This window comes from Neoarthrinium moseri (assembly GCF_022829205.1).
Source record: "Neoarthrinium moseri strain CBS 164.80 chromosome Unknown scaffold4_Wmoseri_CBS_16480, whole genome shotgun sequence".
Taxonomy (NCBI): Eukaryota; Fungi; Ascomycota; class Sordariomycetes; order Amphisphaeriales; family Apiosporaceae; genus Neoarthrinium; species Neoarthrinium moseri.
Genome location: NW_026055118.1, coordinates 494,905 through 761,141, shown reverse-complemented (window position 1 = coordinate 761,141; position 266,237 = coordinate 494,905). Strand labels below are relative to the sequence as shown.

At 54.3% G+C, this 266,237-nt stretch overlaps 85 protein-coding genes across 85 annotated transcripts; 46 read left to right on the top strand and 39 right to left on the bottom strand.

The window, feature by feature from the left end:
* Positions 1-2,260: 2,260 nt before the first annotated feature.
* On the bottom strand, positions 2,261-4,195 carry JN550_002029 (uncharacterized protein; the record flags this gene model as incomplete). Its single annotated transcript, XM_049313279.1, has 5 exons — positions 2,261-2,414; positions 2,465-2,546; positions 3,068-3,664; positions 3,716-3,801; positions 3,858-4,195. 5 exons carry the CDS (start codon positions 4,193-4,195, stop codon positions 2,261-2,263), a joined length of 1,257 nt encoding a protein of 418 aa, XP_049176090.1.
* Positions 4,196-7,781: 3,586 nt separating this feature from the next.
* JN550_002028 (uncharacterized protein) lies at positions 7,782-8,810 on the bottom strand (the record flags this gene model as incomplete). The annotated part of the gene is made up of 3 exons (XM_049313278.1): positions 7,782-7,963; positions 8,028-8,687; positions 8,747-8,810. 3 exons carry the CDS (start codon positions 8,808-8,810, stop codon positions 7,782-7,784), a joined length of 906 nt encoding a protein of 301 aa, XP_049176089.1.
* Positions 8,811-9,807: 997 nt separating this feature from the next.
* On the top strand, positions 9,808-11,033 carry JN550_002027 (uncharacterized protein; the record flags this gene model as incomplete). The annotated part of the gene is made up of 4 exons (XM_049313277.1): positions 9,808-9,894; positions 9,963-10,062; positions 10,235-10,718; positions 10,772-11,033. The coding sequence occupies 4 exons, from the start codon at positions 9,808-9,810 to the stop codon at positions 11,031-11,033; spliced, it is 933 nt and encodes a 310-aa protein (XP_049176088.1).
* A 1,181-nt stretch (positions 11,034-12,214) lies between these two features.
* On the bottom strand, positions 12,215-13,027 carry JN550_002026 (uncharacterized protein; the record flags this gene model as incomplete). Its single annotated transcript, XM_049313276.1, has 3 exons — positions 12,215-12,548; positions 12,651-12,833; positions 12,903-13,027. 3 exons carry the CDS (start codon positions 13,025-13,027, stop codon positions 12,215-12,217), a joined length of 642 nt encoding a protein of 213 aa, XP_049176087.1.
* A 1,938-nt stretch (positions 13,028-14,965) lies between these two features.
* JN550_002025 (uncharacterized protein) lies at positions 14,966-19,055 on the bottom strand (the record flags this gene model as incomplete). Its single annotated transcript, XM_049313275.1, has 5 exons — positions 14,966-16,694; positions 16,743-17,312; positions 17,364-17,388; positions 17,451-18,828; positions 18,900-19,055. The coding sequence occupies 5 exons, from the start codon at positions 19,053-19,055 to the stop codon at positions 14,966-14,968; spliced, it is 3,858 nt and encodes a 1,285-aa protein (XP_049176086.1).
* Positions 19,056-19,742: 687 nt separating this feature from the next.
* JN550_002024 (uncharacterized protein) lies at positions 19,743-20,640 on the top strand (the record flags this gene model as incomplete). Its single annotated transcript, XM_049313274.1, has 2 exons — positions 19,743-20,070; positions 20,117-20,640. 2 exons carry the CDS (start codon positions 19,743-19,745, stop codon positions 20,638-20,640), a joined length of 852 nt encoding a protein of 283 aa, XP_049176085.1.
* Positions 20,641-23,624: 2,984 nt separating this feature from the next.
* Positions 23,625-26,951, top strand: JN550_002023 (uncharacterized protein; the record flags this gene model as incomplete). Its single annotated transcript, XM_049313273.1, has 5 exons — positions 23,625-23,730; positions 23,944-24,282; positions 24,342-25,382; positions 25,493-26,464; positions 26,524-26,951. The coding sequence occupies 5 exons, from the start codon at positions 23,625-23,627 to the stop codon at positions 26,949-26,951; spliced, it is 2,886 nt and encodes a 961-aa protein (XP_049176084.1).
* An 861-nt stretch (positions 26,952-27,812) lies between these two features.
* JN550_002022 (uncharacterized protein) lies at positions 27,813-28,353 on the bottom strand (the record flags this gene model as incomplete). The annotated part of the gene is made up of 3 exons (XM_049313272.1): positions 27,813-27,910; positions 27,982-28,191; positions 28,317-28,353. 3 exons carry the CDS (start codon positions 28,351-28,353, stop codon positions 27,813-27,815), a joined length of 345 nt encoding a protein of 114 aa, XP_049176083.1.
* A 4,052-nt stretch (positions 28,354-32,405) lies between these two features.
* JN550_002021 (uncharacterized protein) lies at positions 32,406-37,005 on the top strand (the record flags this gene model as incomplete). Its single annotated transcript, XM_049313271.1, has 3 exons — positions 32,406-33,571; positions 33,633-33,837; positions 33,898-37,005. The coding sequence occupies 3 exons, from the start codon at positions 32,406-32,408 to the stop codon at positions 37,003-37,005; spliced, it is 4,479 nt and encodes a 1,492-aa protein (XP_049176082.1).
* Positions 37,006-37,867: 862 nt separating this feature from the next.
* Positions 37,868-38,785, bottom strand: JN550_002020 (uncharacterized protein; the record flags this gene model as incomplete). Its single annotated transcript, XM_049313269.1, has 2 exons — positions 37,868-38,014; positions 38,123-38,785. The coding sequence occupies 2 exons, from the start codon at positions 38,783-38,785 to the stop codon at positions 37,868-37,870; spliced, it is 810 nt and encodes a 269-aa protein (XP_049176081.1).
* An 884-nt stretch (positions 38,786-39,669) lies between these two features.
* On the bottom strand, positions 39,670-40,011 carry JN550_002019 (uncharacterized protein; the record flags this gene model as incomplete). The annotated part of the gene is made up of 1 exon (XM_049313268.1): positions 39,670-40,011. The coding sequence occupies one exon, from the start codon at positions 40,009-40,011 to the stop codon at positions 39,670-39,672; it is 342 nt and encodes a 113-aa protein (XP_049176080.1).
* Positions 40,012-42,073: 2,062 nt separating this feature from the next.
* On the top strand, positions 42,074-44,652 carry JN550_002018 (uncharacterized protein; the record flags this gene model as incomplete). Its single annotated transcript, XM_049313267.1, has 2 exons — positions 42,074-43,980; positions 44,466-44,652. 2 exons carry the CDS (start codon positions 42,074-42,076, stop codon positions 44,650-44,652), a joined length of 2,094 nt encoding a protein of 697 aa, XP_049176079.1.
* A 4,875-nt stretch (positions 44,653-49,527) lies between these two features.
* Positions 49,528-49,818, top strand: JN550_002017 (uncharacterized protein; the record flags this gene model as incomplete). Its single annotated transcript, XM_049313266.1, has 1 exon — positions 49,528-49,818. The coding sequence occupies one exon, from the start codon at positions 49,528-49,530 to the stop codon at positions 49,816-49,818; it is 291 nt and encodes a 96-aa protein (XP_049176078.1).
* A 4,545-nt stretch (positions 49,819-54,363) lies between these two features.
* JN550_002016 (uncharacterized protein) lies at positions 54,364-54,854 on the top strand (the record flags this gene model as incomplete). Its single annotated transcript, XM_049313265.1, has 2 exons — positions 54,364-54,379; positions 54,454-54,854. The coding sequence occupies 2 exons, from the start codon at positions 54,364-54,366 to the stop codon at positions 54,852-54,854; spliced, it is 417 nt and encodes a 138-aa protein (XP_049176077.1).
* A 370-nt stretch (positions 54,855-55,224) lies between these two features.
* Positions 55,225-56,257, top strand: JN550_002015 (uncharacterized protein; the record flags this gene model as incomplete). The annotated part of the gene is made up of 3 exons (XM_049313264.1): positions 55,225-55,487; positions 55,552-55,698; positions 55,840-56,257. 3 exons carry the CDS (start codon positions 55,225-55,227, stop codon positions 56,255-56,257), a joined length of 828 nt encoding a protein of 275 aa, XP_049176076.1.
* Positions 56,258-56,979: 722 nt separating this feature from the next.
* JN550_002014 (uncharacterized protein) lies at positions 56,980-60,380 on the top strand (the record flags this gene model as incomplete). The annotated part of the gene is made up of 9 exons (XM_049313263.1): positions 56,980-57,362; positions 57,433-57,464; positions 57,524-57,578; positions 57,653-57,870; positions 57,969-58,772; positions 58,830-58,864; positions 58,916-59,050; positions 59,104-59,231; positions 59,285-60,380. 9 exons carry the CDS (start codon positions 56,980-56,982, stop codon positions 60,378-60,380), a joined length of 2,886 nt encoding a protein of 961 aa, XP_049176075.1.
* Positions 60,381-62,426: 2,046 nt separating this feature from the next.
* JN550_002013 (uncharacterized protein) lies at positions 62,427-65,934 on the bottom strand (the record flags this gene model as incomplete). Its single annotated transcript, XM_049313262.1, has 2 exons — positions 62,427-65,415; positions 65,477-65,934. The coding sequence occupies 2 exons, from the start codon at positions 65,932-65,934 to the stop codon at positions 62,427-62,429; spliced, it is 3,447 nt and encodes a 1,148-aa protein (XP_049176074.1).
* Positions 65,935-70,314: 4,380 nt separating this feature from the next.
* On the bottom strand, positions 70,315-75,206 carry JN550_002012 (uncharacterized protein; the record flags this gene model as incomplete). Its single annotated transcript, XM_049313261.1, has 6 exons — positions 70,315-70,535; positions 70,605-71,687; positions 71,747-73,318; positions 73,656-74,329; positions 74,387-74,485; positions 74,539-75,206. The coding sequence occupies 6 exons, from the start codon at positions 75,204-75,206 to the stop codon at positions 70,315-70,317; spliced, it is 4,317 nt and encodes a 1,438-aa protein (XP_049176073.1).
* An 844-nt stretch (positions 75,207-76,050) lies between these two features.
* On the bottom strand, positions 76,051-79,515 carry JN550_002011 (uncharacterized protein; the record flags this gene model as incomplete). The annotated part of the gene is made up of 2 exons (XM_049313260.1): positions 76,051-79,002; positions 79,081-79,515. 2 exons carry the CDS (start codon positions 79,513-79,515, stop codon positions 76,051-76,053), a joined length of 3,387 nt encoding a protein of 1,128 aa, XP_049176072.1.
* A 2,612-nt stretch (positions 79,516-82,127) lies between these two features.
* Positions 82,128-83,452, top strand: JN550_002010 (uncharacterized protein; the record flags this gene model as incomplete). Its single annotated transcript, XM_049313258.1, has 3 exons — positions 82,128-82,344; positions 82,428-83,058; positions 83,125-83,452. 3 exons carry the CDS (start codon positions 82,128-82,130, stop codon positions 83,450-83,452), a joined length of 1,176 nt encoding a protein of 391 aa, XP_049176071.1.
* A 525-nt stretch (positions 83,453-83,977) lies between these two features.
* On the bottom strand, positions 83,978-86,494 carry JN550_002009 (uncharacterized protein; the record flags this gene model as incomplete). Its single annotated transcript, XM_049313257.1, has 1 exon — positions 83,978-86,494. One exon carries the CDS (start codon positions 86,492-86,494, stop codon positions 83,978-83,980), a length of 2,517 nt encoding a protein of 838 aa, XP_049176070.1.
* Positions 86,495-87,264: 770 nt separating this feature from the next.
* Positions 87,265-88,641, bottom strand: JN550_002008 (uncharacterized protein; the record flags this gene model as incomplete). The annotated part of the gene is made up of 1 exon (XM_049313256.1): positions 87,265-88,641. The coding sequence occupies one exon, from the start codon at positions 88,639-88,641 to the stop codon at positions 87,265-87,267; it is 1,377 nt and encodes a 458-aa protein (XP_049176069.1).
* Positions 88,642-90,958: 2,317 nt separating this feature from the next.
* Positions 90,959-92,364, bottom strand: JN550_002007 (uncharacterized protein; the record flags this gene model as incomplete). The annotated part of the gene is made up of 3 exons (XM_049313255.1): positions 90,959-91,494; positions 91,558-92,119; positions 92,353-92,364. 3 exons carry the CDS (start codon positions 92,362-92,364, stop codon positions 90,959-90,961), a joined length of 1,110 nt encoding a protein of 369 aa, XP_049176068.1.
* Positions 92,365-97,359: 4,995 nt separating this feature from the next.
* Positions 97,360-98,238, top strand: JN550_002006 (uncharacterized protein; the record flags this gene model as incomplete). The annotated part of the gene is made up of 1 exon (XM_049313254.1): positions 97,360-98,238. One exon carries the CDS (start codon positions 97,360-97,362, stop codon positions 98,236-98,238), a length of 879 nt encoding a protein of 292 aa, XP_049176067.1.
* Positions 98,239-98,643: 405 nt separating this feature from the next.
* Positions 98,644-99,684, top strand: JN550_002005 (uncharacterized protein; the record flags this gene model as incomplete). Its single annotated transcript, XM_049313253.1, has 1 exon — positions 98,644-99,684. One exon carries the CDS (start codon positions 98,644-98,646, stop codon positions 99,682-99,684), a length of 1,041 nt encoding a protein of 346 aa, XP_049176066.1.
* Positions 99,685-99,917: 233 nt separating this feature from the next.
* Positions 99,918-101,838, bottom strand: JN550_002004 (uncharacterized protein; the record flags this gene model as incomplete). Its single annotated transcript, XM_049313252.1, has 2 exons — positions 99,918-101,118; positions 101,237-101,838. The coding sequence occupies 2 exons, from the start codon at positions 101,836-101,838 to the stop codon at positions 99,918-99,920; spliced, it is 1,803 nt and encodes a 600-aa protein (XP_049176065.1).
* A 1,396-nt stretch (positions 101,839-103,234) lies between these two features.
* JN550_002003 (uncharacterized protein) lies at positions 103,235-104,302 on the bottom strand (the record flags this gene model as incomplete). The annotated part of the gene is made up of 1 exon (XM_049313251.1): positions 103,235-104,302. One exon carries the CDS (start codon positions 104,300-104,302, stop codon positions 103,235-103,237), a length of 1,068 nt encoding a protein of 355 aa, XP_049176064.1.
* A 2,952-nt stretch (positions 104,303-107,254) lies between these two features.
* On the top strand, positions 107,255-109,084 carry JN550_002002 (uncharacterized protein; the record flags this gene model as incomplete). The annotated part of the gene is made up of 3 exons (XM_049313250.1): positions 107,255-107,933; positions 107,987-108,813; positions 108,875-109,084. 3 exons carry the CDS (start codon positions 107,255-107,257, stop codon positions 109,082-109,084), a joined length of 1,716 nt encoding a protein of 571 aa, XP_049176063.1.
* An 808-nt stretch (positions 109,085-109,892) lies between these two features.
* Positions 109,893-110,742, top strand: JN550_002001 (uncharacterized protein; the record flags this gene model as incomplete). Its single annotated transcript, XM_049313249.1, has 5 exons — positions 109,893-109,946; positions 109,994-110,150; positions 110,217-110,324; positions 110,375-110,443; positions 110,504-110,742. 5 exons carry the CDS (start codon positions 109,893-109,895, stop codon positions 110,740-110,742), a joined length of 627 nt encoding a protein of 208 aa, XP_049176062.1.
* A 436-nt stretch (positions 110,743-111,178) lies between these two features.
* Positions 111,179-112,282, top strand: JN550_002000 (uncharacterized protein; the record flags this gene model as incomplete). Its single annotated transcript, XM_049313247.1, has 1 exon — positions 111,179-112,282. The coding sequence occupies one exon, from the start codon at positions 111,179-111,181 to the stop codon at positions 112,280-112,282; it is 1,104 nt and encodes a 367-aa protein (XP_049176061.1).
* A 1,504-nt stretch (positions 112,283-113,786) lies between these two features.
* JN550_001999 (uncharacterized protein) lies at positions 113,787-118,510 on the top strand (the record flags this gene model as incomplete). The annotated part of the gene is made up of 7 exons (XM_049313246.1): positions 113,787-114,009; positions 114,354-114,395; positions 114,707-114,754; positions 114,859-114,894; positions 114,991-115,041; positions 115,110-116,410; positions 116,465-118,510. The coding sequence occupies 7 exons, from the start codon at positions 113,787-113,789 to the stop codon at positions 118,508-118,510; spliced, it is 3,747 nt and encodes a 1,248-aa protein (XP_049176060.1).
* A 1,223-nt stretch (positions 118,511-119,733) lies between these two features.
* Positions 119,734-120,597, top strand: JN550_001998 (uncharacterized protein; the record flags this gene model as incomplete). Its single annotated transcript, XM_049313245.1, has 1 exon — positions 119,734-120,597. One exon carries the CDS (start codon positions 119,734-119,736, stop codon positions 120,595-120,597), a length of 864 nt encoding a protein of 287 aa, XP_049176059.1.
* Positions 120,598-121,422: 825 nt separating this feature from the next.
* On the bottom strand, positions 121,423-123,363 carry JN550_001997 (uncharacterized protein; the record flags this gene model as incomplete). The annotated part of the gene is made up of 1 exon (XM_049313244.1): positions 121,423-123,363. One exon carries the CDS (start codon positions 123,361-123,363, stop codon positions 121,423-121,425), a length of 1,941 nt encoding a protein of 646 aa, XP_049176058.1.
* A 928-nt stretch (positions 123,364-124,291) lies between these two features.
* JN550_001996 (uncharacterized protein) lies at positions 124,292-125,517 on the bottom strand (the record flags this gene model as incomplete). The annotated part of the gene is made up of 5 exons (XM_049313243.1): positions 124,292-124,423; positions 124,482-124,798; positions 124,855-125,015; positions 125,070-125,242; positions 125,302-125,517. 5 exons carry the CDS (start codon positions 125,515-125,517, stop codon positions 124,292-124,294), a joined length of 999 nt encoding a protein of 332 aa, XP_049176057.1.
* A 387-nt stretch (positions 125,518-125,904) lies between these two features.
* On the top strand, positions 125,905-126,972 carry JN550_001995 (uncharacterized protein; the record flags this gene model as incomplete). Its single annotated transcript, XM_049313242.1, has 4 exons — positions 125,905-126,222; positions 126,292-126,327; positions 126,402-126,799; positions 126,870-126,972. The coding sequence occupies 4 exons, from the start codon at positions 125,905-125,907 to the stop codon at positions 126,970-126,972; spliced, it is 855 nt and encodes a 284-aa protein (XP_049176056.1).
* A 372-nt stretch (positions 126,973-127,344) lies between these two features.
* JN550_001994 (uncharacterized protein) lies at positions 127,345-129,654 on the bottom strand (the record flags this gene model as incomplete). The annotated part of the gene is made up of 1 exon (XM_049313241.1): positions 127,345-129,654. One exon carries the CDS (start codon positions 129,652-129,654, stop codon positions 127,345-127,347), a length of 2,310 nt encoding a protein of 769 aa, XP_049176055.1.
* A 1,190-nt stretch (positions 129,655-130,844) lies between these two features.
* On the top strand, positions 130,845-132,956 carry JN550_001993 (uncharacterized protein; the record flags this gene model as incomplete). Its single annotated transcript, XM_049313240.1, has 3 exons — positions 130,845-131,028; positions 131,083-132,651; positions 132,727-132,956. The coding sequence occupies 3 exons, from the start codon at positions 130,845-130,847 to the stop codon at positions 132,954-132,956; spliced, it is 1,983 nt and encodes a 660-aa protein (XP_049176054.1).
* A 580-nt stretch (positions 132,957-133,536) lies between these two features.
* JN550_001992 (uncharacterized protein) lies at positions 133,537-133,862 on the bottom strand (the record flags this gene model as incomplete). The annotated part of the gene is made up of 2 exons (XM_049313239.1): positions 133,537-133,603; positions 133,717-133,862. 2 exons carry the CDS (start codon positions 133,860-133,862, stop codon positions 133,537-133,539), a joined length of 213 nt encoding a protein of 70 aa, XP_049176053.1.
* A 2,038-nt stretch (positions 133,863-135,900) lies between these two features.
* On the top strand, positions 135,901-137,248 carry JN550_001991 (uncharacterized protein; the record flags this gene model as incomplete). Its single annotated transcript, XM_049313238.1, has 3 exons — positions 135,901-136,352; positions 136,470-137,020; positions 137,139-137,248. The coding sequence occupies 3 exons, from the start codon at positions 135,901-135,903 to the stop codon at positions 137,246-137,248; spliced, it is 1,113 nt and encodes a 370-aa protein (XP_049176052.1).
* Positions 137,249-138,421: 1,173 nt separating this feature from the next.
* JN550_001990 (uncharacterized protein) lies at positions 138,422-139,426 on the top strand (the record flags this gene model as incomplete). The annotated part of the gene is made up of 1 exon (XM_049313234.1): positions 138,422-139,426. One exon carries the CDS (start codon positions 138,422-138,424, stop codon positions 139,424-139,426), a length of 1,005 nt encoding a protein of 334 aa, XP_049176051.1.
* Positions 139,427-140,194: 768 nt separating this feature from the next.
* JN550_001989 (uncharacterized protein) lies at positions 140,195-141,361 on the top strand (the record flags this gene model as incomplete). Its single annotated transcript, XM_049313233.1, has 2 exons — positions 140,195-140,356; positions 140,414-141,361. 2 exons carry the CDS (start codon positions 140,195-140,197, stop codon positions 141,359-141,361), a joined length of 1,110 nt encoding a protein of 369 aa, XP_049176050.1.
* A 419-nt stretch (positions 141,362-141,780) lies between these two features.
* JN550_001988 (uncharacterized protein) lies at positions 141,781-143,371 on the top strand (the record flags this gene model as incomplete). Its single annotated transcript, XM_049313232.1, has 4 exons — positions 141,781-142,477; positions 142,555-142,733; positions 142,808-142,906; positions 142,973-143,371. 4 exons carry the CDS (start codon positions 141,781-141,783, stop codon positions 143,369-143,371), a joined length of 1,374 nt encoding a protein of 457 aa, XP_049176049.1.
* Positions 143,372-144,017: 646 nt separating this feature from the next.
* On the top strand, positions 144,018-146,306 carry JN550_001987 (uncharacterized protein; the record flags this gene model as incomplete). The annotated part of the gene is made up of 1 exon (XM_049313231.1): positions 144,018-146,306. One exon carries the CDS (start codon positions 144,018-144,020, stop codon positions 146,304-146,306), a length of 2,289 nt encoding a protein of 762 aa, XP_049176048.1.
* Positions 146,307-146,765: 459 nt separating this feature from the next.
* Positions 146,766-147,622, bottom strand: JN550_001986 (uncharacterized protein; the record flags this gene model as incomplete). Its single annotated transcript, XM_049313230.1, has 3 exons — positions 146,766-146,924; positions 146,993-147,354; positions 147,430-147,622. The coding sequence occupies 3 exons, from the start codon at positions 147,620-147,622 to the stop codon at positions 146,766-146,768; spliced, it is 714 nt and encodes a 237-aa protein (XP_049176047.1).
* A 760-nt stretch (positions 147,623-148,382) lies between these two features.
* JN550_001985 (uncharacterized protein) lies at positions 148,383-150,305 on the top strand (the record flags this gene model as incomplete). Its single annotated transcript, XM_049313229.1, has 6 exons — positions 148,383-148,679; positions 148,791-149,080; positions 149,134-149,359; positions 149,414-149,475; positions 149,538-149,946; positions 150,222-150,305. 6 exons carry the CDS (start codon positions 148,383-148,385, stop codon positions 150,303-150,305), a joined length of 1,368 nt encoding a protein of 455 aa, XP_049176046.1.
* Positions 150,306-152,134: 1,829 nt separating this feature from the next.
* On the bottom strand, positions 152,135-153,188 carry JN550_001984 (uncharacterized protein; the record flags this gene model as incomplete). The annotated part of the gene is made up of 4 exons (XM_049313228.1): positions 152,135-152,168; positions 152,226-152,457; positions 152,512-152,927; positions 153,007-153,188. The coding sequence occupies 4 exons, from the start codon at positions 153,186-153,188 to the stop codon at positions 152,135-152,137; spliced, it is 864 nt and encodes a 287-aa protein (XP_049176045.1).
* Positions 153,189-155,572: 2,384 nt separating this feature from the next.
* JN550_001983 (uncharacterized protein) lies at positions 155,573-155,782 on the bottom strand (the record flags this gene model as incomplete). Its single annotated transcript, XM_049313227.1, has 1 exon — positions 155,573-155,782. The coding sequence occupies one exon, from the start codon at positions 155,780-155,782 to the stop codon at positions 155,573-155,575; it is 210 nt and encodes a 69-aa protein (XP_049176044.1).
* Positions 155,783-157,319: 1,537 nt separating this feature from the next.
* Positions 157,320-160,557, top strand: JN550_001982 (uncharacterized protein; the record flags this gene model as incomplete). The annotated part of the gene is made up of 3 exons (XM_049313226.1): positions 157,320-159,993; positions 160,046-160,060; positions 160,127-160,557. The coding sequence occupies 3 exons, from the start codon at positions 157,320-157,322 to the stop codon at positions 160,555-160,557; spliced, it is 3,120 nt and encodes a 1,039-aa protein (XP_049176043.1).
* A 1,607-nt stretch (positions 160,558-162,164) lies between these two features.
* Positions 162,165-164,539, bottom strand: JN550_001981 (uncharacterized protein; the record flags this gene model as incomplete). Its single annotated transcript, XM_049313225.1, has 3 exons — positions 162,165-162,759; positions 162,812-164,358; positions 164,420-164,539. 3 exons carry the CDS (start codon positions 164,537-164,539, stop codon positions 162,165-162,167), a joined length of 2,262 nt encoding a protein of 753 aa, XP_049176042.1.
* A 3,888-nt stretch (positions 164,540-168,427) lies between these two features.
* JN550_001980 (uncharacterized protein) lies at positions 168,428-173,235 on the top strand (the record flags this gene model as incomplete). The annotated part of the gene is made up of 3 exons (XM_049313223.1): positions 168,428-168,739; positions 168,793-172,217; positions 172,272-173,235. The coding sequence occupies 3 exons, from the start codon at positions 168,428-168,430 to the stop codon at positions 173,233-173,235; spliced, it is 4,701 nt and encodes a 1,566-aa protein (XP_049176041.1).
* A 483-nt stretch (positions 173,236-173,718) lies between these two features.
* Positions 173,719-174,531, bottom strand: JN550_001979 (uncharacterized protein; the record flags this gene model as incomplete). Its single annotated transcript, XM_049313222.1, has 1 exon — positions 173,719-174,531. One exon carries the CDS (start codon positions 174,529-174,531, stop codon positions 173,719-173,721), a length of 813 nt encoding a protein of 270 aa, XP_049176040.1.
* A 2,893-nt stretch (positions 174,532-177,424) lies between these two features.
* JN550_001978 (uncharacterized protein) lies at positions 177,425-178,842 on the bottom strand (the record flags this gene model as incomplete). The annotated part of the gene is made up of 4 exons (XM_049313221.1): positions 177,425-177,942; positions 177,999-178,337; positions 178,386-178,484; positions 178,536-178,842. 4 exons carry the CDS (start codon positions 178,840-178,842, stop codon positions 177,425-177,427), a joined length of 1,263 nt encoding a protein of 420 aa, XP_049176039.1.
* Positions 178,843-180,868: 2,026 nt separating this feature from the next.
* Positions 180,869-181,700, top strand: JN550_001977 (uncharacterized protein; the record flags this gene model as incomplete). The annotated part of the gene is made up of 2 exons (XM_049313220.1): positions 180,869-181,208; positions 181,324-181,700. The coding sequence occupies 2 exons, from the start codon at positions 180,869-180,871 to the stop codon at positions 181,698-181,700; spliced, it is 717 nt and encodes a 238-aa protein (XP_049176038.1).
* A 764-nt stretch (positions 181,701-182,464) lies between these two features.
* Positions 182,465-183,170, bottom strand: JN550_001976 (uncharacterized protein; the record flags this gene model as incomplete). Its single annotated transcript, XM_049313219.1, has 3 exons — positions 182,465-182,835; positions 182,907-182,975; positions 183,158-183,170. The coding sequence occupies 3 exons, from the start codon at positions 183,168-183,170 to the stop codon at positions 182,465-182,467; spliced, it is 453 nt and encodes a 150-aa protein (XP_049176037.1).
* A 1,563-nt stretch (positions 183,171-184,733) lies between these two features.
* On the bottom strand, positions 184,734-186,420 carry JN550_001975 (uncharacterized protein; the record flags this gene model as incomplete). Its single annotated transcript, XM_049313218.1, has 3 exons — positions 184,734-184,882; positions 184,944-185,172; positions 185,245-186,420. The coding sequence occupies 3 exons, from the start codon at positions 186,418-186,420 to the stop codon at positions 184,734-184,736; spliced, it is 1,554 nt and encodes a 517-aa protein (XP_049176036.1).
* Positions 186,421-187,913: 1,493 nt separating this feature from the next.
* Positions 187,914-189,236, top strand: JN550_001974 (uncharacterized protein; the record flags this gene model as incomplete). The annotated part of the gene is made up of 2 exons (XM_049313217.1): positions 187,914-187,978; positions 188,045-189,236. The coding sequence occupies 2 exons, from the start codon at positions 187,914-187,916 to the stop codon at positions 189,234-189,236; spliced, it is 1,257 nt and encodes a 418-aa protein (XP_049176035.1).
* Positions 189,237-190,101: 865 nt separating this feature from the next.
* JN550_001973 (uncharacterized protein) lies at positions 190,102-192,648 on the top strand (the record flags this gene model as incomplete). The annotated part of the gene is made up of 1 exon (XM_049313216.1): positions 190,102-192,648. The coding sequence occupies one exon, from the start codon at positions 190,102-190,104 to the stop codon at positions 192,646-192,648; it is 2,547 nt and encodes an 848-aa protein (XP_049176034.1).
* A 538-nt stretch (positions 192,649-193,186) lies between these two features.
* On the bottom strand, positions 193,187-194,032 carry JN550_001972 (uncharacterized protein; the record flags this gene model as incomplete). Its single annotated transcript, XM_049313215.1, has 2 exons — positions 193,187-193,596; positions 193,720-194,032. The coding sequence occupies 2 exons, from the start codon at positions 194,030-194,032 to the stop codon at positions 193,187-193,189; spliced, it is 723 nt and encodes a 240-aa protein (XP_049176033.1).
* A 964-nt stretch (positions 194,033-194,996) lies between these two features.
* JN550_001971 (uncharacterized protein) lies at positions 194,997-195,896 on the top strand (the record flags this gene model as incomplete). The annotated part of the gene is made up of 2 exons (XM_049313214.1): positions 194,997-195,048; positions 195,100-195,896. The coding sequence occupies 2 exons, from the start codon at positions 194,997-194,999 to the stop codon at positions 195,894-195,896; spliced, it is 849 nt and encodes a 282-aa protein (XP_049176032.1).
* Positions 195,897-197,935: 2,039 nt separating this feature from the next.
* Positions 197,936-199,438, top strand: JN550_001970 (uncharacterized protein; the record flags this gene model as incomplete). The annotated part of the gene is made up of 4 exons (XM_049313212.1): positions 197,936-198,467; positions 198,558-198,680; positions 198,736-198,843; positions 198,915-199,438. 4 exons carry the CDS (start codon positions 197,936-197,938, stop codon positions 199,436-199,438), a joined length of 1,287 nt encoding a protein of 428 aa, XP_049176031.1.
* Positions 199,439-200,526: 1,088 nt separating this feature from the next.
* On the top strand, positions 200,527-201,231 carry JN550_001969 (uncharacterized protein; the record flags this gene model as incomplete). Its single annotated transcript, XM_049313211.1, has 1 exon — positions 200,527-201,231. The coding sequence occupies one exon, from the start codon at positions 200,527-200,529 to the stop codon at positions 201,229-201,231; it is 705 nt and encodes a 234-aa protein (XP_049176030.1).
* A 2,550-nt stretch (positions 201,232-203,781) lies between these two features.
* On the top strand, positions 203,782-204,348 carry JN550_001968 (uncharacterized protein; the record flags this gene model as incomplete). The annotated part of the gene is made up of 1 exon (XM_049313210.1): positions 203,782-204,348. One exon carries the CDS (start codon positions 203,782-203,784, stop codon positions 204,346-204,348), a length of 567 nt encoding a protein of 188 aa, XP_049176029.1.
* A 3,629-nt stretch (positions 204,349-207,977) lies between these two features.
* On the bottom strand, positions 207,978-209,685 carry JN550_001967 (uncharacterized protein; the record flags this gene model as incomplete). Its single annotated transcript, XM_049313209.1, has 3 exons — positions 207,978-208,280; positions 208,339-208,625; positions 208,692-209,685. 3 exons carry the CDS (start codon positions 209,683-209,685, stop codon positions 207,978-207,980), a joined length of 1,584 nt encoding a protein of 527 aa, XP_049176028.1.
* Positions 209,686-209,701: 16 nt separating this feature from the next.
* JN550_001966 (uncharacterized protein) lies at positions 209,702-211,024 on the top strand (the record flags this gene model as incomplete). Its single annotated transcript, XM_049313208.1, has 4 exons — positions 209,702-209,704; positions 209,892-210,366; positions 210,472-210,610; positions 210,667-211,024. 4 exons carry the CDS (start codon positions 209,702-209,704, stop codon positions 211,022-211,024), a joined length of 975 nt encoding a protein of 324 aa, XP_049176027.1.
* Positions 211,025-211,856: 832 nt separating this feature from the next.
* Positions 211,857-213,775, top strand: JN550_001965 (uncharacterized protein; the record flags this gene model as incomplete). Its single annotated transcript, XM_049313207.1, has 2 exons — positions 211,857-211,961; positions 212,060-213,775. The coding sequence occupies 2 exons, from the start codon at positions 211,857-211,859 to the stop codon at positions 213,773-213,775; spliced, it is 1,821 nt and encodes a 606-aa protein (XP_049176026.1).
* Positions 213,776-214,171: 396 nt separating this feature from the next.
* Positions 214,172-215,084, top strand: JN550_001964 (uncharacterized protein; the record flags this gene model as incomplete). Its single annotated transcript, XM_049313206.1, has 2 exons — positions 214,172-214,318; positions 214,371-215,084. The coding sequence occupies 2 exons, from the start codon at positions 214,172-214,174 to the stop codon at positions 215,082-215,084; spliced, it is 861 nt and encodes a 286-aa protein (XP_049176025.1).
* A 1,671-nt stretch (positions 215,085-216,755) lies between these two features.
* JN550_001963 (uncharacterized protein) lies at positions 216,756-218,297 on the top strand (the record flags this gene model as incomplete). The annotated part of the gene is made up of 2 exons (XM_049313205.1): positions 216,756-216,904; positions 216,965-218,297. 2 exons carry the CDS (start codon positions 216,756-216,758, stop codon positions 218,295-218,297), a joined length of 1,482 nt encoding a protein of 493 aa, XP_049176024.1.
* Positions 218,298-219,255: 958 nt separating this feature from the next.
* JN550_001962 (uncharacterized protein) lies at positions 219,256-219,948 on the bottom strand (the record flags this gene model as incomplete). Its single annotated transcript, XM_049313204.1, has 1 exon — positions 219,256-219,948. The coding sequence occupies one exon, from the start codon at positions 219,946-219,948 to the stop codon at positions 219,256-219,258; it is 693 nt and encodes a 230-aa protein (XP_049176023.1).
* Positions 219,949-220,757: 809 nt separating this feature from the next.
* Positions 220,758-221,285, bottom strand: JN550_001961 (uncharacterized protein; the record flags this gene model as incomplete). Its single annotated transcript, XM_049313203.1, has 1 exon — positions 220,758-221,285. The coding sequence occupies one exon, from the start codon at positions 221,283-221,285 to the stop codon at positions 220,758-220,760; it is 528 nt and encodes a 175-aa protein (XP_049176022.1).
* A 1,420-nt stretch (positions 221,286-222,705) lies between these two features.
* On the top strand, positions 222,706-225,900 carry JN550_001960 (uncharacterized protein; the record flags this gene model as incomplete). Its single annotated transcript, XM_049313201.1, has 1 exon — positions 222,706-225,900. One exon carries the CDS (start codon positions 222,706-222,708, stop codon positions 225,898-225,900), a length of 3,195 nt encoding a protein of 1,064 aa, XP_049176021.1.
* A 518-nt stretch (positions 225,901-226,418) lies between these two features.
* JN550_001959 (uncharacterized protein) lies at positions 226,419-227,682 on the top strand (the record flags this gene model as incomplete). Its single annotated transcript, XM_049313200.1, has 5 exons — positions 226,419-226,488; positions 226,565-227,136; positions 227,201-227,286; positions 227,343-227,519; positions 227,571-227,682. The coding sequence occupies 5 exons, from the start codon at positions 226,419-226,421 to the stop codon at positions 227,680-227,682; spliced, it is 1,017 nt and encodes a 338-aa protein (XP_049176020.1).
* A 1,603-nt stretch (positions 227,683-229,285) lies between these two features.
* JN550_001958 (uncharacterized protein) lies at positions 229,286-230,530 on the top strand (the record flags this gene model as incomplete). The annotated part of the gene is made up of 1 exon (XM_049313199.1): positions 229,286-230,530. One exon carries the CDS (start codon positions 229,286-229,288, stop codon positions 230,528-230,530), a length of 1,245 nt encoding a protein of 414 aa, XP_049176019.1.
* A 153-nt stretch (positions 230,531-230,683) lies between these two features.
* On the bottom strand, positions 230,684-232,721 carry JN550_001957 (uncharacterized protein; the record flags this gene model as incomplete). The annotated part of the gene is made up of 3 exons (XM_049313198.1): positions 230,684-232,262; positions 232,327-232,546; positions 232,625-232,721. 3 exons carry the CDS (start codon positions 232,719-232,721, stop codon positions 230,684-230,686), a joined length of 1,896 nt encoding a protein of 631 aa, XP_049176018.1.
* An 864-nt stretch (positions 232,722-233,585) lies between these two features.
* On the bottom strand, positions 233,586-234,347 carry JN550_001956 (uncharacterized protein; the record flags this gene model as incomplete). The annotated part of the gene is made up of 1 exon (XM_049313197.1): positions 233,586-234,347. One exon carries the CDS (start codon positions 234,345-234,347, stop codon positions 233,586-233,588), a length of 762 nt encoding a protein of 253 aa, XP_049176017.1.
* Positions 234,348-237,397: 3,050 nt separating this feature from the next.
* Positions 237,398-237,880, bottom strand: JN550_001955 (uncharacterized protein; the record flags this gene model as incomplete). Its single annotated transcript, XM_049313196.1, has 1 exon — positions 237,398-237,880. One exon carries the CDS (start codon positions 237,878-237,880, stop codon positions 237,398-237,400), a length of 483 nt encoding a protein of 160 aa, XP_049176016.1.
* Positions 237,881-239,864: 1,984 nt separating this feature from the next.
* Positions 239,865-242,930, bottom strand: JN550_001954 (uncharacterized protein; the record flags this gene model as incomplete). The annotated part of the gene is made up of 1 exon (XM_049313195.1): positions 239,865-242,930. The coding sequence occupies one exon, from the start codon at positions 242,928-242,930 to the stop codon at positions 239,865-239,867; it is 3,066 nt and encodes a 1,021-aa protein (XP_049176015.1).
* A 930-nt stretch (positions 242,931-243,860) lies between these two features.
* Positions 243,861-245,234, top strand: JN550_001953 (uncharacterized protein; the record flags this gene model as incomplete). Its single annotated transcript, XM_049313194.1, has 3 exons — positions 243,861-243,938; positions 243,999-244,087; positions 244,148-245,234. The coding sequence occupies 3 exons, from the start codon at positions 243,861-243,863 to the stop codon at positions 245,232-245,234; spliced, it is 1,254 nt and encodes a 417-aa protein (XP_049176014.1).
* A 696-nt stretch (positions 245,235-245,930) lies between these two features.
* Positions 245,931-247,129, top strand: JN550_001952 (uncharacterized protein; the record flags this gene model as incomplete). Its single annotated transcript, XM_049313193.1, has 3 exons — positions 245,931-245,999; positions 246,220-246,877; positions 246,960-247,129. The coding sequence occupies 3 exons, from the start codon at positions 245,931-245,933 to the stop codon at positions 247,127-247,129; spliced, it is 897 nt and encodes a 298-aa protein (XP_049176013.1).
* Positions 247,130-247,592: 463 nt separating this feature from the next.
* Positions 247,593-250,396, bottom strand: JN550_001951 (uncharacterized protein; the record flags this gene model as incomplete). Its single annotated transcript, XM_049313192.1, has 7 exons — positions 247,593-247,683; positions 247,764-248,162; positions 248,222-248,936; positions 248,985-249,525; positions 249,757-249,859; positions 249,916-250,045; positions 250,099-250,396. 7 exons carry the CDS (start codon positions 250,394-250,396, stop codon positions 247,593-247,595), a joined length of 2,277 nt encoding a protein of 758 aa, XP_049176012.1.
* Positions 250,397-251,035: 639 nt separating this feature from the next.
* On the bottom strand, positions 251,036-251,972 carry JN550_001950 (uncharacterized protein; the record flags this gene model as incomplete). The annotated part of the gene is made up of 2 exons (XM_049313190.1): positions 251,036-251,670; positions 251,720-251,972. The coding sequence occupies 2 exons, from the start codon at positions 251,970-251,972 to the stop codon at positions 251,036-251,038; spliced, it is 888 nt and encodes a 295-aa protein (XP_049176011.1).
* Positions 251,973-252,410: 438 nt separating this feature from the next.
* JN550_001949 (uncharacterized protein) lies at positions 252,411-253,207 on the top strand (the record flags this gene model as incomplete). The annotated part of the gene is made up of 5 exons (XM_049313189.1): positions 252,411-252,413; positions 252,490-252,594; positions 252,657-252,661; positions 252,716-252,795; positions 252,855-253,207. 5 exons carry the CDS (start codon positions 252,411-252,413, stop codon positions 253,205-253,207), a joined length of 546 nt encoding a protein of 181 aa, XP_049176010.1.
* Positions 253,208-253,673: 466 nt separating this feature from the next.
* On the bottom strand, positions 253,674-254,690 carry JN550_001948 (uncharacterized protein; the record flags this gene model as incomplete). Its single annotated transcript, XM_049313188.1, has 1 exon — positions 253,674-254,690. One exon carries the CDS (start codon positions 254,688-254,690, stop codon positions 253,674-253,676), a length of 1,017 nt encoding a protein of 338 aa, XP_049176009.1.
* Positions 254,691-255,207: 517 nt separating this feature from the next.
* JN550_001947 (uncharacterized protein) lies at positions 255,208-256,474 on the bottom strand (the record flags this gene model as incomplete). Its single annotated transcript, XM_049313187.1, has 5 exons — positions 255,208-255,488; positions 255,545-255,782; positions 255,838-256,130; positions 256,187-256,222; positions 256,444-256,474. 5 exons carry the CDS (start codon positions 256,472-256,474, stop codon positions 255,208-255,210), a joined length of 879 nt encoding a protein of 292 aa, XP_049176008.1.
* A 3,836-nt stretch (positions 256,475-260,310) lies between these two features.
* JN550_001946 (uncharacterized protein) lies at positions 260,311-261,682 on the top strand (the record flags this gene model as incomplete). The annotated part of the gene is made up of 5 exons (XM_049313186.1): positions 260,311-260,428; positions 260,516-260,700; positions 260,803-260,960; positions 261,027-261,285; positions 261,338-261,682. The coding sequence occupies 5 exons, from the start codon at positions 260,311-260,313 to the stop codon at positions 261,680-261,682; spliced, it is 1,065 nt and encodes a 354-aa protein (XP_049176007.1).
* A 1,241-nt stretch (positions 261,683-262,923) lies between these two features.
* JN550_001945 (uncharacterized protein) lies at positions 262,924-266,025 on the top strand (the record flags this gene model as incomplete). Its single annotated transcript, XM_049313185.1, has 3 exons — positions 262,924-263,671; positions 263,722-264,295; positions 264,354-266,025. The coding sequence occupies 3 exons, from the start codon at positions 262,924-262,926 to the stop codon at positions 266,023-266,025; spliced, it is 2,994 nt and encodes a 997-aa protein (XP_049176006.1).
* Between the last annotated feature and the right edge of the window lie 212 nt (positions 266,026-266,237).

Below are 266,237 nucleotides of genomic sequence, written 5' to 3'. Positions count from 1 at the left end.
TGAAGATCTCACCCATACCATTCCAAAGTTGACTGACTCCTGGGGCCCGGTAACCAGGCTTACTGCCCATCGCATAATGTCACTCCACGGGATACCCGATATCAGTTCTTGAGATTTTATTTTGATACTGTTGAGAAGCTGTTTATCACTGCACTTTCACATTGCGAGACCGGCGAAACGATCGTTCATGACTTGAATGTTGTCATTTTTCGTAGCACGATAAATCTCAGCGATCATTAATCTCTCAATATTCCCAGCCTTCATGTTGCCGTAGACCCTGTGAAGTATGAGCTTCATCACTCTGTTCTTTCTCAGGTCCTAAACCACGTTCTATAGCGCGTAAGTCTTCCCATGGTGATTATGTAGTGTGAGAACTTCGATACAAAGCAATCGTTTATACTGAATCCTTTCCTACGAGTGTGACATAAGAGCAGGTCGGAAAGACCGGTGACATCCAAGGTCATGGTCCATTCAATTATAAATGCACAAGGCCAGACTTGCTTTTTTTACGCCTCGTGATTCTTTCGAGAGATCTCAAGGAAATATCATGGCTCACAAAGCTGTCGTTCAACTGGCCAGCACAGTGGTAGAAGTTGTTCAAGCGTTATCGACCTTGTGTAACCATGCATCTCGTAGTGCCACAGTGCTAAAGACCAACGGGACTCTATTTATAAACAGACTTGTTATAATCAGATTAAAGGCGAATCTACAAGACTGGAGAGTGCGTCATAACGAAGCATCCCATAACCGCTCTTGATGAACCGATTCTGCTCGCGAGGGTATAGCCGGTTACGAAACAGAAGAGAGTGATCAGTCATAATAACTTAGTAAGAATCAAATCTGCCGGGCTGAACTCAATGCTACGAGAGGAGTGATCAAGGGGCAAGCACTTTGCAGTGATGAAGTCATCTGCCGAACTCTTTCACATCTAAGATACTAGGTCAAATGCGTCTATACGTGCACACCGCAAAATATAACCTAGGCAATATGTTACAGTAGTGGCACCATGCAAGCCAAATTAACATCCTTTAAGGGTCCCTCTTCATTATGATCTGCTGCCAGTGTAGCTGTTACTACCAACTTTATCGTATCACTTTGTGTTTTCATACTTTCTCAACTCCACTTGAGAGTCCCTAGTCGACCAGTCTTGGCCTTGACTGTTGCGAGTCAGTATTGCTGCTTCACGTAGGATTTGTCAAAGATGCTTGCGAAGCCCCCCCCAGGTAGATGTTATTTGTGGCCTTGGTTGAGACTCAGAAGAGAGGTTGCGGTGCGCCAAGGTTCTCAGTGATTTGAGAAGCGTCGGCAGATGTCCAGTTACTTTACCTTGCAAAGTCAAACTTTGGACGACCAGAAGGAAGCAATGCGTATCTCAAGCCAAGCCACAAATGCGTTCTCGAAGTTCCACCCTCCGGGGGGCGCAAGCCTGCGCATGGCCCCACAGTTCGGCCGAGCGAGGCGTGGAAGCTGGTTCAACGTTGCACATCTGAAGATCATGGTCCTCTAAGGTTCGAGTATTAAACAGTCCCAAGTTACAGAGGTGACAACCGGCCTTCTTACTTCGGTCACGTCGATAAGCAATGGAACCACCCGGAGATGACCAATCGAGATTTCGGTGCTTGACCTACATGACATGCATGGGAAGTTGTGACCAGGGGACAGTAAAACACCAACGGCCTCGCCCCGTGTCGCAGAGTCCGAAACCTGGGTGGCGCTCGATCTAGTGCGCTCGCTCCAATGTCGGCAAGACTTGCCTGCAGGGGTTCGGCGATGTGTGGCTCACACTCCTTTCCCGCCTCGAGCATGTGAGGGATGCCTGATTCGCGGATCCTTCATCTTCATGGTTCAACTATCTGGGTGGCTTATTTCAGCCGGGCTTGTTAGTTAACGTCTAAAGGCGAATATGGGACATGACACTAGAATGATTCATGCCTCTTCGTTGCCATAATGTGGTCTCCCATTCCTTTTTCTAGCTACGTATTGTAGGTACCCACCCACGTGCGAGAATGAAAGGAAAGCGGTATGGGAAATCAACTTCTAAATGTACAAGGAGACGGAGGTATAAAATCATTAGAACAGAATATAGTCATGCCTCGGGGTTATTGCGGTGTATTGCCGAGTATACACAACCACGAAGACTCCCTTTCACCCCCAACCATAACAACAACCACAGCACAACAGTCGACCACCACGGAACCTCATTATAACTCACTCAAGCAACAGCCAAACCGACAGTTCAGCCCACTTCTTCCAGAAAAGCTTATGCTGCTGCAATGCAGGCTTGTTGCTGAGCTTGGCAGTCCGCAATGGTGGCACCATTGCCTTTGCCGCCATTCACAGCGTCCGAGCAGCCATTGTTCTGAATGTCGCAGGCTCGCTGCTTTGCGGCCGACTCATTAACGAAGGTATTGCCGCTTGAAAGAGATTAGCCAGGCTCCTCGAGGTACGGTGCATGAAGACTCACTTGACCGCAAATGGACGGCTGGAATCACCCGAATTCGTGACCGCGGGCGCGGCGACGCCAGCTACTGCCTTTGACGACCCCGCTGTTCTCGAGTTAGTAAATGACCTAGCAAATGACGTGGAAACCACAATGGCGGCTCAAAATGGCGGCGTCGACGCCGGCAGACTCTTCTACCGAATCGGCACAGCCTGTTCTTCCCGAGATATGGTGGCAAGCACAACCCTGAAGAGTTGCACTGATAACTGGTGAGGTGATCTTCTGCTACTTACTCCACGACCAAATCCTGTTTGTCATGGACGGTTAGCTATTTTACTGCAGGATGTCGAAGGTGGCTGCGGTGATTATGTGCTCTAGTGTCAGGTGACGGGAGGGTCTAGTCTGACGGTCAAGGGAAGAACCTGCTGCTGCTGCTGCGATGGTGGAGGAAGAGTCTGCTGGAGTCTGCTGGTGTAGATATGCTGCCTGTGCCTAGAGGATTGTGATGGGAATGGATCTGCTTGATTTGATGTGGGGGTAGGCAGGTGCCCAAGGCGACTGTCTCCCGTGCAAAGATAGACGGACGATGGAATCTGTAAGGAAGAAGAAAACATGGGAATTACTAACCATTTCCGCCACCGTTTTGGCCATTGTTGCCGGCATTCTGGCCAGCATTCTGGCCAGCGTTCTGGCCATTGTTTTGGCCATTGTTGGCGTTGCCTCCATTGTTGTTGTTGTTGCCGCCGTTGTTGTTGCCACCATTGCCGCCAACAGTGAAACGGACGCAATCATCCTGAGGACCACGTTGGGCAACGGGCATGAGGACGGGCTGGTGGTTGGCAGCACCAGTCATGGAACAAACACGGTAGTTTCCAGCGGGAAGTCCGCCAGTGACATCAGCCGCTAGCAGACCGTTGCCGTTGCCAGCATCGTTGATTCCCTTGAAGAAGGCAAATTGGGAGGCGTCAAGGGCCTTGGTCGGGTTCAAGCTGTTACCAGTGTCCTGGACGGAGACGTGAGTGTGACCAATAACATTTCCTTGGCCGTCCAAGTCCTGAGGAGCAGCGTAGTAAGTGTTGTCGGGGTTAGTGAACGTTCCAGCAGCCAGATTGTCAATTTGGACCTGGATCTTGAAATCCTGGTTCGCGGCGATGTTGTCTCCGTTCTTCGGGTTAACAAATACAGCAGAGATCATGTTGTTCGAAGCAGGCATCTTTCCCATAGCTTATACCCATGTCAGTAGAGGGCAGTCAAGACATCGAAGCAGCCACTTACGGATACCGTTGCAGGATCCTCCTTTTACTTGCAGACCATTGGTCAATGTCTGGCCCGAGCAGAAGTTGATGAAGTTGGCATTGTCACTGTAGACGAAATGTTAGGGACGTTGCTGATAGCCCTTCTATCATGGTATACGTACGTTTTAGACGGTGACTGCCCAGCATCGGCATTGGCCTGGCCATCCTGTGCGCTTCCGGTCTGAATGGCGTTTGCCTGCAAACATTTGTTGCCGCCGTTGTTGTTGTTGTTATTGTTGTTGTTGTTGCCTCCATTCTGGCCGTTGTTATTGTTGTTGTTGCCTCCGTTCTGGCCATTGTTGCCACCGTTGTTGCCGCCGTTTCCACCACGGAACTGACGAGGCTGGATTGTTCGGGTGGCTCGTCGGTGAAGGATGTCGTTGAAGGGGCCCCGAACGACCGAGGCTTCGGCGATGACCGAAAGGCTCATCAGCCCGAGGATCACACTCTTTGCCAACATGGTGCCTGCGATATGCTGATCCGAATCGAGTTTTTCTGTCCCTCTCCTGATTGGTGATTAAACCCCAAAGCAATAAAGTCTAAGTCGCGAGTTCAAAATGGTTCCAGACCGTTTTCGAAAGTAGAATAAAAGGTCACAGACACTCGGGTGAAGGTAGGTGGGTAGAAACAAAAAGGTGTTTAAAGGAACGAATGAATGAGACCACACTACCAGCGCAACTGGAAAGGAGGAAAGGAATGATAAAGTTGTTGGAAAACCCACGAACGAAATAGATGGAGAGATGGGGGGGAATAAAAGCCAAGCCAAGACTTCCTTATATACAATGTGAAGGATCTGGTTTCGAAAACGACTAGGCTCTTGGAGGCTGGTTCAAAGGCCAAGCTTTCCGCAACCGACACTACATCATGTCCCCCATGTCGGGTGTCATGGGCTGGAGCTGTACCCACAATCTCTAAACATCGACGGGGTATGTGGGAAGAGGTGAGGTTGAGAAGATGACAGGACCTTGCAGCACCCCCCGGCCGGGTCTCGAAGCAGGCTGCGGCAGAGGGAGAGAGTGTGTGGAGTTGCTGACTTTGGGTTGCACTTACAGTTTAAGCCCCTGTCCGTCCGAATCTTGGCTTTTCCAGGGGTCCTTGACAAGACTGAGGACGTTACGGACGTGGGAGAAGAACGAGATGGCAGCGCCGCACAGTCCAAGACGAAGCGGTTTTCTCATAGTCACCAGAGTGCAATCCGTTGATCACTGATCAGATGCTGATTTCCACGATGCTGGGCGCATGACTGATCCAACGCCGATGCTGTGGTTTGTACCGGATCTGCGAGGTAAAAAGATGCTCACATAAGAGGATCGGATCCTCGTGCCGCACACGGTTCCAGTCTACGCGACCGGCGGCGCATGTAACGACCGCAGTACACTCCTCGTCGCTGGATATTGCCGCGGCCCATAGCAGAGCAGCCACAGCCTACAGGCCGGCAGAGCGAATATCTCTCATGGGGCGTCCCGCGACGCATTCGTTCCGAGCATTACGGAGGTTCGCGATGCTTAAGAATGGCTCGATTGTGCGGCTCAAGATGTCGCAGGTCCCACATTTGACCCTGGCCGGCCGGGGTGGGAGCCAATCCGGGCAGGCCCCTGTTCTGGGCATCAGGCAAGGAACGTTTCGGCGCCAGGGGATGATGAAGCAGGACGAGACGGCAGGGCTAAGCGCGGATCTGAGCGCATACTGGAATTTGGGTGTAGGCGTGGGCGTCGCTCGTGTACAAGTCAGTGCGGGCTGTTCATCTCTCCCGCGCTGTCGGCCTGGCTGCCAGGTAGAGGTGCATACAAGCAGGCGACTCGGGATGGTACAAGGTCAGCGCAAGAAGGGCGCCCTAGGATCAGCGCCGATCCGAAGATAGAACACGGCGACTGTCGACTCTGTCACGGCCAGTCGTCTGCGAAACCAGGAAAGCTCCTCGGCCGAAGGTGATCTTGCGCAGGCAATCGCATATCATGTTCGCGAACCCAGCTCTGCGGCCAGGATTGCCGAACTGCTGTTTCTACCGAGCGACTTGGCGGTCTACGGTCGATGATTCCTCATCAACCGTCGGCTTCGATGGCACAGTCGCCTACGCGGCTGATTCTGTCGCGCCATTCCCACATGGAAGGGCTGCCAATGGCCTCCACCCGATGTAATATCGAGGAAAAGAAGCTTAATTCGATCCCAACACCCCTGCAGCTGGGGCTAAAGTGCTATGGCGGCGGGGGTGCTTCTCCACAGGGCATTTGAGACGACCCTCCCGCAGCAGATCTAGCTTCTTTGGTAGTGGTCTGAACCGTCCCCTTCAGTGTACCTGCAGCGCCTGCGACTCTGCCACCTCGCTAAAGGGTAGACGCTGTGTGCCCCCTTCGACACCCTCTCCCAAAATCCCGCCTCTCCCTTGCCTTGACCCTGACCTCACGGCCGCAGCAGCACCCAGATCTTATTGTGCCGAATCCCGAATCCTGGTGGGTTCATGTATGATCCGTCGTGCACGGGTGGGAAGGGGGAGCAGCGCAGAGCCTCCTTTGATTTCCAACCCTCCGACCTTATCGGCGTAAAATCCGGTTTGGTCGTTAGCAATGTCGCATAGCAATGGACTGAAGAGGGATCGTACTCAGGTTGGATCCTGTTCGGGCTGTCCACCTGAAATCCAGGTTCACGTAGCAAGATTCCCTTGTTGGCCCCCTTGGACCTCAAACCCCCATCTCACTGAATACCCTTGCATTGGCTTCCCAGGTTACTGAGCAAGCTTTAGGCGAATAACAGGTATGGGGATTCTGGCTATTTCGTGATCCGTCCTGATCACCGTCATGGGTTCACATCGCCCTCCGCCTGGGCACGCTGGCAGTTGCTCGATGCCCCCGAAACAACGTTCTTCGGAGGACTTGGGATGAAAAGCTACGTTTCAAACGCTGTCGCCTCCAGCGATGGGCCATGCAGCAGCACCATGAAATTCATCCAAGCGTACTGTTTGTTTCCAGGTGCCATCCAAACAGGAACGGCACATTGATGCACGCCAAGCCAGAATATCGGCCTATTTGGCGGTGATCGTGGATCAACAAGGTAGGGCCGCATCATATATGTAGCCGAAGGTGCTCTTAGGATGACAGCGAAAACAGCAATCTGAGGGAACACAATGCTTCTAGATCTGGCTTGCCGAAAGTAGAATCGTCTTGACTTTTGAGACCATCCTTTCCCAGTTTTGAGACCTTACTAATGTCACGACTAACGATCCTATACTACGAGACTGCGCGACTATATCGGCTGCCTGTTTTCTAACAGTAGGGGCACGGCCGCAGTGATCCCTAAGGTTTCCCCTGGGGTTTCCTCGAGCCTGGCAAACGCCATTTCCCTTAAAGCTGCGAGTCAGCAGTCACGCACTGAGAGTTCAGCTCTGGTTAAGATCGTGTTTGAGGCATGTCCCACAGTCGCCCATTTGAAACAGCGAGACCCCTTGCCTAGCGATGGGTGCAGATCACGTGCAGTCTGCGAACAAGTCCCATCCTCAACGATGGGGGAAGTCAAATCATGAAACCTGCGAAAGCTTAGATGAAAGGCGCCAATCGAGCGCTTTGTGACGTTGTCAATGTTTCCGATAATGGACGGCAGGTTGTCGGTACATGCTCGGATGACTGCATTCTCGACGCCTTCTGTCGAATAGCCGTGGGTCACTTGCCTTGAATGCCCTAGGTGCCCCGTTTGACGGGCGGGGAGTTTGAAATGCAGCCCATATACCATGGCAGAGAGCGCTCTGGTTGTGTGTCGTGGCCACTCCACTCGCGGATCGCCATAGCAATGCTTGGTCGATGGATCTCCCAGCTGCCAACCCTGTAGTCTTGCGCTTGGTTACAAAAGAGGCCGTCTCGAAGAGCCAAGACGGCCCAGGAACTTGGCCGAGAAACCGTGCGCAATGGCTCCTCTGGTTAAAGGTGCATAAGTAAACAAAGCTATCTTTCAGTATGCTCCTATATAAACAGTGCCCCCCCTGCCGAATATACCCACGGCGCCTGGCGCATCTCGAGCCCCGATATATGATTCATGTCGCAAACATAAACCTTAACTTAGAGCTCACCAACTCCGATGGTGTTACTCGTTGCCCGGATTCTGTCCGCGATGAGATCCAACCAAGCAGCCAGACGATATCCAGCCCGTGCGACCTGAATCTCGATGACAGGAGCAGCCTTCTCAAAATACTCGCCGGCAAGCTGTTGGCCAACAATGGCCACAGGACCTTCTGGAAGTACTAAAGGTGACTCGTCAGTTAAGCTCTCTTTGGTAAGCAAGTTCTGCGGAGTGGGGGTGCTCACCCGTCGAGCAAACATATGCGTTCGACTCGTTTGCCCATCCCAAAGATGTGGCAACGGGATCATCCAGATCCATGCCGGCGGCCCAGAATTTGCTCTCGGCCATGTATTTGCCCGTCTTGATCTCGGAGGTCAGGTTGGCGGCCCAGGTATGAGCAGCCTCATATGGCTTCCTGCGGATTCCACCTAGCATCTTCTCCGCGATGCTGGAGTCCCACACGTGATGAAGGTTCAGCTCTGCGCGCTCCCACTTGACCTCGATGCCATTTCCTCCCCGGGCCACGTTCTCGGTGTGCAAAGGCTGATGGATGTCGCCGACAAAGTGGATGACGAACTTGGCAGCCTGGTTCCGCCTCCATGGGAACAGCTTGCTGTCCAGCAGCTGGGTGGTGTAGTTCTGGATCGAACTGACCACGCAGCCGTCCTCTTTGCAGTCCCGGTCAAAGTCGACACCGCAGTACGTTGGCGGGTCGTCCTTGGCGTCAATGAAATGGAAGTTCTTGGTGAATTGTCCCCATTTGGTGTATCGAATACTGTCTGCCCATGTTGCAACTCCTGCCAAGTAGTGCTCGGTGTCATTGCGTAGCAGCTCTTGGAAGTAGGTTGCCGTCTCCTCCTTGACAAAGTTGCTGGCAAGATAGGCGACGGTAATGTGGCCCAAGCCTATGGTGTTTGTTATCAGCAAGCCGGGGTGGAATCTATAGAGGGCCACGAAGACTCACTACCCCAAGCGGCAGCGCCAGGTAACAAAAGCCCAAAGGCTACGGCGCCGCCTGTAAGTCTCATAGCTCAGCTATGGAATGGGAGTTGGTTGCGGCGGCGAAGACACTTCGACGCTACAGGGGAGAATTCGATCAAGATGTCGTCAAGTAGGAAAGACGTTGAATCTGAGTGGAAGGCTGTTACTAACGGTCTCACTTTAGAGTGTTGAATCCGCAACGCGGCGTAGAGTTAAACTGGGCTGACACGTCGCGCTGGGCCCCCGTCTGCCTGTGTGCCAGCTCAACTCGCGACGCCTGCAGGCAGTGGGTTGCTGCGGGAACGTGACTCCCCTCAGATGCTGCCTGATTCGCCCGTGGCCGGCACTCAGGTGACCGTGTTGCGGCCACTGGCAGTGAGACACGGTGGGACCGGAACGGGGCTGTAGAGGATAACAATACTAGAGTATTGATTACAGTACCGTATACTTTGTGTGTGAATCCTGCAACTGTTTACCAGCATGCTGCTCAAGCAAGCCAACCACAGCAGCTATTGAACGGAGACCCGCGCGCCAGCTGCCGATGAGCGCAGCTGGAGGAGCCGCCGCCGGCTCGACTAGTTGTGGGTTGTGGAGTGCTGGCCGCACACCGCAACGACGTCACGGCGCGCTGAGGAACCGCCGGGCTCTGAGTGGCCCATTCCAGGGCGATCTACCTTGCCAACCACCCACAGCTCTGTGTGGGGTGGGGGCGGCAGACCCGCAGCTAGCACGCGCTAATGGACGACGCCAAACTGTTTCCGTTCAGCTATTACACAAAAGCCTTATCTCGGTATCTCCAGCAGTTGCAACTTAGCGCGATAAGAAGAAAATCCTGGTAACAGGATCATGCCCCATGCCATGCCGGCTCGGCTGACTCTTCTTGCCAAACCCCACGATCGCATGACCTAAGACCTTTCCGCCGCGAGCAGACGGCATCTTTCTGGGCTTTATACCACACCATACGACCTCTCAGTCTCCAGGGGCCCCATCTGCTGTTCCAAGCCTGTACACCCACGCGCGCGGACGATAAGGCACTCGTCGACAATGCCCTTATCTCTGAATGTCTCGGCCAACGAGGCCTTGTCTGGCATCTTTGGCAGCATAAGCTTGACATCTTGGATATGTCTTCTGGTGCGTGTTACCGGCGTCCACACCGGGGTAGAAAAGCAATGAACTGGCAGTATTAACGTTTCCTTCAGCTCCCTCAGCTTATCACGAACTACAAAGCAAAGAGCGCCGAGGGCCTGTCTATGGGCTTCCTTGCCATATGGCTTTTCGGCGATATCGCGAACCTGTCTGGTAAGTGACCACAACACCGCCTTCTTGTTCCACCCGAGCCAGCAGATCAATACATGGGACGCTGTTATCGCATGCGCGTCCTTACGCAACAGCTCACATTGTAAAAACACGCCTCGTTCCTAACACGGCGCTATGGCACGTGCTCTGGCTAACAGGACGACCTGACATATAGGTGCTCTCGTAACAGGCATTGCGCCGACAGCTACTACCCTGGCAGCCTACTTCTGCTTCTCTGACCTTGTCCTCATTATGCAATGCCTGTACTACAACACGATCAACGCCCGCCGGGCCCGCCAGCGTACGCGATCGACCGGCACCGAGGCCTCGGAGGACTCCCCTCTCCTCAGACCCAGGAGGAGGTCGTCGACCGGCCTGCCTGGCTCGCAGCGCCGCAACTCGACCCGGCACGAAGAGTCAGGTTTTGACCCTATCACGCGGATTGTGACGGGCGAGGACGAGACCCCGGATAGCAACCCCTGGCTCCACAACTCATTGAGCCTCGCCGCCGTGTACATTGTCGGTGCGTTGGGTTGGTTCGTGTCCTACAAAGTAGGCGCCTGGGACAAGCCCGAGGAGCCGGATGTGCCTACGACGGCGTCGCCCGTTGCCATCGTTGGCATGGTATTGGGATATCTCAGTGCTCTGTGCTACCTCTGGTACGACATTGCTCCCCCGGCCACCTTGAAGATTAGAGACTAACTATTGCCAGTGCTCGAATTCCTCAGATTCTCAAGAACTACCGGGAGAAGTCATGCGAGGGACTTGCCCTCCTGTTCTTCCTCCTGTCCCTGTCGGGAAACCTTACCTATGGCGCAAGTGTCTTCAGTTATTCGCAAGAGCCGGACTACATCATCAAGGCAATCCCATGGTTGCTGGGATCGCTGGGCACAATGGTGGAGGACTGCATCATTTTTTACCAGTTCCGGATATACTCGCCTGAGCGCCAGGCAAAGCCCAACGGAACGGCTTGAGAAATGACCGCCGTCTAGACGATAGCATTGCGCTTTGGCAAGCAAGCCTCTGCCTACCACGGAATTGCATCTAAGCGGAGTTCAGGTACCTGATTTAATAGCATTCGGGACGATTCGCACAATCACTTGCTGCACGGCATGATATCGGAAACGCGAGTTTTAATAATCTGAAAAGCAGCCAGCTAGTTTCAAACCTTGATACGAGAAGGCGTCAATCGATTTGGATTATACCTATGCAGGAGGTGAGCCTTCGTCAACATTAAGGTTGTGTGGTCTTTGAATGTTGATATATTGTGATTGATTTCCCAATTATTATAACAAGAAGTAAAGATCCGGTTGCCACAAGTCAAATTAAATTTGCATTCCCAGATCTTGTCATAGCCCTCCCACCCATCGTCTTGATTGCTCTCGTCGACTCAACATCCGGGTCTGGGTTGGAGGCGTTAGATCAACGATGAAAATGATGCTTCCAGTCTAGTATTGATGATATTCTCTAAAGCCCCCCAACATGCCGGCATCTCCTGCGCTCTGTGTGCCGCTGGAGAAACCGGGGATTTGCGAGATTGCAGTCGTGGCTCCGAAGATAGAGATTAGTTCCTTGAGCCCCAGCTAGATATTTATTCGAAAATGTTTGATTAAAGCCGTCGCAAGATTTCTTCGTCGCGAGCACGAGATCAGTTTCGCAGAGGTCTATGTGTATGTTAGTCTTATATGTGCGAGCCAAGAGTCAATCACTGAACACATACGCGCAACCGTTCGTTGTCGTGACTCCGAAGAAGCAGTCATCCGCACCCTTAGGAACAACTTGGTTCGCCCTGACGGGTGTGATGACTACGCCAGCGGATGCCATGGTGGCGGCCAAGGCCACAACGAGTGCAAAAACGGTCTTCATCTTGGATGTTTGTGGAGGCTGTCTCGAAAGAGCTGTTTGTGTAGAGGCAAGCTATGGAACACAATGTGTTTTGTGCTCGGGCAGCGAAGGTGGCGATAGTAGTAGCAGACCAGCTGTCGAAGATTATACTCAAAGATAGTAAGGTGCGAAATAGCGGACAGAATCGAATACACGCTCCAAAGGCGGTTGCTTGGAAAAGAATGGACGAGAAAAGAATGCACGTAGATCACTGATCTTCAGACTTGTTCAAGAAAGGGAAAAGAGGACTGTAGAAGAAGGAGACGGACGACTACGACGTGGGGGATGCAAGAGGAGACGCCAGCACCTGGAGCGAGCGAGCGAGCGTCGTCAGTTCACCGTTCGGTCGCGCGACAGGGCCCAGGGAGCCCCAGGCCTGGGGCTTGGGGCGGAGGGCGAAGAACAGCCCTGGGTGGCGCCTAGCACGAGACAAGACACCGCCAGAATACGCAAGCAAAGTCGTACGAGAAGCCGGCGCTTGAAGCAGAAGCAGAAGCACGGCATCGTGTGAGACGTCGCCCGTCGCAGGGGCCGGAGATGATGCTCTCAGTTTCAGGGTCGAAACGAAACGGAGCGCTGAGTGGCCGAGAGCGCTTCGCACGCCGCTTGATCACCAGCACGCGCGCTCCAACAGCCCACCGGTTGATTGCATCGTCTAATCTGGGCAACTCCTTCGGGATAGTAGACCATGGGCAACTAATCAATACCTAAGATCACTTTCTGCGAGATTGAGGCTCTCGGGCGCGGTTGGATTAGAGTTGTTGGCCGCTGTTTGGGCTTGATTGATGGACTGGACGTCAAAGGACTCGATGGTGGTGGGTGCATTGAAGGAGCGGCGCCGACTGGGAGGTTTGGGATTGGTGGGGCAAGGGGTTCGAGCCGACAGGGGCCTGGGGGTTAGGTGTCGGGAGTCTGGGTTGAAAACGCGTCCCTGACATGACACCTGCGCCCAGGCACACCCGATTCCTGCTGCAGAAAAGCGGTCGAGGCCCAGCTGGCATTGCCGAAGAGCCAGGGGTCTGGAGAGCCTCATCATAACGTAAGCCACGAAATCCTCCTGGTAAGAGAGCCGGATGTCGTCCATCCTCGACCGTCTCGACGATTCCAAGCTGAGTGGTATGCTGGAGGGCAGGCAGGCTCGACTCTGGACCCCCTGTCTGCGGCTTACGCACACACAGCAGACATCCAGTCTCACTAGCTATGCGTGTGCTTGAGAAATAATTGGCTTGGCTTAGTAATTGCTTCTCGTAGGGTGCATTCTTTCCTGAGAAAGTTGCGCGACGAGATATACAGCCAGTTCCCTCCTTAAGACCTATATCTTGGCAGGAGCCCTTTCGGTGTTTACAGCGCGCTTGTTTGCGTAAAATATGTACACATTCTATATACACAGTCATCAATTCTCAACCCTGGCTGCCAGCGTCAGTCAAGCGCTTCGCTCTGATACCCAGGGGCAACTCCTGACATGATCACGAACTGTCTACATCGTCCTATATCACCCCACGGGGTCATGGGGGCCTCTCAATATGGGATAGGTAGAACTACAAATACCCTCAACGCCTACGTCTACTTTACCTCCGACGTGACAATACCACAAATCAGATTTAGGCTTCGAGAACGCGCGGTGGCATGAAAAGAACTCTACTGCGGTGTCGACAATGCAGACCCGCAAAAGGGGTAGGAAAGGCGAGCCAACACCAACAAGTCTCTGCGTCAGGCGATGTTGTACCAGTCTTGTTCTCGACACATCTACAGCAGTAAATCGCCGGGTTGGATGAGAAGTGACTGACCAGTTCTTCATCTTGACGATGGCCTCGGTACGACGACAAGCCGGGCTTGTCTTGGCGGTCCACGAAGTAAGTGCATCACCCGACATATTACTTACGGTACGAGAAGTGTCGAGGGTCTGGCCATTCGGCCAGCGTCCATTTTGCGGGTAAACACGCAGAGGCTCGTCTGACTGAAAGGCTTGTCGCACCAAGTTGCGTCCGGAGTGCTCGTCACGAAAGTCGAAGAACCCATTTTAGTGCCTTGATAATACACACCCGAGTCACCATCATCCTGGTGATATCGTATAGATGGAATAACTTCTCGTTCTTCACCTGGAATATGCGAATCAGGGGCAATTCCAGCCTTTGTCGTACGCCATCTTTTCTTCTGGCTCATAAATTTCCACGCAGCGATTCCGTATTACAGCCCTCCCTTCCACACTCTCTGAAAGTACCGTTCATTACCGCCTGCGGTTGGGCCCTCCTTAATAATGTAACTGCTTCGAGAGGCAGAAGGCACTTCCTTATTTCCATTTGAATGACTGGAGTTACCTGTTGTTTAATGTCAGCTCGGGATGCTGTGCGCAGTACTAAAGACGTCTGCCGAAACTCCGTTTTCATAGTACACTGGTTCATATCCCGGTGCAGAATATCCTCCAAGCCTTATTTTCGAGCGTCCCCTCTGGTCACGAAGTATCATGGCTATATCAGAAACAAGCATGACTTCTACAGTGACGAGAGATATCCTGACCATGCCACTGATTGACGCTATATCGTTCTTAGCCACAATTAGCCTGCCTTTGTTCCGCTCCAATTTCCTGGTATATTTCGTGTATTGCTTTTGAGGATTTTCAGTTGTATCATCGTGTAGCTTGAAGAGTGACCCTTCCTACAGGCCCAATGGTCCGGAGAATGTGGTCAATGAGAACGAGTTTAATTGGGATATTTGCAGGCTGATTCTGTAATCTCGCCCGGTGCTTTTACCTGGAAGACTGATAATGCCATCATTCAGCTTATTTGTAATTCTGGAGAGGACTCATCTTCCTCTCCAGCGTAACAGAATTGCCTGTGCAGGTAGTTATGCCATTGCACAGAGACACTCATGACGATCAGTAATCTCGCCTATTTATAAGCAACATTTGTACTGCTCCTATGTGTCTATTTGCGTTGTATTGTGAAGCGCTATCCATTCCATTTGGCCACTTCCCCCACAAGAAAATCAAACCCTTGGAGGTTCCCTTGTCTTGGAGTGGTACTTAAAATAGCCCATCTGTATTTGCCTGAGGGCGATACGAGACCCCTCCCATGAAATGACCACGACGAAATGATCCGTCGTCGCCTGCGATGATCTGCAAGTCCTCAGCATCGGTCATATCCACGTCTTCGGGAGTGCAGATCTGGCCTCTCTTCTTCTCGAGAAGCATCTCCATCATCCCTTGGTCACCTCTCCCCTCATTATCAGCGGCTATAAGCACGTTCTCGGTGATGTCGAAGTATTTCCCCTCCACGCCAAGCAGTATTTCCATCACCTCCTGACCGCAGACTGTATTCTCGGCAGCGGCTATGAGCACGTCCTCGGTGATATCGAAGTCGTCCCCTTTCACTTCAAGCAGCATATCCATCACCTCCCGGCCGCAATAGATGTTCTCGGCAGCGGCTATGGCCACCTCTTCGGTAATGTTGAATTCGCCTCCCCTCTTTTTGAGTAGCACCCCCATCACCAAGTAGCCGTAATAAGTGTTTTGAATAGCGGCCATTAGTACGTCTTCGGTGATATGAAGCTGGTCTCCCTTCTCTTGGAGTAGCATTTCTATAAGTTCTTCGCCGCTATCAGCATTCCCAGCAGCGGCCTTGACCACGTATGCAGTGAGGACGACCTGGTTTCTCCTCTCCCGAAGCATCAGCTCCATTATACGTAAGCCATGTTCCTCATTCCCGGCAGCGGCCATAACGGCGTCCTCGGTGATGGGGGCCTGGTCTCCGCCCTTCTTCAGAAACAGTTCCATCAGGTCCTGTCCACAAAGCTGGTTTCCCGCAGCGGCTTCAATTACAGCTGCGGAAACTCTCAAACCCGGTACTTGCATACATAGCTCTTCGATTATCTCCTTTCCATTGAGTCTGATTAATTTTGCGATGGCAACCAGATTAATGAACTTCGCCGGATTCTGACATCGCTTCAGGATCCATCGTACGATTTCCACATTGCCACACACCGCGGCCGCGTTGAGGGCATTTCCATGAGTTCCCTGGGATCCATACAATTGAGACTCGTTAGCCCATAATCCATGTACGACTTTGTCAAAGCCAAGAAGCGCTGCGTAGTACAAAGATCCTCCCATGTTGCTGTTTTGGCTGTGCCGTGTCTTATCAGGATCGTGTGCATTCAACCAGCCTTGGAATTCCTTCTCATTTTTGGGATGAAAAAGGCGGTTGATTCGGTCTTCGAGCTTAGATCGTTCCTCGACCAACAATCCCTCTGTCGCGTGTTGGGGCCAATATTTAGCAGCGTACCAATGAATGAGATTCAAGTGACTCTGGGGCTCCAAGAGCGCCTCAATGGCGGTAACCGCAACGTGCTGGTTGGCCAGCTCACTCGAGAATTGATACCATGGAATGTGAACCTCCTCGCCAAGCTTCTTAATAAGGAATTCTTTAACCGAAAAGTGAGCCAGTTTGACAAACTGTGTGGTAGCATTCGCATCAAGGATTGTTACTAGCTGCGTTGTGCAAATTTTGACGACGAAGCCAGGTTGTATTAACCCGACAATTGAAGCGACTTGATTGACGCTAAGCGGCTGATACGATACGGCAAGCCACATCATGATCCGCCTAACGCATTCTCTGTGACGATCCTTGATCTTTTCGAAAGTCTGCTCGTAAGATGCTTCCAAAGTTTCTGGGATGGTTTGGAAGGCCATTTCAAGTTCTGCCATACTAGTACATTGGATGAAACGGTCCAGCTGTAGCGCAGCCCAACGGAATCGTCTATTATGATGTCAGTAGCATTTTCCCCAGTTTCTCAACCATACTTACGTTTCTCTCTGACTGAGGAGTTTAACGCCGACCCGGTCCTTTACCTGCCTGTCTACACGGAGATGTTTATTGAGAGCTTCCTCAACATGCTTCCTTACATCTTCGTTTATGAGTTCTTCGATGTCCAGTGGGCGATTCGCAATACTTCCAAGCTCCCTTATAATGTCTGGCTCCGGTCGACTTGTGACAAGCAGGTGCAACTTTGGGAGTTTCGAAACTAACTCCTTGACGTAGCCTAGTAGCTGGTGCCTCTGTCTCCAGTTGTCTGCATGGGAGCATTCATCCAGGGCATCGAAGACGATGTAGGTGTTTCTATCGTCAATTCGGAGTATTTGAGTAAGAGTCGCCTTCAGATCGTCCAATGATGGATCGCTCCCAGCCCTACTATGTCGATCATGGAGCTCACGCAATTCTACAGGCAGTGGCGAGCAACTCAACTGTCGGATAATCGACCGCAGCATTTTTGAAAGGTCTTGCGAGTCGCTGTTGTCAAATCGGAAATACCAATACGCCACGTTTTTGGTCGGGTTGAGTCTCGCGTGCAGTTGAAGGTTATTTATAATAGTCGAGCTAGGGATGATAAGCATGTGGCTCTCAGCAGACTAGTCAAAGGTTCCTTACCACAAAATAGTCTTTCCGCAGCCCACTTGTCAAGGTTAGTAAAAGAAATTGCCAATAACGAAAAGAATGTCTGACTCGGCAGCTTACCAGCGCCGTATAGCCACAACAAACCAGGCGTACTGTCGCGCCACTGTCGATACCTTGCATCTTTGAGCAACCACTGACCAGTGCCAGGAGTACGAGTTTGCTGGGACAAGTTTTGAAGAAGGGAAAAGTTAGTGTCTTTGGGAGACAGCCACTCGAGAATCTTTATCTCCTTCTTGTCAGTGATATCCTGTGTGTGCTTGACAGATACTGGTGGGATTCTCAACAGCAACTCTTTGGTATACGCAGCCGCTGTAGCTGCAGCATAGGCCTGCCAGTCCTTGTTCTTGTGAGAGTCGGCATAGTCGCTGATGCCCCGGATGACTAGACAGGGGAACGCTTCCATAACACCAGCCGCCTCCATCTCTACGCATAGGATCTCTTGGTCTTGCAGTTGGTGTCGCGTTTTGACTGTTTCAACGACCGCGTTCGACGATCCGATAGTCCCGTAATGAATTTTGGGGCCTAGTCGGTTTCTTTGCCTTCTTCTAATGGTCTGAGCCGTATCGCAGTTTCCGCACGTCTCCCCGCCCTGGTGATGGTAGCTGGCTTTAAAGAGATGGTCAAATTCTGGGCCTGGGTGGCAGTATTCCTTTTTCTTGTTGGGATACTTTCGTAGTAACTCGTTAAGATGCCGCGAAATAAGATTTTCGGCGGAGCTAATGTAAGCCTTCAGTTGCTCAACATTGCTGGCAAGAGCACGCGGTACTGAGTCAAGGTGCCCAGTCCTCACAAAACCATCCTCTGTGCTCTTTCCGAGATCGAGTTGTACAACACCGCCAAACCGTCCTCGAGCTTCACTGACAACGACATCGCCCAACCGAATATCCCTGTTGCCGGCTTCGTAAGGGATACCGCCAGCGACTCCTACTAACAGCACAAATCGTATCTTACCGAAGTCGTTGAGCAATTGCGTGATGGCAATCGAAGCAGGAATGGTGGAAGTCTTCCACACGGTGGTAACTACGACGTTATGCTGGCCCATTTTACCAAGACTGTAGGCATTCTGGTCGCGACTCGGGCTGAGGTTCTCGTGGTGTTCGTCGAACAAGTCAATTACGGGCGTCAGTTCAACGGCCATAGGACATAAGATGGCGACAGTGTAATTGTCATGCTGTAGACGACGAAGCGGCTTCATACTAGGCTGGCTGGGTTGACCTTGGCTATACATGTCTAGACTGCTGAAAGCGAATGTCCAGAAAACTGGTAGAACGTTGGCCAGGAACACTTTAGGGGAATTGAACTCCTTGACAGACTCCGTTGAAGGGGCGTACAAATGAGATTGGGTGCCTGAGTGGGGAAGTGCTGCAGGTGATAGAGAAATAACTTCATCATCTGATTGGGTGAAGGCGACTGTGATGCAGGGGCTGTCTGCAAGTAGCTGTAAGAAGCCAGACACTCGAGCTGCACAGCCCCCGAGGCACACTGCACCCGATGTCACATGTATCGTACGCATTCAATGTTAAGGGGACGGGTTCTCGCTTGCTGCTCCGTGTTGCTAAAATCATAAAATGACAGCAGCGAATCGGTCTGGATTCTCCGCCTGAGAGCAAGTGCTCCTACTTGGTTGATCTCGGCCAAGTTGAATTTCTTGGCGGGCCTTGGCATCCCACCGTAATTCTGTAACGGCTCATGATTGACCCGTATCACCAAAGGCTCTGCGTAGCCAATGTCACAGAAGTTCCTTCAGTAGTTGGCTCCCAAATGCTTCATCACAACGTACATCACGATGAGTACTTGATAAGATCAACTCCGCGACCTCAAAGTTGCCATTGGGCGATGGAGACTCCAGAGACTCAACGGTCAATTATAGTCCTAAAAAAGCTTAATCTACGTATACTAAGACCTTACTTCCCTACTATTGGCATGTACAGAGTACGCACGGATCAATTCTAGGCCGTTGCATGAATGTGGTGGGATGCCAAGGTTTGCCAAGAAACCCAACTTGAACGAGATCATATGATAGATATTGCCACTTGGAGGCCACGGGGGATGGCCAAGCGTCCCGTTCTAAGGGGACATCCCTCTGACGTGGCTGAGTGCCCTGGATCCTGCGTGCTTTTCTCGGTAGTAATTACATATGCAAGTATGAGGCAAGGCCAACTGATCTCGAGACAGCCAGGGCAGCCTTGGAGGCCATGTCTGCATAAGCAGAACTTACTGCGAGGCAACTCGGTGGACTCAGATATAGGAATTGCGCCGGTATTGTGTCTGACTATTCAAGCCGTCTATCTACCTAGTGCTGAAATCGCAGCGTCTGCAGAGACTTCAAATCATTATATCCTGTATAGCGCTATGAATAATGGATCTCTCCCAAGTGTCGACTCGACTGCGGGGCAATTCCGCCAGTTGTGGCCCCGCATCACCGACGACAGCAATCTCACACTACATGGCTTTCGGCGCTACAAGACGACACATCTGTTGAATCTCCGTTTCCTAGAGGAAGAGATTGCAAAGCTCGATCATTCCATCTACCAGGCAGGTCTCAGTCTAGGGCACGAGCCATCGGCCCGCGACAGGTTGGGACTAAAGAACAGCAAGACGGACTCCAACGTACCTGATGTCAGAGAAACTATAACACGAGAAATGGTCCTGCAGCTGCGTAGCTTGATACAGCAATACGGTATGTCGATTTCCGCTACATCGACGCCTACGCTGACACCGAATAGATGATGCCCTCCTAGCCTTTGGCCAAATCATGGCGATGGAGACCGTGTCACTCTTGGACGATGAGAAAACATCGAGCATGCGCACAGACCTGACACTCCATGAGATGTACAAGACTCGTCTCATCCGCGCGGATCTTGGTACGCGATCCCGCACCGATCCTTTTCAGCGCTGGATACACCAGCAGTTGCGGGATTTCCGTTACTGGAGGGCCTCTAAGAAACAGAACAGCCCAGGATCGTTCATGTCACTACCTAAGGACCATTGGTCACAGCAGAACACCGTCCTGGTGGCCAATATCGCTGGACGATTTATTACTGCAACCGTCGCGGGAGTCTCCCTGGTGGTTCCCCTCGCCATTCTGTCGGCTTCGTCATCCAAAGTCACCCAGCTAGCCGTCGTCTCAGCGTGCATAGTGATATTCTCTCTTCTTGTTGCAGCTATGTTGAAGGTGTCGAATTACGAGATGATGGTGGTGACAGCTGCCTATGCTGCAATCCTATCCGTATTCGTGTCGAATAACTAAGTCGCAACTATCTCTAGATCGTGCTCTATGATCCCGGCTTGGTCGAGTGCTGACCTTCGTTGCCCGGAGCACACATCGCGTCCCAAGATGCAGTGAGGCTCCTTGCTGTGTAGAGACACACCACATGGTGATTCTGGTTCTACGAGAACTAGACTTTCCGGCTTGGCCGGGGATTGTGAGGACCTATTAACCGTTTTGGGCCGCCCGTATAGCAATGGGAACTCTTTATATACTAGCCCTAGAGGTAAAGGTTGTTACATAGTCTACTACTCTCTTTCCATTGCACCATTCAATACAGGACGGCCAAATCGATACCAACAGGAGGATCTCGACCGCGAGAGCCAGATTTCCAGGGTCTTACTACCGGTTGCGAAAAACAAAAGTCGACGGCGATGTTATGTTGCCAAAGGTGTGGGTGTGAGCGGAGGAGGACTTAACCTTACCGCACTCGCATAGAGCAAGCCACTCGTAGTCATATCATATACGGTTAGTATAGAAGTCGGTGTGGTTGTGATCAAACTGACGTAGTGGAGCGTCTAATTTCGAAATACGTCTCTTAGTATGCCTACGCTAGGATTATCCTGTCGCGACCTGCTTGGTGGAATTTAGCTGCCATTTGTTTGGTGCAGTTTCCTTGATCTTCAATGCTGCAGGAGTTGCATAGCCGATAACGATGAATCTGAATATAGATTCAGCTTATGTATGGCCAAATGTGACGTTCTTGGTGATTTGATGGTTCTTTACATTAGGTAAGCTTTAGACTGCCCCCCTTTGCCTTCAAATTGGACATGATATCGTTGAATGTCTCACGATACAGTTCTTCATCATACTCCGTAGCAATGAAGTTAGCCGGCCTGCATAGGTTCGACAGTAAATGAGAGCCTTTTGAGTAAGTCTAGCGCTCTCACGGGAGACGCTCATCGTTCAACCATAGCTCTCCATGTCTCTCTGTGCCTAAGGTGGTTGAGCTCACGAGTGTTCAAGCACCATGCTCGTCACTTCTTCCACAGATGTCCATATGGAGCCACAATCAGGCGTAAAGGCAGAGCGTAATGACACAGAAGCCACACATCACAGGACAGCAAGAGTTCACGATAACCACCTCGCTGGGAACGATTTGCTCCGCCATCCCGCGCATGAAGTATCTACCAGCCCGTTTCACTAGATAATAGTGATCGGTATGGTTGAATCTGAATGCGTCGCCGATATGTTCAAATAGAGTTTAGTTTATTTGCACATCCGATTCCCCTGTCTCACGCGTAGGAAAGCTATTCAAGCTGGTTCGAAGAGCTGCAGTAGTAAGGACCTTAGGTACTAGCGAAAGCGCTACGAAGACTAGCGAGAGAACGTTGACGTGGAGATTTATCTCATATACATATAGGCTGGCGCTGTAGGTAGGGATCACGATAGCCACGCATAAATGGATGATATGCAACTTCTTGACCTTGTTGTTGACCTTCGTCGCCTGCGACATGACACCTTGAACTAACCTACTCTCCGCGCTTAGCAATTTCGGTTCTGCCCTTGGTCGAGGTGCATCAAAATTGAGAAGGATATGTCGCATGCCAAAACTACTCGACTATGCCGGGCGTGGTACAAGCTAGACTTCGATGGGTTGCGCAATATCTTGCTGTTGGGATCAATTGGAGGTATGTTTCTTTCACCAATACCCAAGACTTGGATCAAAATGGGGTTTTAGAGCATTGCTCCATTATCCTACCATATGGCAGTGTCCCAGGACAGCTCTATTCAACACTTGAATCCAGTCTTATAAACTCCAGCTCATTACACTGAGTCCTAATAATGTAGTGAGTCAAGGTATTTGCTATGATAATGGCGCCAGTAAGCATGGCCATTAGCCACTGTCCAGTTAAAATCGTTGACGAATACATGATGAGTCAAAAGGCTCTTATATACCAGGGAGGTACTCAGGGCGGAGGCGGTGGTTAGTTTGCATCATGGGTGGATGTGTACGATTGTTTGGGTCCTTGGAATTGGACAAACTCATCTGCATCGGTCGCTTCTTTTGCGGCACAAGAAATCTCGAATATAGATGAAAGTAATTCTCCGTGTAATGACTAATGTACGCATTTATCACGTTTGGTTGTTGAAGCGGCGCTGCTTCCAACTACGAGGAGTATTCCCAGGTGCTCATGTCGAGTACCAATCAGAAAAGTCCAGCCAAGCTTTATCGTTCTGTAGAAACGACCGCATGTTTCAAGGGCTGGGATAATGTTGGCGAGCCCATGCCGCGGACCAGATTGCTCACAAGGGCCTAGGAAGTGGAATTCCTTCCTTGATTGTCGTTCAAGTTAATGCCGTGAGCACCGCAGCAAGCGTCACGGTAACGAGTGAAGGTTGGCCGGCACAGCATCGGCTTGCTTCAGCATTGTGACACCCCTGGCCGGCAGTTCCGGAGGCCATGTATCAGATGGTCTGATGATGCTGGCAGGCGATCGACAATTGTCAGGGTCTGCTGCATCGTGGGGACGGGTGGCAGAGGCGACAGAGGCAAGACCGGGGTGTTCATCTCATGTCGTATTCTTAGCTGCAGAGCCAGAGCAACAGCAGAACACACGGACGACACAAAAAAAGTTGCTGGAAACAGAAATCATTCTGCACCATAACAACAGAGGCTCTGTGTTTGAGGTGACAAAGTTGCACAGAGGCGGGTGCGCTGCCGCCAAACTGTAAGTGAGTAGGAATTTGTAGGATTTTGGTACGTCTGATGTCTGAGACCTTTGGCGTTGTTCGGTCTGGGGTTTGGGGGAATGCGTCGTGAGGATCGCCACACGGGGGTGCTTGCCGTCGGGCCTCATTATGGGGCAACTGTCATGCCCGGGGAAGATAAAGACCCAAGGCCAAGCGGAAACCAAGGGGGCTATGGAATACAATCCAGCCGGGAAGGGAGACCCGTGGTGCCAACAGACAGGTCAACAGTCCACCTGGGCAGCTGTGAATATACCATAGTAAATCGACTTACCATGTATCGGCGGTCCAGTCGAAGTAACCTAACTCGTACAGTGGCAGCCAGTCCCATCTGGGAGGCTGCCAAGGTTGTTGACGGTTCCCGGCTCGCCGGTTGCCCCAGTCAGTTGTGCCTGTGCATACCTACAGTAGGTACCTATTCAGTACGTAGTGAGGCTAGTTAATACCTAGCACGCTGGCAGGGGCAGGATGAACCTAACCTAGAGGGCGGTTGGGCGGGTGTCGATACGTTAAGGTGGTGCAGGCACATAGCGCTCCCAACTAACGACTTAGCGCTATAGCGGTTACGTAGCTCCCATGTCTAAGCCTCAAAAGGCCCCAAATTTGTCTCCGTGCCACCTTTTAGACTCGCAGGCCAAGACCGCACGACTCCATCACCGATACGAGCGTCTGCCCGTTCTCTCACGACTCTGCTGCGAGTCGCATTCCGTACAACGCTTCTGCTAGGCCCGCAACCGCCGTCGAGGGCCACTATCCCGAGTGATCGACTTGGCTGCAACCAGACGGATCAGTTGCCCGCTCCTGAAGGCGCACCGCAGGGGGCCGTAGACGAACGAACGTCGGTCCTGCTCATTCACTCACTCGAGGCCATCCCGCCCGTGTCGCATCGTCGAAGGCATTGCGGACGACCCCTCGTCCACGTTTCACACAGCAGTTCGGTACCCAACACAGGGCTTACACCTGTATCCTCTCGCAGCGAATCCTCACGCCAGGATCGCTGCCGCGCGCGCCCAACCCCGGGCCACGACTTCAGCCAGCAAGCTCGAGCGAGCCGGCCATTGGCGCTGGCCTTGATCCGCGCAACACCACCGACCAGCCAGCCCATTACAAAGACGCAGCACCCATCATGGCTGACTTTAGCCGCCAGTCGGTCGATCTGCCTACACCCCAACGCCCGTCTACTCGCGAACGCTCCGGCAGCATGTCGCTCGGAACCACGCCAGCACCAGCACCAGGCAGTCCGGCTGCCGAGAATGGCGGAGCTCATCCCCCCAACGGCGCTGGCCCGACGGCGGCCACCCCCGGGTCGCCGACAACTGGCGGGCCCGAGGTGTCCCAGCAAGTTCAGGACGTGCTGGGCTCCGACATTGGCGTCTCTACCATGCTGAACCGGCTGAAGCAGAGCGTCGCTGCGGCCAAGGAGTTTGCCTTGTTTCTGAAGAAGAGATCGGTCCTGGAGGACGAGCATGCCAGGGGAATGAAGAAGCTATGCCGCATGACGCAGGAGAACATACACCATGCCGACCACCGGCAGGGCAGCTTTGCGCAGGCATATGAGGAGATGCTTGTTATACACGAACGGATGGCCGAAAACGGCCAGCAGTTCGCCATGTCTCTCCATCAGATGCACGATGACCTCCTCGAGGTGGCTGCCGTTGCCGAAAAGCACCGCAAGGGCTGGAAGCAAAACGGTCTGGCGGCCGAGCAACGTCTGGCCGACATTGAGTCTGCCATGCGCAAGTCCAAGGCAAAGTACGACTCGCTCGCCGAGGACTACGACCGAGTCAGGACCGGCGAGGCGAGGCAGGGCGGCAAGATGTTTGGTCTGAAGGGGCCAAAGTCTGCCGCTCAGCATGAAGAGGATCTGCTTCGCAAAGTACAGGCCGCCGACACGGATTACATGGGCAAGGTGCAGACCTACCAGTCCGAGAAGGCCACTGTGGTAGCCACCACCCGGCCGGAAGCCATCAAGGCGCTCAACGATCTTGTACGGGAATGTGATTCTGCCACTACTCTGCAGATGCAAAAGTTCGGTAAGTCAACTTACTATAGTGTACCAAGCGTCTCTGCCCGTTCTGGGTTTAAGATCCGCCGTGGAGATCACCGCCCTCCACCTGTCATTGCAGCAGCTAACCATCCTCAGCATCGTTCAATGAAAAGCTACTACTAAGCAATGGTCTCGTGATCAGCCCCCTGAAGAACCAGTCCCTGCAGACTTCTCGTAGTCTGAAGGAGGTTATTCAAGGCGTAGACAATAACAAGGACCTGGAAGACTACTTGTTGAGCTTTCATAGCAAAGTGCCGCCCAAATCCTCGGAGCCAAAATATGAACGCAATCCGGTGTTGAACCCGCAGGCAAATATATCTACAATCAATACATCCCAGATGCCTCAACAACAAGTACGGCCCCCGTCACAAAACCCAACACCTGTCCAACAAATTCCGCCTCAACAACCGATCGGGTCTATGAGTTCTAGACAGGGGACGTTCGACGTGTCGTCTCCCGGGGGTCCACAAGGCCCTGGACAGGGCTACGGACCTCCTACAGCCATGGGCCCTCCCTCCATGGGTCCTCCTCAAATGGGCGCTTCCTCGATGGGACCATCTTCTCAAAGGCCAGGGTCTCAGCCAGGCCATGAGAGAAGCTTCAGTCATGGAGCCATGCTCAACCAGGCCAGTCAGCCCCCGCAACCGCCACAAAACCAGAGGAACTCCATCCAAGCCTTGTCGGGCCCTCATCAGAGATTTGGGAACGGTGGCAGTATCGGTCAGGCTGGCCCTCCGCAACTTGGTGCCTTACCTTTCCAGAGCTCGACGAACCGGAGTCCCTCCCCACCAAGACAAAACCCTTACCAGCCTCCCGACTCAGTACGCTCCGTCTCTCCGCCTAGCACAGTCGCCGGTCCCGTTGCACCAGCAGCTGGCGGTACGAGGCCTAAACAAGTGTTTGGTTTGACGCTAGACCGACTTTATGAGCGCGATGGTCTGGCAGTGCCCATGGTGGTTTACCAGTGTATTCAAGCTGTGGATTTGTTTGGCCTGGCCGTTGAGGGCATATACAGATTGTCGGGTTCCGCGACACATATTCAGAAGTTGAAGAATATGTTTGATACAGGTTCGTAGGCCCCTTTGCCCCTCCTCCGTCCCGCAACCATACTCACTTTGATGTATTAGACTCCGACTCACGCAACCTGGACTTCCGCAACCCGGAGAACTTCTTCCACGACGTGAACAGCGTAGCCGGTCTATTGAAGCAGTTCTTCCGCGACCTCCCAGATCCCCTGCTCACGTCGGCTCGGTACTCGGACTTTATCGAGGCCGCCAAGGTCGAGGACGAGATTGTCCGGCGGGACAGTATGCATGCCATCATCAACGAGCTTCCCGACCCCAACTACGCGACCCTGCGCGCCTTGACCTTGCACCTGCACCGTGTCATGGACAACTCGGGTGTGACCAGGATGAACTCACAGAACGTGGCCATTGTGTTCGGCCCGACGCTGATGGGCACGGCCCCGAGCAGCAATATCGCCGACTCGGGCTGGCAGGTTAGGGTGGTGGACACGATATTGCAGAACACGTACCAGATTTTTGACGAAGACTAGAGAAGACGAGTGGGAGGGACCAGATCCCTTGAGTGTAGGGTGGGGGCTGTCTGACTATTTTGGGCTAATTTGATCATGGCAGGGGACGGGAGGGTAGTAATGAATCAATGCTGACATTCCATCAATTATCGTGGAAATGTGTGATTATCGTGGCATGACTTGCGCATCTCGGTATTCCATGCTCAGGTGGGAATAGCTAGGATTCAGGCAAGTCCCTTCTGAGTTGTTCATGGGTGAAGCCCGATAGAGGCCTTGTTTCCTGCCACATGTGCTTGGAAATCTCGCATTGGCCACTCGACATGAGGCACGCACGTAGCCCTCGGATATTGGTAGGACACTTGCACCTAGTAGAATCGGGTTCATTACAGAGGGGGGGTCATTACCTGCGGCATTAGCATCATGGGGCTTTATAGGAGCGCCTTGACATCCTCGAGGAGATCTACGGAAGCACCAAAGGACCCCGAGCACCACGGATAATATCCGAAACGGCCCGTACATATATTCCTGCGGGCATCAAAGGCGCTGGGAATCATAATCACGCACCCATGGGTGGGATTGGTGCAGATGTCCCGCATAACTTATATTTTAGTCTACCACCTTTCGTTGTATTTGTACAATCGACTCTGCCGGAGCCAATTCATCAGTATACAGGCTGTACAGAGTGAAACACCACGGCCCGGGGGCCCCAGCTTGGGTATAATCAAGACCCTCTCCGGGACGCTCTTACAGCGGCACCCCTTTCTCTTCACCCCCTTATTTGTATGATGCGAGGGTCCGGCAGCGGACATAGGGGCAGCCCGCACCGAATTGGACCAACGCCCACCTGAAAACCTCCCTTCCAACATATCACGCAAGCAGAACTCATGCGGCTGCCGGGGCGGCGGGACCGGTGCTGGTGCCGCGGGCGTTCGGCGGGGGCGGCAGGAACAAGGGCAGGTAGGTGGTGGCGAGGGCCATTACTGGTGTGGTCGGACAGAGTTAGTCTTTGTGCCTCGGTACCGGGGGTAAGGCGATGGTATAGCAAACTCACCCGACATGCCGATGGTGAAGTAGCCCGGGGTGCCGGCGCTCTTGGTGGCCTCCTCGCTCTCGCCCAGCCAGCTCTGGACGCTGAAGACGACCGAGGCCCAGCCGATGTAGCGGTTGCGCGTGAAGATGGCGGCCATGGGCAGCGTCGACGACAGCGTCGAGCTGAAGTCGCCGCTCTCGCCCTTGGCGCTGGGCTCCTGGTAGGGGACGACTGCGATAGGGGGAGGGAGCTTGGTCAGCCTCTGCGGTTGTCGCACACGTCTATCTACTCCCAGGGAACGTGGGCCCCCCCGGGGAAAGTCATGGGAGAAGAGCTGGAGACAGAGAGACACATACTCAGGTCCGGGCGGCGCATGTCCTTCTTGGAAGCCATGGTGAGAGATTGGGCACGTCGGGCGGTTCGGGACAGGTGCAGAGGCGGGATTTCGGCGTTGATGCGACGTTGAGTTGAGAGGATCGCGACGGAGGTTGCGTGCGACCTGTGAGGCAGGCCATACCAGGAAAGCTCCGGTGCGCAACCCCCGGCCGGACAGGGGTCCCTCTGGTTTCGCTGGTTCCTCTCGCTGTCTCTCTGGGGCCCTGGCAAGATGGATTGAACCTGGGGCTGGACCCGCGCTAGACCCCCCGTAGCGTACCGATAACGAATCTTGGGGGCCCTTCTTCCGGGCGTGGAATCGCATCCGTGACTTGCGGGGTTGCATAACCCCCAGCATTATTTATTCCGAGTATCCAGATGACATAGCTTAAAGGTACCTAGATGCCACTGTATACGACTATATTGCGTGAGTTAGGTACTTGGGCATTTCCCTGGGGCAGGTCTCCGAATCCTTCCGGTGTAAGACGGACGAGATCTGGGTACAGCCTCCGTAGAGACAGTGCTGCAGTGCTGTTCCATGTGGCCTGCAACATGGCGTCCGGCTTGTTCTCCATTCGGTTCAGTCCCATACGCACAAAAGCGCCAACAGCACGCTCGGGGTCTTGCTCATTATATCTATATGACCAATTGCTGGCGCTGCAGATGGGTGAGTCGATGGCGACACCTGGGGTCAAAGTAACCTGGCTGGCTATTCTTCCTATTTTCCCGAAACAAGAGCTCAAGCGAGCTGTAGTGTGATAGGCGCAATCAGACCGCAGGTGGTGAGTGGTTCGCCAGCCAAAAGGCCCGCGGACAGTAAGCCAGCCAACGTAATCAAGGCATCCAAACCGCCCATTCAGCTTCCATGCCATCTCTCCATGAGGGCCGGAATAGATTGCTGCATCGATGATCCTGACCCGGAGGATTGCAATGGTGGGCAGAACACCGGTCTATCAGGAGGAGTATCGAGGTCGGTTCCATTGGCAGCTGCTCATTCATTATCTATGCACTCTGTGCTCCGCTGCATCCTTCCGAAGCAGTCAGCATTCGGGCACCGAAGAAGGCGCCCGGTCTCCAGTCGTAGATAACTAGCAACCCTCGGAGGGTTTCTCGCCTCGCTTGGCAAGCTGCTTCCGTAAACGAAAGGATGGATGGCACCAATCAGGGCACGCCCGTGGAGTGATGGGCTACGTCTGAGGCTGGCTGGCTGGCCTCACACAGGTTTAGGAGTGCCTGGCATCGAGGTGTCACCCCTCTGGAGAGCCAACCGACGTACAAGCCCGACAGAAGCGGTACCCCATCGCCCGTTTATGGGAGGCACATTTACCGTCGAGGGGTGGTCCGACTGTGCAACTTCCCCGCGCGTCAGTGCTTGCAGCCGCAGAACTGGAAGGGAGGAGAGAGCGATGTCATGTATCTCAGACATGCATCATGTAGATCGCAGCATACGAGCTTGTCTCCACGGTACCGTTACACACACGCACACAGGATGAGCTCGCGATCAAGCAAGAACCAGATTGCACAACGTGGGCATCCATGGGAGTTTGGATGCACCAGGAGAAGGATTCAAGCCCTCGGGAAAAGACTTGACCAATGCGGAATCCGGGCACGGTTGCTGACACGATCTCAGGGTATCGGCCGTGTATACATAGTACTGCAATAATTAATCAGCCCCCTTCTTGGTAGGTACTGGTGGTCTATGTGTGTATCGTCCTAGTGTCCGGAAAGCAAACACAGCTTGGGGCCACCGCGGTTAGGGGATGCCACTGAAGGTCACGTCACGTCCCTAATTCGACTTGGACTGCTTAATAAGACCGGCGGCACGACGCAAGCTGGAAAGCCTCCACCATCCTTTCCGGGATAGGGAATGTGGGTGCGAACCTTCACAGTACTGTCGCAAGCATCCAGCCGCGCGACCATGTAGTGGCGATCATGGTATGCGAATCAGCAACATGTTCTACGTTTCGTAGGTGGACCCGAGCTGAGAGCAAGTCAGGTTGTTACGTAGATAGACGACCTTTACAGCATGGCGTGTTTCTGTTTGTTTCCTGCCAGTGAACAAGTTGAGGTAGCTGGAGCATGAGACGCTGCACATAATAATAGCTGTGCATGGATGAGCTTGGCTGGCCCATGCAGAAGGTGGCATGGTCCGGGGAGGGCCAGGGGGCGGCCAATGCAAGTGAGGAGCCGCAGGTCTAAACCGGCCTCGGGAAGGGAAGTGCTTTCTGAATCCTGTGCCACGGGAGCGCCAAGGAAATGCGGCAACCGAGACGGCCAGGCCGTGCCAGGCCAAGTGCAAGTCCTTGGCAAGAGGAGGAGATCATTTGATGGGACAAGCCTGGGGAGACACGACTAACCAGGGGCGAAAGCAGGAGTGCGCAACGCCTTTTTGGCTTGCATGCTAGGTAGAGTATGTAGGTTGAGGTCGCCTGCGGAGGATGGAAGCATGGTCGTTCACAAAAGGATGCGGTATCTAGACTAGAAGCTCTGCTTGGCCCCGGGCCCTGGAGCCCATCGACGCATCTGTTTCCCGCGGTTCCGATGGCACCCTAAGGCGGCAAGTGCAGATCGCACCCCGGACGCGACCTGCTGGCCTGACTGACCGTCCCGCGGCCCCCAGCCAGTGTTGCCGCTGTGTGTCTTGTTCTGTCGGCAGAGGCAGAGGCAGAGGCAGAGGCAGAGGCAGCAGCAGCAAGGTTAAATCGTGCTGCAAGAGGGAGCTGACAGAATGCTCCCGGCGGTGCCGATATCGAGGCCGGCAGGTATAAACGATGGACCATTATCATGCCATACCATACCATACCACCAGAGGCCCAGCAGACCACAAAACACCCACATTGGATACGTTGGACATACACATACCATACGCACAGTGCATTCCATCGGACCGCCGACTTCTCCTCCTCTGATCATCTTTGTGCCGTGCCCGTGTTTCCTTTCCTTGCACAGGCAGGAGGCTGTCCCTGTCAGCCTGCCCGTTCTGCCCGTGCTGCCAACGTTCGGCTGCAGGGCACTCGTGGTGCCTGTACCTGCCGCCTGCCATAACTTACATAGTGGCAGCACTATTTCGACCATTGACCCGAGCCGCGGGAGCCACCGACCGCATCGGCCGACCCATGCCATTTCCGCTGGCGTGCTCGTCAGCTCGGTCTCGTCGCTAATCGCTAGCCCAGCCTTGCTGGCGCCTGTCTGACTCCCTGGTTGCCCTGGTCCCTCCCCCCGCCCGTCCGCTAACACCACGGTAACTCGGCGGACTTGTCAGTCACCTATCGCGACATTCCCCCCCATCCCCATCCCTCATCCCCCATCCCCCATCCCCCCATCCACTCCTCGGGTCCCCTTGGCACAGTACATGCAGGCGTATCCGTACCTTAACTACCTTTCGAGGTTGCATAGTTATGTACTCATGTATTTCGTAGTCGCGACGGATTAGTTACCTAGGACACAGGGCCCCAGCCAGCCCCCAATACCCATCCACCCATCCACCATCCGCTCGCCTTGCACCTTGCTCGCCTCTACACAGTATGTAGGAGGGACATCGATTATCTACGCTACGGGACTACGGACCACGGACCATCCACTCGAGACATCCACTCAAGACATCCACTCCCGCATCCACTTCCACCTTACCGAACGAGTTACCAACCGCTCCGCTTGCTTGCTTGTCTGCTGGCCGGCGTGGGCGTGCGTGCTTGCGACTAACTAACGACCCAGTCGGTCGACCAACGTCCGGTCCATCTGTCATCCCTTGCACACCACCCCATCTCACCTTCAACTCCCGCGCCGCGAGCCTTCGTCACCCTTCACGACGACAAGCCGCCTGGCCCCCTCCCATCCCCTTGCTACCGACGACTCCCCCTGCTGCTGGGTTGATTATTGCGCCCTCTGTGCCGCACGTGCACATCGTGACACCAGCTCTAGACCCGGGCTGCCGACCTCGACCGCCGCTTCGACCGTCAGCCTACAGGTACAGCACTCGCCACCTCCCCCCCAGATCCCCCGTTCGACGGCGGCCCCTTACAACACCGTGAACATCTCGAAGATATGGCGCACCAGGCTGCCCGCCCACGATGACCTCGCGGCCCCCATTGGCCGTTCAGCAGCGGCAGCCCCAGCAGCGCTCCTTATCCAGCTCGGGGTTGTCGCAAAGACCACCGCATCAGCGCACCCTCTCCCAGCAGTACCTCCCGCCCTCGCCCGTACGCAAGTCGGAGACCTTCAACGCCAACGATGACCTCGGCCCCTATGGCGCCGCGCCCAGGAGGGGCGGCTCCAAGCTCAAGCTGGAGCTGGCCAACGATGGCATCACCCACGCCGGTTTCTCCGAGTCCCCCCAGACTCTGGATCCCCTATCGGCCAACAAGCCATTCACGCCCTCGCGCGTCATGCCTCTAGGCGAAGCCTCCCCGCTCGCCGATATGAGCGCCCCTGCCTCGCGATGCCAGACCGCCGACAACGACTCTATACCTCTGCCCATGCCGCCAAGGCGCCCGCGCTTTGCCGTGCCCCTCTCCCGCCCGACCCCGACAGCCCCGCCCGCCGTCGTCAAGAAAGATGTGAAGCCGAAGCCCTTCGTCCTCGAGCCTCCCGCGGACGCCCCTCGGTACTCCAGTATGGGGAAAGGAGAGCCCGCCGCCTACGCCGACTTCCGTCCTTGGACTGGCAACGGGCCCGAAGACCGCCTGAACGAGAGCGTCATCCGCAGTGGCTACTACGACAAGGCGCCGGCGCAGGTCCAGTCGGAGCAGACTTCAGCCAAAGCCACCTTGTTCCCTGCGCTCAAGCACAAGAGCGGGCTGCATACGCTCTCAACCCTGTTCACCGGCATCTTGAATCAGAGAAGGCACAGCGGACAGGTCACTTCGGCCTCGACCTTTAAGCCGCCGCCCCGAGTCACCCTGACGGATACAAAAAGGGAGGTCTGGCTCAGGGATCTGGCCAACCCTGCGATATCCCTGCGCCGCCTTAGTAGGACCATCCCCCACGGCATTCGAGGAAGGGTTCTGTTGGATCAGTGTCTGAACAAGAACGTACCCACCGACCGCGCTGTCTGGTTAGCCAAGTGTGTGGGCGCCAACGAGATCCGAGCTTTCAAGAGAAAGGGCCTCAACGGTACCTTTGCGATGGGCGGCGAGATCAAGTGGATCAGAGACTGGACCATCCACATCGAACAGTTTGTGGAAGGCGTCGTCAGTGCCTTCAATGAGAACGAGTGGAAGGCCAAAGTGACATATGCGTCAGTATTCTCCCATTGGCTCCTTGGTGAAGGTCTACCGGTGCTAATATTTGTCCTACAGCGTCCGTCTGGCAACCCACTTATATTGCGAATACCTCCTGGAGAGAGATCACTACACGGAGTGGCTGATTTCGGGTTTGGAGAACAGCAACCAAGCGAGGTTACCCATGTGGCTCCTCATGGTTCGAATCTACTGGAAGGACTTGGTTCGGTCCAGGAAGACGGGCCGGCGGCTCGCCACCGCAGTTTTGAGCCATCACGCTGCTGTGAGTTTCTTGGTGTTCGAGGATCGGGTCCAGTCTCGAGTTTACTAACTTCATTATCAGATATACCAGCATCCCGACCGCGACATCCTCCTACCCCTGTCTAACCAATTACAGATCCTTTTGGACTCTCTACTCTTGGCTAGCCCAGAGAGCTTTGTGCATCCTCCGACCTGGTCTAGATACCGTAGTATCATTTTGGCCGCCTTACCCAATGACCGCGAAGCTCACAGACTCGCCATTGAGGCAATAGATGCTCGCAACGAGAGACTTGTGAGCACACACATCAAATCGCGACCTGCGGTTCGCAGCACAGTCGTCAAAATGCTTGACACGACTTTACGGAAGCCTTACGTTGAAGACCTCGCTATACACCTATGGAAAACTAGTGACGATAAGACGAGTCTGATCATGACTGTCCTTGAATGGTGCATGTCGCTATACCGTCAAGGCATCGCCAAGGTGTATGTCACAGCCAGGATCCTCAGCTCGTGGTCGGCACTTGACGTTGATATTACCGGGACGATCCTGGACTTCTTGGACAAGGACCCGCTCCATGAACTAGATCGGAAACATCTGGTTTACCACCTCGTATCAGAACTAGTTCGGTCCGGCCGCTTCTCGATTCCTCAGTACCTCCAGTGGCTGATTGCCCGAGGAGGATTGGTCGATCCTGCCGAGACAGAACCGGAGGGGCCGTGCCTGACTAGGCTCCTAGTCGAAGTTCCAACACATAACCTCAAAGAGTCGATACGGTGCCTCCGTTCGACCATATTACGCAAAGGTGCATTCTCTACAGAGCTTGAAGCAGAAGACATTGCCAACGCGGTCCGATGCATACAGCAAACATTGGGTGTTGCCCAGGAGGCGGACGGTGTTGGCCTTCCAAGGAAGCCCCTGAGCATCAAGAAACTGGTCAAGCGTATCAAACTGAGTAGTCGGGCATATCAATCAGAGATCGGCGATTGGTTATGTAATCAGTTCGTGGCCACTTACACCGAGAATATGCGGTCGGAAAAGGGCGGCGTTGAGTTATCCAGCTCCCAATTTGACTCTGTACGGACGCTGCTGGAAGCGGCTCAAGACTTCACAATGCTGGAGGGAGTCTTGAAGGCCCTTGTCGGTTGTTCGAATCCGGAGCTCCTGGCCTCTTGTGCTGACACAGTCAACCTGCACCTCCATGTCTTCGCCGCGACCGGTTCAGCGAAGCCCCTGTTCAGCGCACTGTTGGAACGCCTCAAGGCTATCAGTGAACTTCAAGGCATTGGAGCTCGTCCGCTGCTAGCGTCTCTCTCACGACTCGCGCCACGGATGCCCGGTTTGGACTTCATGGCTGCCCGTCTACAGAACGACCTCATCAAAACGGACCGCAGCAGTGCTGTCGACGCATCTTCGCCACTGTCCGACAATATGGCAATGCAGCTGCAGGATGACGAAACAGAGCTCAACGAACAAATCGAGAAGCTTGCCAGCTACACAAGTGCCGACAGACCGACGATGGAGCGCCTTTTCGAAGCCATCATCGGCCGACTGCAAATCTGCTGGGGCAAGGCGGATGAGCGGCAGCGTCCGTACTGCGTATTGCTGACTAGACTTCGGGTTTTTGATACTCAGCACTTCGATAACCTGATGAAGGCCTGGGTACAAAGTGTCCGGAGACTGGCAAACCGGCCGCCGATATCTCACATATTCCCCTTACTCATCAGCTCAGGGTGCCTGTCGCTACTACTTCTCTTCGCCACCGCGGGTAGAAACGGTGCACAGCAAAGCCCGCTTGCGGGATCCGCCTCAATTTACCTGCAAGAGGTCTTGCAGATGTTGATGATGGGGTTGGTGCCAAATCAGTTCATGACGCCGGAAGACTGCTATCGTTTCCGTCTGATCCAGGACCAGGCGAAAGTTGACCACGCAAAAGAACTCATGCTCCTGATCAGAGGTGTGCTCGCCGAGTACTCGACGTCGAAAAGCTTGCAGCCGCCCATGACGCAGCCACTTGACGACAATCACACACGGGTCCAGTTCCTCGAACTTTTGCGTAATTTAATACTCGTCGATCCTCAAGCTGCCAGTCAAACTCTGTCACTCAAGAGCCCAGATCCCAAACTTTGCTCTTTGATTGAAAACATTACGACGAATTTACTAGTCCCCGAGGGAGGCGGGGGACAAAAGACGTTCGAGCAAGTGTTGGAGCTCGCGAACGAGTTTACTCTACCATTTTGCCAAGTAAAGCTGTCTATGAATCTGGCAATGGACGATTGCAATAGCCCCGAGGGTACGGAACGGCTCCAGTCTCAGCTAGCCCTGCTCTCCAAAGCATTGGACAACGCTATCGACGCCAACAATATCATGTGGACTGGGATGCTCCCCTCATTGAGCCCCGAGATCACACAGCACATGAAAAGTCGCGCAGAGGCCCGGTTTCTGGAAATCTTGCCTTCACTGAAGAATTCCGTGAGCTCCGAGGATGGCGTCGGCAAAGAAACAAGTGTGGCCGAGAACCTGCTGGCGGTGATTGACATGATCATTCGTGGCGTGCCAACCTCAAAGCCTGTACAGATCTCCAACGGGATGGTGGATAAATTGGTGGATCTTTGGGAGGTTCTCTCGTCTGCGAGCCCGGAAGCCAGCTTGCTGAGAGACACTCTCCTCTCGCACTGGCTACCTTTGCTCCTGTCGTATTTAACGCTGCACGCCACGCCGCTTCCAAATCCGACCGAATCTTCCCGGCCGATTCATGAAACCCGTGCTCGGGCAGTTCTCGTACTTGCCGGCCTCGTCCAAGAACTGGACAAATTCCCCTCATCCGCCCTATCGCAACGTGCCTTCGACCTTGCCTTGCTCCTTGCCGACGGCCTCTCTGACGACACACGCCTGCAGTGCGTGCGTGCGGTCAAGGACGTCACTGCGGACCCTCGATTGCGATATCTCTTCAGCTTCGCGCCAAATCCAGCCGAGCAACTGATGCTTGCTCATCGCGAGAAACCCCCGCCGAACATGGGCATCAATGAGCGCCGCGCCATGGCCTTTGGCTTGGGCATGGGTATGCTCCCCGAGCGGCTGAGCCCGTTTGCTATAAGAAGATGGGAGCTCCTTAGTGAGCCGACCCCGAATGTTGGCGAGAACGACACTGCCTTGAGTTTGCATCTTTTCGAAGCGCGGAAAGTCCAGTGATACAGACTACTTGGATCAACGAAACTACATTACCACTACATCTACATTTACATCATGATAACCCCTATGAACTATATTTCGATTTTGGAGAGCAGGCATTACCAAGAGCGAGTTGCATTTCTGGTGTTCTCATAGGGGGTTCATATCAGCGCTTGTTTGGTCTTTGTTATGGGGGAGTATAGGATCAACTCGGCTTGGTAACGGAGCGGGTGATGAACACTTGTGTACGCATGCATGCCCATGGTCCTAGAGGATACGCCAGCATTCCTGGGATTGTGGGCCGAGACCCAGATGGGCACCACTCATTTTTTGGCATTGGGAAACGGCGCTGGGCATGATGGAAAGCCTTCTTTTTCTTTTGTTCGTCTTTTCAGTGATACCTGCCCCGGCATTCTATGGAATGGGAAGGGGTTGCGGCGTATATGGGATACGGGAAGAAGTGAGCTTAGCTGTATCAGGTATATCAATGATAGAAAGAGTTTTAAAGCAAAAGTACAGACTGAGCGAAGCCACACGTGTGGATTGTAACTTGACGATTCTGTCACGCAGTCTAAATTCAGTATATCTAGCCATCTGCTAACACAAGCACGGCTATATGCCAACTAGAGCGGCGTGGGAATGGATGTATTGGCATTGGGACTATTTTTGAACCACCGCCTCTATACTTGACAACGCTTATATCCTAACCATGGGAAATACGGAAACACGAAACTCCGCTTCCTCGGCATAAAGCCTCTTTTCCCTTGACGGGACACAAAAAGGACGACCGCTGCCTCTTTGAGGAGGGGTAGCTCAACTTACACCAGCTCCCAAACGGAGTTTGCACACACATACACATACACGAGTACCCGTGACGATAACTTCATCCCGTATCCACCCCCTGACACCCCGGTCCGAAGTCGAGCCTCATCCAGTCCACGTCGGGCATGGTCACGGTCCGGGCCAGGCCAAAGTGCTCGACGAGGTCCTCGACCGTGTGCATGACCTCGCGCAGCTCCCGCCGGCTCTTCTAGACGACGTGCACGAAGCGCTGGTCGTCGCCGCCGCCGCCGCCGCCGCCGCCGCCATGCGGCATCGACCGCTGGCGCCCCAGCTGCGCGTTGCACAGGTCCCACACCAGCGCCAGGTACCAGCGGATCTCCTGCTCGAGGAACTCGAAGCCCTGGGCCCAGCAGCTCCAGTCGCGGACGCGGCGGACGAGGACATCGTGGCGGCCCGCAGCCTTGTCCAGCGGCGCCAGGTAGTGCTCGATCTCGCGCTGCGTGTTGGCTGTCGGCTGCACCGCGGGCAGGCCCGTGCCGCTGAGGGCGTCCTCGTACCGGCAGAAGAGGATGTTGCGCTGGTGCCGCCGCCGCGGCCCGGGCCCCCCCTGCCGGAAGGTGAAGCCCGCCAGGTACGCAGGGGCGTCGTACGGGACCACGGCCAGCACGGCGTCGGTGCGGCGCCGGCCCATGGGGACCTTGACGGTCTGGGGTTGCTCGGCCTCGACTTCGGGCCGTACCTCTCCTATTCCTCCTTCAGATGTAAAGGGAGCTGTAGCATCCGTGTCTCCTGGTGATGGTTGAGGACGGCCGTCTCGGGGAACCGGCACGGACGGGGGTTCGGTGGGAGGGTAGACGACCTGATCGCAGCTGGGACGAGGGATGGCCTCGGTCCGGTCCGCGTAGAAGAGCAGAGCGCACTCGCCTACGATGGGCTCCTCAATTTCCCCGAAGCCATTGCCAAGGTGCCAGATGCTGTGCCAGACGCGATGGATGGAGCAGTAGTAGAAGGACGACATTTGCTGGGGATTTGGTGCGTAACGATGGGTGATCTATGAATGCAACAAGTCCAGAACGGTAGTGATTGATGATTTCCCCAGATGAATCTGAATGCTTGGAATAATAGTTCCTAATGTGGTGACTGCTTTGACAAAATGGAGTTAGATGGAGTTGCTCTTGAGAGCCATGTTGGCAGAGGTGGATGTGTAAATATGAGTTCTCGAAGGCAGGTTCCATCATGCGAAAGTGCGATGTGCACGATCTGATACGGCTGTTGCTTCTTACTAGTATGCGAAAGGCAAGGAAGTTGCCAATGGTGTGGTGTTCCAAGTATTCGACGACGACTTGGAGCACTATAGTAGTGGTCACCGTCATCTTACTTCAGGAGGGTATAGTTTGACCGCGAGACTCTTTTCTTGCATGCTTCTTAGCTCATTATCCGAAACAGATGGCTATGATTCGCTGGAACATTCTTTGAAACCCAAATAATGCATGGTAGACATTGTAGCAAGTAGCGAGCAGCTACGAAGGTCATTACAATCAGATGATGGTCGCTGAAGCAGCGCAGCGGAATCGTGCTTCTGTAATTGGTATTCAGACCGGAGATTGTCGCCGCTTGCTTTTCCGTATCGCTGCTCTCCTCATCTTCCCGCTGTTTAGTGGGCAAACCTCGACTATCTCTACTCGGTGTGTTGATCTCAACGGTAAGCGACTCCGAGATTGCTCAGCTCTCTGGCTTACGGGGCGCCTGGGGATACTAGTGCGGGCTTTCGCATAACTCCTTCTCTGCCTTGGCAGTTCAAAGTCAATAACACGCATGGTTGGGCGAGCATGGATGTCACTGAGACAAGAACTGAGTTGGCGACCGAGTTGGCGACCGAGTTGGCGACTGAGCTGGCAATCTCTATTCGCCAATGACATATGTACAGCCTTCCCGTCCAACCCAGACCTCGTGGACACGACCAGCCTCGACATCGATGCGATCGCCGACAGAGTAGGTCTTCTTCTCCGGGCGAGCATCCGCCGGATAGGTGATGGTCAGCTGGCCTCTCAGGATGAGGTGCGTCGTGAGCCCATGGTGTGAGTGCGGGCTGTAGTGGGCATTGCTGCGGTCTTTGTCAGCCTCGCATGGGCGGGAAGGAGGCTGAAAAGGCCTGCTCTTACGGTCCGTCGGTCCACGTGAAGACATGGGGAACCCCCAGGATTTGACCTCGGTCTCGTACTCCCTTTGCGATTTGGAGGCCATGGTGGTTGCGCCAAGCGTGCTTGCTTGCCTGCCTGCTTGCCTGCTTGCGGCTGCGGTGCTGACACGGCCCACGAGGTCGCCGCTGTAGATGTTCCCAATGTCACCCTTCCTGCGTTATGTAGCAACGACAATGGGCGAAGCTGGATGCACGATGCGGGTGAGTGTTTGGTGTCCAGTGGCAGTGCCTGAGCTGAGCAGCCAGCTTCGCCAAGGCGAATCCCCACAAGTTCGGCCATGACGTTTGGATGCTCCTGGTGTGTCTGTCTTATCTGCAGGTGCTGCAGGTGGGAGTCGAGACAGCCTCCGTACAGACGGTCCAATGACGGCGCCCTCCCAAGGCTGGGCGAGCCTAATTTAGCGACCGAGCCGTTTATCGCCGCCAGGGAAGCTCACCCAAAATCTTGGGACCACTGCAGCCAGCCTGGCCGTGTCGCCCTCTGGCCATATCTTGACATGAGAGGTTGCATATCGCCAACATAACTGCATATGCAGGTGCCTGAGCATGTACAGAGCCACGCACCCAAGAGGCCCGAACGTGTACTCGATGCGCCCAAGGCCGGTTCTGTCTGCAGCAGCTCGTTGACATTGAGAGCTGGTCACAACTCACCTACGACGTGGAACAGCCTTGATGAATTTCTCCCCCATCGAAACAAAAATAGAAGCCGAGAGCCCGTACACTACGGCAGCTAGGTCCCATGGAGCCGGTCCTGGTCATTAGCGGTAGCTTGGCCAAATTAGGGGTTTAGCGGAGCCCACTTGCCCACGAGTCCACCAGACATGGAGACTGGTTCACTGGGACAGACGAGGACAGACAAGGGACAGACGGACGGGGGATGGATGGACCCATGGCCTCTGTCGCTGGTCGCTCCAGATTGCAGCTGCAAATGAATGCGAGCAATCAGACCGGCAAGCAGCGCGCGGAAAGCCACCGAGACTCAGCCCCCAACCCATCAGTCCACTGCCTGCGCTTCTCGCTCTCGAGATTTGCCGCGGATACGGGTCGGCCGGCCCATGGCCCCCAGTCCATTGGCAGCGAGAGATGGACCGAGATGGGCGGAAAGATAATGAGACACTATTGACAGACCTGCCCGGTTTACTGCCCCCAAGCCCGTCGCAAGAAACCATGTCTTGGATTCATGCCAACCGTCGAAAGCTTGCCGGACCTCGACCGATCGCCAGAAGTCCGAGCGGGCGTGGCAGCCCTACGTATGTACAAGCAGACAAGCAAGCAATCGCCGCTGCAAGCGATTGATTTGGGACGCCGAGGGCCCTACACAGTCCTTGCCTACGTCGCCAACTACCTATAGCGATCGCCTGCCTGGGTAGCGGGGGCCCAGGGGGGGGTAAGGTTCCAAGGCTGTCTCTGGGGCCGGGGGCGCGCGCTGCAACCATCAACTACATAGGAGAACCCAGGCCAGTGGGCTGGTGGGTGTGCCAAACGCTAAAGGCCTCCGCCCACCCATGCCCGCGGGGCGAGGCTGGCCTATCCCTGAAAGCTGACCTCGATCCCCCTGCTTGCTGACATGTCGTCTGCTACGCTACCTACTAAATCGCTTCATGCTCGATTGCTCATCCTTCTCTGGCCTGGCCGTCCTGTTTCTCTATCTCTGCCTCTGCTCTCGCACTCTCTCGTATCGTACAAACTCTGGACTGCTCTCCGGTGCATCTGAATCCCCTACGACCAACGCCGCTGCTTGCGTTGCTGTGTCTCCTGTCCACCCGGCAATACATAACTTATGTACTGCTGTCTGTAGGACTTTTCAGCATGCCATAGCTCCGTTTCAAGCCCTCCCACCCTCGCTCCCCCTTCCCCCATGTTCGCTGGTTTCCCGTGGACGAGTCCGCTCGAATTCGACGTCGAGGACCGATAAGGAATCCCAATAGGTCCCCACGGACCTAGAATACAGCCTCCATGTGCTTCTCAGTAAGTCTAACCTCGCGTGCCGGGCCCAGCACTGCCCAGCACCCGACGCGGGTGGGTGCAAAGTGCCATCATGGGATCTGATCCAGTTGCTAACCCGCCCTCTTTGGCCAGACACGAAAACCGTCAAAGTCCAAAGACATGCCACCCCCACGTCGCCAACTCACCTTCAATCCCGTGAATGGCGTCCGAACCGTACAGGCCCTCCGGCGGGCTGTTGACCTGGCCAAGTTCCTATCGCCAACCGTTGTGCACTTTCAGGGAGACGGCACCGCCGGCGGGAAAAGAGACATATACTTGAGTGCCGGTATACAGAAACGACTGAGAAAGGTCTTTGACACCCTGCGGGGACAAGATAGCTTGCTATCGTCTGCCAAGTTTGAGAGGTTCCTCGCCGGCGAGCAAGGAGAGTCTACACCCAAGTCACCCCGGGACAACTACACCTTTGAGCAGTTCCTCGAAGTTTGGTGGATGGTGTTTGGCCTGGACGCCGTCAAGCCGGCCGACGCTACTCCGAAGGACTTGACGAAGCCCATCAGCAACTACTTCATCAACAGCAGTCACAACACGTATCTGACCGGCAACCAGCTCAAGTCACGATGCAGTGCCGACGAATACAGGAAGGTGCTACGGCGAGGCTGTCGCTGTATCGAGATCGACGTGTGGGACACTCCGCACTCGCCGAGCTCCAGCCCGGATAGGACGCTCAACGCACCGTCCAAGCCCGAACACAGCCGCCACCTCTCCGGCAGCAGCCTACACAGCGCCGCCGCGACTTTTGTAGAGAATGTAGAGGAGGCAATAAGTAAGCGAATGATGGGAGAGAAGCACCGCAGTCGCAGCCCCAGCTACACGCAGACTGGTCTCCCATCTCCGCCCTTCGCGCGCCAGAGCTCTCCCGCTTTGGGCGCCACGGCGGCAGAAGACCGTGCTCCCTCAAGATCCCGATCCAGACACTCATTCCAGACACACGAGCCCATAGTCATGCATGGCTGGACCCTTACACCGCCCATCGGCTTTAGAGACGTATGCAAGGCGATCCGCGAAAGCGCGTTCCAAACAAGCAACCTACCTGTCATCGTCAGCCTGGAGGTCCACTGCGGGTTCGAACAGCAGGAAGTCATGGTGCAGATCATGAAGGAGGAGTGGGCTGGACTGCTGGTTGAGAAACCGAACGACGACTGTCCTACTGCCCGGCAGCCGAGGCTTGAGGAGCTACTCAACAAGATCCTGGTCAAGGTCAAGAAGGCATCCAAGCAAGACGCTTCTGGGGTAATGCCCTCACTGGCGCCGACTTCGACGTGGGACGACGATGTTTCAGGGTCGGAAGACGAGAGAAGCCCCGTGAAAAAGCTCAAGACACCCATTTGCGAGAAACTTGCCGCGTTGGCCATCTACACTCACAGCGAGCATTTCAAGAATTTCGAATCTCACGCCGCCAAAACCCCGTCACACATCTTTTCCATCAGTGAAAAGCGAATCCTGGACCTTGCCACGACCAAGCACCGGGAGATCTTCCACCACAATCGCCACTTCTTCATGCGTGCGTTTCCCAAGGGCATGCGTTACGACTCCTCGAATATGGACCCGTCGCCCTTCTGGCGCAAAGGGGTTCAGATGGTTGCAATGAATTGGCAGTCATGGGATGAGGGCATGATGCTCAACGAAGCCATGTTTGCCGGTGAGCAAGGTTGGGCGTTGAAACCGCCGGGCTACCGCAGCGAAGACGTGTCGCCGCTATCCCTCACTAGCATCCCTCATCGTACCCTCAGCCTATGCATCACCGTGCTGGCTGGCCAACACATCCCGCTGCCCGAGGACGCCGGCAGCGGGAGTGGCAATGCAAAATCTTTGCGCCCCCTTGTCAAGTGCGAATTGCATGTCGAGAAGCTGGATGACCGGGTCGGTGCTCCTGCCTCGACTGGCACAGTCAACAAAAAGCAGCACACAGCGTCGGCCAAATCTGATCATCCGGACTTCGGAGACCAACAGAACACATTCGAGTTCCTCAACATTCCGAATGTGGTGGATCAGCTCAGCTTCGTGAGGTAAGGATTTTCGCTCCTTCTTTTCTCTACGTGCAAAATTTCCGCGTTTCCTTGCCCCCGTTGTTAGCCCATCGTCAGGTCGTGAGGTGGTCATATCGCTTCCCTACAGATACCGTCCGAAACCCACCAAACGTCCTGTCTTGGCAACCATTGACCTAAGTGCTGTGGCCCTTCAAGCGAGGTGTAATTGAGTTGGCATACGCAACGGTCCGTCTAGTGAAGGGCCTGGCTCCTATTCCTCTCGTATGATACGGCAGAAGCATAATCGAATATGCAAGATGTCGCACATGTTCCAGCAGAAGAGCGAGCCATAGGCGATGGGAGCTATCTTATTAACTGACCGCTCTCGCTGATTTACACCGGCGCTCTGTTGGCGTTGCGGCTACCCGTTTCCGAGTAACGGATGCTCGTCGCTTTTATAATCAGCCTTGCAGGCCCTGCAGAACTTGTGGAAGTACAACAGCTAACGAATTTCTTCTCCCTAGGTTCAAGGTCGAAGATGCTGCAAAAGGCTTCATCGGCAATCCGTTTGCCGCCTGGGCATGTATCCGCCTCGATCGTCTCCAGTCGGGGTATCGCTTTATCCGCCTGATGAGCCCGAAGGGGGTCGAGACGAGTGGTGTCCTGCTTGTCCATGTCAGGAAGTCGTTAAGTGATAGACTAGCCCCTTAATTCTACCAGACAAAGGTTCTTGTCGGTGTATCACGGATGGGCACGTGCGATGGCGGAGGCCGGCTTGCAGGTTGCGGGATCCTGCATGGCTATTCATGGCTTTCTCGCATTCTTCCACGTCTGTCACTCATCTGCAGGGCCCTCTGATTGGGTTTGAGACATGCAGATCCTTCTTTTTGTTTATTTTGTTTTCTCATCATTTCTGCGCATCCAGACTTTTGGCAAGCGGGCGACCGGCGAAATGGGAATTTATCAACCAGTCATTGGGTTGTGAAACTCTTGGGAGCTGTCCATGGGGGACTTGGCATGGATTGATTGATTTTACTACGGTTACAGGACGCCGAGGCATGGCGGCTACACATCAGGATACCCCGAGAGCGGTCTGCAAAATATGGTTTATAGAACTGGCATTTATCTGTACATATTTTCAGCTTGGTATATGCAAATCATCAGAGACATCGCTAAGCAACGCTGTCGAATGCATCAGTCGATGAAGAATCAACAGGGGGGGCTGATTTGTCCGTCCGCCATAAGCGTCTTTGCTTATATGCACCGCACGACTAGGGTTACCGGAGCATACTCCCGATACTCTTCCCTCTCTCTGCTCTTCCTTCGACACACGCCCACCCGGAATGCTTTTTAACTATAACACGAATACGCACTGACCATTGAACCTTATTGAAACCGGAATGGTACTGTAGCGTTTTACTCTTCCCTTCGATGCTCCCCAAGATGGACCACCCGGAGTACTGGTCCAGGCATAACGCGCCGAAGAAAAGCAAAAAGCTACACGACAAGGGGTCAGGGGGTATAGAAAGAGTGGGGTCCCTCCGCTGCGTCCCACCGCCGAATTAGCCTCCCCGACGACGCGGGTGTCCCATCCCGTTTCATTGGGCCCGGGTGGGGATGACAGTTTTAGCGAAAAAGAAAGAAAAAGAAAAGAAGAGGCAAGGAGGAAGAAAGAAGGAAAAACAGAATACGACGAATACATACCAGGGGTCTGCACGGCCTGGCGCGGAAACCGACGTTCGTTGTAGAGAAAAGAGTTTCCCTCGTGTCCCACGGCCGCGGACATGGATGTGGCCGGTTCGTGGAGCTGATTAGAAATCTACGTACAGATGAACTAATACGTTAGGTGAACACTTGCCTGGTTGCACTAAGTGCCTAGGCACGCACCTATAGAAGACTCGGGAGCCATTCCGATAAACTCGAGGAGTCCCGGTTGGATGCCGAAGACGTCACGCCGGACCTTGCACGATCCCTAGGGAGATTTGTTACTAGCTTATCTGCCTACCACATGTGGTGTGTACGCCGTTGTGGGATAGTAAGACAGCAGACCGGTGAGAGGCGTGATTCCTATTGCTGTTATCTTGACGCGCGTTGGTGACAGACTAGTGAGTACAGTCGCTAGTCGACCGAGTTCTTTCCAGACTGCCTCGGGGAGCTTCAACCTGTGCCAACCGCCGCGTGGTTCGACGGACGCTGCGGATTCCGTGAATAGCACGGCACCACGCCGCGCAATTGCATCTAGACATGGATTAGGTACGTCGGTTAGACAGCATTCAAGTTGACAAGCGGCTGATCGTCCCAGGACCGGGTGGGTGTGGGAGATACAAGGTTGCGAGGGGGACGCGATCGTACTCTGATTGGCCAATCTCGGTGGGCGGTATAGTTGCTTTTCAACGTCCGCAAAGAGGATCGCCTCGGCCGACATTTCAGCGTATCATCGAAGGATGTGCGATCTTCCTCCCGGGACCTGATCAGACCGTCAGATATGGTGTAGTCCTTATTTCTCTCGCCTTGCAAGCGAGGTGGAAAAGAAAGACATTTCGGCACAGGTTTCCATCGCTAGCAGCACCGGCAATCGGTAACGAATGGCGTTCTGCCCCTCCAAATGGGAACAAAGGTGATGAAAGTACTGTATGGATAGAGGGCCAATATCGAAAGGGGGTGCAAAAATACCGTCAGCCTCCGTACCGACAGGGCGACAGGTAGAAACCACGTTACCTGCATGAGCTGAGATATGGGAAATTTTCCGCGTCTTGGTCTGTTAGCAAGAAGTACCCCACATAGCCGATCGTTTGAAGAAGTAATAAGCTTTGAAAGCAGATCGGCCGGTAGCTTGGCGAATTCCCTTCACTTAACTGATTGGAAGCACGATGATCGGAGAACTCGATAGGTTGTTGCGGAAGATATGAAGAACACCATAAGTGGACTGATGTTGGTGTTGCTCCGACGATTATACTGATAGACGGCTGCCGCGCCCACCAGCAGCCGTGATCTAGATGGGATGCCAGATTGACTGCAGCCGGAACGGCACGTCCCTTCGACGTCGGAGATGACACATGACCAAAACGCCACTCCTTTATTCCAAGGGCTTCAGGTCACCAGAAGTCGATGTACTTAAGATAGGTACAACCGAGATCCCTCCAGCCACGTTGTGGTGCAACGTCACAAGGATGGCCTCCCCACGACGTCCAGATAGGCAATGTTCGAGAAATTGGGCAGGAAGGCGCCCGCGGTTCTGATTTGTCCCGAGCATTCGGATCAACCAGCTGCAGCCTCCCACAGTGTCTGCGTGGCTTTCTCTCTCCCCGTCCATGGACCGGGATCTATGCAGTGCTTAACGGGCTTCCGGCAGCAGATGCAAGATCCCGGCACCATAGTGAGCGGTGAGGCTGCGAACTGAATTTGACTTTTATAGCTGCAGTCGCCTCGTTGCCTTGTCTGGGGTTCATGTCCACGGGTCGTCGATACGCCGACGTTAAGGGCTATGGACAGGCTGGAACAGAATAACGTCTCTTAGTTCCTTCATGCAGGCTATCTCGCCCGGATTAATCCTGTGATATCAAGTAGCCAGTCACAGACTCGAGAGGCATCTTGGCAGCTAAGCCTCTCTGATGACTGTCTGTTTATAGTGCCCGTATTTTCATGCAGAGCAGATTGGTGGATGACTTTTTTTTTTCCCCCTTCGAAAATGTTAGTGCCGAGACCAGTAGTCCGAGACTCTATGATGAATTGAGAACAGCTGTTCATACCCTATTTCAACCGGTGTGGAATAAAGAAGTAGGGGGGAAACGACTTGTCACATTTCGATCCAGAGTTTGAATGCCTTTGTCAGGAGGGGTTCTCAATGAGCTGCAAGGACCTCATTGCCATTTCACTTTATCTGCTTTGAATATGGAAGATCAGACGTGTATCAGATAGTAAACACGAGCCCGTTGGGATGACGGAATCCAGTTAAGGTTGCGTTTATATGAATTGCATGCGGGCTCAAAGCCAGAATGGGTTGCCGGCCAGCGATGTAGTCGCCAAACGGCGCGGACGAAACCGATCGGTTTAGTTCCCGTGCACTACCCTTGGCGCCCGGTATGGGTGTCGTTGCCTTCGCTCTTCTTTTTTCTCGAGGCATCACGAAAGTACTCGTACGGTGGTCTCCCATATGCACAAACACGTCATGCCCTTGTGATTCGCCCAGTGCTCACCCCGATCGTATGAGACAAGTGGTGGTGAGCCTTCTATCATATATCGCTTCACCGGGACCTCGAGGGACGTGTCCGAGACAAAGCCGATGTGGGGTTCTGAGGCACTGACTCCTGGCGGTACATGTGCACTAAGTTGCGGAGGTGTCAACTTCTCGAGGCTGCGGGGTGTTGATATTGGCATATCCTGGTGATGATGGGCCTCACACAGTTAACATAACTCTGTCCAAATCAGGCCAGCCTCGGCACTCCGTGCGGATGGTGTCGCATCAGCCGCTGGTTCCGTTGAGACAACAATAGGTGATCGCGGGATGACGTTTCTGAATTCCAGATTCCATGCTTACGAGGACGCAGTACGTAGTAACCTCCACCCGAACCAATGCAGATGAAATTGGAGGCGGACCGCCGAGCTGCAGGTCCCCTCTCCCATCAAGCTGGCAGGGCGGTCGGAGGTTTACAAGTCGTAGGCGCATTTGACTGGTCAATAATTACAAGATGGGAAAAGTAAGAGCTGAATCTGCAGGAAGGGCTGCCATCGCTCTTGCGCCCGGCACTTGTGGCCCTTCCCGGCCGCAGATTGACAGATGCTGGTTAGTCTACCGTGGAGTGGTCCCGAAGGCGGTTTCGCGGGCAGTCAACGCAAACAACCAGCTCCCGAGGACCGATCTCGCGCTGTCGACCGGGATCATGAGCCTGTATCCAAGGGCAATACCATAGTACGGCCGAGGGAGTACCATAGTGTTGATTTGGAGATACCTCGCCAGATCGTCTCGCCGCGTAACTTGGCGGATCTTAGTCGACGAACGGCCCCCAGCAGCCAGGACAGCTACGGCCGACAGCCCACAGGAGGCTAAGTTAGTTATGGTGCGGTACTAGAGTACACTCAAGGGTTCCCACGGACCACGATCAGTTCCATGCTAGCGGGGTGGGGTTGAATGGGGTGCTCGAGGAGAGAAAAAGTTACAGGTCGCAAACTGGGAAGTGGTTTAGGTTAATTCGACGGATATGTCTCGCAAAGGGAAAGTACAGGTCACTGGCGCGTGGTACCTTTCCAGGTTACAACTGAAAACTGACCGACAGAGCACGGAGTCAAGCCCACCAAGCTGCTCCCAATCCTTCCTAGGCTTGAATGAGTGCTGAATGCTACGTGGCCGCCAGATAGATCCGTCAGTACCTTTGCACGCCTGGGCAGAGGTGTAACTAGCTCTGCCTACCTACGCGACGGGCCTCCAGCGCCCAGCACCCAGCAGCGGTCCTACCACAGTAGTTAGTTAACTTATATGCAGCTTGCAAACAAGGGGCCGGTTGGCTTCCCAGGAACCTGGGTCTTCAACACCCCGGCAGATCGCTAGCCTTTAGTTACATCGCCCTCGATTGGATCTTGCAAACAACCATGAACCACGTCCGACGTCCGACGACCATGGAATGCCATACATACAACATTGCTTTTGCTTTTTTACCGCACTCTGACCCTCTGACGGTCTATCTCGACCAAGGGGGCCCCCTGGCCCCTCTGGCCGATCAGATCCCCGGCCGCAGTCCAATGGAGCGCACGACTTGTCTCGTCTTCAATCACAGTCGTCGCCAAGGCGTCCTCGAGTGCGCTGCTGCTCCACGTGCCGACCCCACTTTCTCATGGGATTTTCGCAACAACGACGCTTTCTGGTCTGCTTCTCTCCTCTAGTCTGGGTTTGGCCTGCGTCAAACTGATAATGGGCTCTTCCCTCGCTGCTGCTGCTGCTGCTGGGACCCTAGCCTGCTCTGCGTTGCGTACAGTTGCTTCCGGCAGTCTTGCCTTTGCTCCTCGTCCTAGGTCCACCCGTCTGCTGGAAGCCTTTCCCTTGACGTGGTTCATCCACAGTGCTCTCATGCCTCAAACGGATAGTGGCATCAATCAAATGTCTCCCGTCGTCTCGCTGCCTCGATTCGGAGGCACACGGGCACGAGCCGTTACCGGCGCGGGAAGTTTTATGAGACTTTCGGGCTGCGTTTCGTCTCCTACACCAGGTACCTAGACCCTCATTTCTCGCCTTCCCAGGGTGCCGGTGGCTCTGAAAAGTATAAGTATCGACTAGTGCCCTCATAGTCCTACGATGGCAAGCTGAACTCCACTGCACCATCGTCAGTTTCAGACATACTTCTTCACCTGTATCCTCCTTTCTCGCAGACCAGTGTCCTCCGTTCTTGTCAAACCAACCTCTCCTCACTGTCTGCCTTAAGGGATATTAGTCCCCTCTCATCCCCCACCCACTTCCTCACTTGCCAACACCATGACACCGCCGTGTATTACCTCCTCCCTTGTCTCGGTCCAGGCCAAGGTCGAAGCCCAACGCCAGGGCCAGCACCATCATCATAGTCACCAGGTCAATGAATCAGTACGTACACTCTCGGGATCTAGTCTATGCTGCTCTAACCATAGTCTATAGGCACCCGGTGTCAGATGCTCGACGTGTGCGTCTAGGGGCAGAGAGCAATGGGTTTTGCCTGGTCGCCCTTGCCCCATCTGTGGCACACCGGCAATGTGATTCAGACGTTCCCATGAGTGTCCAGCTGCCGACGAACGTGTAACCGGGTCGTTGGGCCGAGGGCGGTGGTTTGACCAGTATCTCTGCCTACTGTGTTGCTGGGGTTACCTCCAGTGACCAGTATCACGCCCTTTCCCCGGTGTGTTGGGGACACATAATGCACTTTTGGTCTTTGTCAGACGGCGTTCCAGGAAAAGTTGCATCTTTCATTGGTGATTAGTCACGGGTGTTTGTGGCAAGCACACAACACCCACAGGCGTTCTGAGCGAGTGTTCGCATCATAGGAGTCAGGTCTAGGGCATGGTGTTTTTCTCAGGAGCAGTAGGCATGACCTTGGGTTCCAGCCCGTTGTCGGGAGAGAGGTCAATGGCAGAGATATCGACATTTCATTCTCATGGTCCGGTTTTCTAGAGGTTTAGACCTGTAATTCTTTCGCTGCCAGCCATTCACATGATTCTCACTTTCAAAGGCTCGCTGTTTCCAGTTGATGTTAAATATTGATACAATAACACCGTGCTTGTGGACGATTCTCTGATCGCACTCGGGGGGCAACCGCCGTTTGAGACTAGTGCGGGGCGTTTGGCGGCTTGTTAGACCACACTGACCAGTTCCGGTGCTGAGAATCTCATCGCCACGCAGTGTGCTGAACGAATCCCATGTTCTCAGCTATAACCAATGCGGAAGTCCCGGGTATGTCGCTCAAGCCCTCGACTGCAATGCAAGCCCCCCTCAGGCTTCCCCACGCTTGCTGGCCCGTGAGATCGGGAAGCCCTCCACAGCCTGGCGGGACTCCACGGCTACCTTTGCCGTGGGGTCATCCTGCCCAGCTCTCTCCACAGCCAACTCTGGCCGGGATGTTAAATTTACCCAGTCAACAAGAAGAGTCCCAAGACAGCGCAGTAAATCGCAGAGCAGACAGGCACCGATCGCACTGCAGCTCTGTCAATGTCATGGAGGAGATCTCAGAGGCCACCTACCAAGCTAACAATATTACGGTGAGTCTCAGTCAAAGGCCTGTCGTATCTGGTTTGGGACATTAGTGTGATCCGCCGCTGTTACTACGAAGTGTTATGTCTTGACAAAATTGAAAGCTTCGGCACAGTAGATAGGCAATACCGGGCAACCGCCTCATCGCTCAAGCAGACCTGTTATAGAAATCCCGCAGATGAAACACAGACAGCCTTTCATGAAGGGTGGGAAACAACGGAAACACCATACGAGTTCATGGTGCGACATCCCGTACGAATTGAGACGTTCAGCACGTGGATGGCAGTGCGGTGGGAAATCCACCTCACATGGCTAGCCGTTTACCCTGTTCTCGAGGAAACAGCAGGTCTAACAGACCCGTAACGCGCGCTTTATGTCAATATTGGGGGACGGTATTGACCATCAGTGTCGTGATTTTGTGAGTGGGTAATTTGATTCCTCGTCATCACATCTAATCTATAGATTTGATCCACAAACGCGTATTGAACATTTGGCCCCTGCCTCGAAGTTTCGCATAGAAACACCGAATCACCTCAAGAGAATACAAACCAAATGAATGTTATAGCGAAACAAATATCCCGACATCCTAAACCGTGTCATTCTACAGGGCCTCCCTGTTGCCATTGCGAATGCCTTTGAACAGAAAACATGGTACGTGCTTTTTTTCAACCGCAGCCGATCAAGGGAACATGCGATGACCCCCAAGCTGCGGCCTTAGATGCCCTTGATGTACATTATACAGAAGATCAGAGTTGTGGGGTATAAAGATTATCACAGATTTATATAGGCTCAAAATCCTATTTCATGCGTAGGGTCCCGCAAATGATGCCTGAGCATCAAGCCAAGAAATTTTCACAAACATCGCCGCCGCTATGGCCTCGGATTCTTTTCTGCTAGTGGACGGGTAAGTGGTGCCACCAATCGGTATCAATTTCTCAACAGCTGCCGATGATCTCACAATGATGGCTGCCTTCACCACCGTGGAACGCACCAAAGCGGAGTGGCGAGAGCTTGCGGATGGTGTGGGCCTGGAGCTCGTCCAAATACAACCTTACAACCCCCCTGATCATGATTGAATCATGTTGTATACGCCTGAAATCATCCTCAACAGAGTAAGGTCTTGTTATGCTCGTTGAAAAGCCAGTTTGGAATACGATATTAAGCGATGTGGGCTTTGCTTACAACGTCATGAGGGCAGAGTAGATCTCGGTCTGCTTGATTTTAGTTGATCGTAGCATCCATACAATCCTCTCTACTACTTTCATGTTCTGATAAAATCTACTAAGATATAGTCAGTGTTTTCTTTGGCCTCGCCATTGATGAACAAGTTGGATTTCGATAGTCTTCGCGCTACACGTGAGTCTTGAGGTTATAATCATATAGGGCTGGCTTCTGATTATTTGGCTGTTATTATTATTATTGTTTTTTATGGTATAATTATATTTGCAAGTGATTATTTGGTGCTTTCAAGGCTACTACTGCCTGTTGGATCCTTGCGGCAGGGTTGCAATAACTCGCGCAAAGACTATACTAGAGGCAAATTCGTGACACAAAATGGGTTCAGAACGGATTCCAAATAATGGATGCCTTTGTCTTGCAGCAGATAGGATTCATTGCTAGCAATTAGCTTGTTGCCGAACATTGATGCAGATACGGCATAAGTTTGTGTTGTGCCAGGCTAGCACATAAATGGCCCTATACCGCGTTCTGCGTATGTAGACGAACTGTGATTAGTGGAAGTCTTCAATGGTCTACTACGTATTGTCTGGGAATTCATGCAGTCAGGAAACCGACAAGTACTACCGTCCCCCCAAAGCCCGTCTGCAGTCATGCATCAACATAAGCAGTCAGTGGTCCTACAGGAACATGGCTCCTCATGATAGACTGGAGGCTGACTTCCCACCATCCAATCAATTTGAAATCTGTGTATATGTGAGGCAAAGGTGACAAAGGCAGGCAACATGTGTCTCTCGCAATCTGCAAATGGAGAGCCAACATCTTCCACGGCAGGGAAAACATGAGCCATTGTTTGCGGCAAGGGGGGATGCAGCGCCAACAGGCCCGCACAGCCTGCCGCGCAACAGCGGCACTGGCAAAACATTATAACCAACTACTCACTGTAACACCAACAGGCCCAGTTCTCTCTGCTCTGGCCTCATCCAGTTTGTTTCATCTGAGAGAAATGTCACCGACTCCTACAGTCGACTGACATTATTGCACTCTCATTAAATGTCCTGTACCCGGCTTCTCAAAACAGGCGTCCTTGTTCCTGCTCGGCCTCGCCACGACTTTCCTGAAAGTCTCAACATTCATTCCAACAGGCGAGTTGGTTGTCCGAGCTGCCCGGTCTGTCTGCTACTATGGAGTTGCTAAGGGCTGTACCATCATCGCAACTGGTTGCTTGCGCTGCAATCGCACGCTTCACCACGTCGGCTTTCTACTATTTATTTCTTCATCCGCTCGCCCAGTTTCCCGGGCCACGACTTGCGGCCGCGACTCGCCTGTATGAGTTCTATCATGACGTAGCCAGAGGTGGACAGTACACCACTGTGATTGCGAGAATGCATGAGAGATATGGTGTGGTCCCCACTGCGTAGACAGTCATACAAGCTCAAAATACTCACATTGCCAAATCTGGAAAGGTCCTATTGTACGTATCAGCCCGCAGGAGCGATATCTCAGTGATCCGACTTCTTTCAAAACCCTCTATCGCCATGATGGCCGCTGAGACAAGTATGCCTGGCCTATCAATGGCCACAATGCGCATGGAGCTCTGATCTTTACACCTGACCACTTCGAGCACAAAGCGCGCCGGGCGTCACTCAATAGCCACTTTTCCAAGGCCAGGATATCGAGTCGACCGGATCTCATTGGGAGCAAGATTGATCGGCTCTGCGGACGTATCAATGACTTCGCGAGCACTGGCCGGAGCCTGCCGCTGGGTGACACCATAAGCGCTTTCCAGCGCGATGTTTCCAACTATTTCGTCCTTGGAAAAGATTTTGGGGACTTGAAAAAGGATGACTTTGGCTCTTTCATGATTGCCTCCGCCCGAGGCATTGAACCCATGTGGCACCGTAGCAAGCACATGCCGTGGTACGGCCGCTTCATGCACTCGATTTTCAAGGACTTCCTCATCAAAAACGCGGATCCGATCACAGCTGCTTATATGAGCTACGCCAGGGCAAGTCCGGCCGATTATGTCTAGTTGCTTGTTACCAACCGGAAGCCCGTCGGGTGCAGGCCAGTGAGGAACAAGCTCATTTTCGCTTGAAAGCTGCATCAACAGGGGCTGAGACTGCGCCCCCGTCGATAGTTCAAGAAATAACCAAGTCGAACCTCCCCCTCGAAGACAAATCACTGCGTCGCATCATATTCGACGTTACCATGATATCTGGCGCTGGGATTGAAACTACTTCTAGCATCCTTCGTTTGCTTATGTATCACATCTTTAGCAACGCGACCATTCTCGGACGACTTCGGGAAGAACTAGCAAGTGTAGCTTCAAAAGTTCCGGTACCAGACCGTAAGATTGAGCTCCGTGCACTAGAGCAGCAACCATACCTCACGGCCATGATATGGAGGGTATGCGCATGAGTCCCGCCCTCGGGACCCGCCTACACCGGGTTGCACCGGATCGAGAACTAGTATACAACCAATGGCGGATCCCGGCTAGCACGCCCGTCGGTATGACCACCTTGCTTATGCACATGGACGCGAGAGTGTTTCCAGAGCCCAAAACTTTCGATCCGGAGCGGTGGATCAATCCCGAAACACGGAAACGGGCGGAGAAGGCCTACGCGCTCTTTTCGCGTGGAACCAGAGATTGCATAGGGATGCAGTAAGTTTGAGTTTCTCTTCTGTGTCATCCTCGAGTTGCAGAAGACGCTAAAAATGGCAACTAGTCTCGCGTGGGCAGAACTCTACCTAGTCATCTCGACGCTGGTTCAAAGATTTGACTTTGATTTTGCCGTAATACCATCAGTCATTTTGATTTTGGTAGCGACCAGTTCCTCACAGCTATCAAAGGACAGGGCCTGCTCAGTGGCTTGGTAACTACGCGCAAATACTGAAATGAGAGCTCGAGGCTGATAATTCTCCTGGGTCACGATTAGATCTAGGCCGTGCCTATCGTCTGATCCCAGTATAATACATATAAGTAGCTTAATAACGAAGTCACCAATCTACTTCAGGTTCTTGATCCAGCGTCATGACGGCCGGGGGTCGCCGGGCCTTGATGGACCACATGAATATCACACGCTGCGTTATCGCGGCATTCAAGAAGCTGCCCGACTCCGCGGCCTCCGCATAGGTCTTGCCAGTGAAACTTTGCTGGTTCGGGAGGCACTCGGCTATCTTGCCGAGGCTATTGGAGATGGCCGTTGTCTTGAAGCAAGCTTTATGACAGACAAGAAGATGACTCAAGCACAGGCTACAATGTTATTGGTGTACTTTTCATCAGAGCCAGGGTTGAGAAATGTGGCGCAATATGCAGACATGGAGCAGATTCACAAAGGCGTGCCACAACCTACCACGTTTGGAAAATATCTAGAAAGGGAGAAGTCGGCCGTGTCTGCTACCTATCCTCCCCAAGAACAAGTAATTCGATAACTATATGTCGTTTTCATTAATAATGTCGGGGAAGAAAATAGAAGCTTGCCCCTCTCGATTGGCTTAGCTCCGATTACGCGGCAAACAATCATATTAAGAATTGTGTGGTGGTTCTCGAATTTTTATCACACTCTACATGAACCAGCTTCTCTTGTGCCATGTGTGTATCACTTTTCGAAAGGTGGTGGTTGATCTGGAAGTGTTGCGGTCAAGGGAGACTGAGGTTGGGAGTTGGTGTCCGGCTCATATCCAGCTACCATGGGAAAGAAAGGCCTCGGGGCGGGCGTCGGGTGCGAAATTGCCGCCGATTCCGTGAGGCTGACGAAGTTGCGGGTGAGCCCCGAATCCAGACTGCCCATTTGGAGCCAATGGTGGATTTGGATACGGGCGGCCAGAGGCTTGGGTGATTGATAGAAAGAGGGCTCGGCGGGCCCAGAAGAATTCCACCTAGGCAGCACGAATGTCGACTAACTCAGTTAAGTCAGACAGAAGAACAGTTGGAAAGCTAGTTCGTCCCCAGATCCCAGCTGGCGCGACTAATCGTTTGTCTGACGGGTCAAGGCCAGCAGGGCCCTCAAGCTAAGCAGGGCCGTGACCAATGGGCACAGATCTGATTCGCGAATGAGGTCAGCCACAGCCAGCTGTGCTTGCCGTGGGCAGGGCCCGGGCCAATCACGGCCGTCGTGAGCGCCGTCTTGTATGGAGAAAACCTGGGGAAAGGGATGGGGAAGACCCAGCTCCCCAGCACTCCTCCCCCAGGGCAACCTGGACGCAGACGGGCGACGAGCCAGAGCCAGAGCCAGAGCCGTTTATTTTTGCCGGCCCCCGCCTCCACCCCTTCCGTAACCTTGGCCGTGACAACTTCCAGCGACGGCCTCGCGAGGGAAATCTCGCACCACAACAGTCGAACGACATCAGGCGAGATGGCCGAACAGAACGGTATAGATATCCTCTGCGACGCTGCCGGCTCCGACCTGTTGCTGGGCTCCATCTTCGGCGGCGCCTCGCCGCAGGAGCAGCGCACCAAGCGCGTCAAGCTGGCCGACGACGCCTCCTCCCCGTCGTCACCACACGTCTGCCACATCTGCCGGAGAGTATACGAGAGGTCAGCACCCGCCGCGCCTCCGTGCCGTGCCCGTCGAACATCTGGAAGCTGACTTTCCTCGCGCCTGCAGAGCCGACCATCTGACGAGGCATTTGCGATCTCGTACGTCGAGGACCTGTGGCGATCCCCCGGCCCATGTGCACAGCCTAATTCTGAAACAGACGAGAATGCGCGGCCCTATCAATGTTCGAGGTGCCCCAAGCGATTCAATCGAGCGTCAGTCCTCTCAATATACTCCCTCCCTCATGAATGCAAGGGAGCCTCGCGACTAACCTTGCTTTCCCCTCCAGCGACCTCTTGACTCGACACGAAACGACCCACGACAGAGACGATGGCGCAAAGGGGAAAACAATAATACGCCGGAGCGACCGGGCCGCAGAGGCGTGCCTGAATTGTGCTTCATCAAAGGCAAAGTGCGACGACCAGAAGCCCTGTGGCCGCTGCAAGACCAAGGGCTTAAACTGCCAAACTGCTTCCAAGCGGACGTCGGTATACGGGATATCAGATGGTATGTCGTCTACCCACCAGCCTGGGAATGGCATTCGTCACTTGGGCGCCCCCAGTGAGGTGTTTGGGTCATGCCGAACCCAGCTAATGTCTCCCCAGTGAACTCGGCTGTATCCTCCTCGGATAGCCCCGACTTAACGAACTCGTCTGGCGCTACAATGGACTCCAATACTGCATCGTCTGTATACTCGGAACGAAAAGTTCAGTTTCCGCCGGGGCCTACTATTGCCATGGACCACGGCATGTCGGCCATGCCATACAGCACGGACTATACGGTGCCACCGCATCCGATGATGGAAGATACCACAGATGATATGTTCTATTTCAATCCAACTCATAATTTCTTCCAGGATATGGACTTTACTTCGTCGTGGGATCTGAATTTCGACAGTTATACCATACCTCAAGTAGAGCTTCAGGGTCCTAGTCCACAGTCGTCAACCACATCCACCTCGAGACATATAGCAAGAGACCCGACCCGTGGATATGCCGCCTTCAAGCGTTCGCCCTGGCTCTGGGAGCCAAAGACGCGAGACTCCCTGGGCAGAGAACAGGAAGGCTTGATGTTCAACGAGAAGACTATTGCTCACTCACCCGCATACGAAAAGATTATGGCATCGAACTCGAGCCGCCTGAAAATGGAGCCTGCCATAAGAGATCGACTATTTGCCCTAGTTTTGGGTCAACACAGAGACCATTCCAAGGTACCGTCGTTTCCAAGTTTGGATCTGCTCAACTATATGTTACAAGCACATTTCATACATGACGATTATCAAACGGACAGCTGGATTCATTCGGCTTCATTCGATCCATCACAAGCTATACCAGAACTTTTGGTAGCTCTGATATCAAGCGGGTCGGCATTCATCGCAGTGCCTGCAATATGGCAGTTCGGCCTTGCCCGTAAGTGTCTCCACGTACCTCGCCTTCAACACGTTCGTGAGACTGACATGACCAAAGTACAGGAAGTGGTACGAATGGGCCTTGCTCATCGGGTATGATTAAGCTGAACGCCTACTCTGTGCCTCACCGCTGACCTTTCGTAGTTTGAAGCGAACAACGTGCGCACGAGGGAGCTTCAGTATCTTCAAACTTTCATGCTCCAGCTCGATATCGGTATCTGGAGTGGTTTTAAAAGGAAAATGGAAATATCAGAGAGTTTTATCCAGCCGCTGCTCACTGTGAGTTGTTTCTCGCGGTCCATTCATGTCCCCCCATGACTGACAACCGGTAGATGATGCGAAGAGCGGGGACTTTGTCTGCGCCCGCAGATACTCCCAACTTGATCCCTTTACCATCGGACTCTCCAGAAGAGCTCGAGAACAAGTGGCGAAAGTTCGTTCAACGAGAATCGTACAAAAGGTGTGTCCTAATTCTCGGTGGTGCCTCTGCCTGTCGTGACTAAAACATTCCAGGCTTGTATTACATTTATTTTTCCACGATGCGCAAGGAGCGGTTACTTTCCAGCACGCTCCCTTGATGTCATATACGGAGTTGTGCTTCAGCGTACCAGCGGCTCGGGATCTCTGGCGGGCACCGACTGCTGAGGCATGGCGAGAGATTTATCTTCGAAAGAAGCCACTTCCCGCAGAGGCTTCGCTTCCTCGGGTATCAGAGGTGATGCTATGCACAGCAATACTTGATACATTCGAAGAGTTCGTTGATGTTGAGCTGTGCTACAGCGCCATCCTGTACGGTTTCTTGGGACAGATTACGGCATACAGGGAAGCAACCAAGTTCTACCGCCATGGGTACCCTGCTGCCAATCAGCGTAACACAACCTTTACTCACCGTCTGTGGTTGACTTCACAACACCAGGAACTCTATCGCGACGTATCTGAGTTTGCCGTCTTGGTAAACAGCTCTCCGAAAATAGCAACACAACTTTCATTGGTTGCAGACCTCTTCATGATGATTCTGCATGTTTCTCCGGACGAGCTACAACGCTTCGCCGGCAAGCAAGGCGAAGATGAAGCGCGAAACGCTGCCATCTTCTTGGAGGAAAACTGGGTGCGGAGTCGAGACGCGCGCCACGCCGTCTGGCACGCCGGCCAGGTCATTCGTTACGCACGAATGCTACCCCCAGCTTCCTTACGCGGTTTCAATGCCACCGCTGTATACTTCGCCGCATTGACGCTGTGGATATATGGGCTGTTGTCATGCTCAAACTCCACTCATGGACAGGATCCCTCTGAGATGCCGGCGCCTCTGACGTATGTTTTGGTAGACGGGAACGAGAGCAGGGAGACGAGGGCGTTCCTGCAGTTGGACAAGGGGAATCCCGGCATAACCGTCAGTGGTGACATGCATTCCGGCGTCGAGTCGCTGTCCAATCCGGGCATGGTGCTCAACGTCGCCAGGAATGTGTTTAGGGACAATTACCCTGTACGGACAGAGCCGCTGCCGCCTCTGGTAGAGAGTCTAGGGAACCTGCTGAGAGATCTGGGCACCGGCCCGGCCGGTCGGCCATCGAGAGTCCAGAGCCGGGCTGTCAGTGAGGAGAGGGTGTGAGTTATCAGAGGAATATTAGACATGTCCCGCCCGCTCAGGGTTGGTGACAGCTGCTCACGCATCATCCTGCCTTCTTCACTGTGAATGTCTACTCTCCTCAAAGGACGCCGAGATAGCATGAAACCTGTAGACCACGCAATGGCGTTTTTGGCAAGGGGCTGTGAGCAATGAACGCACTGCTCTTTCCTGACAAATAGTGCTGTCGGATTTCGAGCTCAACAACGAAACGTTTTCAGTCATGTACTGTAATGTCCTAGAAGCGTGAAGAGCGGCTTCCAGCTTATCTACAAGACCGGCAAAGGCAAAGTTACTGTTTAGCGCAGCAGAGTAGTGAGGCAATGGTGCTAGTCACTGGCCGTGCTGGAGTCTGACAAGACAAACCTGAGTCTCCCCAATTCGTGACGGCTGGCCCTAGAGAGGTGTTTAGAGAGGTGTTACTCACTCGACGATAGATATTGTGGCTCGTCCCATAGCGTCAAGTCTGCTAATGCATATAAGGACCTGACTGTATCCTACGGGCGTGAATAAGCAAGACCTTTCGAGGACGTGGGCCTGTTCGCATCACTACCGATACAAAGCTTTCACGAGTATGGTTCTGCGGGTGACGTTATACTTGCGGTAAGGAATGCATAATTTCTGCCCTGAAATGTTCACCTAGGCTATGGATAAATTTCTAGAGACAGAGAGGTCATGGGGAAGCTCTTGCCGTATGTTACACCAAGGACTTCGCCTTTCTTCTGAGCAGCGGCCTATTAGAGATGCCAGTCACTAGTGGGTTCGATTACCCTATGATCTGTGCTCCTTCACATGCCAGTAAATCATTAACCGCAAGGGAGGCCACAGAACGGTTGACGGCGCGGTCGGTATGGTTAGAGAGTTTATCGGGATTGGGGTCCGTGAGCCTCATCATTCCGAACACTCATCGTCTCCTAGGAGTTTCTTTCTGGTAGAGTAACTACACAGCATACAGAGGAAGTATGGCGTTCCATTCACGTCGCACGTGTCGCTATACACGATGGTGATGAAATCATCGGCCGTGCAGTCTAAGCGGGCGCCAGGTTGCCGTAGCCATCCATTGAAGAAGATCCCGTATTCCCCGACACGATCCGGCGCGAAAACCAATCCAGCTTGCTCGGTGCCATTGCTGCTTGTGAAACTGAAGTACGTATATCGAGATCGTGGGCATCGGGGGAGGCTCTTGGAGTTCGCGCCGGCGTTTCAGCGCTTCTCGGGTTGGGGCCGCTGATCTGAACATTAGTCGGTCGGCAATTTGGCAGCGATCGTCTGGAGTTTCGCGCCGCTTACGTCAAGCGTGTTGCAAAGCAGTTATGCATGTTGTTCAGAATCGTCTGAACTTATCATGAACCTGATGATGATGCAATAGACAGGAAGAAGAATGCACGGTTTGTAGACGATCCCCATTTGGACAGGTGACTAAGCAAGTGACTTCAAGCAAGGGCCTTCGCAATGGTTCATCTAGCGCATACATTCAAACACGAGGAATGGCTTGACACGGAGCCCTGAAAATGAACTTAAGCAATTCGAGATGCTATGAGTGCTATGCAGTAGTACACACCGCCGACAGGCTTCGCTGTGGCATTGAATCGGGTATATTGTTGCGTCCCCTTCCCGCCTGAGTGAGTATCACCCTTCATATGTCCATGTGTATGTGTATCCCATGATTTAAGCCTCATGACATGGGAAAACCCCCCAAATGATCGTGACTGTTGTTACCTTGTGTCATCCGAATGTATTCAGCAAACCATGCAACCCAAAACGCCTGCCCCGAGGCAATCGAGGGCTTTCCCATCTTGGAATCCATGCCAGGATCCTTCAGTGCCAGCTGTGGGCGACAGGAGTAAAAGTGATATGCTCAAATGTGATGATTGGAATCATGAATCGACCTGCAGCATGCTAAGAACGCCAAAAACATGCGGGATATCTTTGAATGCCAAAAAAGAACCGGATCCAAAACTGCAATGTGTGCGGCATGCCGCCGAAAAAAAGCACTGAATGAAATGCTGTAGTGAGCAATAGTGAAAGGGGCTAACCCCAAATAGGCACATGTTTGTATGCCGGTGAATTATAGCTGTGCAATACCCGGTAAGGAGCACTTATGCCATGGGATCCCACGCTCCGGTTCCTGGAATGGCCGCGAGGCACATATGGTGGGTATCGACCTTGCTGGTCCCATTGCTGTGACATGGGTCGGCCGCTCCACGGGTCTGTGACGTACGCCTGGCCGTTCTTCTGAATAGAGGGATAGGGGCCATTGTCTTTCAGGAAGCTCTCGGCTGTATCAGCTACGGGTTGGTATCCGTGGCCATCATAGCTAGCTCGATGTCGAAGATTCTGTGGCATACCATGGAGGCCGTTCGGTGGCAATTGAGGAGGCCGCGAGAGCCCAATACCATGCGAACTCCCCTGGCTTACCAATGAGTTTCGACGACTCCGATCGAAAGACGATCTTCGAGATGATTCGTCATGGTCAGTTTGCACCTCCCAGTTCGTCTTTCTGTACTCGCCGTTGCTTGACATAATGCTCAAAGGCCGGCCCCGGTGCGTAGGGCCAGGAGACGGGCCCATCCTTCCGATGTCGAGGGTCTGATAAAATTCCTGCGCGGGTGGATAACTTCGCACGCTGTTGCGGCTCGAGTTTCGTGAAAGGGATGGTCTAGCTCGTGGGTCGATCGCAGGAGGGAAACTGAAGACGTTCTCCCGACTGGCCTTACGGGGGAGATTAGGGATCGTTCCACTAGGCCGACGATGGTTGCCTGGCGGCGTCGACTGCGCCCTCAGCGGTGGGGGAACCCGCAGGCCCCCAGCATTCCTCGTCCTCATGCTCACAGGTGGAGGTGTCTTCGCTTTCCTTAGGTGCTCTGGTGGTGAGAATGGTCGCAGAGACGTTGGGGCCAGATTTTCTCGGACGCCAAAACTTGCATCAAGTGACGTGTATCTCAACTCAAATTTATCTTGTCCCTGAATACTGATCGTGTGCCTTCTTGACGCAGTATTGGTGGTTTGCTCCGGAACTGACAGCAGAGATTGCATTTCGCCCTTGCTTGCGGCTCCGGCTACCTGTGCAGGATTTACCCGCCCATTCTGCTTCTCTGTCGAGACTCGAATTGGCACTGGTTTCCGAACGATAGGCTTCCGTGTGGGGATAACGATATTTGCAGTTTGTGCCAACGACGTTCCCATGGACCGAAGTGTGGTGCCAGCGTCGTGAGACTGACTCTCGTTCCCATTCTCGGGTCCAGTCGCAACAATATTTGGGAGGACAGGAGCTGATCCCATCTCCTCATGTTGATGCTCAGCACTGCCAACGCTGGCGATGGTGCCCAAAGTCGCATGACTCGGCTCAGGTCTTAGTGTCAAGCGCCTTAAACTCAGAGGCAAAAATGTTGTGTGGTCGTCGGGTTTGGCGGCGGTATCTTGTGGGCGAGAGCTCCCGGCCTTTTCTGACGATTTCATCGCGTTCACGGCCCGGGGCTTACGGGCACTGCTCAGAAATCGCTCAAGCCTTCCCGGCTTCCGAGGCCCGCTCCCTTCACTAAGATTCGAGGAAGATGTTGTGGAACTTGTCGGGCTAAGTGGTGAGTTTTCGGGCGGCGCCAAGGCTTCTGTTCCCTTGAATTTGGTTGGAGACAACAGGCCTTTGGACTTGATAGATAGGCTAGCCGGTCCACGCAGCTGAGAGGTTGGCAAGTTTGCAGGGGTCAAGTCCTGTGATGGTCTGGAATGGCACATGGGAGAATCTTTCCGTGGAACAGGCGGAGGAGTGTCGTCTTTGTTTTCTGCGGCAGCAGGTGTAGGAACAGTCTCGGAAGCCAAGTCTGGGACAGTACTCTTGGGAGGACCGACTGAAGACTCCGACTCATTTTTCGCGTGCTGATCTTTCTCAGGAACCACGGGCTTACCAGAGAACGAGCGCAGGGAAACGTTTGAGCTGTAGCCAGAATCTGACTTGGCCAAGAGTGTGTGCGATGACTCTGCAATGGGGCTTGCAACAACACCACTGTCAGACCTGTGCATATCTCGGGGATTTCGCCCTTCAGAGATCAAACGAGGTCGAGGTGGTAGAGATTTGGCGCTCAAATCCATGCGTACGTCTAACACTTCAGTTCTGGAATACTCATGATGATCATCCTCCTCGAATAAGTCATCCTCTACCGCAGTGTGCTTGCTGGTGATTTGCAACTCCATCGCCTCAGCTTCAGACTTCTCCAAAGCAAGGGGGCTTAGATGTATCTCAGGCAAATATATAGGGGATCTGGGTGAGGCGCCGGGCAAGCTGGACTCTGAGGGATAGAGGGCTTGTGGTGAGGAGACGTTCGCGATGGAGAGGGTCTGGCTTTGGAGGCGGATTTGGTGGGACTCGATCACAATGGGGCCAGCTGCCTGCAAAGGATTGCTTCCAGTACGGTCTCTCTCAAAATAATTAGAGCCCTGGCCCTCAAACAAAGGTCGCCCCTTGGCATTTGGGGAAGCAATGGTTCTTTCGGATCGACTACCATCAGGGCTAGCATTCATGATCCGGAGAGAGCCTAGTTTGAAAGCGCCAGTCTGGCGGTAATCCTCCTCACAAGGTGTAATGACACGAGGTATGGACTCCGGGTTCGTGTGAAAAGATGGGCTCGGGAAGATGTCAAAACTCATCGACTCGAGTGAGTCTCGGCGGGCAGGAGTCGAGGGCAGACTGAATCTAGCTCTTGACTTCTTTGGCAACGGCGGCACATCTGGTGCTCGCGTCGCTACGCCCGGCGTCATTAAAGATCTTCTTCTCATTGGAGTGTAAAGAGTGATATCCGAATTAGCTCTGGATATCGCCGCGGCTGCCGCTGGCGCCGCTTGTTCGTTATCGGCTAACTGCGTTGTGCCTGGGCTCTTCCACGTCTCTGCAACATGGAATCGGCTCTCGGACAAGACTGAGTTCTCTTCGTGTGACTGTTCTTCCACTAGGTTGAGAAGCCGCTTCGCTTCGTACGAGTTGAGGTCATAGTTGACGGAACTTCGGGACCCTGCAGTGTACCATCTTCACACAACCTGCGGTTAGCTACACACGCAACTCTGACGGGGGGCACACATGGACATACCCATTCAGGTTCGCCTGGACATAGTACGACTCGGAGTCACCAATGATCATGGAATTTGCCCTGCTAGGCCGCGCACTCGGGGAAGGGGTCAGCATTCCCATGCTATCCTGCCTCGATCTCGTCTGCGAGGCTTGTGAAGACTTGGAGCGGAACAGGGCTGCCGCGGAGCGTGTAATCGACCGAGACCTTGGTCTCGCACCAGTCTGCTCACTCTTCCCGAGCTCCATCTGGCCATCTAGGGCGGGGTCGTCGGAGGGGGCAGAGGTGGGAGACGGTGCCGGCGAAGTGCCATATGGGAGGGACATGGTCCTCATGGTTGAGAAACGCCGCCGGGGATTGGCCAGGACATTGGGGCTCAGCAGGCCATCGGCGTCGAGGTTGGCGGTTCGGGGTTTCGACAGCTTATGAGACGTTCTCCGGGCTCGCCCCGGATCCTCGACGGAGGCTACATTCCCCATGTTGGGCAGGTGAGGAGGGTGCCGGAGGGGCGGCTGGATATTGCTATGCAAGCAACAGTAGTTCCATGTCGGGAGCTCAGCGGCTCAAGGGGGAGCAAGCGACTTGAGCCTCAAATAGATGAGGAGGTCGAAATCGACGGCGGAAGCAGAGAAGAGCTGCAGTCTACCTACCGCAGCGACGCCAGAGCATGAATTGAGGTGTCTGGGGTTGGAAGGGGGTGGGACGGGCCAGCAGCTGGGTGCAGCACAGCCGGAGCAAGGGGAGCTGGGCCTTCTTGAGCAAAAGAAGAGGAGGAGCAAGACGCTGGCTGCAGCTAGGGCGGCGGCGGCGACGACGACGAGGGAGACGATTAATCCCACGCAACAGCTTAGCCAGGTCAACTTCTTCTCGCTAGGACAGCTAGGCAGGTAACTAGATTAGCATGGAACAACGGGCAGAGGCACGATCTTAAAACAGATGAAGGGCCGGTGGGCTCGGGCCTGTCAGTGTGGAAAGGCAGGCCGGCGGCGGTGGGCTGGTGCTGTCCTGTCTCGGTCTCGGTCTCTGCTGTCGTTATGTACAGAATGTACCACGGTAGGTATGGAGTAGGTAGGCAGGCATGCACAGTAACTGCTTCAATTGGTGTGCGCATCCATCATACTATGGTATGGACATTTCAGATCACGATCTTTGGGGCTGCTATGGGGTGACGCCCAGGCTACCTGGCGCGGGCAGCTCGCTACAGCAACCAGGCCGTGGTGCTGGCGGGCGGCGCTGGGTACCGTCCACGTACCGCAGTAGGCGTGCATCGCCGGCGCCTCTTTGCCATGATCCCTGGCCTCGAGAAAGTGGAGGACAAGCCTTCCCGGCGCCGGGCCTAGCGTCACGTACCAGGCTAGACGCCCAGGCCCAGGTCACAGCTAAGGTGCTTTTTAAGCTCCTCCTAGCTGTCGTGTACGACGAGAAATCCGGATTTCCACCTGCTGCGACATGTCGCTGGCCCCCCGGCGCCCCGAACCACTGGCCGGTCAAGTTCGGATGGGCCAATCTCTCGATCTGACGACCAGTTTGATGTGTGCTGCATCATCATAGGTACGTATGTACGGCCGAGGCGGTCGATTTGGCCAGCCCAGACTGCAATCTCCCTGCGGGTTACGAGATCAAGACAAGTGTGCCGCGCCTAGGGGTCCCGGTTGCAGAGCTGGATGTTTCAGACGCCGAAGGGGGCGCGCGCGCCGTTGCCGTTCTGTGAGTCTGCAACACTACAGTATGTCTAGCACTCTATCGCTGCAGATCGAATCCATTCCACAAAGCAAAGAGCGTGCTCAGCCTTCGCTGCCGCCCGCACGAGCCAGAGCAGAACAGACGGGAAGGGGGCGGCGGCGGCAATGCGGCTCCCCCCAAGACTTAAGTCGATCAATTGACTTTGACCGTCTCGTGGTTCATCTTTCGTCGGGGCCTGCTCTGCCCTGCGAGCTGGAATCAAACAGCCTCCTGCATCCCGTGGCAGCTTCAGAACTCGGACCCCAATGGATGCTACATCAGAGGAGACACTGCCTTGGCCTTGCGTGTTACAGTACAGTACACCCGCAGGCGCGAGGATGCTGATATTGATAAGGAGAGCACGTTATTGCTCCGATGCCACCCAAGGCGCTCTCCTAGTCCCCCCAGAGGGGCTGGGCCCGCTTGTCAGCGTTCTTGACTGACTGACCAAGACCGCAAGATTCTTCCTGTAGGAGAGAAACAGGGTCAAGGATCCTTCGTGTCCATGTGCAAATTCAATTCCATTCGCACCTGGGTGGGGACCGTCTGGGAACGGCCGCCTACCCAGTCGCATCCCGGCGTGAACTGATTCCCCACAGATGTTCGATAGAGCTTAGAAGGACCACAGTCCATCTCCGAACGGGTTCAGCGTCGAGCGTCAAGCGTCATAGACGTCACTTTGGGAAAGTCCCCTGCTTCGATTCTTCGCTAAAATCAAGGCCGTTGGCCGCATTCAGAGGTTTCCCAAGCCAAGGGCCAGCCACGAATCCTCAACGTGGACATGGGAAATCTCCCTCCAAACTTCCTTGTTTCAAGACGGCAATTAGCTGGTCGCTGCAGCTGGCGAATCGGGAACTTTCTGGCCCTATCGTCTCCATGCCGTTCCAGGGTTGCATCGAATGAGGCGTTCTGCACGATGATCGGTGAATGATGTGGGGTTCTTGACACCTCTCAAGTCTCCAACCTCACTTGCGCTCACCTTGCTTGACCTCTTCTTTTAAAATGGGTATCTAATTATACTCAGCAGAACCCTGCCTGCCTGTGTGCAGCGAGTTCCGTACGAGACTAGATTTGCTTCTCGGAGGCTTTCCTCCCCCGGTGAGAAAGAACATGGGCCCACCCGGTTCTGCTCATTTTGTATTATTAGTACGCAAAGATGAGTTATTATACTTCGGCGCGAGGCTGAAGCTGAAGCGCTCTCGCGGACGATCACTTTGGGTAGGTGCTATCAGGCTTCGGGCGTGGCACAACCGCTGAGCTCGAGTTGCCGGTTGAGGTTGCGCAATATAATCTACCGGTTTTTGGCGGTGGCTGGCTTGCGACAGAGGATGCAAACAAACCTCGCGAACGCGGGGTACCCGGTCATGTCGGTTATCTTCTTCTTGGTCCGCCTTGGGCTGCTTCTTGCTGCTTTCCGATCCGAAAACTTTGAATCCCATGGCTCTCCACCGCACAACCAATGTGTTGGCAGTCTGGCAGCGCCAACTTGACCCTGCCGTCGATCCGTGAACATGGCAAGCAGGTGTGCCAATGCCTGCACAATTGCTCCTTTGCCAAGCAACCAAGCCCGCCCCCACCAAGAGATTTGTGGTGTCTATGTGCGCGTCCTTGCTGCGTGGACCGAGCCGCCCACTGCAATTGGCCAAGTCATTGTCTGTTTTGAGACAACAAGTCATGGCATACATACAGCAGCGCCTCAGCTTGAGTTTTCGGGGGCAGACTCATGATTGGCGGCTATCATTGGCTCAACTCGAAACCTGGGCCGGCCGCCTTGCATGAAATCCGCGTGTCTGGCCGCCTGCCGGCAAATAGCCAGCTGCGGCTCGGTCAAACAGGAGGCTCGTTAGATGAGGCTGCTTTTATATAGCCGCTGTCGCAGACAACCAGAGGTTTCTGACGTCTGCCAGATCATCCGGGATGTGCTGATCGCGCCTTGGGACAAGAAACTGGTTTCTCGCAGTTGAAAACTCCCCAGATGGGAAGGCTGGCATTGTCCCGATCATGTTGGGCTGACCATTTAGTACCTTTGGCTACTACTGCAGAATCATGACTCTCCCCCCGGGAGAATATGGAAGGGCGAGAGTGATCAACGAGCATGCAAATTCTTGGTTTCGACGACCCGCCATCGTATGGAGCCCTTGGTACCAGCACTTGGCCTTTCCCGCAGTCGACCGGATGAATACACAACGGTGCACTTCAAACCGTCTTGGTGATGTACCTTTAGAGTAACCACTAGCAGGAGCTTGTATTAAGGATTAAGCAGTCCGTCGTCTAGGCCAACAACTAGGGGCTTTTTGAGTGCGCAATGTAGTCAGGCTTATAGACAGCTTCTCGGATTATGAAGCTCCCATGCACTACCCAACAGTATCATCATTAGTATGTAGTACATCACTCGCCCCCTACTACGCCTTCACCGGACTCTTAGTCAGCTATAGAACAACAATTTGAACCCGCCAACACTGCCTTGGCAGACTAAGCCTGGCAAACTCAATTACATGGCCTTAAACCTTGCTCAGCGTCACCTACGCCGGTTTATAATTGTTCAAGAACAGCGCAATTGTCCGAGGATGACTTCAATTCCTGACCTACTTGAGTAAATTTTACCAGCAACTACAGCCAAAGCATGACGTGATTCTTATGTTCAACTGAAGGATGTCAAGAAGCTGCCGTGACTCCGTGAACCTGGACCAGTACCCTGACAGAATTACTAATTGAATTACTGATTGGACGGGCAGTGTATACCTGGGACAGCAATGAAAATCCGTGGCTATTCATCCGCAAGGAAAGCCATCTCTTACAACAAAAGGGCACGAATTCAAGAGGCCAAAGATGCTCCATTAAACACATTCAATCTGAAAATACGTCCTTCCCATTATGCTCCTGGCCCAACTCCCAAAACCACCCACCAAACAAATAAGAATAGTAATACATGAAAAAGTACCAGAAAAAGTGATTTCGTTCGTTCCATATCGTTGCTCGTATTACCGCGGCCCGTGACATATCCGCAAGGCTCGACAGCCACCCAAGCTTTCAACACCGCCTTCAATACCCGGGCCTGGATTTCTTGTCAACCTCCATTGACGGTATGGCCTATGTCATGGGAGACCGCGGCGATAGTGACAGGCTACCCCGTGTCCTTAGGCGGTGGGCAGGAAGGTAGGTTGGCCAAACACCCAGGACAGGGTGGTGAAGACACAGAACTCGCCTGTGGGGGACGCGGCCATGGGGAAGATGTTCCGCGACTGAGGCAACCCCGTGGCGGTGGCGGGCCCGTTGCCGTTGCCGCCGCCGCTGGTACCAGTCGAAGTAGGTCCAATGGGTGTACTGGACACGATAGCACCGCCCACGCATTGAGATGCTAGCATGGAAATGTCAGCGACGATCTCTAACTATGACATAAGTTATTCTGAAAAGGGGGAACACTCACCCTGGTAGGCAACGATAGAGACGGGAATGCACCCAGCAGGCCACTCAGACGAAGGCCCAAAGGTGATCTCAAACGATCCAGTCGGAAGCTGGCAGAAGCCCGCCTCGCCGTCGCTGAACGCTGCGTTGAACCAGTGCAGGACACCGCTGACGACAGAGAAAGTTGTGCTGATGGAGCCGCCAGTGCCAACACGGAAAGGCATGAAGGGGACGCCCGGGTCTGTAGCAATGAACTGGCCGCCGCTGGACAGCTGCCCGTTGGTCAGGTTGAACAGAGTGGCATCGCTGCAGAAGGACGGGTTCAGGGGCCCGGCGCCACCGATGAAGCCGCTGGCTGCTTGACGCTTGAAGACGGACAAATCCCGCTTTGTGGCGTTGGTGGCGGCACCCTGGTCTTGTATAACCCCAAGCACCAAAGCATCACTGGGGATGTCTGTGACGCCGGGGACATCAGAGCTGGTAGCCGTAGCCGTCGCAGATGAGCCATCACCGCCTGAGCTGGTGGCCGTCTCGGTTGACCCGGCACTGCCTGTGCCGGTAGCCGTCTCAGATGAGCCAGCGCTGCCGGAACCAGTAGATATCTCAGGTGATCCAGTGCTGCCTCGGCTGGTAGTCGTCCCAGATGGAGCAGAGCTGATTGTGTTGTTGGAGCCGCCGGGGCTGCTCGTAACTGTTGTCGAACCTGAACCAGTGCTGGTAGCAGCTTGGCTTCCGGACTGGGAGCTGGTCGTGACCTGGCTGGACTGGCTGCTGCTGCCAGTGCTTCTGGTAGTCATGGTTGTGTTTGCAAATGGACCTGTAGCCAAGTCAGTGGCTGTGGTGCGGGAAGTACCCGAAGTAGTAGAGTTGTTTGTGGTTGTGATGATCGCAGTGCTGGTCTGTGAATTTTGTGAGGAGGTTCGGGAGGTTTGGGAGGACTGAGAAGTCTGAGAGGACTGAGAGGTCTGAGAATTCTGAGTAGTCTGGGAAGTCGGGGAGGTTTGGGAATTCTGGGAGGACTGAGAATTCTGAGAGGATTGAGAAGTCTGAGAAGAAGTCTGAGAGGATTGAGAGGTCTGAGAGGTCTGCGAGGTTTGGGTGGACGCTATTTCACCCGTCAGTAAGAGATGTCATACATGAGTGATCCGATATAGGGAAGCCTACTGGCAGCGCTAGACGAAGTAGTTGTCGTCGAATTGCTTGGGACAATAATGGTTGCGTTCCTCGTATCAACGGCTTGGATGATTTGTACGTAGGAATCTCCCGGTGCGCGTTTCGAGAACCGCTTGAAACCACTTTGCGACTGGGCTGACTGGGCTGACTGAATTCTGGTGCCACCGCCACAAGTTTGGTTGGGATCACCTGTGCAGGGCACATTGCAGAGGTTTCGGTTCTGATCTGTGAGCTGGCCGCTGTTCAGTGTGTTGCCACAGAAGCAGTCGCCATTGTTGTTGGCAGAGTATTTCAGTTTAGCCCCTGCACAGAACCCAGCGCAAGCTGATGTGGAACGCCCAATGTCGACATCACCGATCAAGCTCAGTGTCCCGTTACCAGTAAAGGGGGTTTGCCCAGGGCCAACCAAGAAACAGCCTAGGTATTCGACGACGTATGGAACTGTAGACTGCTCTCTAGTAACGGGGTCATAGATGATCAAGTCGACTACCGCAGCGTAATCATCAGGGACGGCAGTCAGATTGAAGATTGCGTTGAATGGCTGAACATCTGTGGTAGTAACGGTGACCGTGGCCGTGGGCGCGGAGGAGGTTATGGACACCGATGAACTGGATACTGATGAAGAGAGGGTATTGGACGTGGCTCCAGAGCTTTGGTTGTCCCCACCTCCTGTGGTTGTAGTTGTAAGTCTGTCGTCGGTGGAAGTCTGTATTATGTCCGTATTCACTCCCGTTGTCGTGCCAGACGCCGTAGTGGTTCCTTGGTCTCCAGTGCCGACAGCTGTAGTAGTAGTTTGTGTGCTTGGGCTAGTCAAAGAGGGAGGGGTAGTTTCTGTTGATGTCACGACAGTGTTTGTATTACCTGTGTTGGTCACCTGGGTCACGGTGTTGGTGTTGCCGCCCGTGCCAGTCATAGACGTGCCTGTGCTCGTTGTTGCTGTTCGACTTGTCGTTTGCGTGTTAGTGTTAACGGTATTCGTGTTGACAGTGTTGGTGTTGACGGTGTTAGTGTTTGTGTTAGCCGTATTCGTGTTAATAGTGTTGGTGTTAACAGTATTCGTGTTGCCTGTGTTCGTGTTGACCGTGTTTGTGTTGATAGTGTTCGTGTTGACAGTGTTCGTGTTGATAGTGTTTGTGTTGACAGTGTTCGTGTTGATTGTATTCGTGTTAACAGTGTTGACTGTATTCGTGTTGACTGTGTTTGTGTTAACAGTGTTGACTGTATTTGTGTTGACGGTATTAGTGTTTGTGTTGGCCGTATTCGTGTTAATAGTGTTGGTATTAACAGTATTCGTGTTAACGGTGTTTGTATTAACAGTGTTTGTGTTAACAGTGTTCGTATTGACAGTGCCAGTGTTTGTGTTAACAGTATCGGTATTAACCGTGTTGGTAGTAACTGTGTTGGTGTTGATAGTATTAATGGTGGCGGTGTTAGTGTTCACTGTGTTGGTGTTCACTGTGTTGGTAGTAGCCGTGTTAGTGTTAACAGTATTGGTAGTGGCAGTGTTTGTGTTCACTGTGTTGGTGTTAACCGTGTTGGTGTTGATGGTTACGGTAGTAGTCCCTAGTTCGATCCGTCAGTACTACTCCGTACATAGGGACGTCTCCAAAATTGACTATGCCACGGCACTGCCCCCAGATATGACAAAAAGGAGAGATGAACATAAGAGCAACTGCGCCTATGATCAAGGGCTTCCTCCTAGCAACGAAGCGGCGCATATGGGCAGCGTACCAGTTTGGACTGGGCTCACGAAGGAGACCCTGCGTAGCAGCATATGGTAGCTTGGATTTGAAGTCTCATATGAGTAATGTTCAACTAAGGAACATCACGTTACACTTGTGTGGGCCATAGCAGGGTATAGACTTCTGGTGAGGTGTATGAAAAGGGGCATTATACATACCACTAGTGGGTGTACAGCTGTAGGCTGACCTGACGGCGTAGGTCTGGGTGTAAGCCACCGCCCATGTACCAAGAGCGGCCGACGGGTTGGATTGCTTGACATATATCAAACCTCCGTTGCCGAAGTCAGGCCCGCAGTTTTGCGTCAATGAGCCCGAGCATGGCTTGTTGCACACGGCGAATGTTTCTGGGTTGCCGGATGTGCTGATGCCATTAGCGCAGATGCATGTCGATGGGCCCGAATCCGCGGCACGCATCGCCACCCAGTCCCTGTTCTGGTTACTGCAATATGTAACGCAAGAGTCTACATTGACAATACCACCAGGCAGCGAACCTGACGCGACCGTTAAGGGAGACACGAGGATGGCATTTGGATAACAGCCGTAGGGTTGATAGAGCGCAGAAGGAGCAGCACTCCCGGTTGGTGTAACGGTAGCCACGAATGACGCGGATCGAGTAACTTGACTAGGGTTGTATGATACGCTGAAAGCGGCCCGGTTGATGATGGACGAAGGCGTCGCGAAACAGCTGTAGGCATCCGTTGCGGGCGTGGCGGCACCGGTCGCTGCGATACCTGGGATTCTGGGAACATAGCAGCCCATCAACTGCGGAGCAGCATAGACTGGGACGACATTCTCGTTTCCAGTAGCACAACAGTTTTGGCCAGAGCAGTCGCTGCTTCTTCATTAGACAAGTCGTGAAAGCTCTGATGTTGGGACCTCGGAGACGTACCTTGTTTGGGGTGAAGCGCAGGTCCTTTTACATAAATCGCTGTTAGCATCGAAGGCTCGCGCACCGACTCCAAAGTCGGCACCGCAGTTGCAGGCCACCCTGTAGTCTGTCAGCCGAGGGGAAGGAGTATTTTCTTCTCAGGCAGGACCTACGGCGTGCTGCCAAGGGACGTATCGTATCTCATATATGCCAGAGGCAGCTTCAAGTCTGCACAGTATGCGAAACATTGACTCGATGACGCTACATTTTTCTTGAAAACGGCAGCGTCACCGGGCAGGTTAGGGTTATAGAAGCACCCAAGCTTCTCGTAGTTGTTCGGCAGTGCAGCATTATCATAGTCAACTTCAGCCTGGAAAGATTCATCGGCGTAAATTCTGGCACCTCTGAAAGTCCCACAAGTGTCGAGGCGGTCGCCAGTGCACGGCTCGTTGCATCTGCTCTCGTCTGTGGCTGGTATTAGATTCTTGACCCCGTTGTTGAGTGACGAACCACACGTGCAGCTGTTCTTCCACAAGCCACTGTACCTGAAGCCATGGTGACGGCAAAACCTAGTGCAGTAGAAGGGGGTCGTTGTCGCATTGACGAAGTCGTTATTGACGTATTCAATATAGGCTCTGGAAGGGTCGCCACCGTTGCCTTGGGCTTGGAAGTAGAAAGGATCCACGTCGTTGGCAGTTTCATAGCAACCGAGGTACTTGAAGGTCTTCACACCACAGGAAGCCTGGGCGTCCTCAACGAAGTATCCCTGAGCATTCACACGGACTATGAATGCCCAGATGCCGACCAGGGCGGCGGCCCTCAAGGTTGAAGGCGACACCATCTCGGGAGGCGAGGGCTTTGCACACCGCAGGAGTATCAATGCAGCAAGGAGAAGAGGCCCAGTGAGTGGTGACGAAGTAGGCTGAAACGAGCGTGTAGAATCTGAAGGAACGTTGCCGACAAGATGCGGATAGAGAGGAAAATGTTGCAGGTAATTCAAGGAGACAGCCGTATTTGAAGAGAGACCGAGCGGAGAGAAGGGATGGCAATACGACCCGAGCGAGAGGAATGTCTGATCCAGTCGCGTTTTGGAGTGGCATTCTCCACGCTGACTCAAATTCATCACCACGCGATGCCATTGCTAATGAGCGACGCCTAGTCGGCGGCATCCCTTGGAATGATGCGGAAGATCGTATTAGAAGTGGCGAGTCGAGAGAAGCGGCACGGAGTTCTAGAACGTGTCTTGCAGCGTGACAAGTTAACTTGGTAGCTGAACGAAACTGGCGTCTAAGAAATCAGCGTGGAGCAGGACGCAGTATCAACCACCTCAAGAGTTTCCAGGGCCCATATGATGGATGGCAACTACTGCTACATGCCTAGGTAGATTAACTTGCGCCTCATAGTTGAAAAGGGTATATTTCAGCTTGCCTCGGATGCCCTCGGATTCCCGCCGACAAAATCGCATTTCGCAGAATTCTTTGCACATAGTTACGTGTCTCAGCCACCCCAAGGGTGAGATAACAGATATTGATTTTTCCGATTGAAATTGGCAGTAGCGCAGCCGTAGATACTGTACAACCCTGCGCACGAAGCAAGCAAGTCCCGTTCCCAAGTCACGAACCTGTTCCAGCCATAATGCCTTAACTCCCTTCACCGTCTACTACTCCGTAGTCTACGCGGAGGTTCTAGCCCTCAAATTCCACAATCCCCTGACTTGCAGTCTTCGATTGGCCCGCTTGTGGATCTTGCGTGTCAAGTAAAGATTGCCTTGACCCTTCCTGTCCTTTCGCTGCTCCGGCCTCGGCATCCGCGCCATCCAGAAGGTCCCGGTCCGACGATCGCACGCTGCGCCGTTCGGGGTCGGCAGCGGACGACTTTGGTTCGTGCAAGTCATCGTCATCCTCCTCCTCTTCATCCCTCGGTCCCGGCAGCGCGTTCTTTTCCAGCTCGCGCTGGGCTTCCTCCATACGGCGACGGACCTCTGCCGCAACTCGCGATGCGTCTGTAACGATATTGTCTAGTACACCCCGCAGGCTACGTGTCGCACCAGCGGCGCCCTGCTGGGGTACTGGAATCGGAGGAGCGGTCGCGCGGCTGAAGCTCGAGAATGTGGTCAGAGACGATACAGATTGGTATGCAGAGGCAGGAAGCCCATCAATGAGATGTATCGAAGTTGGAAATGAAGATTCGAAGAATTGTTCCAGGAGCTCATCGGCCAATACTACCATCCTAAAGGTCGGCAATGTCATATGTAACGGGTTGGAAGGGTCTAGCGCTGCGTTTGCCTTCTCTGATTGCGCCTTTGAGACAGTGCGTGTAACTTTGCTCCCTGTGCTGGCGCCGGGATTCCCACTAGCTGGTGGGTTTGATGGGAGATTGTGCTTCTTGGCCTTTGTCGAGGCCTCGTCGGGCCCGTCAAAAGCTAGGAGATCGTCCTCGTCGTCGTCCTCCTCCTCATCATCATCATCACCAATCGCGAAGGCGCTGTTATCCGCTGCTTGGTTATCGCTTGAATCCTTCGTTTCTTGAGCCTTGTTCGCGGAGACGTCTTGGTTTATAGGGTGGTCTGGATCAGCATACTCAAAGCAGCGTCGGATGAAGGCACTGACACTGCCGAGGAAGCGCTCGCTGACCGTGCCGCCAATCGGGGGGCTGCCTGGACCACCGGCCTCGGCAAGGGTATTTAGAGCCGGGCTGGAGCTGGATGCACTGAGAGATCCTTCCAGACCACGCCGTGACAGGAAGAGCAAAGCCTCGGAAATGCGTAAGATGCCCTCGCGGTCGACTTTCCCGTCTCCGTCATCGTCGTACAGCTCGAAAAAGTAGGTAATCGTGCCCATGATATCACGTTTGCCTTTGATTTGTGCAAGGCCTGTGACGACATTTTGAAGAGTCAACGTCGAGCTTGAATCAACGTCCCAGCGTCTGAACAATCTCTGCATGAACTCGTGATCTGCAGGCTCCGGGCCGCCGCCCCACGGCGAGAGGAGGTTGCTGTTGGATTTCCTAAAGCTCCCAAAATATGCAGGGTCCTTCTCAGGGAACTGATCCCTGGTAGGCGTCTTGGGTGCATCGGAGATGGCCCACTTGGACATGGCAGCAAGGAATTCCCTGAATGCGTCGTAGTCCATCACGCTGGTACTGGGACCGAGACCAACACGTCCCTTTTCCACACCATGATCCCGCTGCTCGGAAAAGGCTGCAGAAGCTCTGGTCCTGCTCGCCTTCGCCCGGCGGAGCTGCTCTTCTTGCAGGATGTGGTCGCGTTGTTGTCTTTCGTACAAAATTCCATAGAACCTATCATACAGAGCACCAAGCTCGTCCGGGCTCAGTAATTTACTGTCCGGCCCAAGATTGCGAATGGCAGTTCGCTTGGCGAAGTTCTCAATATTATTGAGCACAGCATCCTTATTCTTCAGCCTCAGATCCTGGATGCTGCTATGCGTGATGCCCGAAAACTCCTTGAAGGCGACTACCATGAGTTCTTGAAATCGATTGATAGCTCGGAGCTTCGGGTTCTCCGACTTGGGATGCGCAGATTCGTCCAGACGCGAAAAATACCCCTTCAAGACCGAAATGAAGGCGCCGTCGTCTGTTGCATCTAACAACTCCTCGCCATTGATGCGTAGGATTGCGAGGCCAACCTGGAAAAGAACCTTGGGCCCCTCAACAAAGAAGACATCGAGAACTCGAAATGCGAAGACCAGGGGCATGGAGTTGATGTATAGGGAGAGAAACCAGGGGAGGGAAACAACCGAAAGTTGGACATCGCTCTTGACCAGGTGCTCCCAAAGTATCGGCATCGTCTTTTCGACGAGGGACTCGAAGACTTTCTGGTCCAACAAGGTGCCGTACATGGTCGTTGAGTAATACCCTGGGACTAGCCGATCACAGAGAGCGGAGAGCAGGAAGAATGCCTGAGCTTCAGACATGTAAATCAGCAGTGCGGCGACCACAATGTTCATTGCTTGGCAATAGCCGACGTCGGGATTAACCCAACTGTAAGCAGTGAGTACGCGGCGCAGGCGGCCGATGCCATCTTCCGTCTGAAATCCAGGATACTCAGGCAGGCTTCGGTTCAGATCCTTCTCGATCTCGTCGATGGCCAGGCTCTCCTTCCCTGAGAATTTCGCCAGCGTGTCGGCGTAGAGTGTAGGGTTCTCGAGTCTCAGGTACAGTGAGCCGGACGTCAACTCCCACATTTCGCCTCTCAAGCGGTTGGGCAAGCCAACCCGAATCAGCTTGTGGAAGGTAGGCTGGCGAATCAAGGTCGCATTCCGACCGTTATCACGCAGATATTCAGCCCATAACCTCATCTTGGCCCTATCGCGGAGCTTCTTGGGATCACCGGGGTATCGGAACACCATGCCTAGACCGGCATCAGGGGGGTTGGCGTTCTTCTTGTCCTCGGGTCGGAGCAAGTATTCCGAGTAGCACTCGCCAACGACCTTCTTCAGCTTGCCCACATTGCCGACGGCGGATCTCAAGCCCCTCTTCAGGCCATCACAGAACCTCTCGCAGGCGGGGCGACTGCCTGCCAACTGAATTGTGATACGCTGCTCCCTAAGCTGGCTCTTCTCCTTGTCCTTGGCCTCCTCTTGGGTGATGCCATTCCATGTCGTAATCGCCAGGGCAAACTGCGCAACAAGTTAGCTTCGAAGGGGGCCCGGTAACGCAGAACAACCCAAGGCGGTGGGGAAAAGGGATGCTCTCACTTGGAAGGTCTGGCTGTGCAGACGCTCCACGCGCCTGATGGCGCAGAGCGGGAATGTGAAGCCGTTACCACCAGGGCCGCCGCCGTGTGTCTGGCCCGTGAAGGCCGACGAAGAAGAGGTGCTGGCCGAGCTGATGAAGCTTGTAGGGGTGGTGGAGAAGCAGATGTAAGCCTCGGACAAGTGCAGCTTCCCGGCATAGTGCCAGCCCCGATCGCGATCTCTGTCGCCCTGGGTGGCATTTGAGGGCGGAATCGTCAGCTCGGCGGGGATCTCGTACAAGGGCGTCTGGGTGCTGGGCAGGCGGAACTGGTGCTGGAAGAGAGTGGCCTTGGAGGGGTTCTTGTCCGAGTTGGTCAGGTTGAGGCCCTGCATGGGGTCCATCAGCTGCTGGGCAGCCGACTGGGCCTTCTGCACCAGGTTGGAGAAGGCGAACATGATGGGCGTCGTTTCGGTGGTTTGGTCAAGTACCTTGGAAGGCGTCCAAGGGCATCGGCCAGAGCATGCCGGGGGGTCCTGACCTCTGGTGACCGCGGAACAGGTGGTTCGTGCAGAGGGACACGACCGTGGTGTGCCGCCGGGGGGGGACAGGATTTGCAGTCGTCTAGAGCGCTCGATCTACCACGCAGAAGCACGAGACAAAGGTTTTGGATTTGGAGTTGGAGTTGGGACTGAAGTCGTCGAAGCGCGGCTGAGTGGCATGACGGGGCGCCTGTCGTGGGGTTCCCAGGTTGCAGGTTGCGAAGGGGCAGCTCAGCCTCAAGCTCGCCCAGGACAGGACAGATCCAGGGGCCGCTGTGGCTTAAGCTCACTAGCGCGTGCTGGGCTACCCTTCTGGGCCGTAAGTTTGGGGTGGCTACAGCAACTTAGCACCCAGCCCTGTGCTGAAAAGACGGGGACAGGGCCCTGCCGAACTGCCGGATGCCACAACACCAGCCAGAAGCAGTGTTATAGTGAATCGACTTGGTGGGAGGGCCTATCATGACGTTTGAAAGGGCGTACCCGACAGTACTAAAGGAATAGTCCCTCATCCATCGCACCTCCCAGCGCGCAAGTTCCGTGGAGAGTCTGAAGCCTCCCTGGAAGCACATACAGTATCCATAAACCGGGTTATCAACCCCCCAAGCACCTAAGTTAGTACCTACCTAGGTACCTTGCTACCATGTCGCCTGCTCCCCGGGCGCGTTCGCGCGGCACATAGGAAGTAGCTATAGTACACTACTCGCATCGCCGCATCCGGCATCTGGGCAGACGGCCAACTGGTGTCTCTACCGAACCACCGGTAGGGGCAGAGTAGATCTCATAGCATCAAATGGTGATCATTGAATGATGGGATCTGCGCAGCAACCAAACCCTCCTGAAACAAGGGAGTATCGCAGAGAGGCGTGACCTGGGATCTCAGAGGTTGCGGCGCAACGTTCTTGAACAGAATCATTCATCATTTCCGGCGGTGCTGTCTCTCGAGTTTGACAAGATGCCAGCCAGACCTACGCTCGGCCATTGGGCGCTAGGTCCTCTTAGATTGCATGTCTCATTCGCATCTCAACTTACCTCATCGATGGGTTTTGCAAAATGGTCGGGGGAACCCAGTTTTCTGGATAGCCCCTTTTACTGTCGCATCAGGGTGGGATGGCGCCCATAGCACAGGCCAGATCGCGTGACTCGAGCGCGCGAAGAGCCTCATCTCACGCGTACAGTATTGCTACTCCCCGAAAGTAGGAAAAAATGGGATGTCAAAGTATCTCGAAGCGCAATCCACTTAAGTAATGGCGGCTCTTGACGAGTCAAGCAACCGGCTATCTCTCAGCCGGGTCACAGCGTCACCGGCAATCAGCTCTCAGGTGGAAAAAGTCGGGTGTTGCCAGCACTCGACTTGCATGTGAGATCCGGCGACCGAATTCCCATCCATGCTTCCGATTCCTGCGATCACGGCCTTTCGCGGATGTGGATATATATATATATATATATATTCATGCAGCAAAACGCCCACGAGGGCCCTCTGTGTGTTCGCTTTGGAGCGTTCCTTGCCGCCCACGGAACTCAGGACATCCAATGTCTCTGCACGTCTGGGGCACAGGGACAGAAGATAGATGACCACCTGATGATGCAGCTTTGATGCAGCAGGTAGCATGGGGGTCGTGCCCCCATCCATGCGACCCCCCCAAATGCGTATCCAAGTCCACACAAGTCACGTTCGCAGGCGAGCATGGCAACATGGGGCCCGGAGAGCTTAACTAAAAATACCTTAATCACTGAGAGGGCCGAGGGGACTGCATGTAACGTCCCAATTAGGCATTTCGAGGAGAATGCCCATGCCCGTCATATTAAATGGGTTGCACTAGAAGAGTGCCCCCACCTCAGCCGCCCTGGGCCCCAAGACCAGCAAGCAAGCAAGCCAGGCCAGCAGGGCTGCCCACTGCTGGCGGTAGGGGCAGGTCTGAAATGCAGTCTTCTGCAGCAGCAACGTCATAAGGCCTCGATAAGCCGGGGCGGCAATTGAGTTGGAATCGGCGCGATACCCATCACGAAGAGGAATCGTCTCGGGCGCTAGAAGCCGCGGACCATCATCCCCCTCTGTGCTACGTTAGTAAGGGAACTTTGCGAAAGGGGAAAATCTTTCCATCTCCATTTCAGTGCAGTGCATGCAGTGGTGTGCCCATGTAAGAGAGAGGGAAAAAACCAAACCCCCGTTCGAAACCACTCAGTCCTCCGCCTGCCCCGAGCACATGTGCGGTGGATGCGCCGTTACGTCTTCGTTGCCCCGGCCGAAACGCTCTCATCATTAGCCCCAGGCACGCGCCGCCGGGAGGGGGCTCCACCACCAACAGACGATTTGATTTTGAGGTCATCGGCCTGGACTGGGGGCCTTGTCTGTCGTCTGAAACTGACATCAGATTGCGAGGCGCGTGGGAGGAAGACCAAATAAGGGAAGGAAAAAAAAGTGTGACCTGCCAGCATTGTGCGCAAGGAGAGCAAGGGGGTTCTCTATACGGCACGACTCTGACTTACACGCACGGCCTAAGCGACAATTGTTCCTCGAGAGGAGAGGAATGGCTGCTGTCGCAACGCAGCCAACGCCCATTGCAGCCGGTGGGACAGCAGACGCTGCGGCGGCGAACATGGAACCGCACAATGGAGGGGGAGCCGGCCACGAGAGTGCGGGGCTGGCTGACATCGCGAACACGGCCAACAATACACAGCAGCCGCCGGTGCAGCACGCACGGCTGCAGCCCCAGGACTTCAGGGTCGTGCGGACATTAGGGACAGGTGAGTGATGATGGCGAGGCTCCGAACCCCGGGCTATGTCGTGTAGAGCAGCATTGGCTAAGACGCAATCCCCCGTCCCAAAGGCACCTTTGCGCGCGTCTGTCTCGTGCGCCCGGCGAATTCGCCCGAAGACAGCGAGGAGGTCTACGCCCTCAAGATCCTGCGCAAGACCGAAGTCATCAAGCTCAAGCAGATCGACCATGTGCGCCACGAACGCGAAATCCTGGCCGACGTCGCGGGCCACCCCTTCATCACCCGCCTCATCGCCTCCTTCGCCGACCAGGACTCGTTATACATGGTTCTGGACTATGTGCCGGGGGGCGAGCTCTTCAGCTATCTGCGGCGGCACAGGCGGTTTGCCGAGGAGTGGGCGCAGTTCTACGCCGCCGAGATCGTCCTCGTCCTCGAGTACCTGCATGAGCAGCAGGGCGGCGTCGCTTACCGAGACCTCAAACCCGAGAACCTGCTCCTAGATGCGCAGGGCCACGTCAAACTGGTCGACTTTGGCTTTGCCAAACGCCTGGGCAGCAAAGACGACAAGCCCGTCGAGACTTACACCCTGTGCGGCACACCCGAGTACCTCGCCCCTGAGGTCATTCAAAACAAGGGCCATACCACGGCTGTGGACTGGTGGGCACTAGGTATTCTGATATATGAATTCCTAACTGGATATCCCCCGTTCTGGCACCAAAATCCCATTGAAATTTATAAACAGTAAGCTGGACAATCTCCCCTGTTCATATCCCCTTTTGGTGTGGCATTCCCTGACAATCTTACCAGAATTGTTGAGAAGCCGGTCATGTTCCCGGCGGAACCAACCATTTCCCACAACGCTCAGCATATCATTCGTTCGTTTTGTACGGTGGATCGTTCCCGCCGGCTGGGCAATATCAGCGGCGGATCTACCGCCGTCAAACAGCACCCGTTCTTTGAGAACATCGACTGGGAGGCTCTGTACCACCGGCAGATCCGCCCGCCCATTCAACCACATGTTCGCTTCCCGGGCGACGCGCAATGTTTCGACGTTTACCCCGAAGACGACGGAAAGCGAGACCCGTACACTGACGATCTTGCCAGCAAGTACGACAAGTACTTTGAGGGTTTCTAGCGCTCCAGCCTAACGTCCATGTATGTGTTGGACGCAACTATTTTCATAATTGGCCGCCAGCAACTCTTGCCGCCGATACAAGGCTCCACGAAAGAGAGGGGGGCCCTCCACTTGTACTAACGTGCCTATGATCTATTTATCCTCGATGAATTATGGATAAGGAACTCTTGTATTATAGGAAAGAACAGAAGACAATGCCTGCATCGGGGATCTATTACGGGGGCGCATCAGTTGGGCGCTCTTCTGCAGATATGGGGCTGCTTTGCCTTGAAAGTATAGCGAGCCTCTCCATGGAGACCTCACAGCACCTGGATCTTATATCATGAATCTGCGAACCATTCGTGGTCGACGAGGTTCGCTGTCATATAATGTCCATCTGGATCTATCGACATAAATTCATTATTATTCAAATGACCATTGCTCCTGCAATGAGTTCCCTCACAAGTGACAAGCAGTAACTACTTACATACCCCAGGGCAAAAAGCAACTATCCAACCTGGAACCGACCGATCCCCAGTCTCAGCCTCAATCCCCGTACCCGCCCAGCCGGGCTTCCACTGGCCGTCCCGGGCCCCGGGACACGCCTGCGACGTCGAGCAGCATGCGGTAGAACAGGCGCCGGTCCTCGACCTCGTAGGGGCGTGGCACCGTCTCACGGCCCTCGCCCGCCCGCTCCCGCGCCCGCGCCAGCTCGAAGTTCTCCCACCGCGCCACCTCGGGCACCGCCTGGTGGAAGATCTCCTGCAGCGCCATGGGCCGGCACCGCGGGTCGTTGGCCGCCGTCACCAGCGTCAGCGGCAGCAGGGACAGGAGCGTGCGATTCATCTGGGGCTTGCCGTCGCCGCTGCTGTCGATCCGCGGTGGCTGGCTGCTCTCGGGCTTGGTGCCGGCGGCGAAGGAGACATGCCGTTCTGGCTTGTGTGATGCGGATGCAGGCGGAGGCTCTTCGCCGTGTCTGTACCGCGGCCGCCCCCGGGGCTCATCCCACTGCTCCTCGTCATCTCTCTTTGCCTCCTCCTTCTCCTCCATCACCGCCGCCTTCTCCTTACCCTTGACCTTCGCCCCTCCGCCTTTCCCCCGAGGCGCAAACAGGTCCGCCCGCGCCGCCTCGAGGCTGTCCTGCTCCGCAGCCTCGGCCATTCGGGCCTGCTCCAGCAGCCAGGCATCCCACTCGCGGGCCTCCTGCTCGGCCTCAGCTGCGCCCCAGGCCGCCCGGGCCTGGCGCATGCAGTCGGCGTAGTAGTCGCGCCAGGCGCGCAGCTTCCAGCGCGGCTCCTCGGTGCGGTTGTGCTCGGGCACGGGGGCGGCGGGTGCCCTGGGGCCGGCGCCGTTATGGTTCACGGCCCACGGCCGGTCGCGGTAGCGCCACGGCCAGTCGGTGTCGCGCCAGCGGTGGACGAAGGGATTCCAGTCGCGGACGAGCCACAGCGGCAGGGCCTCGTGGCCGACGGCGCGCGGCACGGCCGCCACGCCGGACCAGCCGACGAACCAGAGCCGGCCGCGGGCGTCGACGATGACGTTGTGCAGGCTGAGGTCCGGGTGCGCGAGCACGAACGGCGCCCGCGGCACCGTGGCCCAGCGCCGCTGCGCGCCCTCGCCCACAACCCCCTTCTCGACCCGGTCGCCCTCGAACCCCAGGCCCAGCACGCGCGCGCTCTCGTGGAACCACCGCAGGTAGCTCCGGAGGACCAAGGTCCCGCCAAAGGCCGTGTCCTCCCCCACGTAGTGGCAGTCCATCCGGCTCGTGTAGTACCTCTCCTCGGCGTCCTCACCTTTCCAGGGGCCGACCTCCGTGTAGATGGGCGTCCGCTCGCAGGCGTCCTTGGCATCGGGGCTGAGCTTGCATAGCCATCTGTCCAGCATGGCCTCGATGTCCAGAACCCGGAGCGGCCCGATGCCCGTGACTTCGGCGACGGTCTCGCGGCCACGGGGGTCTCTCGACGGCGCCTCTAGGCCGTCGAATTCCAGCGCGCCAGCTGCGTCGAACTCGAACCGGCCCAGCTCGCTCATGGCGAGCGCCACGTGGGCCAAGATGCCCTTGCGGACCTCGTCCGCCTCAGGCCGCCACCAGTTTCCGCCCTTCTCCCAGGCCGTGAACCAGGCGTCGAAGGCCGAGACGCCATCGACAAACTGCATCATGACGAAGGGGACCCCGACGCGGTTGCCGGTCGTCGTCCCCGTCGACGCATCCCAGTGGTAGACGCGCGGCACGTTGAGCCGGGTGCTGACGCCCAGCTCGCGCCGGAGCCAGGCCATGGTACCGACCTCGCTGCGCAGCGCGCGGGCGTCGCGCTCCGTCCACTGGCCCGCGACGCCGTTGACCGGGAACTTGACGATCCAGCGCTGCTTACCCCGGGCACGGTCCGGATCGTCCTCCCCTCCCTGCACCTGCGGGCCGGCCGCGTCGTCACCGTCCCAGATGATCGGGTAGCAGACAACGTGGGTACCGAAGATGGCGGCGCCCAGACGCGCTGGGCCGCGGTACTTGGAGGCCAGCCCGGCCATGACGGCGACGTCCTCGGCGACAGTGGTGACAGCGTCGAAGTCAATGTGGGTCAGGACGCTCTCGAAGTCGGCGAACTTGCGCTCGCGCCTGGCTGCACGCTCAGCCTCGGTGCCGGCAGCGGCCTGGCCCAGCGGATCCTGAGCCCCGTTCTGCTTGTCGAAGGGCATGTTGCTGCCAAGCTGGTCGCGCAGCTTATCGAAGAGTTTGCGTGCCTGCGTGCAATTGAAGTCCTGATCCGGATCAAAGGGGGGCACCTCGAAGCCGATCCTCGGCTTTGGGGCCCCTGGGAGGAGCGAGAAGTCGGCGATGCGGTTGGCCAGGTGCTCCAGGGGTGAGAGGAAGTTTTCAATCGGCGATATGACATTTCTTTCCAGGGGCTGGAGGACATTGTCGTGGATTGGGTTGATGATGTTGGCATGGACGGGATTGACGATACGGTCCTGGACTTGAGGGAGGATATTCTCGTTCAGGACGTTGAATATTTTCTCCTGTACAGGTGTAAGGATCGGATCCAGTGTGGCCTTGAGCCTGTCCATGGTGGACGGGCGCCTAGATTGTTGCAGAGCCATGTCGTAAATGGCTGAAGCGTCGGCATCGTGGCGTTTGGTCAGAAGCGTAGCTGTAGTAGTGCATGGCAGAGTAAACGTAACATTACCGTATGAACAAAGACCGCGGTGCCTGGATTGGAAAGAACCCAACGGCCATTATCTCTTCCATTTCCGGAGGAGCCGCTTTCACGTGTGGAGGCGCTTTGTGCTAGCGATGAACCCTAGGAAAATGAGATGGACCTAAGACCAGAGGCGGCCTGTTCATGGTTGACAAAAATGATTTGCAATCTCAGTAAACAGAATGTAGCGGGAGTTCCCATCCGTTCATCAAGACCATTCTCACCAGAAGCCGGCTGGGGTCGTAAGTCGTATATTGTTGACTCTCTTCTAGTATATCCTTGTTCTCATACTGCATGCTAAGCGCATCTAGGGTATACCCATCGCGAGAAAACGCATATAGCCATCTTCGTCATCATTCCTTTATACATGTGAACCCCATCTCAAGGCCGTCCAATGCTAACCCAGTAGCGCGGTGCGATACTGGTGAATAACCCGCTCAGTAATGTCGTATGCTCATTGAAGTCATGTTCTGCCACCCAGAACAATGGTATATAGATGCCAACGTCCCGTTTCACGACAAATCAAGCCATGGCCGGAAACGACTGCATGGAACTCCCACCATAGGCATCGCTGCATGTCATTCACTTCTGCCATGCCCAGTCAATCCAGCCGCGCACTTTGTGCTTCAGACCCTCCCACTATGAGGATCGTCCATACCACCAGGCGCCAAGTCCGACCAAAAGCACCGTGAAGAAGAGCATGATGCCTTGCTTCGACTGGGAGATCTTCATGCTCCATCCAAGGAGGTACTCAAACTTCTTGACTTGGGCCCGATGTTCCCAAGACTCGATCTCGATGCCCACTGGTAATGTTATGCGCGGGTCAGTATCAGGCGTACCTTCCGGTGGTAGCAGCTGCGAGGGCGACAGGACTGGGACCTCCGCGCGTAGGTAGACGGCCCTGTGATCGCTGGATCGCACAACTGGAAGGCACTTGTACGCAAGGACGTCGATCTTGGGTGCGTCTCGGAGTCCCTCTGGCGTGTCTAGGTACAGGACACGATCGCACCACCCAGGCCATCGGTGCTCAGCAAATGACCACTTGACTTCTTCGTTCTCGTCCACTCCTTGTCCAATGCCAGAGATGTCCTTCTTGGGTGGGCGCTTGTCACGGACGATCTTATATGTCGGTGGGAAATGGATAGGAGCCTCGGAGAGCCCATGCAAGGTTCTCCCGGCGGCCTTTTCAGCAGTCAACTGGTCCCGGGCTAGGAACCGAGGGTAGTGGTCCTCGCTGTCCGGGTCGAGGACTGGGAAGGTCGCATCGGAGGGGGGCGACGTTTTGGACAGGCGATAATTCAAGTCCCCGGCGACGAAAAGATGGCTGCCAGGCTTGTAAATGCTGATGTCGTGCAAAGCCTTCTCTGTTGTCGGATGGATCAACAGCGGCTGGGACTCACCCCGGCCCCCGGTATGTGCATTCTGCTCTTCCTTGACTATCTTCTTCGGGTCATCAAAGACGAGCCCGCTGACAACACTTGCCCAGTTGCGGTTCCTGCGCTCCAGGTTCCACTCCATGGCGGCGAGGTGCGTGCTCACCAGCGTGAGCTCGGTCTCATTGCCCTGCTTCCTGAACAGGAAACGCAGGCCAACGGCACCCTTGTTCGCCATCTCGCCGGCCCCGAAGCCGACCTCGGCCGTTCGGATCTTGGCCACGGCGGTCGGGTCTCTGGCGAACAGCATGATGCCGGTCATGCCAACATTGCCCGTCTTTACCAGGGTGTAGGGCGTGTCTTGGTGGCGGTGGGCGCGGGCTTCGTCCGAGATGAACTTGGCGGCTGCGACGTTGACAGCCGACTCGAAGCAAGCAAAGTAGGGGTTCAGGAAGTAGGCGCCTCTGAAAGCGTCCGTGAAGGGCGCCATCTCCTGCAGAGAGAGCACGACAAGCTCGGGGAGGGAGGCGGCGCCATCTTGCTTGAAGGCATCGTAGATGTGCTTCCCGAAGACGGGAACCGAGATGAAGGCTTTGGCGGCGTTGAACGTCAGGTAGAAGAGATCCAGCGAGGGAGGCGTCATGGTGGAGGAGACAGCCCTTTGGCCTTGGATCGTCGAGGCCCCGATCCGGAGCGGGGAGTCAAACAAAAGAAAAGGCGGCGAATATAAGAGCAGCGCTCATGAAGCAGAGGTCAGGAGGCTATGTTTATTAGGCGCGTCCGGTACTGGCTGTAGATCGGGGCTGTGACGTCGGCCAGTGGGCATCTTGGGCCTGGCTAGATCTGGCTCTGGGGCTCTGGGGGCTGGCCTGGCTGGCCTGGCTGGGTCAAGATCCCGGGGCCACCTGGGTCCTGGGCAGCTGATAGCCAGGGTCCTTACCGCTTTCAGCTTGGCACGTAGCAGTTCAGTCCCCCTGTTGTATCGGATGCGATGCGCATTCAGGTAACCCGAGGGAAGTGTGATCATCAATCAGGTCTTGCTACCACGAGCCCAGCGGTTCTTCAGCGCCTGACCAAAAGTCTCGAGCGATTATCCTGGGTGGCCTCGTAAACTCTTGATCATTGGGTGCATGTGGCTGCACCCCCTCTCAAGTGTGAATGTACGAATTCCTACCTACCCAGTGCTACTTAGGTAGTAGCCCAGTGCCGCTGATGTTGAAGAGAGCCGGCTCGCTCTCCAGCAGAGGAAACGGGAAATAGCGGGGGTCACCCGCGTGCGCATGCAATGCAGGCACCGCAGGCACCGAACTCATGACAAGGCAGAAACCACACACGAACCCAGATGAGATGAGTTTACCTACTCGATAGACTAAGCTGTCAAGAGGGCGCTTTGTGCATAGCCCTCGAGCAGGCAAGCGGGAGACCTGGGCAGCCTCTCGGATAAGGTCCCGTAACGACTATCTAAACAGGATACAGCCTCGTGACGGTAGTGTTGTTTTAGGGCCGGCGCTGCTGGGCTGATGCCTGCTCCTCTAAATGCCAGCCTGGGCAGCGAAATACCATCCATCACATGCACATATTGTTCAGCCAGGTGGGATGGGTGCAATGGGGAAACAAAACGTTGATTTGTGTGTGTGTGTGTGAGAACTAGCTAGTGTATATCATTGCCTGCCTTCAGTGGGATGTGTGTATGTTATTAGGTGTCCTTGCTGTCATCGGTCCCTGTAATGCTTGCCATCCGCCCTCCACGTCGAAGGAAACCAGAGACTCCTGCATGGCGTGCGGGTGTTCCAGGGGTCCTTTCGAGTGATTGTCGGGTATTACCAATCCATCGAGCCTGGCACGTGCAAATGCAGGCTCGGCGCTGGATAATATCGAGGCTCCCGAACAGCCCTGATCCGAGTGATCACCCCAACGTGTCGTCGCCCCGAGTCCGCAGACCCAGTACGTCGCCAACGAGGACAGAACCACGGCGTCTAAGCCCTTTGTAAGGAATGTACGGCAACGAGCTTGTTCTCGGTGCCATCGAGAACAAACATCGAAAGCCTCTGTGTCCACCGAACCTTTCCCTCATACGAATCCGGACATACTGAATACCATGGCGAAATGAAACCAAAGAAACGAAAAGCAGAGTGTCAATCACATTTAGAAAGGCCAACGCATCGCAACGATGATCCAACCAGCTTCAGAAACCACTGCAAAAGGTGTGGCTCCGAGGGCTGGATGGATATCTCTTTGACTGCCGCCAGTGTCGAGTGAACGTCGGTAGAACATTCTGGTACCTGGTTTCCGCTATAAATGACTCGGTCTTCCGACGAGCCGCACTCTGCTCGTTTCAGAGTGCCGGACATGCCGTTCAGACGATCCCTGGTTGCCTTTGGACGATGCAGGGCAGGATTGGAGGCCAATCCATGCCCGGTATCTTCCAGAGGCTCAGGGTGTCCGAGCCAGATATAGAGTCAAAAGAGAATGCATCGCAGAACGGAAGGAAAGCAATCCACATGATATGAAAGTTGAGTGAACTCGTAGCGTGCTCCTTGTCGATGACTCGAGAGCGTCGGGAGAGCAGGTGGAACACTCAATCGCGGGGGCGAGAGGGTGCTTCGGATTCTTCCTTGACGCCGATGCCAGAATACGGGGTTTCGACGAGACAGCTACGAGATTTCAGAGGGGGGTTGGTTCCGTGCTGGGCGTATGGAGTCCGCCTCAACACGACGCCGTGATGTCAATTTTGTTGCCAAGCTCGAGATCATTTCGGTCGGTAGGGGTTAGATGCATATCCTGAGCCGCCCTGTCCCTTGGAAGCTGAACGCAGCCTATTACCGTAAACTGAAGTGTCAGCCAACATGTCAGCGATTCCCCTCGGCCAGCGTTATGAAGCACACTAAACGCGAAGGAAAGAAAGAAAAGATTCCTTACAAGGAATTCGGAGGCTGGACAGGGCTGGGCTGGCGAGACACTCACATCCTATCGCTTCCACCGACGGCGCGGTTGGTGTCCGGAGTGTCAACGCCAGGGGCGCCGCGGACGATATCCTTGCGGCTGCGAGAGGTGATGGGCTGCTTGGTGGTTTGGCCACCGGTGGCGGCGGCAGTGCGAGTGGCACGGGCCTTCTCGTCCTCGTCACCACCGGCCTGCTGACCAGCGGCCTGGGCAATGGCCTGGGCGTTCTTCTGGTACTTGTACACAGTCCAGTCGAAGACGTAGTCGTACTGGAAGCCCTCGCGGACGAACAGGTCGCGGAAGATCTTGCGGAGGTAGCTGTAGTCGGGCTTGTCGTCGAAACGGAGAGACCGGGTGTAGTTCAGGTAGATGGCGAACTCGTTAGGGAAGCCACGGCAGAGGACTTCGGTAGGGGTCGTCATCTTCTTCTCCATGATACGGTCGTACTTCTGCTTCTTGGTAGCAGCCTTGAGACCCTGCCAGGGCAGAGAGCCACGGCAGAAGTAGAGCATCACATAGCCCAGAGACTCCATATCGTCGCGGCGGGATTGTTCTGGATCGGGGCGGTCAGCACGAGGGGAAACAACAAGAGATCAATGTAGGTCGAGGTACGTACCAACGCCGAGATGGGTGTTGATGGATGCGTATCGAGCAGTTCCAGTCAGGTTCTTGTTCTCTCTGTACGGAATGTGGAAGTGGGTCTTGGGGTCCCTGTACTTCTTGGCCAGACCGAAATCAATAACGTTGACCTGGTTGCCACGCTTGCCGATGCCCATGAGGAAGTTGTCGGGCTTGATATCACGGTGGATGAACGACTTGGCGTGGATGTACTCGATACGTGAGATGAGCTGGTCGGCCAGCAGAAGCACCGTCTTCAGCGAGAACTTGCGGTTGCAAAAGTTGAAAAGATCCTCCAAACTGGGGCCGAGGAGGTCGAGGACCATAGCGTTGTAGTCGCACTCGGTGCCGAACCAGCGGACGAAGGGAATGCCAACGCCACCGGCAAGGGACTTGTACACTCGGGCTTCATACTCAAGCTGAGGGTGCTTGGCCTTGACGCTCTCGAGCTTGATGGCGATCTCCTCACCGGAGATAATGTTAGTTCCAAGGTAGATATCACCGAAAGAACCCGATCCAATCTTCCGGCCGATGCGGTACTTGTTGCCGACACGGAGATCCTGTAGTTCAAGACATTAGCCTCTGCTGCGGTGAAATGGTTGCCATACGGGCAAGGAACCGTAGTGCTGTTCCCCCAGCGGATCTAGGCATAGTGCTTCCGGTCAGGCGCCCGAGTTGGCAGCAGGAGTACGGAGCCAGCCTTGAGCACCTACACAAGCCTAGCTACCGTAGCCTGGCTTGGACTCCCAGCACAACAGCGGGGAAGAAGAGATTGTATATTTTCAAAACTCACCATTGTAGTCATCGTAACGGGGGATTACAGGAGCGAAAGACGCTGCCTGTAGAATGGGGTTGTCGAAAGGTGAAAGTGTTGTGACTCGGCGGCAATCCTTTCAGGCTGCGGCAGACGTCGACAAATCTGTTCGGGAGGGGAAAGAAAGGGCTTCTGAGTTGGATTTGTTAGTGGATGACGAGACAAATGAGTGATTTGCGATGTTTTCTCGGTGTGTCATGCTCGGGGCGTTGGTGGAGTAATTGCTGAATGCAGCGAGGCAGCCTCAGGGGACCCCAGAGGTTTGGGGGAGGTCTGAACTGTGCCTCGACGACCGTAAGCAGCCTACCGCAGCCAGCAGTAGACAGACTTGAACGTCAGGTGAATGCTGTGCGTGGTGAGAGTGATGTGGTGTATTCTAGGTGGACGAGTTTAGGTTTGGAGGGGAAGGCGTCATGGGCTGAGAGAGGGACGCAGGTAGACATTGAAATGTGCACGGCGGAGAGTGTGAATGGCCTGGCCGGTGGATGGACCCGAGCGACGACAGGGCAACGAGGCCAGAGAAAGAGACGAGAGAGCGACTTACCCGGCGACACGCTCCAGACGCAGAGGCGTGGGAATGTACGAGAGAACCCAAGGGAAGATGGACAAGAGTCGAAGACGAGGAGAGACGGCCGTGGAATACCAGATATTCGGACGGCTCGCAGTGTCCTCTCTTGTGGCGGATGGATTGAGAGACAAGACAAGAATGGCGAGGGCTGCGTGGGGAGGAGGGAAAGTAGGTCTGGTCTGGCTGGTGGGCAAGCGGGCTGGCTGGCTGGCGGGCGGGAGTCTGGGAGGAGAATGAGGAGTTGGGGCCCAGTCAAGTCAAGCCGCCGGTCGTCGCCTCAGGGCCAGGGGTGGTCAGGGTGGTCAGGGTGGTCTGGGTGGGAGAAGAGGGCTGGAGGTGGCTCAGGCTCGGGCTCTCTCGCTCTGTTTGGCTGGCTGGCCGGGAATTTTTTTTGGGGCAAGTGGATGCGGGTAGGACAGTCTGCTAAAGTCCCAGTGCAAAGTAATAAGTACCTGAGTTAACTTAGTTACCAGCGTGCCTAGCGGGCAGCTGCGTCCAGGTTTGGGGTTTGGGATTTGGCGATTCGGACGGATCGATTTGATTTGATTTGTTTGAACCGATTGATGGGTTGGGATTCGACGTCGTTGACAATGGACAGTGAGCAGTGCGCTTACTGGGCTGGGCTTGCAACTCTAGCCAACCCAGTTTCTTTCTTGTCTGGCTTGCTCTTTTGCTTTGGAGTCTGAAGCCGAGCCGGTCCACCGAGCACCTCACTCCAATATGTCGGTCAGCCAGCTACATGCTTAGCTGGGCTGCCACCCTGGATTGCGTAGATGGCTGTGAAGCTGGAGGTGAGTGTTGCCGCCACAGAACAGGCGGTAACGTAGAGCGAGCAATGCTTCAAAGGGGGAAAGGGGGGCCCCCCCTGCTGGTGCAGGCAGAGTGCTTGGCCAGCTGACTGCTTGTGAGCTCGCTTGGGCTGCTTTGGGCTGCTGGCTTGCGTGGTGCATAGTTACATCAAATCGTCAATTTGCATAAGCTACCTAGATATCCTTATTTTTAACTCGCTGGCCTGATTATGCGTGCCGGTCCCGTCGGTTCGCGGATCAGGCTCGTCAGGCTTGCGAGGCGGTGGGCATGTCAATGCCAGGGCGTCCAGTTCGTGTAAAGTGCTTACTCTCCCTCCCCACTAGCTACCTTTGTACCTAGCATTCTAAGCGGGCACGCAGGGGGCAAGGCACCGAACACGACCTCCAGGGTCCAGTACGCAGTCCGAGGGAGCTGGGCAATTGGGTACGATCCAGGGGAACAAGGCGGCGAACAATCAGTCAAATTCTTGTTTTCATTCTTATTCTTATTTTTGGGGCCTCAGCGTTCTCCTCCTCTGTACGTACCCCGTCCTGCCCGTGGGCAAAGGAGCCGGAACCGGACAGGCAAGGAGAGGCAAAGCCGGCAAGCATGAGGAGTGAATGACAGATGCACCGGTCCTATTCACCGAATATCTAGGTACCTAGCTCCTTGATCATCTCTTATCCCGGCCTAGTCCCCATTGAATAGGTCTTCAGGATCTGTAAGCTACAAAATCCAGTTGCAGATCTGTAACCGCCGGTCACGGACGCTCCGAGCTTTGGCAGAGGGCCCTGAGGCACGCTTCAGGTGTCAGTCGACTCAACAGCCAGCGCTGTTGGCATCTGGCGAAGTCCGCGGGCTCTCTGGTGCATACCGAGTACATGCATCGGTGATCTCATGTCATGCGGTCCTGGACGATTCCAGGTGATTGCTGGAGGTTCGGAAGGTGGGTTACTACGCCTTTTGGGCCCATAGGCTTGATTTGAATCTCTTGGCCGCAGCCATGTGAACTACGATGTACCTAAGTAGAGCCTAACCGACAAGGGGTAATCGATGCATTTGTCTACCTAGGTAGGCCGCGCGGGCCTTCAAGTCTTCTGCTAACGACAGACGGGCCATCATCGGGCGACGGATCAACAACTTGCAGCCCAACCACGGGACCGCCTCCGGCATATGGTCCTTAAGCTCTGCCCTCAGGGCAGAGAAGAGCCATTTCCGACCAGTTGCATTGTTACAGGAAATCAGTGGCATTGATCACCATGATGATCTGCGGCATGCAATTCGGGTTGGATTGCCCTCGGGTCGCAATGCAACCTAAGAACCGCAACTTCCGTTCCCTTGGTGAAACCGCTCATTTCTCCTCAGTTATGGGTGATCCATATCCCGACATGAAATCAGATGCTCCCTTTTCTGCCACGGATTATTGCAAGGTCGCAAGGGGTGAGAAAAAGCAGTCGGAAAATATGATAACTCAAGTTGACTACTCGGTGCATCGTGGACTGTACTCGATCTTACCCTTGCGCGGGATTACTGTAGGTAGAGTCCAGTGGGTCACAGCGTCCACGGGTGCCTCTCAGCCTCCAAGCCTTGGGGCTGCGCGGGGCAAGGCCATGCCGGCAGTACTAGAGCTCATGTCAAAGAGTTTTACATCCGTACGACGAGTCATGAACGAGGTTCAGCTCGGAACGCAGTTTGCAAACCCTTTTGATTACCTAGGTACGCAAGGTAGGTGCTTCGGCAACCTAAGGCACAAAGAAGCCAGTCCTTTTGTATGCTTATTCTTTTCTGGTTGTCCTCCAAGCCGGCGTCTCGTTAACCGCGCTGGTCCAGATTGCCTCGGCGGCAAACAGCAGTAAAAATAGAAGCCCGGCTGCCCCGCGCGGAAGCCGGCACTACTCTGCTCCTTGGCTCTCGTGCTGCTAGAACCATTTCATCCATGCCCCTGGATCACACTTAAAATAAGGACCGCGCTACGTGCTGACTTGCGACTTGTCACCGTGCCTCGCGAAGCTGCATGAGAAGCAAGCTCTCTGCGTTTGCCAGCTGCTAGTTCTGGGACGATACGCCTCTCATCCCCGTCGACTTGCAGGTGCCTTAAACCCGATTCGAAAAGGCACCTGGCGACAGTGACATGAGGCCGCACCACTGGGTATCGTTACACCCTGTGCCCAGCTGGCGGGACAGGGAGCTCAGCGCGTCCTGGCATGACATGGCATACTGTCGCCTGATGTCAAGAATGTCAGATGAGCTCGGGAATAAACCCATCCTCCGGTAAGCGGTAGATATAATTCCATTTCATGCGGTTCGCTCTGTCTGCCAATCAGACAGGTCTATCCAGTATGCGCCTTGGTGCAACCCACATGAAGGTCCGCAGCTGCGCGGCCCAGTAGGTTCTGGCCATGTCGAGGCACCGCCGATCCCTTCACATTGTGTAGCATACAATGCAGCGTCGTCCCTCTCACCGGCGATCGCAGGCTTGGAGCTCGGGTTTCCTGAAAAGTCGTAACGTGTGCCACACACAGGCACAGGCTGCCTCATCGAATTTGTCGATCATCCTGAATAGCATGAGGAGGCAATCTGGACCAGTTGCAGTGCCCGAGACTATTCCATTGTTCTAGAAACTTACCAAATATGGATTGGTTGGTTAGACTTGGACGGCTTCGTATAGTAACGCGAGTATTATAATCCTAACAACCTACAGGATTACCATCGACCCTGGCATTTATGCGAAGAAAACAACATCCATGTAATGAGTGGTACTTGATGCATCGAACGTAGGGGCGATGGCGCGATGTCTCTCGATCAACGGTACCAACTGTGAGCTGAACAACGCTTTACCTAGGAAGCTGAAGGATGAGACTCCCTTGGCCGTAAGGAACTAATGCGTATTATACTCTATTAGAGGCGCATCGTCCAATCTCGCAGCCACTTCACCTGGAAACTTGTCTCCGTTTCAACTACTTTCAATACTGCAGTAGTGGCATAACGTCTCTAACTCCCCACCTTTCTGCGATGCCAGCCAGCCTATGCTATACTGCTTGATCCAGGCCAACAGTGGTGCAACATTTCGGCCATCCCTTAAGTTGTAATAAGCGACCTACCCCAGTTTCCTCGGGTCCGGCTAGTGAGCAGCTAAACGTTGAATTAATTCCATTGTCTTGGTCTGCCCTTATACGCAGTGATCCGAAGTTTACTTTGCCAAGACTAGACGATAATGAAATTTGCAAACTCTTGGATCCTTTCGTCTTTCGTCTTTTTAAAGAATAGCACTGTCATGTATTCTGTGTCCAAAATTATAATTACCTTTATAGGATGTTTTCCCTGTCGAGCTCGCTTGTAAGTTGAGGTGGGGCGCTAGTCGCCGCCAGGCTTCCACGATCTCAACACTTTGGGTAATTAGCTGAACTCCCAACGTAGTGATAAAATCTCCGTGTGGGAAAAGTCCGCCTGATAAACGCCGTATGAGTGTTAACACACGTACAAGTGGCATATCTAGAAAGGCCGTCTGACAAACGCCGTGCAAATGCCAGCATACTTATAAGAGGCTTTTGATCGAACAAGAACATATTTCCATCTTGTCGATCTGAAAACAGCATTCAGCAAGTCTTTCAATTTTCTACGCCCATTCAATGGCAGATACCAAGAACAGGAGCCGCTTCCCCGGCTTTATCAAACTCAGCGACCAAGTATATCTCCGGCCTGCGGACGACACAAATAATACGGCAGTCATATCAGGCTCACCTGATCCCACAACAATTCTTCTGTACGCTTGGGGTGACGCGCAACCCAAACATATCGCCAAGTATATCTCAGGATACCTGGCACTATTCCCCAATGCCAGGCTTCTTATAGTCCTTGGCCCCATGATCAAGATGTTCTATAAAAGCCATGAGCAGCGCTCCAAGGGGATGGAAGTCGTGCTGAACGCAATGCAAGGAGCCGAGTCAGCTGAGGAGCGTGTCCTTGTTCACGCCATGTCCAATACCGGCGGCGTGAATTACGCAGCCACTCTCAATGCATACAGCCAGCGGTACCCTGGGGGTTCGCCTTTAGTGCACACATTGTCCGTGTTCGACTCTACACCAGGAAGCTCATCCTTCTTTGCCAACCTAGGGCCATGGTCACGTGCTATGGCCATTGGTGCTGCGTCCTGGTTCCCAGGGCCCCTATTCATCATGCAGGCGTTCGCCATCATCTTTCTACTCGTGACACATGGGGTCATGTTTGCCCTGGGTCATTCAAGCCCTGCAGTCTTTAGCACGAAAGCGATCAACAATCCAGACCTAGAAGATAAGGCAGCCACGCGTCTGTATCTGTACTCCAAGAGCGATGAGATTATCAATTGGGAGGCGGTAGAAGAGCATGCGGCAGAGGCAAAAGGGAAAGGATTTCAAGTTGACCTGGAAAGATTTGAGGACACACCGCATGTTGGACATCTTAGGGCACACCCAGAACAATATTGGGCTGCTGTGAGAGGGGCATGGCACAGAGCGAGTAGCAGGGAATGACACGTCAGATAGAACGCAATATTTCTGCCTCTTAGACATGAACAAACCGATACACCGCTATAATTCTGGTGCCACGAGTGTTGTCTCACGCTTTATCTACCCGGCCCTAGGCAACACCTCAGGCTAGAGTGGCGGCTGTTCTTTGTTGTCGATGTTTCGTAGTCCGACGTAGTCTGTCTTTGTTTTTGGGTGACTATTTCATCTTTCCAATGGCATAGAGTTGAAAATGATGCCTTGTCGTGATCCAGGCGTTGCGGAGGTACAGCTGCGGTTAAAGTCGAGCGATCATACCCACGTGTGTCACAGAAAGCTCAGTTTGTGCAGCGCGCCCATGTCAATACTTTACCGGCAGAACATTAGAGCAATTGCATCTTTTCGAATTTGAAAATATTGGGCTGTAGTAGCATGGATGCTAACGGTGGCCAACAATGTCGGCAATCGGATTCCCACTCATTTCGCGAATTCATACAAGGTGAGAGGGAGTCCGCCCAAATAAGCCCAGCGACAGCAGCAGATGAGTCGGGTCAGGGAGTATCCTTCCAGGAAACTGCTTCACAGTCACCGATCGCGCAACGTCATATATCAAGAGCCGAGGGCCATAGAGCACCATTGTCATCCTCGTGGATCACCGACGAGGAGCTTTGGGAGATAGACAGCGCATTTTCGAGAACAGTGGACGGCCTGCTTGACAAGAGCTTTGGATTCAATCTAGGTCGATTCCAGGGAAGCTCGTCTTTTCCTCCTCTCCTCTTTGATGAAGGACTCGGCGTGGCTCTTTGCATTAGGCGATCAAGAGCAGCAGAGGGTACCGGGCCGATCACTTTCAGTTCCAAAGACGATATTGTCTTCGCCAAAAAGCTCCGTGATTTGGTCGCAGAGGTCAATTCCTCGTCATTTATTCATGTCGATCTTATATGGTCGATCTACATCACCGACTTCTTCGATCTTCACCCTCCGTCGAGCCCTCCGAAGTGGTGGAGACCAGGCGCAGACATGGATACGGAAGAGCGCGAGCTCACTTCATTTGCTCTCGCAGACATTCAGGATGTAGCAGACAATGACCAAGCGATGACACCCGTGGAACTCGGGCAGAGCGACGAGCCCCCGATCGCCAGCACGTCGGATGACCCGGAGGAGGTTCATCACCGTGAGGCATCTGCTTCTTACCACCGCCGGTATGCTGTGAGTTCTGTTGATGGTCCACAATGGCTGCCATCGAAACCGAAAAGGCCGATACTTTCGCCCCTTCGCATCCCTCAGCAGCCTATCTTATCTGTTGCTCGTCAGTCGTTACCAAGATCAAGAAGGGGTGTGAGAACTGCCGCTTCAAGCAAGCTCGAGGCCGGCAATAGCAAAACATCGGAGCTACCAAAAGCCTTGAAAGCAAAACCGCAGGTCAGTACGACGAGGCCTCCGTGGCGCCCAGCAGGCTCCATCCTGGGGTAGTGGCAACATGGCTACGTACACTTATAGAGCGCTTCCACTTTTGGGACTTGTTATCCTAGCATGAAGGACATCTAGGATGCAGAGTTGATAGAGCGAGTCTTTTTGATAGAAACCCTAAAAGAAAATTCGGCAGAAACGTGGGGCTTTGATTCGCACTGATACTTTCACTGTCAATCGTAAAATGGTGCATACAGTTGTCTTAAATGAAGACTACATGCTCATTACTGGGTGGCCTAATCCGAGGATCCGCTACTGGAAGCTGATGCTTCTTCGCTGCCATTGAGTGAAGCGTGATCTTCCTCCTTGCGAGATATGCCGCCTTGGTCAGCGGACCCCTGCGCAGGCTGTGTAGTGTCGGTTACAACACGATTCTCCTTCTCACCGGTTGCCTCGCTCATGTCTTCAACAACTTCCATCATAGACTCCAACTCCTTCACTCTACCATCAAGCTTACCGAGTGAGCCTTCAGTGGTGGCCTCGAGATCTCTGACTCTCTTCTCCAAATCATCCTTTGATTCCTCATCGTCTGAGCTCTTCGCCTTTGCGGCTTTCTCTTTCTCCTTCTTGGCTTTGGCCATGGCCGTTTCGTTCTCCACCCACTTCTGTATCTCGTAGACTGCGAGCTGCGGTGATGTGCTGTAGCCGAGCAGATAGCCTTGAAGTTGAGCTGGTGAGAAAACTCTCTCCGGTATCTTGTTGCTGAACTCTGAAGCAAGCTTCTGTATCTCTGCTGAGACCTCTGTACCCTCGGGTCGTTCTCGGGCATACATGCATATAAACATGGATCGGGCAGTTTCCTGAGTGATCTTTCCAAGGTGAAAAATCTTGTCCACTCTACCCGGTCGAATTAGTGCTTCATCGAGATGTTCGATAAAGTTCGTTGTCATTAGCACAATCCGGCCCTGTTGAGCTGTAACACCATCGAGGACGTTTAACAGCCCAGCCAAAGTGCATTTCCCTTTCCGTTTTTGCTCATTGTCCTTTTGCTTGACGTGGCTCAGCTCACGCTTGAGACCAACGGCGTCAATGTCTTCTATCAAGATGACGCATTTCAGGGACAACTTGACGAACAGGGCTTCCAGGCTTGCGTCGTTCGCCAATGTGGGAAGATCTAGCACCCACAATGGCAAGTTGAAATGACCGGCGATGGCGAATGCGAGAGAAGTCTTTCCAGTCCCAGGAGGTCCCTCAAAGAGATAACCCCTGCGATAAGGAATACCTCGGGCAGAGTAGAAGTCTCTAGTTTCGCGTTTCAGATACTTGGTGATGTCGGCCACCACCTCATCCTTCAGGCCTTTCTCAAAGTGGACTGTGTCAAGCGGACGATGCGGACGGTAAATGAGGCTGTCCCAGATCTCACCATTCTTGGAAGCATAAATACTCACATTCTTCGCTTGGCGGTCGGATACGAACGAGTTACAACATTTGAGGAATCTATTTGTTTAACAAATTAGTTGTAGTTTGAAGTGGGAACAAAGGACACAAAACAATGGAGAGCCGCCGCTCAGCCTACGAGAAAGTTTCTCTGCGTGTCTAAGAATGTGCAGCTTACCGTCGAATAGGCTCGGTAGATCTGCCTACGCACATGATAAGAAGTGGTTCGTTTCCTGTCGGCGCGGCTGTATATGTATTGGCCTGAGTAGCGCCTCGTGTGGTGGTCGACAAGGGATCTAGCCGGACCATGAAAAGAGTTTTCTCAAAAAAGAACCAAGTTGTTCCAAAAGTTGGCAAGTATTCGATGGGCTCTTCGTCATGCATGCCCGTGTCGTCTCTTTCATAATGCTTTTGGAGTGCAGTCCCCGCTGCTAGTGCCCTAGTCTTCTGCTGTGGTATAACCTTGCGTTGTATCCATTCTAAGACATGAGCGTTGAGCGGCTCGTCCCCGGCGAGGGACACTGACGAAGTCCAAAACTTCACAATAAGCCCGTAAAATCTGGATGCGATGCTTTCGAGCTCGGAGAAGCCGTCTGAGAAATAGCCAAGTATGGTGATGTATAACACGAGGGTACTCAGATCGATACGGAGCCAGCTGGCGAAGAACTTCTGGAGCATTTTCAGGCCTGGAGTACTCGCAAAGATAGTCTGTATCGATGAAGAAAGTGACCCGTTGAGAAGCAAGCCTTCGGAAAGCGCAGAAACCTTTTTTCGAGGCATGTCTACTGCTTTATGCCAGTGTGAGTGTGCTTTGGGATATCGGTGGTCGGTCTTCAGAGATGTTGGTTCTCAGGTAGAGAAAATGCATGTCTCTGGGCATATTGTACGCCTTGACAACAAAAGTTTTATAGACTTCGATGCAGTGTACTCATAATCACTTCGTAAATGTTTATTAAAGTGGTTGAAAGGCAATCATTCAAAGCGCGACATCGCTCATCACACTTGCTGTGGCCCTTGCTTCATAAAGTCAACATTTACCTAATAAAGGACTGAATCATAACCACCGCCCCCTAAAATGGCGGAAAGCATGATCGGGAGTTCAATTGCGATTATCCACTCACGAGTAAGTGCCGAGCTGTATTATTGACTTCGTGGTAACCTGTACGCAATATATGGCACAAACCCCAAGTTGTCCAGTATAATGCTTGGCAAGTTGTAGGATGGTGTGTCGTGGCTACTACAGGCTTTGTCAACATAACTCGCCTTGTTCTTAATATTAAGGAGGCATCCTTGATGTACCTCGGGCTGAATTAATGCTCAATGCTCATTCACCATTGACATATGCTGCTTTGTCAAATTCCCTGCTCTTTGTGCGCCAATTGTCTTTCACAAAATTAAGCATAAAGAAGTGGCACTGGTTGCTAACACCCATGGGCTATTCTCAGGGGTATCGCCCCTTCCAATATAATAAACGCACAACATCATACTGTTCCCTTGAATCATGTCACACCAGCCAGACACTGGTCCACGCCTTAGAAATAACTGCATCAAAGCCTTGAAATTGCTTCTATCACAACGTGATGAAATTACAGTAAAACACGACCCTCAGAAAAACGGGTTCCATCGCCGCATCGTGTTTGAAGACTACGGTGTATACTTGCACTTGACGAGCGTGCGTCAAGGAGTCACCAAGTTTAACCTTCGAGACCCCAGTCTCTATGACGCCCTCGAGGACATGGCTCGACGTGACGGCTGCCAGGGGCGAGTAATAGCCTTTGGCCTGGCAGCGTGGTTCGGCAGAAAGGGAGAGGAACGCATAGGTTTTACGAGTTGTGGAGGTTATTGATCTCGAGGGCTACTATCAAGACGGTTACTCTACGATGGTGCTCGTCACTGGGAATATAATACAACGTCGAATAAAACTCGAATAATTCTGTATATCAACCATACGCTCATATGTGGACCAACAGGTGAATCGTAAATTATGTCTTCTATTATTCAGCAAATTGGGCGGTCACAGCACTAGCAATTCATCACTGATACCGACGACACGGGCAACATGATAGCAATTTTGTTCATTTATTAATTTTATCTCGTAATGAGACGCCATGAGTCGTAGGTAGAGTGCAATCTGAACAGCATCTCAGTTTCCTCAACTTAAGCCGAGATAAGCTGATTACTCGGACGGCTTGAAGACGACCTTCTCGCCGGAAACACCTTGCTTGTTCTTTGCCAGGGCTTTCTCAATAGCATCAAGACCACCAGGGATAACGAGAGGACGGTTGGGCTTGTAGAGACCCTTGGCAATATATCCATCTTCGCCACCCAAGTGCTTCATCAGGGGTTCACTGAGGTATCGGAGAGCAGGGCTGCTTCCCATACCCATAATGGGCTTAACAGCCGTCTTGGGCTCTTGCTGGCAGAGCTCCTGGACCTCTGCATCGGCCGACTGCTGCACCGCGATAATGTGCGTGTTCTGAGTCTTGGTGGCCTGGATGATCTTGACGCCCAGCACATGAGTCGGCTTGGAAGAAATGGCGTCGTAGACGAAGGCAAGAGGCAGGTCGCCAATGGCGGACGCGAAGTCTTGCGGCTCTGACTGGGTGGATCGATCTAGCACGACGTGGGCACCCAGGCTCTTGAGGTGCTCCGCGTGTGCGGCGCTGGAGTTGGTGATAATCTTCGAGAAACCGGAGAGTCTCGCGAACTGGATGGCGTACTGGCCCACCGACGAGCTTCCGCCCAGCACGACGATTGCCTTGCCCTTGCCGGCTTCCTCGCCACCCTTTTCCCAAGGTGGGGTCAATCCACTGCCAGACTTGTCGTAGAACCCGGTGACGACGGCGACGGTTGCCAAACTGACACCGCCAGCTTCATCATCACTGATGTTCTTGGGGGTTTTGGCCACAAGCGCTGCGGGCATCTTGCAGTATTGCTGGAAAGTGGAGGCGTCATAGTTGCCGATGATGCCCTGGAAGAACACTCTGTCGCCCACGGCGAAATTCGAGACCTCTGACCCTACAGCAGCAATCTCGCCAGCCGCATCGGAGCCTAGCACAGCGGGGTAGTCCTTGATGAAAACCTTGTAGTCCCGAATCTTCCAGTCCACCGGGTTGATGGCTGTGGCTGTGATCTTGATAGCGACCTCACTTGGCTGTAGAGGGCCAAGCGACCGTTCACTGGTGACGTGCTGGGCACCGGGTTCCGGCACTACAGCCGCCTTGAAGGTCTTTGGAACAGACATATCGATGTTATAGTTGAAGGGCGTGTATTTCTAACACACAAGAGTTGAGAACTGAACGGAGATACGATTTTGCAACGTCGCTGATGGCACTTGATTTATGGAATGGAAACATGCATGAAGATGGGCCCCCGACACATTCTAGAAACACGGTTGTCAATGGCACTGAGATGGTGATTGGTAAGCGCCATGTCGAAATGTAAAGACTATCGGAGGTGAACGAAGCAAATTTGCCTGTCTGATTGGTCAGATCCGAGGTTGTCAACCTCTTTAGGGAAGTACCGAGGGAGACTCAGGGTTTGCATGGTTGTGCTGTCTATTTCATCATGATGGCTTCGTTTTTTTAGTGGGGTCGGCCCCTCCCCGAATCCAAAATTTGTGGACAAGCTCGTTAGCAGATCTAAAAGCGGTGACTTGACTGTCCGTTTTTATGCATCATTAGCGCATCTCGGTGTAGAGGGGTACACATCTACCACAGTAGCACAAGTAGGCTGGCTGAGTCTTCCGATCTCAGATCTATAATACCTCTGATAATACCCTAGGAACTCGTCGTTCCTTGTAACTTAACCTGGGACGATCTCTCCCAGAGCGGCACGCAGAGTGCAACTTTGAGTGCTCCGTACTCGAGCAGGCGATGACAAAGGCGGGGTTGCATTAGACGTACGTCAAAACCTTAACATGAAGACGACGAAGAAACTTGCTTGTGCTGAGTCGGGCTTAGCATCATCCGTGACAGTTGCGTGTGGTTCCCACGCGGTGATGTAAGCGGTGTTCACTTGTTGGCATATCACTCGAGTTGCCTCACGACGTCTTCTACGCGCTTTGTTGTGCCGACTATAGGGCAATCCTGCAGCAGACCGTAACTATTTCAACCACTTCCCACACTTCTCTGACCAACTGCAGTATCATGCAACACGTTCCAAGCACCCATGGGCAGCAGCATTGATCATTCTTTATTTAGTCACTACCCCTGTCATTGTGCCGTGCTGCGGCTACAACAGCAAAGGTGTCACTTAAAGTGGTTTGACTATATTTAGGTCGGATTACGATTAAGGAGACCTCCAGTCAGTCATTGTGAGCCTAGAGTATTGCACGATCAAAGACTGGTGGCGAACAGGACTGGAACCTGTATGGTATGCCAACTATAACCAGTTCATGAAGTCCAACCATCGCAAAACTTCCGAGCGTGGCGACCGCTTCGGGGTTTCTAGGCATTGCAGGGTCTTGGGAACTGCCGGGGTCGGCCAAGTTTGGATTGAGACTTGAGTTACATCCGCAGGTGGTGTTTCCCAGCCTCCGTGTCTGCGAGAAGACGTCGAGTTTTGGACAGGCTTGGTTTTCCAGGTCCTGTTCCTGTTAATCAACTTCAGACAAACCTCACGTTGGATTTTAGTGGGGCTTCACGCCGGCGAGCAACTGGGATGTGACGTAATATCGCAGCACCGAAGAAAGCTGATGTTGCCCTCCCGCTGTCAACCTTGCAAACAGATCAGGAACCTGCCTGCCAGCCTGCTGGCCTGAGCATGTTACTTCGCGCTGACCGGAGAGTCCCCTGGATTATCACTTTTGGTTTTGGGTAAGACGGGAACGGGCGAGCCTTGCTGAGAAGGGCATCCATCACATGCATGCACACCTCTTTCGGCGGGAGCGAGTTTGATTTCTAGCCTCCGCCTCAAGCGTCGCTTGGGCAGGAATAGTTAACCCACTTTAGTTAGTTATTGGGATCTGGACGTTCCCGTCCCGCAATTTCCACGGAGTCTAGTAGTAGCTTGTCGTATTCGAAGCTGTCCCTCAATATCTCCCAGCAGCTTGGATGTTGGCGAGAAACGACCGTTCACAGTCTGCAGGGTCCGCGATGGGCCACGGTCTGCAAGATGCTAGTCGTTCTGCGCTCGTTGGACCACTCGGCACATGAGAGGTCCATGTTGGATGCAGGTCTCGCGTTGGCTTATCCAGGAAAGGAGCGGGCTATGACTTGGACTCTGGTCGCCTCTTGCAAGTTGCAGGTCCCAATACCCAACCAGCACGCCAGCACGCACGGGTGTATGGGCCCAGCCTGCCAGCCTGCTGCAGAAGTCTGCATGTGGTCATTGGAAGGGTCACAGGTAGAGAGGCGTCCGATCATGCACCGCACCGCAGCAGCCTGCTCGGAACCCACAAGGCCAATTGCGCTTCCAGAGACGGGTTCGCCTGCTTCACATGGTGAGAGGCACCCGACTGGGCTTGACCAGCCTCTTGATGCAGCGTCTCATATCAGCAGCGAGGAGGCATCCTTCCTCCAGAACCAGCACTGCCTGCTTCGACAGCCTCCTCCTCGCTTCCATGCAGCCTGTCAACGCTTCCCGTCGCCGCGACAGTCCCGTCGTGACAGACTTGGGAAGACGACCAATCCGGGTCGGTCCCCAGGACCAGGGCTGATTCCCTGCTTGCACCCAGGAGGCCAGCCCCCCCTCTATTAATTGTCGCTGCCCTATATCGCGCTAGATGGCTAACTTAGCAGGACCCAGGTCCAAGCCGCTGTAGGATGACGAAGTCTGCTCCCCTAGCTGCCCAGTGTCCAGATCAGATCCCATTTGATTCTGCTATTTCCGTCTCCTGCACTTCATTCTTCTTCCTCGAGACCTGCCGGCCGTAGACTGTCTGATTTCCTAATCCTCTGGACTCTACCTTTGCGAGTCGTTCCTCTTGCCTTCGCGAGTCTGTTTGTCCGCACTGCTTCGCGCTACCGTCTGCTTGGTCGGCGGGTATCTAGAGTTCCCGGTCGCATGACGCTATTCTAGGCGTTGATCGCTCCCGTCCCTTGGAACTACCCCGCTACCACCGAGGGGAACCGCCCAAGTGCTCGTGAGAACCTCACATCCCATACGCCCGTCACCTGACCGCTCCCTAGCGCTCCGCCGCCAGCGAGGAACGCACCTTGTCCGCCTGATCCCTTCTGTCCAGACATTGATCACAATGTCGTACAGGGGCGGCGGTGGTCGCGCAAGCGACTTCGAGGAGCGCGAGACCAGGTACTATCGTGATGAGCCCCGCCGCGGGCCCCCTCCTCGTCGCGAATATGACGACGTTGAGATATATGAGCGGCGAGAGGAACGTCGCAGCAGCCCCCCCAGACGGGCTCCTGTGAGAGAGTACGAAGAAACCGAGATTTCCGTGCGAGAGCGTGAACGAGAGACCCGTACTCCGGCATTCCTGCGTGAAGAACCTAGGCGTGGTGAGGCTGGCCCTCTTGTGCTGCGCTCACGTGAGGTCGAAACGATTGACCGCAGAAGGCCTCGCAGCCCGAGTCCTGTGCGCGAGCAAGAGCGCATCGTCGTCCGGCGGCGAAGCGTCTCTCCGCTCAGGAGGGAAAGAGATCCCCCTCCGGCCCCAATGCCCATGGAAAGGAGACCTAGGTTCATCGAGCGCTCGCCTTCCCCCGAGATGCGTGTGGACACCACACGCATAGTCGAGCGTCGCCGAGAGAGATCTCCAACCCCCGAAAGGGAACGCGAGATTCGGATTATCGAGCGGGAGAGACCGAGGGTTCCTTCACCCAGTCCTTCACCCCCTCCCCCACCACCACCGCCGCCAGTGATCCGCGGCCCTACGATTGAGCGGGAGGTCATCACTCACTATCGCGATATCGACCATGGTAAGTTCACTTTCTTAGCACCCTCTAGTGATGTCCGGCCTGACCACAACCAGGAGTTGAACGAGTCCCGGCACCATCCCCCCCTCCACCACCGAGACGGGAACGTGCGAGAGAGCGCGAGACAGACATCGACATTTACACCTCCCGTCATGAGACCGAAGTCGATATTCACAAGCGTACTCGCTCTCGCTCTCGACCCAGAGAACGTGAACGGCCCCGCCACCCCGCAAGCCGGCCCTCGTACTACGACGACGAGGTTATTGTTCGTAGTGACCGGGACCACCTGCATGTCGATATTGAACATGATCACCGACGATCGCGCTCTGTTGCACCCCCTCGCCCCGATTACGGAGAAGAGAGCGAGTATATTACCACCAAGATCGATTCGCGCGGCCGTATGGGCGAGGCTTGGAACGGTGCCACCAAGGACTGGACCATCGTGGATGTCCCTCCTGGCACCGAACGTGTCAAAATGGACGGCATCGGTGGCGGCGGAGCGGAGGTCACTTGGCAGAGATACAATGGAGTACGGCGGTCCAAATTCCTCCCTGAACGGGACGGTACCGTTGTGACTACAAGCAGCACAAGTGTCAGCGAGCCAGTCCGGGAGCCAGTCTCGGAGCGGGATCGACTGAGTGTCCAGATCTACGATAAGCACCGCGACAGGTCTAGAGATAGAGGCGTGGTCGAGGACGTGCATGACACACGCATTGAAATCCGTGACAAGGGTCGCCACCACGGCAAGCGGTCACTGAAGAGGCAGCAGGAAATGTGGACTGAGATCACAAAGGATCTGGTCGTCCGCGAGGCTATCCAAGAGTTGGGCTATGAGTACGAGGAGACTGAATGGTTCTTCTACGTTATGGAATACCTGCGATATGTAAGTTGGGAGCATATCCCTGAAATAATATCTCATCAAACGGTAGCTAACGATCTGATAGGAGGATGTGTTGCAGCTTGTCAATATGTCTGACTCAATCCGCAGAGCTCGCAGAGACAGAGCGAGGGAGATCGAGTGGGAGCGCGAGGCCAGGGAGCGCTGGGAACGCCGACACAGACACCGTCGATCTGTCAGCAAATACGACGATGAACGTATCGTTGAACATGAGGTTATCTATGACCGAAAGCCAGTGCGTGGCTACCTCCACTAGGCGCAACGCCTGTCTCCGTGTATAAGGTCACGATCTTGCATTGACAAGAGACTCTTGCCACATGCATTGTATCTGGATTTCCGACTGGCAACCATTGGAGGCGTTCCGGTATTCTTTCCGTGATAAGGGCGTGTCTGGATGACATCTGAAAAGAAAGTGTGTTTGGTCGGACCCAATATGACGCTTTCCGCAATATTCGGCCAGCGGTTGAAACATTACGCAGGACCAGGAGAATCTAGAGGCAAGGAACTTCCGGATGTTTTCTTTGATTTACCTGATATGGCAGCGACTTATGATCACGACACATAGCGAGGTTAACGAGCATTTGACGAAAGACGGGCATGTATTTAGACTGTGAGCGATACAGATTTAACGAATGATGACTACCACCGTGTTTGATCAGCTACGTACTCCGAGTGACTCAATCGATTTTGGCTGGCTCTGTGATAATAGGTAGCTTTTCCCTCTTGATCCCCGGCGGCTTGCCACACTGTTGAATGGTAGACACGGTCGTGCTGCATTCGCCGTCTGCTGTGGTCGACAGATGCTTGTTCCAGCCGAGTCGTAGACTAGTTACTCCTCCCACTGGTTTGGTAATACGTCAATCATTGGTTGAGGCTACCCCACTACGGATCGTGACGCCCAGGTCTGCCTAACCACCTCAGACTCAACTAAATATCCCTGGCCCGTTCACATTCTGAAGTAGTTTTTCGCATATTTTGGCACATTCACTTACCTGTGTACTCCGTATCAATTTCTCAGCACCCCAGATACCGAGCCTGCACTCCTCCTGCCCCCTCAAATAACCATGGCTGCCAAAGACGCCAAAGTGCTCTCGACAGAGTCCCTGGCAAGTACACCCGTCTTATGTCTCTGGCTCACCCCTGTCACTAATGCCGATGAGTGTAGTCGAACGACGACGCGCGGTGGATTCGACTGCGCAAGATCGACTACCAGGACCCGAACGGCACTGCTCAGACGTGGGAAACAGCAGAGAGAACCACGCGCCCCAAGGGTGGCGAGATCGACGGCGTGGGCATTTTTGCTGTCCTCGAGAAGGAGACAGGTGAGAATATTCATCCCACTCGCCTCTGACTATACTCGGCTGGTTACTGAAGGCGAGCTTGTCCAGGTCCGGAGATCATTCTGCAGAAGCAGTTCCGGCCACCCGTGAACAAGGTCACAATCGAGGTGCCTGCAGGACTGGTCGATGAGGGCGAGACCGCTGAGGAGGCTGCAGGTAGGTTCGAGGAGTCTCATCCAGAGTAGCACCCACTGACAGATTTTTAGTTCGCGAGTTGCGTGAGGAGACCGGCTATGTGGGCAAGGCCACTCTGACGACGCCGGTAATGTTCAACGGTGAGTCTCTTCAAATCAAACGAGCGATCCGAGGTTGAATTCTGATCGGAACTATGCTAGACCCTGGTTTCTGCAACACCAACCTGCGCATGGTCCACGTCAGCATCGACGTGAGCCTGCCCGAGAATCAGAACCTGAAGCCGCAATTGGAGGAGAGCGAGTTCATCGAGGTCTTCACCGTGCCGCTGACAAATCTGTACGCCGAGTGCAAGAAGCTGGAGGCCGAGGGCTATGCGATAGACGCCAGGGTCGGTACCATGGCCGAGGGGATTGAAGCTGCAAAGCATTTCAGACTATGAGCTTCAAGGGTCGCTTTCGCATGCGGGATAGTTCATTTGGACATGTGAAGTTACGTCGGGTAGTATCTGATTACGAATCGGAGCAGTTGTCGCACAAGCATGAGTATGTGTGTGGTGGGCACAACAGCCGAATGCCACTCGCGGGGATTACTGATCATATTCAGTTCGGCCAACATCACGGTTTTTGCGCCCGTTCCCTGGTATTGCACCGCATTCACAAACCGCAAATCAAGAAAACAGTTTGCCTTGATAGAATAATCACAATACACTACGTTTGCAAAGGAGCAATATTACAAATGCAAGTTCTTTACAATGCTGACTATCAATACCTTGCAGGTTCAGGCGCGGTATAAAGCAGGGAGTTTCCGCCCAAAACCATTTGCAAGCATCACATCCATTTTAACCAGCAAAAAAATCATCTGAAAACTCTTCTATCATGTCTTCAACTCGCCTCATTGCGGTCATCGGTGCTACAGGAGCTCAGGGCATTCCGGTAGTGCGCGACCTCGCTCAGTCCGGCGCTTACACGATCCGAGCACTAACACGCGACGCCGACTCTCCACGCTTCAAGGAACTACAGACGTACGGACCAGTTGAGCCGGTCATTGGTTCCTTTGCCTCTGAGGAAAGCCTCCGCTCCCTCTTCAAGGGTGCTTGGGGAGCCTACGTCAACATCGATGGCTTCAACGCCGGCGAGAAGACGGAGCTCTTCTGGGCAATCCGCACCTATGAACTCGCTCTGGAAGAGGGGGTCCGCATGTTCGTCTACGGCAACCTGGAGTATACTTACAAGCTGGCTGGCTACGACCCGGCTTACCGCATCGGCCATTATGATGGCAAGGGCCGGGTGGGCGAGTGGATCTTGTTCCAGAACCGCGAGAATGCCGCCCGGCATGGCATGAAGGCCGCGCTGTTCACGACGGGGCCGTACATCGATATGGCGATCGCAGACCGCAGTGCCATGACACCGCGCGTCGAGGAGGACGGCGTCCTTACGTGGCGCCTACCCCTGGGCGACGGCGCGGTCCCGCACATCGCTCTGGACGACTGCGGCTACTACGTCAAGTGGCTGTTCGACAACCCGGAGCGGGCGAACGGCCTGGACCTCCAGGTTGCCATCGCGCACATCACGTACCGGGAGATGGCCGAGGCGTTCACCAAGGTCACGGGCAAGCCTGCGCGCTTCGTCGACACCGATCCGGACACCTTCTTCGACAAGATCTGGTGGGTGGCCCCGGACGGCGCCGCGGCGTACAACGCGGACCCGCAGGACCCGGCGACTATGACCTTCCGGCAGAACTTTGGCGCGTTCTGGCACCTGTGGCGGAACTCGGGTGGGAACGAGGGCGTGATACGGAGGGACTACGCTTTGTTGGATGAAATCCACCCGGGGCGGATCAGGAGTGCGGAGGAATGGTTCAGGAAAGAGGACGAAAAGGGCAGAAGGACGGGCTTGGGTGGCCTGTGGGAGAGGGTCCAGCACGGCAGTATGAAGCCAATCTTGAAGAACAGCGAGGCTGGACGGGTGGGTAGTATCTGACGAAGTATAGGTAATATTTAACGTGTGTTACGTCGTTTACGGGAATTCCGTGGAGGTTGTTGAGTCCCATCTTGTAAAGTCGACCAGCTCTAATGGGTATTAGTTGAAGCCGTGATAGTCGAAGATTTGCTCTTCCCTCGTAGAGAGGTTGGCCTAGACGTTTACTAACTCCACGCACCTAAGACCGTCGGACGAATTGTCAGTGTGTATCCGTTATAAGAAAAGGGTATAGGCGCTAATGCAGTTGGGTTCTTGCTTGCCCAGGTAGATAGATGCACCTGAATAGCCACTCATTCTCTCTCCTCTAGGTACGTCCATGGCGACGCGCCGCGTTGGCAACGCACAGTGGCACAGTAAAGTTGACCAGGAACTCACTCTCTTGGGAAATTGAAGACATTTCGAAGCGGTAGGGGACACTCATACACTTGTGAATCCGAAATCAGTTTCGTTGGAATCAGGTTCAAGAAAAAGGATCTGGGGCCTATACATCTGGATACTTGTTGGCACTTGCTGGCACTTGTTAGCGAACTGTATTGGAAAATCCATGGCGGTGCATTTCGCTATTGGCTAATAACTACCGGCCAACCATGTATCGAGATCCGATTCATTCTCCAGGATCCAAGTCGAGCTAAAGAATCAGAACCGACATTCTGGAAAGCCTGATGGACAGGGATCACAGCGGGAATGCCCCTCGCCAGCCCTGGCCTGGTTCGTGCCAGGAGAAGGCGGAAAGTCCCTTGTCGAGCGTGTGTCTGCCTGCCTGCTAGGGTGGGGCCGGTGGCACATTAGGTAAAGTGGTTGCATGGGATGACGCGCGCAGCAACGCGACCGACTTGGCAGATGCGGATAGGACGGGGATAGGACGGGATGCTGTCGCCTGAGCTTGAAACCATCAACAAGGGCCTTTTTCTCTGCATTTGTCCGAAGATACGATCGTATGCGACGCAGACATCGCTCCCGTCCAATGTGACGACCACCATCTGCTCAAAGCACCCGCGAGAAGCAGGCAGAGTGTTCAGGGAGACGATACGCTATTGGGGGCGCCTTTTCGCCCTTACATGCGGTTGCCAACTTTAGATCAGAGGCATTTTCACGGGCAGATACTCCTCTCCCCTTGGACGACGTTCGAAAGGCTTCACGGGGGACAAAGGCGCCGCGACCCTACGCATTGTCTCTCTCTTCTCCGCCTGCCTCCTTTGTCTCCTTTGTTTCCAGTCCGCCGCTCTACATGGAACTGCGAAGCTGCATCTCGCATCTGAGCCAGCAGCGGCAGCCCCAGCGTCGCGACGGCCATTTAAAGGCCGCTTGGGATACCTTAGAGTAGAGAGTAAGATAGGGTCCCATCACAGCCTTCTCCATCCTTGTAGTACCCCAGACTGCATCTGCTGTTTCGACGTCTTACGGCCCCGACAGAAATACTTGCCACACATACCTGCAGCCGGACGTTTGCATAGCCGCGAACTAAACACCGTCGCCTTGTTTGTAGGGGATACAGTCGCCCATCATGGCTTCAGCATCGGAGGGGTTGCCCATACGCCCGCACGCTTCAGGCGAGGCTGATATGTCCGAGACCGAGGAGGAGCTGACCGAAGACCTGCATTTCAACGAGGCTCTGCTAGAATCTCTTGTTGATGTGACTGAGGACACCTCCGTTCAAAGGGCCGAAATTCACTCCGGAATCAAGACCATCAAGAAGAAGCTTAAGAGGCTTCATGCTGCGAAACGAGGTAAGGCACCCATGTTTACATGTTTTTGTTTATTTCGATTCGCCGACCTACAATGAATGCCTCAGTGTCTGAATAGCCATTGTTTCCTTTCATTATGCCTATTCCGTCCGCGTTACACCCCGCTTTATATTCACCTGGTACTTCTGCGTTGACCCGAGTTTTGGCCTGAGGATTGCCCTGGCGACCTCGGAACAGATAACTCCCCGTTTTCACATCAGCAGCACTTTCTCTCCTCTCCTGCCTCGACGAACACCATTATCCTGCTGGATGGGTTTGAATTTTCCCTCAACCCAGACCTACTTCAGCAAGACTCGTCACAACAACTGTTGCTCATGCCAGCCTAGGACATACCCAAGACGCAGCCTCTCGCATGAACGGTACAGCCGGTAGGTGAACCATGACACTCCTTGCACGCATCGCACATTTCCATGCACCAGCTATCCCGCGGGCGACAATAAAGCCCTTCCTTCATGTGAGGAGGAATCGTCGTTGGCCTCCTGCACGTTGCTTCTGCAACCCGAGTTCTACGACTCATTGTCATGATCGCCGTCTCCTAGCGAGGTACATTCGTGTGAACTTTTCCACTGTGCTGGGTTCAACACTCCTGATCATTCCATCTCATTTTATACCCCTGCCTGCTTCGTCTGGACATGTCCCTCACCTGGCTGCTCGTCTCTGATCCTAACCTGGTCATCAGATGCTAGACGGTCGACATCACGCAAGATGAACGGATCCGGTAACCAAAGTGAGTTGAGGCCTCCCTTAGTCGCGAATCAAGCCATGCCCTAGTCGAGCTCGATGATCCATCTCGACCTCCCAGATGCGCCTTTGCTGACTGTGTGAACTCAGGCTTGCCCACCATGGCGACCCCGGATCAGATCATAGGTAAGTCTCCCGCCATTTCTTCCCCAGTGATACTTCACATCGGCGACCCATCCGTGGGTCTTCAATCAGTTTATCTGAGCTTGACTCATAAATCAGACCTCACAGAAACACCTCCCCCCTCCTTCCGCTATCCATATGGACTGGAGCGTGAGTGTTACCAAGCAGGCTATCTACGGGAACTAAATCAAAGCACAGAAGACTAATGAAAATTACAGATGATGGTTATCTTGGTGGTTCCTCTTCCAATGATATGGAACCCAATGATATCACTGATATTGCAGCGCGCGACAGAAAGCGCACGTACAGCTCTCATCTTGATGCCGAGGATCCTTGGTTTCCTGAGTCCAAGTCCCGTCGAACGACTCCGAGTTTGGACGAGAACAACTTCAACCTTGATGACGATTTGCGCGTCCATGGTGAAGCATCTTCCACTATCGACCTTACTGGGGACGAAGAAGAGACCTCGTCCGCCTATTTGCATCGGCAGGAGGCAGAAATGCATCGACTGCGGCTGAAAAAGGAGCAAGAGGAAGAAGATGCGTGGTTTGCGCAACAATATGCCGCTCGTTTGGATAACACTGATGCAGACTACGAGTCTGATAGTGTTCCCAACCAGGCGACTCGATTTGGTCAACAGCGCCCATCTCAGAGCACCCATTCCTATTCTCAAGCGCAGCTTCCTTCGACCGCCAGCTCTTCCAGCCAGCCAGCGAGTGGCTCATCGGCCTTCGGCCTTCCATCTCATGTCAAGCCAGAACCGTTCCGATCGACTGGCTACCCGGGCAGTTCTTATCAGTCAACACATTCCCATGGATCTAAAATGCCAGGGAGCTTTGACAGTGACCCTCTTGAGGAAGCATCGCGCAACTTTCCGGCACAGGATCTGCTTACCCTCACCGAAGACGATTTCGACTTGTTTGGCGATGAAGCCTTCTCCAACGCGTACAATGGAAGTTCACCGACACCGGATTCTGACCTTGAGATCATTGGTGTAGGCGCTGCGGGCTTCCCTCCTGGGTCGTTGGGGATCGGTCCATCGAGCCAAGCCTATCCCTCCATGGGACACCGACCCGGCACTCTCGTCAACGGTTCGTCAAGAGTTGGCAGTTCGCTCAGTGATATTATCGGTCGAACGAACAACTATGACTTCGCGACGGGCCGTGACCATCTCGGAAATCCCCTGCCATCTCACATGATGAATCGCATACAAGGCCTGCAAAACATCCAGAACGGTTATATTGATGCCAAGTCAACTGAAGAACAGATTCGCAACCTACTTACTGGCATTTCAAGCGAGGATGCCAATCCAGATGACCTAGCGGAGACACCAGAGGGATTCAAGTACCCTCTCTTCGTGCATCAAAAGATAGCGCTGAAGTGGATGCAAGGAATGGAGGCCGACTCCAACAAGAAAGGCGGCATCCTGGCGGATGACATGGGCTTGGGTAAGACCCTGTCAACGCTGGCTCTGATCAAAACCCGCCCAGCACCTCGCAATGGAGCTACAAGTGCAAGTGTAAGTTCCTCTAGCACTAGTATTGAAGTAAACCAATTTTTCTAACTTGAAAAGCCAACTCTCATCGTTGCCCCGGTCGCTCTGCTGAAGCAATGGGAGCGTGAGATCCAGACCAAAATCACCGAGCGACCCGGTCTTACTGTTCTCAACGCTCATGCTTCCCGAAGAAATTGGGAGTCCCTGAGACAATATGACATCGTGCTCACAACCTACGACAAGATCAGATCGGAGGCAGAGAGGCTCGATAAATACACTAAACAGATGGCCATCAAAAACTCGCCTGCCGATGAGAATTTCCTCATGCGAGAATTCCCGTTGATGGGCCCGAGAAGCAAGTTCCATCGCGTAATCCTCGATGAGGCTCAGGCAATCAAGAATGCAAAGGCCAAAAGATCCCAAGCCATCGCCAAGATCCGAGCAGATTACCGATGGTGCCTTACCGGCACACCAATGATGAACTCGGTATCCGAACTTGCGTCATTGGTCCATTTCCTACGCATCAAGCCGTATAATGACCCGAAGAGGTGGCTCGAGACATTTGGCAGCCTCGTCAAAACTGCTCCTCGCCTGAACCAGCACACGGGAATGAAAAAGCTACAAGCTCTCATCAAAGCCATCATGCTTCGTCGAACCAAGCAGACAGAGATCAACGGAAAGCCGATTATTACACTCCCCCCGAAGACCGAAATTGTTGATCACATCATATTCAGTGAAGATGAACAGTCGTACTATCGCGACTTGGAGCGAGATAGTCAGGTCAAGTTCTCGAGGTTCCTCAAGGAAGGCCTGGTAGGCAAACGTTACACAGCAGCCCTGGTTCTAATGCTCCGTCTCCGACAAGCCTGTTGTCACCCATTCCTTCACATCACCGACCTTGAGCTCGTTAATAACGATATACCGGTCGCCAAAATGTTGGAGACGGCCGCCAAACTCAAACCGGACGCCGTGATTCGTCTCAAGCGTTCGGTGGGATCTTTCGAGTGCCCTATCTGCTACGACTTCATCGAGAACCCGAACATCTTGGTCTGTGGCCACAACACATGTCCACAATGTCTTGTGCGTTATCGACAGACAGCCGAGGAACAGAACATTCAGAATGGCCGGGAGGGTTTCAGATCCACTTGTCCTGAATGTCGCGAAGCAGTCAATCTCGATGAGTACATCACCTTTGAAATTTTTCAACAGGTGTATATGAAGGACGAGCTTGAGGCTGAGAGAGGAGAAAGCGATGCTCAAGATGGCGACGGCGAGCTTGATGAAATTTTCTCGGACGACGAGACCTCGTCTGAAGAAGAAGGCGATGATGATGAAGTCGACGAGCGCGGAAACCTAGCCGGGTTCATTGTGGATGATGATGGAGACTCAGACTTCAGTCCAGTGAAGCACACCAAATCCAGGGGTAAAGGCAAGAGAAAGGACAAGGGCAAGGGCAAGGGCAAAGACGAGGGCAAGATGAAGAAAAAGGGCCCCGTCAAGCCTGAGACCCTTTCAAAGCTGAGAAAGGAAGCCACGAACCAGCCCAGGTTGCGCGAGAAGTACATGAAGTACTTGCGAAGCATTTGGCTCGACTCCGCCAAGGTTTTCAAGTGCATGGAGATTATTGCAAGCATTCAGGCCTCAGGCGAGAAAACCATCATCTTCTCGCAATGGACATTGCTTCTGGACCTATTGGAGGTGCAGATGGGTCGACAACTGGATATTGGCTTCCGCCGCTACGATGGCTCCATGCAAGCCGCCCGGCGAGACAAGGCCGTGTCGGACTTTATGGAGAAGCCAGACGTCAAGGTGATGCTAGTATCCCTCAAGGCCGGAAATGCTGGTCTCAACTTGACAGCCGCGTCTCATGTCATCATTATGGACCCGTTCTGGAACCCCTTTACCGAGTACCAGGCAGTTGATCGCGCGCATCGCATCGGCCAGCTGCGTGAGGTCAAAGTCCACCGACTCTTGGTCAAGGGAACTGTCGAAGATCGTATCATTGCTCTCCAGGACCAGAAGCGTGAGCTCGTTAACTCAGCTCTTGATGAATCGGCATCGCAGGCCATCGGCAGACTTGGCGCCAAAGACCTTGCCTTCCTCTTCGGTGTTCCAGCTCGATAGGTGTCGAGCCTGCGAGTCCAGAGTCGTCGACCATGGATCGATCTAGCTTTGGATTTTGTGCACAAACACGTGCAATCTGACATCAGCAGTATCACGAGCTGGTTGTAGAGTTTCCTGAACTCCTCCGGCTTGAGTAATGCGCCATTGCGCACATGCGGTATTGGCAGTCGCCCACGAGGAAGGGCAAGGAACAGCGCGCGACGTTGCGTGGGAACAGAAGGCATGATTTACTACGAGGCACAGAGGGGATTTTGCACACGACAGGCTTTGTGTGCGTGCAGCTTGAGAAGGACTGCTCAAGTACTTGCGGTGCTTACTGAATGGTAACTAGACAGATGCTCAGGACGATTTGCCTGAGAATCTGCGATGATTACTGAATGGCAGCTAGAGAGATTCTAGTATCTAGATAAGGAAACACTGCAGCTTTGACTTGATAAACCTGGTAATCCAGCACCTTGTAAGGAGTGGTCGGCAACAGTGATCGTGATGAATGTGACAACGGTGTTTTTGCACCGAAACTGCTGGCAGACCCAGTGGCCTCCATCCAACCGAGTCTCCTGCCGCCAACTGCCCGCCCTCAAGGTTTGAAACTCCGAGTATCTGCGCCTGCCAGGAGGAACAGCAAATCAGCGGTTCGCTGACCGCCGAGCCTTCCCCTACCGGACCTGGCAAAAGCTGGCGTGGACATTCAGAAGGTCCCGTCTCCAGACGAGGCAGAAGTCCACTGCCACTGGGGACGGGGGCACTGCCACTCCTTGACCTTCTGCCGCCTCTTGCGCACGTTTTCTCGGAAGTCGTGTGGCAGAAATGCGGTTTCTTCTCACAAAATTCTCTCCTCCGCAACGCAAAAGTCAAGTCTACACAAGAATCCAACTGCCAGGGCGCCCCCAGCATCGGCAACCACAGTCGACACTTCTGGCACTCTCGCCTTTCCCAGCTCCCATTTGATGCCGGACAAGCATCGTTCCTGACTTGGCTCTCACGAAGGCGTCGCTGCCATTGGGATGGCAATCATCTGCTCATAAATCACCAAGCCGATGTGCATCCATCCTCTTGCATCCGACGTCTCTTTGGAGCCCATCTTCTAATCCAACAGTTCTACTTTGCCGTTAGCTTTGGCATCTGCTTGTCACGCACTTCAGTTCTTTGGACGAAAAACTTTAACTCATCCACAACTTCTGTCCATAGATAGCAAATCTCCTCTTCGCCAGAAATAATTCAGGATGGCTGAAGTCGACACTGGTGTAACAATCTTCGGCCAAGGCGCCCATCGTCGCTCCAGGGTGACCACTGGACTTCTGGAGAAGCATCCCTACCTCCCACGGAGCACCCGTCCAAAATACATCACCATGCAGACCGACGAGGGTCCAAAGACGAAAGGTCCCCTTCGGGTCCCGGTCAGGCCGCGGCCTCGCAGCGTGATATTGCCCGAATACCCCAATCATCTGCTCAGCCAGTACCTCGACTCCGAGAACACGCCGCCACAGGCGGCGGCCGGCAAGCATTCCGTATTACAGCTCCTTGATTCGGACGACGAAGCAAACCTGCGAGCTACCGGAAAGCTCATGCCATCGCCAAGCGGAGACGACTTCATCATCTTCCAGGCCGACACCCAGAAGAAGTCTGAAGACACGGATGGACCTTCAAGAGAAAGCCCATCGCAGCCCAAGCAGTACCCCTACGCACTAGGCTCGATAGCTTGTTTCGAGCACCTAGGGTTTTCACGGAAGAAGGCCGCCCTGTTGGCCAAGAAGTTCTTCTCTCAGTTCTACTTTGGCTTCTGCAACGAGTGGGAGTTCCAGGACGTTGCCATCGACGTGCTGGACTGTTGCGACGTTTGTGACGTTGAGGAGCCTGGACAAGATACAACGCCCCTCTTCGACGCACTGGGCCTGAACGAGGAGATGAGAAAGTCTCTAGATCAGGATATGTACGACAATCTGTTTGAAGATGGGATGACGATCATGGACTGGGTCGAAGACACCATCAGCAGCCGCTGCGTCGAGATGGCCTTGTTCTCAAAGAAATCCAAGAAGCGCGGCCAGCTCCTCCGCGACGCTGCCGCCGCCGCCACGAAGCAGGCCTAGGAGGCCAAGCTCGTCGCTGACCAGACCTCCCAACCGGCGGCGGTCAAGCCCACCACCGTCGACGCAAAGAGAAACACCGAAGACGGCCCAGAAGCCAAGTCCGTACGGACTTCCCCGAAGCGCAAAGCACCCGTTCTGCTCCACAACACACTCCCCATGCGCCCCAGGAATGGTGACCATGCGTGCTCCGACACCAAGAAGCGTCGTTTGTATACCAATGGCAAGATGCTTAGTCCTCCTGAGGAGCCTCGTGAAGAGACGCCGAAGAAGAACGGCGAGCACGCCGATGCCCGGGAGCAGACCATAGTGCTGCATGGTGCCGAGGTACTTGAGTAATCCTCGGTTGTGCAGGATCACTGGTGGTCATGAAAGTTTTGGCACGTTTTCTTTTGTCATTTTCCTTTCCCTTTCCCTCTTTCTTTGGTGCTTGTCGGGTTGAACCAAAAGGCTTGCTGGAGCCAATGGTTTAGAACACATGGTTTGATAGCATTCACTGTACTTTATTCGGGAGTGCGTTAAGGGGTACTTTCGTTTATAACTGCTTGGAATAAATCAACACGTACTCAAATCACTCAAAAATACCGTAGTAGCCATGGGAAACGTGATTGCCATAAATTGTGGAAGAAACTCGATCACATCACAGCAAGATGGAGACATAAATCCACGGATTTAATCGTTTATCAGTGTTCTTAATGCTTCTGTCCATCTGTGCTTACTTGAAGGCGATGGGGACTTCTATAATGGCCTGAGCCAGAGTACATATTGTAATCGCTCTCCAACAACACCGTAGCAAACTCGACCTTTCTAGTTGAGCATGCTGATGTTTCAGTTACGAAAGAAGTTCACCACTACTTCCTCCACAGCTTCTTGATTCTGCGAGGTGGCGGTCCACGTCACCTGTCGCGACTTCAGGTCCTTACCCTCCATCCACTTCATGCTGGCCACCAGAGCGAGCGCTGGTGTATCCCGGATCTCCAGTCGCAGCTCCTTGTTATCACGAGCCGTGATGGTGGGCCCGGTCATTGTCTCGGACCATACGATATCCTCCCGCTCCAATTGCTCCGAGGCCGTGTCCGACAGCTTCGCAACAATGGCGCGGGTCGCGGCCTGGCGAACATAGTAGATGGCCTCGTGGACATTGGGGTAAGGCTCTGTCCCGTACGGTGGGTACGACTCCTCCAGGGGGTTGGGTGTGTCTGGGGCTTGGTCCTGGCCCTGGGTTGCCTGGTTGTCGCCAGTAGATCCGGGCAGTGTGACCCTGAACATTGTTGTGAGGACAGGACTCGCGAAGCTCTTCCCGCGCAGCGTCAATCGCGCCTCGGGTGTGATAGTAAGCTCGACGGTCAGCTCGAGGAGCTGCGCCAGGTTGATGATGAGGGATTCGGACGGAGTCGCCCGCCAGGCCTGCACGTACAGCTGGCTGAGCTGGTGATGGGACAGCGAGTCCTCGGGCGGGACGTACGATTGCGTGAAGGCCATGCTCGACAGCCCTGCCCCGTGTAAAGTGACTTTCAGCCCGGTGAGGAAACTCGTCAGCGCGCTGCAGGAAGAATCGTATGTGAGGCGAGCAAGCAAGGGACGCAGGATGCCGTGTGTCGCGTTGTTTCGGCCGGCTGCTGCCTGAGTTGACTGAGTGCGCTTGAAGTATTGCATGCGGTGGTTGAAGATGAGGAGGAAATGCAGCCCGAGGATGGCTGTGTCTGCCAAGGTGCTATCCGGTTGGCCATTGCCATCTTCAGGTTCGCTCAGGTCTTCCAGGGACAGGGTAATCTTAGTCTTTGCGTCGACGTCGTAGACGAGCCCAGCATCAGTGGATCGTACGTTTAGTGAGAGTAGAGTGCGTGCCTCTTTGTTGATCTCATACCATAACTCCTCAGCGAAGATGGTGTTACGTGCCTCGAGGACGCGGTCCTGCAGTGGAGCATTCTCCGGCACTCGTCCTGGCAACCGCGATTTTCCTGTTACCTGTCCATCGCGTTCGACCAGGACTCGTACCCTCTTGGCGCCTCCAGCTCCAGCAGTGTTGCCAAGTTGAGCCGTCCCATCGTCGCTTCGACGCAAAGGCGCAATGCTGCTGTTCCGGTACTCGGGAGCCGATTCGGCAAAGCCGTACCTCACGCCGAGGGTGTGAGACTCGTACGGTAGGGAGGCAACTGTCCAACCGTTGTCGCTCACGGCGAGGACATCGGCCCAGTACTTGGTTTCCAGGCTGATCTCCTTCTCCAGGCGCTCTGCAGCCTCGATGACCGAATCGACCATCTTGTTCGTACCCATCAGCCTCCAGCCTGTGGCGACAGCCAGGTCATCCTGCATGCGAGCCTGTGTGATGTTGGACTCTTGATGCTTGGACGCACCCAGCACACCGAATCCCACCATGTCACGCAGTGCCGGCGACAGGGTGGTATTGGCTTGATTTGGCGTTTCCTTGGACAGAAGCAACGAGACGAAATCGAGGCTGTGCATGGCGGACTGGTGTGCCATCTCGATATTCCTAAGGAACTCCTCTCTCGCCTCGATGATGGTCTTGGACTTGTCTGCCTCGGCATCGTCGTCCGAGTCGGACTCACCACCGGGGCTGCCGTTGGCGCTCGTCAGGCGGCCTTCATCCTGGGCCTGAGCCTCCTCGCGCAACTCGGCCTCGGTCACATTCCGGAAGCCTCCACGTTCGGCATTGACGCGCGCGATGAATTCGCCTAGATTCTTTGGCTTTTTATCGCCGGTCGGCCAAGGGCGCAGTGAGAACGGCGAGGCGCTGATGGAAGCCATGGTGAGATGAGTTCGTCCTCGATGAGATTATGAGGTGAGAGGTATCAGCGGGGAATTCAGCCAGCGTCTCCAGTCGTGGCAGGGTTATTGCAAGAATCGAGCCGGCCGTTGGCAAGTGTGAAAAACAAAATATCGACGCCAGCGATTGGAGTTGACAATCACCAAGCCATAACCGAATCTCGAGGAGTTGCAGGGCGGAATTCCATTCCAGACGGCGCCGCGGCAGTGGAGCACCTCCAGCCCCAAGCCTCATCCCCGATAGTCGTCGGCGCTCGAAGCGCTAGGTGATCTGTGCGCATGCCTGTCGTCGCCAACTGCAATCCACCAACATCGCCAGCAAGTTGCTTGACAACGTTCACTTTCTTTCTGTTATTACGCGCTGTTTACTCAATCCCATTAACCACTCATGGCCCTCTGGCGGAGCCGCTGATTAAGGTACCTGGATCGTGAGTCCAAGACTGGAGACATACCGCTTGTTAGCCTTTGGGTGAGAGGGGGGCAGATATAACCCGAGTATTATACAGTGGTGAGACGTTGGTTGCATTTGCGAACTGTAAAGATTGTTAGGAGATCGTACAGGACCTTCGAGAGTATGGGGAGAGCGAGTGCCTGTGGAAAAAGACAAAAAGGAGGCTTGACAGTCGCCGGAGTCTGACATTCATCGGAACAAAACTCTCGGACCACTCTGGTACCTAATCGTCCGCGGATTTGACATAACAGTCGGAGCAGTTCGTATGAACAGAGTTGGTATGGAAATCCACGGCTCGCCCAGTCTACAGGGAAGCGAGGCACAATATATGACATGTATGCTCCTGGAAACGGATCTTGTAGCACACAGAGAACCACTCATGCAATAGGTAGTTGTCTTGGTCAACTACCTTCAATATAAAATCTATACGCTAAAATGAAAAGATCAAAGCGATGTTTTTCAGGCACTGACGTTGCCGAATCGGTATTGCGACCATCCCATGCTGCCTTCGTGCAAAGTCCAGGTCCGCTTCCCTTGGTCCTCACCCGCGGCGCCGGCAGCAACGTATACTGGCATGAGGTGGTCCATCCACTGCGGAGCTTCAGCATTAGCAAAGGCGAGAAACGTCAAATTATCAAGGCAGACTCACCGGGTGGGCCTGTCTGGCATCTGGCCGTCGGGCGGCTTCGGCCATGCGCTCCTGGCGCTGTGCTGGGGCGACCTCGGTGGCCTCTTTCAGCGCCTCGTCGAACGACACCGTGTACGGCATCGGCCGCGGATCGCCCCGCGTCTTGAACATGTCTCTGAGGTTGTGGACAGACATGCCGGCGCCGATGATGACGATGTTCTCGTCGCGCAGCGAGGCCACCGCCTGGCCGAGCCGGTAGTGCAGGTCCGGGTCCTCGCTGTGGTACAGACTAACCTGGACCAGGGGAACGTTCAGGGGGTTCTCCTTGGGGTCGAATGCTGGAGCGCCGTCAGCATAAAGTGGGAGAGGAGGCGGTCAGTGATCGACGACATACCCACGTGGAATCCCGACCAGACACCGTGGTCAAGTCCCCGTGTGACGGCTTTGGTCTTGATGCCGGCATCCGTCAGGAGCCCGATGATTTTGTTCGCCAACTCTGGGCTACCCCTATTCGGATACTTGGCTTCATAGTAATGCGGAGGAAACCCGTAGAAACTACAAATTGAATCAGATCCAGAACCACCAATGCTAAATTGACCGGTGCCTTACTCATAAATCAAATCGGTATGCTCTGCAGTGTTGACCTCTATGGTGTTGGGAGATCCCTCCCAGTGGCCTGAGAAGACCACGATAGCCTTTGGCTTGACTTTTTGAGTAATTTCCTTCCCGATTTTCTGCAACACTGGGAACACCGGGTGCTTAGTCTCATACATCACATTGGGCTAATATATCGTATTAGTCAAGATTTGTCAACGGTTGTTACGGGACATTGGGTACTGACGCCGCCATGGCTGAAGAAATAAACCGGTGCCTTTGCCGACATGGCGTCTGTGGGTGACTTTCGAGCCGAGTGAAATGCTGCAATGAACTTGGAGACTGGCTTGTACGCCCAGGATGACATGAACTCGTTGGCAATCGGAGAAGACAAGAGCAGTGATAGTCCAAGGATGCCCAAAGAAGCAATGAGCAGCGACCTGAAGGAGGCGCGTATTGCCATATAGCTTTCAGGGGGGGTTCATATAGGCCACTGGAAATCTGGGGGAAAAGCTTGTGTAAAGGCGCTGTAACTTTTTGTAACCACGCTGAAACGGTCGCTAGCGCGCAATAGATTCACGGCTTGTTCAGCGACAAATTGATGATTACCAAGGCTCTGTCAGCACGCAATGCGGCTATCGTCTGATTGGTTTGCTTCTCCTAGAAGAATCTCCGAGGTTCCGCGCGGTCCCGACACAGGGGATATGCAGTTAGCCGAAGTGCTAAGGCCTGTCCCCCGGAATAGAGGGGCTACTGTGGCCCCACTGCCGCCACTAGAGGCCGGAACTCAAACACTGCATCTCGGCGTCCACCACCGGCCTGGGCATAGCGAACCGTACTGTACGTGTGAATGACCGAGGCCTCAGTCCGGTTCATCTTTACTCTGTCGACGCTCCTTCTGTGCTGCTTTCTCGCTGCTGGTTACCAGCCGAACCTGAACCCCAAACAGGACATCAGAACGGACCCCTCCACCATGAGCGCCCTCAAGCGACTGCCGCCGTTGCTGTTTCCCGCAACCAAGCTGCACACGGCCACCGTCATCTTCGTCCACGGACTGGGTGATACTGGGGCCGGCTGGGCAGATGCGGTTCAGAACTGGCGCCGCCGCTCGAGGCTGGATGAGGTCAAGTTCATCCTGCCGCATGCACCTCAAATCCCCATCACATGCGTAAGTCGTCAGACAGACACCATGTCTGTTCCCGTCTGGAAAGGGGGCGCAAACTGACACGCCGTGTAGAACGGCGGCATGAGGATGCCAGGATGGTACGACATCGTAAGTGATATTCAAACCACCCCTCCAGAACGAACCCTTGTCGCCATCGTACTAAACAACCCCTCCCTCCCCAGGTCGCCCTCGGCGGCTCCACCAACGACCTGCGGCGGCAGCAGGACGAGGCGGGCCTGCTGGTCAGCCGGGCGTATCTGTCGGGGCTGATCCAGTCCGAGATCGACGCGGGGATCCCGGCGGAGCGCATCGTGCTGGGCGGGTTCTCGCAGGGCGGCGCCATGGCGCTGTTCACGGGCCTGACGGGCAAGGTCAAGATCGGCGGCATCGTCGGCCTGTCGTCGTACCTGCCGCTCGACAGCCGCCTGCCCGAGTTCCTGAGCGAGGGCAACGTCAACGAGAAGACGCCCATCCTCATGTGCCACGGCTCCGCCGACCCCATCGTGCCCACCGCCTTTGGCAAGGAGAGCTCCCAGATCCTCACCAAGACCGGCTTCCAGGTCACCTGGAAGGAGTACCCGTAAGTGCCTCTGCTCCCTTTCATTCTTTCTTCATGTTACGAGACGTGACCAGTGCTGACTGTTGTATAGGGGTATGGGCCACTCTGCGTGCTTGGAGGAGCTCGACGAGGTCGAGGCGTTCTTGGGCAGCAGATTACCAGCGTTGGGAGAGGAGAAGAAGTCTGAGTTGTAAGCCGCATAGCGGGATATTCAACTTGCCCATAAATCAACCCCTGCGAGACAAGAAAATTAGCAAACCAGTGTTAGATCAGATGTCTATTCACGCAAAGGAATGGCTTAGGCTAGAACGAGTTACCTATGTGGCATCAAGCACGAACATGCAACTATAGACGAATCAAACATTCACGAATAAACGTAAGCCGGCGGTGATATCATGCGACTTGACTCAATTGGGTATCCTGGTAGTTTTCATTGCCACCGCTATTTAATGCTGCTGCCCTCTGGTATCATCCATAGAATTATTAACCCTAAACCCCTTTCCATTAAGAACTTTCTCATAACTCCCTCCTAGATGGCTAGTTTACAATGAAATCACTTTCGACTGCTATGAGGGCAATTCTGCCACAACTGGCTTCCTCCGGACCATCGGTTCCGCATCCAATTCCTGCGCCGGCCTCGGCGCACCGGAGAGCTCAGCCAGCGCTGGTTTGACCTTCTGGGAGTCGAGCTCGCTCACTGGTTTCGATTCGCTGTGCAGCTCCGTACGCCTGATGCTCTTCTGGCGGCTGTCCGCCTCGGGGATCAGGGGTGCCTTGGTCGATTGCCCCTGGTGCCATCTGTCGATGACCGCCTTTGTGCCCGGGAAGTCCGAGAAGCTGTTGGTCCCCGTCCGTTTCTCGTAACCCGGCAGGTTCGTCTCGGACCACGGGCTGCTGTTCTTCTTGTCCCGCATGTAGATGTCGGCACCGTGCTTGCAAAGTAGCTCCGCGGCATCGGCGCGGCCCCATAGGACGGCGCAGTGGAGGGGTGTCTGCCCCCAGGTATCGCCTTGGTTGGGGTCATCGCCTCCCTCGAGAAGCGCCTTCAAGAGAGCAGGCGCGTCGGGAGAGCCGCCTTTGTCCAGGGCGAGGTGCAGCGTCATACGTCCTAAGTCTTCTGCAGCCATTCCAGGTTTGGCTCCGAGCTTCAGCAAAAATGCAACCATTTCAGGATCACTCTTGAGTAGATATTTATGCAAGATGGTTTGCTGGTCTGCGTCCCTCAAGTTGGGATCAGCTCCGACGCTAACTAAGTGTGCCAGTATTTCCTTTGACGTCGAAGTCGCCAACCACAAGACGTCAAAACTCTCCTGGGGGTTGGCGCCGTTGTGGAGAAGCATCTTGCACAGTTGCAAATTTCCGGACTCTATTGCGGCGTAGAGAATGGTGTCCCGGGGACCCGCTGCCAACGTGTATATGTGGGCACCCAGGTTGAGCAGAGTGTTGGCTGCATCCAGATTGCCTCTCTTGGCAGCATAGAATAACGGCGTCTTGACAGCGGTCTTTGGCGCCTCCAGGTCCACCTTGGCACCCGCGGAGACGAGTATATCGATACAGCTCGCACAGCCAAAATCGGCTGCATAATGCAATGGCGTGGCGCCGTAACGATCTGCATAGTTCGGGTTTGCACCATATGTCACAAGGGTCTGGACAATGTTGCAAACACCAAGAGACGCAGCCAGATGGAGAGCTGTGATCCGGTCGCGCTTCTCTACCACCAGATTGTCGCTGAATCTGTGGTTCATAATATCATGAACCCCTTTGTTCTCCTTATGTAAGATGGCATCCCAAAGTCCCTTCTCAATGATCTTGAATTGGGACTGCAACTTGTCCGGCGACAGATCATCGGAAGGACTCCGGGTGAATCGGTTCCGATATCTTTGCTTCATCTCCTTCTTTTTCTTCTTCGGCACAGCTGTGAGTTCCCAAACTGGGGAGATGCCTTGAGCATACTCTGAAACTCTTGACTTGAACTCGGCAAGGTGGAGGTCGTCTCCTTGGCCCACCATGTCCCGTATTGGGTACGGCGAGGGTGGCTTTTGTAGCATGGCCATTGACTTCAGTCTCCTTGCCGACGGCATGAATATGCCCTGGTTTCTCAGAGTTTGACTCCAATGATGATCCTTGGGCGGAGGTGCCAGACTTGTTTGGCCCATTGATGTGGCGATTGGTGAAGACGTTGACGAGCTCACGGCACTGATGGAGGATTGAGGGCGCCTGTATGCCTGTTCAGAGCTGGGGATGCTGTTCTGTGCCGTCAGCCCTACGCTGCTATTTGACGTCGCTTGGTAGTTGGGCGGTAGACTGGTGCTGGGGGAGGACGCATTCTCGCTTGGGCTCTCGGGAATCGGTAGATACGTTGCGGTATCGTCCCACGCTGCCAGAAGGCAAGCTCTCTGGTTTGCATCCTTAATCTGAACCAGCTGTTGCGCTTCGTCGTCAGGCCTCGACACGTCCAGATACACTGTCAGGGCAGCCAGTTGCCGGCCAAGGCGCGCCTCAGCCTCTCTAATGTCCTCATTTCCCCACAGGTGAACCACAGAGCTCCAGTTGGGGAACGGAGTTGACCTGGCCTGCTCCAACTTGGCAGAGCGGTCTTGGATGTTCTTGACGAGGAATGAGATGGCATTGAGGTGGAGCTCCAGAGCCTCTACATCGTGGGGATGTTGAAAGGCAGGTTGGTCACGGTCTAGCAGTGCCAAGAGTCTGTCGAGAGTCTGCTTGACGGATGCGGCCCGGGCCTGCAGAAGCCGCAGCTCTTCTGGCGGTTCACGATATATGCGTAAAAAGTGGTTTAGCTTAACAGACGATGACCCTGCGGCTCCTACGAGGTCGGCGCAGGATGCTGCAAGACCAATTGATGCGCTCGGATCCATTGGGTTCTGCGCTTCAGCTTACGAAAGCTGGGTACGGGGTTGGGAATAGCGATACTGAGGAACTGAGCTTGGGAAACGCGGCTGGCTAGGTCAATCTATGTATATTGGGCCAACATGCATCTGGTGGAAGCGGCTGGGCTCAGGAGACAAGCTTTCGAAACGTGCCGTCAGCGCTATGCACTGGCGTAAACTCGTTCCCGCCTCGCTGGGTTGACTAGACCGGCCAGTGGCCTTTTCGAGCCACGGATCAGCGCCGTTGGCACGATTTCATTGCCTGGAATTAGGAAGGATTCAGACGGCCGCATGCTAGCTGGCGGCGTAGGGCTTGCTGTTAGTTTACAAGCTGCGTGGGTCTAGTCGCGTCTGATTAGTCCCCAGCGGAAGGGGGCCAAGGGGCCGCCGTCATTTCAATGGACAAATGTGAAGCTGTGCCTCGTCCGCCGCCGATCTGTCGAATAGGTGTTGCCTGTGCAACCCAGCTTTTGAGTTCAAGAATGCTTCTTCTCTCGTCGATGACGCAGCACCCGCTGCTGACCTCGACTCCGTTCGTTGACACATGCAGGACAGCGAAGCCATCCAGCTCGAGGTGCTCCTCTGCCGCAACGACACTTCCTCCCGGCTGGTGGGGGAACTGTATGTCAGACACAGCCCGCAAATGCTACATAACGAAAATGCAAACATGGGATCTATATGGTTATACTACTACCCGGGTGTGATCAGTGAGACATAACTTAGAGCTATACTCCGCAGGTAGGTTGAGTATGGCCTTGCTGTGGGCGCCAAGTTGTCGGGGTCAGGCACTCTCTTTCCTCATGAGGACGACCCACTGGTTTTTGCATGCCGGATGCGCTGGCGTGAGACTTAAGTCCGCATAACGCCGTCCCCGGACCTCTGACAGCTCCGATAAGCCATGATACATACCCCGCCAAACGCATAAAGACAGCCGACCGCTTGGTGTCGTCATGTATCATCCGATGATTGAGAGCTTCCAGCCAGCTGATCTCGTTGCCGAAGCGAAGGAATCCATATCCCCTGAAGCTCATGTGTAGTGCTCAGAGCTTCCCAGATCAGCATAGGTACGACAGTAAGCTTGCCATCGGAGCGTCTCAGGCTCGCGACCACAGCTATCCGAGCTCCGGCGAACCCACCCGGCTTACAAAGGCGATAACGAACCGTGGCTTCCGCCTACCATGAGCGCCTCCTATTCTGGGTTCGACAGCCACGACGATGACCCTGTCGAGCTCTTCGTAGATGCCGAGGACGTGTTCGACGAGGACGATGCCGATTTCGAACCAGAGGACGACGACGAGGGTCTGGACGACGATGGCATGATGGGCGATATAATTGAGGAGGACGAGGAGATTGAGTTCTTCGGTACTTGCAGGCCATGCCCCGAAACCAAGCTTTGACGGCGCTGATATTTAGCAGATGCCCCGCAAGGAGAGGTCGTGATAGAGCTCGAACAGCCCGAGGGGGACGCGCAGGAAGAGGTAGAAGCAGCACGCGAGGCGCTGCAGCACAGGATCATCCAGTTCATGCAGAGCCGGAGGGCTGCCGCCCTGTCTCAGCGCCAGATTCTTGCCTACCTGAGGCGCTCAAACCTGGGCCATCTGCTGTTCGACGACGACGATGAAGAAACCGCGGGGTACAACCGCGGAAGCAGGCGGGACCTGGACCCGAACCGGTTTCCCAAGGTTCCCAGCGAAGAGGGCAGGGGGTTGATGGACTCGGGTGTCTTTGGTGCAACCGACTCCCGGAGTCGTCTCCGATCTAAGAAGCGCATCGCCCAGAGGATATTCGACCGAGAGATGGGGATAGGAAACAGCATCGACCGGCGGCTGAACCAGGGGCTGATGGCACAGTCTACCATTCCGACCACGGACGCCGAGATGATCATTCATTACGACGAGCCTGTCTACTCGGGCCAGTTCTCTGACGACGGCAATTTTTTCTACTCTTGTGTGAAGGACTTTAGAGTGCGGATGTACGACACGTCTAACCCGTACAACTGGAGACATTACAAGACGGTGGTGTTTCCTGGCGGCTCCTGGACGTTGACGGATGCGTCCCTGAGCCCGGACAACAAGTGGCTCGCCTATACTTCTATCGAGAGCAATGTCTGCTTGGCGCCGACAGACCCGAATGACACGGGTGATCCGTACATGCTGAACCTAGCCGGCGATAGTGCCCCTGGACCCCGACAGGCTTGGCACCATAGGAGCGCATTTGGCATCTGGTCTATCCGGTTTTCCGGAGACGGAAAAGAATTGGTGGCCGGGACCAACTCGAACTCGATCGTTGTGTACGACATCGAGTCGCGCCGCGTCTTGCACAATGTCAGGGGCCACGACGACCATGTCAATGCTGTATGCTTCGCCGACAAGTCGTCCCCGCACATCCTGTACTCGGGCTCCGACGATGCAACCATCAAGGTTTGGGACCGGCGCTCCATGGGTGACGGGCGTGAAGCAGGTGCGTTCGTAGGCCACATCGAGGGTCTCACCTATATCGACAGCAAGGGCGACGGGCGCTACATCCTGTCCAACGGCAAGGACCAGAGCATGAAGCTGTGGGACCTGAAGATGATGCACACGACGGCGCGCTTCAACGAGCTGGACCCGCGTCGGCACACGCGGCAGTCGGACTTTGACTACCGCTGGGAGTCGTACAACGACGCGAACTGGTTCCCACACCCGAACGACAACTCGGTGGTGACGTTCCGCGGCCACAAGGTGCTCCGGACGCTCATCCGCTGCCACTTCAGCCCACCGGGCAGCACGGATTCGCGCTACGTGTACAGCGGCAGCCACGACGGCAAGGTCTGGGTCTACAACATGGACGCCACGCTGGCCGGCAAGATCGATGTGCAGAAGACGAGCAAGAACGCCAAGGCATTGCCGCATAGGTGGAGGCCGTATTTTCGGAACAAGAACTTCCACAACTGGTCGGCCTGTGTCCGAGACGCAAGTTGGCATCCCAATGCGCCATTCATCGCTGGTAAGTCTACCTTTTTGTCACTTGTCATGAGAACGATCCCCCCGGGGCCCCCTGGGTACTGACATGCCATGCTAGCATCCTCGCTCAACGGGTGGGACAGCGCGCTTGGTACCGTTACTGTGCATTCGTTCAACGAGAGCTCCAAGGACGAAGGGGAGCCGAGGATGGGCAGCGGGTACTACGACAAGATGCGCCCGGTCGATGCTGAAACGTCCGAGTCCGAGTCCGAGTCTGCACAGTCGGAAGAGGAAGGGGACGAGGACGACGAAGAAGAGGACAGCTCGGATGGCGACTTTTTCCCTTGAGCGGGAAGTGCGAAGTGCGAAGTGCGAAGTGCGAAGTGCGAAGCTCGTGGCATGTGGCACGTGGCCGTGGTCATGGTGGTGATGTATATTGGGACTTCATTTGCCGAGGCCAATGCAACCAGTACCCTTCCAGAGGTGTCCTCCAGAGAAGAGGCCAGAGCCAGGGATCGCGAGAAGCTGAAGTTCCCAGCACAGTGCTCATGTTTGGTGTTCCATTATGGGTTCATATTTTGTACATAAAGCATAAATGCTACGGCAATGGGCCATGACTGATGAAATGCATGCCGATATCGAGTCTGCAAATGCTTCCTGATGCGACAGAACTGACCGCACGCGTCTGGCCGCGCAGGTAGAGCGTCCCCAGAATTACTGCATCATCATCTCCCCTCCGCTCCCATGGCTGCGGCGAAGGTATCCTCGCCAGCGATGCAGCCAGAAACTCCCCCCTTTCCTCCCAGCAGTGGGCGTCGAACAGCCACGGCTATTATTCCAGCCTGGGAGCCTCGCAACCCCTGCCCCCCCGAAAAGAAACCCAGCTCCCGCAGAAAAAGGCGCGCCCCCGAGATCGCATTGAAGAGGACTATGCGCCACCAACGAGGATGTTGTTGACGGGTATGTGGATCAACTTGACAATGTAGCCAACGGCACTGTAAGGGGGGAAAGCAGGTCAGTTAGCAAGCTTGGCCAGCGACCAGAGAACCACGTCAAGGGAGAACCCATTGACGGGCTTTGGAGAGAGAGAGAGAGGGACGGCACTCACCCCATGATCAGGAAACCGACGCCGACGGCCTGGCAGATCTTGACAAACTCCTTGGAGTCGGGCTTGGTGCAGCGGTTCATGAACAGAGTGCCCTCGCGGACAAAGTCCTTGGGCAGGTCGAGGATCTCTTGCACTTGGTCGGACATGGTGGCGATGTGTCTGTGTGTCTGTAGCTGGGGGGGTGCTCGAGATGGATGACGATCGAAGGAATTTGCCCAGTTGCGTGTCGTGGGGGGGGGAGAGAAAGGGAGAGCTGGTGGTGGTGGTGGTGGTGGTGAATGGGCTGTCGCGTGGATTGACTGACTGAAGGTCGGTCCTGTCTTCTCCCCGTTCGTTACCTTATGGGAAATGGAGCCCCCGTCTGATCGATGCGGCCAGATTGCCTCACACTAAAATTCTCCAGGGGTCTCGGTCTCTTGCGCTGCGCTGGCTGGCAATGGAAAGCTGGGACCCGGCTCTGGGCGCTTCTGTTGACAAGTGGCGCATTGGCCGCAGCTGCAGGGGGCCCTGCGGGAAAGCCTCCCAGCTGGCTGGCAGTCCGGGGTTAAGCCGTCGGTTTGGCTGGCTGGGCTAGCTGGGCTGCACCCGACCTTAGGTAGTGAAAGGGCAGCTGGGCTAGGTTAGGGATTTACTTAGCGCCGTCTTCCGTCGCTTGGGCCCTGGAAGCGAGCTTTAGGGGATCCCTTTCAAGCGGGCCCCGCCGTCGGGTGTCTGAGAGCTACCCCAAGCCCCGGGCAAGGGGGCCTGCGGGCGGGCCACGACCCATCCCATCCAATCCCATCCACTGATGGACTGGTGGACTGGTGGACTGGTGGACTGGTGGACTGGTTGACTGGCTGGCTGGCTGGCGTCTGGCTTGTCTTGGGTTGGTGAGGCTCGAGCTTCTCGCGTGGTGAACCAGAACCTCAGTCTCTCTACCTGCGTCAGGCTTGCTTGTTCTGCTTGCTGTCTTGGGCACCCTTTTCCCTTCCATCTACCAACGCTTGACCGTTTCTTGTTCGGTCGACTGTCATCTATCGACCAGCCCGCACTCTCTCCTGAACAGCACCTCTCGCATGAAGCAAAGCTGTTCGTCTCTACTGTACTGTAGCTATCCTCGTCCCGACGCAGCCTCTCCTCCGATCTCGTCGCCCGCCGACCTGGACAAACGACCGCACGATTACCCTCTGTCGGAGCTACCACCTGTGTCCTAGTATTGACCTGCCACCAGACCAGACCGAACCGGACCACGCCACCCTCGATCGATCGATCATATTCTTGGATTGGGAGGCATATCCGGAATCAAGAGCGTCGGGTCCTGTTGCATTGTTCCTCCTGGAAGAGCTTCTCATTTGTTCTACCTCTGTACCCCCGTTATCCTTCGCCGCAAGATTGCAAGCACAGAGCTTCGTCTTGGTCGTGACGGACGGCCTACTGTTTGAGCTTCTGGACATCTTGTTCTCTCCGTCCCTTCCAAAGGGCCACTCAAAGAATCATTTTGGTGTTGTAAGACGAGCTTGTTCGTCTCACCAGCTTATCTTCTCGAAACCTCGTTTTTCTGGAGTGTACGTATTACTACTACTTGCTAGAGCTGCTGCTTGTCCCTGCTGTTTGCGCTACTCTTGCTTCTTTTTCTTTCCTCGACTATGCTCTTCGTCATGCCTCCGTCTCACCCCTTCTTCCTCTGGTTTCGCATGTATTTATGTGCTGGTTCACTGATATCACGGGATGGAAGACCCACAGGGACCTCCTGTATCTACTCACAGAATACACACCATCTTGGCTCTACGGCCCTCCCTCTGTCTGCGACTTGAAGTCCTAACCCGGTAGTTGTCTACGTCAAGGAAGCCACCCACAGAATCCCGCCAGGTCGTTGCCTTGAATAGGTAGCTGGGCTGAAGTGGCACTGGAAAAGAGGCATCAGGTGAGGGCAGCTTGGATCAACTTCCCCGGACAGAGACTGGTCCGGCCCTTGGGCCCCGTATCCGTGTCCGTGTCCGTCGCGCCCCTGAATTCAGTGGAACTCACCGGAAACACCAGGCGAGCAGCATCCTCCGGCACCACAAGTGACAAACAGTTTACTCCCTGTTAACTCGCAGAAGTCCTGTCCACGGTCCGCTCCGTGCATCCCAGAGGCTTCTTCACGCCTATTTCTTCCCCATATTTGTCACACTCGATCCACGCTCGTCCCCTTCATCTCCAACAATGGCCGAAGAGGATTTCGAGATCGACATCTACGGCTCGGCCGAGAATGAGGCTCACAACGACGCCGCCAACCAGGATGCTAATGCCCAATCCTATGAGAGCAACACAGCGATTACTGTAGCTAACGGCTCAAATAACTCAACCCACGCGCAGGCACACCGTCAAGATGACTATGATGGTGAGAACCAGGATGGACACGGGATGGACACAAGCCAAGACGACGCTGGCAGGTCACGGTCGGTGTCACAGCAGCCTCACCAAGGCGTCAAACGCAAGGAAGGATCCGACGATCGTCCCGTGGATCCTGGTGCCACCAATTGCCTCATGATCTCCGAGCTGAACTGGTGGAACACGGACGATGACATCCGCAAATGGGTCGTCCAGGCTGGCTGCGAAGACGAGCTGAAGGATATCACGTTTAGCGAGCACAAGGTGAACGGCAAGAGCAAGGGGTAAGTCTCTTCCCACCGTCAGATCATGCATTTAGTCTTGGGTAGCGATAGCCACTAGACACGTGACTTGCCTGCGTATAGCGATCCGACCGTGTCACACTCACTAACCCTCCATAGTCAAGCTTATCTCGACTTCAGCTCAGTCCAGGCCGCCACTGCGACAAAACACCAGATTGACATCAGCGAGCCTATCGCCGGTGTTAAGAAGGCAACCGTAGTCTACTCAAGTCCACACAACAACCCTTTCAAGACTTTGCCCAAAGACGCCCCCGCTAGAGGCAACAAGGATCAAGGCGCTCGAGGAGGCTCAGTCGCTGGTGGTTATAATAACCGTGGTAGTTACAACAGCAACTTCCGCGGTCGTGGCAACTTCAACAACGGTCCCCGCGGCGGCGGCGGCGGCGGCGGCGGCTTCAACCCGAACTTCGGTGGTGGCAACATGGGCTATAACAACAACATGGGCGGAGGATTTAACCCGTCCATGGGCGGTGGTTTCAACGCTGGATATAACAACCGCGGTGGTGGCATGATGCGTGGCGGTCCCGGCATGCGAGGTGGCCGTGGAGGTGGCATGAACAACATGATGGGCAACATGGGAAATATGGGTATGCCCATGGGTGGAATGCCCGGCAACATGGGCATGGGCATGATGGGTGGTGGAATGCCTAGTAAGTCTCAACTCTCTTGTCTGCAATCAGGCATGACAAGCAGTGCCTGCTCATATGTCTTCCGCCATTCCCATGACTGTATTGCTGTTCTACTGTACTCTCTCTGACCTTCTTCCAGACTTCAACGGCATGCAACCACAGTTCAACCCGAACTTCTTTGGCAACCAAGCAGGCGGCAATGATTGGCAACAGAACCCCCATGGCGCCAAGCGACAACGGGGAGAATAGGGTCCTCGCCCGCAAGTCGATCCCAACGCGGGTCTCGCTAGGTCTCTGCTCGTCCGAGGTATCCATGGCAATGGTCGCGGCCATTCTCACACCTTGTAACACCCCCTCATCACAGCGACGCCCGTCAAATGGCCTGACACCAAGTCTTCTCCCTGGCCACTGGCTACTCTATGTCTAGCCATAGTACCCCGCCATTTTGGCCGTACCTTCGCATCTTCAAAGAGTACAGATGTGATCTCAATGGTATGTCCTAGGATTGAGAAAAGAAAAGGACTGTTCCAGAACGGAATGAGGAAACACTCGGTGATATCTCGAAATATGCCGAGCATTTTGCTCCGCGAGCAGCTGGTAGAATCATCTCTACAGCAAATCAAAATCACCAAAAACAGGGAAGCATTGGAGACTATGTGAAATCAAGGGGCGAGACAACGCCCAAAAGACATGGGCAGCATAATTATTGAGTCGGTGCGATTCGTACTTTTGACTTGGGAGGCGTTGCCATCACTTCAGACTGTCGCTGAGATCATCCCGCCAGCGGAAGTACTTCGTATCCTGTGTACCAATACAATCCGTTTCGCTAGCTCCTCTTCATGTTCACTGTGTACCTTGTCTTCATGTGCGTTGCTCTCTCGCATCCTTGAGGATTTTGGGATGATGTTGCTAGTAAGGTTTCTGTGATGACGTGACACGAAGGGCAGATACGTGTTGGAGACGGTCGGTGGGCTGCATCATCATGCGAGGCTACTTTGGGAAGTCTTCCGGAGCCTCCTATAGTTTAGCCGCTCCCATTACCCGCACAACACCTGCGCACGCCTGTTGCAAACCCGAGATGGCCTATTGCACATTTCCACCATCAATCTGGTCCTGATGCACCTGTGTTACGCGCCGAATTCTGTGGGTGCCTCACGTACACGATGCCATGCCGCCATTCAGAGGCAGCCGAATAATGGCTTTGTGTTCTGTCGTCGTTCTCTGGTATTACTACTTCCGGGAAGTTCGGTTCGGCTCCATCCAGCGCTTTTGGCCACACTCGACGTTACCTGATACTGCAAATAGTACATTAGGGGTATAAAGTGATCTATACTAGCGCACTGCACCCGTCGCTGACAACGAATTCAGTTTTCCAGGATTTTCGTCATCAACCGTCCGTCAAGAACAGACCGCCGCGATGCCATGGCTCTGGCGGGTGCTGTAAGCAACTTGAACTTTACGTGGCTCGACGGCATAGATGAAACTATGGGCGTCTCGAAGACGGCTGAAGATGATGGTGCACCTTCCAGGCAAGCTGCTGGGGCCAGGGGATCGTGGAGAGCCCACATGAACGCGATCCAGGCGATAGTCGACCAAGGTCTAGAGAGTGCCCTCATCATGGAGGATGATATTGACTGGGACGTGAGGCTGAAGAGCCAGATGCGGTCCTTCAGCACGGCAGTCAGGGCATGGCTGAGCCGTACTGAACCGTCAGCCTGGTCTCAGGGGCATAAGGAAACTGCGCAAGAGGTTGCTGATCGGGTCACCACCCCCATACCCTTCTTTCCAGTTGCGGATAAAAACCGATCTCCGTATGGTTCGGGCTGGGACGTCCTCTGGCTCGGCCACTGCGGCACCGAGTTCCCTAGCTCGCATCAGTCCCAGCGCCGCATCTCCATTCCCGACGATACCACGGTGCCGGCGCCGAGGCACCTCAAGCCACACCCCTTTGCACTCAACGACCCGCTAGGAGAGCTCTACCCCCCGCATACGCGTGTGGTGCATGCGTCGAGCGGTACGGTCTGCACGCTCGCGTACGCTGTAAGCCGCCGGGGGGCGAAGAGGCTGCAGCAGCAATTCGGACCTGCCGCCTTCACGAAGCAATGGGACCTGGCGCTCGGGGACTGGTGCGACGACGGGACAGAGTCTTCTGAGACGGGCGCCGGACCGGCAGGAGACCACGCTGGGAACGGAGAAGACGAGACGGGCAACCGGCCGCTGTGCCTCACGGTCCAGCCGCCCATCGTCAATCATTACCACGCGCAAGGCGGCAGCTCAGACATCCTCGGCCAGGGCGGAGGATACGTCCGGACGGTTGGGTCCCCGTACGTCCGGCTGAGTGTTCGCTTGAATCTGGCGCGAATTCTTAGGGGGTGGGCTGTTGAGGACCTCGCTGATCAGTTTCCTGACGAAGGGGGGTCGGCTTAATGAGACTTCGGACATTCCGAGCGTTGAAAGGGAGCGAGGTCACTTTGTAGCAAGAGTCTGGGGGAGATATCCACGAAAGTGTGGGTCATGATACGATGTATACCTCGTAGTACTACTTTGGATACTGTTGTAAACCGTGAGTCTGATTTTTAGGTCAAGAGCCTTTTACTAACTTGTACAGATTTGTGTTATGATCGCGCCCTGATCGGATTCACGGCGCCATTCACGGAAGCGTTTTATTTCCGGGCAGCACAATAGTTTGGTGTCTATACCGTCGTAAAACTCGGCCAATCAACGTTGAGATGCCAAGGTCAGCGTAACCAATTGGTGTGTATACATGCAACATCAGAACCCAGCAGTGCATATTTCAGCCGCAATCTCGGCATCGACTCACGCGAGAATCATGCCAGCCCCCCCTGCGCCCCCCAACTCTTCGTTCAGCTGCCGAGCGCGGCTTATACTTGCGGGTGTATTCTTAGAAATCTGAGTAGCCAGGTTACTTATCTGGCCAGCCTTTGGTTGGCAATTCTCTTCGAATTATGTCAGCTTGCGTCGAGACACTGCTGAAGTTGTAACCAAACATTTAATGCAGTGAGTTGTCCCCTGGTCGTTGATCAGAAAGTGACTCAATTGGCCGTTTTGACACAGGAACAGGGCCTAGCATGCCTTCCCACACCGAACACGTATAAAGGAGATACAAGTCGCTACGCTGCCGAACATCACCAAACCCCATCAGCAGCAACACCAGTTCAAGTACAGTGGCACAACATGGCAAATGCTTCTGTGAACATCACCTGTCCTGTCGACTACGTCGAACTGCTCAACCTCCTCGGCGATCACCCAATATCTGGAGCAGATGTCGCCGCCCAATGCCCTGATGTCTGTAGTATTGCATGGGGAGAAGGGAATCCGGACTTGTCCGGAATTGGGGTGAGTCTATTGAGTATCAAGGTTGTTTCATGGTAGCCCATAGCTCACAAGGGACAGGCATACACGTCCTACATCATCCAAACCGTGTTCACGCTGTTATTTCAGATGCCCTTCATCGTCCTCTACGTCTGGTCCCTGGACAAGCGTCGTAAGGCCCTGGTGCACTTCTACGAAGTCTTCTTCAAGACCTACGCCCTCTTCAATCTCTCGGTGCTGCTGGCCTCACTCGTGCGCACGACGTCCAGCGTCGTCGACTCGGGCTACGAGCTCGTCTACGTGAGCTATCTGGTCGTCTTCTGCTCGACCGGCATGCTCGCCCTCTCGTCGACGCCCGTCATCATCAAGCTGCTTGAGCCGCTGATCTGTGCGGACGAGGACTACACCTGGCCGCTCGCGCCGGCCAAGCTCCTGCTCTTCGCCGGCGTCGCCGTCTTCAACTTCACCGCCGCCAGCTACCGGCTCTTCAAGCCGCCCAGCGCGCTCAGCTTCCGCCGGCTGTACCCCAAGCTCGCTGATATGTGCCAGGCGTACGCCGCAGTCCATCCGCCCAGCGAGTGGATCGGCTACGTGTGGTTCGCGAGCTGCGTGGTCCTGGCGGGATCCTGCACCGTCGTCTACGTGTCGCACCTGCGGCGGCGGCAGGGGCGAACCTTACCGAGGGCCATGGTCCGGGCCGTGGTGTTCAGCCTCGCCGTGCTGTTCTTGGCGATAGACGCGCTCTTCCTCTGGCTCTTCGCGCGGCTGCGTGACTGCCGCGGCGACCTCAAGACTATCATGGGCCCCGATTTCGAGGACTCCCGCTGGGGCTTCGGCCAGGTGCTGGCCCTGTTCCTGTGGATCGAGACTATAGCCAGCCTCCTGTGGGCCGCGGGCACGGCCACGGTGCGCAAGGGCAGGACGTGGAGTATGAAGAGGCAGGCGAGTCAAGGGGCCGCTGGTGGGTGGCCAGATTACGCTCCTGGCTCCCCACCGCATGAATTGCATAGGTTATGGATGACGAAATAAATTCTGGGTGGATGAAGCAGTGGCTGACATCAAATATTAATATAATTTATGTTGAGATATGCTAACTGAGCGCTTCGATCAACTGGCTGGTAGAGTATGTCGCTTGCATCGAGTCATGATTTTGTTGTCTTAGCGGCTATCCGCCCGGGAATAACTGTCGAATTTCTCGAGTCCCGAACAATAAAAAGAAGATTATTTGTCTTACTTCGCAGTTTCTCTGCATCGGGGAGACCACTGGAAGTCCTTTGTTCCTTTGTTGATGGTCCGACATGACTGATGATAGACTCCGGAAAGGAAACGTTCCTTGAAACAAAGGCTGCAGTTGAAAAGTAGTCTTTAGTTTAATTCAACCTAGTCATCTGCATTCAAGGCTGGCTTTTGACAATTCGATACTATTTTCGAGATCTTCAACACTCAAGATGAGGAGAAACCAGAGGGCGGCGGCTTTGGCGCGAAGAAGGCAAGCAGACCTCCTTGCGAACGTGATGGAAAGAAGGAGGATACGAAAGATCAAAGACGACATAACGGCGTTCTTCACGAGGGAATATAATTTCAAATACCTTCGACCAGTCGGTGGTACCGAAGGTAACCATGGCGGCACTGGGCTCTTCTCGGAGTTCGACCCAAACACGTCTGTCGAGAAGCGAAAGTTGATCGTCAAGTACTCCCTAGGGATTTTGCCTAACAAGGAGGACAGTGACGCGCATCTGAGAAACGAGGTCAAATGGCTTGGCTACTTTGGGGGCAGTGAGCACTTCATCGAGGCCTTGAACGTGCGACCGAATAATGCTGCGAGCGATTCTGGCTCGGATGGCAAGGATGATGGAAAGACAGCTGATCCTGCGGCAAGAAACGATCCGGTCGACGACAGCTTGATAACAGACATTTCGATAATGACTCTTGGAGATGACAAAGATGACGGCGAAGGCAAGGACATTTCCATGGAGGGTGCGGGGGGTCAGGACGATAGCGACAGCGGGAGTGGCTCTGCTCTCCAAATACCGGCCTTCATACTTGAGTATTTGCCGTTGGGGGATCTCGACCATCTTCGGGAGAGAATGGTCAGAAAGGGAGGCCGAGTCCCTAGCAGGTTATTATGGCAAATGATGCTGTGCAGTACGTGGGTCCCGTCAGAAACTTTGCATTTGGTGAGATTGAGTATTTGATGCTGAACGAGGCCTCCTCTTTCGCAGTGGTGAGGATGTGTATAGGGCTGGCTTACTACGAGGATATGAAGAATGGGAAGCGCGAGAGAATCCCGCCCGGTAAAAACCCGTCTACTCTCGAGCATAATTCGCTGAAACCCCCGAACATGCTACTAGCAGATCTCGTGCCAGGGGATAATGAGCATGGGCAGAACCCATTACTAAAGGTAAGCAGGGAGTATCCGGCACGCGCTGGGTGTCGCGGGTATTGAGAGGTGCTACTAACTCTGAGCGCCTGCAGCTCATCGATTTCGGTCGAACTGATTTCTCGCAAGACCCGGCGTCGGCACACTATCCGGACGGGCCGGGTGTTCAGTGGAATCTGTTTTATATGGCCGCCGTGAGTCCACCTGCTATGTTGGAGTATTTTGATAAGAGGCTGATGCTTAAATGTGCTACTTGGCAGGTTCTGGAGACGCTTGCCTGTATACAAACAGATCTAAACCCTGGTTGTAGTTGGATCCCTCGCAGAAGAATCCGCCATATGTTTGATGGGCCGAGCCTTACCATGATGCTTACCAGGGCGCACGATGACTGGGTTGACGATAGGCACCTGGACCCGGTTCTTCGAAATCTTATCTGCCGATGTATGTCTGTCACCGACGACGGGTATCTTTCGAGATGTCCCACACTGAAAGAAGCACTGGACATCTGCCTTTCCAGGCACAATATGGACGCTGAAACGATGTTCCCTTTCCCTTCGGGTGTGCCGGGCTGGGAGACTGATGAAGCCGTTGACCAGTACATTGTCGAGACTGTCTTAGGCGTACCGGACTCATCGGATCCACCGCCAGCCGGACCTTGAGCCTAGACTGCATGCCGAGCGACTGAGAAGTGGCAGGGAGACCACAGGGTATATAGCCATAGCCTACTATAGAATCAAAGAGGTCGAATACACCGCAGGGGATGCCTCTATATCACCCAAGTCGCTAAGCTACATGCTATCCTTTAGACGTGGTCCCAGGATTTCTATCACAGCTGGCCGCAGGTGCCACATCGAGAGCCGCGACCCCCCGAACTGTGTTGGCAGCTATCGCGCCAGATCCTTTGAGCGAGCACGTAAGAGTTGTGTCAGTCTATGGAAGTGCACTCGGTCGATGCCAAAGCTACAGTGGATAAGTATTGGCCCAGCTTCGTAGCATAAGAGGTGTATTGTATGGACGGTGGGATGAGCCGCAAGCAGGCACCTGCGGGACAGACGTGGGAAGGATTCGGGCCTGTCTCCACAATTTCCCGGAGGCGTAACTGTGCACCCGATCTCCTGTCCGCTGAGCCGCACGAAATGCATTCCGCATGCACGAATTGCAGACCTTATGTAAGCCTGTGAGACGTGTGCCTAATTGCCACAAAGCTATACGGCCTGCCAAATTCGTCCTCGGCACGAGGCCACCGCGTTGGAACACTGCTCCCGGTAGCAACCCTGGAGGGGCCGGTGGAGGTTTGTTGTCGTCATGGACGAGACAACACCAGAATCCAGGCCAGGCACCAGCCCGCCGGACGCCACAGGTCAAACGACAAAGTACAAGCTATCATGCACTGTATGTCGGTCAAGGAAGATAAAATGCGACCGAGTCCACCCGTGTTCGCCTTGCTCCCGGTCTGGGGCCGAGTGCGTGTTTCCGGAGAGGAAGCGGATGCAACGACCCCGGAAGACCAGGAACTCAGAGCTGCTCAACCGTATAAGTCGGCTCGAGTCAATCGTGGGAAATGTCAGTCTGGCAACCCTGAAGGATATTGACGTGGCGGAGCTGAAAGGCCTCACGGAGCTCAAGCTGCGGGCAGAGGGCAAAGAGGGGCCGCAGGCAGGACCCAGCGCGTCTGAGAACACGGATTCATCTCCCGGCACATCTCACACGGTTGAGAACCACGAGGTCAAGGATGAGATACACCCTTCCCGGTATATCAGCAGCGCGTTCTGGTCTAACCTAGCTGGCGAGGTCGAGGGCCTGAAGCAGGCGCTGGCACAGACGTCAGATTCGGACTCGGATGAGGACGTGGACTCTGCCAGTCCAGACACTGCGTCCACGCACAAGCAGCAAACGACTGCGACGCAAGGGCTGTTAGCTGGCTATACGTCCCCTGAGTCTGCAATACCGCTCGTACATCCGCCAAGCCGTCTCATACAATACATGACCGAAACGTTCTTTTCCCGAGTCGACCCTATCGTCAAGATCTTGCACCGCCCCAGTGCACTGGAGATGATCAACGCGGACACCTCGAGACTCAGTGCGGCGCAAGAGGCCCTCCAGTTTGCAATCTACTTCGCTGCTATCACCTGTCTTTCGCCATCAGAATGTGTATCCCAATTCGGCCAAGACCAAATGTCACTCTTCAAGTCCTACCAGCTCGACGTCGAGCGCAGTCTCGCGGCTGCAGATTATCTGAATAGCAACGATTTGGAGTGCCTCCAAGCCCTAGTCATCTACGTCGCCTGTCTCCGTGTCCACAATGACACCAGGGCTACCTGGGTGTTGACGGCCTTGTTATTACGGCTCTCCCAAGCCCACAGCCTACATCGGGATGGTGACGGCGAACAGTATCCTCCTTTCGAGGCCGAGATGCGGCGACGGCTATGGTGGCAAGTCGTGGTCCTGGACGTCCGCGCCGCGGAAGACCGAGGCACGCAAGCTATGATCGACTCGGAGCTCTTCAACACCCGGTTCCCCCTGAACCTGAACGACCGCGACTTCGGTCCCGACAGCGCGGGGCCTCTAACCGAGCGCGCGGGGCCGACGGACATGACCTTCTCGCTCTGCACGGCGCACTCGTCTAGCATCTTCCTGTGGGTGACGCACGCGCAGGCCCGCTTCGCCTCGTCGACGCCGCAGCAGACGGAGGAGGAGGTCATCGCCAAGGCACAGACGCTCGAGTCCACGTTCGTCAAGAGCTGCGACCCGACGCACTACGAGTCGTCGCTGGCGGCCGGCCTCGTGCGGCTGATCAACCTAAAGCTCTGGCTGGTCATGCAGTACCCGATCCACCCGCCCAGCGCCGGCGGGCCGGCACGGCGCTTCCCCAAGGTGTCGAGCGAGGCCATCCTGCAGACGGCCGTCAGCATCATGGAGCTGCACGAGCACAAGCACCACCACAGCGTGTTCGCGACACGGTTCGGTTGGTGGGGCGCCACTTACGTGCAATGGCACCCACTGGCCGTGGCCCTGGCCGAGCTGTGCACGCAGACGACGGGGCCTCTGGCCGAGCGGGCGTGGAAGGCCGTCGAGATCGTGTACCCGAAATGGGGCCTGACGGTCGCCGACAGCAAGCGGGGGGCGCTGTGGCGGCCCATACGCAAGCTGTACAAGAAGGCCAAGGCGGCCAGGGCCGAGGCACTGCGCGAGGAGGAGCAGAGCCGACGGAAGACAGACGACGCCATGCAGAGACTGGACATGGTTGCCGGAGACGGTGTTCTCGGTATCGGCCTGGGTATGGATCTCGGGCCACAGGCGCAGCAAGTCCCCAGCATGGCTATGGACACAAGTGGCCTGGATGCCGGCGGCGTCCTGTTGGACAATGCCACCGCATCGGCGTTTGGGACGGGTGACAACCCAATGAACCTGCAAGGCCCTATGTTATCCCCTTCGAACCTCTTCAGCGACACGGCGACGGGATGGCCGGACTTGAGCTTCGACATGCCGATGGAGACGCCGGCAGAACCCATGAACTGGGGTGTTTGGAACGATTTCTTGAATGATACATATGCGGATGCAGGGTCTAGGACAGGCTCAAGCGAGGATAACTAAATAGTAATACCACTCCACTCTTGTACATTTAGGAATTGTATGAAAGTATTGCTTGGGTGTTGTGGGCATATCACGTATGGCTTGGAATGGGCAAAGTAAACGATGTGGAAGCACCTGTATTATAACCATCCAGCTCTTTTCGAGCCAATCTGGACAGCAGTGATACATCACATTGTGGTCGAAAAGCCCCACTCTACTATCTGGCACCGGGGACGTTGTGCTCGAGGACGTTTGCTGGTTCTCGAGCGCATATCCATATCAGCCAGGATCATGGTGGTTCAAGCGGAACAAGGGCGATTTATGTCGTGAACCGTATTGATGGTATGGATTCAGCTCTATACCGAGAGCGTATGCTAGCGTAAAGACAATTCCGCATGAACCTTTAGAACACCAGCAGAGACCAGAACCACCTGCATTTCATTCCCATTGTTTCCCCTGCAACACACACTAGAACCCCTTTTATGCGAAAGTGGAAGGTCGGGTAGCGCTGAAGATCTTCTTGGTGGAGAGTCTGGGCACACGGTGGGGCAGAGGGAACTTGAGGTCCTTGGTGATGAGCTGCTTGATGTAGGGGCGCTTGACATCGTCGGACTTCTCGAGCTCGACAACGCGGAGGATCTACAGGGAGATGTCAGCAATGCGTCCCGCGTGCGGCTTTCGCGTGGATGGATGAGGAAAAAACGTACGTGGATGGAGCCGAAGCGGGCACGGTGGCGGGCAGCCATGTCCTGGTACAGGGACTCGACGGCGTCGGCCCTCGACATCTCACGGTACTCCTTGTACATGTTGTGAGTACCGGAGCGCGAGTCGTAGCGGATCCAGATGCCGAAGTTCTTGACCTTGAGGGGGTGCTTCTCGTGGATCTTGTTCAGGGAGACGATCTCGCCGTTGGCCTTCTTGACCTTCTTGAGCTTGGCCAGGAAGTACCAGAAGCGCGACTTGGCAACGACATCGTTCACGGCGAAGATGCGCATGCGGTAGAGCTTGGGGGTGGGGTTAGCCTCGTTGGGGAGGAGGCGCCCGATGACCTGGTACTCCTGAAGACGACCTGCAAGAAGGATGTGTTAGCATCTGAGTCTCTCGTCCACTGCGCGTTCCGTTGGTCCATCTCGAATGCGATAACCCAGTTGCCAGGGTCGTCCCTGAAGTTGAAAACTTGTCGCTTCTGTCGTCGGGGGTGACCTGCGGTCGATGCTCGCCATGCCCAGATGCTCGTCGGCAGAGAATTGGTCTGGTCTCTTGTGATCAAAATTTGATGGCCGCGTTGAGAGATCATCGGAGGCTACTCCGGCATGTCGAACCTCTTGTCCACGCATCTGTCCAAGAGTGCCTCTGCGTTCTGCCTGGTGCCGAGTGTTTGAGGCCGTCGTTGCATGTGGATGTCGTCGTGCGAGAAAATTCGTCCTCCTCCAGCGCCTGGCCCGCGATCCGTTCCAACCAACGCGACACGGTGAGAGAAAAAATGTGCTTACCCATCTTCTCAATTGTCAGTAACGTCTTCGCAAGAACGAGCAGCGGCGGTGAACCTACTGTGACCTGTGATGTGTGTCGTGGTTAGTTGTCGAACTTTTTCCGGAGTTGAGGGCTGGCTTCTGGCGGAACAACTGACGACTGACTGACTGACTGGAAAGCTGAAATCGAAATTTTGTGCGTAGGGTTTTCGGGTCGCGCAAGGGCCACAATTGTGCGGGCTGGCGGGCAAAGCGTGGGAAAATGCGGACTAGGCCTGATTTGGCGGCGTTATGGGGCTCGTGGTGTGGCGCTCGATGGGGGATCTGTGGCACTCGGCAAACGGGCAAGCTGCGTGTGGCGCATGCAACCTCTGCCCGCCATAGCGGACTGCAGGCCAGCCACCAGCCAATCAACTGCCGCGTTGGACAACACTCAACAGGAAGGGACATCTCACGCCAGTCTATTGCAGAGGCCATTCATGATACTGTGAGCAGCAAGAATGAGAGCCCAGTCCTATTTGAAGCCCGAGAACAATTTGCGCCCTTGATTTGCCAAGCCATCACTTCGGCGACGGCCACCGGGCTCAGTCATTGACCGCCGCTTCACGCCGCCCTCTCGTCAAAAATGGATGCCCTCATCAAAGAGTTTAGGGCCGCCTATGCTGCAGAGCGAGGCAATGACCTGGCCAAAACACTAACCCCAGATCTGACAGAGTCGCCGGACAGGCTGCTGGCAATATGGAACAGCGGCGGGCCTCAGTCTATCAAGGACGATTTGAAGTTCCTCTTCGTCCGCGACAAGTCAGCACAGCTGAGGATGTCCCGTGAGGAGGGCGAAGGTTGGCAGGAGATCTACTTCACCTATTGGAAGGCTCTGGGTGAAATCTTGGCCGTGGAAGGTCGCAGGAAAGATGGTGCCAAGGTCAGTCTACTCACAATAACTGGCGGCTTAAGGATCTTGCCAAGTCAAGGCTCCCCCACTAGGCCATCTACTTGGTCGGCTCCTGCTATCTGACGACTGACACTCTTGCAGTCTTCCTGGACAAAGGTGTATGAGGCATGGAAAGAATTCACATCGCAGATTATCCGCGGCTACACCAATCATGACTTTGAGAACTGGACCATTCCTTGTCTGTATGTTGCTGGTCGATATATGAGACTGTATGCCATACGCGCAGACGCAGAGCGGTCCGCCAATGGCGGTGCTGACGATGCCGTCACCAACTTTCAGGACGACTTTGATCCCGAGACGGAGAAGCATAAATCGTTAGAGGACTGTGCCAGACAGCTCAACCGTATCTTCAACACTTGTTTGAGCGACAGGTAAGCCACCACGGAACAGTCCAGACTGTGAGTTTCTACTAACACCACGATAGGGCACCTTTAGCAGAGTCGCGGAAATGGGGCATTTACTATGCAATCAACCTTCTATTCAAGACATACTTCAAGCTGAATTCGGCGTCTTTGTCAAAAAACGTACTGAAGGTCTTGTCCGCTGGGCGGGGTGACATGCCCGACTTTGACAGCTTTCCCAAATCACAACGGGTGACGTTCAAGTATTACGAAGGAGTCCTCGCCTTCCTTGAAGAGAACTACGTAGAGGTAGTTATACTGCGGATCAACTTTCTCTTGTTCTCTTTGGCTAACTTATATCAGGCCGAGAAACACCTGACATTGGCATGGCAGATGTGCCACAGGGACGCCACCCGGAATCTCGAGTATGTCTAATGATTCCAACAAACGCCTTGCATGGCCAGACTTGATCACTGACATATCGTAGGCTCATCCTGACCTATCTGATTCCGTGCCACCTGTTGACTACGCATACTCTTCCGAGCGCAAAATTATTAGAACCATTCCCACGACTACAGAAACTGTTTCTCAAACTAGCCGTCGCCATCAAGGAAGGCGACTTGCGTGCTTTCGACCAAGCACTCACCGATGGCGAAGATGAGTTTGTCAAACGACGAATCTACTTGACGCTCGAGCGGGGGCGTGACATCGCACTGCGGAACCTGCTACGCAAGGTCTTTCTTGCGGGGGGGTTCGCCGAAGCCAAAGAGGGAGAGGCCCCCGTGCGCAGGACCAGAGTGCCAGTTGCTGAGTTTTCAGCGGCTATGAAGCTGAGCGGCGGCGAGGAGTTGGACGCCGATGAGGTCGAGTGCCTATTGGCTAATATGATCTACAAGGTACGTCGCATCTTTCTTATATCGCCGAAGGGTTGCCTTGGTTGAGTCACCCGGCTGTGTCCCTTGGAAGTCGCCTGCGGGCCGAATTCTCGAAGGGGCACCTTTGGCTTTGTGTCTCGTGTCAAGTCGTCGTCATTTTATAGTTGCCTCTTCGTCTCGGACACCTCTTCTGCCTAGTCGGTGCCTCAGGCAGCTGAGGACTAGGCTTGCACGCATGCTGCATCTGCCGTAGCCTCGTTCTTTATCCTTACATGCTGACCAAATATGCGCTGCAGAATCTCATGAAGGGTTACATCGCGCACGAGCGCGGCATTGTAGTCTTGAGCAAGAACGGCGCATTCCCTGGAACAGGCGTGTGAGTCAGCAGCTTAGGCTGGTGATCCTCAGCCGTTGAGTGCAAGCGAAGCGATATTTCACCGGAGTAATTGGGGCGGAACGGATTCACTCGTCGCATTGGTCAGCTCCTCTTCCTCAACAGAGCAGTGAGCAAGCATGTAGAGGGCGTGGGCGTGGGGAAGTCAGATACTATACAGCCCCCAAGGTCTGCCGCACAGCTGCATTGTGCGGCCCAGGGATCGAATCAGAGAGTGCATTCGGTATGATGCAAGCGCGATCTTTGCTTTCGGTGAGACTTGACAGTCAATTGAAGTGCATTCTCCATGTACCCTGGTACCATCGACGTCTACACCAATTGTGACTAGAGTTCCGAAGTATTTTTGCAACCACCCTAGGACCGCCCGCCAAAGACTGACTACCTCCTTTCTCAAGAAACGCAATTTAGAGAACAGTCTATCTGCTGCGTTGAGATGGAAAATTTTCAATTGCGCTCGTCTTCCGAGATTATCAGCGCTACGCGATCCTTAGTATTCCGGTGAAGTACTCCGACGCAACAGCCTGTCAAGCCTGTCATTCGAGAAAACTTCGATTGAACCCCAGTCAAGAAGATGGACTATGTAAGACCCCTAGCTGCATGGGCGACGTTCACTGTTCACCATGTTCCGAGCTGCGTACTGTGTGCACTATGACTCACACCAACCTACACACGGGCCACGGGGCGGGTGTCAGGGAGGGTGGGTCACGCCAATCTGCAACCACTTTAACTCCCTGGGTAGGGGTCCCGGGAGACAAGGATGTGTCGTGCCGGGGCGAGCGGCCGGGGGACCATGGACAGAACCTGTCGCCTGGGCGAATCAAGGGAGTCCCGAGGCAAGTCGGGTCGCGGACTGGGGAGCGGGTTCCCGATTGTTCCTCTGGTCTCGTTTTGCTCGGCGCGGACGCTAGGTTTCGCGATGCTGGCAAGCGAGCAGAGCAGGGAGAAAGGGGGAGGCAAAAAAATTTCCCTTTGCTTTTATTAGCTACGGGGGGCGTTTCGAGGTTCGTTTTGCCAAAGTATACGAGCTTGTCGGGCTTTCTTTTTGTTCTCATCTGGCACTGTTTGGAGCCGGTCATATTCGAGTTTGATCTGAAATAAGACGGAAACGGGCAAGTGAATATGTACATAGAATCTAGATTTCTGATGTATCTGTGAAAACACCTTGGTCTGGCTGCTCTAAAATAAACAGGCCAAGGCGGAAAAAAAGGTACTGCCGCAGCGATCGTACGAAGTATAATGATACAGATTCTCCGGAATGAGTCCTCCGAGCCTTGCAGTCTAGCTTGCCCCTGGTTGTGCATCCACGCTCTCGCTGAGAGCACCCATCAACTTTTTCCACCGTGCAAGTTGCCGTCGTAAAAAAAAGCCCGTCTGGGCCACCATAAGCCCCATACAAGGAAATTGAGCAGACCCTGAAAAACAGATGCCTTGGCATCACCCTCAAGACACGCTGTCGGAAAACAAACACCCCGGCGCACAGAAGGAAAACCGTACAGACTCCAGGCCGTAACATGACACCCCGTCAAGATTAATAATGATACAAGAGACCGCTGGATGAGAGACAAAACAAGCAGCCCAAATGATAAAATGCAAAGATCCCTCCGTGAACGCCCCCTTCGCCATGATGTGGTATTTGTGTCATTATCTTAAGTCCCAGCCGTGAAAACATCAGATCTTGAGAGGAAAGAAAAAAGAGAAAACAACAAGCATCGTAAGGCCGGGTGGCCTCGTGAGAGAGGCCATGAGGATGGAGGAGATGAGACATTGAAGAGAAAAGAGTGAGGAGCGTCTTCATCGGCTGGCGACGTGATATGCCTAGAAGAAGTGGCGATTGCTGCGAGGTGTGCTTCTAAAAGGCTATTAATCGAAATGTTCAACGGTGATAGAGGGGGTTATGGCGACTTACTGGGCACTTGAGATGTCATCTACGTGGTTGCAGAGGGCAACGAACAGGTCAAAGAACAGCTGGGTGCCGCCGTTCAACATCTCGAGTTGCATTGTGCCGCTTCGCTTGAAAGTGCTCCGGCTCCGGATGATGAGGGCGAGATAGTGAGCTCGCAGCTTCGAGTCCGTATCGGGCGTGTGGTTGTAGGCGTAGCGAGCCGATGCCAATATGGTGCTGCACTGGATGCCAGACTCTGTGGTGCAGGGTCAGAATCGCGTCAATCTGGTGTCAGATGATGAATACTTACGGAGACCCTGCTTGCGCAAAGCGACCCGCTTGAGCTCGTCGAGCCCAAACTTCTCGGCAGCACAGTAGATGACCGTGTCCTTGAGGATATCGCCATCGGTGGCATGATGGTAGATGGTGGCTTCCAAGGCGTTGCGACCCTCGTCGGGCTGCTCAATCTCCCACGAGTTCCGCTTCTTATTGTGAATCAAGCGGGGATAGTAGTCGCCTTTGTACATGTACTCCAGGATTGAGCTGAAGATCTCGGGTTCTTCGTCGGGAAGATGGATGCGCTTGTTGGCAGCGGAGTCGGTGTCCATGAACATTGACGACAGGGTCGATTGAAACCAAGGCGAGACGCCCAAGACATCTTCGTGCGCAGCGAAGACACGTTGTTCTGTGCCGACGATGAGGGTTATGATGGATGGAGTCAAGGTGCTGTGTCGGCGAGAAGGATCAGCGATGCGTTCGAAAGATGATGCAAAGGGGCAACATGTGAACATCTGCGATCACTTACCTTGACGGAGTAGAGGGGTCCTGGGCGGCGGCTGTGCTTGGGCGTCGACGAGAGGATTCATGACGACTTTTTGCGACGCCGGCATGGCTCTTGCTGAATGACGAACTGGACTTGCTGACTTTGTGACCCTTGGAAAAACTCTTGCTCGAGGATGGCGGAGGCTCGAATCGTCGGCTGAACATGTTGGCTGTGAGACTGGAACGCGGCCCGTTGAGAGTTGAAACCCGACCGAGTCAATCGAAGTCGCCGTCTTGCACGGTGGATCGGGCTGTCGAAATAGCTTGGGCCGGTTGGGATGGAGTCGGTGCGACGACGATGATGGTGGTATGCGACGTGGAAAACGATGGGAAAGACGACGCAAAATGAGATGATTCTGCCTACCTGGGTTGCCGGGGAGATGCGGGTGATTGCAAACGAGAAAGGTGATGGGCCAGCCCGTCCTTATGTACTGCGGCACCCATGCTCGAACGGGCGTCCATGCTTTTTTTCTCTCAGGCAAACACGCTTCGGCTGGCGATATGTCGTTGGGTGACGCGACGGGGGCCCCACATAACGCAACCAATTTACGCGGGTTCGATACGCTCTCACGTGATGCGTTAGGCCGTTCCCGGTGTAGCGCCGCTCCTTTTCCACCCTTTTCCAGCGCGCAGGCCCGAGCCCACCCAGTCTGCCAGGCCCTGCCAGGCCCTGCCCGTACAGTGCCAACGCTGAGCTGGGTGCTCCGGGGCGCTGGAGCGAGCCCAAGCCAGGGTGACACGGCCGCCGGGCAGGGATGCGGGAGGGCGAGGCGGGAGTCTACCAACGTAGTCTGATTGCTGACCGGGGCTCGCTGTTACACTTTCAACACCCTTCGAGTCATGGGAGAAAAGTCTCTGCAGTTACCTATTTTAGTCTCAGGGGAACTCTTTCCGGGACCCTGGAATACTGCTGGCGATGCCTGGGTAGCCGACTAGGCACGTACTGAACATGCTAGAATTCTAATCAACGTCAGGCGAGGTAACGCCGCGAGGGTGCCCCTTGGTGGATTGCCCAAAGGATTGCGAAGGGTTCACTTAGAGCCCGAAAGTGCCGTGCCTTGCGTGCATACCCAAGTCCAAGTGCGCAACGCACTCCTCGTGTGTGCCTGATAAAGGTCCATGGCCGGCAAGGCTGCGGTGCGGACGGCGCGACGCCAATCGCAGGCCTCCATCTGCCCAGAATCCCAATGCAGTCCGATCCGACAGCTTCGAGCAACGGCATTGGAAGACCCATTGCAAGGTGGATCAAATTTTCGCCAGGGCTCAATCCGACGCTGATCCATGGTTCATGCAGCGTTCCGCACCCTGAGCAATCCTCACGGTGCCCTCGGGGAGCAGTTAGCGATACGAGACGGGCGTGCCAAGACTACAAGCTCCAACACCTATTTCCAGCACGTAAGCCCCTACCGTGATTAGCGAACTTTTCTCGACCTTAACAATTCCTCGAGCGCGATGTGCACCAAACCACGAGTTTCGCAATTCAGCTGAACTTAATTAATGAGAAGCGGGGTTGAGACAATCGGAACCATCTTGCCATGGCCCATCCCAAGCCATCCTATGATAAGAAACCCCCCGTACTCTCCTCTTCTCATTTGGGGTTTCCAATTTGAATCGAAGGTTCTAATCAAGCGGCCGTCCCGAGTATCGTTTCTTTGCCCCTGCACAGTCATAAATTACAACATGGACGGCAACTTCTCATACCAGGGACCTGTACGCTCCACATTACTATATGTAGATTCTCTCGGTATAGAACTAGCGGATTCAGCAACGCAAGCCAGGCTTACTCATATATCTAAGCGCAAAGCAGCGCTGGCATCGGCACCCCGAAATCCCGTCGGTGGACCTGCTCAGCACGTAGCTCGGGTGCATTGGCTTGCGAATCAAATTCATCCTAAATAATTAACAACACGAATACCGAGTTAGCAACATTGGGGCAACTCCAACAGATCCGGTTAATAGCACCAAATAGGCACGCTGCCATTGGTCTTGCTAAACAGAGGTCGGGAAGCAAGACTCTGCACTTGACTGTTCTGGATCGAATGAATGTACTATGTATTGCACAAAGACAATTACCGCACAAAAGCCACCGACATCTTCGGGTGCGCGCATTTTTGGTTTATCGAGTGCAATCTTATGCCGACGATCCATGATACTTAATATCCCATGTCTCAAACTACACGATATCGTCAACCCCATGCCAGTATACTAGACCCACGTCAAAACGGCGATTCGGTTTCTCAGCCTGCGGAGCCTTGAACCAAGTCGCATATGACCAGGTTATGCTTCTCCTCTTCCCAACAGCCTAGTTGTCACAGCATGGCAATGGCGCAAACCAAAACGGACCCAACGGCTAGAACCCCATAATCCATAGCGTGGCAACCCAGATGTGGCTACATAATACCGGTTACCCTTGCTCAAACATATCTTTCAGAGCATAGCTATCGAGCTGTTAGTGTGACCACGTGAATGAATAGTCCTCATATGCGACTTGGTTCAAGCTTACCGTATTCCTCGCTATGCTGAGTCTTATGTGCAACCTCCGGTTCTTCTCACTTGTGCGGCAGTTGGACGGGGACGTGGTTGGCATCAATGGGCAATATGAGATTCTCGGCTGGGCCGCTGCCGCGCTCACGCATGCGTGCCACACCATAGTCGATGGGATCAGACGAGCCGCTTTTGTCCTCAGCGGTCCGAAGGCTCACATCAAGGGCTGTGCCGGCGATGACCAGGGTGAGTAGCAGGGGGGTAATGTGATGCATCTGGTTGGAAGAAGCTCGCGGAGTGGTACGAAGAGGAACAGAAACGCTCTTTTGAGGCCGATATTAACATCAATCATTCGCAGAGGCGGTTGTTCATGACACTTTTGGCACATGATGTTTTGTACCTTGTTCACCATAAAGAAAACCTGGTATCTAGGACGAAGTGGCAAAGGCCTGGATTTCAAAGGGTAGGATTTATCCCTTCTCCAGAGTCAGTGACGGCTTCGTAAGCCGAGTCTAGAGCCGAGTATTCTCTTTTGTCACGGTTCCTAATCGGATGCACTCTCGACTGCCAAGTCTTCCCGTTTTTCATGAATAGGCTGTAAATGATTCATGTACCACCACTCTTGAGGAGGCGTTGAAGCTTCGGCTTCGAAGACTACACGAACCTGACTTGACGGGTGCACTATGCCATCTACAGTCAGCAAATAGAAGAAATAGAAGTTATCCCACCGACAAGGGGCTGTGGTTAACAATGCCTCTCTTCAACATCATTCAGTCACCCATTGCTCGCACTGGAGACCTTCGAACAGAAGTGGGCGTGCGTCACAGCTCATATCAACCAACAGCCATGATTCACCTCATTTCCCAATACTTGGGCTGAACTCTGCCCTGGGCAGGGGGTTGGGATGAATAATTTTGTACCTTGGTATCGGATCTGATAATGCAGGAGGTTGTCACGTACTCTGGAGTATCAGGACATGTTTAGAATAGCTGCACGAAGGACTCGTATCAATGGTGATTATGACACACCATGAGCTTGCATATGATATGTAACAAGTACCTGTAATAGGTTCTTCGTGCATGGCGATGGGCGAGCATCACGAGTTGCATTAGGCCCTCGTAGACTCCTTGGGGTGCCTTTTGGGGCAGTTGAATGAGACTGAAGGAAGATTCACTTGCAAATAACCAGCCCGAGATCTGTGATGGGCTACAGATGAGCTGCTTGCCTGTTTTGTTTGGTTATCTGGCCCCCCCTCTAGAAGCTCACGGCCAGGTGACCCGCAAAGGTGAAATGGAGTAATCAGACCAAAAACGTGAACACCGAAACCAAATGCGCAACACCACTCCGATGAAATTATTTTCCATTCACCTGCTTTTGGTCGTCACTAAACCTCTTTGAGACGAGGTTTCACAGCATCATCATCGTCGTCGCCATCGTCGCCGCCACCGCTGTTGCAAACCGAACCCTCTTGCGCAGCACCGTTTGTCGACGTTGAGGCTATCGCATCGGCGACGTCAAGACCATCAGCTGAACATAAGTTTTTGCATCCTCACCACCAGAAAATCACGCCCAAATTATTGGCCGTGGAGGTGGGGGATTTCGCCTCTTCTCAGCGTCGTACTTTCCTTTCCTCAACCTAACCGTTGTGGTCTCATTGCCTACAAAGTCAACAACGCAAATCACAAGGCGCGCCTGTTCACTCACTGAGATTGTTCCCTCCGCCCTATCAGCCAGCGTTCAGAATCAGAATAAGTGAGGTAAGCGAAGCCACACCCTTCTTCTCACGGACTCGTCAATGCCTCTCGTTTCCGGATGAATACTGACAGAAGGCGCCGTCTTGAAGTCGTAGCTGGACACACCACAGAGCCACATCTCAACCTCGGCGGTGCGCAAAAGAAAAGCGTTACTGCTCAATCCAGCCGCAGGATCCTGGTGGCAGACCGACTAGGAAAGATGACATCGAAGCAAGCCCGCGAGGAGGGCGACCTCTTTCCCTTCGTAGTGGAGAGACCAAGAACCCCGTCTCCAGATCTGCCGCCTCCCATACCCAAGCGAAGCATTACACCCCGTGGTCCGCTCTTTCCCAACCTGGATGAGGCGCATCGCAAGATCACTTCTCGGCTTGCGCCTAACAACCCTTTCCGCAACGCTTCCGACGGGAGCCAGGCAAATGTCGAGATCCCTCTGCACGAGATCTCTAGCGCTACATCCCCGGACGGCCTTGATACCCTGGCTGCCCATGGCACCTTACGTCGCTATGCTTCGGACTTTGTTTCACCTCATCCATCGAGGAACATGGCGGGGAGATCGTTGACCGACCGCCGCAGCATTGTGAAGCATCTGGCCAAGCAGAATCCTGTCAAGGTTGCAGGCCTTATCGAGGAGGGCAACAAGCAATGCCGTGATGAAGACACAGATCTCCCTCCGGTTGACACGTCCAAGAGTACCGTTGAGCGTATTGTTGAGCAGTATGCGACTACTGAAGGTGATCGCCGATCGTCCAGTCTCGGAAGTTCAGAACTGGCATACACCTTCGAGCCGCCTGATCGACAACAAGGCGCTGCCACTCGGGTCGGCTTCCGCGGAGAAGAGAACAGGGTGCCTTCTAAACACCAAAAGAAACCGCAACGCGATACAAGCTTCCCACCTCAACTGAGGGTATCAGAGACTGATGCTGAGGCCGCGAACGTCGGCTCAGTTGCTGAGGCGTTGCTAGAAGCTCCTAGGTTCGTATGGGCAGGTGATCTGGACGCAGACCGGTGCCGACTTTCAACAACAGCCCAGCTCAGCCCTTCTCCTCGAGTCTCCAGCCGCGCAAGCACACAAGCGTCGGATGCAGACTGGTTGAAGGATCTTGACACTTGTGGAGACAAGCAAGGCTCCAGCAGGCACAGTCACAGCCTGGTGCCCCAACCGCTGCGGATTCCATCAAATAGGGAGCACCACCGAGCGAATCAGCTTCGACAGAACCCGTTCCTCACTGATGTGGAGTCGTCAATAACAGGTGATATCTCAACCGACTCGAATGATGACCCCTTCAAGTATGACAACGAGCATTACCGACGCATCAGACGGCTCGGCAAGGAACGAGAAGTGAGCCGCGCCCTTAGGCGCCTAAGTCGTTTCAACCCACCTCCCGAAGGCATCGATCCAACTGTTGATGAAGCCACTGTACGTGCAGGCCCAAATAATGAAGCTCGGTCACAGTCGGAAATTCATCAATCCACTGTAGACCATGGTCAGCTTGGAGGTAACTTCTTTGACCCTGTTGCGTTCCGCGCGCTGCATGGTGATGCGGAAATTGGTAGTGGTATCAAGATTGTCATCAGCAAAAGTCCTGAGCCCAAGGTTGAGGACGAAACAAACGATGCGCAAGACAGTACCACATTTGGTCTTATGGTGGAACGTGACAATGGAAACACCAACACCTTGTCACGCGATCATGCTACCGAGGGCGACTGGGTAACCGAGGCGACCAGTGATGCTGGTTTAGACACTGTCCCGCACAATGGACCGTTTGCGCAAGGCATCAAGGCCACTGGAAGCAGCCTTGCAGATTACTCTGACGATGGGTACATGACACATTTCCCAGGAGCGTTTGGTTCTAGAGACCACATTCTGCAGCATCCCTCAGCAGAATCACTTGCCAACAGCTATGAGATGCACAGCCTGAAGGGAAGAGACCAGAAAGTTCTCCTCCCACGACCGAACGCATCCCGCTTCAACGGTTTCGGTCAAAACACCTCTCGTTTCAACTCTAACTACCGCAAGCCTACAGAGTCACAAGAAGGCCTGTTCAACCCCTTCGTTCGCCGTGATTACAAGAGAGCAGACGCAAGCAGCTACTTCACCTATAAACCAGACAAGAACACACGCTCGAAATATGAGTTTCGAGATTCGACGTCTACGTATGCTGGAGTTGTCGATAGTAACCAGGCAGTTTGCGGAACTCGAGAAGTTATAGAGTCCTCATCCATGGCTTCAATCAACTCGACTGGGCTGCTCAATGAAGGAGGCGTGTCATGCACCGGTGGAGGGGACTATGTGCCGCACAAAGATAATGAGACGCATCAGCACAAACATACACGACGCCATTCACGCCGCCCGACCAGATTAGTTTTCCCCAGGATGTCACAACACAATCGACCTGCCATGGATGATTATGACGACAAGCCTACACCGATGACGCCGATCATCTACCAAGATGGGCCTGTTTCAGCAGGATCTAAGTTCTCATTCCGGCTGCTTGACCTTGCGGAGGCTCAAGTGTTACAGAAGCAGAGAAGAGAGAGCGGCGAGACTGATGAGACTGAAGATTCGACAGTCAGATACAATCGTGCACGCAGTGAATCTGGCACGCAGCCAAGTCTGACTCCACTCCCCCCTCGTCCTTCAGCGGCATACCTGCGTGATGGACATGTCAGGAAAGGTTCTGGTCTCTCTTCGACATTCACCCCGCCCCCGTGGAGAGCCTTTCAAGGTGACGGTATGTAACTTGTCCCTCAAATATCTCGTGTCAGGCACTGATTAATACACAGATACCCCCAGATCGAGTGAGTATTACCTTCTTACTGACACTCCACCAACGCCCGCGCATGTGAATACTAAGACACCTGCAGCATCCAAGTATTATCTACTTGGAAGGAGACAGAAAAGGACTCACAGTGAGCCTCGTGGCCGCCTGTTGCCGTTGGACAAGCGTCTCCGGCCGATGGTCTTCAGTCGCACGCGTGGTAGCACCATGCACCCGGATCCAGAAGCTACACGGCATACGGAAGACGACTTCATCTCATACCAAGCCAAGACCAGAAGGCGACTATTCTTCTATGTCATGCTTTCCTTGTGCATCCTGCCTTTCTTCGCACTGCTCGTCATCAATGGCAACTTCGACAGTTCTTTGGTGTGGTTCACCCACGGCGAGGTTAGTCGATTGACGAGAAAGCAGAGGAAGATTATCAAGACGGTATTCGTCATTGAGTGCGTCATCTACGCATCACTGGTGGCAGCCATCATTGCGTATTATGTTACCGCCAGCAAAGTCCACCACTGAACTGTACAAATCTCCATGAGGGTCCATCAGGAGCTCGAAGCCGTGCGCTTGACGAACGCTCACTATACAGGATCTATAGGAGCACAAAGGGGGGGCCAAACCTCTCTCTTTATTTTGGTTCAAATCTTTTGCGATGAAGCAAGCCTCTCTTTCATTCTCTGTTTCACCAGCTATCTAGCACGATTGGAATCCGCCTCTGAAAGTTCATGCAGAGGCGTTAAGGCGTTCTTTTCAGAGGCACAGGTTGGAAATAATCCAAGCACAGCACTGGTGGTTGTTTGGTCGGGTCACCACGCGATCTTCTTATGCCTTGACATGAGTTTGTCAGGGAAGGTGTTCCACAAGATCTGGCTCAACAGTACAGATACAGAATTCTTTGGGACAGCTAACCGCTATTTCCACTCTGTTAGTTTTGACATGACACGCACCTATATCGCTTCTTGTTCACCTCCTACTAAAGTCATCACTGTTGGGAAAGCAACGAAGCGGATGTGCTTCCCGCCCGGGGACGTGACGAGAAGTTTGTCACCGCTTCCGTGTCTGAAGGCTGGCCTTGCACCATATTGTGTCCGTTGCATTCACCATGCACACAACCATCAGTACAAATGTGCAGCATGCGGCATACGATAGACCAAGTGTCATTTATTGTCGCTCTCTATTTCGCCCGCCGTACAATTACATCCGACCGCAGGTCAACCTCACGGTATGTAAGACACCGAATGGGTTGGTTGTCAGGTACACAGATCCGTCTCTACAACAAAAACGAGGTACAAGTGAGCGGTGAGTGGCCCGTGGAGAGACTGTCCTGACATACCTCCGGCCGTCGGAAATAATAGGCGATGACGCAGTGTGGTGGCCTCTCAAAGTAGAGGTCCTTGACCTACATGGATGCCATCGACGTCGTCACTTACGAGAAAGGAGGACGGCAATTAGGGCGTCTGGATCAGGAACCGGATGAGCTTGAGGGAACGAGGATACGTAAATACTGAAATAAAAGCCATGTTTTTCGGAAACCCTATCTTGCTGAATGCTCCTGCCAACAGCACTCTTCTTCTATGAGCCGAGCCGTATTGGCTCCCGAGAACTTGTTCTGCCTCTGATCCGGAATCACGGTAGCGAGCTATTCCTAGTCCGGACGCGGTTACGCGTGAAACACAATATGCCTTGTAGTGTAATGGAATTTCAAACCAAGGTATCCCTACTCCTTGTCCCAACTCCCGAGCTGTGCCATGATATGCTATGCGCGAATCGGCAGAATAGCATACAAATACAGAAGAAACGAACGATCCTGCGGGGGTCCTTTACCCCCACTTGTTTGCCATCCCCTGTTCATCGGGGCTGGCTTGGTTCAATACGGAACGTGTCCCGGCCGAACGGCACCCTCAACATGGGCAATTTTGGAATACAAGACCCGGGATATGTAGGACTGGATGTACACATAATGGCTCTCCCAGAGCTAGGTTCAACAATTCCAGCCAACACCCAAACGCCTGTATAATGCATTCCGTATGTGGTGAACATGACTCTTTCTCCACCCTTCTTCGACACCTTCTGAAGAACAAGACTTTTTAATATCGAATTGGGGGTAGTAACCATCGGACAGTTCGTCATGTTTTGGGCTCGCTGACGAGCGTCGGTGCTATGCGGCGCTTCTTCGGCTGCTGGTTGTTTGTGGATGCCTCGTCCTTCTCGCTCTCGCTGGCCTCTCGCTTCACACCAGCAGCCACCGCGTTGCCGCTCCTGGGGGTCTCCGGCGGCGTTGTGATGGGCACTCCCGTAACCTTGCCAGAGTTAGCGGCAGCAATGCTGGGAACCGTGCCCCCGATAAGAGGAGGGTTCGTCATGACGGCTGCCGAAGCCTGGGTTGCGACGGAAGAAGTGCTGTTGGAACGCGCCGGAGATGACGGCCGCAGGCTGACGAACGAGGCCGTCGTCGTGGCAGGAGGCGATGGAGCCGTGAACGAGCTTGTGGAGTTACGGTGCTGGTGCACAGCGCCATGGAACGGAGAAGGAGGCGCGAACGATGTTGGTGTTGGCGTGGGTGTTGGTTGGTTTGATGATGTTCCCGTAGCAGCAGACGAGGGCTGTTTGGCAGTCGAGAGCTCACCGGTGTACACCTGTCCCAGCTCACCCGGGCTGAAGGAGATGGTAGAACAAAAGCCATCGAACGATGATATCAAGAGGGTCAGGCCATCACTCGACCTGTATCTGTTAGCCACATGACACCACAGGAATCTGATCAGGGAGTACACACCAAGCAAGGTCAGTAAAGGTCGTAAGATGCAAGTTACTGACTACGCATATGGGCGTCATTTGCTGAGTATCGTAGAGCAGGACTGTGTCTTGAGTTGCAACGGCATATATCATCCGGTATGGCAACGCGAACGTTGGCTTTGGACCAGGCGCCGCCGCTCCTGTCTCGACATTCGAAGGTTTAGATGGCGTGCTTGCCTTGTCCCCCTCGGGGGCGGTCGTAGACGCTGGTGGTGGCGGCGGCGGATCCATTACAGAGGGTGCAGGCGACGGCTTAGATATAGGCTCCGGGAGGGGTGCGATAGGTTCCTCGGCCGAGGAGGTATCGATTGTGATGTGTGTCGTGGTGGGCGGGGACTGTCTGAGGGTGTAGATGACAGGGGAACACTTGACGGCGATCGACGGCTTCTTGTGGCCGGGCAAATGCGCCATCGGTGGCTTGTTGATGCCGCCCCGTGTGTATATGTAGACGGTGTTGATCACCTCATAGGTATTTCGCGAGCCTTCGGTCGAGTGCTGAATCTGATATTGGCCAGCCGGCGTCATCAGCAGACTGCCGTCCGGCGTGAAGGTTAAGCGCCGGAAGAAGGACGTCAGTGTCTCGTTGGCGTAGAGATTCGCGTTCTTGACGCCCATGTTGGGTTTGGGCGATGGTTCCATGGGCATGACCGCTGGTAATGGCAGGGACGGCGCCGGTGAGACGGATCTTCTGGACGAGAAGGACGATCGTCTGCTGTGGCTTACAACACTTGGTGGGTTCATAGGTAGCGGACCTGAGGTTGGCGTCCCAGGAGCTGATGGTACGGGCGAGCCGACGGCAGCGCCTGTGGCCTCGGTGGAAGCTAGCAGAGCTCGGTGGCCCAAGTCTGGCGGCGCAGGACTGCTCGAAGAGATGCGCCGCGCCGGGAGATCCATTTTGGCGTGGCTGGCAATCTTGGTGGTCTTCTCGTCGTGTCTGTCAAGGGTGTATTGGCCATCCTTGGTCTTCAGCGAGTATATGTGAACTGAGCGATCGGAAGACTGTGTAGCAATGTACTCGTTCAGCGGGTCCCAGGCGACGCCCTGGACGTAGTGACTGTGCTCGGCGATCTGGCGGACCAAGGACCCAGTGCCTGCATTATAGATACGGGCAACGTTGTCCATGCTGCCGATTATAAAGTACGTGGCGTCGGGAGACCAAGCCAGATCGTAAATTTCTGCGCCTGATGACCGACACATGTGTTTCGCCCGCCATGTCTCCTTGTCGCCCAGATCCTCGTTGCCCAACGTGGTATGGTTGCTGTCGGCTGGGACCCAGAGGATGACATTGCCATCGTCGCCGCCGGATGCGAGGACTTCACCTAGGAGGAGGAAGAAGAAGGTCAGCAATGCCTTGGCTGCTTGGAAAGAAAGATACAGCTGATTGGAGCCAACGATCTCAGCGATGGTTGCCAGCTGGAACTCACCCTTGGGAGCCCATCGCACAACATTGACGGCCTGGGTATGTTTGCTAAGAGTCGAGAGGTAGTCCACTTTACGGTCCTCTCCCTCGCCCTCTACCTTCCATATCTAAAACCATGTCAGCTTGGGGACAGCTCCTTCAATGGACCTCGGGGAGACTTGGCCATACTCGGACATTGTTGTCACCACCACCGGTAGCCAGGCGGCCCTTGCCGTGAGGCTCGAAATGTGCCGAGTAGACGGGGCTGGTGGAGTCGTGCCAGTTGATGATCAGTGGTGTGCTCTTCATCGTGACGCGTGCCCGGCAGGCATAGGGGACGGTGGGTCGATAACAGTAATCGTAGTAGTTGTCGAGATGTCTCGTATCCGCAGACGGGAGTCCAGCAGGCTTATCATGCGATTGGGGGTCGTTGCATGCAAGGCTGCTTGCTCTCTCTCGACGAGGCTCGCCCACGGGGGGAGATGTGGGAGCTGGGTGGCTGATGGTTCACGTGTACGACGTCGACCTCATGCGGACGCAGAGCGTGTGGGCGTGTGAGCGTGTGAGCGTGTGTGGTTGGGGATAAGCACAGGAGAGAAAGATGTCGTGCCACACAGGCACCCTCGGCGGCGTGGGCCTTGGCTGAGGGTTTATAGATGCCCTTATCTGGCTGAGGGAGAGTCGAGGTTAGGTTGTGCCTTGAGCCGGAGCCTGAGAGCGTTTCGTGGGTGCTGGCCAGGAGCTGATTTTAGAGTTGACTGCTCATCAATTGTATTGCGTTCGTTCAGTCCAGGTCCAGTACTTTCCGCCGCGCCGTTGGTGGGGAAGCTTGGGGATCAAGCTCGAGCCTGCCTACCTACTTAAGTAGGCTACTGTACTTGGCTTCTGTGGTGTCCAAAGCTGGAGTTATGGTGTACGCGGCCCCGGGCCGTCACAAGCTTCCGACGGGAGTCGTCTTTGTGAAAGACCTGTCGCGGAGGAGGCAGAAGAAGGAGTGAGGAGTTGCAGAGTTTCTGATCCGAATCGCGGGCAGGGAAAATTGTTGATCGCGGCTCTCATCAGCAAGCACATTCAATTCCCAGCCGTGCTCTGGTCCGTTAAATTGATCCCCGTCTCCACACGACCTTGGGGCTACCCGTCGCGTTTGACCCGCGGACGTGTCTTGTCGTGGCCGCCAATGGCCAATCAGACACCGCCGGCACGGCTTCCAGAGCCCAGTCCCAATCACGAGCAGTCTTAACTTCGCTGTCCCACTCTCACCCTCTCACCGTCGACCTGGTCAATCCAACCCAGGGGACAAGGCTTTTCAGCTCTCACTCAGCATGCTAGCTAGGCGGGCCCAGAAGTTGTAGTTACGCGTTCCTGTCCTGGCTGCAACCGCAGCCACCCCTCAAAAACACAAAAAAAACAAAATGCCTTGGCTGGTGGCCGGAAACGCTTGAGCCGGGCAAGGAACTGAACGAAGGAGCCTCAGCGGCGCCATGCTCCCAAACGCCCCCTTCACATGATATTCGTTGGTAACCACATAGCATAGGTATTCTGATCGCTCACAGTTCTCGTCAGGGTGACAATGCGGGAACTCTGCCTGCCCGGGCTTTGGGCACTAAACCAGTAACAAAGTTTCAAGCTCCTTGCCGTTATGTATCAAGATTAATTTTGCGGCAGCCAGGCCTTCGTCCCCCGAGCTCCTCTTGGCAAGGTTTCTGTGGCACGTCTCAACGGCCCTGCCCAGCCAGCGTGGGCACGGACGCCGCCTCAAGAATTCTTGTGCAACTCCAAAACAGCCCAAAGCATCAGGTCAGCTTATGGCTGTCACGCTTGGAGCCCCCAAAACTTACCTAGGTGTCAACCTTCTCAGCGTGTGCCGGTCTCGGCTGCCCGAAGTGTCCCAATGCGTTCGAGGTTCAGGGAGCGGATGGCTGGGCTTAGGCGTCGCATCCAAGCACCAGCAGCCAGGGAGACCACTGACCAGATCCGTCCTCGATCCGCGGGAAGCGGTGTGACCTACTGCTGGGTTTCCGAGCCGTTCCAAACTGCCCAGCAAATAAGGTGTCGAGCTGCCAGAACGTAGCATAACGTCGCTTAATTACCATGATTGGCTGGACGCTTGTCCCATACTAGTCCGATGGACAGATTGTACAGGACTCACCACAGGTGCCGCAGATTACCCTCGACACAATGACTCATTGTGACTAGACCTCAGCACTCGCCATTGTTGGGAAATATAGAGATGACTCGTTTAACTTGTGAAGTCGCTATAGGTCGCCATTGCCAATTCTCAACGTGGTCTGGTCTGGTCTCTATCCCGCCCTCCGCCTTGCGCCCTGCTTGGCATTGGCATTCCACAACAATATAGTAGTCGTCAATCTCTGGTATATCCACAGATAAAGAGAAGCCAAGTTCCTGGCAAAGTGCATGACTTCCGCTTCCAGCCATATGGATTAAGCTCAAGACCCAATCTTGCTCATGTGCAGAGTGCGGGTCACGATGTGTACATACGAACGGGTTGCCCCAGAAGAAAAAAAAAAAAAAAAGGTCCCCCTGCCCAACTGAGGTAGGCTGGCACTTTTGGAATTGGCGAATGAAACACCCCGCCATGCTTACGCCCATCAACATGCAGGCTCACTCGCAGCATATTGCACTTGCATACAATCGCTCCACCATCCTGCTAAGGGCTGCAACAAACACCAGCCCGCAGCAATCGCCCCGCCATCTCGTGAGTCACGTCGACACCCGTCGTGTATCTGTGTCATGGTGAGACAGCAATGATGAAATTGGTACAACCCGTCCATATGACGATTCAAGGGCCCGATCATGGTGACTTGTCTGGATGTCTGTGGCTGGCAAACAGGCTCGCTCTCTTGCATTACGTACCAGGGAAGTTAAAGTACCTTTCGTATACTCCCTACCAAGTCTCCCAGGGTATACAAATGAGCCTGTCGGAACCGACAGCCACCAAGTCTCAGATATGCCCGGGTATAGTTATATAGTCACCAGCCCTTTGTGCATCTCGGAAGATTGAAAGTATGCATGTATGTATGTTGGTAGTCAGACGGGAAGGCGAGTTTCTGCACTGGCAGCGGCAATTGAATGCACCTCACCGATGGGCCAGCGAAATGCAGAGGCCTTTTCAACGCCCTATAACCTGCCTATCAGATGCCTCGCGTCTGTTGCGCTAAGTAAGTAATTGAAATAAGCTCCCGCAACCAAGCGCACCGCTATTATAGGCTAGCAGGCTGGATCCTATCGCACCTTCTAATCCTAGCATTAGATCACATTGGCTCATGCAGTCCCTGTGTACCCGAGAGTTGGCATCTGCATCCTACTGTACGTCCAGCAATGCGGTGGTGCTGTATTCATCACCAATACTTGCTATGAAGCGCTTTGTGTCATCAGTAGAGCATTGCCAGATGACTCTCGATGATCGCCTCGAGAAGATCAAGCATCGCCGGAGTTATTCCACACCACATGGCCCCACGGGCAGACTCCGGACCTGTGCGAGATCTTGGTATCTATCCTATGTACAATAGTGCGGTTGGTCTACCTGGCCCCCATCTGCAGTCCAGCCGATCCCCATGCTTCACCGATGATTTGCTTGACGAGAGCCTCCCCATTCGACCCTCCACTTCGCCCCTGGCTGCAACCAAGCACCACCAACTTGGGAAGAGCGCCGCTCCACCTTTCCGTTCGTATGTGCAGACATTGACAAAGTATGCTGACGAATCGGAGACCCTGGGCCTGCCCAGTAGTTGCTATCCGATAGCTTACCCCCGAAGCCCCGTCCGCCGGTTACAAATGAGTCAAGCGGCGTAAGACTCCAAACTAGCTAGAACTGTAGCTTGTCGCCGCATGCACTCATTCCCCAGCTTCTCGGGACACAGTGGAGTGTCATCGCCGCCTCCGATTGCTGCCTGTGGCAGAAAATTTTTGTGTACAAGGCCGACCCCAAGCGGAAGCCCTCTGACCCATCCAGCATTCTGTATATTCCTCCCTGTGGACCGCGACATCAAATCGAGCTGGACTGAGATACTGTAAACTCTTTTCCACGGTCACCAGTGACCAGCGCGAAAGTGCTCCTTCGCCAAGCGCTTGCGCAATAGCGGGTACCAACGAGACCGTCCGACTAAAAGCTTAACAAAGCTTCTCAGCTCTGGCTCTCTTGTTCCTAAGGCGCAAAGCCCAGACGAAAAGCCAAACATGTCGGACAAGACCATTATACTGGCAACCTCCATTGCCGGACTGGGCTTGATTGGATTGTCGTCTCTCCCGGCCGCATTCTCTCTGGGATCGCAGCTACGGAGTAAAGACTCAAAGTCGGACGTCTATGAGGACGAGGATGGGAAAAGCACGCCGGAGGCTGTCGCAGCTTATAGCGCCAAAGTACCCAAGGCCTTCATCTTATTGTTTTCGCTGATCGGCTTGGGCCTGTCCATTGCTCTCGGCGTGCTCTCGACCTTGGGTGAATCAAATGGAATCTTCCTCGAGAATTGGCTGAGCGTAGGGGCCTGGGTGAGCACACTTCTCTGCTTCAAACAAGATTCATCTGCTAACCAACTATCTAGGCACTCCTCACTTTCCAGGCTATCAGCATCGCATCTAACCGAAAGTCTCGGGCCTCCCACGACCTGGGCCTCCATACAGCGCTTTCGTGTGTTCTCTTAGTGGTTGTTCTCGCCGTTCAAGATGACACAATTGCAGAGCACCTAATCAAGCATGACCCTGCCATCTTTGCGATGCGGGTTGTGGAAATAGTAACCCTCGTCGCATTGGCATTCTCTAGTCTGCAGATTCCACGACGGCCTGATGTCTTTCATGAGGGCAAACTGGTCGATAGATATTACACCGAATCTGCCTGGAGCCACTTCAACTGGAGTTGGCCAACAAACGTACTCAAGCTTGCCGCCAAGCGCAACAACCTCGACTTGAAAGACCTCCCGAGGCCAGATCACTACAGCCGAGCAAGGGAGACAACGTTGTACTGGGAGAGCCGCAACTTCCAAGGTCCGCTCTGGGTCTCGATTATTCTGGCTCACAAGGCCAAATTCGCACTGCAATGGTTTGTCACACTCTTGTCCGCAATTCTCAACTTTGCGCCACAATGGTGTGTTCTTCACCTCCTCAAGCTCCTCGAAGATCGAGCGTATCGAGACCGCAAAGAGCCCCTGGGTTATGATGCCTGGATGTGGGTAGTGTGGATTGCTGTGGCCATCATTGCCCAGTCCTGGGTCGAATCATATGTATTTTGGATGTCGTGGGCTGAGCTATGCGTCCCTCTCCGAGCGCAGTTGTCATCTTTGATATTCAAGAAATCCCTCAGGCGCAAGGATGTGAAGGGAGCAGGCAAGAAGAAAGAGAAGCCCACAGAGTCTACTGACCCCCTCACCGCAGCACCGTCAGGCTCAGTCCCCACCGGTGATGCTCCCCAGGTTGAGGAAACTGAGGATGACGAGGAGCAACTCAAGAAGAGCAAGCAATCCGTCGTCAACTTGATCGGTGTCGACGCCAAGCGCGTATCGGATTTCTGTGGCTTCAACTTCTACTTCCCTGGGAGTCTGTTCAAGCTGATTGTGTCCTTGGCTTTCTTGCTGGATCTCCTCGGTTGGAAGGCTCTCGTAGCCGGCTTTTCTACCATGCTCGCCATCATGCCCGTCAACATATTTTTTAGTAAAAGGTATTCGGCGGCGCAAGATCGCCTGATGAAGGTCAGGGACGAGAAGATGGAGGTGGTCTCGGAGGCACTGCAGGGTATTCGACAAATCAAGTTTTCCGCCCTTGAACCGCAATGGGAGAACAAGATCGGGGGTGTCCGAGAGAAGGAGCTTGGCTGTGTGTGGGACGTCTTTATCAACGACGTGATGCTGATCGGATGTTGGGTTACAAGCCCTATCATGCTTTCAGCCGTATCTCTGGCTGTCTACGCCCTTGTGCACGATGAGTTGGCTCCTTCTGTAGCTTTCGTCAGTCTGGGTGTTTTCAGAGCCCTTGAGGTTACACTCTCTGTCATCCCCGAACTTACCACCGATTTGCTCGACGCATGGGTCTCCATTAAGCGAATCGAAGAATACTTGCTCGGAGCCGAGATTATCAAGTATACAAAGGAGTCCGACGAAGTTACCTTCGACGGGGCCACTATCGCCTGGCCTGCCGACGACAAGGATGAAGATCCCGACAAGTTCATTCTCCGCGATGTTAACGTTACATTTCCCAAGGGCGAATTGTCTGTCATTTCGGGTAAGACGGGAGCTGGTAAGAGCTTGATGCTTGCTGCTATCTTGGGTGAAGTCGACATCTTGTCTGGGTCGATCGCTGTTCCGCGGGCGCCTCCGTTGAGCCAAAGACACGACTCCAACGCTAATAAGGGCAACTGGATCATCCCTGGCGCGATCGCATTCGTCGCGCAGATCCCGTGGATTGAAAATGCTACGGTAAAGGATAACATTCTATTTGGTCTCCCGTACGACGAAGAACGGTATCACAAGACCATTGAAGTCTGCGCTCTGAAGAAGGACATCGAGATGTTCACGGATGGCGAGAGAACTGAAATTGGAGCAAACGGCATCAACCTAAGTGGTGGCCAGAAATGGCGAATCACACTTGCCCGAGCCATATACTCGAGAGCCGGTATATTGGTCCTGGACGACATTTTCAGTGCCGTCGACGCTCACGTCGGCCGCCATATCTTCGAAAAGTGCTTGAACGGCGAATTGTGCACGGGAAGAACTCGGATCTTGGTCACTCATCACGTTGCACTTTGTGAACCCAAGACCAAGTACCTGGTGGAACTTGGCAATGGCACCGTCCTGAATGCTGGGTTGCTGTCAGAGCTGGAGGAAGCTGGGGCGCTCGAGCAGATTAAGAGCCATGAACAAGCTGAGATGGATATCCAGCCTGATGAAGATGCGACTGCAGTCAATTCTGAGCAGACGTCGCAGACCGAAGATGAACAAGTTGGAGAGCCTTTGACCAAAGTACCCTCGAAAGCTCTGCAGGCGCGGAAGTTTGTTGAGGAGGAGTCTCGCGAACAGGGTGCTATCAAGAAACACGTCTATGCTACCTACTTGCAAGCTAGCGGAGGCTGGTTCTTCTGGTCGAGCGTTGTCGCTTTCTATGTGGTCGTCCAAGGCCTAACCCTGGGTAGGTCCTGGTGGTTAAAGATATGGACAGGGACCTACGAGGAAGAGAGGATGCAGCTTCATACCCAAAAGCAAGCATACGCATACTCGCTCACACTGCAGCAAATGTCCCCCCACAAGATTATGCAACCTCTGGTCCAAACCGAGGAACACGGTCTGGGCTTTTACCTCGGCATCTACATTCTCCTAGCAGTCGGTAGTGCTTTGCTTGGAACTCTTCGATACTACTACATCTTCAGCGGATCCATCAAGGCCTCGAGAACGCTCTTCGCCAAACTGAATTTTGTCATTCTGCGCGCCCCTCTACGATGGCTCGATACAGTACCGGTAGGCAGAGTCCTGAATCGGTTCACGGGCGACTTTCACAGTGTTGACACACGCCTCGCCTATTCGCTTGGCTTCGGTGCCGCCTCCTTCTTGAACCTTATCGGAGTCATTGTCGCTGGCTTGTTCGTCTCGCCGACCATCCTGGCGCTGGCATTCGTTCTTCTGCTCATCAGCGTCTACTACGCCACGCGCTACCTCCACGGAGCCCGACCGGCAAAGCGACTGGAGAGCACTGCCAAGTCGCCGGTCTTCGAGCAGTTCGGGTCTGCACTGAGCGGTGTCACCACGATCCGCGGGTTCGACAAGGCCCAAACCTACGTTGACAGAATGTACACCAAGCTAGATGACTGGACGGTCACGACATGGCACATGTGGCTTTTCAACAGATGGATGGGCTGGCGCATGTCGGTTGTTGGGTCCTTCTTCGCTAGTTTCGTTGCCATTCTTGTCCTTCTCGCACCCAACATGGATTCCGCACTTGCTGGATTCGCCTTGACCTTCGCGCTAGATTTCTCGGGGACTGTGACGTGAGTACTGAACTCCTCCATGCAAAGCGCCCGAAAGCTAACAATTGCTTATAGGTGGACCATTCGTCACTATGCTAACATTGAGTTGGAAATGAACGCTGCCGAACGTGTGGTGGAGTACAGTGAGCTTCCGACCGAGAACCTGGAGGGAGAAAGCCCTCCCGCGGCCTGGCCAACTGAAGGACGATTGGAGGTCAATGACCTAGTTGTTGGATACGCTGCAGATCTTCCGCCAGTCCTCAAGGGGTTGAACTTCAGCGTAAAGCGCAATGAGCGGGTAGGAGTTGTGGGTCGCACCGGAGCCGGCAAGTCTTCCCTGACGCTGGCCCTTTTCCGTTTCCTGGAAGCTCGGTCGGGATCGATCTTTGTCGATGGTTTCGACATCTCCAAGATCAAACTGCACGACCTTCGCTCTCGTCTTGCCATCATCCCGCAAGACCCAGTCCTCTTCTCCGGCACTGTGCGATCCAACCTGGATCCATTCGACGACCACACCGATGCCGAGCTTTTCGATTGCCTTCAACGTGTGCATCTGGTTTCAGAGAACGATACGTCGCCGAGTACACCGACTCCAGAGTCGGCTACCGAGAACGGCTCTGTCACCAAGAAGAACACCAATGTCTTCCGCGACCTGTCGTCGACCATCTCGGAGGGTGGCCTGAATCTGTCCCAGGGCCAGCGGCAGCTTCTCTGCCTGGCGCGTGCCATTGTGTCCAGGCCCAAAGTGATGGTGCTGGACGAGGCCACTAGCGCCGTCGACATGACCACGGACACGCTGATTCAACGGTCCATCCGCGAGGAGTTCGGCGACAGCACACTGCTCGTCATCGCGCACCGTCTGAGCACCATTGCTGATTTCGACCGCATCCTGGTGCTGAGCGACGGCAAGGTGGCCGAGTTTGGCACGCCCAAGGAGCTGTGGGAGCTGGATGGCGGGAACGGTATCTTTAGGGGTATGTGCGAGGAGAGCGGTGAGAAGGACAAGCTGCGTGCGATTTGCTTTGGGGAGAAGAAATAGAAAAGTTCAGGAGTCTCCGAAGAGGTAGACTTGGATGTTATTGGTTACAAGGTTTTTCCAATTATGCGCGCGCAGGACTCACGAAGTTCCTCAGAAAGATTGTGCATATCTTAGGAGTTTGTTTTACTTTGAAAAAAATGATTTTCTGTCTCTGAAGTGATTCTGGGAAACTTCTATATTTGTATGTGCGGTATACAGCAGTTGCAGAAGAAGGCTATCTGAACATTGTCCAGATTCGTGACTATACGTACTACGACAACGCAAATGACCCCGATAGTCTGCTACAAAAGCAGCACTTGTGTGAGCGATACAATCTAGAAAAAGTCTGGTAGTTCCAGCAAGGGCTATTTCCTACAGAAAACTGATTTATATACAAGAACAATCCTGCCAAAGATATATCTCTTACGCCGAAGCTCAAGAGCCAAAAACTCCCCCCACCGATTTTCCTATTCACTTCTTGGGCACTGCATTGAATCATGGCTCCTACAAGTCCGGCGCCTGAACAGAGGTACTACCAACAGACGCCGCGTTGAATCGCGCCGCCGCCAGGATAAAGCTTTTCCACGAGTCAAACTCGTCCTCGTTCCTCGGTGCGTAGATGAAGACGTATCCCCAGGGAATGGCACCACCGACCGCGCCACTGAGCTTATGCCGCTCCGCCCACCCGAGCTCGATGGCCCGCGAGGCATCCCAGAGGCTAAGCACAGCATGCGTGCTGCCATCGTCGTGCGGGTGCATGATCTCGCCCTTGGTGCCTTTCAGGAACGCCGGGACTGCCACGCCGTCCGCCAGCCACACGGCATCGTGGTACGGGCCCTCGAGCCTCGACGGCCGCGACTGGAACAGGCTCGGGTTCGCCGCCGTCAGCGCCGCCAGGTACCGCTCCATGCGCTCGAGCATCGCCGGGGCCCCCTGCTCGGTCGTCTGGCGCTGCGGCGCAACGTACGTGGGCACCTCGGGCCGGGCGCCAGACCGAGCCGGCGGCAGCTTTCCCTCGAAGAAAGACTGCCGACCCGCCGGGCCCCATACTGCCTCCAGGGACTCCAGCGTGTAGGGAGCCGGGGCGCGCGTGTCGGACCGCGAGAGTGGGCGCAAGGCCACGTTGATCAGCCAGCCGAAGATGTTAGGTGGAAGACCGCCCCTCCCCAGCGCCCGCCAGCCGCGATAGCTGGAGATTGCATAGGAGAGCAATGGGATACCGCCAGCGAGGGCTAGGCCAGTGATTGCATATTTGTTCTTTGTTACAGGACCTGCCTTGAGCTGGTCAAGAATTTGCTGTAGTGAGACGCCGGACATCTTGGTTATGGACATGCTCTTACGGTGGTGTTACTCGACCGACGGCCGGCTTCCGAGTTGGGAAGTTTCGTTGTCTTATACCAATTCAAGGTATCGCACTTACATCATACGATTATCTGACAAGTTAACTTTCAACACATTTGCGTTCAGGTGGTCAGATTGCCTTATTGTCTGGCCACCAGGCGATCCTGCGGCGTTAGCAACGGCCGAGAGCTGGCCGTGCAGTGGGGCAACCCGTCGGATCCGGCCTCGGAGACCGGGCCTTACATCTTCGCTCTACTGATGATGACAGCATGAGATTTCACTTCGGGGTATGATTCTCCTCGGATTTTCTACAGAGGGAGGAATAAATCACTGCAATGTTAATGTTAAACCCGGGCCGTCTTCGCTGGCTTCGGAGGCGGAAGCCGAAACTAGCCGTGTATGTGCGTTGTAAATAATCCTTTACTCCGTAAATAAGTACAGGGTCATGTGAAAGTAGCCCGTCTTGTTAGAATACGAAGAACGACAACTGCCAGTCGTCGGCAATTGGGGCTGAAATTGTGTCGCGAAGCGGGCTTTAGGTAACTGAATGTCTATATTCCAATGCAATGATGATATTTAAGCAAGTAGAAGTCGTAGCTCGTAAAAGCTGGGCTGTCGGAACACACTCGCTTTCGAATCGTGGAGTTCCGCCCTCACCTCAGTGTATCCCGACCACGCATGTGAATAGTCTTCATTACATTATTTAATGGCTTCGAAGACCATTGCCGTCATTGGAGGATTGGATATCGACCTGACCATGATCTCAAATCGCCTTGCGTGTCCTAGGGGGAGAGAGTATCCTAACTGCGGAGTATTTAGAAGCCTTAAGGGGTAAAGGGGTCAATTCAGCAATTGCAACGCATCGGACCTGTCACACGAAGCCTCGTCAGCCAAAACTGGCTGCGGGTGGTAGTCATCTAGCAGCAACAGCTGTCACCGAGCATCCGGTAGCCTCCGAGGTAGTTGGCGATAAGGATGACCCAAAAGTAAGCATCCAGGTGAGGATGATTGAGGCAGCCGGTGGTGACTGATATGATGAGCATTGCATCAAGAACTGACTGGAAACGGCGTCGATACGAGCGTCATTATCACAGTGCCGGGAACGCGCTCAAGTATTTGCTTTGTGAAAGTTAATAACCAATCTGGTGAGAATGTATGCCTCGGTACGCTAGGGGGCAACGGCAATGTGAAAGCTCACAGAGGATTTTGGAATCTGAACTAAACCCTCTCCGCCCAAAAAGAAAAAAGACCAAAAAAAAAAGGGGGAGCTGTTAGGTTCGAACCACTTTTCTAGCCGTAGCACTGGGCATGTCCGTAGGAGGGGTGCTGCAGTCACCTTAGTCCATGGAGGGCCGTTACTGGGAGTGTACGCTTACTCGGCGTGTCAGCCTTCATCGGGAGTTTGGGAACCTTACAGCTCGACTAATGAGCCAACAATCCAATCTGTTCATATGTCCACGCTCCCTCAGCTGACGAGAATATGGGCACCTAATATAATTTAAGGTACCACCTGGGGCTTGGTTGCTCGGCAAACAGACAATCAGGTGGGCTCAAGTGAATAGAGTAAAGAGCAAACAATCGGGATCAGGCCGCATTGGAGCGCCGCTCACTAGGTAACGTGATGAAAATTGCTTTAGGATGTAGTCGAGACATTAATCGAAATTACCGGCAAGCGAGCATCGGTTTTTCTTTGGATACGGCACCGGCCTCGCCTATAGCAAAATTCGCATGCCAGCATATCACCCAGCTGTTTCTCAACGAGTTAGAAGCAGCCATTCTGTCTGGCCACGCTGGAGAGAAGGCTAAAGAAAATACGTTGCCGCTCATTGCTCCCGAACTTCTGGGTCGCGGGGTGAAGGACGTGATGATTACAGTCATCGCTCAGGGAGCATTCTGCCCGACAGCTACAGAGATTGGTCGTTGCCCGGCATGTGATGTCAATGTTATCGATATCACAGGAGCAGAGTGAGTTCCCCGTTACTCATTCGTCAGCTGCAAACTTAGGGAATGCTGATGTAGTCCCAGAGTTACCTTTACCGTAGCGTATGCTCCTGAATATCTGTGTCAGAAGGCGCAGGGCAAATGGGATATCAGGAGCGTCTTCATACGAACGAACAAAGCCGCTGAAATAGCAATCCAAAGTGTAGGCTCAGCACGGAGTTCTTTGGGCTGAAGAAGTGAATAATTTGGAAGCCCCTGTGAAACTAATCAACTCCTAACGGTCTACTTTAACTCGACCTTTCGCTATGCTCGACCAGGTGCTTTGAAATAGGATCTGAGAAAGGATACCAAACCAATAAGTCATAGTTGTCAGATGTCTCAGTCAGTGCAGGGATCCCAAATTTTTGTTCCAACTCAAGAAACCCTTTTCTATACGGGTTTCACGTAAAACATCCACAACCCATATTCTAGCCATTACCCATGAGTGACCCAGATGTGAACAACTACCAAAATCTCTACCGGGGATATTAAGATGATGCGTTTGGTGCTGGCTGTGGGACAAAGAGACCTACTCGAGTACACAGTCAAGCCGCAATACATTTGAGGAATTGTCGCTGGCCACGCATGGCTATCGAATATTCCCAGCACACTCCGGTGGTAGCGGACGGTATTCCCAATTGGTGGTGCCCATGATTGCAGTTTCTTTATTCTTTAGTATCTAAGGAAGATAACTACTAATCCGCGAAAGTCTACCCAAGTAGCCTATGTGCAATGTAGTGACGTCTGAGCCACAGCAAATCCAACTGTATGTTCGGTGAACATATTCAGAACCCATTAAAAAGAACAATTAAACTCCTTTCGTAGTCTTTCGTCCAGAGTAAGCCCCCACCCGCCTCCCAACTTTCACATACAACAAGCTGTGTCTCATTTATAGTGGTTTGGCGGCAAAACCAAGTTGCTTGTTACCGCCGTGGAAAACCACAAATTGTGACTTCAGGAAGATATCCCCGTAAATGGCAAACGGCAGACCGGCCGGGGTGGCTTGCAGGCCGCCAAAACAGGTAGTGGCGGTATCAAAGGTGTTTCCGTCGACGGGTGCGAAAGGGATGATATCGCCGGGCACCAGCGCTTGATAGTCACCAATGATGGCCGTAAAGTCGGGGAGCGTGGCCGAACAGGGGTAGGTATACCCGCCAGCCCCGGTGACGTCGTTCACCGCACCGCGGACTTGGGAGTAGTAGGCCGCGGCGATCTGCTCGGGAACGAACAGCAAAGTAGTACCCGTGTCGGCGATTGCAACGTGGGGAAGCGAGACGGCTTGCGAGTTGCCGACCTTGTACCCTGCGGCCGTGAACTGCCAGAACCCAGACGAGGCATTGACTGGGACGAACGAGATGTCGCCGGTGTGTTCCGTGGGGTCAATAAAACCGAAGTTGTAGTTTCCAGCTTGGTCAAACGTCAGCTAACTATTCTTACAGCCCGAATTCGAATTTTCCACCCACCTTCTGCCTTCTTCAAGTTGGCCGTGAACAAGGGGGACGCCAGATTGTTCATGGCATTATCGAAGAAGGTTTTCTGCGGTGTAGGACTGACAGTATTCAGGTCGCTGAACGCCAGGCCGAGCAGCCCATCGGTGCTTGCTCTCTGAGTGAAAGCAGACGACACGTTGCGGGCGGCCTCGACTGCCTGGTTCTGGACCGTGATGCCGCCAACAGACACAGTGTCGGTGAACACGACGCCATTTGAGGCGCTGCCGTCGCCGTATCTGATAGACCACGATGCTCCCATCATCTGCTGGGCCGTCGAACTGGCGGCCACGTTGTAAATCGCCTGTCCGTTCACTTGATTGGATGGTGTAAGCGACGAAAACACCCATAAGTCGGACGAACCTGTATCGAAGTCCAGATTCAACGTTTGCGGCGGTGTACCTATTTGAACAGGGCAGAGATATTCGGAATCGAACATCTCGGGAATTGCTGCCACCTCACCTATAGGACAGGTCAGCGCGTACATAATCAATGCTCAGTCATCCTGCGTACCTTGGCCAGCAACGGCCGTACTGTTGCCCTTGTTACCCTTCAGTAGTCCAAGCTCCTCTAGCAGTTGTTCTATTACGGAGGACAAATCGTCCGGAAATGTAAGTCCAAATTTCGTGTAAGCTCGCGCAATAGCCAACGGGCCCTTGCGAAGGCCTGAAAAGGCCTTGTTTGGCGCCTGGTGGATCTTGAAGGTCATGCCGCCCAGCGTCGAAATCTCAAATACCTCTATCTTTAAAGGAGAAGCAGCAACGCGCCCATCATAGGAAAGAATGGCACCTGCCACAGCCGCAACCGCAGAAAACTTCATAGTGAATGACAGAGAGCCACAAAGAGTAGAAGGAATGACGAGAAGAGAAAGACTGAGAAAGGAGCGCTGTGGTTTCAGAGCAAAGCCAGTTTGACTGACAGGAGCTCTAGCGCTTGGCAGGAGGTTCGAACCGGCGAGATATGGCACAAGAATAGAGGTGAGGTTGAGAAAGAAACGACAGAATGACATATGAGCCTCATGATGCTGGCAGCTTTGCTCAAGTAACATTTACATGAGGGCCCTGTTTCATACATGATCTGTCAAACTCCGATCCGGCTATCCGCAGACGGCCAGGCTGAACCGAACATGGGATCTCCCAGGGTCGAGCTCGTGAACGCGACAAGGAAATGCTCGCAAGGTGTCAGAGAAAGCTAAGCTCATGGCTATCGGCTTGGCGTTGTGCTTGATTGAAGTGGCATGGGGGTCAATTCTGGTGGGTAGATCATTCAAGGAGACCTGTTACAAGATCCATGTCAAGTTCATGCCTAGAGATCCTATCGGGTCTCTGGCGCTTGTTGATGCACATGTCGGGAGTACGGCCAAATCAGCAGCCTCAATTCAAGCACTTGGGGTCATTGGCTCACAAGCCTGGGGCAATATCGCTTGCTTGTGTGTGTCCAGTTGAGGCTCAAATGGCAGGCGTTGATGTTAAAACAAGCTTAAGAGCTACCCCTGACTAGCCACGTATAATGAGCACTCTGCACGGAAGAGCTCGCCGGCGCGGTAGCAACCAGCCTTCATGTAAATAGATCAGCAATGCGCCGGTGCACTGCCAATCACGGGAATATGAACCATAGAGCTGAATCTCGCTTCAAGTTCATAGGCTGGAATCCACGAAAGTGAGGGAAACATCTCTCAGCGCGGTGGCTTAGGAACCTCAACATTCATGCCCACGATGCAACCAGGGTGCGTGACAGCGGCTTTCAGGCCTTGGATTGAAATGTCATCGGATCCAAAAATTACTTGCATCATAAACAGTCTTGTAGGACCAAGTGCAAATGTTTTTGACGAAACATGTTACTGCGGCAATTGAGGTCGCAAAAAGGAAGCCCGGTACCGTGCGTTGCACTCCTCAAATTGGGTATACTAGTTGAACAGGCGATCATGAACAGCGCCGGATGCTTGGTAGAGGAACGCCGAGGCGAGAGATGAGATGCCAAAAAGCTTATCGAGACCTACGCCGTTGAAGAGCAGCTGAAAAAGCGCATGGGTTTTTGCAGTCCGCCAGTTTTATTTTCGTCGATGAAACAGAAAGTCAACCCCTGCCGGGTCTCATGGCTCGGAAGTCGGCGTTAAGGTCAACTTACAGCGCAACAACACATTCTTTTACCTGGAGGTTAGAGGACCCATCGCAGAGGAAAGCCTGTCTGCTACAACGCGTACAAAGATCGGCAACCGGATGGCCAAGGACACAAGTAAAGCTCTACTCGAGAGCTGCAACCGCGGACCTGGAGTCGATAGCGCGCAGGGACTACTCCGTACAGCCCTACTGTTTTAATAGGCGTATAGGACATTAAACCTTTCCAATTTATCATTTTTAATACATTGATAATTAAGTAGCTCTGAACAGACGCGACAGCCGTAGGGGGGGAACTCTCTCTTTCTCTTTGGCTTTTATTATTCGCAACATCGCAGGTTTTGCAGCAGAGCCGCAATTCAGGCAATTGTGCTTTGAGAGTCGATTGCCTCGAGGCTGCGGCTGTGGGTGGCCGGTGGTTGCAATTCAAGCTAACTGAGCCACTGGACTCGATTCATCCACCAACGCTCCCCAGCCAAAAGGCCCCACCAGAACGGAGCTTCCCATTGGCCGATGCCTCCCCGCAGAAATTCTCAATTGACCAAAAAATTTCGAGGTTGCTTGCCTATCGGCGCTCTATGTGAGAGAGAACACAGGCGACGACCACTCACTTCTTTTTTTCGACGACCTCGTTCCCTCCGTGCCGCCGACACCCCCCAAGATCCTATCTCATTCGTCGGGCAGCCAAGAAAAGCAGCACCTTTAGAACGCACACGCACAACCGTCAGGATGGGCGCCACCAAACCCGAGAAGAAGGAGAAGAAGGACAAGAAGGACAAGAAGCGCTCCGAGGCCGACGGTGTCGCCAAGGTCTCCAAGGACAAGAAGGAGAAGAAGGAGAAGAAGGACAAGCTCAAGTCGGCCGTGCTGAACGCCGCCCTCGACGAGAAGCTGCAGTCTGACGCCGCCGCCTCGCTCGAGAAGGCCCCCGAGGTCACCGAGATCGAGGTCGACGACGAGGAGGGTGAGGGCAAGGTCGTCAAGCCCGTCGTCGGTGCCCTGGTACCCTTCGCGCGTCCCCTGGCCGACGACAAGGGCACCAAGAAGATCCTGAAGTCGGTGCGCAAAGGTGAGTCGGAAGAAAACCCACCCCGTTGTCTCCATTGTTTCCGTCGCTCCCCCTTCCCTGGAGACACGGAGAAAGTCGCACCAAAACAATTACTGACGCACATATGTCACTGCAGCTGCCAAGAACAAGACCCTGAAGCGCGGTGTGAAGGAGGTCGTCAAGTCTCTCCGCAAGTCGACGCCCGCGGGCCCCCAGAACCAGGCGTTCCCCGGTGTCGTTGTCCTGGCCGGCGACATCTCGCCCATGGACGTCATCAGCCACATCCCCGTGCTGTGCGAGGACGTCAACGTGCCCTACATCTTTGTGACCTCGCGCGCCGAGCTGGGCGCCGCGGGCGCCACCAAGCGGCCCACCAGCGTCGTCATGGTCACCGAGAAGCGGGCCGGCAAGAAGGACGCCGAGGCCGAGGCCGGCGACGAGGAGTTTGCCGAGACGTACAAGGACCTGGTCAAGCTGGTGCAGAAGGAGGCCAAGCAGCTCAAGTTCACGTAAGGAACGGGCAAACTTCTGCGACTGGGAAGTGTAGGGATGGTTTATCAGCTGCGGAGGCATGTGCGTCCCTGAGAGTCCTTGGTCATTGATGCCGATGGGGACTGCACTTCTGGGGAAGCTTTGAGGTTAGTCATCATCGTCGACCTCTGGAATCACACTCCAAGGCCTTGAGGTTGTCTGAACGGGCGATACCAATATTATGCTCCATAGACCCGGGGCAGCACACAGAGGATGGAGGTACACCGCAGCTCTGATGTACTCGTGGCGCGAACGATTTTCACATTACGGATCATGGTCATTGGGTTGGCCTTAGGCGTTCAGGAAAATGTCAACACATTTTGTAGGGAATAAAAGGCGTGTTTGCAAGATGACATGAGGATGCAGCTGTTTCTGCCGTGTGATCGATTGCATACTAACCTGGCCCACCGGCCCAACGCACGAGATTCAAATTTTTGGGTGATTCAACGACCAAGACCTGGACAACTCCCGCGCAATCATATCCGATGTACACTTATGCTGGATATCAGACTTGAACTTGACGCCACAGCTATAATTCAGGTACGTATCACAGAGTCTCGAATTCCTCCCAAGGCTTGCATTTGTTTGGTGAGTGTATTACTACTACTACAAGCGGTGTATTGACCACCTTTCAACCTCGTCTCATCCGAGTCGTCATCGCGTTAATGAAACTAATGTCACATAAAGTCCAGTTTCCCAGTTTCCCCCTTTCAAAAACTCCTAATTCATGCTAAGCGAGGACGAGTTTACTCGAAGGGGTTGGTCCTGGTGCCCCACCAGGTCAGGAAGGTGGCCAGGCCGACCGTCTCGAACAGCTTGGCGAGGGCGCCGACGGCGACCGTGTCCGTAGGCCGCTTCTCGGTGAAGATCTGGGCCAGGTAGGTCGGGGCCGAGGTGGCGGCGAAGATGAGGGCGCCCAGGTAGGCGGCGCCCTTGTAGCTCAGGGTGCCGGTGGCGTTGATCAGGGCGCCGACTCCGTACGACTGCAGGGCCGAGCCGACCAGGGACGTGCCCCAGGCGACGGCGGCGCCGGTGGCCTCCTTGGAGCGGATGAACTCCTCCTTGGTGTTGGCGATCTTGGCGCGGTTGTAGGTCTGGCCGAAGAGAGGGGTCAGGACTGTGCGAGGCCCGAGGTTAGTGAGATGCTCCAATTGACACACGCGTTTGTCGAGAGGGGTTAAAACTTACCAGCCAGCTCAATGGAGTGGTTGAAGATGGTTCCCAGGGCAATGGCCGAGGGCTTGACGGGGGGAAGGTCTGATGATCACAGAGTCAGTATGAACGTCCCTCGTAAAAGATATCGGGAGCTGAAGGGCCACAGAGAGGGTGACAACGACGCTGCTGCTGCATGACCAAATGCCAGACCATGTAGCAAGCTGGCAAGCGTCCCCAACCTCTGGGGAAATAGTGTACGGCTATGTGAGAGAGAGGGTCCTTACAGTGCAGAGACATGATGGTTGGTTTGTTTGGTTGGTTTGATGGGGAAGAATTGGTTCAGTTGATTTGCGGAAGACGTGTAGAGTGATGGAAAAGTCAATAGACAGAAGCAGTTTGGAGGAGGCTGCCAGCTTTTATTTGTCCTCGGGGGGGCCTTGACTGTGCCTTGTCTCAGACGAACTACTGGAACTAGACAGCAAGACTTGGACGACCTGCAATGACGACAGACCGGCAGGAACAATGATCCGGAGCCTGTTGAGATGGAGAGCCCCGTCTAGCGCGGACAAAGTTGCCCATGCCCGCATGTAGGTACAAGCAACTGCAGTGCTAGCTACGTACTACGTGACGGGGCAACGGAGCTTGTCCCCTTGCCCACCTTCTTCCGCGTGCTCCCTCTCGATCTCTCATCGTGATTCAATGGCAGCATGGGAAAGCTGAAGAAGCTCTGGCGTGGGCGAGCGCAGAAATGACGTAATCGACTACCAAGCTCGTCCTCTGGGTCCGCCAGAGCTAGTACGGGAGCAGAGAACGGCCCAGAACTTCTTTCTGGCTCTCGACTCGAAAAAGCTCTGGGCGTGTCAGCTAATTGGCTGGGCTGGACTCCTCGCCAGATTAGAGGGCAGCAGAGAGGGGGCTGTTTCTGGTGCTTGGAGATTTCCCTTGGGAGAACGAATGGGAGCGACCACGGGAGTGGGATTGGACCAGGTGCTGGTGTGCCCATTCTGCCCAGTGTGCAGCTGACTGGCCCCAAACGGCCAGAGCCGGGCCCTGTCACAGCTCTGGGTTTTTTTCTGGGCCTTTTTCCTTCTCTCGCTAGGAGCAGCCTCTCCTGGGCTTACCCACTTTGGCAGATGATGCCATGCAAGGGAAGTTTTCATGGCGTATTTTCTGGTGGTAACGGCAACTGTGGTAGCGCCTATTTGCCCTTAGGTGCTAAAAACGTGCCCAGCATCTTGACTTGCACATAATCGACTCTGAGTATAAACATCTGCGTAGCACAAGGAGCGAAATTCTCGTCCGTGCTGTGTTGATTCCAACCCCGGCTCTGCTATACACACCGTCATCGTGACTTCAACAGTTTTGCACCATTTTGACAGCCCACTTTTGCGGCGATCAATCAGTGCGGCTCCTGTCGCAATTTGCGGGGAAGTGGGACTGGAACTGCGACGGGGCCTCTTGACATTGACAAACCCCCCCTGAGAAAATAAACTTGGTCACAGCCCATGACGGTGTCGCCTGGTAACGTAGAGCCCAGCCAGCCACCAAGAAATTCTCTCGCACTTCCAGGTAACGGAACGTTAGTCTAGATCGGGACTCGCCATGAGGCCGCGCTTCTATTAATCATAAAACAGCGCTTCGACTATGCATGCAGCTATGCTTGCTCTAGCGCTCCCATGTGAATACTAGAAAGACCAAACCCATGTCGCCCGCCTTTGGATAAAACATATACACTTGAAACTCCACAATGCTGTCCCGAGAGAGAGAGAGAAGTGGTGGGAAGAGAGAAAGGCGACGGGAAGCCGAAAGGCCTCCGGTCTCTGCACTCTCCGTAGCCACGACACAATTATTCGAAAACCCTCATATATGCGAGCCGTCTTCCCCTCCCCGTAATGCAAGTAGAGCTCTGACATCCGACACGTACTGCAACCCCTCTAATAATGGTACCAGATGTAATAAGTCATTATCCGTTGGGTCATTGATCCAGCCCTGTATGGGAATGGCATTATCTGTAAGAAGAAGACGTGATGAGCATTCGTTCTCTCGCGACGGCCCTGGGATTCCCCTTACCTTGATGGAACATATAGCTGAGCGGGCTGTTGTCTAGAATCATCACCTTGCTCAGGTCTGGCTCTATCGAACTAAGATCTTTGATAAACGCCCCGTGGCGAAAGGTGCAGTGCTGTCGATAGTATCTCGCAGTGAAGTATTTCCTCTCCGACTCCAGCCAGTCGATGACCGGGTCGGCGTACTCCTGGACCGAGGCCGTGAAAATCACGAGGTTGAACCACTTGGAAATCTAGGTCAGGGTGACTATAATCAGCGTCTGGCACCTCGGCAGCGTTTGTCCTGCTACAAGCTCAGTACTGACCTTGCGGAGAAACTCGTCGCAGTGCGGCCGTTTATGCACGTAGTACAGGATGGGATGCTGGGGGCCCAGAGTCTGGTGACCTCCCGCTCCCACGTACGTCGTGTTCAGCCGCACTTCGACCATGTGTCCTGAGCCCATCCGGCCGCCCTTGGACATGCTGTGGATCAGGGTCTCGTCCAGGTCCAGGATCAAGGTCTTGAGGTGCGCGGGGTCCGGATTCTCGTAGGGCACGTACGACGGCTGCCGCTGCGGGATCAAGGGTCGTGGAGGAGCAGGAGTCTTGGGATACTTGGTCAGAGCGCCGACGGGAGAGGTGGGCGACTTGAGCTGCGCCGACAGGTCGGCGGAGGCGTCGCCACTCCCCGCCCTGGCGCTGGCGGACATTGCTTTCTTGTGTTTCCTTTGCCGTAGGGCGTCGTCGCTGTGGAGTTTTATCCTGATGGACCGCCTGGCGGGCGCAATCTCTTCGGTGGACTTGGAGCGCGAATGACGGCCGGAGGATCCGGAGTTGCGACGGTTCGCATCACTGGCCGTAGCCATATCAGATTCTGATTCCGAGGAGAGTCCGGAGGACGAGGATCCCGAGGAGAAGACTGGCCGCATCGTAGCTGTACTCGCGAGCTTGCCCCTCGCGCTCTGGCTGTGCTGTCGCGAAGGGGTATGGGGCCGCTCACCCCCGGGGGCGTTATCGTGGTGAAGGGCGCCGATTTCCCTTGTGTCGTCCCTATATCCGAACAAGCCCCGGAGCTCACGCAATGGGGCAAAATTGCCTTGTTCGTCGTAGAGACAGGCGATTAGGTATACTCCCGGAGCAGCAATGGTAGACAGCACCCAGCGTAGCGAGTTGATCAGGTTGTTCACCAGGCGACTGGGCAACACGTGCCAAGACTGTGCGCGCAGATTTGCGTCCTTGGAGTCGTCGGTGCTCAGGAGAGGCGTCTTCTCGTCGTGGTAGTTGTCGACGTCGTCGTCGTCGTCGTCGTCGCGTTCTTCGTACATGTAGTCGTCGGGCTCGACTGTCAGACGGCCGTGGGGGTCGTCTCTTGACCTGCCGTCGGCGGGTTTCTTCTCGTCCGACGAGGCGGCCAGGCCGACATGGCTCAGGGAGTTGGATCGCGACGGGGCCGGGGAGGCAGAGGGCGAGACCCGGGCCGAGATTATGTTGAGGGAGTTCATCTTCTGGCAGCGGGCGCCGCAGCCATCAAGGATGGATAGCTGTCGCCAAGGCCAGCGGACTGGTCAATATTGCATCCGGACGGACGTCGCAATGCTGGCAACCAGAGTCCGGCGTGGGGAGTCGTGCCCGTCGCACGTCGCTGTGTGTCTTGTCGGGTCGAGAATCTGACGATGTGGTGCAAAGAGTGATGGGGTCCGAGTTGGGGTTGACCTATTCCAGCCTCGGCCGGGAGTTTGGGAGGAAAAAAACGACCTAGCTAACTACCGTTCGTACCCAGCTAACTGACTTGGAGGGATGGGTGGTGCGCATCGACAGTGAAGATCCTCCGAGATTCACGGGACGATCTGGTACCTACAGTTCAGCCGCGTGGTGACCAGGTCTTCTACTCCCGGGCGCGCAGTCCGAGGTCCAAGCCGAACGAGATTTCAGTGCATCTGATCCTATTGCCGTCGGACTTTCTACAATATGTACAGGGCGACGCATGAGCTTATCTCGAGAGTTTCCAAGCGCAGCACCAAAAGGGGGCCCCCCTGGGGTCCTTAGCTCCCTAGATTTGGACACAACTGGCCTGAACTGACTGGCAGGCCAGACAGATCTGGTAGAGGCTAACAAAGGTAATTGCAGTAGAGCAGTTCTATGTAACGGGCGGCAGTTCAATGCCACGGTTTCCACAATCACCTGCATCCTCTCACAAGCCACTAGTTAATAACTCAGCTGCCTGCACCCGGAGAGCCTCTGCCCTGGGTCTGGCTCTCGCTCTGGGCTGGGGGCTTTCCGGGGGGCTCGGACCTGCTGGCAAACTGGGGTTCGACTCTGTCTAACTCGTAGCGACCCCAGCAGGCGTCACCGGGCCTAAGAAGAGCCTCGCAAACGACCAGGCGACCGGGGGGGGGGCTGCTGCACCAACAGATGCCGTATGCCACATGCCACATGCCAATTGCCAATTTATGTGCTGGATAGAAGGATTCTCGGTGACTGTCGGGGGGGTTTTGGAAGCGTCCAGGTGGGAGAGCACGAGAATACAGCGGGCCCCAATGCCTGCTACCTGCAAGTATTGCTGTAGACGGAAAACCACCCCGCAGCCAGATCGGGCCTGCCACAATCGACAATCCGACAATCCGACAATCGACGAACTTTTGACTCACACGCGCATTGGAACACAATTTGAGATTTCACATTCTCGCCAGCAAACCCTCGTTTCCTCACGCAACCATCGTGTGTCCCGCCTGCATCCTGCCCACCTGGCCCGTCGCTCGACTATCTGAAGACTATCGTTTATCTTCTGGTCCGTTCACACTGATCTTGAACGAATCTTTTGGCGAGCAATCGCAGTCCGCATCGTCACCCGTCCTTGACTCATCCGTCTCGGATCTCACGACAATTCGAGCTACTAGAAGCGACCTCGGGCCCACCACCTACCCTCGTTTCATCCAGGCTCCTCGAGCAGCCTTCCCTAGCCATGGCGCCACCCAAGGGGGGTTTTGCGCCCACGATGGACAAGTTCCTCGACTCTCTCAAAGGCCGACCGGTGGATGCATCCATCGACTATCTCGTCTCGTAAGCAGTTGCTGGTCACCCACGTCCGAGGCCATGTTCAAGCTGACGATTCCTCCCCAACCCCAGCCTCCTCAAGCGACGGCAGATCCAGGGCTCCGAGTCCTGTGCGCTCGCCACCGCCCACATCCTTCTCCAGGTCGTCGCCCGTGACAAGTGGTCCGACGTCAACCAGCTCCTCGAGCGCGTCCAGACCGTGGGCCGGAAGCTGGTCGCCGCTTCGCCGCGCGAGTTGACCATTGGCAACGTGGTGCGAAGAATCCTGGGCCTGATCCGCGACGAGGCGCAAGAAGACCGCAACGACGCCAATAACGATGGCAGCTCCGACGTCCTCCCCGAACCGCCGCACTCGGCGCCCTTGAAGCTCGACAGCCCCCCAGGAAAGCCCATTCGGCCCACCATGGCCAGCGCCCTGGGGTCCCTGACCCGCACCCAATCCATGTTCAACATCCTGGCCGATCCAGACGTCGCCCCGTCCTTCTTGCTGGATGGAACGCCTGCAGCAAGCTCTGGAGCTTCCACCCCGTTGGCGCACGGCTTGGCCACCAATGCCTCTGCGCTCCGCTCCGAGGTTCTAGATGGCATTGAGGAAATCATGGACGAGATCAAGCAGGTGGACGACCAGCTGTGCGGGTACTCGGATATCGTAATTCACCCGGGAGACTACGTCCTGGTTCACAAGCCGTCGAGGACGGTTCAGAGATTCCTCACGCGATCGAAGCGGAGGTTCACCGTGTTGGTGGTGACGGACCCGGCCACAGTCACCGCCGAAGATCCGTATGCCATACTGCGCAAGTCACTGGCAGCGAATGGCTCGACCTTGATCAACGTCATGAACACGGGTCTCATGGCATACATGACCCGGGTCAACAAGGTTATCCTGAGTGCGCGCGCCATTACGGCTACGGGCGGCATCACGGTTGATGCGGGAGCGGCAGCAGTTGCGCGTGCTGCTCGCGCCTCGGGGCGGACCGTCATCGTGCTCGGCGGCGTCTACAAGCTGAGCCCTGACACCCAAGCGAACCAAGATCTCGCGACCGAGTGGGGTGATCCCTCGAGATATGTCAACTTCTCCGATGGAGCCATGGTCAACAACGTCCGAGTCAAGAACGCCGTCTCGGAATATGTCCCCGCCGAGCTTATCGACACTTACATTACAAACCTTGGAGCGCATTCCCGGGACCATCTCCATTCTATCATCACCGACCACTACAAGGATGCCGAGGTATCACTGGACCTATATGGAAAGATTCGCAAATAGAGAACCGCATCTTATCTCCCGACGATCTTCCCGGCGCAAGCCCGACGCGGCAAGCTCTTCATTAACATGGGCCCAGGCTTACGGGATGACACACAAACATGGAGTGGCAGGCGTGCGAAGAAGACAGGCCACCCCAGACGCCGGTGCTCGTCGAGCTTGTGTGATGAGCGAGGGGTTGTCTGTACGCCTTCATGGTATGCGCTGACCTCGGACATTGCCGACCCATCTCTGAGCAGTTCCAGGCAGACCCGACGCCCGCCTTCGCCTTGGGATTCCTCACGTGTGTTGGAGTTGAATGTTGACTCATTTCCATGCTGCCTGTAAGATGTGGTGTACTGGAGGCCGCGTCAGCGCAAGGGTCCCCCGTGCATGAGCTTCGCAAGCGGCACAAGCCCAAGAAGGTGGGGTGAAAGGTGCCTGGCGTCGTGGTTGGAGGGGCTGAGCCTGCACGTCAGTACAATTCGCATTCGGTCTACGAGCCGAGCTCGCCCAGCCCGTAGCCCTACGTAAAACCAGTGTCCCCCAGCTGCTCTCCATGGATCCTTCGCCGCTGCGACCGTCCCTAGCTGCGGGCCGTGGCCCATTGGCTGGCAGGGCTGGGAGCTTAGAGAGCTAGGCGTATCAATAGAACGATTGACAGCCCGCCGGGCTAGGCAGCCATTTGAAGGATTACTATGAATGCGAATGTCATCCGAAGGATTGCCTTACTATTCCCTCACCGTCGACTCCGACGACAACCCATCGCAATTCTCTCGAGTGCGCTGTGAATCGAGAATTCTAATTTCTTTCCCCGTAGATGACCATACAGTTGCTACCGGAAGTTAAACCTTGAAGATTTGCATCGCTCGCCCCCAGGATTGTCACGATGGAGCACCCTGATGCTCCACCTCCGCCGTACTCGGAAACAGATATCTACTCTACGCCGGGCAACACGCCATTGACAAGCAGTGGCTCCAACAACCATGCCGACAATGCGTCCATTGCTGCATCGTCCTCGCACAGCAACATCATCTACACCCCGCCGGACACGCCACGGGATTCGCATTACGACTTTGCCAGCACCGACGACGTCCAAACCACAGCATCTGCGCAAGTCTACTTTGACTCCCGACCCATATCGGGGCCACCAGGAAATACAGCAAACGTAGTTCATGAAATTAGAGTCTCCGATGACCCGTCGCCAGGGGATTTCCCATACCCAAACTGGGCATCTGCGCGGGATGTCACCCTAGGAGACTGGAGGACTTTTATCAACTACTTGATCCCTGACTATGCCGAGAAGACCAACGCTGCTATTATCGACCGCAAGCTTCAGGCCGAGGATGATGCGCGGTCCACCGCTTCCACGCGCGCTGCCACGGAGGCGCAACTCGACCAGCTCCGAACTTCCAGCCAGCGAAGGCGGTTTGAGGATACTGTGCGCGAGTGGAACGTAGGCTTCTTTGCTCCCAGAGGAGCAACGATCAAGCTCACCAGTGACTCCGCCGCCGAGCCAAAGGCTAGGATGCCCGGTGAGTGGAACAGCACATTCGATAGCAATGCCAGCCGAGATGCGCCTATGGCCGGCCAACAGCCTGAACAGCGAGGTGGGTGGCGTGGCCTGTTCGGCAACAGGTTCGGGATGAACATTCATGACCGCGGCTTGCAAGTAGGGCCGATCTCGATCGATGGGGATCGTGTGGCCATTGGCAATGCTTTTGAGGTTGACAGCCGAGGCGTCCGCTGGCATGGCCGGGACGTGAATGACAGCTTCCACGGTGGCCACGGCCGCGGTCACGGAAGAGAGTGCCACGACCATGGCCGCGGCCGTGGAGGCGGGCGACACGACATCCATGATCATCGCCACGGCGGACGGGGTGGTGGCAAGCATCGATCCAGATCGAGCAGCTGTAGCACGACCTCATCTTCCTCCTCCGACTCGACTGTCTCTTCCGTCGGCTCGCTGCCCGACTGGGACGATCTGCGGGATTCGCAGATCCCCGTGGCGAGGACGTCCGTTCAAGCCTGGCTGAGCCATCCTGACCAGCCTGTCAGCAAGGCCGACGTGAAGAGAGTGAGAGCCGAGATCAAGGCCGCCAAGTCCCTGCCGAAGCCCGCTGCCGGCATAACCAAAGTCGACAAGGAAGAGATCAAGGTGCTACTCGAACAGTTCAAGAGCCTCAAGAAGACGCAGAGGGCGACGCTCCGGGCCGCCAAGAAGGAGAGGAAGGCCGAGAGGAGGGCGCAGCGCAGAGCCAGGCGCAGCAGGAGCCGCGCGGAGCGGAAAGAGGGCCGGCGACAAAGGCGGGAGATGGGGCGTGCTGAAAGGGAAGGCGAGAGACAGCAACAGAACGGGGGTGATTTTCCTCAGTCATCGTTCGCGCCGTCGCATGGCCCCGTGCCGGTCCCTGGCATGCCCCATATTCCCCCCGTCCCCCCCATGCCGGTCATGGCACCCGTACCACCCGTTCCGCCGATGCCGGGCCACGGCCCAGACGCATTCTTCGGCCCTGGCCGTTCAGGGATGCCTGGGTTCTTCGGCGGGTTTGGCAACGGACGCGGCAGCCACTTTGGCCCCTTCAGCGGCTTCGGCTCCGGGCGACGCAACAAAAACGCCTACGCCGCCGCCTACGAGCAAGCCGTAGGTGCACCGGCGCGGGCTGACGCCGCGCGGACGCGCGAGGCCGCCCTAGAACAGGCGGCCAAGGCGAGGGAACAGGCGGCCCTGACACGCGAGCTCGCACTCGAGGAGGCCGCCAGGAAGCGGGAGGCGGCCTTTGCTCAGGCTGCCAGAGACAGGGAGGAGGCGGCCATGAAGCGCGAGGCCGCGCTGGCACAGGCGGCTAGAGCGAGGGAAGACGCAGCACGGAAGCGTGACATCGCCCTCGAGGAGGCTGCGAGGAAGCGGGAAGCAGCGCACGCCCAGGCACAGGAACAGGCCGCCCGCTCCCGCGGGGAGTCCAGCCGCCGTAGGGAGGGTGCCGCAGCCCTGAGGGCGGCCGCCTGGGCATCGGCTGCCGAGGTGCGGGCCGAGGCGTGGAAACACGCCAACGCGGCGCACGCCCGGGCATGGGGCGGCGAGCCGGCCGGGCCCTCTGGCTCCGGCACCGGCTCCGGTCAGGGGCAGCAGGCTCGGGAGACTCAACAGGGTTCGGCGGCCAAGTACCAGGCCGCGGAGCAGCTGGAGGCGCAGATCCACACCAAGCGGGTTACCCTGCAGGCGTTGCAGCAGGAGGTCCAGGCCGAGGGCATCGCGGCTGCGCAGGCCGGGCTGGGCGACGCCAAGAAGAGCGGGCCGAGCCAGGCGCAGCTGGACGCCGAGACGTTGGAGGGCGAGATCGACGCGCTAAGTGCGCAGGTCGAGCGGCTGAGGATCGAGGCGGATGGCGAGTTTGCCGCCGAGAGTGAGAGGGACTCTGCCAAGTATGCGTGAGGGTGTGTTGATAGCACTACTTGAGTGAGGTTGAGGACGGAAGGGAATAGGGGGCTTGCTACGATATGAGTGATGATCTACCAGCGTGATTTAAATACAGCCGTCAACCCAGGCGTTCCCGTCCATGCTCATGCTCATGCGTGTGTGGTATCTATGCATTTCTAATCGTCGTAGCTATCAAACCAAGCCAACGTATACGACGCCTTTGGTTCTGCACGAACTCTACACTCGTGCCCCTGAATTTCTTCTCCGTGTCCACATTGTCTATGCTCAGGCACAAGGACAAAATGACTTTCTAATGCAGCGTAATGAGTTTTTCCCCCCTCCCAACCATGACGCCGGTTTTTCATGCCATGACCAAATCCATAGTACAGCCCGCCCGCATGGCGTCCTACAGCCTGTTGTTCTCCTTGTCCAAGGCCCGCTCCCGCTCGACAACCAGCAGACGCTCGTGCCAGAGCTGAGCTGAGGCGGCCGCCTCTCTCCCGCGGGCGCCGTTGACGGCATCGCGGGGCCTGTCGTGCGCATGACACCCACCCTAGGGGTTCTTGGCGGCACCGCCAGCGCTGCTCTCGTCCTTCTCGACCAGGCCGGCGACGCCGAGGGCGCGGCCGACCTTGACCTTGCGCTTCTGCTCCTTGGGGCGGGCGGCGAGGTCCTGGCCCTGCTTGCCCTCGTCGCCGGCCTTGCCGACGTCGCCGACGGGCTCGCCCTCGTCCTCGGGCTCGGCGTCCGGGCCGGCCTGGCGGGCCTCCTGGATCTGGTCGCGGATGGCCGACAGGTCCAGCTTCATGCAGTAGGCGTCCTCGCCGTCGGCGTAGTACTTGGCCTCGGTCTTCTCGCGGTCGAAGCCCAGCGTCACGCTGTACAGGTGGATGGCGGCCTTGTTGCTGACGCGCACGTGCAGCGAGACGTAGTGGGCGCCAAAGGTCTCGACCATGGCGAGTTCTAGGACGGGCAGACACACATGTTAGCTTACTTTTTTTCTCTGTTCGTCGTGTTTCCTCCCAGGTTACACCCCCCCTCCAGCTTTCAGGGTTCAGGTTGCAAAGAAAAGAACAAGAAACGTACGACTCTGCCTCATCAGCTTCTCAGCAATGCCCAAGCGGCGGTGCGTCCGCATGACGGACAAGCTGGTGATGTGGCCGTGCTGGACGCCGTCGGTGGGCTCCTCCTCCATCTTGGCCAGGACATAGCCGACGATCTTGGGGTAGTCGTAGGGGGTCTTCTTGGGGCGGCTGACGTCGACGGCGACAAAGGACAGCTGGGGCCAGGACAGGGCGTGGTACAGGTAGTACTTCATGAAGTAGTTCTCGGGCAGGTTCTCGAGGTTGGCATGCTGGATCAGCGGGATGTCGCTGGAGCGGAGCAGGCGGATATCCATGGTGACGGCGGCGGCGGCGGCGGCGGCCCTTGTCGTCGTGTGGTCTGAGGCGCAAAGTCGCAAGCGGTAGCAGAGATGGAACTCGGGGGTTTGGGCGGGCGGACAGGCTTGAGCTGGGCTGGGGCTCGCTGGGCTGCTTTCGTTGGAGGTCGTCGTGACTGGTCTCCGACAGGTGCGGCTCAGAGATAATTGGAGCATGCCGCCAGGGCTCAAGCCACTGCACGCTTACGGTGGCCTGGGTGGGTGCGCGCTGGAGCTGTCGGACTGTAAAACCCCGAGAGAGTCAAAACCCCCACCAAAGCTCGCTCGGCTCCCGGGGGCTTCAGTGGTCCTCATGCCCGCTAGCCGGTGGCATTCCAGCCTCTCAGGCGTCCGTCCTGTCCCAGTCGCCCACTCGCCCAGTCACCTTCAGGGCTGTGGACATGCGACGCATGCATCCGATGCTGACCCAACGACCTCGGGAGCTTCCAAGGTTGCAGCTCAGGAACAGGGGACCGTCTGGGCCTGTGATCTACCGGTACCTGAATGAGCTCATGAATGCAAGCTTCACGGTACGCACCAAAGGAGGGCGAAAGTATCAATCAGCCGCCCGGTGCTGTGGGGTCGACTGTCGCCGGCGGGGCAAGTTGATCAGAGCTCCATCATGTCATTACCGCAATATCAAAGCTCTTTCTGAGGTCCCCTGTCGGCAGCTCGGTGTAAGAGTATCGTCGAACTGTTACAGGCGCATATCGGAAGCGCTTCGGGATTGGAGGAATTATGTGTGTTGTATAAATCGACTTGAAACCCGGCCTACACAGTATCCATCTTCATATAAGAACCAAATTCTCTCCTTTCCCACCCCTTGTGCTTCCAAACCGTACGCCAATTTGTGTATAGCCACTATAGCGACGGGTCCTCCAGAACCGGCGCTTCTCACTTACACATCACGGCACACACTCACCCCTCACACACAGCCGGCACAATGAGCCGCCTACTTGCTGGGAAGCTGGCTATAGTGACAGGTGCATCGCGAGGTATTATCCAGCCATGGCGTAACGTGAAGATGCCTGGCTGACATGGCGTAGGCATTGGCACGGCGATAGCCACGAAGCTAGGCTCATACGGCGCCAACTTGGTCCTGGCATACACATCGCCATCCTCCCAATCCCTGGCCGAGTCGCTTTCCCAGAAGCTGCAAGCCGAACACAAGATCAAGACCATCACAGTCAGCGCTGACCTCGGCACGCCACAAGGCCCGAGTCAACTGATCGCGGCGACCAAGGATGCGTTTGCCGGTCCGGACGGGAAGCTGCAGATTGACATCCTCGTCAACAACGCCGGCGTCGCTGCCAACAACCCGCTGACGAAAGTAACAGTGGACGACTTCGACTTCTCCTACAAGGTCAACGTGCTGGGCCCGCTGCTGCTGACCCAGGCCGCCGAGCCGTACCTGCCGCGGGACCGCTCCGGCCGCATCGTGAACCTGTCGTCCGTGTCGTCGTCGGCGGGCTTCATCGAGCAGTCCGTCTACGGCGGCACCAAGGCCGCGCTCGAGGCCATGACGCGCACCTGGGCCCGCGAGCTGAGCGAGCGCGCCACCGTCAACGCCGTCAACCCGGGCCCCGTGCTCGGCGAGATGTACGCCAAGAACACGGACGAGTTCAAGCGCGAGATCCGCGGCTGGATCGAGCACGCGCCCCTCATGCGCGCCCGCGAGGGTGTCGACGCCCCCGAGCTCGTCGAGGACGCAAAGACCAGCGGCGGCCGCCCCGGCTACGTCGACGAGGTCGCCGGCATCGTGGCCATGCTGTGCGGCCAGGACGCCGCCTGGTGTACGGGACAGGTCGTCTGTGCTAATGGCGGCATGATTATGCTCCATTAGAGGTGGGTAGTATTCGACCAGGGAGCTCGGTCCTGCTCGGCCACTTGCTACACCCCTCTTTGGGGCAAAGTGGACAGTCCTTCATAATAGCAGCACATATCTTTGGGGGTCCATCCTTGTAGATATACGTTGGGGGCTGGATGGTACCTCTTGCAGGTGGCATAGTACGTGTCTGGATCTGACAGACGACGTAAAGAGACGAGAGCGTGTTATCGAGTGCATAGGGGTAGGCGTAAGGCGAGCGAGCTATGTATTCGCCAAAGAATAGTATTCCATGATATGTGCTGTGGCGCAATGCACTCCTGCTACTTCTCAGTATTTTCGATACTGGTTACCTGTATGGAAATGTGGTAGCGCGTCGAAAAATTGGGCTCGGAGGATCTTCCGTTACATCATTGCTGTATATCCTCCACGACATCCTTCACCGTTGCTTAACAAGTTCTCCTAGTCACAAGCCAGGCCATGCTATGTTGCATGTACTCAAGCAATGGATACTCCGCTAATCAGATCCGGAAAGATTCATCTGCAAAATATCCCTGTACCTCCTAGCTTGAGACAAGCCACTCGGCATGGCATTATATCAGGAAAATTCGTGGCAACACTTCCCTCATCACCTGATGTCCTCTGGATCCAACTTGGTCCCACGAACCAGCGCATGGGTAATTATTCGTCTCATAGTAGCGTCCAAACTACGAGACTGTCTCGTGATACGCTACTCAAAATACCAGCTTAGCCGTAAATGGTACTGCAGGGTGCAAGGGTGAAGTAGCTAGACGATCTGTTGGTCGAGGCAACACTCCCTCAAGAACAAGGGCAGAGGGCTAGAATGACACCGGCCTGGGTATCGTGAGACGGCAAGGGACAGCGGTTTAGAGAGGGTCTCCGACGTGTCCTTAGTTGCTTTCGGAGTTGTGGCACCCAGCAGTCTACTACCAATACCAGACATATTACCACTTCTTGAACAATACAGTTGCAACGTTGCGTTCTTCGCATCACGCTACGTGTGCGCGACAGTGGGATGAGGAATGGATCACCGGAAGTTAGCGTCCTGGAAAATACAAGAGTTGTTACCGAGAACTTCGACCTACGTCAGTATACATTTCTATTACAAGGGGTCGCGGATTGGGCATGGTCAGCTACGAGAAACTTTTTGTATAAGTCACAACGTACAGGTGAGTACAATTAATTGAAGAGACACCACACGATGTTTCAACATACATAGGTATGGAATATTCCTAATTCTTCATCGCTATACTAGAGTGACTAGGTTCCCCTGGTTGTCATTGTTTAACAAGGGTCTGACTGTCGCATCTCCTCGTTGATGCCATATCTAGACATTGGCATGCGGTAGACATGCCCTCACGTATAACGTTACCTGTATGCGCAAATAAACTATGTAATGCCAATTGCCTTCGTTTCATCAGCTGATTATAGGTCGAACGGAAACAAGCCTATGGCCAAACTAGCCCAATCTATTTATAACCTTTAGTGGGCTCCTGAGTGACAAGCGTGGTCCTGATTACAGATTAAAATGTAACCACATTAGTATGCAATCGATTCCTTCGCTAATCCTTCACCGTTCTGTAGCAGTCTTTAGTGCCGAGGAAACTGGAGTCTACCAGCGGATCCCCTGTAATGATGTCAGTGCTCATTCGAGATTCGCCTGAAGTGCTGGAGAATGCAATGCTTGTCTGCGGCACGGCAGCACAATGGCTGGTCAGACCCTGGCAGTTCTGGGCACACAAGTGTACTAGTGCCCGCTAAGCCTCACAGCATCCTAGTCCGCGCGCTCATTCTCGGTTCCGTTAATTGCAAAAGGTCGACTATATTGGAAAACCCCAAGCCGTTCTCCCGCCCGAGTACTCCGACCAAATCCACGTTGTATTCCCTAAGGTGATACCAGCAGGCCCATCCTGGTCACTAGCGTAGCTTGAAGCTGAAGAGGGGTGATACGCAAGTTGTGTATTTAACCCACGTCACCGTCCAGCCTCAAGTTACTGTGGTGTCTGAGCCCCCTTATTCTCGACAAGCAACTCAGAATGCTTCCGAAGCTGGTGACCTCCATTTTGCTGGCCGCTACGCAAGTAGCTGGCTTGGTCAACCCCTCCAAGCGAGCCGACGGCGGCCGCAAGGTCTTTGCCCACTATATGGTCGGCCTGACCTCTGGGCAAGCCTCGTCACAATGGGAAAAGGACATCTCCGATGCCAAGAGCGCGGGTATCGATGGGTTCGCGCTGAACGTCGGGTCCGCAGACAGCTGGAACGGCGTGCAGCTGCTACTCGCATACGATGCGGCCAGCAGTGCCGGGTTCAGCCTCTTCCTGAGCTTCGACATGGCTGCCTCGTCGTGGACGACGGACCAGGTCAACAGCCTGATCAACCAGTTCAAGGGGAATGCGGCCCAGTTCAAGGTCAACAACCTCCCTCTTGTCAGTACCTTCGAGGGCCCTGACTGGGCGGGCAACTGGGCGACCGTTCGTTCAGCAACGGGCGGCATCTTCTTGGTCCCAGACTGGTCCAGTTTAGGACCCTCGGGTGTCGGGGCCAAGGCTTCACTGATTGACGGTGCTTGTAAGTCCACTTGACATTGCTCTGGCTAAGCTCCAAGGCGGCTACAAAAAATAATACGGAAGACGTTCGCTGACGAGTGTTCCACTCCAGTCAATTGGGGTGCGTGGCCGTACTCCAACTCAAAGACGCTCTCGACAGATGGAGATACTCAGTACAAGTCGGCATTGGGTAACAAGGCTTACATGATGGGAGTGAGCCCTTACTTTTACACTGGTATGGGACATCTCCTTCTACACCCCCAGCTAGAGTAGATGTTGACTTGGCGCAGACCTTCCTCAGTACAACAAGAACTGGTACTCCACCAGTGACACATTGTGGTTCAACCGTTGGACGCAGGCTCTGGATATCCTGCCAGATTACATCGAGATCATCACCTGTGAGTCAACGTCCTCCTGAGTGGTATCACCTATTTGCGTACCTCAAGTGCATTTGGCTAACGATGCACAGGGAACGACTACGGCGAGTCTAGCTACATCAACAACCCTGTTACCGCCCAAATTGTAAGCGGTGCCGAAGGATACGTCAACGGCTTCGATCATACGGCCTTCCGATTCGTCCTGCCTTACTTCATCGCCGCATACAAGGCTGGCAACACCGATGTAGCCCTCCCGTCCGAGGGCGCGATGGCATGGTACCGCACGACTTCTAAGTCGGTCTGCGGCGACGGAGGCACAGTCTGGGGCCAGGGAGGCAGCGCTTCGGCAGCAGACGGCACCGACGATGTGATCAGCGTCATCGCCTTATCCAACTCGCCCGGGGCCGACATCACAGTCAGCATCGGCGGTGCGAGTCAGACGGTCAAGGCAAGCAGCACCAAGGGCAAGGCGAGCTTCTACACAGTCAGCTTCGCCGGCAAGACCGGAGACGTTACTGTCACGGTTGGTGGAAAATCGACTACTGGGCCTGCAATTTCGGGATCGTGTCCGAGTTCGGGGCATGTTAACTTCAATGCTGTTTCTATTCAAATATAAACATTTCGTGTATATCAAAGAATAGAATGACATCTGATAAGATGGTATCACCATGAGACAAGTTTTAATGCAGACCTGAGCTGTTTTAAAGGAAGGCACTATTTCAAGTATTGCGTATCTACTCTGCAGGTCAGGGGCCTCAATGGAATGCCATTACTAGGTGCAGAAGCCAGCTAATCTATGCATTCGACCTCTTCGGGTTGAATCATATGTCCTAAGTCTGACCGATACGGGATTCTTTTCTTGTGTATGATATGGTCTTTTGGGGGGAGCAGCTTTGGCAGCTTTCGGTTGATCTGTTGAGAGTGATGAAATAGACCTTTAAGGTACCGAAAATAGAGTTTCTGGTGAGTCGGTAACCATCGCTTGCTAGGAAACTTTGTTTACTGCTGCGTTAGTATAAGGGAGCACATAGTTTCACCAGGATTTGGTGTAGAAACTGCACTTCGGAGATTCGATGAGTGAGAATACTTAAAGGAACTCAGCCTATGAGCTATTGTCTTTCAATTCTTTGTACTGACTTTTTCAAACTCTTGGGTGCTTCTGGAAGAGCGTCAGATCCACAACAATTCCTACACCTCCTTCTTGGCAGTCTGGACAGGCGATCATTAGTTCAAAGCCATAAGCATACATTTACGACTCTAATTATGGGTGCGGCACAATCCAGTACAGCCATAGGTAGCTCTAAGAAACCGGCAGCGCAAAAACCACCCGAGGATACACATATTCAAGGCCTCGGCGTACTTGAAGATCACCGATTTACACAGGTTGAGTGCCCAATCTGCTGGGAACAGAGCCCTCTGTGCAATACAGTCGACCCTTGTGGCCGACTTATGCATTATTACCATCCTGAGTGCCTCGACGCCTGGTGGAACCGTAGTAGCAATCCTACCCAGCATGATGCACGAAGGGGTAAATGCCCTACGTGTTTTAAGACAGCCGGCGTCATCTCGTTCGGCTGTCTGCATACTTGGAAGGGCGACCGGAAAGTCACACCTATGTATGTTAAGAATGTGTTGAAGCCGGCGTTCGGGGGTTGCGGGAGATGCAACGAGTTTCTTGCACAATGGAACACGAACCACTCACAGATGGTGGATATCTTTGAGAATGAACCATGGCTGAGAGCTCATCCGCTGAAACTTCGGACAAGGCTCGTCGCGGAAGAAAGGATCGAATACGATGCCTTGACGGAGAAATACAATGCAGGCTGCGGCCTCGAGTCGTTCCTGAGGGCTAAAGATGTCCCGAAAAACGACGATCTTATCTACGACGATGCACCTTTGTTCAGCAAAGCCGAGATTGCGTGGGTATTTGATCACCCCGAGGGGCTGCAACCACAGGCATGGATCGGAGCCTGTGTCTTGCTTCCAGTGACCTGGCGGCTGGCCAAGACCAGGAAGATACGGAATCAAGTGAAAGAGCTGGACTGGGCCGAGACGAGTCTCAAGTCCATGCTGCACAAGTACAGACAGAAAAAGTCAAAAGCGACATCCTGTGACAGAGAGACGAAGGAAGACACGATATGTAAAAAGAAACACCGACGGCGCTTGATAATCGATCATTACGACACCATGATCCAATTCGAACGGTTATGGTATTTGGTGAAGCGTCTCAACACCGAAATGCTGAGGGCACAGGACCTGCCAGAGCGACTCTGCCGCAGGCTAGCTGGAAATTGGGATCCGCATAAGGATGACTTCTGGAGGCTAAGAATGTTATTGGAGCGGGAAAAGTCTGCTGAGTTGGCAAAGAATATACCACAGCGGAGGAGTGACCTTGGCTTATGGTTTTGAATCTTGGTGGTGGAGGTATAAACGGGCGAGCCCTTCGAAAACGGGAGGTTCTAAAGATTGGAATGACGCCTGATGATGTGTAGTTTGGTCGTGTCGTCAGGGTCTCGTAGATAATATACAAATCAGAAGTTGCCTTCCTTGATTGTACCTGCGAAGCTCCCATTATTTGGTTTCATTTACACCAAGACAGATTTAAGTCGTTTGGTAGTCGATGCCTCCAGGACGCCAAACGCAGAGAGCAGCCATTCTTACCAGTAACACTACTGCTCAGGCTTGCGGTAAGTCGACCGTCTCATGTATGAATGCCCAGAAAGCCACCTTAATCAACCCGGGCCATTAGAGGACCCTACTATGTTTAAGCCATAGAACTAGTCCGTCACTGAGACGTCTATATTAGTTGACCGTTAGTCGAATAGGAGAGTTGTGGGTCTGGTTCAAAGCGTGCCTTGGCATTTCTACGTTGTCTCATGATAGGCCAGAGGAAACTACAAATAGACAAAGGAAAAAGTGGAACTATCTCTGGTAGAAATGAAGTCGGTTCTCTGAATTGTGCTGAATACGGCAGAAATGCATCTTCGTCTTCCATAGCAAGTTGAATGGATGCTGTGCGTTCCTGTTGATGCCTGCCATTGTCAGTTGCCACAATGCTGACCCATGAGACAGTGTATAGCCACGTTTGAGGGCTCAGCGTAGCATATGGCACTTTTATGGAGCAGTGACGCTAGAGTCAGAACACCGGATGGGTCTCAGGCCATTACTGAAAGCGGAACTACATGGGACGTTGAAATCCCATGGGGACCGACATGGGGAAGAGCGCATCGTCGCATCGCACTACAGTGATCTAAACGCCGAGCTCAACAAATCGGCGCCCCTAGGTCCGACGTGGCTTTTGGAGGATGGAGGATCAGACGTGCGAGGGGCGGGGGGTTTCGATGCTTGCAGAATCCAACCAGCCGTCCACCTGGCACCACGGCACCTACGGGCGGTGTCTGTCATCAGTGACTCCCCAGCCAACCAATTGCGTCACATTCTCAATCACGCCCGCTCGCCGTGAGACATGCAGTTCAACGCAAAAGTAGCGACTTGCAAGTACTGGATATTCGGCTCTGGTGTGCAAGTGACGGCAAGGGCGCAATGGAGACTAAGGGTGCCGAATGCCGTTCAGGACACCCCGTGCCAGCCCGCCAGCCTACCATTCATGGAGCAGCAGGGAATACTGAGTACGGCACAGCCAGTGAGGATGCCGCGCACTCGTCGGCTTCTTCCGCCGCGGTGGCCAGAACAGCCGTGCGGCCAGTTTGACGATGGTTTGCGAGGTGGCTGCCGTCCCCGTCGTGCCTGGATAAATCGGAACTGCTAGTTGCCACGCTAGCTCAAGCCTTCGTCATGTCATCTCCCGCTGTATAACTCAAAAGAAGAGAGAAAAGGGTCGAGGGGGCAGGAGGCCTTTTCCCTCTCCGTCGCCTCTTCAACGAGAATAAGAATTGCCCTTCTCTCACTTGTCCACTTGCCTGCTCGCCTGCCTACCTAGTTCCGACAGCTTATGCATAAGTACTTTAGTCGGCATCTACGATAATCCAGTCACTGCCTAGCGCTAAGGCACGCAGCTGCACGCATAATCCCATAGCTCACCCGGGGCACCCGTCTCTCTCTCTCGCTCTCCTACAGGCCCTGCTTTTACGGCGTACATATACTCTGCTCGACCTCCCCGGGCCAGATCAGATCTCCTCACCGACTTGCATCTTACGACCCAGGTGGAAATCTGCAACACCAGAAGGAGGAGAAATCGCTCAGCAGATCGGCTCGGCGGCACCTCCCAGTCATCCCCACCGAAATAGGGCTCACCACCGGAGCCAGGTTCACCCAAGTTGCGATAAACGCTTGCGTGCCGCGTTCCGACATCGAATTCCAGACGGATCCCCATATTCTACCGACCGTCCTAGCGCGCGGTTGGCTGCCAAGCCGGACCCCTGTGGGCCCTGGAGAACATCGAAATCCAAGCAACCCAAAGCCCCCAGCTCTTGGCGTGAAATTGGGTCTTCAGGTGAGCAGGCCTCCTTCGTCAATAGTCGATCTCTGCCACCCATTCGTCAGCTCGGGGCGCAGCCTGGCCAGGCGGCCCAGACAATCTTCATTCACAACAATTCCCTGCGGTTCTTTGTGTTGTTTTGTCTATTGTATCAAGACGGGGTCTAGGCTTTCAGGTTCAGGATATAAAGTGCCGTGGCGGTAGTTCTCCAAGGGTGGTCCTAGTGGATCAAGAGTCATTGCACCTCTCTCACACCGCGCTCACCACACTTCGCATCTTGCTTCACCTACGTCTCACATACTTATTCCCCGGAAACCCGCGCAGCTCCTATCCATTCCTGTCGAGTAGCCAAAGTTTCGGGCCGCGCAAGACATTTGTCCATCCTTTGAGTCTGTTCATTCTCCTGCCTGGCTTCCGTTGTGGAAACCTTGCGGACACTGCCCCGAGTAAGACGCGGAGCTTAACCGCTTCGGCCTCGCCTCGGCCTCGCCGTTGTTTTTCTTACAACACAATCATTTAAAATGTCACCTTTTCTCTTTGCCAAGGCTAAGAGGATAGACAGATCTCTCACATCTGACTCTATATCCACCATGTCTACATCTACAACTACGAGCAGTCGCCGCCCAGCGAGCCGGGACTACGATACTGGCTTTCCAGAGCTGCCACGCACGACGACATGGAGACATCCGGAAGCGAACACATCACCAGACGCCTGCATCAGTGCCGAGGACGTGGATCCAGCCAGAGCTCTGCATCGGCATCGTAAATCGTTTCTGCACCACAAGTACAAGCGGACGACCAGCCATGGCTTTATCACCACCGAGATGGAGCAAGAGTACCTCAACTCGAAAGAGGCTTTGGAAACCATTGACAGTGCCGTTGACCTGAACGATGGGAGGCCACTTTCTGCCGAGGACGAGGCCGCCAGGCCGTCAAAAGACGACTCTGATAGTATAGATCGCGCCGTCGCGTCTCTCAGAGGCAACAACGCCCCGGCGAGCCCTTCGTCCTCACAGTTCGACCACAAAGGCGATTCTCCACGGAGGCGAAGTGGTTTCTTCAGCAGGATACGAAATCATAAACCGTGATATGTGGAGTTAAACAAGACGAGACCTAGAAGAGATGGTAAACATGCAGCAGAAGGGGGCAACCCCTAAGGACTAGCATGCGTCCCTTATTTTTCGGATTCTGGCAAAGGAAAAGGGGGCTTCAGCGTGGAGTTTTGGTTTGTACCCGCCAGATTTTCTGGCCGGTTTCTAACGATTTGAATGAATTGAACCTCAAGAAAGGGCACGACGTCTGCCAATCTTTATCCACTGGTGGAATCACGAGAGCCACCCTTGCGGCTCTTCCCACTCGCTTACTTACCTAGAATTCACAAATTAATGACTATACTAAGCAGAACCTCCAGCATTGCTTGTCCTCCAAAGTGACCAGGTCGAAGACTATATAAGTTTCCTAGCAGTGGCCATTTACACAGGTATCTCTGTTGATCGCGGAGTTGAATGGTTTTCAATGGCTCTCAAGTCTATCGTATTTGATGAGTTCCTTGTCAAGCTGACAGCACACAATGTCGGGCTGATCGACTTGATCAAACTATGAGCCATCTGAAATGAGTTCAGTCCGACCTGCTAACTCTGACTGTTTTCTTACCGGGGCCGTACGGATACTCAATCGCTAGGTGCTCCGCACGATGGCAAACATATCAGCGACTGCCTGGTCCTGACTGACGGTACCGCGGTACTCCCTGGCACCAGCGCATCGACGGAATGGACTTCGAATGGACTTACCCGGGGTTCTCTTTGCCCCCTTGTAGTATCCCAATTGTCGAAGTTGGGAATGAGTGCCGTGTTGGAGGAAATGGGCCCCACTACGAGCAACGCTTGCCGGCCCAACTATTTGATGATCCTGTGCGGCCGATACTCTAAGAGGGCATAATTTGAATTATTGCTGCCCTATTCGGCCACCATACGGCGATCTCACAAGCTCGGATACCTCTGGTCAGTGGAATGATGCCCAAGCCAGCCAACACCACTGAGTACCTCCCTGGTTCTTAGTGCCGTACGATCCCGTCCAACGTACTGTCGTGGTGTTTCCACTTCAGACACTAAGAAGCTCTTAATGATCCTTCAGCAAGGATTTTCAATGCCAGCGATGAAAAGGTAAGTTAGGGGGAGACGGTCACTATTGAATGAACTCACCTCCAAAAATTGTGCACTTGCACGGGAGTTTACGGCTTTGACAGGCCTTCATCCGCAGGAGTTGGTTGGCTGGAGGATGAGACGATGATTGTAACGGTCAGCCGCCCGCCTAACGTTGGAATGTACTATGATAATTGGAGAACATTCTCAGCATCTCCACTTGCAGCACATAAGAAACCATCATTGGTCCCGACTAAAGAGTATGGGGAGATGGTTCTAATTAAGGAACTTATTTGCCAAGCATTCCCATTCGGAATGGGATTATACGGTAGTTACGGCGGTCACACAGCGTTGTCTCTATCAGGCCTGTGATGCGCCACAGTGTTACGAAACCATGATCTCTTGGCGCCAGCAGCGCAAGGATTTGTGGGAGATCTAGAGATTCTCAGATTCAGTTCGGCTGCAACCCAATGGCGCAGCAGTCGAGAACTCAGATCGACCACGCGTTCTTGCGGAGCTCGAGACACAGGCGAAACTCGACTGACGAATCACGGCCTTCCGTGAAGCGACGCCACAAGGCGATGAGGACCGGGGCGCCACGACGCCACAAACGGTGACGTCAAGCTGTAGGGAAGACGGCTCTTGGAGGGCAGGTGACGTAGATTGTGGCAGAACGGCTGCCCGGCCTGCCAGGCCGTGCTCAGAAATGCGATGGCCCTGATGGCCTCATTGGCGAGTGTCGCATGGTCCGGAGTTCGGCACGCACCCGGGAGAATGGCAAAGCCGCTACCGTTGACCAAGGTCTGGGAGCTGGTAGCCAGCACCCATGGCCCACCACAAGCCTGGAGAGTGAAATGAGATGCCGTTCGCGTCGGGGTTGAACGGGCTGGAACGGGCACAGCATGTGTTCCTGGGGCTCAGATTGCCCGCCAGACAACGGTCGGTACAGGGCGGCTTTACAGTAGATCATGGTTGACGGGCGACAAGGATGATTTGACGTGAACAAGCTCGTGAAAGAAGTGGGAACAAGCTTAACCATGGGGCGGTTCTGCAGCTGCGGACGCGACCTACTCAGCACTCTAGCCACTCTAACTCAAGCTGTCCAGGACCAGGGAGGCTGCCGGTTATCCTCGAAAAAGCGCCATGCTATGGCAGATGCTGCAGCGGCTGGACCAGAAATCCTGGAAATTGCATTGGAGCTTGGGGGGTGCTGCTCCTGGACCGCCTGACTTTGCCTGTGACGCAGTCGTGTATGACGCAGTCCCTGTGGTTGGTTGGCCGGCCGCCGTTTTCCTTGGTCCTTGGCTTGCTGCTGTGAATGCATCATGGTTCGCTTTTGAGCTGCCCACAGCTTGTACTTCCCCGTCCGTCTCGAGCCCGATCGATCACATATTCTGCTGCTATTTAACCAAAGCTACTTCCCCCCTCCAACCGCTGCCTGCGACATTACAGTTCCCACCAACTACTTCTACTACTACCACAGACGTCGAATTTCTTGCGACTACTTGCAACTGCTTGACACCAACGTACCGTCACATCACAAACAATCACAATCACCAGACAACACCACCGCCAACATGCCTTTCACCGGAAGCGACATCTTCAAGATCATCCTGGCCGTCATCCTGCCGCCTCTGGGTGTCTTCTTGGAGAGGGGATGCGGTGCCGACCTGTGCATCAACATTGTGCTGTGCATTCTGGGTTACATTCCCGGTATCATCCACGCTCTGTACGTCTGCCTTCTCTTTTCCCCAATCTCGTCTCCTGCTGGAGCTAGAGAGGAAGATCATATGCTAACATCCCTCCCAGGTACATCATTCTGAAGTACTAAGCGAAGCCTCACCGCAACAAATCTACCAGGAGTTTTCCGCAAGCGTGCGTGCGTGCGTCACTCGCCAGTAGACAGAACAGCACATCTGTTTTTCTGACGTCGCATCTTGGCCATCGGCATTCGAGCCCAGTACCCACTCGGCAGACAGGGCAGATCATGCGCAGTGAGGTGGGGCTTAGCGAGCAGCTAGCCCAGCCACTCGTATTGTCGGCCACACGTGCAACGCTCACCTAATACCAATTCTGCACGAGACTTTTCCTTTGTTCCACTAGCATGGACGTTGGGTCCTTTTGAGAAGGGAGCCGGGGGGGTTGGTTGGGACCGGGTCTATCTGAGCTTCGACTGCGTCGGCTCTCGGTTTATTTGATTATTTGTTCACAAGGAATTCCCCCAGGTATATGCGTTAGGTGGTAGAGAAAGGAGCCGTCTCTTTCTCGGATTGTACCATAGCATTACATGCGATAGGCGGCCGTAATGATGATGATACTCGATACCCCCTACAAAACCGTCCGTTCTTGGCAATTGTGAACATGTAATACAACAGGGAATAGCTCTACGTTGACTGCATCCTTACAAAACCATCCGAATCATGGCAGAAGAAACCTGCACGAGCTTCACATATTGCTGTCTAGTGTATCTAACCTGTGCAGTACATGGCTGTGTGCTCTACAGTATATTACATTTGTACATGGCGTGGATACAACCGCCCGTGCCTTTTTTTTATGATACAAGTCCTCTTTGGCCTTTAGAAGCGCCGTTGTCGCGGGATTGGCCTCGACGGGGAGATGTTGGGCAGTCTGCGGTCATTGGCAGCGGGTATTTCCACCAACTCCGGCTTGTTGAAGTGCTTGTCCAGAATTTCGGAGCCGTCCACGAGCGATCCCGCCTCGGTCCTGGTCTGATCCAGCAAGAGCGACTTTTGCCGGGTGTCCTCAATCGCCTGCATGCGCTCCGTGGTCAAGCGCCACTCTACGGGGAACTTGACCTTCTTCTGCTTCGGGTGGTGTCGTGTGTCCAAGGGAATGTCCTCGAACGTGTCTTTGGGGTCCTGGGCGCACCACACGTCAGCACGAATACCGGGATAGGACAAGCTGCAAAACCCTTACCTTGGCTTGAGCGATCAGCTTGTTCACAAGGTCGCCGAGGTAGCGCTTGTTCTGTGCCTGGTGGTCGAACTGCTCGCAGCTCATCTTGGCAATATCCGTCTCGGGGTTCCACCGAGGGCCGAGCAGCTTCTTGAGCTTCAACTGTTGCTTGTCATTGAGCCCAAGATCGCGCGGCGAGAACTCAACCACCACCTTGCTCTGTGCCGGGTGGTTCTCGCCCATGTACGTCGTGTATCGGAAGCGCAGAGGCTCCTGGGCGGAAGGGGGTTCGAAGGGTCGCGCAAGTTCTGTGAAGCGGGGAGAGTCAGTATAGTGTTATCGGTAATGTGAAAGCGGTGCGCCTGGGGACGGACTTGAGAGCAGTGGCATCTGCCAGGCTGCAATGCGAGCGTATTCTCTGAACTCGCGGTGTTCCTCGAGCTTTCCGTGCGCCATGCTCATGATGTCGTCCTCGCCGAACTCGTCGTCATCGATATCCTCGGTGATCATGTCAGGGTCCTCCTCTTCTTCACCCCAGAACGACTGCCTGTGCACCCGGATCTGCCTGTTGGCCTGATAGATGGGATCGTCGAAGGCCCGGAGCTCTTGATCGAGCTCCCGCATGGCCTCGCGCTGTTCGGGCGACAGATTGGGTCCGAAGAATTGCTCCTCGATCTTGTCTGATGCCTCCTCCATCTGCTGCTCGGTAGGTTTGCGCTGCTTTTGGGTGCTGAGATTGTGGGCATCGGCGTACTCCAGCAGCTCTCGATATGTCGCCTTCTCTGCCTCGCTCAATCCCTCCTGAAGCTCCAGGCTGACCTTGTCGGATCTGCCTCGGTACTGGTGAGAGGCCTGGGGCTCTGTGGACTGCGGGACAGCGGCTGCGCCCTCGGCGGCTTCGCCTTCAGGTCTCTTGGGGGCGTCTGCGCGCCATGCCCGCGTCGAGGAGAAGGTGCGCCTGGGGGTCGCGAACGTCGATGCTATCCGCCGCGAAGCTGAGGGCTGTCTGCAGGCCCGCGCACACAGCCTCAGCGACTGTACGGCGGCGACCATGGCGTATTCAATGGCTCGGGGACTCGAGGTCGTTCCAGAGAGTCCAACACTGAGCTCGCAATGTGCTTGCTGGGCAATATCGCAGCTTCGGCGACCAGACAAATTTCGACGGGTAGGGAGTAATTCCGCGACCGGGCTAGAGCAAGACGCGGACCCAGCAATTGATCGCCCAGGCATCTGATTTGCCCAGAGTTTCTCGCTAGACTCCAGGCGGGCCCAAGGTCGGACCTCTGCACCGCCCCATCTCCCCCATTTGTTACCGTGAAGTCTCCCGCAATCCAGAACTGCACCGCCACAGCCTCCCGATCCAGGCATTGCATTGGCCCTCGAGATGGTGAGTGACACTTAGCACCCAGCAGTTATTCATGTACCTTGATTCGCATGCGATGTTTGGGATTTCTGTCCAGCGCCAGATGTATCACTGAGCGTACCTGCCCAAGTTGCCCTCACAGTCTTTGGACCAACCAGGGTCATGGCCATGTTCTGCAGCCAACTACGTCCATCTAACCCGTCCCTCCCAGGCAAAGCAATCTGAGCCTGTCAGTCCCCCGGCGTCCGAAGACGACGAATACTACAAGAACATCAAGTCCTTCTTCTCTGGCGCCATCACCAACCCAAATACAGAGCCTCCGTCCATCTCGTCTCTTGAAACCCCCTACGCCAATTCTGACGACGACGGTGACGCTCGCATCATGGCCGACCCTGCTATCGCGGCTGCGGTACCTCGATACCGCCAGCCGGGCCGAACCATGTTCGTCACCATTGGCAGCATTGCTTCCTTCAAGACCCTCATTCAAGAAGTTCTCTCTGAGCCGTTCCTTCACGTCTTAGAGGCTCTCAAGTTCAACCGACTCATCATCCAATGTGGCCCTGACCTGGAGTACTTTGAGGAGATCCGGCCTCAGAAGGGCTTTGATAGCCACTGGATCGCCATCGAAGGATTTTCTTACACCGATAATATCAAACCCTACTACTTGAAGTGCACCCCTAGCGATGGTAGACGAGATGGCGAGACGCGAGGCAGGGGCATTATCATGGCTCATGCAGGCGAGTCTTGCCTTGTTGCATGTGCAATCCACCGTGGCTAACCTGTGTTATTAGGTGCCGGCACCATCCTGGAGTCTCTCAACGTTGATGCTAGAGTCATCGTCGTTCCCAACACCTCTCTTATGGACAACCATCAGCTTGAGCTCGCCGAGGAGCTCGCCAGACAAGGCTACCTGGTTCATGGACATCTTGGGTAAGCCTGAGCCCGAGATACACTTCTGTGCCAGTTCTTATACTCATGTTATCTAGCAAACTGCATGAGGACGTGGAGCAGATGGAAACTTTCCAGCCCACGAACTGGCCTCCCAAACCACCCGAGAATTCGGTATATCGTCACTTGGGCGATATCATTGGTTCTATTTTCCCGAATAATCGCAAGGAGCCGCTGACCGCAGCTGAAAAGTCAACATTGCCCCTCGAACAGCAGATGTGGAACGACATGGTGGGCGGTCAGCCCTTCTCAGATGGAGACCCCCGTCATGACTTCCTCAGTGGACACTGGTCAGAAAAGAAAAATAACATGTACCAAGAATGGCGCCAGAATTGGTACGCCAAGAAGAAGCTCGAGCAGCAACTCGCGGAAGGCAACAACGACAAAGCCAGCTAAGGTAGAGGACTCATACTTTACCGCTGCCCTCAAGCCTGGACTCTCATAAGTCATGGTCAACCACGGCAACGGGGAAACAGTGAGCAAGCTGTGAGCTCAAGAACGACAACGACCTGCATGGCATAATGAACTACTACACAAGGTTAAGGCCTGAACAAACCACTCTCACATACCACACCACATTGGCTGCTCTCTATGCCCGCTATCAAGGATTCTACGGATCATATGGACACAAACACGGTTGCTTTTGGCGTTTTGTTGCGAACGGAAGATACCCCAGGCGTAGTTGCCTATAAGCTTGCAAATAGTCTAATTTCTTACGATGTGATGTTCCTGCGATTGTGTGGTGTTCTCCTCGGTGTTTATGGTTTGTAGATTGCGTGTCAATTCAGCTTTACCCCTCTCAAGCAGTTGTCCTCCAATCTGTACTTACTGAAGTTAGCAGATCATTGTCTCCTACAGCTCAGTGGGTACATTAGGTAGTCTACTTGGATATATATCAAGCATACCATCCATAGCAGCAGGGTTGTGACTAGCCAGTAACCCCCCTTTTTTAGCATAAAGACCCCAAACGGCGGGTGTCGCAAACCCGCTATGAGATCAGGCGCCGAAATAATGCCCCGCAGTCGCTAGAAGCCAATCCGCCGCTGGCAGCCAGGGGGGTACCAGGGGGCCCCTCCATGTGTAAACATAAGCTCGCTCCTAGGTAACCAACATCTGAGCTCGACGATCAACCAGGCACCCGTTCTCTGCGCTGCTATTTGAGACCGAATCCGACTCGACGGGATCTAGGGGTAGCTGAAGACATCAACAATCTTGACCGCGAGCCAAAATGTCCATCGCAATTGAGAAGATCCTCGCCGCCAACCCCGCAACATCGCGGGGCCAGCCTACCCAGCTGTCCACCGACCCCAAGGGCGAGAGGATAGCATATGCCGTAAGTCGGTCCCGGGCATGAGCATCTGTGTGCCTTGCAGAGGCCCCTGCTGGGATGATAGGTTCTTGTTTCGACTCGCTGACTCCAACGCCGGCCAGTCTGGCAAATCCATCTTCCTCCGCTCCATCGACAACCCCGCCGAGTGCAAGCAGTACACCGGCCACACGACCAACACGACCGTAGCCAGGTTCAGCCCGTCCGGGTTCTATGTAGCCTCCGGTGATGTTGCCGGCACGGTCCGCGTCTGGGACGCCGTCGAGGCCGTCAACACCAAGGGCGAATACCACATCATCTCCGGCCGCATCAACGACATTGCCTGGGACGGCGATTCCCAGCGCATCATCGCTGTTGGAGACGGCCGCGAGCGCTTCGGTCACTGCATAACCGCCGACAGCGGCAACAGCGTGGGTGAGGTCAGCGGCCACAGCAAGGTCATCAATGCGGTCGCCATCCGGGGCATGAGGCCGCTGCGGGCTGCCACCGTCAGTGATGACATGGCCATGTGCTTCTTGCACGGCGCACCGTTCAAGTTCAACAGCAAGCACAGCGGTGTGCACAAGGGTTTTGTGTTTGGGGCTGCATTCTCCCCCGACGGAAACCACCTGGTCACGGTCGGCGCAGACAAGAAGATCCAGCTATACGACGGCAAGACGGGCGAGCCGACCAAGAGCTTCGGAGAGGGCGAGCACACGGGCAGCATCTTTGCCGTCAGCTGGGCCAAGGACAGCAAGAAGCTGGTGACTGCCAGCGCGGATCAGACCGTCAAGGTGTGGGACGTCGAGGCCGGCAAGTCGACCCAGACCTGGAAGCTGGGCGGCGGCGTGAGCATCCCCGACCAGCAAGTGGGTGTGGTGTGGCCGCATGGACGATCCGATGGGCTGATTATCAGCTTGAACCTGGATGGTGATCTGACGTACTTCCACGAGGGCAAGCCCGAACCCGTCAAGGTGGTTCAGGGACACAACAAGAGCATCACCGCCATGGGTGCCGATTCCGAGGGCAAGGGGTCAAAGCTGTGGACCGGAAGCTTTGAGGGCAGAGTGCTGAACTGGGATATTTCGTCGGGTGTTGGTGCCGTTGTTGATGGCCAGAGCCACACGAACCAAGTCAGCCAAATTGCCTCGAGTTCTGGCAGTGGATACAGTGTTGGTTGGGACGACACTCTTCGAATCATTGACGAGTCGGCCAACACATTTGCCGGCGAGTCGATCAAGCTGTCAGCACAGCCGAAGGGCGTTGCCTCTACAGAGGGCAAGACTTACGTAGCTACCGCATCGGGGATCGAAATCTACACCAAGGGCTCATTGGCGGGCAAGCTCGACATCTCTGATGCCCAACCCACTTCCATCGCCGCCCATGGATCTCTGGTGGCCGTCGGCCTTAGCAACAACGCAGTGCGAGTCTACAAGGCAGACTCTTCCAGCAACCTTGCGCAATGCTGCGAGGCCAAGAACAGCACTGCTCAGATCTCGGCGGTGGCGTTCTCGCGGGATGGTTCGCACCTGGCAGCGGGCAATTCTTCTGGCAAGATCTTCGCTTACAAGACTTCGGACCTGTCGATTGCTACCGATCGTTGGTCCGCCCACACCGCGAGGGTTACTAGCATCTCGTGGAATGAGGCGGGCACGCATGCTGTGAGCGGTGCGCTTGACACCAATGTCTTCGTATGGAGTCTTGCCAAGCCTGGCAGTCGTGTCAAGGCCCTCAACGCTCACAAGGACGGCGTAAACGCGGTGGCTTGGCTTTCTGGGGACAGGGTGGCCAGCACGGGTGGTGACGCTGCTGTTAAGATTTGGAGCACCTCTGGACTGTAATGAGCGGCAGTCTTGAGTATATGTGCAGATAGAGTGCAGCATTTGGTCACAGCAATTGACTACTACTAGGGGAGTTTGCGAGAATACATTGCAATGGACAAGATCAGACCACATTGTGAAATGCCTGCTATGGCAGGTGAATCTTTCGTTCAATGTTGTAGGAGTATGCTCGGCTGGCTAGGCAACGGCGTCTTGATTGTCCTGTCTTTTTCGACGGCAAACAATGTGAATATTCTCTGCGTCCTAACCCCAGGCCACCATTTCTTTTGGCCAGTTAAATTCTCTGAAGATCACTTTTGCTTCAATCCTCACCAAATATCAGGGCTCTCTTGTGAGATCAGAAGTCAACTCATCTCTAACACTGCAACAACCTTCACCAGGACAACTCTCAACACCATGATGAACGAGATGAAAGCTACTCATGATGCGATGGCGATAGATGCCGCCACCACAGACCGACTTGTGCCCACTGTGAGTAAATTCTTACGACTATTTGCCGTCCGCGACGTGCATATGGGAGCGCTCATGCTCATGCCTGGAACGGTCGGTGGTCGTTATTCAGTCGGTACGGGATACTAATCTGAGCGTACCGTAGAACTCCTCGCACGACACGACCAACCATGTCGCTGCTGCTGCTGACCCGAGCTCCGTCCCGGACCCGGCCTCGTCGGACCAAGATGACAAGACATGCGAGCTGCAGTCACAGCCTACCAATACGATCAATGAGAACGAGAAGCAGATGGTAGACACCGCCGAGCCAGTCGAGGGCAACACCAAGTTGCATCAAGACATGATTTCCGAGAACAACGCCTTGATTGACGAGAATTGCGAACTCGAGGAGGAGGTTCTCCGTCTCCGGGAGACTGTGGGCAAGCTACAGAAGACGCTGGCGGAAACTCACACGTTCAAGATGGCGTACGCGGCCGTCATCCAGGCCACGCCCGAGATCGAAGGGCGCCGTGGCGTCATGGAGGCCCATGGCTCGGCACAGAACACCAAAGAAGTGATCGGTCTTCTTCTTCCAGACCCCGAGGTCCCAGTGTTCCGGGACGGTCTCAACCCCTTCGACGACAAGGCGAACGACATCTGCATCGGTTTGCTCGGTTCCTTTTCTCACGGGGGAGCTGGCCGCGTTGCACCAAGCGTGGCTCAGCAGGGTGATGGCGGCGTTCCCGAGCAGAGTGCCCGTGACAGCCTCTATGACGCGGCACGTCGTGACGCTGGACGACGCTTTCTTTGGGTACTTCTCAACAGCGCCCGCATGGAAGCAATGAAGAGATTCTTTTACGCAAAGCAGGCCAGAGGCTGATTTGGTAGCCTAGTTCTTGTATCCAGTCGAGAGGAAACATGGCGCGGAGATGGGAGCACGCCCGGGATAATCGAGCTAGGGAATTGCTCCTTCCGAGGAATGTAGACATTGATTGGCCCTGCTTTCTTTCGCCATTGTCACATTGTGATTGAGTTCCTAACTATCATAGCTCCCGCAACAGTAGTCTAGTAGTCTTCAGCCGACTTCCGACGGACGCTAGACCAGGTTGCTGAAGTATCAGATCATGCTTGATCCATGTCGCACTCCAAGTTAGCGTCAACGGCAACTCTATACCGTCACAGGAGAAACAGCAAGTCAACAAAACGCGACTCGGCCCCTCGGATCAGGAGGATTCGGGAAGACTTTTCGAGGATGCAAACAAGCCACTCATTAACCAAGGGCTGAGCAGCCATGCCTCGTGGGAGAGTTAGTGCATCCCCGGTTGTGCTATTTATATAGTAGGCAGGATCCCGCCCACGATGGCGCGGAGAGCCCGACGGAGCGGTTGGGGGCCACTGCACGATGATGACAGCAGGACACTTGCAGCGGCAGCGCCAGGTAAGCTTCTTAGGCGCTCATCTATGGGGCAGAGTGCCTAAGATGAGATTCCTTCCGTACGTCTGATGCAAGAAAAGTGCGTCACAGGACGACTGCTCCCGTGGTACTTGCAAAGCGTCGTCGCAGTCGCACACATCTGGTAGGGTGTGAACGATGGCGGACTGAAACATCGGCTGCATGGACAACAACGTATTGTACATGCAGCGATTGATTAACCACCACACACGTGCCCTCGGGCCTACTTGACAATTATGAAAGGTTGTGAAATGCAGTAGGCAAGGTAGTGCAGTAGCTCCACAGGTACGGCGATATTGTGCATCGCAAAGTAGGCCTCGGTTGGTAATTGATTGCTACAGTGCCCCCCTTCCTCAACTCCCATCTGCCGCTAGCTTGGCCGGCATCCCAGTTTGCTTGCTTCTTTTTGTGCTCCCTTTTGCAACCCCCGCGAGGGCAAAGGGAACACGGAAGGGAATCTCACCCGGCGGCCCTGCTCCTCCGGGGGTGGCGAAAGCCGTGCAGGTGCAGCGGAGTGCAGCACAGCGAAGCACGATTTGCCGATTGTTGCTCCCTCGTGTGCTGCAGCTTGAGGTATACCAATGCAAGATCCGGGGGGTTGCTGCGTGTGCTGTTACTGTGAGTTTAGACCAGCAACCAGGAGGGATGCATGCCTGGGGTATATGTAGATTATTAATGGGGCACGATGCCCCCCAAACGCAAGTGACTTCCAGGGCTACCACAGTAGTTAGCATCCCTGTCTGAGCTGTCAAGTCAAGTACCGTTCCGTGCCGGTCGCCCAGTCCAGCCGCCCCAGCTCAGGAGAAAGCGAGATAAACGGGTGGCCTATTCTGACCAGGGTCCCGCCCGGCCGCTTTCGCTTCACGTGGGCCGACGTAACAAGCACTTGGCCAAATCTGCCACTTCACCTCGAATATGCCGTGCTGGCCAACAGAATCTCAATCAAAAGCCGTCGCGAGCACCTGGAGACACGAGTCCACAAGCCAGTCTGGAGTCGGCGCACGCTGTCAGCATCGCATGCCTGTATCCGAAGCCCGGTAGGACTCTGCTGATAGTCCTTGCAACATGGGAACCGTGTCATGAGCTCCCGCTGCCACCATGACGCCCGCACCCGCCGGCAAAGCGTGGGCCTCCCCCGAAGACTGGGAGGCCAACAAGGAGACGATTTCGCGGCTCTGGTGGGACGATGACCACTCGCTCAAGGAGGTCCAGGACATCATGAGCCAGGAGCATGACTTCCACGCCACGTAGGTGCATCCCTTGATTGACGTGGACACATCGCCACATGTGCTGAGTTATCCGTCCAGGGACAAGATGTACAAGAGCCGCCTCAAATCCTGGGGCCTCGTCAAGAACCTCAAATCTAGTGACGCCAAGCAGATCATGGGCCTGGCCCAGTCGGGCGTCGTCAAGCAGCCGCTCGTCATCCGGGGTCGCAGCATGGGCTCCAAGAAATGGCAGAAGCGGCTCAACAGGGTTGCGTCCCGGCCCGAGACTACCACCAAAGTCCTCGTGTCCACTCGGAACGGGGCCATCTTGTCGCCGCCGGTGACGGTGGCGTCCCCGGTGTCAGCGCTGTCGCCTCTGTCGGGTCGTGTGGAGCCTCCAGATACGCTTCGGATAACAGAGGCTGGCCTGATGGCTGTCCACGACTTTGCAGTTCACCAGTTCGAGGAGACAAAATGGGATCTTTCGGGTCTAACTTTCGATTTTGACGCTGATAAGACAGACAGCTGGTACAACGGATTGTCCCTTGCTACGAGGAATCTACTGAAAGATCGTAACTCGCCTACCAACTTTGCCATGGTGCATAAGTCTTTCGATCAATACTCGGCGGTTTTGGATCAAGCAACTCCGTCACTCATCCCGCTGACACTAGGTCACATTGTGGGCCTCATGGAGGTTGGACCGGAGATGGCCGCCACGCTCTTGCGCTATGTTGCTCGCCTGGTCGCCATCAAGTTTGGAGAGTCACATCCACTGAGTCGGTTCTGGGCCCAGATGCAAACCCTAGGGCCGGTACAAATACAGCAAGTGATCGGGGCTGTACTAGGAGCCTACTTTCATGTGATTGTGAATCATAGCCACCCGGCCAATCGTTGGCGCACGGCTATGTATCCCACGTATGCCAAGTTGCAGCAGAAATGGGGCGCTATATCAGAACAGTCTGCCGTGACGATATTTGAAAGGACGATTCGGGAGATCGAAAACTCGATAGCTGGAAAACGTGGCAAAACGACAAAGGCGGCTGACCATGACGAAATCATTCGACATCTATACGAAGTCAAGATCTACTTCGCAATATATTTGGTAGAACGCAAGAGGTTTCCCGAAGCATACCAAGTCACCGAAGAGATTGGCAGCTGGCTAGAGCGCGGCGGTGCAACCCAGTTCCCGGAGCAATACGAACAGTGGCTGCTTGTCAGGGGCAGTACATTAGTTGGCCTTGGGAAACTAGAGGAGGCGACACCTTATTACCTCGAAACGTACCAAGCACGACGAAAGAGGCTAGGGGTGGAGAATTCGCGAACGACGAGAGCGATGTTGCAGCTCGAGGAACATTACAGCCGGCTAGGCCAACCTCTAGCCGCAGAAAAAATGCACTCGGAGCTCGAGCAGTCATGGATTAAGAAGTCGTAGTTTGGAGAGCGCGGCAACGGAATGTCGCTGCCTGGAGAACCCATTCAAAGTGGCAATTGTCCACAAAGCCACCACTTCCACGAGATTCTCAAGCTTCACTGATAGTAAAGTTCGGCGAGGCATATCCAAGCAGTTGCCAACATAATCTGAGGAGCAACAAACACGAAAGACCTTCGACTTTTCGTGTTCTCGTGGTATCACAGGATCTTGCACTAGCTTCACCAGGCATTCCTCAGCTTTGACGAGGTCATTGCGAAAACGAGTCCGCGATTAGCGACGGTTATTCACATACGATATACAGGACAGGTGGATTCAGTGTGGCATCATCCGAGCATTATCTGGACCGCAGAAAGTCGTCAGACGGCTATCGACGCGTGGGGCGATCCACTGTTCTTCAAGTTCCAAGTCAATTACTGAGCCTGAAAGCCACTGCCGGTCATCCATAGACCGATAGTACAGTGAAACAGTTCCGGGGCTGCTATGGGTAGGTAAACTCTAGCGCAATACCAAGGCCAATCCCTAGCAGTATGCATCGGGCGGGACAACAAAAACATTCTGGGAACGGGGAGAGCATAGCGATACCTATCTTTAGCATAGACTGTTGAAGAATGGACCAAGGTACAAGGTCGATTGGCAAGATCTGGAATTTTGCTTTTACTCTGCTTTCCATTGTTTGCAGAAGCATCGATTAGTGCAGCGATATCATACCAAGAGGAGTTCATGGGGGCAATACTTACGCTGCATATAAACTTAGGACGGCTAGTGTGTATTTCAATGATCAGAACCTAAAACCGACCCGAGTCTATTATACTTGCGTCTGCTCAAGAGATCGCCGAGTAGGCTCATAGAACTGTTCGTCTATAGCCTATACGACCCATGCGATGACGTGCAATCGATAGTACCGGTATCCCTGCCCTTCAGAAAACCAACCAGACACATACGGCGAGGTAGAATCATCCTAGCCTTGATGTGCCTCCGTGCTAGATTCAGCATCGGCGAAGAGGTGGACACTGATGACAGCAAAAACTTGAGCTGCTAATCTTGAGAGGAGGATGATTTCTACATCGGTCACTGATATCTGCAGCGTCGTTAGTATGTCCTGCGCCCGAACGACGGGAATCCCTCGGGGACGAAAGAACCTACCGCTGCTGTCCACCACCTCGATATCCACCCGGAATACCGCTTGGCTCAGTGGGAAAGGCAAGCCCATCTCCTCCTTCATTTTGAGCATGTACGAGATGGCGTCGCTCCACCGGCCGGCACCCCGCAGGAACCACGCCCGCGAGCCTGCACGGCGCTGCTCGGCAGCCGAGAGGTGGTCCATGACGATATTGGCCACGACGCTGTGCCGGAGGCGGCGCAGCGCTCGATAGTTCGCCCGGTCCTCCGGGCTGCGCGCTGCGGACCGCCGTTCCATGGATCGAGCGCATGCCACCAGGTAATCGCTGCAGGTGCAGCGTTCCGGGTTGTGCTTGGCGTCGATGATGAGGGGCCGGTTGACATGCGCCGGCGCGATTTCGACCGCGGCGGAGCAGCCCGTCTCGGGGTGCCACACCATGAGGGCGTCGTCGACCGACACGAGGTGGGGGAAGAGCCAGTTAGTGCGCTCAATGTGGTAGACAAAGTTGAATGTGGTGTCTCGATCCGTCATTTTGGGTGCAGGTAGTTCTGTTCATCACTGGAGCCGGACATCCTCGAAGACTGTGCCTGCTTATATAGGCGAATAAGGGTTGGGGTGTGCATATGCGGGACAAAGAGGTTGTCACCGCGCAGTTCTATTCGCCCGAACTTACTGCTGTAAAGCCAGCTCGATCACTGAAAGAGAATAATGATGAACATATGGCTTTGGTTCTTGCTCAAGCAGGCTGCGATAAAATAAGACTGAATTTGTGTTTTCGTGGTCTGTTGGTCAGCTCGTATCATGGGTGCTGAAACAAAGAGAAAGACCCCGCTGCCTTGTAAGGGCGTGATCAAATATGTTTCGAAAATATAGCCCTAATTTAGGCATCCTATTGGCTATTTCTTGCTATGGACTTTCTCCATCAGAGTCACCGAGGTGCAAGGCATTCCAGCATATTACGGGGGCACTTGACTGCTGTAACGGTTATTGCCCTTGAAATACCATGGCAGCTGCACTTCTGTCGTGCATATACATCCTATTATTCTGCTTTGTCCATACAGTTTGCAATACTTCCCTGTTGTCACCTACACTTTAATGCGATGCATATCTTCCGTGTTTCGTAAGTGTTCGGAAGCATGATGATTCGGTATCTGGGTCGACGTTCACAAACGGATAACCCACTATTAGAGTCTCTGTCCAAGCCATCTTGAGAGAAAGGGAACGTTGCGGTAACGTCCGAATCAGTGTCAAACTAGGAGAAATGACGAATATATCAGAACTCTAACTGCCTTAACCACCTATGTAACTGATCATCAGAGTCCATATCTACAAAATCCAGTTCATAAAGATCCAAAATTTTCCATCGCCATATCCAACACTTCCTGCGGCATGCGGACGCCCCGAAGCCTGCTCTCGACACTCCTATGAGCTTCGGGGCCGTAAATAGCGTCCACTTGCTTCTCATTCATGTTCCGAGCCAGTTGGAGTGCCTTATCCACATATGGGTTAGCGATCCTCTTTGAGTCCCAGAAAACATATCCTCGCTCTCGTAGAGGACATTTCATAATGCCGTCACGGTTTATCTTTAGGTAGCAATCTAGGGGTGAAGAGTTGTAGAGTGTCCAACCCAAATTGGGGTGAGATGCGTCGTCCGTTATCAACTGGCGCAAATCAGTCTTGGTAGAAGTCATCGGAGCATAATCCAATGCTTCGGAGAGAAAATGTCGGAATAGAGGGGTCTTTCGCCGGGTGAGATTATTGCGTTCTTGAAAGTCGGCGCTCCTCAATTGTTCAAAGAAATCTAACCCAAGGGACGTGACATAGCTGATGGACTCCAAGGATGTTTGTGTGCCAATGTCCGAGAACATCTCTAACCTTATAAGTTCTACAGTTTCAATTGCAATACGGACATGTGGGTTACACTGTCTGATTGTTTGAGATCGGATCCCTCAGCTGACGAAGGTTCTGCGTACGAGATAGGAGAAGCACAAAGTATGACGCCTCCTTCTGTAATTCGTGTTTCTCATGTTTCCCGTTTGTGATCTGCATTTTGGTCGAAACCATCGGGAATCTTGATGCCTGGGGATGATAAAATCATGTCTATAAGCTGTTCCTCCATATCAGCTATATGTTTCCTAACAATACTTGTCAGAACCTGGTGGATGGAGCTGAGTTCCTCGACCTCCCACGGAGCCATGCGGCTAAGAAATGCTCAAACTGAACATCAGCTTTAGAGAGTGATAACCCATAACACCAACGATCAACAGGGCAGATTTGGCAGTAGAGTTCGAACCGCAAGAACGCCCTCTGCATTCTGGTACGTTCCATGGGAGACAAAGGAAGTGACTTGGCTGCCGCATCACTAGGAAGGTTAAGGGCTTCTTTTGCTTTCTCAAAGTAATCGTCGACATATCGATTAACTCGTAACAATAAACGACACAGAGACTTTATCATGAATAAATCGTTGGGAAATGTAAATGCGCCTTCCTCGAAGTAAATATCTAAGAACGCCATGAGATCCGCAAGTGCTGGGAAGTTCGAGTCTGAGCCAGGAGGGGGGATATGGAAGAGCGCTAGTGCATGATGCAGAGCTTAGGGCAGGAGGGCATTCTTGATAACCGAAGACAAAATGCTCTGGCGCCATCTGACGAAGACTTTATAGCATCGTGGCGACGCCTTGAGCAAAGACAGGAGGTCCTGAGGGCCGTCCACGGCGTGTATCACATGGAAGACGAGTTCTGGTGCTAGGTCTTCGAGCATTATGAGGGCCAGATGGCTCTATGGATTGGTTGCGGCTAATTGCACGGCAGATAATTGTAGAAGTAATTCCAGAGCAGTTGAGAAAGCGTAATGCGATAATGGTAAGTATGGCTCCTGACGCCACAGCCGTAGAGCCTGGGACAAGAGTTACAACACAGAGGTGGTGACTCTGGAGAATTGCAAGACGTTCTGGCTAGAAAACGCAGGACTGCGCTTTTCGGGATATTTGCAGGTGCAAAAGTCGACTTGAAGGGTAATCTGTTGAAAAGATGGGATGCTGTCTGACTTTCTCGTAGAGTCACGATCTGTTGGAAGTACATAGGTATGCGTTGGAGCAACCTAGGCAGCAAAGTGATAATCACGTGACCTCGCGTCGCGGATACCTCACGGTGGCGCGCCTGCCATAGAAGCTCTTTGTCCACTTTATTGGCTGAGGTTGGCTATTGGCATCTTATCATCCTCCCGACCCCCACCTCACATGTAGTAACATGCCCAGTGAGTGGGCTGTTGCTGCGTCCAGGGTGCAAGATGCCTCCCAGACCAAGTGTTATCCACGTCGCAGATGCCGATGAGTCCACGGCCTCCGAGCAAGACGTGGGAGCATCCGCATCGCGGAGTCATGGTGCCATCTCGAGGAAACGGAAGCTCGGCCCTTTTGATGAGGAGAAAGTCGAATGGACAGACGACTCAGACGAGCCAACGCTGGACGCTTTCAGAAAGCGCAAGAAGAGCGACATCGCGGCCGAACGTAAAGGGAAGGGCAAAGCTGGTGCAAAGGCATCCTCGTCTGCGCCCAAACACAAAATTGCAAAAGCTGCCGCAAAAAAGAAGCGCGCCGATGGTTTGTCCTCAGGAGACGAAGACTCACTAGAACACGCTCTTCCTGGCTACCTGCAGGCGCGTCGCAGACAATTCAATGCCCGCGTCGAGAGACTGCGTGTCGCCGGACTGGTGCTTCCCCCAACCTACGAAGACATCGAGTTCTCTGAAGATGAAAGTTCAGGAGCACTCCATGAGAAACCCCAGTTTGATGAAAGAAGCGGGATAAAGCCAAGCCGCCCACACAGGGATATTTTCCTTGAACAGTCGGCAGGTGTGATACCTGCGTCGATTGCGCAGTATCTTCGTGACTACCAAGTCGAAGGTGTCAGATTCCTCCACCGTCTCTTCGTCTACCAGGAAGGTGGTGTACTAGGAGATGATATGGGTCTGGGGAAGACCGTGCAAGTGGCAGCGTTCCTTACGGCTATGTTTGGCAAAACTGGGGATCAGCGAGACGCAAAGAGAATGAGAAAGCTCCGCAACACCAGTGGTCATTGGTATCCAAAAGTGCTCATCGTGTGCCCAGGATCCTTGACTCAGAACTGGAAACAAGAGCTGGACCGATGGGGCTGGTGGGTCACTGACCTCTACCACGGAGCGAACAAAGACGACGTCCTGGGCACCGCAAGGGCCGGCAGGCTTGAAATCATGATCACCACCTACACGACATACAAAAACAATTGTGACGCCGTAAATCGGGTCGCCTGGGATGTTGTAGTTGCTGACGAGTGTCACTGTCTCAAGGACATCTCGGCAGAAGTGACGAGAGCCATGAATGACGTCAACGCCTTGTGTCGCATCGGTTTGACAGGCACTGCGATACAGAACAAATATGAAGAACTGTGGACATTACTGAACTGGACCAACCCCGGGTTATTTGGAACAAAGTCGGAGTGGACACACACGATCAGTAAGCCATTGACAATCGGTCAATCACACGAGGCTACATTTCAGCAGCTCAGCAAGGCAAGAAGAACCGCCAAAAAGCTGGTGGAGAACCTCCTACCACAATTCTTCCTGCGGCGAATGAAGAGCCTGATTGCCCACCAGTTACCCAAAAAGAGTGACAGAGTTGTATTCTGTCCCCTGTCCGAGCTACAGCGCGAAGCCTATGAGACCTTCCTGAAAAGTCCGTTGGCCCAGCTCGTGAAGACAGCATACGATTATTGCGATTGCGGTTCTCGGAAGAAAAGTGGATGGTGCTGCTACACAGAGACTGACGAAGGGGAATCGTGGAAAGCGCTCGTTTTCCCTCTAGTCATGTCACTGCAGAAACTGTCAAGCCATCTCACATTGCTGATCCCGTCGCATTCAGAGACAGCCGAGAAGCATCACCGGGACATCCGGTATCTAAAAGCCGCTATGCCTAACAGGTGGAAGGAGCTCTATAGTCAACGCGATTCTTTGCTCAACCTGGCCAACCCCGAATTCTGTGGCAAATGGGCGGTTCTCAAGAAGCTGCTCAAGTACTGGCATTCGAACGGGGACAAAGTTCTGGTCTTTTCTCACAGTGTCAGGCTATTGAGGATTCTCCAGCACCTGTTCAACAATACCAGCTACAATGTTAGCTATCTTGACGGATCTTTATCGTATGAAGAGCGGCAAAACACTGTAGACGACTTCAACTCAGATCCCAATCAATTTGTGTTCCTGATTTCTACAAAGGCGGGCGGTGTTGGTCTTAACATCACATCGGCCAACAAAGTCGTAATTATGGACCCTCATTGGAATCCGTCTTACGATCTCCAAGCACAAGACCGTGCTTATCGTATTGGCCAGGTCCGAGATGTCGAGGTTTACCGCTTGATCTCTGCGGGGACCATCGAGGAGATTACCTACGCGAGACAGATATACAAGCAACAGCAAGCCAACATCGGGTATACTGCCTCGAACGAACGACGATACTTCAAAGGAGTTCAAAACGAAGCCGGTCGGAAAGGCGAGATCTTCGGGATTAACAATCTGTTCACTTTCCATGCCGACCAGGTCATGCTGAGGGACATCGTCAACAAGACCAACATTGCCGAAGCTCGAGCTGGAGTGAGCCTTATGGATGTGGATATGGAGAAGGCTGTGGAGGATGCATCCCAGAGTGGTTTGATCAAAAGAGAGAAAGACGTTGATAATGGAGATGGTGGGCTCGGCCAGTTGGCAGAAATTCTCACTAACGATGACAAGGCAACAAGCTCAGGCAAGAAACCGTCTCAGAAACGAAAGAGCGATGTTGTACAAGCCATTCTCGCATCGGCGGGGGTGGAGTACACGCACGAGAACTCCGAAGTCGTTGGTTCCTCCAAGGTCGAGGATCGCATCTCGCGTCAAGCAGAACTTGAGGCCAGTCAAAACGTGGATGCGACAGGCCGCGCCATCTTCCTCGATAGCCAGAACATTGATGGCTTCGAGGCAGGTTTGGAGGTCTCCTCGAGCTTCCAGTATAACCCACCAGACGATGTCATGGAGCGACAGTTCTGCACTATGGCGCAAACATTCGGCTTTCCAAGTGCCACCGAGTTCGCGTTGGCTGTCGAGGGCATGACCCAGGAGCAACGAAGGAACACGTTGGACTTATTCTACAAGAAAAGACTTGAACGGCTGAAGGAGTCAGGCCTAGTGAAGTCAGAGCACGCAGACAGGCTCAAAGCTGAGGTCAAGCACAATATCAAAGATGAAGTCATTGATGAAACCAAAGACGAGATTAAGGGGGATACTCCTCTGAAGTCAGTAAAGGAGGAAGAAGAGAGAACTCTGATGGTGCCGCAAGGGGATGCGCAACCAACAAGTCGGGATGAGGTCTTCGACAGCAGCGTTCAAGTGAAGAGGGAAGAGCTGACAACCATTTTGAACCCCAAATCCTCGGCTTTGATATGGCTCTCGGATGACGATGAAACGGATGAATTGTGAAGGCACTGGCTGGCAACGGATGATACCCATGGCGATGCTTGATCTGGAGTTTAGGTTTCGACTTTATTTGAGGTATGCTAGTGACAAATCCTAGTATGACTATTTGCTCCCTGAAGTGTCACCAGCATGTGGAGTGGACATCCGGCCCGCTTCGTTGGGACAGGGTTTCGAGCACCAATGGACATAGATTCCTGCCAATAGTTTCTTCCGTGTCGTTCGTGGTCTCAATACACCGGGTTCTTGGTACTGCGGCGTATTGGAGTGTAAGAATTCGGCAGGATGACTGCAGATACGCTAGTACTTGGGAAATTATGTGCGGAGACAGCATCTCCGCACATGTAAGCAGTACCCACCGGAACACTTATAGAAGTGCCACATGCCATAGAACTTCTTTGACCAGGCCGTTCATGAATTGATTCTGTAGTTTTGATATGAATTTTGGTATAATTCCGGGAGAGCTAATAATGGCTAATTCTCTGTTGAAAAAATGGTTCCCCTCAACTCGGTCGCCGCTCATTATGAGCGCGCCGATGTTTACGGTGGCCAACGGCCGCCTTGCCGCAGAAGTAACCAAAGCTGGAGGTCTTGGTAAGTTTCAAATGTCTGACCTGAGAAAAATGAACGCGGTGGTAAGAAATCTGCTGAAAGAAGTGGCATTATCAAGGTCTGCTGGCAGCCGGCTTAGACCCAAGCGCAGAGTCGCCTCATCTCGCGGCCTTGGATGAACAGTTGACCATTGCACGGGAACTTCTCGGCCATGGTAGTTCGTCCAATATCGCACTGCCCGTGGGCATCGGGTTCATCACGCTGCTCGGATCGACTGAGTTATTTCACAACAACTCTGTGCCCATCATTACAAAGCACAAACCTGCCCTTGTGTGGCTATTCGGGTCTGACCCGTCAGAGCCGCTCTATGGAGAGCTGATCTCGTTGCTCCACTCGGTTGGCGGGAGTTGGGGCTTGAAAATCTGTGTGCAGGTCGGCAGCGTAGATGCAGCAAGGCAAGTTGTTCGTGCTGGCGCCGATGCGGTCGTAGCGCAAGGGGCTGATGCTGGGGGTCACCTCTGGGCCAAGGCGGCTAGTCTCATGACACTACTTCCCGAGATTGTTGACATGTTGAGGAGAGAGTTCAAGGACCGTCAGGTCGCCGTTGTGGCAGCGGGAGGGATTGTCGATGGGAGAGGCGTAGCTGCTGCGTTGGCACTCGGCGCCGATGCTGTGACCATGGGAACCAGAGTAAGTGACCAACTCGTCTAGCAGTGTTGTTTGTGGATAGGTTGAGTACTAAGCCTGGTCACAGTTCATCACTTCGCCAGAGACGGATACAGCCCCCTATGCGCGCAAAGCCGTTCTGGCAGCCCAAGATGGAGGCGTAGCAACGACGGCGTATGATCCCCGAATGCAATATGCAAAGTGAACAACACACTGAAAACGCTGACCAGGTCCTCGCATCACGATGCTATCCAGGGGTATCCAACGTGGTCCCGCACATATACCGCCAGAGCCATCACTCATCAGGGTATCGTCGACCTGGAGCACGGCAATTCTGTCGAAAACGTCGCAGCTTCCTTCAATGAGGCAAAACAACAAGGTGACGAGTCACGTCTCGTCACGTTTGCGTACGTAGTTCCACGTTACACTATTGTGCAGTTTGCTAACCCCCTTTTCAGTGGCACGGGGGTCGGCCTTGTCAAGGCGCCCAAGCCGGCCGCCGAGATCGTCGATGAAGTCAGGAGCGAGGCGTTGCAGTTATTCAACACGATTAGCGCTCGTCATGGGTAGTCTCAGTAATGATGATCACCGGGGCTTGGGTTTCAGCGACTACAACTGTTGCCTTCTTTGCTAACTCTGTGCAAGAAGTTCTGTGAAGATGGAGTAGGTATCTTGGCGGCGGCCACTCAGTTTCTAGATTGTCTCGGTTCTTATTTGACTCGTTCTAGCCACATTGAGTGCTTTTCGAACTTGAATAGAGAAGCAGTACATTCAAAGCTTCTTTTTGAAATCACGGGTGAGCAACGTGATGCAACAACCCCTTCATGGCCAGCCGAATGACATAAATGCATTTGATGTGGTCCGGATCCAAGAGTATAGTTCCATTCTATATGCCAGATTAGGTTTTGGACACTGGTTTGCGATGTGGTTTGCCTTGCCTGTCCCATTTTCAAGCCAAGCTGCCATTCAAGAATGTCTTCAAACTCCAGAGGCAGCCCAACGGGAGAGTGCTGCCAAGCCCACCTATCCAGGGCGCTGTTCAGCCACCGGTTTTTAGTGAGAAGGCCGTAGACTTCGGCGGCCACAGTGGCTGCAGTGCGCGCCAGAAGCGACAGCAGGACGGACCAATTTCCCTCTCTGTCACACGGGGAGCGGTGAGTTACTTGCAGTGCAAACCGACTGGACGCTCTTCCCACGTGGGAATGGCTGCTTCTTCCACCTTTCACTGCACCAGAAATGCTCTCCATGCTTCTAGACTCAGCGCGGCATTAGGAGCTGGCCAGCCGTGGCGGCAAAGGCCCAGCCCAGGCACGGTGGTCTCTTCACCCCAGTGCCCAAGGGCGCGCGGAAGCAGTCTGTGAAATTTACATCACCACCGCAGCACTCAAGAGATCACCCAGTCCGTGTTTTGGCGTTTAGCTATGGGTCAGGGTTCTCCGCATGGTTTTCTGTCATACTATCTGGTCAAGATTGTTCCGGTTCGGCGGTTCAGGCTGATGTCAGGGGCTCAAACACGGCACCAATCACTGCGCAGGAAGCAGCTTGCGGGATTCACAATCTCGCCCGCTGGAGCCCATTCAGGCCATTCTTCCCTGGGCTCAATTCTAGACGTGTTTCATGTTTCGTGGTGGGTTTGCTGAAATACCGTTTGCCAAACGTGTGCCAGCCATTCTATTCGCTGGCTGCGAGTGGTTGGCGAGTCTTGTACAACGCCTAAGCCACTGCGCCTTCTTGGAGCACTCGACTTCAGCCTTTAGATTCCAAGAGAAACATCCAGCATATTTGACACATAAATAAAGCAAGTGTATCCTATTCAAACATTGCCGCAACCGAATGTGCCTTCTCTTGTGCCCCTCGCCCGTAGTACCAATCTCGATCAGTTGCCTCGTGGATTATCATCATCTCGCCAAACCACCCTCAAACCTGTATCGTGTCTCACTTTTCTGCACACGATTTATCGTCCTGAATTTCTTGCGTCACAGCGGGGAACAAACGCTTACACTTGAGACATTACCGCAGAATTCCAGCAGGCTTATCGTCATACTGGTGATCCTGGCTTCCTTCTTCTGACGAAGGGAAGAGGCTTCCAGTTCAAAAACAGACTGTGAACTGGAAGACGCGTCCTCCATTATCGAACGCATACATTACACTGCAATATCCAAGTTCTATCAAAATGAGGCCCTCATTGGTGACGATTCTGTTCTCTGGAACAGTAACGGCTGCAGCTGTTTGTGAGAGGCAGGAATCTCAAGGCTGCTGTTTCCACTTGGAATCGGTCGGCTCAGTGAATGAGACAGTTGAAGAGAACCACACCGGACGTATCCTTCTCGGAGGCTCTTTTCAGCAAGGTGGTTTCTGCCTTAATCCATCAAATGGGACCCTCAAAGATGCCATAGGCAATAACTGCTTCATGCGAGCTCCCAATTACGAGTTCCAATGCTACCAAGGCGCTCTCAGCACCACCTTCTTCATGCTGTCTGCGGGCAGCGATGGGAAAACAAAGCTCCTCTACGATGAAACACCAGGGACTTTCTTTGCCTGTCCTATCGGGTCGACCAATCAGGATGTCTACAGTCTCTTTCCGCTATGGAAAAACGACACTACGGGCTGCGTGGAGATCACGCTGGCTTTGACTAATCAGACGGCGGAGTGCGCAGCACAGGGAGGTTCACCTGTAACGGGGTCGACGACTGCATTGCCCACTACAGAGCTCACAGTTCCTACCGAAACTGGCTCGAAGGTTCCTATTATCCAATACGGATCGGGTGCCAGTGATAGCTCAATCGGACAGGCTTCTACGAGAACCACTGATGCTTCTTCCACTACCAAGTCTACTTCAGCCCCGGAGCCACCTTCAAGTTCGAATCCATCCAATTCTTCTCAGGCTTGCTCTGTAGCGTCGTCTGCACCGTCAATCGCACCTCGGAAACTAGGGTTTCCCCAAGATAACGCCCCTGATGGCATCCATGATACGTCTTTGGATGCCTCCATCACCCCTGTCAACAGTACAATATTCCAATATACGATTCCCCGATCATTTGCTACAAAGACTACACAACTCTGCGCACTTCAGTTTCGACTCCCTTTCTGCTCCGACCTTCCGTCTGGATACCCCTGTTTCCACTTCAGTGGCTCCGAGCAGGAGACGCTCTCCAACTCGGGCATGGTCTTCTCACTTGTAAGCGATGACGGACGCACCACCTGGAACAACTCTGCCCTTCATCAGGTTCATCCTGGGGATAAGAAGGTTTTCGGTACATTCGAATGTGGTACTGCGTCCGCCGGATATGGCGAGCGGAAGATCACCTGGCTTGCCAGTAGTGTGAGGAATTTTGCATTGGAGTTTCAGCAAGCTGGCGTTGGATCATCGCCAGAGTTCGTGGACGGCGTAGGTGCATGGGTTGTGCAATGCTCATGACCCAGACTTGCCACTGCTTCGGTTGACTTTCAATAAACGGATAACGTGATAGTTCACGTTCAACCAGCACGGATGCTGCTGTAATATAATAAATTGAGAAGCTGTAGATACAATCAATATACATTCAGTAAAGACTGAATGAAGTGTGCCCTTTCAAAGCTTGGAAGCCCACTCTGTTGTCTTTCCTCTGCCCCCGAAGACAATGGCCTGACATGCTGCCAGTTCGTCCTTCGAATTTCTCTCGACAACAGGGTGGCCACTGAGGTCTTTCTTCAAAATATACCTGTGGCATATCTCCCGACTCCGTGGATCATCACCAGTACAAGAGTCAACCTCATGGAGTCCTCCGATCAGCACTTCAGAGATTCTCCACAGTATCTCTCTTGCTCGATTAAGTAAATCGGCCTGCGATGTTCTTTCAACTTCGTGTTTGACTGCCTCCCAGGCTTTGATAATCTTCTCGTTTCGTCCCTGTACTGCCGCGCATATCAGCTGGTCTAGCGCCTTCATACTCGCAGGGCCCTCCCGCGGATGTTTCAACGCCCTAATCAGATCGGTACTCAGCACATCCGTCGTGCCCTCCCATATACTGAGCACACAGGCATCTCGGAACAGCCGCGCGATGTTCAGGTATTCGGTCTCCGAGTTCTCGAGGTACCCGACCCCGCCCAGGCTCTCCATGCACGTATAGATCTGCGTAATGCACTGTTTCGAGCAGTAGGCCTTCAAGATAGGGGTGAGGACCCGCAACAGGGGGCTCACCAATTCCCGAGACGGCGTGATCCGCGCAATCGCCGAAGAAGGTGGCGGCATCTTCGATGACGGGTGCTCTTCCATGCCCATGACGTACGCGCTGTAGAACGCGAACAGCATCAGGCCATGGTACTCGACCGTCACGTCGCTCAGCGTCTTCATGTGTAACGGGTTGTCGCTGAGCTTGATACGTGCGCCCCTGCCCGCGCCGACCTCGCGCACCTTGGCAAAAGCCCTCGCAACAGCCAGGCTCCGGCTGAGATACCCGAGACCGCCGACCGAGGTGCGGACGCGAGTGATGGTGAGGATGGTCGAGATCTCCCGGATTCCCGTGCCCTCTTCGCCGATGAGCCACCCGCGCATGCCGTCGAGCTCGAGCTCGGCCGTGGGCAGCGACTTGGTGCCCATCTTGTTCTTGAGGCGCGAGATGCTGACGCCGTTGAGCTCCCAGCCGCCTCCACTCTTGCCAGTGGCAGACGTGACCAATGATGGGTTGTGCCGCCGCATCGGAGCGTAGAAAGCGCTGAGTCCTCGGGGTGTCTTGGCCAGCAAGATCGCCATATTGCTGTCGGTGGCACTAGAAAACCACTTGAAGCCTGAGATGCTCCAAGGCCCCAGAGGGATGCCTTCCGCAGGGTCGCACAGAGGCGAGTCCGGGGACAGAGGAGCGTAGGTGGCGACCGTCTCGGATTGCGAAACATCGCTTCCGCCAGGACGCTCTGTCATCCATTGTCCGCTCGTCCATGCGTTTTTGGGATCACGCGAGACGAGATGGTCGAATGCGTTTTGGAATACCTTGCGATCGGTAGGGTTGAGTCCATCTTTGGATAACTGCCGCTGCAGAAGCCGGCTGGCGCCGTCCTGCATCGCCTGCGGACAGTATGTATTCGCGCTTGACCCTTCCCAGAGCACCAGTCGCATATATTGAACGATGCGAGTATACTGTTCTAGCCCCGGTTCGTACCCTTGAGCAGAGAGCCTGCCAGGGATCTTAGTATATAATGGCAGATTGACTATAATCTGTTGCAAGTACCTGGACGTACCCTTTTTCGAAACCGAGGTTTTGAAGCTGCCTCCAGCCCTCGGACAGAACAAGTTTGGAACTATTGGGCTGGCCAAAGGCATTCTTGCCGCCACCGCTGACGTATGGTTGATTTCTCTCCGCGTCGGAAACCCAGTCTAAAACCACCGGGTCGAGCGCATCCTCACAGAGCTGCTCGATCTCCGTTGCTTCCTTGCTGAGAATGTCCTGCGGTACGAACACTGACCTGGGACATCAGCACCGCGTACCATCCGACTGCATCTTCGCATTCCACAGCCACGACGAAAGGTAGTACTTACGTTTCAAGACCCTTTGAACAGTGTCATCTTCGAGGAACTGATTTCCCAGAGTCGGCAGCTTCTGGAAGAAACCCTTAGTTGCACTTGACGGTTCCATGGTCTCGGTACTTATCCCTAAGCAAGTAATAAAACCCTTGCCTATATGGAAGTGAAGAGCAAGCGTGTAGCCGGAGAGCCGATTCCAATCAACTTGGTGGCCGCCTTACTATAGCAGTCGGTCGTGGGGAAGATAGCAGATTGGGTCAGCATCTTGCCATCATTTGCAGACCATCATCAGCCGTGTAGTCAAGCTCCCAAGGTATATGGGAGAGCTAGCCCCACTTGCCGCGGCACTCTCACTACACTTAGCACACTATTGACGATTGGAGTAGAACATGGGCGTCGGAATCTTTCCGCTCCATCACAACCCCAACCGTCGAATGCCACTCTAGCTCCCCTTAGAGTTTAGCTACCCCAGAACCCCAGGTCAGGCCACCCACTCCCGGGCATGCTTGGCATGTGACCTGGAGGACAACTGAATCCCCTCGGAAATCCAGCCGTCTTGGCAAAGCCTGCCGTAACATTTACCATCTGAGGCTCTGCGAAGCCACACATCAAGAGAATTACAGGCGAAGAAACTCCATACATATTGGCATCATCTCACAAGAAATAGTTCCTACACACCTCCAAATTGCGGACCTCATAAAGAAATGCACCGGATGTAGCGAACATTTCTTCATCTTGCAGGTGATCTCTAATTGCGCCAGTCTCCAAGTTTCTTCTGCAAATTTTTAACATTCAACACATGGCATGTATAATTCCAAGGTAATGTTGGTCATGTAAATGAAGTCATCAATTCATGCTATGCTATTTATACAATTCGTAGTAGCCCCCCTTCCTCATTCTGTGGTATCATTAAACACGAGTTACTGCTGCATTCCTCATGAGCTGCAGCCTTCCTGAACAGCATCTTTTCAACTGCTTAGTAGCCAGCTCCGGCGTGGGTCTTGTCACCACCAACGGTCTTAGAACCGTCGAGGTTGGAGTCGACGCGGGGATCAACCTTGTTGAGCATGTCGCTCTTGTGAGGGCCAGCCGTGTTGGGCGCCGGACCATCGTGGGCAGCGGCAAGGTGACCAGCGGTACCGTGAGTGCCGTGAGTGCCTGAGTGAGCACCGCTGCTTCCCAAACCTGAGCCTGGTGCCGCTCGGTGATCGCGGTCCGAGTCAAATCGGGGGTCGGCGGCGTTGGCAACGCGAGAGTTGTGTGTTCCGTGAGTGCCCTCAGGTGCGCCAGACGAGCCGAAGGCGGAAGTACCGTGGGTACCAGTAGATCCTACACCGTGGGTGCCGGTCGAGCCGAGACCGCTGGTACCGTGAGTGCCGGTGTGAGTGCTGTGAGTACCGCCAATGGTGGAACCGGGAGCACCTCTGTGGTCACGGTCGGAGTCAATGCGGGGGTCGGCAGCGTTGGCTACGCGAGAGTTGTGGGTTCCGTGAACACCCTCGGCGGTGTTGTAGCCACCGGTGGCACCAACACCCTCATGGGGGCGGGAGTGGGTACCCTCAGTGAAGGCAGAGTGGCCGGTGGTAGGGGCGGCGCGGTGGTCTCTGTCCGAGTCGATACGGGGATCGGCAGCGTTGGCAACGCGGGAGTTGTGGGTGCCGTGAGTGCCCTCGGGAGCCTCGTGCGAGGACTTATCCGAGTGCATGGCGTTCTTGACCTTGTTGACAATTCCAGACATGTTGGTGGAGGTTTTGATAAATATTGATTGTGTGGATGAAGTGTGAAGAGCTGTAGGAGACTAGATGTCTTGAGATAGTGGATGTGATTGTTGTGTGAGAGTTGAAGATGATGATAGAATGATGCTGAATTCGTGGGATGCCGGGACGCCTTAAGTACTTGATCCAGAGGCAGGACGAGGCAGGCCTGGCAGGAAGGCCGCTGGGTTGCTCTTGACCAGACCAAGTTTTCCCATCACGCAAGATCGTGCATCAATGGGTACGCAGGTACAAACTGCGTAACCAGGCGGTTTGTTCGTGATTCTCTCAGATGTTGTGTCGTCATGATGGCGTCCGCAGTGGAGGTACGTACATAGTACAGTGGCACCCATGTCCATGCTTTCCTAAAGCGTCGACACCGTGCAACTGGAAACCACTCGGCACGTTAGCTCCGGACCGTGGGGCCCGCTTGTGACTGGCTGCAAGCCAAACAAGCTACTGCGCAGGAGCAACTTTCCGAAGCGGCGGACAGGCTAGAATTGCGGGCTTGTCTCTTCTGAGACTCCAGGTTTCAAGAAGCGCAACGAGACCCCAAGCTTCGGGCCAAATGCGTCGGTGAGGGGCGGAGGGGGAAAGGCTACGGGGAATAAAAGCAAGTACCTGCCAAACGGTGCTGTCTTTAGCATAGATCTATTTTATCGTTGTCCACCTACCGTATCTTGAGGCTTCGGTTCAGTCATGGCATACCTATGCATCTAGGTAGCGAGCATTCTGCGACTCGACGTCTGCTCCCGTTCGGCCAGCGGGCCCAGAAGTGTAGGGTTTCTCGGCAGTGCCTGCGAGATCTGATCCATCGCAGTTGCCCCAGCCAGGGCCAGCTGGCCCAGACATGACAAAGTCCGGCTTGGTACCTGGAGAGTATCCGCAAAATATGCAAGTCGCGTCATTGTGTAAATGAGATGAGCTCTTGGGGATAATCCTGAGGGCAGTGACGTTTAGGGCTGATTATCCAAGACATGGCAAACTAGAGAAAGGGTGACGGAGCGGGTTCCAAATTCTGGAGCAAACGAGAGCCTAGACTCATGGATAACCTTGACAGTGCTGGAGATCATCGATCAGGTACGCACGTGTGCTGCGTGTGTGCTCTCCCAAACAAGGCAGACGGCCAAAGACGGTTGTTCTAGAGCTGCCCTGGTGGGGGGAGCTGGGATGACGCTGCGGCACCAGATGCCCCTCTCTGCTAATGTATGGTCGATCAACCTTAGCCCCTTGCCGGCTACCCGTCCAGGCCCGGTCTTAGCTCTACGCTTCCGGAAATGGCAAAGAGCTCTGAGAAGATGATGTGGCGCATGACGAGCTATGGGGTGCTAAAAGGTGGGGGAGGGGAGCACCAACCTTGTCTCCCGCTGTGGCGCGGTGGCATCTGTGGCGTCACCTTTCCTCCAGACCCCGCTGATGCGGTCATCACTGCCCAGTCTTGGGCATACCAAGCCCTCTTCCACAGAAAAACGTGATACGACGGACAAGTTCTGCAATCAATCCAGGCCACCACTAGATGCAGATCGTCAGGATTGCTGTCGTATATTTTTGTCGCCTAGCAGCACATTGGATCTAGGAGTTGGTACTACTGCAAGCGATCACAAGGGAAGCGTCTCCGGTACGTACCGCAGCTAGGCATGCCGTCATTAGCCACAGTTGAAACGTAAGCGAGCAATGTCAGGGGGCGGGAGCTCCCCAAGCTCCCCGGCTGCCAGCAAACCAGCTGAAAACAAGGCCCAGGCAAAATGGCCCTGTCGGCGCCACGGCATGGCGGCACGAGAAGAGCCTCTTGCATCTCGTCAGACGGCCTGACAAGGGTAGTGGTCCTTTGAACACCAAAGGTTCGGGCTCCCGTGCCTTAGTTTGCATACAAACCTCTTGACCGCCCTCAACGTGCACCCGGGGCTTCCTTGATGCTGTCGTGAACCCAAAAACTTTTCTCAGCCCGCAAGAAACTTGGAAGAAGTCAAGATTCGATGGCTAAAGCTAGCCTATCTGCAAGCAGGTTGCAGGCGTCGGAATCGATTAAGTCGGAAGGGTCCGCGCCTTCGAACATAGCATGGAGTATAAGCTCTCGGGGAAAATGCTGCATGACTTCTTGTCGGGTCAGGTGGACTTCCATACGTCAAGGCAATGAGCTGTAGCCGCTGGACTAGTTTGGGGGGTTTTTTTTCTCTTCGAAGTCTATTCAGGCACAAGTCAAGCTATGCTTTTGCTGCCGCCATGCTTGGGGGATATGGCATCATGGTGGTCACGTTGACCACGGCAAGGTTTGTTAAAGGCAAATCTCGCGGTTGAGATCGTATAAGCCATGCCTTGTAAAGGAACTCTAATTCATCCGCCTTGAATTTCGAAGAAGGCTGTTCTTCCGAGTATCCAGATGCATTCGGGTGTTAAGGGGCTGTCATACGGACACAGGCGTCTCATGCGCGACACGTTTTCCACCTTGACCTAGTGGCACTATGATGGTCATCCTCGCGGCTCATTGACGTACAGATCTATCGAAGGATGGCGGGAGAAAATTTTATTTTTGAAATACCGCCATAGATTCTCCTATCGCTGCCTAGATTTGCGCGGAACGACTTAAAAACAGGGTTTTACAAGTGATGACTTATAGCCCACTAGTCAGCCCAACGAGTCTTGTATAATTCATCTTCACGACAAAGAGAGAAGTATTGCAGCAAAACAATTTCGTAGTGGGAAGCAAAGTCGTATCATTAAGGGTAATAAGTAGAGGGAGGGTATCAATCTTCATGCGGTGCGAGCGTAGACAAGAAGCCTTCGCTCAAGAAGAAGCGCAAACAGTAAAACAGTAGGTATCCTTAAACTCCCATCATCATAAGTCGTCCTCATTCCAACAAATACAAGCCATCCATCGAGGATCCTCACACCAAGGTTCAGCCTTGCTTTGGTTCAATCGACAGGCACCGAGGCATTGACGAGCGGTGCCAGGTGAAGAAGTGAAGTATACACGGTACCAGATGACCAGGCGATAGTTCGTACATGCGTGCTAGTGGCAGCCGGCGAGCTGCATTTAGACGCGGGAGCGGCCCCAGGTGCGGCGGCGGTACTGGCGGCGCTCGTGGTCGCGGACCCAGATTATGCCAATGATGGCAGAGACGAGCCAGCAGATGGCCGACAGGAAGGAGAAGGCGATGGTGGCCTTGAACTTGCCGCACTGGTCCCCACGGCGGATGGCGATGTTGTTCCAATCAAAGGCGTTGCCGCAGGAGCCGTCAAGAAGGTTAACGATGAGGCCGAAGGCGACGAACCAGCAGATGGAGATGAAGATGTCGACGGGCCAGTGGACAAACGACCCAGAGAAGGGAAGAACCCAGATGAAGGCCAGGAAGATGGCGAGGCCGGCCACGACCTCGGTGTAGATGAAGCGTGCCTGGTCCCAGCTGTCCGAGTTCTGCACGGCGTGCAGGTAGGCGCCGTTGACGCCGGCCACGATGGCGGCAAACACCAGCTCCGCGATGCGGAGGATCATGGCGAAAAGATCAGTCAAGATCATGGTGGCGGTAGTAACCTAAGGATAGGCACCTGTGGTTGTGTGTTGTTTGTTTGGTGGTGGTAGTGGTGGTGGTGGAGGAGGATTCAAAAGGTTGCTGGCCGTGGAAGTAGAAAACTGTACGATGGTTCCCAAATCGAAAGGTGAGTGAAGGCGGCAGGACTGCCAGTATTTATTCTCGCGGAGGTTACAGGTTGCGAATCACCCGTGACGATGACGCCCACGGATTTGATTCCCAACCAAAGCAAGGCACGGAGCCCGGTCGGTTCTCGCACACACATCACAATCTGGCCGTTTGCATCTACGGTACCCCCTAGGCTTGTAACAGGCGGTCTGGGGTGTGTTAGTTGTTAGTGGTAACTGATACCTTGGAACCGGCGCAACGCCCCGTCAGGATTCCAGAACCTGCTGACGACGGCCCTCAGGGTGACTGGTTGCTAAAGGCAGCCCGCGTTACCAGTACAAAGAAGAAACCAGGCCCTTACGCGGCTTGCAACAAGATTGTCGTATGCAGGGCTTCCCAACGGAGTCCATGCGCGCGCAAGCCGGCGTGGCTGGATGCATCTTTCATCAAACCCCCAGCAGTGTTCGCCAGTCGCGTCGTTGGTCGTATGAGGTCATCCCACAGGGGACCAACTGATCAGGGAGTGGAAATCAAGGACAGTCTGGCAATCCAAGAGAGTTGCAGGGGTCCGGCCCAGCCAGTCAGGAGGGCCGCAGACACTGAAACGGTAAGTGCGGGGCGCGCTAGGCCACGTCAAAGTGCCTAGGGAGATCCCCAGTGCCAAGGCAATGCCAGCCCAACTACCGGCGTCCTCGCAAAGTAGAGTGTAACTACATATATGGATTTCCTACGGATGCCACAGGCAGACCTGGGGCGCTGCTGCTGCTGCTCACAACTAGGAGCTGTAGGTAATTGAGAGTTGGGGGGACCAAGGCTGTGCAAAAGCGGCATGAGCTGTAGCTCCGAGTCGGTGCAGCAAGAGCCTGCGGTGTGCCCTCTACAACCAGCGCGCCAGAGCAGAATACTGGCGGCCTTGCGGCTACTGCCTCCTGTGTCTTCGAGACTCGGATGCAACGGCGGAGCGAAGAAATGGAGTCACCAGGTGGCTGGGGAAACACGACAGCAGTGGCTTTGCGCGCCCGAGTCTAAAGGCGACCCGTGAGTAAGAATAGAGTTCAGGTTCAAAGCGTCTGGCAACTGGGAACAGTCTAGCCTTGAAAAAGTTGCCGTGAGTATCAGTTCGGCTTGCACCGGTAATTTCCCTATAAACAGCCCCTGTGTCCTTGGCCCCGGATCTGCACCCCAACCTTCCTGTAAGGCTGCGTGAACATGACCTTCTCAATCCGCTAAGACTTGAACGCCCAGGCAAGACGGCGAAAGGGTGATGTGGTGCCGTCGTACGCTAAAACGACCTGGTGGCCGGCGCCAATCAAGGTCTGCGTCAGCGTCTGCAACATGCATGTCCAAGAATTATAGTGGTTTGATTCGACACGAACATGCGCAAGGCGCGAGAGGCCGTGCCGCCAAAGGCGAAGAACGCTGGGGGCGCGGCTCGGTTGACATCATCCCCCACCACCACGTCGCATGGCACCACACCACACTCGACGCCCGATCTACGAAGAAAACACCATCGTGGTTTTGCTCCTGGTGAAGAAAGTTTGTAAGATCTCGATCTACTGATGTAACACTGAGCTGCCGACCCTACCGACGAAATCTTGACCTCGGATTTATGTGACCGTTGATCATTGCTTGTCGTAGGGGCTAGGCAGAATGGTTTCAAGCGTCGGGTGAGGTGCACTCACTCGGTCTTCAGTATATCCATTGAACTCCTTCGGCGCCTAGGTAGACTTTACACGGCTTTTCCCATGGACCAATCGGCACATAACATTGCATGCGGGTCGTGAATCTCATTGTATCTTGATTAGGCAGATTGATAACATTTACTACCGGTATGTCCAGGCTATCCAAAATATGCAACACAGTCTATCGGCGCTGCTTCGGCATCTTGCGCTCTTCCAAATTCTCAATATCACCCTTCTTGTGGAAGTGAGGTGCGACTTCTGACAGCCATGCCGGCTTGATGGGGAGGCAAGACCGCATGTACTCCTTGGTCGTCTGCACGAGCTCAAAGTAGATGACCATTTTCTCCGGCGGGTCAGAGCCCATCAGGACAGAGCTCGGGTGGATAAAGACGGTAGTGTTGTTCTTGACGGTGCGGTAAGAGTCGCCACTTCTTTGAAGACGGGCCGCGTTCGGGAAGAAGCCCGCGGTCAGGGCTTTCTTGATCGGGTCGATGTTGGAGGCGCCACAGGTGGATGGAGAAACTTCGACGCGCTCACAGAGCTTTGCCAGTTGATCTCTGATATCGCGGGCTCGCGTAAGCGATCTCTGTTGCAGGAAGTTCTCACGTGACCAGACAGGAGAGAAATCGCTGTCGACCCATTGATTCCAGATGTTGAGGAGGGTGAGATGATCACCGCCTTCTTTTACAGTGAACCTATTTCGAGCGCTGTCGGCGTGGATCTTCTTGTCTTTCGGCCGGAAGAAAAGAGCAGATGCCTCGCTCAACATGGACACAATCGAGAGTATCTCTTCGACACATCCGAGTTTGTCGGCAGCAAGAACAGCCTTGGCTAACATTGGGTCTGTTGGGAACTCGGCCATCTGCCTGCCAACCTTTGTGAGTTCACCCTTGTGGTTAAGAGCCTGCAAAGCAAACAGCTGGTTCAGAGCGCCGATCAGTGATTCCGTCGGTGGGGGATCCATGAACTCAAAGTCGAGCAGGTTATTGATACCCAGAGACTTGAGCATCAGCACGATACTGTTCAAGTTGGTTCGCTGAATCTCCGGGGTAGTGGACTCGTCCATCTCACTCATGTAGGCATATTTGGTGTATAGCCTGAAGCACTTTCCAGGGCCCACACGACCGGCTCTTCCGCTTCGTTGGTTGGCGGAGGCCCTGGAGCATGGCACGACAACGAGGTTTGACATGCCCGTTGCAGGGTTGAAGACGTTTTCCTTGACATATCCAGGGTCGATGACGTACACAATGCCATCGATTGTCAAACTTGTCTCTGCAATGTTTGTCGCCAGGACTACCTTTCGAGCCCCAGGCGGGGTAGGCTCGAAGATTTTGGCTTGTAGATCAGAGGGCAAGTTGGCGTAAATGGGACAAACAATCAGCTCCTTAACGCGATTCCCCAGCTTTCGGGCGGTTTCGGTCAGCTCCTGTTCTGCAGCATCAATCTCGTCCTGTCCAGTAAGGAAGACGAGGATGTCTCCTTTGCCTTGAGTGCTGTGGATCTGGAACACGGTAGTGATAGCCGCAGCCAGGTAATTGGCCTCGGGTGCTGGTGTGTAGTAGATGTCCACGGGATATCTGCGGCCAGGAATATTGAAAATGGGAGCGTCGTCAAAGTACTTGGCGAACTTCTCCGCGTTCATGGTAGCCGAAGAGATGAGGAGCTTCAAGTCCGGCCGCTCGCGGGAAAGATCCTTGATCAAGGCCAGGAGGATATCCGTGTGGACAGTCCGCTCGTGAGCCTCGTCAATCATCAGTGCCGAATAGCCTTGCAAGTCAGGCTCCGTCATGAACTCTCTCAGCAACATACCATCCGTCATGTACTTCAGAATAGTCTTGTCGCTCGTGTTGTCCTCGAAACGGATGGAGTAGCCCACCTCGTTACCAACCTTGACGCCCATCTCATCAGCCACACGGGCAGCAACGCTCATCGCCGCCACTCTTCGTGGTTGTGTACACCCGACTTTCTGCCCGTTCTTGGTAAAGCCAGCCTCGTGTAGATACTGAGGCAGCTGTGTCGTTTTACCACTGCCGGTTTCTCCCACAATTACGAGGATCTGATACTCGTTGATAGCTTGGATGAACTCGTCCCTGTAGGCATATATGGGCAGACTCTTCCGGGTCTCCTGGATCGACAGGGCAGCCTTCTCTGCGGCATCGATTTGTGCTTCCAAGAAGCGTTGCTCCTTGGTCAGCTGCTTGCCCTCGCCAGCGAGCGTTGCGTCGAGGTTCCAGTTGATGTACTGCTCTTCATCCAGGACCAGTTCATAGTCTCCCTCGTACTCTCTCTCGGCCCGGTTGATCTGTGCCTTGGCCTTCTGGGCCTGCTCCCTCTCCCATTCCTCGTGTTCTGTGACAAACTTCTCCTGGCCGTACTCGTCCTTCTCGACATACCGTTTGTACAGCGCGTCCTCCTTCTTCTTCTTGTCAATCTTGCCCTTCTCCGTGATGTAGTCCTCGGGCATGTAGTAGCCATCGCGGTGGTCGTCGATGCGCAGCCGCTCCTCGGCCAGACGGAGAATCTCACGGTTCTTGGCGAACTCGGCCTTCTCCTTCTCGCTAAGGCGCACCCCGCTGCGCAGCTCGGCAGTCTCTTCGGCGACCTGCTTGCGCAGCAAGGCCAGCCGTTCGGCCTCTCGCTTCTTGAGGTAGTCCTGTCTCGATCGCTCGCGCAGGTCAGGCATGGCAGCCCGTCTTGCAGCCTCGTCATCGGCCAGGCGGCGGCGCTCGTCTTGTGCCCTGCCCGCCTTGCCGGAGGACCGGTCCTCGACAAGCTTCTTGGTCTTCTCTTCGTCGCGCGCCTTCAGACGTTTGGCGAAGTCGTCGGCCTCCTTTCTGTCGCGTGCCGAGTCCGAGAGGTCTGCGTCGTCTTGTTGGTCATCATGGCTGAGCTTGACTCGCTTCGACGCGGATTCCTGGAATTCGGGTTCATCGTCGGCGGCGGCCTCGTCGTCGGAGGGCTCCTGGTCGCCCCAGCGGTCGTCAAAGTCATCGTTGGTCCGTTCTTTGGTGCGATAGGACTTGGACTTGCTGCTGCGCGACTCGCGCGGCGAGCGACTGCGACTGCGACTGCGACTGTGCCTGGATTGCTGGTGGCGGCGGGACGAGCCTCTGTCCCGGTCTCTGTCCCTATCTCTATCGTGGTCGCGGTCGCGGTCGCGATGCTTGCTCTTGGACTTCTTCTCGACTTTCTGAGGCCCAACCTCCTCATCCTCCATGGGAACGAAGGCATACCGCTTGCCGCTCATGTTCGGTGCGCGTCGTGGACTGAGACGGCCAGGTAGTGATGGAAGGACAACAGCTTCCGGCTCTCCTGCCTGTATGAAATCAATCGGACTTGGGCCAGGCAGAAAAGTGGGGCGCCGTCCGAGGTGGACGATGCTAGCGGCCCGTACCCAAGCAGACTTACACACTCGGGATCAAAGCCGCGAAGGTTCGCGGCAGGCTGTCTAATTGGGTTTCCCTGCTAGAGGGCGAAGATTGCTATAAGAGGTCTTCGTGTGGATATATCGAAGAAATCCGCTCGTGCTGTTGCGTCCAGAGCTGTTCTTCCTCTAAGCTACGCTGGCAGGTACCCGTCAGCGATGTTACGCTGGCGCCAGTGCTGTTCAGGCCATGACTGGCTTTTGCACGAGGCGAAGACTATAACTCATGCCGGTGGGAGTGTACCGACATTGTAGAGAGGGACTTGACCATGAATGAAAACTGCTTGTAAAGCTTCTCGCACGCGCAGGTGCACCCCGAAGCAGTCACCCACTCCTCTCACTCACCAATTGGACGCCGACTCCACGGTGGCCACTCTTCCGGATCCATTCAAGTCAAAGGGAAGTTTGGCCAATGAGAAGCTTCGTCGGCCGCTGACTTACATACATCCAGTAGACGTCAATTAAGCTCCTCCCCTATCTTATCAGCAAAAAGTTCCCTGGCCGGCGGGCGGCGTTTTAACACGTTCCAGCGTGTCAACTTTGTCAACTTTCCAGGGGTCCACGTCCCAATCCCAGAGAAGCGTAGGCTCCGTACCTCTTCGATAAAACCACGTTGGCACCAACGCTTCACCCAGCTCGCCCACACTTGTCGCCAAGGGACGTATCTTGATCTCACTTCTTCGTCCATCGCTCTGGTTGGCACATTGACCGTTGGCGATCACCTGGCCCGCGTCCCTCGTCGGTGCAACCAAGATGCTCTTGCAGAGCGCAGCCTGGCTGCTGCTGTTCGCCGTGCTCCAGCTTGTCCTCTGTGCCGAAGACTACTACAAGGTATGCAATTCATCCGTGCTTGTCTTGCAACGCTGGTCTAACAGTAAACCCCCAAACCAGGTCCTCGGTATCGACAAGAACGCCAATGACAAGCAGATCAAGTCGGCTTATCGCCAGCTCAGCAAGAAGTTTCACCCTGACAAGAACCCGTGAGTGCCACGCCACCATCTCGCCTCCGCGAACTGCGCATTGCGCTAACCAGTCCTCAGTGGCGACGATACCGCCCAGGGCAAGTTTGTCGAAGTCTCCGAGGCCTACGAGGCCCTTAGCGACCCCGAGTCGCGCAAGATCTACGACCAGTATGGACACGAGGGCTTGAAGCAGAGGCAGCAGGGCGGTGGCCAGCACCACGACCCCTTCGATCTGTTCAGCCGCTTCTTCGGCGGAGGTGGCCACTACCAGAGGGGCCAGCCGCGCGGTCACAACCTCGAGATCAAGGTCGGCATCTCCCTGCGCGACTTCTACAACGGCCGCGAGACCGAGTTCCAGTGGGAAAAGCAACAGATCTGCGAGGAGTGTGACGGCACCGGTTCTGCGGACGGGCATGTGGACACTTGTGGCCATTGTGGCGGCCACGGTGTGCGCATCATCAAGCACCAGCTGGCCCCTGGCATGTTCCAGCAGGTACAGACACAGTGTGACGCCTGTGGGGGGCGTGGCAAGACTATCAAGCACAAGTGCCCGGCTTGTAGTGGCAACAGGGTTGTCCGAAAGCCTACTCTGGTGTCTCTCAAGGTTGATCGCGGCGCTGCGCGGGACTCCAAGATTGTCTACGAGAACGAGGCCGATGCCAGCCCAGACTACATCGCCGGCGATCTGATCGTGACTCTGGTCGAGAAGGAGCCCGATATGGAGAACGACAACCCCGAACATGTGGATGGCATCTTCTTCCGCCGGAAAGGCAACGATCTGTTCTGGCGTGAGGTCTTGTCCCTCCGGGAGGCTTGGATGGGTGATTGGACTCGCAACCTCACGCACATGGACGGACACGTCGTGCGCCTGAGCCGCAAGCGCGGTGAAGTTGTACAGCCTGGCCATGTCGAGGCTGTCGAAAACGAAGGCATGCCCATTTGGGACGAGGATGGCGACTCGGTCTACCACAAGACCCAGTTCGGCAAGCTTTACGTGGAGTACGTGGTTGTTCTTCCGGATCAGATGGAGAGTGGAATGGAGAAGGAGTTCTGGTCCATCTGGCAGAAGTGGAGGGGTAAGATTGGGGTTGATTTGCACAAGGACAGTGGACGGCCAGATGCTCCGATATCCGACCAAGGACAGGAAAAGAAGGACGAATTATAGACCATCCGTGCAACATAGACCAAATATAATCAAGACACCAAGTATCGACCTTCTTGGCTCTCGAACATGTTTATGTCCCACCCTCAGCCACTCGCAGTCAGATAACAGCTACGACACAGTTCTCGTCCGGCTTACAGACAAATAGCGGGCGAGGTTGCTCGCCGGGACTACCAACCCTAGATGGTGTGGGTCCCGTACTACTTTCTTAGCCGCACCCCATACTCGACGCAGAAATCCAATCAGATTAGTAAATCACCACTACCCTTGCCAACACCCGCCTCTCTCTCTCGCTGCCATCCATTGTCCAAGTCTACGACCTGCCCTGGCCGGATATCAGACCAGGGGCACAGCTGCATTCTGCCATCCCAATCCTGATCCCATATAAGACCGGACGCCCTCACCCGCCGATACCTCAAGCGCTCCGTGTTCTCTTCCCCTCCCAATATATCGCCCTACTCGAGACGATAAAACGGGGCCCACGCCTTTCACTTGTTTTATACGGAGTAATATTGGTGCTTTCCCCAACTGGCACCCTCCCCTCTGAGTATTTCGTCTTTAATAAGACCCTATTCTCAAGGCATTGCGTTTTCTTGCAACAGACCCTCGATCTTCATTATATCTCACCCTCTTCTCTCGACTTTGACTCACTCTCGTCGTCGCTTGATTCCCACTATTGGATGAACAATGTCCTCCATCATGGCCTCTATGAGTGAACTATTTTGGAGTTTGATTGATCCTTGGCACTTCATGGCCTTGTCCGCATCTGTCAGTATCTTCAGTCCGTCTCTGTTCTTCAAGTTCCCAACCATAAAACCAGCGGGACGTCCTCATTGCCCCATGTACTTGCTTCTCCTAAGCTATGGTCAATGAAGCAAAAGCAGGACACACGCAATAAATGTTTGACTGTATTCTTGTTACTCTTTTTTTATGAGTGTCAATCAAGATTAGAATGCCCACAATGATGCTGACTTAACGCCGTACCTAGTGGCTACCTCATACCGTTGTCTCACTCCTCAGAGACCGCAACTTTCGCGTGCTCCTCTCGCCCTCGGCGTTGCAAGACGCCTGGTTCGGCCACTTCTGGGGCTGGGCCGGCCCCAATGTCAAGATGAGCGCCGAGGCGCGAGTGATTCCCCTGCTCGAGGGCCGCACCAGTGGTGGCCAGGTCGTCGCCGCGCCCACGGGACCCGGCATCGGCGGCGTCTGCATTGAGACGGGCGCCGGCAGCGGGTTCTGGGTCGACATCTTCTCGGACCGCCACCTCAAGCCCGCTGCTGCGGCGGGAGACGGCAGCAAGGCGGCGTCGGGCGGCGCCCGGAAGAAGGTCACGCGCGTCTACGGCGTAGAGCCTAACCCGGGGCAGCACGCCAGCCTGCGCCGCAAGATCGCCGAGGCCGGCCTCGATGGCGTGTACGAGATCGTGCCCGTCGGCATCGAGGCGCTGGGCCAGCCCTCGGCCAAGTGGGACGGCCGGGTCGAGAAGGAGAGCGTCGACTGCATCGTGTCGATCCTGTGCCTGTGCAGCATCCCCGACCCGCAGCACAACCTCCGCGAGCTGTACGGGTATCTGAAAAAGGGCGGCCGCTGGTACGTCTACGAACACGTCCGAACTGACGTGAACTGGGGCATGCGCGCATATCAGGGTACGTCGTCATTCATGAATTTATCCCCTTCCTTCTTCTCTGTATAGGATTTCAAGATCAGTCGCTGATGCCTGTGTCGCAGCTTTCGTCAACCTGTTCTGGCCGCAGTTCCTTGGCGGATGCCAGTTATGCCGCCCGACCGAGCAATACCTCAGAGAGGCTGGTCCTTGGGCCAAGATTGACGTCGGCCAACCTGCGGACGAGCCGTGGCACCACTCCGTTCCCCACGTGTTGGGTGTTTTCACGAAGTGAACACTGAGTTCTTCCCGATAGCAGCCCTGGATTGGGAGCAAGTAGAGAGCCTCAATTTCATCATGTGTGAATAAAGTACAAGGACTTGGCTCGTTATCCATTTACCTTCGACGCCAGAAAAAATCATATATATAGTAACGTGATTCAAGTTAGATAGCTTTGCCGTAGCTACCCCCGGGGGTCTTGCAAAGAATGAATTACATATTTCCTGCTAATTCCTTTAATTCACCAGACCTTATGACCATAATCACAGCCGGCTATTGGAAGCATCCCCATGAAATACTTGGACAAAGGTATAGAGGCTCGATTGCCCGCATTAGGGGTCTATCATCCGATATCTATCATCTCTAATTCCATACCTAGCTTACATGAATAGAAATTGTGGCATAGTCGCGTAAGCTCCGATGTGAAATTCAGAAAACTTTTGTGCGGATCACCCTTTCACTTTCTTGGGAGCTTCGGTTCAACAAAGTCCCAGGACCATAAAGAGTGTTGAAGACATAACTAGTGCAAGAGAAGGCAAGGCGCTCACGACTGCTAGCGACTCCTCGGAACTAGATGTAGAATTTGGTGTCAGTTTACTCACAACGGTTTCGGAAGGGGGGATGCTCGAATGAAACAGGGTTGTCCTCACCTATCTGCTTCCACGCCCGAATTCCTGAGGTATGCAGCAAGTACAGCGCCCCAGCCGCCTTGGTTGTCTTCTTGTGTCGTCAAGTCCACGTCTCCGTCAGTAGCGTCATATAAAAGATTTGCTGTGGACTTGCTGCTGAGTGAGTACATGAAGGTTGATTTTGCACCGCTCAGATATATCATGTTGACCTCGCATATGTAGCCATAGTCTTTGCAGTCGGCACCTTGCCATTTGTTGTTGTTCATGCCGTTGAAGAAAACCCAGAGCGCCGACCCGTGGACGATTACATTGCTGCTGTCCACGGCGTGATGGCCCCAGGCCCGGTAACACTGACCGTTCCCCGAGGCACCTTGGTCGGCGCAATTGGCGAATGTCGGATCACCATACGTGGTATTGGGTCTGGCAACCTGATGTTAGCCTCGGACATAGTTAGATTCCCTGGGGAATGAGGCACTTACGTCCATGGTGCGGGAGCGTAGTTCGGCTGATTTTGTCCTTGCCAGTAAGGAGCTTCCGTCTGCTGGAGTCCAATATAGACATTGGACGCCTTATTTAAAGAATACTGATACAAAGTGCAATGTTCGAACGAAGACCCGACAAGCCAGGTAGGTTGTGTGCTCTCAATCAGTGCTCCCCGGCCTACCGCGATATTTTGCGCCTCAGGCCCATCAAGCCCGTGATCGGCCACCCAGCCCCAGAGGTTCTCAGCATACAATGATGCAGTGCTAGTGACATGCAGCAATGCGAACGCAGCTTTGCAAGTTGAGGTATCCGGCTCTGTACAGTCGGTACTTATACGCGTGTGTCGTGAGCCTCCGACCCGGAGGACGGTGTTCCAGACAGCCACATCTCCAGCACTGTTGCCGGCCATATTTACCTGCATCAAGATAGCTCCTGGCAATACATCAGACACCTCGACAAGGATGTCAGAGATCTGCACCGATCCCTTGTCGCCAGGATTTCCGATCTCGAAAATGGGCGTTGGCCTGTCGGGGTTCAAGAATGCTGAACCGTTCCCCGTGAAAGTACTAAGTTGTTCTCCAACCAAGCGAGTTCCTGACGGGATGTGAATAGTCTCCTCGGTGACGTAAATTCCTTGAGGGACAAAGATGATCTTGCAACCCGCATATTTTCTCAATACTGCGTTGATGTTGGGTCCATCATTATGCGCATCTAGCTTTGGTAAGCTTGTAGTTTCGAGCATGTTTCTTGCAGACTTACTATCGCCATAGACAGGGTATTCAGGGTCCCCCATCAAACTTCTGACTTCGCTTATATCGTAGCTCTCATACTGGGGCGCAGCTGTAGTGAAGTACTTATCGTTCGAAAGCAGCGATGCTGGTCTATTGACCTGATGAGACTTGCCATTTTGGCGACCTCCGGGATTCACATTGCCCATAATCCAACTCTGACCAGCTGGGACCGAGTCCTGAAGTAAAACATCACCACCAAGAGACTTGACGGCAACCGTACCACTGTCAGAGTGGAAGTTCTCCAGCGTGAGAGAGCCTTGCCCGCCTCCAGAGACAAAGGCATGAACACCTGCGTCGCAGTTACTCACGGAGGAATCCACGACTGAAATAGCACCAACGGCAGTGCTTGTGTTGATCCCATAGTCGCAGTTGGCGAAAGTGATATCCTGGAAGGTAGCGACCCACACTGATGTGATGTTGATGCCGATGCCACACCCATCGAACGTGAGGCCTTTGAAGTTGTATTGCTGGTTTCTGAGCTGAATTCCTACCGCTCCTCCTTTGAATGTCTGTCTCGGGTTAGCTGATCTCTTGCAAATGGCGCAAGAGATTATACGTACGCAATCGGCAATGATGACCCCTGAGCCACCGTCACTCATGGTTATGCCCTTGTGGCTCGAACCATCTGGCATCGTAATATGCACATTATTCATCGAACACCCTTGAGATACCGACCAATCAATTGCAACAGCCTGCGTTGCCTTCGCGATTTCTGCTGTGTCAACAATTAAGTTTCTTACAGCCATGTAGAAATTCTTCGTCGCGGAGCCATCTCCTTGGTGTGAATCATATCCATGAATGACTGGGTCTTCCTGTAGCTCCGGGTCTGCTATCAGTGTAGGTCTAGCATTCGTCAGTCAGATCGATTCACAGTATGACGATATATTTTCATGACTGACATATTTATCGGATCTCCAATCAGATAGGTTGAAACGAGCATCTGCACTGATGCCTTGATCCTGTATTTGCCTGGTGGCACATAGATGTAGGCTGGCATCGTCGTGACAGTATTTCCAGTCCGATTCCATGCTTCAAGACTATTGTTAGTTCACAAACCAATAACATTTCCAGAACAGACGGACCGTTGATGGCCTTGTTGAACGCCTCGGATGAGTCTTCCGCGCCTGTGTTATCCGCGCCATACTGGATGACCGTACGGTAGTATTGGTAAGTAGTATCTCCGGCGGTAGGCGTTGATCCATTGTGTTGGATTGCAGCTCGCCACCAAGTGGTAGGACGGCCTACTGCAGGACCCGAGCAGCCATCGCGCGCAAGTAGATCTCCTCGGAGACCTTTGGCTTTAGATGCGCGCTGTTCCCCAATGTGTTGCGCTGTTGCAGATGCAGTGAGCAATGCCGTTACAAGAGCGACGAGGTGCATCGCGTCTTGTGAACTTGAATTGGTAGTGTGGACTCAACCCATCATGTCTTCTGCAGTTGAGAAAGTGAAGTAGCGAGCGACGCTTGTCGACCTCGTTTCAGTCGCGAAGAAGTTCCAACTCGGCCGTGGTGTGCAACACCTAGGCTGAGATCAGCTCAGGTCTGTGGATTGTGAGCGGAGCGGACTAACTGCGTTATACCCCCTTGCAGTTGCCTATGAGGACCAGTGGGGCGCGCTTGATCTCAATAGAGCAAATGATCAACGCCGCAGTCTGTTATCGATGGTCGTGAAGAAGCATTGCAGACGTTTACTTTCAACGTGCACCCAGATGGTCGGTCCCGGTCGTTGGGCGTTGGCACTAGGTAGACTTCTATTTATAGAATTGTCGCTATGCCAAGGTATTCCTGCCGGTGTGAGCACAGGGCGTCGAAAAATGAGAGATATGCAGCTGTGGACGATTTTTTATTTTATTTTTTTCCACAAGAGGTATATTTAGCTAGAAGGACCATATGTGGTCTATAGATCAAACTGCTCAATAGACTTACTTGATCAACAAGGGAAACAACCAAATTCGAACCAAGAAGTGGTACCAAGGATAATGCCACAAAAAGAACCGCAGACTCGATCACAGAGGAGCCATCAGTGCAACTGCTTCTTGAACCAGTTGACCGCTTGGTTTTCGGCCTGTGCACCGAGCTCGGCTTGTTTCGGATCATTTGGATCTCCTCTGATGGCGAAGCCGTGTTTGGCACCATCGTACACCACGACTTCGTGGGCGTTGTCCTCCTTCGCCTCCAGGATTCGCTTCAACACCGCCATGTTTTCACGGCCCAAAAACTGGTCATCTGGGCCGTTGGCAATACTTATGGGACGCCGGATCCCCTCGATATCCTTTGGGACGGTGACGAACGAAGGGTGCGCCGTGAAGCCGCAATCAACGAGAGGCAGCGTCTCTCCCGAGCCCGAAGACGATACTCGGGTATGAGGTTCATCCCTGGCGAGAAAGATGGTATGGTTGCCACCCCAGCAGAAACCAGCCACGCCTATCTTGAGGCGTTGGGTCTCGAAAGGAGCAGGGTTCGATCGGAGATCCTGGAAGAACTTGGTGAGACGGGGTCTTGTTGCACTTTCGCGCGTCCAGAACAACCATGGTATGATGGCGACCGAGAGTCGCAACGCCCAGTATGGCTTCATGACCAGAGTCGTAAACCAGCTAGGTGATGGGCCCATGAGACCATCTCCTGCCGATAAGAGGCGTACATCAGGCGCGCAGCCTCGGGGTAAGTTAGACAGAATTGCAAGAGTCAATTGAATAAGATTTACCATTCATGAAGTCTGGTAGATATACCAAAAGCTCGGCTCGCTTGGCGTAGTTATCGGCCAGCGCTCGTGTGTTTTTCAGCTCCCAGCCAAAGCCATCTGAGATGATCACAACTAGACCTTTCGGCTCGACGCCGCCTCCCGGTCTTGCAACATAGACTGGGAGGCCGTGAATCTGCTCTACAGTGCCAGTGAGTACGGCGTCGCCCCTCAATGTCCCCGTGAAGCAGTCGGGGCAGAATCCGGGCGCAGACATGATCGGTTAGTGACCACAAACAAGAACGTTGGATCGTCCAGCAGCTGACATGGGGGCAGATGTCAGACGTATGTAAATTTATCATGTTTCCTCCCCCCCCCCCCCTTTCTCCCGGTCGTAAGCGCACTTGACACTAGACACTCATACGCCACAAAGATAGGATGCGTTATCCGGACGGACACTACAGTACAGTGCAGTGCGTGACACCACACGATAAGATGCCAAAGCAAGGGTTCGGTGGCCTGTAGTGGGGCAGCCGCTAATGGCGTGCTGTTGGGGGGCAGAATTCTTCGCCTATTGGGTCTTGGCACACAGATCCGCTGCTTCTATACCTTTTCGACTGTTGGACGAGGCCACACCTAAGCCCTGTTTTTCCCTCTATCAGTGGCTATTAGGCAGTCAATAGTATAAGCTTGGTTTAACTTCCCGAGTTCAAAGATGGTAGGCTGAAGCATCTTTAGTTTTACCTCTGTGTGTCCCTCAAAGGCCAAAGTCGCTCAACAGATTTTCTCACTAGGTCCACGCAGACGCGTCAAATTTTGCCCAAGGCGTCACAAAGGCAGAGGCCTATGAGCAGGTGCTCGCTCAGGCCGAAGGTCTACTTTATGAACAGAGAAACTGGGTAAGCCGCACCTCGTGTATATAGTAGAATGTGCTTGGCACTGACGTTTGGGTATGATGTAGGTCTGGTACGTCTGCCAGTAGCCTTATGCTCACAAATGCCCAATGCTGACTTTCAGAAGCAACACGGCAAATGTCGCTTCGTTGCTGTGGCATGCCTATAAGTCGTTGCCAGCTCCGAGCAACCAAGTAAACTGGGCAGGTAATCAATACTTATCCCCAACAACTATCATGCCCCCTGGGTTCTCATCCGCAGTACAGGCTTCTACACACTAGACCCGAAGGCCAGCCCCAAGCAGCAACTCATCCTGGGTCCCTTCCAAGGAAAAGTCGCTTGCCAGAGCATTGCCTTTGGCCGAGGGGTATGTGGCGCTGCTGCCTCGAGCCAGACAACCCAACTTGTCGCAGATGTAGATCAGTTCCCTGGCCATATTGCTTGTGACGGTGACAGCAGGAGCGAAGTCGTCGTCCCGATCACGGTTCAGGAAGGGGCAATTTCCAAGCTGGTCGCCATCATCGACGTAGACTGCGCAGAGCTTAACGGGTTCGACGAAGTTGACAAGAAGTACCTGGAACGACTAGCAGAGCTCGTAGGAAAGGGCTGCGACTGGTGAACAGCAGCTGAGCTGAACCTGGACCGCCCAGCCCTGGACAAAATCAGGATTCCAGCCTGTATGACTATACGCTATCTTAATCAATGGATACATAGCCGTGTACTGCCAGCCCAGCTGCACCAGTAAGACAGCGATCCATTGAGGGATTACGGCTTTGGGCGAAGAAAAGCTATTCAGAAAGACAGAGGAAGACTAAAAGGGGCAAGAGGAACTTCTTCTACATCCGCCAATGACCGGAGTATTTCGAGGTTCGTCTCTCAGGTTTGCTATGGTTAGATTCACTATAGAAGGCAGACCCAGGGACCTCATGAATGAGTACCAATCGTTGCAAAGTCACTTAAAACCATGCCTAAAGCCCTTGCGTCCAATCACTTCTTAAAAACTTCAACCACAATAAACATGTGCAGCGATGTACGCTTGCATAGGTCAGAGAGTTCGAATGATCTCATGAATAAATTATATTGATCTATTTGGGCACATCCGGCTCGTCAAACCGGACCTTACCCGCACTCACGTCGGGGTAGACATCGAATCTTCTCTGGCCGACAAGAGGTATATTCTTTCGCGTCTCCTCGATCTTCGCCCCGTCGAGCTCCCAGCTGACGGTACTCTCCTTCTCGTCCGTCTCGACGAGGATCTTGGCCATGGGGTCTGCGATCAGGCTGTGGCCCCAGGCGTGATACGAGGCGTTGACGTCCCGCGCGGGGCTGCACATGGCGACGTAGATCTGGTTGTCCATCGCGCGGGCCTGGGCCTGCAGAGCCCAGTGCAGCGGACCAGTCGTCGTGTTAAAAGCGCCTGGGTATATGAGGGCAAAACAGCCCTTGCGCGCCGCAATGGTAGCCAACTCCGGGAACCGGATGTCGTAGCAGATGGCAATGGCAATCTTGCCGTAGTCCGGGAGCTCGACCAGCGTCACCTTGTTGCCAGGTGATAGCACATCGCTCTCGCGGAAGGTGATCTTCCCCGGGATGTCGATGTCGAACAGGTGGACCTTCCGGTGACTAGCAAGGAGCTTGCCGTCCGGGCCAAAGATCAGCGAGGTGTTGTAGTACTTCTTTGAATCGGGGCTTGGGTCCGCCTCTGGTATCGAGCCGCCAACGAGGTACGTTTTCGTCTCGGCGGCCATCTCGGAGAGCGCATGGTAGGAGGGCGACTGCTCCTTGGAAGGCGGGCTTGGGAGCAGAGTCTCTGCGTAGGAGGGAAAGTAATCACACCCATAAGGCGAATTAAAACACTCCGGAAGGACAATGATCTTCGCGCCGCCCTGGGCAGCCTCTAGGACCTTTTCCCTCGCATGCGCCAGGTTCTCGGCCTTATCGGCGCCGCTGGCGAGCTGGATGCAGGCCAGCTTCACGGGCTGCTTGAGCACCGGTCCAGTAGATGTCGCCATGGTGCGGGCCAGGGGTGCGAGACAGGAAATTGGCGAAGAGGATGGGAAAGACCTGGTGAAGACTCTCAAGGTCTTTAGAAATGGCCTCATGGCGACCGCATATCGTCGGGGCCGGTCGGCGAATGGAAGCGAGATCGGGAAAATTGGTAGCTCTTGAGGGGCTCCGGATAGGCCCTCCTATGCTAAGGCCGACGCATTGGCGGGGCGGACTGCGGGGTGGGAACAATGATGCAATCAGCGGATTGGCCTTCCTTGTCGGAGTTGATAAGACCACGTCCGACAGGGTGTACCGATTGTCATACTACTCACTATGTTATGCGCCTAGAGCCTGGTCTCCTACATTCAAAAGGCAGTCATATAAGGCGCGCATGTTTCTTCATGGCTTTGACTTCAACCTTAGATGTCATTGAATACAAGTAGTGTTGATTTCTTCATGTCTAGCTTCAAATCGACCACTGGCTGGCACCAGCATCACGCTGTTGCTCTGAGTTCAGCAGTGCTTCCAATATTCCCCTATGGCCCCTTTTGTCTTTTCTCTACAAAATATCGTCCAGTCGTTGATCGTCAACTTCATGTTTTTGGTATTTATTTTCCTTGGGAGAGCAGCCTATTTCTTCAGGGCTTCGGCAGCAAAGGTCGGCAGGACAAAGGCGGCCTCGTGAACCTTGGAGTTGTAGTATCTGCACAGCTTGACCTCCTCCTCAGGGGTCCACTTCCTCAGGGGCTTGGTGACATCGCGACCGGCCTCCTTGCAGCAGACCATGAAGCCGATCTGGCCCGAGGGGTAGGTGGGGATAGTAGTGAAGCCGTACTCAGCAACGGGGAAGACGGCAGCGCAGTCCTTCTTGACCTGCTGGATCAGGGGCAGGTGCAGCCACTGGCTCTCAGCTGTGACATGGTATCAGTAACTTGAACAAAAGCGTGGATGCATGAGAGCAACAAACCCTGAGTAGTGATGACACCGCCATCGCGGAGAGCATCGTGCAGGAGCTGGAAGTAAGGCTTCTGGAACAGGCTCTCAGCAGGGCCCTCGGGGTCAGACGAGTCAGTAATGATGACATCGAAGCAGTTCTTGTAGTCATCCAAGAACTTGAATCCGTCACCGACGTGCACCTTGGTCTTGGGGTGCTTGAAGCCCTCAGCCATGACGGGCAGGTACTCTTTGGAGAGACGGATGACGGCCTGCACTCAATCTTAGCACATGAAGCTCAAAATATGCCGGGTGGCTGGAGCTCACCTCGTCGATGTCGCAGAGAATGGCCTCCTCGACGCACTCGTGCTTGACAACCTCGCGGAGGACACCACCGTCACCACCACCAATGACCAAGACCTTCTTGGGGTTGGGGTGCGACATCATGGCCAAGTTGGTGATCATCTCCTGGTAGGAGAACTCATCACGCTCGGTGCACTGGATGACGTTGTCCAGCACCAGGACGTGGCCGTGCTTCTCCGACTCGAAGATCAAGACGTCCTGGTACTTGCTCTTCTCGTGGTGCAGAACCTTCTTGACCTTCAGGGTCATGGCCTGACCTGTGTGGCTAATCAGTCCTATCAGTCATGATATTGATGGTCTACTCGTGACTTACCTGCCCACATTTCAGAGATCTCCCTGAACCAGCCATCTGCGATCTGTTAGCCCAATTGCCCATCTCTCACAAAAAATCAAAAGTGTTGAATAAGATGCTAGTCACGACAAGGCAAAGGGAATGGTCTCAGATCAAATCATGTAGCAGATCGTGACCTTCAAACAAGTCGTCCTTGGGAAAACCCATCCCACTTTAGCGCGGGGTAGGCATGTGAAAGTCGGGATGCGTGGTATTGTCGAAACATTGGAACAACGTACCCTTAATGGTCGGGTGAGTGATTTCGGACATCTTGGCAAGGTTATTCAAGGACGTTTTCGAGAAGGATTGTCTGTTTGAGGGTTTCTGCTTTGCAGATGCGATGTTGAGAAAAGCACAATTGCTGCCCCGAGTATTGTGGATCGTTTGGTGCTGCCCGATTATCCAAGAGTTTGCGCTCTGCCCTGAAAATTTTTTGCTGGAGACGAAATAGCCGCAACCAGCCGGCGTTGGGCGCCAAAGCTTAGATAATAATGGGCGAATACAAGACGACCGCATCACAGTCGCGCACCATACGTTTGTTATACAGCCGCGCGGTTACGAACTCGAAGATATCCAACTTGTCTCATACCTGTCGGTAGCCTCCCGTGACGGTCAGACTCATTCCCCGATACGGCGGGCGTGCATTGCAATCCCCGATCAAGCCGATGGCTCAGCAAACCCGGAACCCCCACCGATTGCTGAAGAACTGATCGGGAAGGCTCTCTTCACTAGCGCCCGAACCGTTCAGCACGGCGTCCGTGATTCGATACACGGACCCAAAGCCAAGTTCCGTCGTCTCCGTCACCCTTCATTGGAGGACATCGGAGGAGCCGCAGTGCTGTCAAGGCGCCGGTACGCACGTGGTTCTACGATTATATGCGTCTTAGATCGTTTCCCAGGAACGGTCCGCTTGACTAGCCCAACGGCACGTCACGTTGGAGGAGGAGGCATCAGTGCCTAGCCCAGCCCAGTCCAGTCCACGGTATTGTGCGGGTGGTAGCCCCAAATGACTTAGGCGAGAAATCTTAATTGAGGCACGACATGCACCAGCAGAAAAAGGCCCTCGACGTTTTCGATTGCACTGCTGGGGTACGAAGTACTCCATCGTCGAGAACGGCTCTAGGCCTGGCCACGGAGTGGGCATTTACCCAATCATGGCATCTGCCCCCATGAAGCCCGTAAATCGATACCGTTGGCGACCTTCTGGCCTCCTGCACCTGTATGTTAAGAGTGTTGAGCGAGCGTGGACGCCTCCTTGCCGCAGTTATGCAGGTCGGTAAATGGACTGGCCGGCAAATGCTATGCGGTGCGTGCCGCGCTGGATGATTCATCACTGCCTTGATCCTCCAGGCACACAAGTTGTTTCTTGCAGAAATTGGTTACATTGTGGACAACTCTCGAATCTTAACGAAATACTAGGCACGGTGCAGGCAAGCTGCCACCCCGTGCCTCGTGCGAAGACGCAGCCTGCGAGCAAGGCTGATCTCCCCGTTGTAACCAAGGCCCTAATTGGGAAAGCCCCAGCAATGGCTGAAACAGCCGACGACCCTTGCTCCTCCTTCATTAGGTCAATGAATTCAACCGTTCGTAGACTTTTTCGACATCAAACATCAGAGGGGAGGCATGATAATAATACGAACGATATCCAAACACGCCACACGTCTGCAGCTTGAAGCATGTGCAAAGATTCGGCGGTTCTAGTCATGCCTCGTGTCTGATCTGGTGTAGACGCAGGCTGCAGCGGACTACAACACAACACCGTCGTCGTAGGCCCAGAGAACCACGCCCAGGACGCCCAGGATGCCCTCCCGGCTGCCTGTAGAGAGGTTGGCTGTCATGAGGCCGCTGCAAGTCGATCACTGCCGGGGGCGTATGAAGCAGGGAGTTAGTGATGTGGTCAGCATGGGCTTTATCGTACATATTTGCTTCTATCAGGTCTGCCTACGAATCAGGTATGTAAGAATTGTACTACACAACCCGTCTGCCTGTGGTCGTGAGTGGCCAGTAGGTCTCGCAGCCTGTGCCCCCAGTCAGCAGCCGGTCAAACACTCCGCCACACCAAGCCTGGAGGCCAAGCATGCTCTTCCATCGGTTTGCTCCAGATCCACTCGCGGGAAGAGACAGCCGTTCGCAACGGCTGACTCGTGCGAGTTGTTTTAACGACCAAACTCGAGACTTTTGGGTTGCATCGTTGCATCGCCATATCGCCATCGCGACCATCCATTCGAAACGCAGAGGCATACACAAAGCAGGGAAGTACACCAGCAAGCAGACATTGAAGAAATATAGCCCCAATATTGGTAACTCCAAAAGTCTGCAGAGGTTTAGCCGTTTGCCCCCTCCTGGCTCGCCCCAGTTTCCAGCGGGACGTCGGCGTTGTGCTCCAGGGTCCTGGTTCAGTCGGATTCCTTAGCAGCTTACACAGAGATGGAAACAGCCCTCCCGGGCAGGGGGAGAGCCGGATCCATCCGCGCAGCTCGTGGGCCAAGGGACAGCACGAACTTCCCAAAATCCTACCAATCCGCACCCAACCCGCGTGTGCAGCTTGCATACAGAACACATGGGGGGACGGCACTAACGTGAGAGCTAGGTAGCATCTACGGAAATTTATCCAAATGACCAGTGTGGGAAACTGCTTCTTAGAGCCGCCCGAGGGGCCTGTTGTTTTCCTCCCATACTCAACCTGATATCGCCTCGGTTTCTGTGAACATAGATAGTTAGCATCTGCACATAAGTACCGTAACCAAACCCAATAGACTCGAATTACTAATCCATGATTAACCAGAGACTACGCGGGAGTGGAATGAATCAGCTAGTTACTTAAGTAGTTCTGCTAGTCTGACCGAAGTCAAAGCTGCTGCCCGACTAGGTCATGAGATTGCAACAAACATCGTGCAGGAAAAAGGGTGCCACACTCGAAAGGAGCATGGTAGGAAAGCAACTTTTGGTCTAGCGACCCCTGTAGCCTCGAGGTTAGGTGTGTTGGGTTTTCCGGCTCCCCTGAAGAGCAAAAAAGCAGCTAACGAGTAAGGGTTCTTTCACCCACTTTTGATCTCGTTTCGCAGCGCTGATTCGACTGTCCTGCCTGCTAGCTGCTCTGCTGCACATGTCTCATCAGCGTTCAACGGCCAAAACGGCCTCAGGTCCCCCCCCTAACCTCATGGCACCCCGGACAGGTATTTTGCGCTCGCCCAAGGCAATTTTCCTTCGCAGGCATGACGCTTTGTGCATCACTGACCACTTGAGGACTTGTAGGCCCCCAGCAGACCCGGCCCATGCGTTTGTGCGCACGCTGGATCAGGCGACAGGATGGCTGATCGCTACCGCTCGTATGCGCAAATCGATTCGTGTGGTGCCCCGAGAAGCAACCAATTCATGGGTGTGGACGCATGTTGTCATGTAGCATGCATATTCCAGATCGCTACTTTTAGCTACCAGAGATACATGTCGGGGGTCTGTTTTTAAAGCGAGTTCCCCTTAATACTCCAGCGTCCGCGGGTGACCCTGCGACGTTTGGCCTCATCGTCGACACTCCTCTTTTTTTCGACACTTAGTCTTTTTTCGTGCCACTCTTTTTCCGCAGCATACAAGCCAATTTTATTCCAACCTGAGACACCAAAACTGCCGCTTGCATAATAAAGCAGCAGCTGAGACCGTATTGGCCTTCTCCATCTGATTCTGCTCCTTCGTTAATGCTTGCTGTTGCTGGTTCCGACCTCAATCGCGCAATCCATAATAAGCTCGGCATTAGTCTGATCTACTGGTGACTGCGAAACACTAAGTTGGAGAGACAATTCGTTAGTTTGGGGCGAAAGGGGCACGTAGCTCGATTCGACCTGAAGCGACATCCAGCGTCGTTCCCAGCTACCTCTTATCTCCACCTTGCTGTAAGGCGCACTCCCTCCCTAAAGCTCAGTAGCCTACTGTGTCGTCGGTGAAAGGTGATAGAGCTCCGGGCCTGTATCACGACACGAGCTCAACAGCTTTGTTCAGAGCAGAGCAAAACAAAGCCAGCCGACACCCCGCGCCGCCAGCGCACGACAGACCCTCGGCCACTACTTTGGCGAGGCCCAGAAGCAACTGCCGCTGGAGTCGCTGCCGCCAACATGTGTTTCGGAAGCAGGAAAACAGACGAGGAGGGTGCCAACAAGTCTCGCGAGCTTGACAAGATCATTCGCCAAGATGAGAAGCGAATGGCGAGGGAAGTCAAGCTGCTTCTGCTGGGTACGTAGCTCTCCCTCCGCGGCAGGATCCTGTCTCACTCAAACCGTGGCGCAAAACGCTGTGTCTAACATTGGGCTTGTCGCACAGGTGCCGGTGAATCGGGGAAGTCAACCGTCCTGAAGCAGATGAAGTTGATATACGCACAAGGATTCAGCAAGAACGAGAGGCTTGAATGGAAGCCGGTGGTGTTTAACAATGTTGTACAGTCGATGCGTCTCCTGTTTGATGTCATGACCGATCAAGGAATTCGTTTCCAGAATCCCGACAACGAGGTAAGAAGTCTCATGAATGTTTAGTCTACGCGCACTGGCACGGCCAATTGTGTGCGCGATCAGCATTCAGCCCAAGTAACTAACCATTTGTCTCTACAACAGAAGAACCAAGCTCTTGTTCTCGCTGACCAAGAGATCTCGCCGAACGACAACCTCCCCGACGACTATCTCGAGCCAATCAAATCATTGTGGGTGGATTCCGGCGTTCAGCAGGCTGTCATGAAGGGCAACGAATACGCGCTGCACGACAACTTGTCATAGTAAGTTTGCGATTGAACCTGTTTTTTTTTTTCCGCTTTTCCCGCAGCTGACAAACTTGCCCGTAGCTTTTGCGACGATCTCGACCGATTATGGGCCAAGGGCTATGTGCCAAACGATCAAGACTTGCTGCGCTCGCGATTACGGACGACCGGTATTACTGAGACCATTTTCGACCTGGGCCAGCTTACATATCGGATGTTCGACGTCGGTGGCCAGCGCTCCGAACGCAAGAAGTGGATACATTGCTTTGAGAATGTTAACTGCCTGCTGTTCCTCGTTGCCATCAGTGGTTATGATCAGTGTTTAGTCGAAGACAAGGACGGTGTAAGTGAGCCTGGCACTGTTTCACGGCCAGAACTGACTCGAGGATCTATAGAACCAAATGAACGAGGCGTTGATGCTGTGGGAATCGATCGCGAATTCGCACTGGTTTACCAAGTCCGCCTTGATCCTCTTCCTCAACAAGATGGATCTTTTCAAGGAGAAGCTGTCGTCGAGCCCGATCACGAACCACGGCTTTGTCGACTACCAAGGCCCGCCGGATGATTGGAAGCAAGCCAGTAAATATTTCATGGACAAGTTCAGGGCTCTTAACAGGAACCCCGAGAAGGAGATCTACGGCCACTTCACCAACGCTACCGATACAAACTTGCTGAAGATCACCATGGGCTCGGTGCAGGACATGATCATCCAGCGCAACCTGAAGCAGCTCATCTTGTGAGTCAGTCTCCAGACCTCAGACCGAGCTTCGGCTCTGTTTCTTCCTGTGTTTGCATCTGTAAACACAAGCTCCGGTACTTCTCGCCCACCAGCGATTGAAGATGCTCTTCTTGCTTCTTGGATCCTTCGGTCCTCGTGGAGCCGCCCAACTTAACGTGCCTTGTGGATGCAACACATAGCAAAAGCCAAGGCTGAGACTTTGCATAGAATATAGCGCGCGCTTCGGCACCTGAGTGCTGGTCTCGAACTATCGACTATCGCGAAATACGCATATCTCACGTGCGAATCAACCACGCCGACACCCGCTCAACACAACCTACATCATAGAAGCGTGTCCCGGTGTGGACATGGGCCTCCAGCCTTGGCTTACTGTGGCTTTGGATATCAAATGCTGCACTCTTCACGACTACTCAACTTACTTCACGGGTTACACATGAATCTCCCGACCTGTCGCCTCGGCCCGGGGGCAGATTTAACGAACGGCTGTCGACTCGATGTGCATATCTAGCGGGAGCGATATTCTCACTTTTTCGGGCGGCTCTCTTGATTTTTTTATCATTTATTTTTATCATTTTGACGATCGATACCTCCAAACGTTTCTTTGCCCTAAGCAAACGCGACGACGAATGACGTGGGCGATGGCATATGATCTTATAGAGCCACATGTGGTTAATAAAATTAAACGGATCAAATGCTACTTCTCTCGGGCCGCCTTCTGACAGAAAGATTAATCTTGGGACGAAAGAGTGATGTGAATACGTTGTACTAACTCATCTCTGTTAGCCATACGTATCATACGAAGTATGCAGATGGGTGAAAACATAGCTGAACACAAAACCCAAAAAAGAAAAGAGAATGGTCGGGAAGCTGATCGAGATTCTATCCCTCTCTGCTAGGCATTCGTATGCCGCAAGTGACTGTTCACACATAAGCGTTGACTCCCTTTTCGCCTACCGCAGACGTTGATGACCTCCCCGAAAGACACGAGTTAGTAGGATGGGTCACTTCAACTACCGTTTCGATGGATTGTCTGCAATATCACACAAGTAGAAAATGTGTGGTCGTGATAAATCCAACCCCGTGATGGAGAGACCAAGTCATCCGTCTGACTGTCTCCAGGCTACATATGTACATTATTCGGACGTAGGGCACCCATTCTTCATGCCCGTCTGTAGTGGATCTCCCCACACTTTGTCCGCAAGCTGGAGTACTGTGGTACCGGAAGCCTGGGGCTCTCATGTCATGGAATTGACCAATGACGAGCTCCCTGCCAACGGCTTGGGGTCAAGACACGGTCTCGGAGGATTTGGGGCAGTCTCCAGCTTGATCGACGCTATTGGGCAGCCCGGCAGGGATAGTTTCAGCCGGGGCAACGGCAAGACAGGGGTAAACAGCGATCATGATGTTGTTGACACTGGTTTCTGCTCCCTCCAGAGTATGGGTGGTTCTGCAGAAACTAAGTGGTTTTCAGTTTTCCGTGGCTTCCCCGATTGTCAGACTTCTAGTTCGAACTATCTGTGCGCAAACAGAATATTGAAGTACGATTACACGGCCGTTCTGCAAGAGCGCGTTGTGCATTTCACCGTCGCGTACTTGAAGCTTGGTATTCCGCCCTCCCAGCCCCGGCGAGCCGCGATGGAGAGAGACGGTTTCGCGCGGAACCATGAACCGAGCAGCAAAGCCAGTGATGCGCTCATGTCGCATACACGAGAAACAGCAGCTATGAAGAGGGATCCTGGTGCGGCCGCCCACGATACGGGCTGGTTCTCTCGACTCCAGCAGCGCTTCCCCATACTCCAGAAGAAGCGAGGCAAAGCCCTGTTGATATTCATCCTCTTACTTCCGCTGCTTGGTCTATTGGGCCTACTGGCTCTACGAAACAGAGGAAGTGAAGTGTCCAACGGCGGTGATGGAGACAGCGGAAGCACCGCAGGAGCTATCGCCGACGATACCTATTTCTATGGCCAGTCTGAGGCCGTATATCCTTCACGTAGGTAACAGCGATTATCTTCACTTGGATTGTAATTGACGACAAATCAGCTACCATGTCTGGCACCGGTACATGGACCGAGTCTTACAACAAAGCCTCGGCGTTGGTGCAGAATATGACCATCGAAGAAAAGGTCAGTCTGACCACTGGTGCGGGTGCCAACACTGGCTGTGCTGGCAACATTCCCGCCGTACCACGGCTCAACTTCACGGGAATGTGCCTTATGGATGCCGGGCAAGGCCTTCGCGCGACAGACTTTGTCAGTGGCTGGCCTAGTGGGATCCATGTAGGCGCAAGCTGGAACAAGAATCTAACCCGGCAAAGAGGCATCGGCATGGGAGGTGAGTTCAGGACCAAGGGCGTCAACGTTGCGCTTGGCCCCGTAGTAGGGCCGGTGGGTAGGGTCGTGAGGGGCGGCAGGAACTGGGAGGGCTTCGCCGCCGACCCCTATTTGACTGGGGCTTTGGCTTCTGAGACAATACTGGGCATCCAGTCCGTCGGAGTCATCACGAGCACGAAGCATTTTATCGGCAACGAACAGGAGACCAACCGCGTGCCTGCCAATGGCATTGAGGCAGTTTCCAGCAATATCGACGACAAGACCATGCACGAGGTGTACCTATGGTAAGTCTTGTCCTGTGCTTCCAATACTGAGATGACTGCTAAGCTTCATGCATTCAAGGCCATTCCAGGACGCTGTGAAAGCCGGCAGTGGCAACATCATGTGCAGCTATAACCGTGTGAACAACTCTTATGGCTGTGCCAACAGCAAAACTCAGAACGGTCTTCTGAAAACGGAACTTGGTTTCCAGGGGTTCGTCGTATCTGACTGGGGCGCGCTTCACGCAGGTGTTGCTTCAGCCAATGCAGGAATGGACATGGTGCAGCCCAACGCTGCAGAGTTATGGGGCGATAACCTGATCACAGCTGTGAAGAATGGTTCCGTCTCAGAGTCAAGGTTGGACGACATGGTTACAAGAATTGTAGCGACTTGGTATCAGATGGGACAAGACCGAGGCTTTCCCGATCCTGGTGTAGGAATGCCGCAGGATCTTACGAAACCACACGCCATCGTGGACGCCAGGAACGAGTCGTCCAAGCAGATTCTCTTTGATGGTGCTGTCGAAGGCCATGTCCTCGTCAAAAATATCCGCTCGGCACTTCCGTTGCAGAAACCCAAGATCATGTCATTGTTTGGCTATTCCGCGAGGAACCCCGATCAGTGGAACTACAATGCCACTGGTGGAACATCAGCCTGGATGTTCGGTGGTGAATCAGCGTTTCTCGGTCGCTATATCACCGGTGCCTTCGATCTCGACTCATTGGAAGACATACCGCAGATTGCCCCAGACGGCACGATCATCTGTGGTGGTGGTAGTGGTGCCGTGACGCCAGCTTTCATCAGCTCGCCTTTCGATGCCATCTCTTCTCGGGCATACGAAGATTCGACAGCCTTGTTCTGGGATTTCTTCAGTCCGGAGCCCTACGTCAATGCAGCGTCCGAAGCCTGTATAGTCCTGGTCAACGCGTTTGCGTCGGAAGGCTACGATCGACCGGGCACCCACGATGACTTTACAGACGGGCTTATCAAGCATGTTGCCGATCGCTGCAATAACACAATCGTTGTCTTCCACAATGCCGGTGTTCGCCTGGTCGATCAGTTTGTTGATCATCCCAATGTCACGGCCGTCATCTTCGCTCATCTTCCTGGGCAAGACTCTGGCCGAGCTCTGGCGGCACTTCTCTACGGAGACTCGAATCCTTCTGGGAAGCTGCCTTACACAGTAGCTCATAATGAGTCTGACTATGAAGCCCTCCTGAAGCCCTCGCCGGCAGAAGGGATATTCGTGAAGTTTCCACAGTCCAACTTCACAGAGGGCGCATACATTGACTACCGGCACTTCGACGCCAAGAATATTACGCCTCGGTACGAGTTCGGGTTTGGCTTGTCCTACACCACCTTCAACTACTCAAGCCTCGAGATCACCAAACGGGAAGGGGCGGGCACGTCGAGCTACCCCGTCGGAGACATTGTCGAGGGCGGCCAGTCTGACCTATGGGATGTGCTCGCCACCGTGACCGCGAGAGTCCAGAACGTCGGTGAAGTCGATGGCGCAGAAGTTGCTCAACTATACGTCGGTATCCCGGGAGCGCCGGTCAGACAGCTCCGTGGCTTCGACAAGCCATTCATCAACGCCACGCAGTCGACCACGGTCACATTTGACCTCAACAGACGTGATCTGAGTGTCTGGGATGTCGTTGCACAGAAATGGCTCTTGCAGAACGGGACGTACGATATCAACGTCGGTGGAAGCAGCCGGAACCTGCCGTTGCAGGGCACCTTGACCTTTTAAGGCGTCTTGCATCCGGGGAACAGGACCGAAAAGGAATATAGCGCTGCGGGTAGCCGGATAAGCAACGTGAAGCTTTGCATATCACCCCATGCGTCTCAGAGCGTAGGCGCCATGGTGTTCAGTGGCGTACAGGTTTAGGGAAATTAGAACTTCTTAATGCGGAATGATGATAGGACGATGATGATGATGATGATGAGTGATTACTCATCTAA